The sequence below is a fragment of the Myripristis murdjan genome, chromosome 17 (assembly GCF_902150065.1).
Source record: "Myripristis murdjan chromosome 17, fMyrMur1.1, whole genome shotgun sequence".
Taxonomy (NCBI): domain Eukaryota; kingdom Metazoa; phylum Chordata; class Actinopteri; order Holocentriformes; family Holocentridae; genus Myripristis; species Myripristis murdjan.
Window position 1 is genome coordinate 16,825,346 of NC_043996.1, and position 256,615 is coordinate 17,081,960.

The following is a 256,615-nucleotide window of genomic DNA, read 5'->3' on the forward strand; positions in this document are numbered from 1 at the left end:
AAATATCTTTATTATGTTAAAAAAGAACTGCCCAGTTGTATGAAAATAAAACCTTATATAATTTATTAAATATATTTTATAAACCTTATATATTATATAATACCATTTTCAGAAACCTTTGATCACACCAGACCAATACATCTAAGTTTGGCATCATGCACAACTCATGCATAGTAACTCATCTTAATGAGGATGAGAGGATTTAATGGAACTGTCCTGATTAAACTGTTTTTTTCTCTCTTTTTGTCTTCTCCATCTTTTCAGGTGACACGTCTGTGCGATCTCTCTGTAGAGGGAGATTCTGTAACATCAGTGGGCTGGTCGGAGAGGGTAAGCATTTCATCTGTTTCACAACCTCTTTTTATCTTCAAACCTTACCTTGATGATCTGTGCTTGGCAGTGTTGCATAAAACACTTTCTTTTATCCGTACTTGCTGCTAAAGGAAGATCCATATATTAGCTATAACAGTCATTTTTGTGTTGCAGATTGCGGTTTAAGGTTATTTATATTTCCTAAATGGTGTGTGAAGTTATTGTGACGGTGTGTGATTGCAGATTCACACATAAATCAATGCAATATTCCAAGAAGAGGATGATAGGCAACAGTGCTATCTGCAAATTGTTAATTGTCTGCAAATCTCTTTTTTATTAGCTAGACATTAACTTCCACTAGCCAACAGGTATTGTATTTATAGTTTGCAAGGTTGATGATTGAAATGATGGACTCAGTTGCTATATTATGGTGGCATTATGAATATTCGCTCTGGGCGAAGGACGGCATTTTAAAAATCCTTAACAGAGAGGAAAATTGAATCCTAAGACTACAAAAAGCACTGAGACATTTAGAAATATGAGGTGTTTTATGCAACCAAGCACAGGCTAATATATAATTATGTGTAGTTAGTATTTTTGCCCGTTTATACTTTCTCTATTCAACAGCTGTTTATGCCACAGGGAACGCCTATGCCAAATTATACACATACCTCAAGTTTGTGAAGTGTTTGTGTACGTGCCTGCATTTGTGTGTGTGTATGAATATACAGGTTGATGTGTGTTGATCAGCGTGCTGTCTGTTTGTAGGGTAACCTGGTTGCAGTCGGCACTCATAAAGGCTATGTACAGATCTGGGATGCAGCAGCAGGGAAGAAGCTGTCTGTGCTGGAAGGACACACGGCCAGAGTGGGTACGTTGACAGGCTGCGGCGAATAATGGATGTCTGCGATGGAGCTGGAGACAGTTTTAGTCATGCCTACAAAATCTTCCGCCGTCATTTGTTTTTGCAGAGTTAATCAGCATCATCTGTCACATGTGATCAGTCAATCGTCTCCCCTCTCTGTCTCCAGGTGCGTTGGCATGGAACGCCGACCAGCTGTCGTCGGGGAGTCGCGATAGGGTGATCCTGCAGCGGGACATCAGAGCTCCACCTCTCCAGTCAGAACGTCGTCTCCAAGGACACAGACAGGAAGTCTGTGGGCTCAAGTGGAGCACCGACCACCAGCTGCTAGCGTCAGGTGGAAATGATAACAAGGTACACAGACTGGGAATCCCACCTGTATGTTTATCAACCACACGGCTGGATCAATATCAGGAGTTTTCATTCATTTCCTCAAGCAGTGACAAACATCTTTTTTTTTTCTTGCCCCTCCTCTCCTTGCCCTCTTCCTCCCGAACCTCCTGTCTGTAGCTGCTAGTGTGGAACCACTCAAGTGTCCTCCCGGTGCAGCAGTACACAGAGCACCTGGCTGCGGTGAAGGCCATCGCCTGGTCTCCCCACCAACACGGCCTGCTGGCCTCCGGAGGCGGCACGGCCGACCGCTGCATTCGCTTCTGGAACACTCTGACCGGCCAGCCGCTGCAGTGCACTGACACCGGCTCTCAGGTCTGCAACCTGGCCTGGTCCAAACACACCAACGAGCTGGTGAGTTGACAGAAGGCACAGAACTGGATGGTGCTGTCGTAAAGTAGAATTCATGTCTAGATTTCTGTTTTTAATACAGGGAAAGCTGCAGTAGAGTAAACTTATTTGTTCTTTGCCTACAGGTCAGCACACATGGTTATTCCCAGAATCAGATCCTGGTCTGGAAATATCCTTCTCTCACTCAAGTGGCCAAACTCACAGGACATTCCTACAGAGTACTCTACCTGGTCAGTGTGTGTGTGTGCGTGTGTGTGTGTGTGCGTGTGTGTGTGTGTGTGTGTGTGTGTGTGTGTGTGTGTGTGTGTGTGTGTGCAGAAGAGTCTATGAGTCCCAAGGTTGTCACTAGACGTTAATGACTTTGTAATATACTGAAATGAAAGGAAAATATAACTTTTGAGGAAAAGCTAAAACTGAATTACCACAATCATATCTTTATAAAAAGGTCAGCTCAGCAAACCTCCATGAGCACTGCTTGTTCTCAGAGGTGACATGACAAATACTTTGGAGTAGATGATTGTTTGGGATTATTTTGAGCTAAATGGTGTGAATTCAGATTGCTTTTGATTCTGTGACTGCATTTGTACAGCATGAATGTAAATACATTTTTAAAAGAATTTCTAATTTGTCGTTTGTTTTACAGAATCCCTACCACATATATATAAAAATATGCTTCTTTTGAGTACCATCCCTTTCAAAAATACTTAAACTGGATATGAAACAAAATCAAAACTACGTTATTTACTACTTTAATTATTTGAAAAACTGAACAACTGAACTCACACTGAACACAAAAAACACCATATAATTATAATAAATAATGACAAACCCCAATACATTTTAAAACGTGTTTAGCGCTGCTTAGTTCTTTTAGTGTGTGCTCTAATTTGAGTTCTGTTCAGGCCATGTCCCCTGACGGAGAGGCCATCGTGACGGGAGCGGGAGACGAAACACTTCGCTTCTGGAACGTCTTCAGCAAGATGAGATCCACTAAGGTAGCCGGTCGCTTCTCTCCGTTTTGTGACACTTTAAGTCAGAAATTGGCTGTGAATCCTTTCTTGTGCTCTGCTGACTCCATTTGCTCTGGTGCACTCCTCAGATTTGAATTGTCTCACAAAACCAGTGTTTGTTTGTGATATTTATTTCAGTCCTTTTCCCCCTCCTGTTCTTTCTCTCCATCAGGAATCCGTATCGGTGCTGAACCTGTTCACCAGGATCCGGTAGTCAGCAGACCTCTGTGCCACTGGGGGATACAGAAGGGAATAGGATTTATTATTGCATGTATTAGGCCCATTGGAGTCCAAGCTGCAAATGGGCTCCTTCATTGAGTATTCATCTCAGTGGGCTGCAGAAGCCCCCCTCGCTCGCCCTTAATTTGTTAGCCAAGTTGTAGCTGAGGAACGGAGGAGCTGGTGAGAGCTGAGACCCTCTTCCTGAGGGTGGAGGGCGGAGGGGACATGTAGTCCACTTCCTTCTGAATGATCAAACCACTGCCTCCTGCAGCACACACACACACACACACACCCCTCCACTCGACCATCAGTGCTCTCCAACGTAAAGGAGTGTTTTGGGGGGTGAGGGGGTGCTCTCTCCTCGTGTGATTCTGTTTTGTTTACAGACTGATGTTGTGCATACCTGCCAAATATTGTTTGTCCTTTATGAATGTCTATTTATTTTAATTTGTTTTGTTTTTATAATTTTGTTTTATTTTTACTCAGTTTTAACCCATATTCTTATTAGTGTATTTGGCAGGGTGGTAGACTTATTTTTCTGTGTGCGATTGCTACATTTATGGGTCCGATCTGTGGAGTATGTTTAGTTTTCATTCTGCCTTAAACAGATAGGGTATGCAGAAAAATCCACGCTTGTCTTTTAATATTTTACCGAGGGGCGACGATGTTTCACACCTCTTGATTATCAGAAGCTCCGTACCATTTTGAGAATGGTTAACATAGGTTGGACAAGGGAGCTTTCTCTTCTTATAAATGTCGTGGTGAACTTTTAATCCTTTCAACCGCTGACATTGATTTTAGTCTAACGATACTAAGCAGTGTTGGCTGAAACTTTTCCGTAACCTCACAACAAAATTGCATGGTATTGCATGTAGCACATGTTAGAAGAAAATAACTTAATGTCAGTTGTCAATGCTGTTGTGGATAACATACATTCACAGTACATTTACACACTGTGCGGTGTGCAGAAATACAATTATCATGGAAAACACTTAATATCCAGCTTCCAGAAATTAAGAATAACATTTTCCCTTATGTGTGGCATCGCTTGTCACTTAGCTTGTTTCCCTACCGTCTTAATTGGAATTTCAGGCAAAGGGAAAAAAACAAAAACCAAATCATTTTAGCTTATCAGTGTAGCTTGCAGCAGCAAAGCATCACCTCTGGCCTAAATCTCTTACTGTACTCACAGAAATGGTATGGAGTAGAATAAGGGAAGTGTCATGAACTTCAGTATCTCAACAGACACGTACAGCAGAAAGCACTGCAAAGGACAGCGTTTCACTGCCTGATTTTTTCCCCCTTCCTAATCTGTTTACTGCATTGTAGTTTATTTTACCAGAAAAAGGAATCTTTTCTATCACTGGCATTTTTTTTTTCGTCCCTCATATTTGCTTTTCTTATATCCCAGTTTGAATGTTGAGTGAACTAGTGTGCCACCTTTAAAAAAAGATAAAGAAAAGAAAAAAGAATGCTATTTATTTGTGTTGTGTCGCAAGTTCTTGTACAGCCATGGCATGTTTGTTTACTCTTAGTGTGTCTCTGAGGGAAGATGACGGGCAGTTTCAGTGCTAAAACTTTGTGCACATTCTTTTAATGCCACTTAGAAAACAAAACAAAGCTGCCAACTTGAATTACTGAAAGAATGTTAACAAAGATAAAGAAATATTTCTGTACTGAGATATTGAATAATTAAACAATCATATCTTGTATGATGTGTTGTGCTGTTGTTGTTTTGTCCTTTTAATCAGGCAAAACCCCATGGGCTGCTGTATAAAATTATTTGCCTCAGACAACATAAAATTATTGGCACAGATTTGTTTCACTATTTCACTATTTCCCTGAGCAGTCACATGAACTAATGGTGTTTAAAACCGAGTTAGGGTGCTCCATTAGACATATGGTGTTCATATGGTACTATAGTATTGGTATTCAATCTTAACAACATATTGTACATCCTCCAGTAGATTGAACCTCCAGTGCCGTCCACATCTAAAGTAAACACCAGAGGGAGCCACATGATGAGCAGTTTGCAGTTCAGTGAGTGGCTGCTTCTCTGCTATTAATAGTAACAGAATAGGCCTTAGACAGGTTGCTTAAAAGGGGAATAAGAGAAGGATACCTCACCAGCTAAAAGGCTCTGATGGAGGTCCTTTAAATGTGTCATCTTTCATTTTTATCAGACCATAAAATTTATTAAATATCCTTACATTGGAATTTATAAGATTTAAATTTCAACAAATATCTAAGTCTGTTTTTTATTACTATTATTATTATAAATTTCCCTGTGGTGGGACTAATAAAAACTTATTTATTTTTGTGCACAATTTAAAAAAAAAACTGTCAAAATGCAACAGATTGTGCAGGTGAGATTAAAAACGCCATGAAGTTTATAGGATTATCTCACCCAAATCACAAGAAAAAAAAGTTGCGAAATTAGCACCAGTAAATGAAAGATAAACTGATCACGTGATAATAAATCACACTGATTCACACAAATCAGATTCATGTATGTTTTTGTCAAAATGAGTCAGGTTCTGCATCACGATCAACATTTCTGATGTTATAAAGCTCATAGTGTACCCTTGAACATGATACTGCCTTTAAACCTGCTACACTTGGGAAATAGGAAATGGTCTTTTGCAGATCAAGATCAAACTCTCTTTAATCTTGTTGTATTTACTTGTAGAAAAAAAACCAAAACAAAACAAGAAAATTGTACTATCTGCCACAAGGTCTCTGGAAAATGTAATTGCTATTTATTACAGTATAACGTTGAACGCTAACCAATAACAGTTAATACAGCCATCTTGTCAATAACCATATTCCTACCGAACAACTACCTCTGCACTGGACCAAATAAATAGTATTAACTTTTATATCTATATGCACTGGTTATTTGAATAAGAGAAAGTAGATTTGTCAAAGAAATCAGTCAAAATGCTTCTTAAACAGTCTTAAAAAGCTTTTGTTCCTGTAGACACCCTGAATCATCTCCTCCTTGGTTTCATTTTGTGCCGAGACACTGTCAAGTATCACATTTGTTAAAACTGGAAGCAAAACGTACAACTCCTTATTCTGGGCACTAAAGAATCCGTGGCCCCACTTTGGCCTCTGGTAGTCTGCAAAATTTCAGCATCTTATCGATCTGCCCCCCACACCATCAAGTCATAGTTATGACCCCGAGTGTAAAAAGTCACCCCACCATCCACACTGGCTCTTGTGAATTGAAACAAAATGGACTTTGTCACCATAAACAACAGCTGAAGGGTTTTAATTCCATAACAGGTGATAACGGTAAAGAAAACAAAGCTTATGTGATGTTCACTGCATCTTATTTATGATGTACGAACAATCGCATCCCCTACAGTTTTTCTACAACCTGACAGTAGTCTGAAACTGATCAATAATTAGTATCAGTCTACAGTTAATGTTACTCTGTTGCAAGCAAGCAACCAAGATTCACACTGGAGAGCTTGGGGACGGCTGCCTTTCTCCCCCCACTGGTCTCAGTTCTAATACCATGTAAATCACATGCATACTCCATTATAATGATCCGATAAAGCATGTTAATGTAAGACATTCACAACAGTCTTCTATCTGCTCCGTCTCCCTTGTTGGTGAGTTGTAACATTAAGCCCTGAAAAAATGGAAAGAACAGAGGGAGATGACTAATATGCATAATCCTACCTCCTGATGCTTCTATCAAGAGGCAACATAGAGCGCAAAGTTCGTTATACAAGTAAGCTTCACAACATAGCAAGCTGGATCTTCCCCCAGGATCCTCCCTAAGCCCAACTCTTGTGTTGCATTGATATCAGCCTGCGAGGATATCAAAGGAGCAGGGCTTTTGTGACACCTAATAGCTACAGCCACCTAGGCTCCTTCTGTTCATTTTGTCAGAGGGAACAGAGCACATGAGAGGGTCACACATGTGCCTCATTTACAAATAGACAGTGACTCTCCCAACAAGCACATATGGACCATAATGGGGGGATGGGATGGGTACAAAGTGCAGGGTATTTTTCCACAGCCTGCAACTAATGACACGCCGCCATAGCCGAGGTCAAAGAAGACACTGCAAAGTGAATCCAATTCGCTTTTATTGACTCAAACGAGGACTGTGGAGTAAAATAAAGATTTGATGGCAGATGATTGTCTTCGAGTCTTGCTCGAGGATTTGGGAAAAGATTCACACAAGGCCTCTGGAAGCAACCTGAACCATCCTTGACATAGTGTTTAGCTTCTTTGGGTGGGAAATAGAAATAGACTTTAGTCTTAATGCAGACAGGCCCAGATGTAGATTAAATAATCATGTCAGCATTTTCTTGTAACAAATTGCATGGCAACACATAATTCTGCATAGATGCCAGTTATTAGTGGCTATGAGTGGCTATTTGCTGATGTTTCATTTGTGTATGTATGTAGCTTTACTAAATTCTAACCCTGTGCAAGGCAAAACAATTGACTTCTTAAGTACACCAAAAGTCAAATGTCCAAAGCTCCGGGATTGGCTTTTTAAAAATTCTCCTTACCTGCCCTTTGTAAGGAAACATGAGTGCTTACAAAGATCAGTGCAGCAGTTTTCCTTGAACCAAGCAGGCCAAGTGGCATGTTTATCTATAGTCTGTATACATGGCTGATCAAAACTGTGAGCATCTTTATTTGTTGTGGCTATAAAGATGCCACTCAGTTCCTGCAAATAAAGACCTACCATCTTACTTGAATCTAAATCCAACATTAAACAAAAACTTAACATTTTTTACAATGTAATATACAATTTGTTCAAACATGGGCCTATCACATTAGCTGAAAGTGAGATCTCAGGATCCCAAGGGATGCCTAGGTGGCCCCAAAAACAATGGGGAATAGTATATATTTTTTGCTTTTTCATTTGAAAACAACACAGAAAGGATGCTGTTCTGATAGGTTCCCACTTTTTATCTCCACTTCTCTAAAACAGACAGTTGTCCAGCTCTGTGCCACAGATTCCTAAATAAAAACTCCTGCAGGTCATCAGAGGGGGGTCCTGTGTCATGTGTGTTTCTGGGGGACCTTGGCATGAAAAAGAATGAGACCCCCTGTCAGAGGATGATGACTCCTGTTTGAGCTACAAATGGCAGATGGCATTTGGTTTTGGAAAATCAGTTTCTAAGCCCTGATAAAAATTGACAAAAATATGAACATAAGATGAGTCTGTGTGTGTGTGTGTGTGTGTGTGTGTGTGCGTGCGCGCGTATGTGCGTAGAAGTAAAATTAAATGAAACAGTTGTTTTCTAAAGAACCATATTTTGCCATATGGAAGCACAAATCTCACAAAATGCATGTTTTGCTGCTGTCATTGCAGATTAATTGGACATGTTGGCTGAACTGTCATGTGGTCTTGGTCTTATTGAGCTACTTACTGTCTGGCTCAGGTGATCAGATTAGAAGACTTTCGCAAACTTAGGTTACATCAGGGGGATTTTAGTATTTTAATGGTGACGGGGGAAAAAAACACGTTGACAAGGCTGATCCACCAAAAATCCTATCATTAAATTACAAAACTGCAGATCTGAGAGGGCCTGAGCGAATTGTATTTTCTGTCTGACTGACGTTTCAAAACACATTTGTATACATTTTTTGCACCAGTGTCTCAGTTCTAGCCTTATATTAACGTTCAAATCATGTAATTTGACTATTGGTTTGGGCCGCACCCTTAATAGACCTGAAAAAAATCGCCTGTCAATTGGTCTCCTCTTGCAATCGTCACTCTACATTGATCCGCCCCCTCCTTCTCCTCCTTGGACAACAGGCCTATATAAACAGACAGATCCATCTTTCTCCGACCTACCTAGTAACATCATGATAACCATTACGTGGACCACAGATGGGAGGGTTCACAGACTGAGATTGCCGTTTATTCCAATAGAAACCTCAGAGTGAGGGAGACGCAGCCGTGACTACTCATCCAACACACCCTATACTCAACATTATCTCGGCATCACCTGTTGTTCGCATCGTTAAACGGTGAGTGCATCACTCAGGCTTTGTTGTTTCTTATTTGAAGAGAATGCGAGGCTCTTTATTTTTTGCAAGATTTTGTGGGCATCTGTTACAGTGTTTCCGCTGCACAAAAGCATATAGCTGTGCTGCATGTTTTGCAGAAACATACTCCTCATTCTTGAGGAAATTACCAGAAAAATAACATCTCAAGCCAAAATAGGAGAACATAAATACTGTGACAAATCCAGACTGCGTCTAGGGGAAATTAAATGACACCCCGTCTTCCTCTTCCTGCCTCGCCTGGGGAAAATGTTTTTTATGTCGTCATGTTGCCTTGATTTGAAAGAAAAAAATAAATCACTCTTCTCCATATTATGTCTTAGATATGTCATAAAGCAGTGGTCCTCGGCTTTATAATTTACTGAAAGAAAACTTTGGTGCAGCAACAGGTGGCATGTTTTTCCCGGGCCGGAATCTAGGCGAGATGCTGAGATGGACATGGAGAAAGTAGGGCGTCATTCAGCACCGAGGACAGCTCCCACGTCGAGGGCTGCTCACATCCCACAGTTGCAATCCACATGGCCTAAAAGGTTATCTGCTGCTATTATTTGTCAAGTCTGTGATATGTCTACTGAATACTAGTAGTCTATTATTACATAATTGGCCTTAACAGCACCAACATTCAAATATACCTGCTGTTGGGAAACTGGTTTGATGATGTTTTGAGGGTGTCTGAACACCTCAAATGTTTGCTCGTCAGGCTATAAAATCATTTTTGTCAAGACAGAATCAAGCCATTTCTGTCACAAAGATACAAAAATGACTGACTTAGTGGACAATGCTGCTGATGTCTTCTGGAGTCTCATCTTGATCTGCTATCTGAAGAGAATGCTGGCTCTGCTCAACGCTCCATCTCTTTTTTATAGTTTGAAATGAGGACTTAAGCTGTACAAAAAAAGAAAGAAAGAAAGAAAAAAAAAAACACTTTCCCCTCTTTCCCTGTGTCTTTGCTACCTTTCCCTTGCTAAACTGTCCCCCTCTTCCCATCCCCCTCTTCCACTGACTCCCAGTCTTGTTGCATAGCTACCAGCTTAGAAACATACTGGAGATGGGGGACCATCTCTGTCTCTCTTTTTTTCCGCCCCTCTCCCTCGGTCCACATGACTTACTAGAAGGAAAACAAAAATTACGAATATCACAGAATCACCGTAGAGTTGATTCTGTGTTCACAGTGCCATCTCCAGAATTTCAATAGGTAATTGCAAATTATCCAAACACTAGGTTTGCTCTTCATAGCATATGGTGAACAGTGTTTATTCCAAGTGCTGTGCTGTGATCCCTCCTCTCTCTGTGTTTTCTCCCCTCCTCCTCCTGTCTCCCTCTTTTCAGAGAGGCTGAAAGGTTGGCATTACAACAACAAAGGAAGGATGGAATGTCAACAGGCTTCAGAGAGAAATGGGTAGAGGGAGAGAGAGATGGGAATTGCATGTAATGTTTCTGTCTCCTATGTTTGAGGTTCACAAGCTATCAATATGGCATTCAGATTCTGATCGCTGGGGTTGCATGCTCTGCGATGCCTATATCACACACACACACACACAACCTGAAATGCTTTAACATGTGTCTGATGTCTGCGAGTCATACTACAAAACAACAATTTAACAATTCATACCATTTATTATATAGAGGGGATAACAACTTTAGTATTTCTAGGTCTTGTGATGTTACAAGGTTGTTTCTTTCCCTTTTTTTGTAGGTTCGAGCGATGGATTTGGTGCAACCAACGGAGAGGAGGGGAGAGGAAATGGAGTGAAGGTGTTGGTGGTGCTAGGTGGAAGACTAGTGATTTTGTTGTGATGCTGTTCAAAGAACAACAAGTCCCAGTCTGCCTCTCAGCACAAGCAATGCTCTTCAGTCTGCTTCACCTCAACCTGCAGAATCTGCTCACATTTTCATGTTTCCACAAATTCCCCTTATTGTCCCTTATAGCAGTGGTACATTCAGGACTACATTTAATACAGTAATCATAAGAAAGTATAACAAATTACAGCCAAAACTAATGGAGGGACACACCTGGAGCCCGAATCAAAACTGCACCTGACAAAAAAAAAAAAAAGCTGCAAAAATTGAAATACTAACATACAACATGCACAAACAGACTGAAATCAGCACATATTTATTTCTTTTCAGTTCAATAAGGCTTACAAATATAGCAAAATATCTACATTACAACATCACTTTTATTCTAAAATCTACTTTGCAATTATTCTAAATAAATATTAGTTAGTATAAATGTTTATAAATCTGCAATGGAAATGTATATGCTCTCTATGAAACTGGAATAAAAGTGGAGTGTAAACGCTTACAAATAAAGTATAACTGTGTGCTCGTCATTTCAACACCAATAGTCATGTGGGAGAGAGGCTGTAAAGCCAACATATATTTGCTGCACTCTGGTTACTGAGGCGATTGAAAAGAAGATGAAAAAAACAAAAACAAAACAAAGCATCAGTGACGCCTGTCCTTATGCCCTATTACACAGTTCCGCTCTCAAACTTATTAACACTCCCAGATGAGATGGCTAAATAAATAAATCTGACACATCTCATCCATCTATCAGAGGTAAGAGGAGTCTCAACCCCTCAGTGGGCTCCAGCAGCTGTAGTGGACTGTGGACAGCACTTGTCTCCTTTCCTCAGTGGTTCCCTCAGTATGTGTAGGAGTTTTGAATGACCAAGTCCCTGAAAAAGGGGAACCAGTCTCTGAATAATCACATGAAGAGGTGTATGTTGGGTCGAAGGACTCCTTCTGGTGAGTGGCCCCAGCTCTGGAGAGATACGGTGCTGCTTCACTGTAGCGTGGTGATATGCCCTCTGAGGAAAGGAGCAAAAGACATGCATTGAAGTCTAATACACAGCAATAGTGGTGGTATGGCATCGCAGTTGTTAGAAAAGGCTGGCCGACTAACCTGACTGTGTTTGTAAGGCACAAGGTGCTGGTAGTGACTGACACGTTGCTGTGCTGCATGGCCAGCTCATGTCGCAAAGAGCCAAAGAAACCATTACTGCAAACTTAGTGGTAGTTTAGGGGCCCATGAAAGGAAAAGTCATTTTTACCTACAGGGAGCAAAAAACAGCTAGGGGTTGTACAGTTATAAAGTTAAAGCAGTTTGTGCACACAAACTCTCCATTCCTGTTTGTTTCCAGAAGTTTTTCTGTAATACACTTCACTGCCAGTGTTTGGTCTGCGTATGAGGTGGATGCAGCACTGGGCCTTTATGAGCTTCGATTAATATCAGCAAACAGACCTGAGCAAATATGAGATATCTACAGTCAGCAAGGTGTCTGCACAGCAGACTCCCCCAGCGGAAAAGACACAACCATGATAGATCCTGCACTCTCCTCACTCTCCTCCAGCACTGGTGTAGTAGATGATGCCATGCTCGCAAAGAAATTTACCTGAAGGAGAAGGGGGAAATACAAAACACATCAACATCCAAAAACACACACCACCAAGCTGCTTCAGCATTAAATCAAAGTCAGCCAGCTGTACCTAAAATATCAAAACCAAGGACATAAGTGCAAACAAATCTGGACTAAAAAAAAAAAGAAAGGAAAAAAAAAAGAAAAAACTGGGAGATTATTGAAAATGCTTTAAGGATTAGACAATGAATAAAGGACATCTTTTTTCTGTTGTGGGCAGCATACCTGCATAAGTGACCTGATATGATCCTCATCTCTGCTTCACATGCCAGATGGGGTGCATCTAATGTGATTTAGAACTACAACATCAAACCCATCTCATAAAACAAGCAAAACACATAAAAAGTCACCTCATGTAATTTGTATCACATCCAATCCAAAACATAGTTTGATACACTGTCCCTGGGTGTGCTATTAAAAACCAAGCTCACATTTTCATTTTTCTACAAACAAAAGCAACAATGTTATCGCTCTCCTCTTCATTATGACTACAGACAACGTGCCTTAAAGCCCCTTTCACACAGAAAGCTAGCAATGTTTTAATTAGGAATGCATCATGGCCGGTCTCATTCACACTGCACTCTGTAAGTCTCCAGATTGGCGGCATGCTGGTGTTTCATATATAAAACCAGGAACTGCTTTCGTTGCTAAGCAACACAAAAGAATGGAGTGCGTTTTGTTTATTGGCCCATAAGAATGCAGACAAAGTTTCAAGGTTTTGAAAATGGCTCAGTATAATAATGTAATATTATACTCAGTATTTTATTAATAAATTATTCATATGCTTTTTCAAAATCTTATCTTTGAAAGAGCATATGAATCGTGTTATGCATATTAGACGTTCTTCTGCCAAATCTTGCATATAGCAGGAAAACCAGCTTTAAGCCTGTTTGGTGGTGGTTTTACCCATCATGTACAACAACAAACCTGCTTATTAGGCCTGCTTCATGTGAACCTCTCCCTCCCCTGGTGACCAGCAGCGACTCACCACTCTCAGAGTCAGAGAGGAGGGACATATCCCCTGTTACAGCCTTCTGGGCCCTCAGCATCAAGCAATTCCCTGACACCTACAGGACAGGGACAGAATAACACATCACAGCCACAATCATGCACATATGGTCCTTTATTTGTATTGTTGAGCTTGGAATCAGATCACAGCCATCACCATGTCTTTATGAGAAAGCATGGATTCACAGACAGTCAAATAATTATGACTATAATGTCTGAAAAATAAAGACTCCTGCCAAGTGTCCGGCAGGTGATTTTAGAGAGAAAAAAAAAAGAAAAGGAACTGTTAGATGTGACAAATGAAGTGCACAGGAGGTGTTGTGCAGACAGATCTCAAGAGCACAGACCCTCTGCAAGACATGCTCCCTCACTGTTATTACTATCTGGGCACCCAGCCTGGCGAAATGGTATGCCAACTGTTCCCCGAAGCCTGTACTGGCACCCGTCACCACCACCCTGGCACCTCGGAGGGACTCTGGGGGAGGGAGAGGTAGTCAGCAGTCAGCATGTGGTCATACATGTGGTCAGGAAGTGGACGACAAAAATCAGGAGAGGAAACCGAGTGTGTGTCAAATCAGGGTAGAGATCAAGAGCTGTACGTATATCAGATATAGGTTACACCTCTTGGCAGACTGCTAATTATTTTATGCCAAGCACAGAGTCTGAGTGAATCAACTCTTCAATAGTACTTCATTGGGTTTGAATAATTTACAACATTAGTGCACAGCCTCACTGATAACTGACAGCCAAGTTCACAAATGACAAATCATGTAAGAAATTATAAACAGTTATGTTAACACAATCCTGTTGTCTAATCTTTACTCACTGATGCTGCATCAGTTTGGCCAAACACACTTGTTATTTGATGCTCTTTGTTTCGTCAGTCATATTCTAACAGTAAATAAGAATATAAACAGAAAGAGCGTGTGTTTGTGTGTGTGTGTACGTGCATATGTCCATCCAAACCCTTTCATAAAACAATAGGCTCAATATCCTGCCTCTGATACAGCCATGTATGCCTCACTGCTGATGTTTCTATTTGCTGTGATATGCCTGGCATAGCAGAACAGTCAAGAAACAGCTGGAGACAAACACCTGTCTAGTGCAGAAACAGGCCAACACCAACAAATCTGGCATCAACTTGCTTGATCCCTCACCAATTTTCACACATCTTGTTTGATTACAAAGATTTGAAATTTCTGCATGATAGAGAACATTGTGAATAAAATAGAATGAGTTAATTTTAAAAATTGAAATCCATAAGCCTAGTAGTTATTTCTTTATCAGAATGAACAATGTATACACCTGACAAATGATACCTGCATATTTTACCAACATTCGATTTTTCAAACAGATAATAAGGCAGTGGATTGCAGACTGTATTAGACCAGTTCGGTCAAAAGTCCAATCCATCTCTACTTGAATTGTGTGTGGAAATATTTGGTAGTGCAGACATCTGCGTGTAAGAGCTGTAATAATTGTACTGGACTAGGAAATAAAATCCACACTGTGCGATAGTAGCAATCGTAATTAAGGACATTAAACAACATTAAAGAGAAGTATAAACTTATTCTTTTGATGAAGAGGCTGGACATTGGTGTGTCTTCCTTGAAGCGTTGAACTCTGCCTCTCATTATCATATTATGGCCTCTGTGTTGGTATAAGTGTTGCATCACAAGGTTGCAATACCCAGTGATTCACTGGGCTAAGCCCCTTATGTCTTCAGAGCCTAGCAACACCCCTGGTTGACACTAATGCCTCCATAATTATTTATCATTTTTGAAGATGGGGGTAATTAGTCCTTTGTTCCTGATCTCAGGGAAACAACCAGAATCCAAAACAAGGTTGAACAGCTTGTGGTGAGCCTCGATTCCACTGGATAATTGCTCCCTCACAACAAACTGTGTTAAATCTACCTTTGCTTCTGTTGTGCAAATAGATTTTATGTGTTAACTGCAAATGTGTGGCCACGGTTATGTTTTGGATAATAAACAGAAAAAGGAAGTGGCATGCGGGGCCAGGGGTAATGACCAGCGACAATCAGCTTTGAAAATTTCAATATATTTTATTGAAATAATCGTGGAAGTTATGACAACTTGAGACCATCACATTTGAAAGCATGAGGATTTGTGCTTTTGAAAACTCAGCACTGAACTTAAGGAACATTTCGCACAAAACGATGTAGTGACTCTCGATGAATGAAATCACTGTTTTGAGGTAATCTGCGTAATCAGAACGGCCATGGCGTGACTCTACTCACCTCAAATAGCCTGGAAGCGTAATGAAGCTCATTTTACGTTAAAGTTGCTGAATATCATGAGTGCCCATTCTGAAAATGCTCACATGCTTGCTGAGGTTGGTGACAGTTGTCAATATTCAGTGGATATTATGAAATATTTTGTCGAAAGCAAACAACTCGAAAACGGCAAAATGCTCAAGGCAGTTGTTTTCAGAGGAGTTTTTCTCTAAGTACTGTAGTAGTACATATTCATGGTTGAATAATGGCTTATGAAAATTACTGCTGAGAATAACAATAACAATAATAATTCACATTGCAGTTAAAATAAATTGCCCTGTGAAATAGCATAAGATGGACAGAACCTATCCCATTTAATGAAGCCCATATACAGAATATGCCAGCTGGTCTATTCTATCATACAGATCATGGAGTGAATGCAGATCTGAGGGGAAAATATAAGTCATCTGTCAGGACACAGTCTCTGTTCAACATTTTCTTTCATTTAGTGAATTTTGGAGCATCTGGGCTCAGCTTTATTTACCCCTCGTTGGGCTGTATACTGCTATTTTTTTCAGCTTAGCTTCGATGATATTATCCTTTGTGATAAATGACTAGCTCACATGTTTGTTTGTCTCTCAGCTGTTGTATTTTGGTGCGTCTCGGGCCACTGACTGGACAGCGGAGACAGATTCTCCGTTGTGCCTCGTCTGTGACTGCTTGATATCTGATTTGGCTAGCGTGAAAACCTGCCAATTTCCTCTAATGATCAATTCCATGACACAGTTTACTGCTTTACATTTAAATTTTAAGTAGCAAGTTGTTAATGTACCTGATCGGTTAAAATGTTCAATATCTGGCTGAATTATTGTGTTGTGAAAAAAAAAAAAAAAAACATGATTGAACACACACATGAATGAACGAAACATCCAATGCGGCACTTAAAACATTTGACAAAAACTGAGAAACGAGAGAACAAACTGTCAAGCGTCTTCGTGTCAGGTTTTTAAAAATGTTTCACATTATATGTACAGAAGGAGACACACATTTAGGGTCACAATGAATGACAATCTGAGGCCTGAATATAACATATGGTTTCTTTTTGGTAAAAATAAAGACTTCAGCTCAAAATACTAAACCATGTCGGCAGCCAATTAGAATAACACACTGTGAGAGCACAAACATTGTCTAAACAACAGAATTATTTTGATATCATCTTAGTATCATAACACATCATAAATTGTTGCAGTCTGGAAGAAGAAACAATAGAAATATGACATTTATTAGAATAGTCTGAGTTCATTATCCACTGTCAGAGGCGCCTGACAGTCAAGTCTTGTCAATGCCTACATATTTATTTTAATTATAGCTCACTTTGATGGTGAAATTAGCGTTGATCAAATGAAAATCAATTCTAATTTGAAAAAAAAAAAAAAATGCTCAATATGAGGCATATCATGAAGCACAAAAGACGAAATTTGCCAAGATGTTTGCTTTACCAGCAGCATAACCAGATTTTCCAGGTGAAATAAATAGTATAGGCATATAAAAGTAAAAATAAAGAAAAGAAAAAGAGAGAGGTATAGGTATAAGAAATGCTACTCTTTGATGTGTTACTTACAAAATTATTAATTTGGGGCTCCAAAATTGAGCTATACAAGTGAGATTTAACAAGACAAAAGTCTAGCTCCATTTCATCAGCTAGGCTATACAGCAGGTCCTCTATGTACAGCTCAGAGGATCTAATAGTCATAAGTGATAGTAAACTTAAAATCTAGAATCCAAAACTTCTGGTAAAGGTCTGGTAAAGTGGAAATGAAAAAAATAAATTAGCCCCTGCATGCCAATAAAAACCAAAGAGAGTGGACCTTGAAGGGCCTGGGGGCTTTTGATCTCCGGCACGTCATCGCCCGCTGGAGGAAAACAGAAATTTGTAACACTAGAACAGGTAACGATCGGTTCGGGATAAAAATGAGCAGTCAGCTGAAGAAACTCGACAGTCAGTACTAGGTCGTCTTCACCAGATCGTAGACGTGGATGTGGAAGTCATCGTCATATTTGATATAGTAAACGGTGGGCTTGGCTGGAACCTGATAGATGACCAGGCCTGTTCTCTTCAGGCCATTATCTGTGACGTACTCCACCTGCTTACCCACAAGGCTCTCTGTCTCCTCACCTGGCTTCCTGTCTGCTGGCAGCAGGTGTTTGTTCTCTGCATGACAAAGAGACAAACAAGAGCAGGAGAAGTTAGAGACGCACGATAAGAGAGATAAGAGAACAATTACAGAATTTACTGAAAACGCATGAATAATTCAGAGCTTAAAATACAACCTACTGCATAACACCTAGACAATATGATAAATATACAACAGGATTGGCACAGTACACTTACTTAACAGTGTACTACAATGCAGATGTCATGAATTATAAGCATCAATTTAAAAAGTAGCAAAAGAATTTACAGTATTGAGAAAAAATAATGTGATTCTTTGCTGTATCGAGTTTTTTTTTTTTTTTTTTTTACATACCTCAAAAATCACTACACGCACAACAACGGCCTCTATGGTCTCAATTTCTGCCGATGCTGGGAACATTAATCTGTTCCAAACGGCTCAGATTTACACATTTGCAACAAAAGGTGAGTTTTAGATGGCAAAATGTGTATTTTTTTAAAGTAGCTGAACTTTAATCCCTGCTAAACATGCTCGCACCAGTTTATATATCTGCCTGGTCTAAGAATGGCATTGTTACAGTTTCTGTGTACAGGGATTTTCATGTGTGTGTGTGTGTGTGCCCTGTTACTGTACCGGATTCGGGCAGAACGCGTAGATCTCCATCCTTGTAGTCGTCCCACAACTGGTACATGTAGAGCACTGGGTCCTTCTCGTAGGTGATGTAATACCAGTGGGTCATGATGGGGGCTCGGGACAGCACCATGCCTCGCCACTCGTTCTTCTCGCCGTCCTCCTTCTCGAAAAGATGCTCCACTGCCCTGCCCACCAGCTCCTCCGCTCCAGGAGGCACCTTGATCTTGTTGTTCACTGCGGGAAGGAGGAGATCCGCTAAACACAACCTGGCATAACGTGGCTTTATTTGAAGATTTTCTAGGGGGCAGCTGATACACTGGCACATAAACTGTATGAGTTTATATTTCAGATCTAACCAATTATCAGCCCCATATGTTCCTTTATCAATTGAGCCCTAGCTTCCACAGTCAGTCATCAATCATTTAAAATTATAAATATTTTTAAATGGGCAAATCTATTGCTGATTTCACATAATAGTGATTCAACCTATACTCGTCTTATACAAGCTTTTTCCTTTGCTACGCCGTCTATTCTAGGAAGCCGGTATCACGCAGGTATCACACAGGAAGTGGTGCGTTTCACACCTCCATCGGCAGCAACAGCAGTTTGTTTGAATAAACAGAGGAACTGCGAAGCCAGCATGAGCGCTGATATCAACCGTGGCCTCACAGGCAAAAGATTAAGAGCGCCACCTTCAGAAATACAAACTTCATGAACAGGAAAGCCTGTTTGCAACATGGATACCCAAATAAAACCCAAGCATGTACACGGCAAGACCTGGATGCTGCCACACTAACCGACTTTCTCTGCCAACACCTGCAGGTTGGACACCCGCTCGTCTTTGAACAGCTCGATGCCGTAGACACAGTCGAAGCCGTCGTATTTGACCATGTAGAGGGAACTGTTCACAGACAGGCGCTCCAGCACTGTGCCTTTCCACTTGGTCAGGTTGCCCTTCTCTCTCCAGGTGTGCTGGATCCTCAGGCCCAGCATGTTGTCAGGGTCTGGGGTGAGGGTCGACGTCGAGCTCTCACTCAGCTCCCCGCTGCTGCGCTTCCTGGAGACGAGTTCGAACAAGATGCAAGAATAAACACTATCAGCTATAATGGGATTAAACTGACATAAGGGTATCTTTTGTGTTGAGCGACCAAATCAATCTTAGCTTGGGATTATTTAACAAATCCTGAGAGTGTGATGTGGCACTAGGTGAAACTATTGCTAATTAAACAGTTGCAGCTGAACCTCACTGCACTGCCTGTCTGTGTCGAACACCTTGGCTACGTTCACCCAGCGGTGGAAAGAAACCCAGTTTTGATTTTTTTTTTCTCATATCTGATTTTTTTGCCTTGACTGTTCACATTTATCTTTGCATGTGGATCTGACATCAGCATGCACAGATCTGTACCATGACCCCACATTTACAACAAACATTATGCTGAACAACGATAAATGAAAAATGACAAATGAAAATCACAACTGACTGAATTATTTGCTGTGGTAATGGTGGTGTGGTGGCAGTCTGTTTGCTGCTCAGGCTAAGACCAAGAAGGCAAAAAAAAAAGGGTTTGAGGCATCTTCCCATATAATCTATTGAATTAAATCCCTGTTGATGTCGCTGCAGTCCTTCATGTTTTATTTTGGCCGAGAACTGCTGACAATGAGTGAAACATGAAGCTCTGACAGTGATGTGAGTATGCTCACAGTGGGGGAAAACATGAATTCTGATCTGAGTGTTCACACAGCTTAGCATAAATCAGTAATGTATCTGATTTACGACCACGAATGAAAGTGGCCCAAATTAGAATTAAAAATATCATATTCAGTGTGATTTTTTTGCTGTTCACACAGGCATAAAAAAAAAAAAACTCAGATCTGAAGTTTTACAAGGGTAGAAGCAGGTTGGCTATTAGTATTCATAGGGGGGAACAATGCAATCAGGACACCTGCAAGAGCCATTTTAAAGGACAATAAATAAAACTGCCATGTCTGCTTGGCCTTTCATCAATAAAGACTTAGTTTAACAGGCCATTTCCAGAGTAACCATGTCAGGTTCATCTCAAGAGTTTTCTGCACGAGCCAAAGGAAGGCACTCAGTGAAACTCAAACTAATTCAACAGCTTAACAGTATCATAATATATCATAGCACTAAATTAGGCCAAGCAACAGGTTTGTTTATCCACTTAGGCAAGTCTAATTTAACTATTCATGACCACAGGAAACCCCCCCCCCCCCCCCCCCGCCCTTCACACCTGAATACACCCTGGTCAAATGAATTCAATCAGACATGTTGCTGGTTCCTACCTGCCGCGTTTCTTTGACATGTTTCCATAAATTCACACAGGTCTGTGAGAGACAAAAAAAAACACAGGTCAGTTAGTGGAAGCGAGTCATTCATTCTTCACGGTCACATTTTTTTTTTGTGCCGCTGAGACGCCAACAAACACTGGCATTCACGTGGTGAGGACAACATTTGGGCTGTAATCACATGTGGCACCGAGTCATGCACCCCCGCTGGCCTGCTGCCCGCCAGCTCAATCAACCAGCGCCATGCAAATCAGCCAGCACAGCTACCGGATGTAAACAACAAAAAAAATGCGACAATGTTGCCGTCGACTCGGCAGGTAAAGCTGGTGCACCGACACACTGCAGAAAAGCTCCTGTGCATTGCAATCAGGCTGTATTTACGGCTAAAACAGCGTGTAGCGTTACAGCGCAGAGCCGTCCAGAAATGCAGCCGGACCGCGGTGTCGAGTGACGGCTCGTATCTAAGCGTCTAATAAAAGCAGAAAGGCGCTGAATCCCCTGCACATTTGTAAACACGCCGAGGGAAGTGGGCTGCTGCATTCTCACACATAGCCAAACAAAAGGAAATGCATCGCCATGTAACGTTAGGCGCTGATTTTGCGCACTGGGTTGCAACTGTCACTATTTTAATGTCAAGGAAAAAGAAAAGACGTAAGAGCTCGATTTACAGTTTAATGCGCTCGCCGTGTCACACAGGAGGGACGCGGCTGAGCCCGATCGCCCTACCTGATCAATAATAACACATCTGTTTCTCTTTGCAGAGCAGATTCCCCTTGGTGTAGAATAGAAACAAGGAAACGGGGCTGATTTGCGAACTACAGCTACCAAGCTGGACTCGCCACCCGCAAAGCACGCCGGGAGTTGTTGTCGAGGCGCTGGTGTAGCCACTGGTTTGGCTTATGGAGTGGTTTTCTACACGTTTACACATGTGGAAGTTTCATTAGAATAAAAGCATCAATAGATATTATGATATTTTCTCTATATCTGTTGCGCAGGTTGTGGTGAAGCTCGAAATCCTTGAAACTACACTTCCCATCATCCACCACGGCACGCTTTCCTCTCGGCACGTTTTCCTTTCCCTTCCCTTATGAAAAAAAAAAAAAAAAAAAAAAATCGATTATCCAGGCGCCACAAAGTTACATATAGCCCAATGAGGAAACCAGACGAACCGAATGTGTTTTATAGTATGTATATATTTATTGGCAACAAATAATACCAAAGAATACTAGTGATAATAAGACAATGAGTCATTCTTGCAGTTTTTAAGTTCAAAGCGCATATTTCCCTCCCACTGGATTCCAACCCAAGTGTGGGTGGTGGTACCTTTTTGACTGGAGCGCAGACGTATAGCCTACCAGATAAAAAAAAAAAAAAAAAAAACCTCTGAACTTTGGTCTACATAAACGACAATTTGAGCCTAGATTTGCATTGGAAAACACAAATTCACAAAACTTTATTGCTTCAAAATATGTTCTACAACCCGAGTTGTGTGAAGGTGAGAGTAGATTAAGACTAGATTTTAACAAGTTTTGAAACACACGGAACTTGGAGTAATTTTTTAAAAAAAATAATTATAATCGCACCGCCTATCACACAATTCATAAAAACAAAAATGTAAGGTAGTATACTTGTAACATCTGCTGTATTTTAACTATTTGCATGTCAAGGGCCGTAGCAGCTTCTCGTTGTGTCCAAAGTGCCGTTTTTCACCACAAGATGTCGCACTAAACAAAAAGTCTCGGTCCCAGCGTGGCCTGGTGGCTGGCTAGTTTAGGAAACTTGAGGTGATGGGCTGACCACTGAGGGGACTGAATGATGCAGTACCCTTGGGTGCCTGTCAGAGAGCTTTTTCAGGATGAAAGCTCGTTCTCCCTGCTTGTGTCTTGTGCCAAACAACCTGTGTGACTCTCCTGTGATGCACAAGTGAATAAAAACGTGAGCAAACACTGATCAGTCAGTGACCGTCATGAGGAAAACAAAAAACATAAAATTTACTGAGGGTTTTGCTGCTTAAAAGATCCTATCTCTATCTAACACATGCATCAGTTCAATACTATGAAGTTTACTATGAATATATGGCATCAAGACTTAAAAGCTGGGTAAAAAAAAAAAAAGGGTTTTAATCTCAACTATACTCTTGGGACTCATCTTCCATCAGTCACATTCTATGCATTCTCTGCTATGACACTGAAGTAATTATCATTTTGAAAACACTGTAGTTTTTTCCACATCAACCAGCTTTTTATAATATTATAGTATCTGCCCCACATTGTTATCTAACTACCAAAACTAGCTATGGTTGCCTGAATGGAGTCAGATGGACAAAGTTGTCTGTAATGAAGGATTAAAATAGCATGACCACAGTTATTTCAGTTCTGCTCACTGCAGACGGGACGGGTGTTAAGTGTGTAAGTGTGAGTCAGTGTTTTTTGCACTGTCAAGCTGACAGCCTGTATAAGAATGGCAGTCTTGTACCGACACAAAGCTGCCCTGTATCCAAGGTTGCCTCTTCTTGTCCTTGTTGTTGTCACAGCAACAGAACAGAAAAGGCCTGCATGGCGGTGCTATAGGGGAAAAAGGGGGCCTGCTTCTTTTTTGTTACATTTAGTCCCAAGCTGCCACAGCAGGCTTTCAGTAAAGCACCACACGGGCAGCCAGTGGAGGTCACTTAGTTTTCAGGGCAAAATGAAGAATGCAGTGAGTCTGCAACTCAGCACATTCTCAGTACCAGGGGTCACAGATTTGCCATAGTGGTGTAAAAAGGTTTGGCATTGCTTCAAACTCAACGCATAGTCATTTCTTAATTGCAGGGCAGAAGAGCATGAATACACATGTGTGCGCTTGTCTGTCTGTCTTTCAGCCGCGGACAGCCAGGCAGCTTCATCTGCTGCCTTCCCTCTGCAGCAGGTTTCTCCAGCAGTGCCATCCGAGGAGGGGAGTCCACAGCGGCCGGCTCTCCTGGGACACCATGTGAATCCTGTCTCCAAAAATAGAGTTCTCCTCCTCTCCTTCCATCTCACTTTTCCAGGTATCTGTCACTTCCATTTCCACTACTGGATGGAGGCGTGCACACACTCGTGCCTGCACACACATATTATCTGCACTCTATACTGAGAAATGCAGCTGATGTCTTCTGTGATGTATTGCAGGGGGATTGCATAGCAGACTCAGGGAAGTCAACCCAAGGTTTCTGTGTGTGTGTGAGTGTGTGCGTGTGTGTGTGTCCATTGATTAGGCATATTATTAGCAACATCCCTATGCAACCCGAACTGCGGTTGCTTCAGAAGGATGGCATATCATGGCTGTATCATACGTAGCTGGAGCTGGTCGAACTTGACTTCTACTCAATATGTGTGTGTGTGTGTGTGTGTGTGTGTGTGTGTGTATGTGTGTGCGTGGAGGAGGGTGTTGGAGCTTAAAGAAAGGTGTGCTGCTGATGACTGTTCTCAGTGACTTTAATTAGCGAGATTCTCTTTTTGTCTGTCTCACACCTCAACTCTCCTCACCAAGGATGGCAAAGGCAAATATGTACATGATCAGCATGGCCTTGTGGTTTTGCGTATTCTCATGTTTTATTTGGTTTATGAAGAATTTCAAGTTGCTCAACACAGATCAATACTTAACACACGCAAAGACAAGTTTATATTGGAACTGTGTTGTTCCATTTTCAGATTAAAGCTTTTTCCCCATCGAGCAGAGAGTATTTTCACGTACTGTCCGATTAATTAAGACTGATGTAATCTTCATGCATTTAATTCCAGTGAGTCACCTTAACTGCACTAGTCCCAGGAGAAAGGTCTTCCATGTAGTGTTGTAGAAGGATATAATTTAGTGTGCTCTTCTTGATTTTAATTTATGGCAGCAGTCCATCAATATGTTTGAACTATAATACATCCAAAGCTCATTTTTAACCATTTCAGCTGAGATAATGTGTCACCTCTCGATACAATATGTAAGATATTCATATGTTCAGACATGATCATCAATAGCCATGACAGTTTGGGCAACACCAAAGGTATATCTCATTGATTCCTTATCCAGTCCACGGCTAATACACATGTAAATTTGCAAGGCCACAGCCTTTACTAAGCCTGACACCTGACCTTGAAGACGGTGGTGATTGGTGTTTCCACCCTGTGTGTCTTTTGATTACACATGCTGGTGATTAATCTGACCATATGGTCTGATTGTCAGCTTGTGCTACAGTCCTCCTTGTCAGCAGTTTTGTGTTGCCCACAGGGAGTTGACATCTGTAGAACTGCAATAAGGCTAAGTAGTGGCATCAGTGTAGACCTGCGGCTCTAACATTTCAAATGATGCCATCTTTCTATCATATAACGTACCATTTTCCATCTTATGGTTTAATAGAGTTTGTGTTGAATTAAACAGCCCCTTCCATTTTGTAGTGCCAGTGAGCTGTTTTGAATAAGACAATTTCAACTGATGTCAGAAGTTACTAATAAAGTGCCTCTTAAGCAACACCAGCCACATTATTGAAAATGGGTCTTTCTCAGATCCTTAAGGTAGACCCGGCATCTGGGATCCAGAATTTAACCATAACGCTAAATGTTTCACTGTAATTATACCCAGTCGGAGTGATAATAAGTAAATCCTCCCATTAATTGGGTTTTAGGATTGTGTAGCTCTTGCTGTCACAGCTAATTGACCCTAAGAATGAGGTGGAGTACATCTGCCTTCATCTGTGCACAGCTCTAATTAACACTACCACCAGAACCAGAAAGAGAGGCACAATGCATGTGTGCGTGCATGTGTACGTGTGTGTGTGCATTTGCATGTGTGCACTTACATAGTCCTGTGTGTGACAAGGGATTTTTTTTAAACCCAATCCACGAAGCCAAAGTTAGAAAGGCAAAAAAAAAAAATACTTTGAGAAGGAGAGTAGCAATATTCTAAAATTGTCAGCTGGACCTACTGCTCTGTATGATCACCAGAAAACTGTAGCTGTTCATGTCAATTAAGATTCATCCAGAAAGTTACTTTGAGGCTGTGTTTACATTTCAGGTTTTTAGCAATATTATCCTGAGTGACTTACAGAGACTTAGCAGAGTTAGCATTGTCTTGCTCAAGGACACTTGGCCACTTAGTTTTGAAACTATTGACAGACAGGATCGCTGTTGTGGAGAAGAAATCTGACACCCTCTGGTTACAGGATGGACTCTGCACAACGCAGACATCGATCCTGCTACTTCTCATAGGCTAAGCAAGTGCCCCACCATTAGAGCTATTACCCCATTGACAAAGTAGAAGCTGGGTGGAATAAAATGAATAGATGAATGAATGAATGAATGAATGATTCTCAGAATGCCATTATGCTGCAGTCAAATCCTAGTTTTAGTGTTGTGCGATACTAGTCGCCCCTGTGGAGACATTGGTCTAACTGTTATTTTTAAATGTATGTGTTGTACATATATATATATATATATATATATATATATATATATATATATATATATATATATATATATATATATATATATATATATATATATATATATTTTCTAATGGCCTTTGAGTCTGAATAATAAAGTTTAACTGAACTGATGCTGGCTTTTCAAGGTCTGTCCCCTCGCCATCTAAAGGTGCTGCAGCATTTAACATTCATTACAGTTTATTTGATAATTATTGTATTCGTCCCATAAGTGCCCCCTGTGCTCCCTGCTCTGCCCGACTCTCTCAGCGGACTGTCTCTCTCCGCCCACACTTACTTTCCCTTTTTCTTCAATCCTTTAATCTCTGCGTAAACCCTGTGTGACTTCATAGCCCTGAGTCATACTGTATCACGATCTGGCTCTGGCCCAGTATAAAGTCCTCCTCTCCTCTGCACTCCTCTCCCCTCTCTCCTCCTCTCTCCTGCTCTCTCCTCTCCTCTCCTCTCCTCTCCTCCTCTCTCCTCCTTTCTCCTCTCTCCTCCTCTCTCCTCCTTTCTCCACTGCTCTCCCCTCCTCTCCTCTCCTCACATAGTACATTTTTTAATGTTTCCATAGCCTTTCCCGATGTGTGTGTGTGTGTTCCTACTGTCAGTGTTCAGCAGACCACACAGGGTGCTGCTGTGGTGCTGTATGGGTTATCAATCTTTATGATGCTGCCGATTCCATAAGAGCATGACCGAGTCCCTCTTCTTTGTGTGTGTGTGTGTGTGTGTGTGTGTGTGTGTTAAAGTGTGAAGGGTGGGCCGTTTTCCCACCAACATGCAGATAATAACAACGAGAAAATCCTGTGAGTTGTTTGTTGTATTGGCAAAGACACAAACTGTTCCTCGATATTCTCAGTGATTGATTGAGCAGGATTGGAGCACCACCAATCTTATATTCCAAATGTAATGTAAAGCAATACATTTAAAGTATTTTAGGCCTCATTATTGCTGTTGCTGGCAGGGTAACTCAAAACAGAGAAAAAAAAACAAACAAACTGACTGGATTTCATTAATTGCAAACTCTACAAAGAGCATATTAGATTAAATGTTTGCTGCTTTCTGAAATGCTTTAATTGCACCAAATGAGAGCCAAACTTTGTTTCCGTCATTACTGAGCTTTATGAGAATCATAAATCATAGTTGTGCAGAACGATATAGCCGAGAGCTGGGAAATATTGGCACATGGCAGTGGATTTAAGGAAACGGCTTGTAATTCTAAAAGAAATAGAGAGGCAGAGTTGCTATTTTGGTCAAGGTCATGGTGTATCGTGCTGAAATTCATTCAGCATCTAGGCCTCAAGGACACACACATAATGTGTTTTGTGAGATATTTTGATTGTAAACAAAACTAAGTGTGATTACAATGAAAACTAAACTGGGTGCCTTTTAAGATCGACTCCATCAAAAGCAATGAGAGCTTGTAGGAACCTGAGGATGAACCTTAGCTACAGTTTGTCTGAAAATTAGTTTGGTAGACGCTTAATATTTAGAGTCCACATGAAGCCCATTTCAGTTTGCCTTGTATTCGTAATATCTTGGTAGCATGTTTGACCACTAGTGTATCAGACTTTGTGTACCCATTGGTTTGGCGTGGGGCCTAAGTGTTTAGAGGAAATACTGAAGTGCCTTTGCATTTCCCCTGTAGCAGTCTTGGACTATTTTTTTACAAATTTAGTTTGGGAGTAGGTTAACATGTGGCGCCCCCATAAACATGATCTCTGTGATCATGTGATGTAGATAAACGGCGAGTGTGGCTGGACAGCTGAGCGGGACAGGGCTTTCAGGTGAAGCTGCCAGTCAAGCCAGCAGGACCAGACACACGTAGCTTAGCCTGAGCAGAGACAATAGGAGGAGGATATGAGGACGTGTGGACTGCTGAGTCTGTCAGGCATCACCTCTCTACTTGTGCACCTTTGATAGTGCAGCTGCAGTGTGTAACTTTGTAATGTGGTTGCACCTGTTGTGCAATAGAGAAGAATAATGATGGCAGTGTGTAGAGAAATGTTTTCGGTACTGCAAAAATGTAAGCGATATTATGGCAGTGGATGTGGATTTGTTGAGACCGGGCACCAAAAGCCACGTCAGGTAGCTGGTAAATATTGCTCCCTCGCTCCTGGTTCTGCAGATTTATGACACAGTCTGCTGTTTCCTACTCGTTTTCATGGCAGTGTATCATTCTGTTACACTGGGCCTTTAATAAGTGCTCACCTTGCATCATGGCCTATAAGGCATAGTAACATCATCTCTTGTGTATTGATAAATGTAAAATAGAATAGTTTGTTGGCAGTAATCTGAGCCTCAGCCTGCCATGTATCTTTTCTACCATTACACTGCAAGTACTTCTATAAATATAGCATCCTGACCAATCAAATAAATGCTTTCTGCCCACTGAGCAGTATAATTGATAGAATTATCAAGCTTTGCCAATCACTGATTTGAGTAACCTAGTTTCTGCTCGAAGGGGTCGGGGCTTTCCAGTAAGCGAAGCATATGACATTAATTTATATAGTGTCAGAGATTTTAAAGCCACAACATCACATATAGTAAACTGTTGAGGCAAATTTAATAGCATCCTGCAGAGATCCTGTGAAAATAACACACAGTGGCAATGTGGTCAGACTAAGGCTGGGCTAGAAAACAGCAATGATTATCTCAATATGTTTTTCTTCAATATAAATGTAAAAAATGCTCAATAAAATATCAATATTTAAAACACAGATCATGTGGCAAGAAGCTATAGAGAAAGTTGCCCACCAGGTCATGAGTGAGGAGACATACACCGCACACAGGAACTGCACACTGTGGCTAAAAGAGATTAGCATAATGCTAATTATTGGTACCCTAAGCTGTTCAGATTTCACACAAAAGTAGTCTTTAAATGTGACATAATAATTATTTGATGTATACTATCATTTTATCCTGGCAATATTTTTGGCCATGTTGCTCAGCCCCGGTCGGGCCCACAAACTGCCATCTGTGACGAGAGGCATCAAACCTTCAGTCAGTGTCTTCTTGGTGAACGTTTGTCGGGAAATGTGATGATGTGAAGCTTATTGGTGAAGATACCGCTTGTCAGAAAGATAGTAGGATGTGATGTCATACATTTCATGTGTATACACACGCATACGCATGCATGCTCACACACACATCACACCGCGAGGCTTCCAATCTGTTGCTGTGGTTTTAAACAGATGTGCTTTTTCCTGTTCGCTCTGATCTGGTTTGTCCTAATGAGTCTGCTTGACGAAAGCACTGCCAATTACAATGCCACAGGCTAGCCGAGGAGTAACAATATGCTTCCTTCTCTCGTGTTGCCCTTGGGTTGTATTCATGCTTGTGTGTGTGTGTGAGTGTGTGTTTGTGGTGACAGTGGCAATGGGGACTAGCTGTGCGTCTTACTGTGGGAGTTTAGTGTGGGACTTGTGGGTAAGGGAGCAGTAGAAGGAGAGAAGAGCTGATATGCCGTTTTACCCTTCCAGTGACTCAACAATTTCATTTTGTAAATAATCCCCTCTTCTCTTCCTTTCTCATTTCTGCTCCCCTCGCTCTTTATCCCTTTGCCCTCTTTTGCCCTCCATTTTTCTACTTCCGCCCACCCTCCACCCCCATTTTCATCCCCTCTTCTCCAATAATCATCATTTAGGTCTCATTACTTAATTGCTTTTGCACGTAAAAATAACATCTCATCTTTGTAATGACTCGCAATTACAGAGAAGGGACCGGTAAATCTGAGAACTCATCACACACCCATTGTCTTTTGGGGGGAAAGGGATTGCTCGTTTAATAGAAACAGGACCGTGGTGGAAACATTATCCAGTAAAAGAGAAAGCAACAAGGCGTTATTTAAATTCTTTTGGTTTGTGTTGGGATCTTCAGCTGAATATCCATCAATGACAGCCCTCATCTGTTTGGTTCAGAGAGAGACGTCAGAAGCACTTTGCTGAAAGCAGAGAGACATGAGGACAGAAATAGACTGTACTCGGATATCTGAGGAGGGGAGGAGAAGGGAGAGGCCCTGGGTATTCTGCCATCCTAGATAACACCGACTGTCCGACGTGGTGGTTAACACCGAGACGGACGATAAGGAGGAAGAGCACATGGATGTGCGCTGGGTCATGCACGCACTCGCGTGTGAATGTGTTTCTGTGTCATGAGGCGGTCAGCTCAGCTCTGGCCTGATGGAAGACAGGGAGGAAGGAGGAAGGGGAGAGGAAATGGGGATGATTGCTGCTTTCATATCAACCTTATTAGATTATCCATGCGGAAGAGAGTCAACAGGAATTATCGGGACATTAGAGAACAATTACAGTGTAGAAGAGCTCATAATATGTAATATGTAATTTGTAAACTCAGCAGTGAGTATTCATCAATTTTCTCAGTTGCTTGTTACATATCTATTAACAACATGAACATTTTGTGGCTGGATGCAAGAAGCCCTCACACCTCATGTCAAGCTATAGGCCTGCAGGACACTCTCTGACTCTCTGCTCTGCCTAAATTGATTTGCAACAATTTGACTTGAATTATTCACAATCCTTAATAAAAAAAAAAAAGACCTGATGTCCTAATGTGGTGATCTAACAGAATACAATTGCAATTTTTTTGTCGATAATGTTTTTTTTTTTTTTTTTTTAGAATAATATTTAACTAATTCTGTTGTTGTTTTTTTTCACATTTCAGAGGAAAAGAACAGTCTTACATTATTATGCGTTTTAATGGATATAAAATTGAATGAATGAATAATGAATATACACAATACACAAACTGAAACTGTGTTCAGCCAGAGGTTCAGATTAGGTGCACATGCCCGCCTCAGTGTGGAGGTCTCGTCTGTTGCTGTCTCGGTCTGAAGTCTGCCGGGTCCTCACCTTGGCCACGTCATTTTGTCGGTCATTCTGAACAAAGAGCCACCATGACACGGACAGCATTGACTTTTCTTTGAAGCCCACTGTGTCCAGACCTCACTCCCACACATTTCCATTACTCACCGCTTATTTTTTGGTTTCCTCTCATCGTATAAAAGCTAGATATGCTGTTGAAAGTCAAGAATGATACATACCACTGTGCGCAGTTAATATGGACTGCAGGTGTCAAAACAGGGAACTTACTGATAAAAGTGCAGTACACTAATTTACAAAAAGACATTTGGGGTTTCACACCTCTATTTCTTGTCCATTTAAGCTGCGATTACTTAAAAAACGATTTGCTTGGTGTAATGCCAGCTTGGCCTAGTTTTGTATATTTGAAGCATATGACTAATTGCCCCACTGTTTCTGTCTAGTCTCACCTCCCTCATACTTCCAGATAAGGATGCATTGATACATATCAGAGCCTACAGTGGAGTACTGGAATCAGAGACTTTACCTAGGACTAACATCTGATAACAAAAGCCCTGATTAAGATACACTGTTTTAATTTTTTTATTTATTCATTCCTTTTTTTGCACACAAAAGCTTGCACACAAAAGAAAAAACAGGGATTTTAAATCAATTGTTTCATCCAATGACCCCGAACTAATGGGCCAAGTCGACACTGTTCAGTGAAAGTAACGGATCGAATTTCTACTCTGTATCGGTCAATACTTAAAGTGGTATTGGTGCGTGTTTATACTTCCAGACTTAATAGCTGCAGCCTGGATCATTAGGAGGGATTATAGCAGTTTTCCAGATGCCGGTGATTCCTCTGAGCTTTCTGCTGATCCACGTCACATTATTATCCTCATGCACATGGAGAAGGTCTGGATCAAATAGTGAATCAGGAAAACTGAAGTCAAAAAGAAAGACTCTTCCCTGCACTCATAAACAAATGTCCTTCAGCAAAGGCACCTGATTCCCCACTGCTGTAGTGGGTTATGGCTGTACTGGACAGCACCCTAGTCTGAATGTGTGCTGCACTGTTGAAAACAAGTGTGACAAAAGAACAAAACTTCCTTGAAATAATGAAAGTTAAAAAAAAAAAAAATAATAATAATAATGTTAAGGTGAGACATGGTCGGGTGGACAAAAAAACAATATTCCTCCTGGGCTTACCTGATGCTTTCTGCTGAGCACAAAGCTCCTCAATAGCATCAGAGTTACATTTTTCGGTGTGTTTGTTTACCTCAGCAGGGCTCACTTGTTCAGGAGGGAAAGAGCTCCACTTGTTCCCAGGTGAGAGGAAGAGACCAGGGTGCTGTTAGGACCCAGGGGTGCTCTGCGTGAAGGTGATGGATGCTGTGGGGATTCTCTCTCCTCCTGACAATTAGACCATTTGCTGCTCCCCCGCCTCTCCCCGCTCACACCCAGAAACAATGGCCTGCTTGAAATGCCTCGGCACATAGTCATCGATCTTCCGCAGTCCCGGTTAAAATTACTACCAGAGAATATGTTTCTGCACAGAGAGCCGGATTCCACCAGGAAACGCAGGAAAGCTCACAGCAGTGTATTAGTGATTATGGTCACATAGCCAAACACAATGACAGTGCAGAATAGGCCGGCCCCTGGGCTAATGCTTTACAAGAGCGAAAAGCCCTGCACAGCTGGAATTAAATAGCTCTGTTAAAGGGTCACCACAACAAATAGTTTATCTTGTTTATTGTTTTGCTGTGTTCCCTCTCACCTTCTCTCTCTGACCACCCACCCCCCAACACACCCTGTTGATTGTTACCACTGTAACTTAACAATTGGCTTGTATGCGCAGGAAGACTCTGTAGCAGCTCTGAAATGGGGAGAATCAGCTTGCAATAGTGAAAGCATTTATTTTTCCAATTGCCTGCCTGTTACCTGCAAATGCTTTTTTAGCAGGTAAGAGGGTTTCCAGTGATCCTATTTGTTTTTCCACTCGGTAAATGCGAGGTTTGCAAAGACCAGTAAGTGGAGGAAAGGAAAGAAAAGAAAAAGAAAGGAAAGGATACGCACCTAACAAGCAGTATAACATGTGCTTTTAATCCAGTGTCATTGGTAAGATGTTTCTAATGGCAAGATCTCTCTCTCTCTCTCTCTCTCTCTCTAACTCACACACACACACACACACACACACACACACACACACACACACACGCAAACAATGAAAGATAAAAATACTCACTGTGCAAGTGCACCCTTCTTGCAAATCATTTAACTGATCAGCCTTTCAAAGTGCAATATTGCACACCATCCAAAGTTTAAATTTTTATCGCCCACGTGTGTGTGTGTGTGTATGTGTGTGTGTGTGTGTGTGTGTGTGTGTGTGTTCGTGTGCGTGCGTGTGCATGTGTGTGTGTGTGTGCAAGTGTGAGTTTAGGTGTGAGTGTGTCTGCTCTGATGAATAGCCACAGTGTCACCAAGTACAGACCCTGACAGAGCAGAACAGATGAGATGATTCAGAAGCCAAAGCATTGTCCTGGCTCCCATCACTTCACTTGGCGGCCCAAGCAAATATTATCGGTGGAGCTGAATGAAGCAGGGAAGATGGAGTGAAATTATTGAGAGGGGAGACTTAGTTTCCTGTCACTAAACAATCACAGCTGAAAGGGCCCTAAAGACCAGCGGAGATTAAATATTTTGCTTACAAAACAGAGTGCTCGGGGAAAAAGTAATAAGATCTGCAATGATTTCCCCCCATTTTCTTGATGCATCATATTTCCTGTGCTCTATATTTCTAGCAATCCCTTCTTTGCCCTCTGCATCCCTCTCTTTACTTTACCCTCCCTCCCTCTCCTTCTCTTTTGACCAAGGGTTCATGGACATTTCTGGGTCGACTGTAATGGGAAGTGTTTAGCAGAGCAGATGCATAGAGTGCCGCTCGGGCCAGCTGCTCACAAAGCACAGAAAACCCAGCAGCCACCCTGTCAGCCAAACCCGTCTTTGCTCATCTGCTTTTTCCTTCTCTCATCCTTTTCTCTTTTCCTTCAAGACAAGGGGAATTTAATGAAAGAAGCTTTCAGTTCCTGTGGGCAGGGGAAAGTTTCATGTGTCTTCTCTTCTGCAATATGAAACATAACATCAAATGCAGAAGTAAAGGCACTTTTTAACTCAAATAGGACATAACATTGTTGAATTATTTCACTTTGACAATGGGTAGTTAGGGATTTTCTCAGCAAGGACCATTTAAAAAGATTAATGATTTATATAAAACACTGTACCAGCTACATACTGCATCCAGGCTGTGCCCTTCATACAGTTGTACCTTCCCTCCTCCTCCTCCTCCTAGGGGGACTATAGCACTCATTACGTGTTTATTACATATTTTGGAGCACCACCTGGAAATATTATATAAGAATTAAGACTTATTGTAACAAATAAAGTGGAAAATTATACTGTAAAGTCATGCATTATAAAGCCTGACTTGAAGTGATGATTTACTTATTTATATGTCAGACTTTAAAGCTTGTTAGTATAAAGGATATCAAAAATCATATTCAATTACGTGATATTAGAGTGCAGAAATGTTAAACTTTTAACTTTTTGACATGAGTTGGCACTGGCTACCCCACCCTTTGTGTGTGTGTGTGTGTGTGTGTGTGTGTGTATAAAGTCAGACAGACACTGTCAGATCACTGATCAGATCTGATAGATCACTATCAGATGCTTTGATCAGCAGAAGAGGTTAATGTTTCAGTATGACAGGCTGAAGTGACAGAAAATGTCAGGGGTTGATTTTTATGAGCATATGTTTTCCATCAGGCATGGATAATAACTCTACATTTCATATTCTTTTTCATTGTCAGATTCAGTGATATATATATAGCAATATAAGGATATTCTATGAGGGACTATAAACAAATACAACATAAACACATAAACCGAATCGATCAGCTTTATAACCCTTTTATAAATAACTATCATTATAAGTGGTGTCATAGGCATTATAAATGTGTTATAGCTACACTTACAATATCCTATGAACACATACTTCACAGAAGGTGTTCTCAAAGTACCTGTAAAGCATAATAAAGTCAGTGGTTTACTGGATAAATTGATGGCGAGTGTAAACTTTGGGACATTTGTTGTGTTGTGCTGTGTCCATTGGCAGGAAGAGAGTCTGATTTGTAGACTTTGAGTGTCCTTGGATGAAAAATGCATTAATCAGTCAGAGGGAATTTCAAAATAACAAAAGTTCACCAGGAGTTACCTGGAGTCCACCTGGACAGGAAGACTGTAAAAACAAACCCCCAACGGGATGGAAGATAAGAGGAATAACAAATTACATGAGATTAGGCTTGTTGTATAAGATGGCATAACTTGTAAGAGACCATGATGTGACCTTCCCCTCCTGTCTCTTCCTGTATGTTTTTCTCTTGATCATCTCAGCTTGACGCACTTCTCACTTCCTCCCCAGCCCACTGTTCAGCAACTGTGTTGAAACTGAAGCTGCCTGCGGCTGTAAGATGTTTTACTCTCTCTCTCTCTCTCTCCCCCCCTCTCTCTCCTCTCTCTCTCTCTCTCTCTCTCTCTCTGTCTCACTCTTTCTTCCTCTCTTTCTCTTTTTGTGTCTTGCTCACTGACTCATTCATGGACTCAGAGCTTGGACCAAATGCTAATCCTGGCATTCAGATTTGAGCTGTGTTCCCTGATGGGAGCCAGACATGGTTGAAGCAGCATCCGCAGAGAGATGCATGCTGGGGCAAGACACTGGGTGCAAGGTGAGTATCTGTGTCACTGAGTTTGTGTGTGCGCCCCATACCCATGCATACACACATACAAACATATGTCTGGACACACTCCTAAGAACAACCACACACATTCCAAAAATAGCTAACTGGCCATATTGTTATGAATAACAATAGTGAAAATTGAGATTTTGCTCTCTGGGGAGACCCGGGGGAACCGAGTGCTTTGGTGCTCTAAAATGGCTATAAAGAGCGTTGATGAAGACCAGTTGTCCCAGAGCAGAGCAAGGGGAGTGGAAGGAGATGGATGGGAAAGGACGAGGATACCGGTTAGTGGCTAAATAAGCAAATTCCCCTCTGGAGGTAAACAGCCAGGGGGGTAGAGCACAGAGGCTGATATGATTAATGGAAATAGGACAGCCAGGGACACATTAGAGGACCGGCACTGCAGAGGAAACGAGGTAGAGGACACAATACGCTGACACACGCATGAGAAAGCTATACGCTCCGGCTACAGCAGTGTACAGCTTCACTACTTGGTGTAGTATCTGCCTTCAGCCACTATCAGTGCTCAGCTTCCTCATTGAATTACAATGAAATGGAAAGAAAGAAAGAGAGAGAGAGGGAAAGAGAGAGAGTGTCAATAGAGCGGAAGGAAAGAGAGGACACTGTGTCACATCAAGGTAAAACTATGTACAACGCACTGCGGATGTCCTCACCCACATTTGTAATACTGGAGCAGCATGTAGTATTGAGGAGACAACATGAACTGGTATAAGCTCAGTATGTCAGAACCTCACCTGGCATGTAATTTTAATCTTTCTATCTCAGTTGTTCCGTGCATAATCACTGAAGGGAGGGTGGGGGCAGCATAGGAGGAGAGGGAATGGAGAGAGAGAGGGAGAGGGATGGGTGGGTGCTGCTCCTAGGCTGCCAGGAGTGTGTCCTTGGACTGCCCTCGTCTCTGACGCACACACCCACTCACCCATACACACATACACATACATGCACTCACACGCACATGCAGTCCTGTCACTGGTTCATTTACTCTCTCTCTCCCTATCAGAGCCAGCATGTGCCTGCACACGCTCTGAGGTACAGAAATAAATAAATACACTTGCTGCTGCTGTGTGTGTGTGTGTGTGTGTGTGTGTGTGTGTGTGTGTGTGTGTGTGCGTGTGCGTGCACGCGTGTGTGTGTATGCATACAAACACACACACACAAACTGAAAGCTCTCAGACTCAGCTCAGACATCTCATCAGGGATGCTGCAGAGCCCCTGTCTGCAGAGAGAAAGAGAGAGAGAGAGGGAGAGAAACAGACAGACAGAGAGAGAGAGCAAGAGAGAGAGAGAGAGATCTCATCAGCACTGAGGTATGGGGGGGGGTTAGCAACCCTTGCTGATTTACTAGGTGTATGTGTGCACGTGTGTGTATGTACCATTATAAAACAACTAGTATAACAACAGGGGGTCGCTTTAAAAGCTTAGTCAAAATCACACTGACACACACACTACTTCCCACACAGCATACTGAAATACACATCAAACAAACAATAATTAAAGAAACAGCAATTAATAAAAACTCAAGACTCCGGTAAGTATGCCAATGCGCTCATCTTTTTATTGCACAACAATGAATCATCTTGTTACGAACGCTTAAACAACATTGCCACTGACTGACAGACCAGACTCTTATTGAGAGAGACCAGGGTGTGGCACTGTGTTCCCAACCAGCAGAGGTGGTGGACAGGACAGCCTTGCACCCACGTCCAAATCAGCCTCTTGCCCTCACCAGCAGCCAAGCATCTCAGTCTGTACAGACTGTATAGTGGAAAAAAAAAAGTCACCTGTTCTCTAAAACAGCTTCACAAGTATTATTCTGATCCTACGAGAGATCTAAAGAAAGTGCCGTGGTTTGGAGCGAGGAGCTGATTTGGACCTGGATGGTAGACATCAACTTAGACAGAGTTCGAGTTCTGAGATGCTTGAACCTTTTTGAAAAGAGCAGAAGCCAGAGCAGAGCCTGAAGTGATTGCAGACTGGCCTCCAGAGAGAGAGAGAGAGAGAGAGACAGAGAGAGAGAGACAGAGAGAGAGAGAGAGAGAGAGGGAGAGAGAGAGAGGACACACACTGCGTCAAATATCTGTGCTGTTGTCTACATGGTGCTGGTAAATTGTGTCTGGACGCCTACACTGTACGGCTCGTGCAGGCTGTGGAATGCTACTAGACCTAGGGATGTGCTAGAGTTGTTTCTAAGAGCACTAACAGTGGTTTAATAACAAATGAAATCCTGACCATGTGAGATTTTTTTTTTTTTTTTCCAGCTTGTGTTGGTTATCTCTCTCTGCTTCGCGTGGGTCTCAGACCCTTAAAAGCATCGTATTCTCAAGTGGGACCAACATTATAGAAGGAAAGGCACAGGAACACACACACGCACGCACATAAACTCAAACGCACGATACACAGAGTCCTGAAGCAGAGAGAAGGCTTAGGTAAGCTAAGCAGGCTACAGTAGCTACGACACAAAGATATAACTGTTAGACTAAGTAAAATCATCGTACAGTAAGTTGTTACACGGCAAAGTCTACATTTGAAGGTCCCACTAAGAATCGTATACAGAACTCTGCTTAGATAAGAAAAATACAAGCATGCACTCTGCTATATCCTGTCAAGGTAACTGCTGCGGCTCTTGGGCCAAATTCACAGTCTTGGAGGGATTGTTTTCAAATCTTGAATACCAGCATCTGAAAGCTTAACGAACTGTGCAACATATAGTTAAAGAAATATTTTCTATCCTGTGTGCACAGCATAGTTCTGTCTCTGCATTATTGTTGTGCAGGCATCTCCACATTTTACTTTTATTTAAATATTGTTGGCTCTGTGCAGGAAGCAGGTCATCTAAGCTAATGTCTAGACTGCCGGTATCCACCAGAAGCCTGCCGGAGCTCACCCTCTCGCTGTAGAAAATGTTCCTCGTACAGCAGGTTTGTGGTAAAAACATAACAATGTGCCCCACAGCTCTGTGTATACCATATGTACAGAAGATGAGTATAGAGAGTACAGCGCGCATGGTGTTGGAAGGCTCAAACCAACAAAAATGTGCAATTTTGTGTTTCCCATATCAGGGAAAATTATATATACTGACATTGTCATTTTAATTTAGCAATACTAGTCTTCAGCTAATGTTTTTACATATATTGCGAGTTGAAAATAAAAACACGAATTTGCATTTTTACAGGCACATACATACCACAAAATAGACTGTGTGGAAACTAGATATACTAGGCACAAGGTATATACAGTCCATGTGCATGGGGCACATTGTCAAAACAACAACCAAACAAAATATACCGATAAATAAGAGACACTTTTCAGAACAAAAATAATACCCTGATTTGCTAAGATATCAACACCAAGGCATTCAGTACCCTTATTTTCTGGTACAGCAAGAATGAGAGGTTTGAAACTTAGAGACTCTCAATAATTGTCAGTCAGTGTCAAACATGGATGAGGGATTTCAATCCCACTTCATAGCAAGGTCCAGAAGAAGAACCATTAAACAATCGCACTTTGAACCCCCCGTCATCAGGCAAATACAACACTGCATCATGCACAACATGTTGACGGTGGCTTGAAGCCAACAGACTCGACACACTTGTGACACAGACACGAAACAGATAGCTGACACAGAAGTGTGTGGTAGGCCAGAGCTATATCGGCCTCATGGCTGAGGGTTCAAACAGAGTGGTGCTGATCAAAGTGTCTGGGATGCCATCCTTTGAGTGGGAGTGAATTACACACAACAGTATCTTACTGGATGGATGAAAACTCTTGCAATGAAACAGAGACAGTGCCTGATATTGCCTGAAACATTAGCTCTTTAACTATCCTTCCATCTTGCTCTCACTGACTGTGGACTCATTCAAATAATATCAGCACAGTCCTGATAGCAGCTTAATAGGGCAAACTCTGGTATTAGCACAAAGGAATAGGGAAGAGGACCAACTGATTGCACTGGAACAGTAGCACACAACAGCTATTCACTCAAATGGACTCAATTCATTCATAATCGTATTGGCATTTTGGCATGTACCTTTCCCATAGGAAAAAAAAAAAAACCCAAAACAAACGCAATAGAAAATTCCTGTGTTGCTGATGAAATTAGGTCGTAGACTTGTGACCCATGTACAACAAAGAACAAGGTTTAGTGCATGTTATTGATAGAACACAAAGTGAAAATATGGTTGCTCTACAGTAACAATGAGCCGGGGTTACAAGCTTTATAATGAAGCCCTTGGATAAACACAATCACCTATACTTTGTTTCAAGATTTAAACAGCCTTCAGGAAAAGTGATCAAAACAAAATGGCAGCATCAAGGGAGCTATGCTATCAACAATCTAAGGGTTATGACTCCACTAAATTCTCCTTGCCTTTCTTAGCCAATCAAAATTCAAGATGAATCTTTCAGCATGGTTAAATCAACAAGTTGATTATGGGTGGATAGACAAGTCTACGTAAATCAATGGAAAGCCACGCTGCGGCAATCAATACATGTCTCCGGAAAGGTAGCAAACCTGAGTGAAATGTCCATGACATTGATTTTACAGTTTGGCTCTGGATCGATAAAGTTCAGAGCTGGAAAAGTTGGACGAAGTGTTTGTTTTACACATTGAGTCAGCTGCCTATTTTCTATCCCAATTGGATTCCACCTTCGTCCATACAGTTTAACTGGATAATGGGCACAAGACAAGTACTGCAACCATTTTAAGAGAATAGAGCATTGATTTTCATTTTGATTACAAGGTCGTAGTGCAACACAAGGTGCTTAACTGGATGTCCTCAGTGCTTGCTTTGGACCGATGAGTTCATAGCGGTTACAACTCACTCTCTTTCTCTCCCACTTCAATAAATGAACAAAAAAGTGTATCCTCTCATGTTAGAGGGGGTGTGGGGTGGGAGGAGGGGGGGGGGGGACATACAGGTTAAATACAGTACACTTTCGACCCAGAGAAGCATCATCAAACCAAAGAAAGATCACACAGACACTCAGCAATACATACAGCAAACCCCCCCTTGCATCATAACCCCCCTTTTAATCTCTGTCCCGTTATTTACATGGCAGTTTGTGTCTGATTAGCTGTCTTCCTTCTCGTATGGCATACATTCAGCAAGAGAAGGCTTTTAGGTACACCAGGATTAGAATAGTTAGAATAAATAATCAAAGCCTCAACCTAGCCCCAGAATTTGAATCATAGGATTGTTGTGGAAATAGGGTCTACATGTTGAGACATTCATAGAGGTTTTGGATGATATGGTGCATATAGACACTTAATCTACACAGGGCTAGGACTTTTTACGGGTGAAGCCTTCTTGCCCTATATTGCCAAATCCCACCCCAACCCTCCCTAATCGGGCTAGCTTACAATTTATATTTTCAAATGGGCTTTAAAGTGACATTTTGAGGAGGTGACTCGCTGCACCCATGTGACTCTAAACCAGTTTGAAGCAAGCGGCTTGTCTCATCTGATTACGAAAATGATACATCTTGTCACTCCCTCTAACATTTTTGGTTAAGGTAACAACATGGTCACTGGATTACAATAACTCAAGTGAAGCCACAGTAGCTGCTGGATTCTTCAAGGTTTCACATTTTTTTTAAAAAATGAAAAGAAAAAAGAAATTCACTTTCCTGTACAGCATATGTATAGATATTTATATTCATATATATTTATATATAGGCGGGGTAGAGTATTGCAGAATTATATTGCATGTGTTAATCAATAAACCTGGACAAAAACAAGCGAGTATACAGTATGGGTTGTTCACAAATGGTTCCTTTTGATAAAGCTCAGACTATTAAACCACCTTTTTCCTACAGGGTTACAATCAGTATGCTGACATAACAACAGACCACCTCCCAGATGTTTAGTGAAACGGGCCAGTGCCACTGCCAGCACATTAAACCAATCATGCTTGACAAAGCAGTGTAGAGAGTGTGCGAGTCCATTCTTTTTGAAAATATAACATAACCAAAACAAACTCACGCACACAAACTTACACCCACATATATACATACACACAAACCAAATATATGGCTTCTAACGTTGAATCAAGGCAGTTAAATAAATGGCATTTTCTTCTATGTTTTCCTTTTTTAGTTGATACAGACACAACCACACTTTGTGTTCAAGCTCAACTTTGGTTTGGATAGATACAATGAAGATAATATCCTTCCGTACTTTTTTCATTAACTATTTACACATTGATGTAAGATCGACCAGCGGTCTAAAACACTATTTCACTGCTATTTTAAACAATATGAAGAGCAATGTGTTCTTTTGCTACGACAGCTTATACGGAAAAATTACACCCAAAACACTTTTTGAACGCTTAAAATGTCATTGTCATTTGACCTCAAGTCCCTGATTTTCATTTTTAAGTCCAGCTCCTGCTAGATTGCATTGCATGGATTCTACACAGTATGCAACAGTTACATTAATTATACTTTTCTCCATATCTTTACAGTAACAACAGCGATATAGGTGTTTGGAAGCAGAGTGTAAGGGGTGATACTAAGACTAAAGGTGCTGGCACAGTAGACTAGACCAGTTCAACCTTAGTTATACTAGTTTAGTTGTATAGACTCCTCCTAGCCATAGTGTCATAAGACTTTGATTTGCTCTTTTCCTTCTGTTGACACCGGCACGCAGTGCATCCAGATAGAATGACTGGCGGCGTGGGTGTTAGCTGATTGGTCAATAAGCGGGCTGGCAGATCAGCCGGACTGACCTAAAACAAACATTTTAGATTCTCCTACAAAAAAGGCCTCTCTCCTGAACTCTACCAGGGTCACAAGTTGGAAGACAGCCGGGATCTGGCAGAGTCTAGCTCTGGAAGGCTGACAATTGAATCTTTCTTGGGCACTCCAGAGTCTGGAGGTCCTGATCCAGCAGCCGCCGCCGCTGCCCCCATTCCAGCAGGCCCGCCAGGAGGAGGAGTGGAGGCAAAGGCCACCCTCTGTTGAGCTCCCGCTGATCTCCCCACCCCTGAGGGCCCTGGCAGACTGGGGTGAGGGGGCTGAGGGGGGCCAATGGAGGTGTTGGAGGTGCGGGTGGAGGGTGGAGGGCTGGGCGCTGCCGAGGCAGCTTGTGGTGTTCCCTCCTGGGGGAGTGAAGGTTGGGAGGCAGACAGGGCACGGGCATTCTGGCCCAAACTGCCTGTATGGAGGGAGTGGGTGCTCTTATGTGAGGCAGGCCTCTGTTGGGTCTGTGTGGGGCTGGGAGCATGGTGCTGTACTAGGGACAGCTGGGACCCAGAGGGCCCTGCACCGCCCATATACTGGAAAGTCCGTCCCGAGGCTGCAAGCGGGCTTTGGACAGGTGGACTGGAGATTGCAGAGCCAAAGGCCCCTCCAGGTGCCTGAGGGGGTTGAGACTGAAGAGGAGACATAGAAACTGGGCTGGACAGGTTCTGCATCACCTGGAACCTTCGCACCATACGAGGAGACTGCAGAGTCCCGGGACCTACCAAGGGGCTTGCCATCTGGGGGCAGAAGCTCATGGCCACAGCCTGCTGAAGGGTGGCTATAGCTGAGCCCGTCTGCGGCTGGCCTGGAGGGGCAAAGATGCCGCCAATAGAGGGCGTCATAGACATGGCCCGTGGCCGCTGCAGGTCCACCAGCTTCACCATCTCCCGGTCATACTTGACAATCTCCTGGATCATCTCATTCTCACGGTTGTTGAAGACGCCAGAGTTGAGGTCATGCTGAACCTTATGCATGAGGATGGAGTTCTTTTTACCTGAAAAAATGAAAGAAGAACATTAAATAGAGGTACAAGCAGAAATGAAAAGGCAAGGCAGTGGGGACAAAAAGGAGAAGAGGAGATATATAGTAAGTGATGTCCTTCAAATCAGGTACATCCTCTAGCCAGGAACAAGGTGTGAGGAAAACGGATGTGTCACTCTGTCCCTCATCTATTGTTACAGTGTCTTGTGTCACTCTGAGGGAACAGCACAGCTCATTTTACTGCCTACTTCAACATTAATATTCTGGAGACTTTAACTGAGCATAATTGGGCACAATTTTAGCGCACAATGGGATTTTTTTATAATATGACCATTCTTGGAGAAAAAAAAGAATGCAATGATATGATGCATTATCATATTATTGTATTCTTCCTAAATAAACTCGATTGTGAATATTTCAAGTGTTTTTGTAAAAGAGCAGTACCTATGCGGTCTAGACGGTCGATGGCCACAGTCTCAAAGGCTCTCCTCATCATGGGATATTCCTCCAGCACCTCATTGAAGTTGTCCACAGACAGGGAGTATAGCCTGCAGTAAGTCTCTGCTCGTACGCTGGCTGTACGCCGACCCCGCGTCAACAAACAGATTTCTGAAATCAAAAATAAACAAAAAATAACAGCTTTTTTTTTTTTTTTTTTTTTTTTTTTTTTTCAAAAACTCATCAGAAATGTAAATTCCAAAACAGAACTTTCCATAACAAAACACAAAAACAAGATTGGCATTGCTGTTTTTTTTTTTTTTTTTTTTGGTAGAAAATACAAAAATACATTGATCCTACAGAGAAAGTTGCAAAAGGAGCATTTGAGATTCAAGCTAGGGATTAGAATTGTCATTTTCACAGATAAGGATCTTAAATTTATTTCCAGTGCTCCTGAATTTGCTAATTCAGGAACAAATGTGTTCCTCTGTTTAAAAAAAAAAAAGTGCCTCAAAACTAACACAACACCAGAAAACGACGTGGAAGCCACAAAGCCTACCTCCAAAATACGAGCCATCAGAGAGTTTCATTGCTAGAGTGCCTTTAGTGATGACGCTGCAGACTCCATGCTGAATGAAGTACATTTTCTTCCCAATGGTGCCCTCCCTAATTATGTAATCGTGTGGCTGGAATACCTCAAAGCGCAGCTTGGTCAACATGGCTGTCACAAAGTTTGGCTCAGCGTTGGCAAACAGTGGCATGGATGCCACCAGCTTGCGACAATTGAAGTTGACAATTTCCTAACAATGGAAACATTAAGAAAGTATTCTGGATATATGGTGTATACTGTGTAAGGAAAGAGAAATTTGCAGTAAAAATACAAATATGCAAAAAAGCACACTATTATTGTGTCAAAATGCATGTATTACAATAGATCTCACTAAAAGAGTAAAAGCATGCTCAAAGATATAAATAAATAAATAAATTAATAAATAAATAACCTTGTATGTCCAATTTTGGTTATTTCATGTTTGAACTTGATTTGAGTATTTAAATGCTCCTCTATGGATTCAGAAAGTAAATAAACTGAAAAATGTACAGTTGTCAACCAAGAGTTCCTTAGTTTTTGAAAAGTTCACATTTTGGAGATACAAGGTTTTGGTTGGACAGCAGCAGAATATACCCTCAAAAAATCTATCAAAATAAACTACAAAAGAAAGGCTAAAACATGCAGAATGTACTTGCATTTAAAAAATTTAATTTGTATGCCCTCAAAAGCAAGAGCTCACTGTTAATGCACAAAACAAATGGGAACTCATGACCCATTACATAATATCAATTAATCTCACTGAACATGTGAAACTCAAATCTATCCTGGTGTTGCAAAATTACATAATGAAACACTATTTTATATATATTATGCATATTTGTGTGCATGAGTTGTGTGTCTGTGTGAGAGTGTGTGTGTGTGTGTGTCTCACCTCTCTGAGAGGCTCGTTGAGCTCTTCTAGGATGCTCTCCTCATCAAACATCTTGCCCTGGTATCTGTGCTCATAATAGTCATGGATTTTCTGTCGGAAGTCGGCAGGCAGCTTATGGAAGGACATGTACTGCTCCACTTGTTTGTACTAAAAGGGAGAGGAAGAGGAGGAGGAGGAAGAGGAGGAGGAGGGTGGGTTGGAGAGAGATAATGTTCCATTACTGTAGGGCATGTAATAATTGAAAAACACTGAATCTGTTACTAACCAACAGTCAGCATGTTCACCATCACATTATCAAACTATGAAAGATGATCCCAAAGGCATGACCCCTCTCTCACTCTCTCTCTCTCTCTCTCTCTCTCTCTCTCTCTCTCTCTCACACACACACACACACACACCTATTCCTTTAAAATATGTGCCATTTTACTATATAGGTGCTCACACCAGTTTTGTAACACATCATGTGTTACCAGCACCTATAGGCTACATATCTGTTTTTGTAGTTATATGTTGCAATACACATATCGCAGTGAGCATACATCTGTGGATATTTTTTATGTAGATACTCAGGGTTGCAAGCAAGGAGTGCGTTCTCAATATTCAAACAAGCAAAACAGCCTTTTTACATATATATCTTGATAAGGACACTATTTTGTTGATTGATTTTTGATGTACACTGATATCTAAAATGTTATCTGAAAACAAACAGATACACAATCAATAACAAGTAACCAGATATCATTCTTGGGCTGATGCAACAGTATTTTGGTAATGCTACTTCCAATGCGTCGACACTCTCCAAACAACACCACCACCCAACAGTGTAAGCACACGCCCTTCAGCTGTCAGCTGAAATAAACACACTCACCTTTGATCAATGAGACCAAGAAGTTAATCAATGCCAGATCAATGGAATGTGAAGGGTCTTACACAGCAGCAACACAAACAACAGACTTTGTTGTTCAGATATGCTAATCAACAGCCCGTCTGAAGTGACCAGTGAAAAACCAAAATCTGGCACACTGTCACACAAAATGTACTTCACTAAGTGCTGTTCAGCACTCTTGTTAGACAGCTCTGCCTCGCACGGCCAGACGACACACAGGGAGGGATGAGGTGGCAGTAAAAGCAACAGACAGTACAACTGTTGAAAGATCAGAGAGATTTCTCCTTGCTCTCTGCCGTCAGATTGTGTCTCGTTCAACCCATGTCAAAACTTCATAAGACTGAAGCCCAGCCCAGCTCCCATAACGCTGTTCAAAACTCGACTCAGAGAACCATTGCAGCGTGAAGCTTTTTTCACGCCTCCCGTGGAGGGTCAGATAGTTGGTGTTAACGGACTGCATAACTGCACACGATTTAACTGCTCATTTAACTATTTAACTGTGCAATAACTTCTACCTATAGGACTTTACAACAGTTCAACAGTGCAAAACAGTGTATTTATGGTGTATATTGGTATACCCTTTACATATGCTCATTTTCTTCTTTCTGTATTTATTGTTGTAATATTTTTGTAGGATTAATGCACATATGAGTCCAATAAATATATAAATATAACTAAATATACAAAAATTTATAATGTTCATACTTTTTAAGGTTTAGAATCTGAATTTGTAAAAGCAAACTGTAATTTCTGAAAGAGAGGTGTCAAAGCCAAAATTGCCATTCCTGTCACCTTTCAATGAGTATTGGGTTTTTCTTTCTTTTTTTCTTTCTTTCTTTCTTTCTTTCTTTCTTTCTTTCTTTCTTTCTTTCTTTCTTTCTTTATGTGTGGCTTGTAGATAGTGCAACCTGCAAGTGGGCAATAAACTCAAATGAGGGGAATTTTTTGGCCAGTTTAGTTGGCTTTAGTTACAATTTTGTATTAAATTGTCAATTTAATCTTTTTTTTCTGTGTAGGGTAGCTTTGCTGTAGTTCAACTGTTTCCCGCTGATAGCCTGAAAAACTGGCTTCCCCAACACTGCCGATAAAGCCGGTACACTTTAAAAACAAACTTTTAAAAAGCACAACCCCCCTCCTCTGTCAGCTGGTATTTCCTAACATCCATTGATAATGACCGCGGCTTTGGCATGGGGGTCTGTGCCCAGTGAGACCCAGGTTACCTCCAGTACTGTCTGTGAGTCCCTGAGCAAGGCACCGAGGCACCAACCTGCTTACTCACTGTCAGACACTCTGGATAAGGGCATCGATTAAGTCTGTGGTTCCCAAACTGGAGTCTGGGGACCACCAGGGGCTCTTGAGAAGGTCACAGGGGGTCTCCAGCAAACAGGATGAGCAAATGAATTAATTTTTACAGCTTTCCCTGGAATGCTGTAAAAGGACTCCTAAGTCAAAATCTCCCAAAATTGGAGTGGTTTATTTTGCTTGTATTTAGGGGGTCCTTGACATGAAAAGCTATGGGAGCTCCTGAGCTAAATGACTAAATGGTAAACGGCTCACATTTGGAGACAGACAGACCGGCCCTCTATCTTTCCCAGAAGCAGACACACATGGCAAACACTCATACAACTGCAGCCTGCATAACCACACATGCACACACACATACACACACACATACACACACACACACACACACACACACACAACAATGAAATCATCGCTCTCCCCAGTGGCATCCAACAAACACATAACTTGCACACTGCAACAACAAAAAAAAAAAAACCTCTCCATCTTAACAAATCATACATGGTGTTATAAATCTAACTAATCTAAATCTAATAAACCCGTTTCCAGAATTTTCTTGAATCACATATCATTTTCTGGATAATAGTGGGTTGATGTGCCTTATTCTGTCTTGTTTCAACACATTTATCCTTGTTCCCACAACAATTCCTAAAACAAGTGCAACTTTTTCTTGTTTTAAAAGAAACAAAATTTAAACCCTGGGTACGAGTCTAAATGACTTGTTGATATGGATATTTTCTGCAGTGTAAGGAGACAGATTCATGATGGCAGTATTTTATGTTCTTATGTTCAGCAAGCAAGCCACAGTAGTAACCTTACCTTCATTCCATCACAGGGCTAACATGAATGAGTATCGACACTAAGCCCAGAGAGAGCAGTAGATATTTCTGACTTAAACTCGTATCCACATGACCAGCCTCACCCAGTCCTTGACAAAGACATGAATAAAACTCTCTGCGGGCCAGCTATATAACATGAGCATGAACATAAAAAACATGACAAACCTGAATTATTGAACGGACATGTAAAGCAAGGTCCCCTGGGTGGAAGAGGCTGCACTGCCCTGATGGAGTTACGCAACACCGTGTCTCACCTGCATGAGCGGCTGCTCTCTGCAGGTGCAAACGCAGCCTGGAGAATCGACTCTGTGTTATGCACAACTCTTTGCCAGATATTTCAAAGGTATCAGTGCAGACGGGCTTAGAGCCGGGGAGCCTCTCTTTGAAAAAGAAGTGCTGATTCTGAAGAAACTATGTGTGTGAGGCAGTCTGTGCCGAGGGGAAGCCTTACACATCCTGCAGAGATGTGGTGCCTGAATGGTCGGCTGACTGAGGTTAGACGTCATTATGGCAAGTTGTTTCCTGAATGAGACGGCAAAAGACACATCTGATTGGCTGAGATGGTGGCATTTACTGACCTGCTTTTATCACAGTGTGCCACATTCACTGGGCCTACCTGACAACTCTCCAGTGTCAATGAGGAGACAGAGCAAGCGTTCAGCCAATGCGTCACAGGGCCCGGGGGGGCTAACAAACACCCAAATGAGAGTGAAAATGACATCTATTTTCTGTGTCACTTTGATGACAGTGTACGCACCAGCAAAATGCTCTGCTGACATTTTGTCATCCAAAGTGCAGTTGTGTGGACTCATTGTGGAGTGTGATTCTTCATTCGAGGCTAAATTTAGCAAAAGGTCTTTCAGTCTGTCACCTTGATTGCATTTTTTTCCTCTTTTAAAACTACAAACTATACTGCCCCAAAATAACCCCTTTCCTTTCCTTTCCTTTCCTTTCCTTTCCTTTCCTTTCCTTTCCTTTCCTTTCCTGTCCTTTCCTTTCCTTTCCCTTCCCTTCCCTTCCCTTCCCTTCCTTCCCTTCCCTTCCCTTCCCTTCCCTTCCCTTCCCTTCCCTTCCCTTCCCTGTCCTTTCTTACGTCTCTCCACAAAAAATTCTAATTTGGGTCCCTCCCACACGACCATGTGGATGTATAATTCATTCACTTCATTCCCGGGTAAATCGCCTCATTACATTATAAAGCACATTCGCCAAAGAGAAGAAAATCAGATAGCACAAAGGCAGAGCTTGTCTTGTCTGTCTCAAACTCAGAGATGTGAACAAAGGGAGGAGCGACACAGTGTGGAGCCTCACACAATACAAAGACTTGTCAAATTAAACAGGGCCTTTAAAGATACAGTAAAAAATCCAACATTTCACTCAAAGAGAGTGAGGGCTATAGGACATTAGCTCATATGAGTTTGTGCAGTGAATCTGTTTTGGCATAACTTGAGAGAGTGTTTTTTTTTACCCCAAATCTTGATGGAGGAATCTCTTGGACATTATCACTGCTAAGTCAGCCTCAGTCTGGATAATGGGAGCGATCAGTGACAAGGCGTCTGGCTGAGAGAAGACAGATCACTGGGGGTGGCGGAGGCAGCAAGAAGAGTGAGAGGAGAAGGAGAAGGTAGAAAACAAGCAGCTAGGGCCGATGTTTGATTTCTGCCTCCTATAGTGAATGTACTATCAGAAAAAAATACAAACAGAAGGGTGTAGTATGGTTGACTGGGAATTAACCTCTTCAGCTGTGCCGATCCTGCTGGTTGTTTCGGCATTATAAATACAACATGCTTTGTTCCAACCTAATGAACTTTATTTTAAATTCTAGTGGAGATCCCAAGGCTTCCAAAGATACCAAATATGCCTTACTGAATTACAGGAAAGTGTGTGCAAAGTGATGTATAAGACATCTAGATTTAAGGGGAAATCGTGGGGTTAACACACCTGTTGAAGCCATTTTAGAGTTAGTCATCAATGAATTAGTCGGTGTTTTTGAATTATAACTCTAGTCTTATGGTGTGCTCATACATGGAGCAACAAAAGCCAGGCGTCTCCAATGAGAGCTGGCAACAAGAGGCAGCTGTTGCTGAGGCAGCAGCGAGCAACGCGATGCCAGCGACTAGAGCGACAGCTGCTGCATTTGTCGCTCCATGTATAAAAGCACTATTATACTGCTCTTTTACAATGTGTGCAGGTCTTACTGTTCTTGTACCATGCATCAGTACGCGTGGTTACAATGCAAACTACACATAGGTCTGTGCAGCAAGGCCACCGAGGCAGATTTCTGTACATTTGTTCTGTGTATTAATGGAAGTGATCCTGGTTCTGATGCTGATGTTGCTGTTGAGCTGAAATGGAAACCTCCACACAGTGGTGCACTTCTATCTTGACCCACGCTGGGGCTGCAGCAGAATGCCAACAGACTTGTTTTGCTAACACTCTCCAAATGATAAAAATGTCTCTCTCTTACACACACACACACACACACACACACACACACACACACACACAGACAGTCCTATCTGGAGGCGTGGCGAATTCACTCAGCAGCATCAGCATCAGGCTCGCTGGCATGGCTGGCACTTTCTGCTCTGGATGTTTTTAATAAACATGTCTTCAGCTCAAATACTAATCCACACAGAGCAGCAGAAAAAAAATCATAGCGGGGCAGAAATAAAAATATCTTACAAATGATCAGAAAAGGGCCCTGGGGAAATTGACTTGCCCATCCTCAGCAAAATATGGTAAATTGTAGAACAGGGTGAAGCTGTATTAGAAAAGGCCTTGTGATCACTACAATTAGTTGCTCCTCTCAGCACACATACTGAGACAGTAGTTTTGTTAGCATTCAGTCTGCTTCCATATTCCCATGTGGTGTGAAGTCAGCAGGTCTGTATCTAGTGAAAAAACAAAATATCTGTAGCCTCAGTGAAAACCAGTCTCTTTCATCAATAACAGGGCGGGGGGGCTGAGGAATGGACCTGGCTTGGACAAGTTGTTCATCCAAGAGCCCCCCACTGCGGGAGAAACCATTTTTCAAGGAGACACAATTGGTTTCTCCCAAGGATTTTAACACCAGTTGTCCAGAGTGCACTCTAAAAAAAAAAAAAAAAAAAGAGTACCACTGAACAATCAACTTGTTAAAACTCCAACAAAGGTGAAATACAAGTCAAATGTCAATCTATAAACCGTTTGCTGGACACAGTGTACACCCACACATGCAACTGTTTACCCAGCGAGGGGGTTGGATGAAAAACCCGAGGCAGGGTCAACAAAGAGCCAACACAAACAAATGTAAATGCTGTGAAATATCCAGAATTCACTGTCCAAATATCTCCCAGTGCACCACGACTTGTGTAGACAGCAAGCCCCCTCTGTCTCCCCCAGGTTTCCCCTCCCCCTCGCTTCACCCTCTGTAGCAGCCAGTTAGCACTGCACCTCTCAAGGACACAACCACCAGAAAGAGGGATAGACAGAGGGGAAGAGGGAGCGATAAAGGCAAGAGGGAGATAGGAGATAAAACAGAGAGACAAATCAGGGGGAGATATTTAAGAGATGAGAGAAGGGAGAATGAGAAGATGCAAGGGGGGGAGTTAGAGAGGCATACGGGATGAGACCGAGTGAGTGAAGGCCAGTGGAAAGACAGAGAATGGGGGGACGAGAGGCTATTGGAAGAGAGAGAGAGAGAGGAAGAGAGAGAGAGAAGGAAGGAGAGGGAGGGAGGAAGGCAGCCATGGTTGCTTACGTCACCTTTAGGACGACATTGACAGGACACACAGGTCTGCTGCCTCATCAATTCTACCGCTGCCCAAGGGGACATCATATCTCTCTCTCTCACACACACACACCCTACATCTCTCTTTTATTGTCTCTCTCTCTCTCTCTCTCTCTCTCTCTCTCTCTCTCTCTCTCTCTCATTCTCTCAATCTCTCTCTCTCACTCCCTCTTGTTCCGTCTCTCCCACATCTGCCCCCCGCATGCACTCATCCCCCGGCGACGTGGCTCTACCTGGCCGAACACACCCGCAGCCTCTGATTGGCTGCTGAGAGGCAGCAACACTCCCCCTGCTCCCCAGCCAGCGAGACTCTGCTTGGAAACAGAGTGGCTGTGCTGCTACCACCACAGGCCACTGCCGCAGCTCTGCTCCACAACGCTCTGCTCCCCAAACCTGCTTCAGCAGATATTTACAGAAAAATACTATCCAATAACAACCATACATTACCATACAAGGTCATATCGCAAAGAATATTGTTTTTTGCATGACCTGATGCTGCATTGTTCTGTTGCACAGCAATAGATCCAATCCTATATATCACATGTTCGTTCTGAGACATTTTTTGAATTCATATTGGTGAGATTCAACTTCTCTGGTTAAATGTAAACCTAAGTGTATGTATGGTTTTGTGTAATGACATAGCACAGCCTCCTAAAGCAGGGGTTTTCAATCTTGTTCATGTTCCAAATCCCCCCAAACGACAGTTTTTTTAGTCACAGATGCTTGTTAGAAGTAATTTTGCCCTAGGGACCCTGATATTTTGATTTGTGTAAAGTACTAAATTGCGTAGATGTCATACTTGGACATTGATATATAGATTTAAAGTGCTGAGATTAAATCTTAAAATAGTCATTGATAGTTGTTTGTATCATAGCAGTTTCTTGTGAATTAAATTATAGTGAAATAGAGCTATTCCTCGTTTTTGTGAGGACTCCATGGAAACCCCTCAAGGAGCCCTGGGGGTCCCTGTACTGTCACTTTGAAAGCGACCATCCTAAACGACTGTTTAGTCAGCAGCAAATATGTCAGTGAAACCAGTTCAAACTTGAGAGACTAGATGGATGTGCAGCAGACGAGGAACAGAAGGTGGTAGATAAAATGATAAATAATATTCATAGACTGGACAACTGTTTTGTTGTGTTGTCAGAGAAAGTCTAGCCTCTTGACCACCGGAGGAGTTAGAGAAAAGAACAAATGGCGAAAGTGTTATGAAAGTGGGATGGAGGTGTTTGTTTTAGTGAGGCTTCTCACCTTTTCCTGATACTGCCGTCTGGAGGAGTCCAGGGACTGGATGAGAGCCGTGGCATGGCCAATGAAAACAGCATAGCAAGTAGCTCCAACAATCATACTCAGCATGGTCAGCCAGATATCTGATAGGCTCTCCGGGGCCTGCCGGCCATAACCAATGCACAGCATGTGGCTCATTGCCTTGAATACCGCAAAGGAGTACAGCTCCGACCAAGTGTCATTCTGTGAAGAGAAAGGCAGAAAGCATATAAGAAGTTAAATAAACAGTTAAAGTCATGAGACGCTGGATAAAAGGCATGTTTTGAGGGGGAGTCAGCAGGAGACAGCAGTGGATCTGGGGACCGCAGGGTCAGGGAATTGCACTTGTATAAATGAGAACTCAGGGGACAGAGCTGCATTAGAAAGTAAGAGAGAGGAAGAGGAAAAGACACCAGGGGAATCCTGTGAGGCCTAATCAGTAAGGTAGAGACGGTTTGGAAATGATTTCCTCAGAGAGAAATGATAATGAGAGGCCATTAAATATGCCCTTTCAGAGGCACTGCTGTATGAATAGGAATCTGCTGCATGCAGTGACAGCAAGACTCCAATCATCAGGCGGCTTCTATTATGTCGCATGAAGTGGCACTACTCAGATTTTAACTCTTAAAACTTCAGTAGCCCTTACATTCTTAAATTATTTTGCAAACATCTGTCACATTTTACTTTAGAGCCAGTCTAATCAGCACTCAGTACACTCCTAAATCGAAATAGTGACCCAATGTTCCTGCACTCTGGCTACACGCCAAATGCCTCCACTCTCTCCTTCACAAATGACGGGGGGGAAGCGATCAGAACAAGTGCAGTTGAGCCGATGTTTCCTTTGTTTCCTTCTTTCTTTCATGATTAGTAATTTGAGACAGTGTGACCCTGCCTGAGTGATAACAAAACCAGTTAATTCATGCTAGAGCCAAAACCAGCGAACAAAGCATGTTTTTTATTTGAGCTAGTCTACAAAAAGAACAGAGTCTAGTACACAATAAGAGCACAGAGCCTGTCCAGGGGAGCTGTGATGTTAGAAATCCTCTCAGGGCCTGTTTGGAGAGCATATAAAACCAACATTTTCCATCATGTCTTCGGCCCCTCACCTCCACCTCTTTCCCCTCAATTACCATCGGGCCACACAGAGGTTAGGGTCTGCACACAGATAGTAAGGAAAATCCACACTATCCTGTCCCAGAAGGAAATGCAACAGCAATCTAGCTGTGCTTTTGTAATGATGAGACAGGCTACTCCGGGCATGCCCTGCTCTAAATACCAGAATTAGCCGCCCTACAATGTACACATGACATTAACATTACACATACAATGCCATGATGGCTCATTCTCATCTGAGATGCAACATTAAAGGACTGTAATGATAGGAGGACTTCTCCGTCATGAGTAGGGGAAAATGAAGACTCCCAAAATAAATATAGCTCCACCAAGTGGGCTCTGGCTAAATGGTGTATGTGAAAACAGAAAGAGAAACAGTGGAGTGAAACAGATTGAATAATAGATGAACGATGAGCACTTTGATTCTGAAATAGCACAGGCGAGAGAGAGAGAGAGAGAGAGAGAGACAGAGAGAGAGAGGCTGTGTTTGTGAGAAAGAGACCTAGAGTGTGAGATGAAGAGCGAGTGTGTGTTTGTGTGTGTGTGTGTTAGAGAGAGAGAGAGAGAGAGAGAGAGACTCCATGTCCTCATAAGTCTCAGCAACCCTCCTGAGAGATTTTGGTTTGGGAACTATCCATTTCTTTGTTGGTAATCACCCTCTCCATTAGCTGCAGATAGTGGATTTGAAGTTGGCTGATGACACGGGGCGACTTTCAACTTTTGGGGCCTTAAAGTTATCACCCAGTGTCCTAAAATGCCTTTCAGTATACGCCACTGTGACCTTGTTGTACCGCAACCACACACACCTTCTCTCTTTAAGTTAGCAGTGCAGCCAGCACCAGTAACAGGGAGACGGAGGGTGACTTGGTCATGAATCTTTCATGCAAGCAGCCACAGTGACCAGTAGCGGATTTGAAATTTCACCGGCCGGTTTAACACACAGCATCCGAACAGAGCAATTTCCTACAGGTATGTGTATCTGTCAAATGTAGCCACCAAAACTGACACAATTACTAGCCACAGTCAAGGGTTACTGGCATTTGGCAGTGGCTCATGGTGCTTTCTGTGTGGAGTTTCTGTGTGTCTGTGTGGGTTTCTGCTGGTAGATTCGGTTTCCTCCCACAGTCCAAAGACATGTAAGACAGGTGAACTGGAAATACTAAATTGCCCCTAGGTGTGAATGTGTCTGTCTGTGTGTCTGCCCTGCAATGAACTGGCGACCTCTCCAGGGTGTTTCTCCGCCTTCAGCCCAATGAGCGCCGGGATAGGCTCCAGTGCCCTGTCACCCTAATTAGGATGAGCAACTTGGAAAATCAATGAATGAACGAAAGAAAGAAAGAATGTTGCTGCATTCAACAAAAATAAAGAAAGTGCACCCAAACACCTAAATAAATGATGAATTTAAGCCTCACTACTTGGGCTGTAGCAAATTTGCTCCAAAAACAACCCTGAAAAGTGTGATTGTGCAGTCATTTGCTCACAATCCATGATTTATTTATTTATTTTTCACCACAGTCCTTACATGTGAAGCTTTTTTAGTATTATGCAAAATTAAATGTTTATGAAGCAGAACATTCAACTTTGCTTTTTTTCTCGATTTTCTGTTTTTTCTTGGTATATGTTTAAATAAAAAAAGCATGAATTCAGTCAGTTAAATTTTTAACAAGGCTAACACTGATACCCACTGAGCCGTGACAAAGGTGAGCTGTTACACCCCTACTGAAACGAGGCCTCTACAGTCTCATTAATTTACACCTCTGTACACCGAGAGGGTCAAGGACTCTGATAGATGCAGGGATGGAGGGAAGGACAGAGGAAGGGACAAGTAGATAATGGAAAATCTGTGTGATGGCCGATAAGCTGGACAAACATCAACAGATAATAATCACTCACGTAACAAATCTTCTGGCTTGGCCGTGTCATACACCCACCGGTTCAGTTTACAATAGCTTATCTGAATTTACAGTACAGACAGTTTTATCTGGCTGCCTCTCTGTCTCTGTTTCTGTCTCCCCCATCTTTTTCTGTGTCTACATCTCTAACTTTCTCTGCCTCAGTGCTCCTGGTCTCTTTATAATTTGTGGGGTGGGCAGTGAAATATGTGTTTAATCTGGCAGTGGCAGGCAAGGTATCCTATCCTCTTGCCCGGGCCCATTCATCCATTCCAGGCCTTAAAAGCATTGTGGCATATTCTATCCATCAATATAAATGCCATCTGATGGCTGTCTGGACCAGGTTGAATGGCTTTTGGGTAGTTTGTAGAGCTAATCACTGGATTTTGGACTCCAATTTATCATAGATATGTACTGGAAATTCATTTTAATTACAATCTTTTATCATCCCACATTCCCTCAGTATTTGTACACAGAGGCATTCACATCACTTGTATTCATCATGGTAAAAAAGAAAAAACAAACATGGTGGGATCATTTTGAACAAGTACATAAAATCCTTTGGGATTGAGATGATCACGCCCTTTTCTCTCCTCTCTTAGGACACACAGTGTGCCTAATTCCAAGTCCATTAAAAGCTTTTACTTTTCATGTTTATACTCTGTTATGGGCCAAGTGAGAAGCTCAAATTGAATTTTCTCCATGCAGCAGCAGACCTCTAATACCATTTGGCCAAACTAGGTGCAGTAAGTAAATATAGTGATTTAAGGCTATACATAGTGATTACCAGATTATGTTTTCCAACTAAACATGCCTTCATTGTACAAACCCCCACCTTGCTTATGGCAATTGGGGAGAATATGCAAGAGGCGTCTGATGTGTGTGCAGAAGGGGGTTGGGCAGACAAACAGTTGTAATTACAGAGTTGAAACCATACACCCCGCGTCTGTCTGTTAGCGGTGCTGTCACCATCGCCCATTCACTTTTGTATTCCACTCATGCACAGCCACTCTACCACCAAACGATACTGTACCATGCAAATTAACTGTGCGGCTGATGGGTCAGCACACATCCATCTAATTCTCAAATTTACACAAAGTAAAATTAGTGGATGGAAGTTGTGGTGTGCTGCTAAAACAACACATATCCCCCCGGGGTATTTCAAGTTCTATTGTATCCAATTACTGGTTAGTGGTTGTCATCCAGAGTTACAGAGTGTTCCTGACGCCCTGCATGGTTCTTGCCAGTGGGCTCTACACCACCAGCACATACAGAGCCCTCTGTAGGGTGCTAGGCTTGATGGATGGCCTGGCTGTAACACAGTGGCTAATGTTACGAGTTGTCAGCCACTCAATAGGGGGGGTGGTCTCAGGTGGCTGTAGGCGGCCTGCACCATGCCAAAGTAGCCCTTTAGTTTCAGAGTGACGGCTCTGGAGACTGACTGTCCTTGATTATATATAAGGGTAGAGAAATAGAGGAGTCTGCCACACGCCACCTCACTGCCTGTCAGCGCTCAGCTTCACCACCCTGGGCTTCATGCTCCATCCAAGGTTGAAGCCAATCTCCTCTGTGTGTCTAGAAGTGTATAAAAGCGGGCCTGTCAAGAGTTTGTAAAGTTGTGTTTGGGCTGATTACAGTACTTGGCAGGGAAGGTCATGTTGGTCTGAGGAATTTGACATATACATTCAGGAAGTGGTAGAAATGACATATTGAGAGGCTGAGCAGTTCAGAGGCTCACACCAGAGCAGGTGTGTCTACTAACCCCGAGGCTTGCAACCACGTGCCGCCCAGGGCTTTGATGTTACATTTGAAGCTCCAGTATCCCCTGCCTCTCGCTGTGTCATTCAACTCTTCGCCCACCTACGAAACGCACATACACTGCTCAGTGTAACAAATAAAACCTGCTATTAAACTTATTCCATGTTTTTTTAATGCAAAATATAAAGGTAAATATACACGCAAACTGCAACAACAGAAAATCCACAGCACTGTTGTAGTATAACACCATCTGACACACTGAACAGAGGAGGATTTCCTGAAGAAGAGGATTTGCTTCCTCTTCGACAACAAGGAAGAAAATATATTTCTTCTCAGAGCAATTTTAACTTGTTTGATCTGGAATTAGTTCAGTATGTCCATTTAAAAAAAAAGAATGCCTTGTTGTTTTCTGGCATCCAGAAAATATTTGCAAATAGGAAATGTACAAGTTGTCGTGGCAGACCCTGACGATGCCGGAGAGCAGAACTCAATCCGTTTAAAACCTCATTTGGACCAGTGCCTTGTGGCTGGGCCAGCGTAGTCCACCCTAACCCAGTAAAAGGCTGGGCTGACAGATAGACCTATAAACAACCATCTTTTATCTCCCTGAGAGAGACGTGGCAACAAAGAGCCCAGCTGCCCAGCCACATTCCCCCCATCTGTCTGTTTTCCCCTTTTATCTTTCCTGTCATGGCCCCACCATGGTGAAAAAGAGGCAGTGAGGGGGCTAAAGGTGTGCTTAAATCTCTTTTTTCTCTCTGTTTCTTTTTGACTGAATTCCCAATTATATCCTAGGGCTGTTTTCTGTGTCTGGCACACCAGCTGAGTGCTATTACACAAGATAGAAATGAGTCATTTGTGTGATTTACTGAATTAAAACACTTACTTTTTATCCCAAATCCATGATAGGAGAATTATTTACTTAGGTGAATAATGGCCATCATTCTGCAATATCTTGTTTTAAATGGATGTACTGATCTGATCTAAATATAACTATCACTGCTAAGCTTAAGGGCCTTGCATTAAGCATGTCCATTTAGGACACCTGACCTGTTAAAAGGAAATTTTACTTTTTAACAGAATTTTGTTTTAATTTTAACCATTAACAATCACAAACAATCCCCCAAAGCTAGAAACAATACAGCTTACACTCTCCTGATGCCTTACCAGGGGACAATAACTGCACTGCACACACACAAAAAAAACTCCATTTCAACAAGTCATTTAGTCTCTTATTCAAGGTTACTTTTCTCAACAAGGGAAAAAATAAATCTGCCAATGGAACGATGGGAAAAAGTATCAATATGTTGAAACAAGGCAGAAGAAGACAGATCAGCCAACTAGAAAATGACACTTGATTCAAAAAATATTCTGGAAAGAAGGTGATTAGCATTTGGGAAAAGTGGGATTTCATTTTTTTCACAGACAAGAGATTTCACAGACAAACACAAGATTTTAACACTGACTATGAGACTAAATGTTTTGTGGGACTAGCTTTGTGACAACAAAGGTGAATTTCCTACTGAAAATGTCTGGATGTAAATGTTTAGGCAAACACACGGAGTCAAGACTTTTCTCTGCTGATGACAACATCATCACTTGCAAGAGCACTCTATTCTCATTTTTACTCTCTCAACTTAGGAGAGAGTTTAACACGGTCACAAAATTCTAACTGAGGGGCTCTTTCAACAATATTTTGTGAACGTAGTGAGCTCTTTCTCAGTTCACTCACACTCCAGGGATTATAGGTGACAAATTTGACTTGGGGGAGAATTTTTGCTTAGATCTGACTCTGACTCCTTGACACATACCACCATCTTGTTGAGGGACACCCAGCAGTCCGAGGGAAAGTCCTGCAGCATGGGAACCAGGAACTGCAGGCAGCCGTCCCAGTGACACAGCAACAGCATCATACCAATCAGGTTAAAGATTCGCATCACCGCACTGGCCAGGTCATAGGTCATATGGAAGATCTGGAACAAGAGAGAGAAACACCACAGGGAGGAGTGTTAAATCAGTGCTGAGAGACACAAAGAGAGAGAACATGGAGGGAATAAAATGTATAAGACAGAGGACCTCATTCTGTAGATTTATCCCTCTACAATTTGTCATCTGCAATATGACTTCAGTGAGCATGGCCTTTACATTTGAAGACAGTGACTGTTTAGGAATTCATTTCACAGTTTTAGAGACATGATTCAGAGTTGGCTATCCACTCAGCTCCACAGTCTGGATTTCCTTCCCTTGGATTATACCAAGCTTGATTAATGAGCAGGGGAGGCAGGTTCCCATCACCCCCCAATCAAACACAGCAGGAACAAGCAAGATATTTGTTACCGAGAGATACAAGACATCAATCAGAGCTCTAACACACACACACACACACACGCATATCCAGTCACACGCATCACACAGCACAACACTCACGCAAGCCTGCAGGCGCACTCAGATCCTAACAAGACAGACACGCACACACACACACACGGAGTGATGGACAGGAGACCGTCATGATCCCTCAACTGATAGTCCATGTCGTCTCACACATCAATCATCCTCCGTCACTCACAGGACAGTCACTTAAGCCAGCCATCTATCACTGGCCTTCAAACCACACCTTTCACAGTTTTGTTGTTGCTTAAATATCAATATGATCTGTCTAATATCTCAGTCTAGCTATAGAAATCATAACATTTCTTTACATGTGAATGAATCTCTTCAAGATGAAAAATGGGTCATTTCTTACTCATTGCAACTGAAGGGGAGGTGATACTCTTGTTATATGTGATGTATCTTGGGAAGGAATTGAGCTGGACATGAATCACATGTTCTGATCTTTTTTTCTCTCTCTCTCTCTAAATGGTACTTTAACCTTTATGGGATTTATGTCAGTTTATATCAGTTTGCACCTGACAAAATACTCTAGATTTGTCAAAACTGTTCACTGAGGATGGATAGGAGAACATCTAAAGGTGAAGCTCTGTGATCACTCCAGTCCAGACAGCTGATGGAGGGTTTCAGCACAATGGACAGCACCAAGTTACTGGAACTTAAAGCATTACATTACAGCTATAGGCCCATGCTGCTAATGTAAGCAGAAGGCTGATAACTTAAAAGAATGCAGGAGGGAAGGACAGGCATCAGCGGTTTTTGATCTGGGCATAAGGAGGTCCATCTGCCTATGTCAGTGTCTCTTTAACTCCAGACCACATCTCAGCCCTCATCCTCCATGCATGCCAAGTATCACTTCCCATCATGCACCACTGCTTGCGCGTGCATGCGCTTGTGTATGTGTGTGTGTGTGTGTGTGTGTGTGTGTGTGTGTGCGCGCGTGCGTATATATCACATCATGTCTCCAGAAATCCAATTATCAAAAGGTCAAGTGAGCAGCCAGGCCCCACTGCGCAGCTCACCACTGCAAAATGCCAACACCAGCCTGCCAATACTGGCATAAGTGAAAAGTCGAGTGATCTCATCACACCGTCTCCTGTCTCCCCGGCTGCTCTCCTTGATGTGCGAAAGGAACCCAAGGAGAGGCTGGAGCAGGGCCCCAACACAGTCCATCCCTCACAGAGAGAAAACACAGAGTAAATCAAGCTGGGTGGGCAAACAGACCTGTGTCCCTGGCGGACAGAGATGAGTCCAGAAGGAGCAGTGATTTTACCTAGCAACAGCTTCCGTCCTCATGTTTAAAGACTGCCAGTCACAGCCCCCGAGGGAACGCCTTCTCGCCTAACCTCGCCATTGCTTTTAACTGAACAATTAGCCAGATATATAATCACACTCAACAGCCCCCTGGTGCTGCATATTATCACCACCCTCTACCCACCTGCTCCTCTTCTAGTGCCTTAATTGATTAACTGTGTTTGCCCTGGTAATAGGCTGCTTATCAGACCGTCCGATGCCGCCTGTGGGACTGCCAGGTCAGACAAGGAGATGAAGGGAGGGGGCTGACAATAACCGTAATTAGGATGCAAGGTTTGTTAAAGCTTAAACATCCTGCCAACAGCTCTCACCAGGAAGCAGGTGAGAACATTAACATCCAGCCCCCAGGCCCAGGAGAACAGGCCACTTGGAGCAGAGCTGCTCACAGACTGAGAGGCAGATTGTTGGTCTGGTCATCAGCCAACATCAGCATATTGGAGAGAAATGAATGACCTTGCATCAGCAGCCAGGGTGTTCCTTAGATACCTGTGTGACTAAGAGTCCAACATGTGTGCAATTAGAGCCAATATGATATTTACAAAGGTGTTGTTATGTGCCAACAAAATGTGTGCCCTTACCTCTTCCCATTGGTGAATGTAACGTATTAATCTGGAGAGCCTCAACAGCCTCAGAAGGCTTAGGATCTTGGTAAAGCGGACTATCCTCAGGGCCCGGGCCGTCTTATACACTTCTGAGTCGATCCCTTTCTCCACAATGAGGAAGATATAATCCACGGGGATGGAGGAGACAAAGTCCACAATGAACCAGGTCTTTAGGTATTTTTTCTTGATGGTTTTAGGGTCCAAAATGATGTCAGAGTTGTCCTCGATGATGATTCCAGTGCGAAAGTTGAGGACCAAGTCCATGAGGAAGAAGGTGTCGGAGACCACATTGAAGATGATCCAGGGCGTGGTGGTCTCATCCTTGAAGAAGGTGATGCCCACAGGGATGATGATCAGGTTGCCCACCATAAACAGCAGCATTGTGAAATCCCAGTAGAACCTAAGAGGCAGGCAAGTGAGGGTGGGTGCACGTGTACATGCCAGCATGGTTTTGTGTATGAGTGTGTATTTGTGTGTGTTTGTGTGGTGTGTGGAGTACATAAGGGGAAAAGGGGGGAGGGGAAGAAGACAAAAATAGAGTCAGATAAGACGAGGGAGTTGCTGTGGAAAAATGATAGGCACAAGAGACTTCCTAACTCAAGACAGAGAAGTGTAAACAAACTGCAGCACTGACACTGTGCCTGCCTGAATAAACAGAGCATAACATCTGAACGCACTGGTTCAAGATTCAATTCACAGATATAAAGATAACATGAGATAGGAGCTGTGTATTTAATAACAGTCAATTGTTTTAAACAATTTCTCTGTGGGTTTTAGACATACAATGAAGAACCCTTATAGCTGGCATTGCAAATATGCGTGTTCATGTGTGTCAAACAAGAAAAATGATAAATGATAAATAATTATGACTGGTAAGAAGGTTAATTTTTCAAAGGTTTGTCCAATGCGTTTTATCCCAATTTGCTTTCAAGGTTGCGTATTCAAGATTTTGATTCTTTTCTAAAGCCTCTATAGAGAAATATTTGTATTCCATATGAGTTTCATTCTACTTTCTAATCTTAACACTGAAGTTAGCGCTGAAACCGGACAACCTTGTGGTTGACGTCGGCCAGACGCAGATGACCAGGCTGTGCCAGCAGTGACGACAGAGACTGAACGGGACAGGCAGACAAAAGTAGTGAGGGGTTTGAGGCCGTCAGAGGAATCTCTGCAGGACAGGTGCAGCGCTGAGTCATTACACTGCGACTTATGCAACAAGCTCTTACTCCTCCACTCCACGGCAACAAAAAACCATCTCTACTGATGTCTGAGGCAACTTTAACCATATATCAATTAGCATCAGATTCACTGGGGATGAGCAGCTATATTGCTTTGTAGGACTTCTGTTAAAGTCTCCTCAAGTGGCCTGTCGTCAGATTACATTTCTGCTGGTGAAAATGACTCAAATCCAGCCATCTGTGGCTCACTGACTCGGCGGTATGTGGTACAAATGGAATAAACATGAATCGGGATGCAGGAGATTTGGAGGCATGCGTGCCGACTGTACTCTTGAGTTAAACCGGAGCTGTCCATTCACTGCGGTGCTGAAACCAGCGTCTAGCCGAGAGTAACCTACTAATTTTCTGACCCACAATACATTTCAGCGGGCGCGTAGACAGCCCGAACAAAAGGCATATAGGCTAATTCACGAGACTCAACCCCGAGTCACGTGAGCGTCTCTTGAATTATCCTTAAATTTGTGTGTGTGCGTCGGGGAAATGGCTACACAAGATCTAGTTTAGTTATCAGTGTTATAAATCAATGTTTGAGCGCATCCGTTATTAAAATGCAGAATCCGGGGAGTCGTACAGGCGGATATGTCTCCAGTGAGCATGCTTGAGGTTTTGTGCACACTTGGCTCAAGGTGACATTCCATTACTGAGTGCATCACACTCACATACATCCTGTCAGCACGGTGCTAGTCGCAGAGCATAGCCTGCTACAACCAACAATGCACCCGATCTCCAAATACCCGCATTTCAGAAAGCCCGAATTAGCGCTAGAGCATTATTCTTTAGTTAACTGTGAGCATAGGCCTACTGCAACGAAAAGTCGAGCGGGATTAGTAGGCCAGGTTTGTTGAGCATCCCAGACATGCTACAGACTGGAATAGGATTTGTTTACAACCTTGAAAGGACACTATTTCCTACAGTCAAATAGTCTGACAACAGGTTGTTTTTCAGATTATGGAAACACTTCCCAAAGCGTACATTTAAATCCCTGCTCATTTAAAAATAAGGCATGGGATCAATAAATCAGCAGCAAGTAGCCCATAATAACGAGCATGCATGTGTCTTCAATCACAGTGGGCACCCTTTGTTAAGTTGCAGATGATAGTGAGGGCCTGCGCCCCTCATGACTTTCAACGTGCAACCAATGGCAGTCCAAGCTCTTACCTGAAATCGCTGTAAGGGTGGATAATCCAATTTCCAGCTGATTTAACCCTCTCCTGCTCCCTTTCCACTGCCTTTTGACTACCATACATGCGTAAGGAGAATTTGTTAACTCCAGGCTGCAGCATACTACTAAACTGCCGCTGCATGAAGCTGGCTTGGCTGCCCTGAGGTTCTGCATCCTCGGCCACAATCTGGGGTCCATCCTCCGGCTTCTGGAAAGTGACAGAGTTCCTGGGTTGCTGGGTTTGAGTCTGAGTTGGGCCATGAACTGAGGAGGAGGCTTTCCGGCTTGGTGCGTTGGAAAAGGACACCTTGGAGTCCTTTTTCTCGGGGGCACCAGTGGACACAGGGGTAACGCCGGGGTTTGCGCTCTCTCCCCCCTGTCCCCCTGTCAGGGACCCGCCTGGTGTGATCGAGCCATCCATGCTGGCGGTGGTCGAGTTACAGGCTCCTCGCTTGGCGCTCCCACCGTCTTCGGCCCTTCCCGACCCTCCTGTTTGCTTCTCCTGCTTGGAGATGATTGAGCGCAGGCTCCCGGTGCCCGAGTCCCTCCTGCATTCTCCGTTTTTGTTACATTTCATGCTGGAAATGGGAGCGACGCTGTTGCAACCATCACCCGCTGTCGCGTTTAAAACCTCTACCGTTACCGCCGATACAGAAGCCTCCGCCCCAGATGCTCTACTGGTCTCGCCGCGCTGGGCAGCATCGCCCGGACAGGGTGTCTGGGTCTCGGTAACCCTGGAGGCAGCAGTGGGCCGTGGGGCGGCAGAAGCGTCCTCTATGTGCGAAAGGCAGGGCTCCTTGTTGGAGTTCCTCCTGGAAGCCGTGGACGCGGCTCCCCCTCCTGGCGTAAAGTTCTTCATCCTGATACTGCCGCCGCCTCCTCCACCTCCGCCTCCACTGCCGCTTCCCCCGGCTCGTCTCAACCGCGGGTGCTGAAACTTGGACTCCTCTTCCGCGTCCTCCGTCTCGTCCATCACGATGTTGCTGGCCACACCGGCCTGCTTGCTGCTCGGTGCGCCGGCAGACACGGAGTCCAGACAGTTCGTGGTGCTGTTACTTCTTGTGCATTTGGACGCGACAGACTTGGGTGGATTGATGTGGCTACATCCACTGCCGCCCGCTGCTTTCTTTTTCATGGTGGCAGCAGACACCGGTGAAACCTCATTCCTGTCCATGACATTGAGCATATCAAATTTTGCCTCCAATTATCTCTGGAGAAAACCAATCAGAGATGGAGGGGAGAGAGAGAGAGAGAGAGAGAGAGAGAGAGAGAGAGAGAGAGAGAGAGAGAGAGAGAGAGAGAGAGAGAAGGAGGGAGGGGTGGACGTGACTTCTTTGCAAACTACTGCGCTTACACTCTCACTGGAGTCGGGGTGTCACCGACGTTTATATATAAAACTAATAAGCTCCACTGTACGACCGCTATCATTAAACTATTAACTCGTGATGCACCTAATTCATTTAAAACGATTTTACAGCTGAGGCCCCTCACCTGCCTCAGCCTGCTCTGTTCAAATCACCACACGGGGAACAGATGCATATCATGTTATCAGTCACGATATATGATATCATAACACAATAGAAAGGTTAATTGCCACGTGTTAATCAAAGCACAAATGATGTCATGTCTTTCAGAGGGTGTTTTCAATGACAACCCCTCTGAAATGATGTTAGTGTATAGCGTACTCTAGTGGCCTTGCAGATGGAGTACACAAAGCGTGCTACTCAAGCGTGAGCCTGAGAGACCTGGTCATTATTAATAAGTTGACCAGTGTTATTGGCGAACTATAGATGTAATCGGTACAGTGGTGAACGTTGTCACATGGCACAAATATAAGAGATGGTGGCATGTAGAAATAGCCAGAAATAAATGTAGCTGCAGCAAAGTTACACTTGTCACAAATGTCCCCTCAGAGGTACATTAGCAGTCCCCATAGGTGCTTGTCCTTGAGGTGGATGGGGGTGGGGGAGTGATAAGGATACAAACTATTTGTGCTTTTAAAGAGTAGCTTACAGTCCCAGTGTACCCTTGAATCTTATTCTCTGAGAGTAGAGTATCAAAATTAAAACATTACACACTGCATGAGAAATCAGATTGGAAAGCTATAACCTGCCTCTTTCGATAGATAGTCAAATCAAACTACTGTACTAAAGCAGTCAGAGGAAGGGCACCTATGGCAAACTATTAAGTATTAAGTATTAACTATTAAACTATATAGATATTATCATATAATACAAACTATAACAAAGTATCATTTGCATACAGTGACATTAGGATGCTGTCATGCTTGGCTGAGGACACAGGGTCAGCATTATACATGGGTGGCTCAGCTTTCCAGTATCCTAAATGCATGGCATAAACACATCAAATATAAACAATGACAGTTTCACATGCACTGGACTAAGAAATGTATTTCATCAGCAGTTCTGATGAATGGAGATTATACAATTAGGCTAGATCCACACACTGGCTTAACCGTTGCCCAATATGCTGAACATTATTCCCTCTCAAAGGATATGGGCCATAATAATAAAGAGTGCTCTGCTGGAGAGGAGATAAAGTGGCTAGCCTATTTTCTTTGATCTAGTTTTGCTTGAGTCTAATTTTGGTCACACATATAGGATAGCTTATAGCATAATGACAGTGAGCAACAGTCTATCTTCCTATTTATCAAAGGCATGGCATGTCTTTAACCTGTGAGAGTCTACATGTCTAAACACACATGCGGATATCTACCTCTCGCTTTTCAACATGCAAAACAATTTGTCAGTAACACACAAAAATAGAGACACTGTCACTCAAAAGAGTTGTTATTGCATATAATGCTATTACTCCTTAAGAGATTATCCTGAGGTGTTACCATGGTTCTGTGTCTTTTTGCTGCAGGTTCCTACCTTTTCACATCAATGCTTGGAAATGAGGAGCATCCTGTCTCTTTCTCCCCCTCCCTTCCTCTTTTCCTCTCTGTCATCCTCCCCCGGTTTCACTTTTCACAACTATGCAGTGGCAGCAAGCTTCAATTTAATTTCCTGGTACGATGCACCAGTGTGATGCTCTCAAACAGTTTCACCAAAGGCAGAGATTCAAAAGCGAAAATAAAGAGCGACTGATGTTGGGGAGAAGCCAAAACAAATGCTTTTCTTCACCTCAGACAAGCATTGTATATGAATGACAAATTCCACAGGCACAAGGTCAGATATCATAAAACTATAGTTCAAAAATTATAGAGATCTGGAATGGACTCAGAGGTTTGGGAAAACATTTGCCATGAGCTCTGCTACATATCTAGATGAGCTGCTGTCCAGAACGCACTGTTCCCAAGCACAATCATGTCTAAAGTCTTCACACACAGTTTTCTCCCACTGTACTCATTAGGAGATCAGTCAAAAATTTCCATCACACCAGGGGTGGTATTTCACTTTTATCTATGAGGACACAAACAGAAAGAGATAAGGAGGTTTTAAATGGGTCAGATTGAAATAGGCTGATATAGGACACAAATGTCCTGCGTTAATCGTAAAATAATAAAGAGGCATATGAAGAGCAATAAGGCATGCCGGGCACAGCCTGTGACTCCACAGATTTACAGCAAAGCCAACCAATATTTTCTCAAGCAGTGCCTCTGTTCTGACAAGGGCATACAAATGTACCATTAAACTCATCCTAGCAGATATTTATATTAACAGATGGTGGAAATGCTCCATCCATGTGTATTCAAATTTTATGACCATCATCATTTTTTTTGAAAAATTTTATATCTCTTCTGTAGATTTTAATGAGAAAATCTCAGAGGTTACAGGTCTTGTGAAAGTGACACTATACCATCTACTTGTTGATTGTTAAATAAACATTCAGGGCTGACTCTGACCATTTGACAGGCAATTCAAAGATGTGTATTTCAGGGGCCAAAATGCTTCACATCAAGTGCAAGAACAACTTCAGTTCTCTTTTTAAGGAGGTGCTTTGGAGCAGTGAGATACCTTTGAGTGATTACTGTCATTGTAAAGTTATCCAAGGCCACAGCCTCAAATCAAGACTAATGGTGCAAATCATATCAGCCGCCATGGAACGATTTGGCTGAGGCCAACATGTTTTCTAAGGTAATGTTCCTGTTCAATGCCATCTTATTTTAGTTTAACACAACAGGTTGAAGGTTTTGGAATGAGATAAAAACTTGGGACTCAAGCACAAAAGGAGCTGAGAGCCACTGCAGTAAATGACAGGCTCAGTTACTTGCAGGGATCCACTCAAGCATGACATGAAACCCGAAGGTGAATTTTGCTTTCATTGCTTTCAAACAGATCACTGACCTCAACCCCAAAAGACCAAGACTGACACAACAGACATTAAGGAAGGGTTAGCCTTAAAAAGAGGCCATGATAAGAAGGAAAACAGGATGAGAAAATCTAATTTTCATCCTCTACAGACAGTATTGAAATAATTAGAGCCTGATCAATATTTACACCAGATGCAGTACATAAAGCTATGCTCTTGGAAACATTATACCAAATGGTCATTTGCATCACAAAATTGCTTTGCTGCAAAGTAATGAAGATAAAAAGAGAATCTTCTGAGTTTGGTTGTATTTGATGTAGCGAGTTTCATTACAATTTAATATTCTCAGAACTCTTATAGTGACTGGTGCTTTAACTTAACCATCAGAAACCTCTACATTTTTGTTTGAGCATTTTATTGTGATCTTACAAAATAAAATAAGTAACTTAAAATTGTATTTGAAACAACTGCACTTTGACATTTGGTCAGTTCTCTAGATGTAAAATAATCCCATTTTTTGTTTACCTGTTGGATATTCTTTAAGACTTTCCTCAGTTTGTGTGTGGGGAATGTGTCTAAAAAAAATGAGTAGGCTTGTGGAATTTTCAATGAGGAAACTGAGTGAAATTCATAAGGACCTTGCCGTTTTCAAGACACACCCTGAAACGTTCAACCAAATTCCTGTAAACTGAGAATCTAATATGGAAAAGAAGCCCTAAATGAATAACTGAATGCAACATGTGGGGAGAAAATCCATTTTTTCTCAAATATTCAGTAGTTTACCCAAATTCACATTCTTAACATCAAAGAGAACACTGCAGAATAAAAAAAGGTGCAAATAAATTTAAATCAGATGCATACACTCAGTATTCTTTCCACAAGGTTTTTGTTGAATCCACTGACTGTACACTGGCTGACCATTTACTGTATGAAAAATTAATAATCTATACATCTATGGACTCAGATTCAGCATGGAGTCTGCACCACCACAGGCAATTCATAAAAAAAAAAAAAAAAAAAGTCTTTTAAATATAAAATGCGTCTCTCAGCCTTGTGGCAGAGACACGTCTCCATCAAAAAGCAGTCCACTCTGGCCAAAACTCTGCTCCATTTCTGGTTCTGATCCCACTCTTATAATTATCATTATTTATTATTATTATCATTATCATTATAATTATTATTATTATTATTATTATTGTTGTTGTTGTTGTTGTTGTTCATTGCTTCACAGCCGTTTGGATCCTCCTTATACACTGTCCCATCCGGTCTCCTGAAGAACAGCAGCAGGAGCTGGATCCAGCATCCACTCAGCACAGGGGGAGAAATGACGAGTTTTCTTAACGTTCCAGAGGGGTAAAAGATGAAAACAACTAACAGTCCACAATGGTTTAATAGTTCACATCTTGACTCAAATCATCCCCTAGAGTTAAGACAGCCAACCGTCCCGGTCTCCACTGTAGAGCAGGTGATGTTGGGTCTTGTTTAACAGGTGGGTGTGAGGTTTTCTGATGAGAGGTGGCTCATGACTGTGAGGGTCTATGAGTTGCTGGCAGCGTTCTCATTGCTAGGTGAACTGGGAGAGGAAGAGGATGAGGAGGAAGGAGAGAAGTTCATTCCTGATAACCCCGGTGGGTCTGTGGCTGTGTTCTGTCCGCTAAGGCTCTTTCTGCACACAGGACACGTGTCGTGCTATGGAAGACAGATAACAACTCACAATCAGTTCACCATCAACACATCTAAAAAGGCGTACGTATGATCAGAAGAAGTGAGAAGAGCAACTATATGGGATTCTGCTATAGATGAAGCCTATACCTGCTCCAGCCAAGGTACTATACAGTCATTGTGGAACAAATGATTGCACGGCAGTTGTCTAACGTTCTCCCCGACACTGTAGTCTTCTTTGCACACAGGACACTCTAGACCAGCACCTGCACAAACAGAAAGCAAATACAGACACAAATCTGTATACATACATATATATATCTATATATATATATATCTATACATATCTATATTTATAGCTATATCTATCTGCACCAGCCACATAATGCTACCAGCAACACACCTCAGCAACACCAAGAGATTAAAATGCAACATTTCTTTGAGAATAAATTTTCTCCAATGTGCAACAAAAATCATGCTCTCACATGTAGCAGCCAAGTCAACCATTCACAAACATAGACTGTTTAGTTGGGGATTGTCTCTTGTACTACTTCTACATTTTTTGCATTGTACAAGAAAAATGAGATCACAAATGAGTTATTGCTGTACCAGGCATAAAATGAAATATTAAAATATACAAGAATATAAACACAAATGCGTATGGCTCAATGATGAATATGTATATTTGAAACTAAAAGAAAAAACACTTTATAGAGGAAAATGAAGGAGAGATGGGGTCATTCTCAGCTACTGTCTGGTAAATAGATAAAATACACCACAAGATCGTTATTTAGATGGTCCAAAAGCCTACGCCAGTGACTGTCATCTGGCGGCCTGTGGGCCACATCCGGCCCGCAGAGTATTAATGAATTCAGAAAATGTGAGGAGCTTAAAAAAAAAAATGTGTTCTGGTATTTAGGATGTCTTGCATTTCTTTCCTCCAATACTGAAGCAACACCAAAAACAATTGACAAGGCTTGTGCCTCATCTTCATGCAAGTATGGGGACTTTTTCCACCAATGACGACACTGATAAATAGTGTCAAAACCAGTTAAAGCTGATTAATATTTCCTGACAAACAGGACTGCATTCTGCAGTTACATTTCCAGAATTACATATTTTATCACATCTCAGTGAACTGGTCTATGTCTACACTCTACTGAGAGCATGACTTAAGTATCTAATTATTGTGGATTTACTGTGTCCTTTAGGAGTCTGTTCATACTGATAGAGGCTAATAAAAATAACATTAATTTTGTAAGAAAGTAAAAATATTAAATAATAACAGGCTAATTAGGCTTAAATAAATTTAAATTTTGTTATTTAGCCTCCACAGTGTCAGCTGAGAAAAAGCTGGCCCTTCCATGACCCCTGGCCTATGGAGTGGAATTTAAATGTGGTTATACATGTAGGTTGTTTAAGTGTGGTTATGCATGTAGGTCAAAAAAACTAACCAAAGCATGACAGGAGAAAGAAGAAGCCAAGATTGTACTGAAACAGAAATGCTTCTGTTATGAGAGCTGGACAACTAAACGCTGCAGCTGAGTTGTTTCTGGTGCAGACTGGGCATTAGACAGAATGAGTAAGTGTGAGAGACTCACCCACATGTTCCTCTTTGATGGTGATGGTAGGTAAACTCTTTATCCTTTCTCTATCTGCAGGGGGAGGACCCGTGTTCTCAAACTGATTAAGTAACTGCAATAAAGAAGAATGAATAACATACAAGCTCTAAAGTGCTATGACAACAATATGCTGTAAAATAAATAAGGATTTTATGGCTGTTATCATTGGCCAAGAGCTCTGATTCAAGATCTCTTTGACACGGTTGCCACGTCAATGGTCTGCAGCTTTATCTCCACCAGAGTGTTAAAAACAAACAAACAAACAAAAACAAACAAACAAAAAACATTTCAATGTGTACCTGTGTAATGATAGCATCTAGTCCATTGGCACCCCAGGCATAGTCCATTGGATTGGAATGCAGCATACCCCTACAAAAAAAAAAGTGGTCAGTTAAAAAACACGTAGACATTACAAGAGTTAATGTATACACAGCATATACGTACCATGGTCCCATCCCAATGTTTGGCATAGCTGTCGGTGCTATGATCCCATTTACTAGCTGTTGGATAATTCTGTAAGAAGGACAAAACATCAGACACATCTATTCATTTGATCAAAGTGAAACCACCCAGACAGGGAGAGCCCACCTAGAACAAGGCTGCCTTTTACAAGAAATCCCAGCATCCGTAACAAAGCTGATGATAAAGAAATCCTGCAGAATACAAAATTCATTTCAATAAAATGTCTAAGCAAGAACAATCAAAGCACAGAAACTGCTTTGTCAGCCCTTCAGTTAACTGCCTTAGGTAACTTGTGTAAATGGGGTGAGTAAGTTCAATTTAATAGTTTCTGTCACTGTGATCCCTATTCTGTAGTAACATAGATTTCCATGTCATTTTCATGTATATGTTCAGGCAGCTTTACCTGAGTTTGGAAATGTGTTATTCTATACTTTACAATTGTGGTAATAATACATTTTAACAGATAGACACAACTCCATGTTCCTTCAGTTTATATTACTTGCAAATGCAATAAAAAGGTTTATAAAACTCATAACAGCCATACTGGTCTTTCAAGATACTATGTCATGACCAACCTGCTTTCTGAGACAACTGTCAGGGAAGCATGAGAAATATATCACTCTTAATGTAGTGGCACAACTAATAATATCTTGGAGTATGAGCTGAATCTACACAAGATGCTGCTTCAAACACATACTGTTCCCATGACCTAGCCCTGGCATGAATGTTATACTATGACTGTTTTCTACCATAACACATATAGCATGCTCAACTCATGCAAAAGGAACTACCTGGTTAACAGAAAGGTCTGGTATCCCAGAGCAAACTCCCACACACACAGTCTACAGCTGAAAATGTCTCACCCCTCTAACGTGGGCACTCCTTCATGGCGCGTACCCTGTCGTCGAGGGACGTGCCGACCCCGCGGTTGCCGCGTGCTGTACCGCTGACGTGACGCCATCTCCCGTTCTCTCCTGTTCTCTGTCTCTCGGTTGTCTTCTGCAGGCAGCCCTGCTCGGAGGTCAAAGTTCTCATCGAAAATACCCAGGGCAAATTGGCCATACCCAGGAGGGAACGTGAACAAGTGCTGGTGGTCCATGTTCTGGGTGAGAAAGATAATGTCACAATGTCAAGGTGCAAAAGGCTCTTGGTCTGTCTTGGTCAGCTGATGTAAGAAGGCTAACTCACCTCAAAGGCTGGCCGGTTCTGTTCGCTGCTTGAGCCTGTGGATGTGGACCCATTTTCAGTGCTGTGTGAAGACAAAGTGTAATCAAAGCTTCAGTGGCTGTTTCAACAAACACTAAATAAGTGAGCTACAGACTTCTTCAGACTTTACCTTCTTTCCTCAGGCAGTTCCTCAATGAAGCCAGATTCACACCGTGGACAGGTATAGTCCTATCGTGACAACATGAAAATGGATATCAGAGATGTTTGTCATACTAGAATAAACCTTCCTACACCTATAGGTATGTGTGAAAAGTGGAATATACTGAGTCTGATGAAGAACTTAAGAGTATTCCACTACCTAACCTTCACAGATGTCTCACTGACTGTAGGCTACATGAAGTCAATGTGTGGGTCAACACATTGTCACATACTATGAATAAGACATTTGTGAACACATCATTTAGCAAGTTCACCTCTTGACAATGCCCTGTCACAGAGGTAACGGTTTAAAAGGTGATTGTTACTGTAAAATTCAAGAAGCTTCCCATGAATGAGCTGCTTGACAGCAAATTGGTGAGGCAGGCAGGTTGCTGTAGCAACAGACTGGGTTTAGGTTATGACTGTTAATCTATTAACACTGACACTGTCCGAAATCTGACTGCTATTGTCATGTGAACCTAATGACCAAGCGGCGAGTCACACAATGAAGGAGTTCCTATGTAACGTTAGGTTTTAACATGAAATCAAACACAAATCATCGCTCTCATCCACTGACAGATGGAAAAGACCTGGCATTTGAGTACTTCGGTTAGCTAGCTTGCTAATATTAGAAGCTAGCCATCATAAAGATAACTCAAGCAGCTAAGGTCAGCTCGTTATCCACGATCCCGTGAGGCCATGAATTATCTTATACACCCAGGGAAAGCAATCACATAACGTGAGCCGACCCGCCAAATGTACAAGCACACTGTCAAACCCGTTGTTGCCTACACCGCTACCTCAGCGGCAGTGTGTCGCCGTGACTGGCGCTGCGCCACCACACACACATCAGGACACCAAATCATAAACGCCATGATATCTTATTCAGTCACGGGGTAGCAAAGTAGTCCAGAGGCAAAAACGGCACTGGGGGGGGTCCTTACCGGTAAACGCGGACTGATCTCTGCTGAGCATCGGTGACAAAAAAACCGGCAGGGCCGTGGAGGAGCTTCAGCCATTTCTCTGTCAGGTAAGCTAGCTCGATGGTTACGGTACGGACGGGTAGCAACAAGGGACAACAACAAAACCTGAGCGACGTTCGTTGCAACGGAAACGAGGAACAGGAAACGGAAATACCTGCCTAGCATACAGCGTTAGCCAGTCTGCTAACTTAGCCAAGGGAAAATAAACCGTTTAGTGTTGACATCTTCAAAACTCGTAGTCATTGTTTCAGTTACGTCAGATAAATTGTCCTTCGTGCTACGACTATGGACTCTAGCGATGCAGGTAATGCGTCTCTCTGAACATGGAGGATTTTCTCTTTATGTAGCGAACCGTTGGCTAGCTTGGTTCGCAGCTAGTTTGCGTGAATGCGTTGTAAGCCTGTTTACGGCTATAAACACAATACAGTGTCATCGGGCTTCGCTAGAAAAGAGTGCTGTTAGTTTAACATGCACTCAGTTTTCATGAAATGTCTGATTTATTCAGATAGCTTGCTCAGATCGATAGTTTTATTGTGGCTAATTTTAGTTTTTCTCAGCGTAACGCCATCAGTTCAGTTCAGTAATGTTAATGATCGAGCTTCGCTGTAAATCAGTTTTTAGTCTATGAAAAATTAACGTTTTGATGGTATAATTGGTGCGTACCTTAAATAAGCTATGCATTTACCTTACATTTCAGCACAAGAAAAGGATCCTCAGAGATCAGTGGTAGAGCAGGGCTGCACGATATGCACACAATTTCACACCACGATACGTATCAATAGAAATACTGGTTTACACTTATTTGAAATTTTTAGTGTAGCAACAGTGAAAGTTCAGCATTCTTTAACAACAGAATAATAATACCAAATGCAGTTACTCCACTAAATATTTTATTGTTCAGAACAGACTAATCACTGTGTTCTGCTAACCGTAACCCTAACCATGAATTTGATATTGTCCATATCGTTTCCTTTTGAGATAATAATTTTGTGCATGTTCATATCTGGATAACGATACGATAACAAAATGTCGTTCAGCCCCATGGTAAACCTCACATTATTTAGGAGTTATAATAAGAAAATGTGACTGTCAACCTTACTAAACAACAAGCTTTATACCTTCATTTAAAAAATGCTTGTTTTAGCCACACATAAACCTGCGTAACTCCTTTTGCAGGGCGAGGAGGCTGGAAGTCCAAGTCTGTCAGACCACAGAAAAACAAAATGAGTATGAACATTCTTCGTCAAGAGGAGCTCATAGCTCAGAAAAAGAGGGAGATTGAGGCCAAGCTGGCAGAGCAAGCCAAAAAGAATGTGCAAACTCCAAGCAAGCCCTTGCCTCAAAGGTAACAACATGTCCATGTTTCTGCTAATGTCATAGACTCAAATGTCTCTGAATGGGAATTCCATTATTTGCCTATTAGAATATTGTCAGATATTGCTAATCAAGTATTTTTTTTTTTAACATGAGATGATGATTGATGATTTAGACTTTATTCTCAGCCACGGTTGAAACAGCACATAACAAAAAAGAAATTATTACAACACAGTGTGCACATGAGCATTTGACATTTAATGCCCTTCATATGAATCATTATACTTCTTATTGGTATGCACCACTTGCCATAAAAAAATTATATTTTAATCATTTTATCCATTGTGATTCCAGCATTTCTCCCAGTCCCCAAGGAACCTCAAACAAGTTTGCGAATGATGGGAGCTTCTTGCAACAGTTCATGAAGATGCAGAAGGACAAGTCAAACTCCGGTTCTGGTGAATGCCTTAAGATGGACAGTTTTGACTAATAGATTACAGTTTTCATTTTGCTCATTTTAATAATAAATGTACCACAACAAGAGTAGAAACTGCTTTTTATCCATGTGCCATAGTGCCTTGTGGTTTTAATTCCTGGCCACTTTTATTATTGGAACTCAGATTTTAGTTAGGAAATGTGAATCATTGATGATGACATGGTAGTATCTAGCAGATGTCTAGTGTTAATTTCCTAACCTGAAGACAATGATATGTTTATTTGTGTCCTTTTTAGGTTCTGCCAGTGACGCCAAAACTCCTTCTCCTTCAACTCCATCATCAGGAGGAAACCCATTGCATAAAAAGAGCATCCTTGTAGGCAAGAGGCCTGGCCTGGGAATCAGTAGCATGCTTAATCAGTTCAAGAACTACTCCCAGTCTAAGAAGAACCCTGTCCTCAGCCAGAGGCCGAGTGTATTTTGCTCTCCAGATGGAGAAGACGAGGAAGAAGAGGCTGATGATGACTCCACATACCTAGAGATGAAAGGTAATTCAAGAGCTGTATTTCACAGAGGGACCCTGGACAACTCCCATAGCCTGGACTCCTCAGTGTTCTTCTTTGTACTCCAGTGGCACTCTTGCCTTGTGACTGGCATTTTGTCATAGGTACACTTAGAGTAAATGTACTCATAGCCTGCTTAAAGTCTCTCCCCCAGAGGACTCAGACACCAGACTCATTCTGGACAAGCTGGCCTCATTTGTGGCAGAGGGGGGACCTGAGCTAGAGAGAAAGGCCAAGGAGGACTATAAGGACAATCCAGTTTTCTCGTAAGTCAGTTCATCTAATCATATAGGTTTATTTTAGTTGCACAATATTTTCACACTCATCAGGTGTCACTTGTCACCCTTTGCCTTTCAGATTTTTGTATGATAAGAGCAGCAGAGATTATGCCTACTACAGAAAGAGAGTTGCAGAATTCAGAAAGAAATTGACAAAGCCTGAGAATACGTCAGATAATGGTAAGATTATCTCTTCTCTCACTCTTCCTCTTTCTCTTGCATCATCCCTCCAAACTTCAAAGCTGCAGTTGCACAAGTGGTTGACAGAATGTCGGTCTTATAATGTCACAGTATGACTGCAGAGACATCATAGACATTATGGTAAATTACAGAAGTCTTCCATCCATGTATAATTTCCATTCATAGTTTTCAGTATAGCCATTTAGATTTACTGCTTTCATCCAGCTTTTCACCCTAGTCAGTGTGCAGCTTCCCTTAAAGCCCATCCCTCACAAATAAATTCAGTTGTGTCATGCATGGTTGTTTATTTGGACTGATGTTCTCCAATGACCCCTTTTGCTTTGTTGGAGAACACAAATTGCAACCAGAGGGGCACAAGGCTTTGAGCAGCACTGATTTTGTAAATCAGACCATATCCAGTTAATTTAAGTGGAAGTGGTCTGATTTACTAAAGCTGACTCTGCTTAAAGCCTTGTCATTTGTAAAATATGCATTGGATTATTTCCGCTGTGGGAATATCTAGCTAACCTGTCAGACATCATCAAAGGAACTACTTGAAGGAAATTTAAGCTGAAATCTTAAAATTGCATGGTTCATGGTCTTGCTCGAATGTATTGTTGAGGGCAACCAAATAGATACAGAGATCAGCGTGTGTACTTTCAGTTGCTGTCAGGTGTATTGTAATTTTAAAAGGGAAATGAAGTTTTTGACACTTGTTGCAACATGCCCAGCCACAAATTTGTTTTCCTGAAACTGTTCTTTTAATGCAATGACAAAATTGTGAGACAACGTAAAGATGTACAATATTTTGTTACAAATCAGAGCCTTGTTTGAGTCTGACTTTTCATTTTGGCAATGGCTGATCTTACCTTAGAAAAGCGACATGAAAATCATTGTGCATATTGTGACTCATGATAATGTGTTCCACCTATTGCAAAAGAAGTTCATTTTAAGATGAAACAAATTTTCATTTCTGGAATCACACATATTCACACCTCAACATTATACAAGTATATGAACATGGCATAGTATATATGATTATGTTGGAGCCTCTAAGGGCAGTATATATTCTCGATTTACTACAGTAAAATCTCCACAACCATGCAGTTCCCCATTCACCACCCCTGTCCCCCTTGCTCCTCCTCCCTCCTTCCTCTTCTTATCCCCTACTGGTTCTAGACTGGTGTGTGAGGGCCAGTTGAGTACGGTACAGTAGTAGAGTGTGAGTTGAGTCCCAGTACTGATAGGCTGCTTAAAGTCTCCCCCCCAGTGGACGAGGAAACCCAGCAGGTGGCTGAGAAGCTGGCCAAGTTTGTGGCGGAGGGTGGCCCCGAGGTGGAAGCCATCGCTGCCGAGCGCAACCGAGACAACCCTGCATTCAGGTCATTGTCCACCTGTGACACTATTATGCTTCCCGTACCATATCTTTTCACTTGGCAGTTAGGCTTTTCTGTAAGCTTGATTTCATTTATAGTGTATGCTTTGTAGTTCACATTTTACCAACTACATTTTACCTCCCTCAGTTTTTTATACGACCACCAAAGTCCAGCCCACCGTTATTACCAAGAGAAAGTGGAGGAATATCGTCAAGCCTCGGCTTCCAGGAGCTCCTCATCTTCAGCAGCAGAGTCAGTGACTGAAGTCCAGCAACCAGCTGCACCTTCACTACCAGTGGGTCCTCCACCTCCGTCTTTCCAGTACCCCTGTCAAACCAATCAGGTGAACTCCATGCTATCACCACACAGTCAGGAGGCAGCAGGCCCTCCCGTCAAACGGAAGCGAAAGAGTCGATGGGGATCCGAAGATGACAAAGTGGAGCTGCCCATTCCTCCCATCATCATCCCTCAGGAGGTTGATTATACAGATCCCAACACACCTTCTCTGTCTGGTATGAGGACTTGTGTATAGTACTTATATATTAATTGCATATTATAGATTAAGATAGATATTTTAGATGTATATAATTATAAAGCCCTGTATCTTTTTTTTTTTCTTTTGCACCTTAACAATAATTAGGCCTGTGTACATACAGCTCTGGCCAGACCCACTAAAATCCCTTACAAAGATGGCTTCCATTCCTCCTCCTTTGTGACTCATTTGCTCATCTTATGTTTATGTGACTATGTAAGGTGTTTGTGATGTTTGTTTCAGCCCAGGAGCTGAGAGGTCTTGGTTATAAGAAGGGGAAGCCTCTCGGTCTGGTAGGGGTGACAGAGCTATCTGAGGAGCAGAAGAAACAGCTTAAAGAACAACAAGAGGTATTAAAAAAAAACAAAAAAAAAAAAACAGTGTATTCACTATCCTTAGATGGGAAACACATCAGTATATTTTTAATGATTCCCGAACAATATCATTGGTTTGATTTTCAGGCATATTTTATGACTCGGGAAGTTCAGATTAAAAATTTACTTTTAGCATCTTAACAGCGTACATGTTTATCCTGTGCATGATGCATTCCTCATACTCCCTCCATAGATGCAAGAGATGTATGACATGATCATGAAGCACAAGCGTGCAATGGCAGAGATGCAGGCGATGTGGGAAAAGGCCATGAAAGACCACCAACATGAGTATGACAGTGATGAAGAAGTGGACCAGGAGGCCGGCACCTGGGAACATCGCCTCCGACAGATGGAAATGGAGAAGACACGTGGTAAGGCAGGCCGTCAATATGGACAGCTGTTCATTCCACTTGCTCCTCTTGACACCAGCAGTTGTCTGTACTTGATAACCAGCTGTTATGAATGTGAAGATCGCCACCCTTGCTCTTAACAGCTGCTTGTTTCTCGTTTGCCAGAGTGGGCAGAGTCTCTGACAGAAATGGGGAAAGGGAAACACTTTATCGGTGACTTCCTCCCCCCTGAGGAACTGGAGAAATTCATGGAAACCTTCAAGGCTCTCAAGGTCAGTTTCCCTCTGAAACCAGTTATTTTCTCGTATTAAGATGCCGAAAGAAGTCACCTTAAAAAGGCTAGCATTGCCTTATCCATAAACTTGTGTATGAGTGATTTGTTGGTCTAAATAGTGGACAGGAAAACAAAACCTCAAGTTAAAGGAGGAGGGTTAGGGTTAGTATAAAGAATTCATTCCAGGCTTCTTGTGGGTTGTAAATTTCATAAATAACTTATACAGATACAATTATGGAATTCGACAGATTCTTTGAGGGCATGACATGTCTGCATTTTAATCAACAATCCCATTATAGTAGTCTCCTGGAATGTATTTTACATCTTGTTACATATATGTTTATTGCGTTATGTATTAGCCATTCAGTCTTGTTTTCCCACAGCAAGGTCATACAGAGTTTAGCAGGACCAGGGTCAACTGGAAACATCTGTAAACACTGGACTGTAAACACCACCTTTTTTTGAAGGCCTAATTAACCCAGTTTGACAGGAATACATTCATTCGTATGTTGGTGATATTCCTCAATATGAGAATCTTTCTGTTGCTTTTCAGAGCTGTAAAACAGCCGTTGTGTGCCAGTAGAGAATTTAGCGTTTTTAGGTAATGTAAAGCATTGCCAGAGCAGTAGAACGTTATGGAAAAGTCAAAAGTCACATTAGACCAACGGTGGAACGCTGTGAAATGTCACGCAGCATGCCTTTGACTATAACCATGCTAGGAGATTTTGATCCCCTGCCAGGCACTCCACGCCAGCTTAGGTGTCTTGGTCCATTTCACACATTAAGTCTTTCGTAAGATACTTTCTTGTACCTGATCTTGAAATTGTGGCTGTGATGGTAACTTGTTAGATAAGTCAAAGAAATATTGCAATATGCCTGAAAACAACTTGCTTTTTTATGTTCTTAAAATGATTTTCTGCTCTGTTTTGTTGTCTATTTTTCAAGTGTATTCACATTTTCACAGTGCTGCCACACAACACATAAAAGAAAACAAACGGAGCGTAGGCTGTGGTAGACACAAATGAGAGTGGGTGGGGAAAATGGTCTGGATTTCATATGCACTTCTTCTTCCTCATGACTTTGCAGGAGGGCCGTGACCCAGACTACTCAGAATACAAGGAGTTCAAGTTGACAGTGGAGAATCTCGGCTTCCGCATGCTAATGAAGATGGGTTGGAAGGAAGGTGATGGACTGGGCAGTGACGGACAGGGTATCAAAGCTCCTGTCAACAGGTGGGCACTCGTCTTCATTTCATTTATCACTGCCATTAAAAACGCATCTCAGCTATACATATACTCTGCCAGCATTCTCTTCCTGTAAATAAAACTTTGAGGCTCCATGAAGCTGTAACACTACACACACTTTTTAGAGCTTCAGAATGTGGTCTTAGCATTTAGCAGACCACCAGCTACAGCTAATACTCTTGACTTTAATGCTGAGTGAGTTACCAGCAACAGATAGATTTTGTTGTTGTTGTTGTTCCTCAAGTCTGAATCTTGTCTGATTTGTTTTTTCCCAAAGGCAAGCAAAAAATTAAAAAAAAAAAAAAAAATCAGACCACTCAGCAGAATACAGCACAGAGACACCTTATTTTCTTATTTATAAATGATTGATGTATTTATGTACTTATTTCCACTGACACAGCGGTACATATACTGGAAATGTTATCCCATTTGCACTTCGCTATCCACATGACCACATACACCTGTCACCACCTCACAAGATAATTTGGGCTGCAGGATCACAGCATGTCATCTGATTTGTGTGCATTCACATGTACATATTTGTATGATTAAGCTGGGTCCAGATGAAAAATTGCAAAGATATCCCATAATTCCTAAAATGTCCAAGTTGCTGTTTCATACCAGGTGTCCAGAGTGGGGATGTATTTTATGTTCTGTCAGCTAGAGAGACAAACACAAACACAGACACTGAGTGTTAGCCCTGTTTGTCTCCTACAGAGGAACCACAGCTGTGAACGGGGCCGGGTTTGGAGTCGACCGCCCAGCTGAGCTCACAGGAAATGACGATGAATATGATGCTTTCAGAAAGAGGATGATGCTCGCTTACCGCTTCAGGCCCAATCCACTGGTAAACTCAACTGAAGAATTTTTTTTTTTTTTTTTAATTTACTGCAACACATTATTGTTAATTTGCATCACTTTTCTTAATGTAAAATAATACATTTTGATAGTTCTCTATAGTTACTTACAGAAATCTTGGATTGACATATAACAGGCCTATGTATACCTTAGGAAATATTGCACTGTTAATTTTATTTTATTACTGTTTTTTTTTTTTTTTTTTTTTTTTATGTAATGCACTGGCGATATACAGAACTGGGTCTGTTTCTGTTTGCAACAATATTTGAATTTGCTTTATTCTAGTTTTATCTAAACTTTATCTTTTTTTTCCCCCTCCACAGAATAATCCACGAAGACCATATTACTGATAAGGCGGACTGTTATTGCTCATTGTTTTATTTCATAACATAAATGTTGGCTGCTGGTGGCACAGCTCTGCTTGGCTGTGAAAACTGATACTATTGGACACGGATTTTTTGTTTTGTTTTTTGTTTATTTTTGTTTTTTATTTAGAGAGGGAGGGTTATTGATGAAGTTGAACAACAGAAAGAGATTTGTTTAATCCATGTCATTTTTTTTCTTTTATTTGATATTGAATTGACCTAAATACACTAATTTTACATGAACAGTACAGCTGTTTGTCATGAATACACAATTCAATCCAACAACCTCAAACTTCCAAAGACCCTACATCAACTGTTACGATTACGTTTTGACTTCCCTTCTAGCGATTTCACTGTTTGAGTTTCCATTTTATTGCCTGTCAAAACGTCCCCAGCCAAATAACAACGCTGATTCATCTGTAAATTGTCCTCATTGTTTATAACTCTCACCTTGAGTTGTTACATTGTTGATCAGGATCCTATAATTACAGAATGTTTGCTCCTCATTATAAGCTTCAATGTAAACAATAAAAATGGCCACTTAATGAAAGATTGAGTTGTCAGCTGCATCTTAACAATCTCTATGTATGTGCTGGTTTATTCACTGTCATTTTGTTTAATAGGCATTATGTAAATGCAAAATTATATTACTATACGATAGAAAATAATTTACTATGTGATAGAGCTATATGATAAGTGTAGATATCCCTCCATCAGTATTAATTTCTGTGTGGCTGTGGATTGTGTTGAAGATATTAGCGTGGCGTTTCTTATCTTTACTGATTGTCTAGTTCACCAGCCTCAAGTAGTCACTGGTGAGGAGCGAAACATATCTGTGAAACCAGACCTTCAGTTTGCCATTCCCCAGGGGTTTACACTGGTTAAATATAACTCCTCAGTTCCCAGCTTAGCCAGAGTTTCTCAGGTGTTGGCTGCAGCATCAATCAATGGCAACTTGGGCTGCGGCGAAGGAGCTGGTTGATAGTTGGATGCTTCTTGTGAATGAGATTTGAGGATTGGATGGGAAGAGCTGGCAAATATACAAACTAACCAGCTGCATCCTTTCTTGGTCTGGTGTCACTCTGAATGTTGATCAGGATTACATAAGTTTCAGTAAATAAATAATGTTACCCTAACTACCTTGAGGAAGAAGTACCTCATACATGTCAATTTAGCAGTGTTTCCTGGAGTTTTTATTGTAAATTTGCAGTAATACTGATAAAGAAAAAGATTAAAACCCTTTGATTATTTTTGATGTCAGTTTCACCCCATTCCATGTTTAACATCTCTAAATATATGATTAATATCTTTATTTTGCTTCATATTTCATGCCTTTTTCAGATTTAATGGGGATAATTGGGTAAACATAAAATTAACATAACATGTTTTCAGTATCCTGTACACATTTTGGTGTTTGGGGTCAGTTTGACCTCGAGTATTTTGTCAATATTTTACACATATTTGTTTAGTTGTTTTGGATGACACTGAGGAGCTGTAACACGCCACTTATAGTCTTAGAAAACAAAAACAAAACCAAAAAAAAAAAAAAAAACTTCCCTCTGCCTCAGGGCCCTCACCTAACATGACCACACCTGTAGCAGAGAAAGAACCACTGATAGTTCATGTGACATTTGGCAGGGAAAAAAACATGTTTATTTAAAGGGTTATTTAGGTAGTCAACAAAAAAACAAAGTACCTGACTCATAAACTTGGGTAATATTTTTTATTTTAATAATTTTCTGGAGGATTATAATTACCGGGTCAAACTGACCACAGCTGATAAAAACTTAGTATATTTGGAGGTAACAAGAGGGCTGAGTGACACAGTGACACTTTAATTTTCTGCGTTGCCATCCTCGCTTCTCGTGTGAGTGTGAAAAGTATTTTGATTTGACGCATTACCGTGTGACAGGAGGGCTGTCAGTGCGAGCTGGGGGGGAGGTAAACAAGATGGCGACAACCTGAGAGGCAAGAGTAATGCGAAGAGTCAGAAATTATAAGTACTATTTCAGACTCTAATGAAACCGCTGGTGCATCAAAGACAAAAACAACCGAAGAGGAAAATAAAGAGTGCAACGGCAGCTCGCTTCAGGGGAACGGAGGTGAGCCCCCGCACCACTAGTTAGCTTATTAACTAGCTAGCTAGCCAACAGTCCACAGGAATCTGAGCGGCTTGCGAGCTAACGCTACTCCGCTTAGCCTGTGTTAGCCGGCTGTGTTTAATTGGTTTTCAAAATGCCAGTGGCTGTTTTTTGGATTTTAGATTTGAGACTGTGTTTTCTCGAATTCAACCGACTCCACCGTCCTCTTGAGTCGGCGTATTTCGCAGCCTGTCAGCTACATTGCCGCTGCACCGCCGGCAACTGAGGTGAAGTTGGCTAGCTAACCACAACGTCAGCCAAAGTTGGCTAGCTAACGCAACATGACTACCGTTAGCGTTGTATGACGCCGTATCAGCTGTGTGTTCTACTCGTTTTGTCCATAATGACTTGAAACTAGGTTTTCGTTTTTGGGGGCAAGTTAGACAGTGAATTAAACGCAGCATTTGGTTGTTGAGCGTGTGCGACCCGAAGATGCTTAAAGTAGGAGTTCAGGGCAGGGACGTTGGTGTTAGTTCATTCAGGAGACTTGCTACGTTAGCCGAGAAGCTAGCAGCTCGCAGCTAACGTTAACTAGTTCTGTAAAAGCGGCAGTTTATTCCATCAGTGCAACTTGTATGTAACATTAAGGATGCGTAAGGTAAATGCTGCTCTAGTTAAATAAAGGCCACCACGTCTGTTGTAATAGACAATAAATTCTTCGTTTCTCAAACAAAATAAATACAACGTCAACTAGTCGAGAGTTGCTGTCATGCGATATTGTTTGTCATCGAGAGCTTTATTTCTTTGTTTACAGTGATATTGACGTGTCTTTTATCCCTAGGCACCGAGGGGTAGGATCCTGGTGGCATGGAGGACACCTGAGGACAACTGGACACATTAGATGGCTCAGCCGACTTCTACGAGCCACGCTGATACCAAAGATTGGACTGTTGCTGCTGCATGCATTTGGTTGTAGATCTGTGTTTGGATCAAGTCCAGCTGTTGACACTTATGTATCCTGAAGTGAACTGTGCATTGCAGCAGAGACCTGTGAGAGAAATGCTGTGCTGCATGGCTCTGAAGCAGGACTGGTTGCCTCTGCCTGAGGTTGTGTGGTATTAGATTCTTATGGAGGTCACTCTTGGAGTCAAGCAGAGGAAAAGTAACATTTGAGAATCATAAGTTTTCAGTCCTCTCAACTGCACCTGTCACATGCGTAATACAAAATGTCCAGAGCAGCCGAACCCTGATAGAAGCACTAACTTGGCTCAGACCTAACTTGTCTTTAGCTGTCTCTACACCTTTTGTAGAACTACGTCAGCTCCTCCTGAGTAAAAGCAACCCTAATGTTTACATTTTGGGATTGATCCCCACCTCCTCCCCCAACTCTCAGGCTTGGTTATATCCCACCCATACCCAGTATTTTGTATTTTGTAATTCACCTGTATTCCAGCTTGTGGAATTAATATACCAGGTTACCAGTGGATTACTCTCCCCAGCATCAATCATAGTTATTTTTGAACAATTTTGCACAGTAGGCTTAAACTGTGGCTGTCGGACCATCAATCATGAGTACTGGGGAGCTGCATCATCTTGACTATCTGACTGAGAATGAACTGATGGGGATGGATACTTTCATTCACCGCATCGACTCCACAGAGGTGATCTACCAGCCACGGAGGAAAAGGGCAAAGCTCATAGGAAAATACCTGATGGGGGACCTGCTGGGGGAGGGATCTTACGGAAAGGTGAAAGAGATGCTGGACTCAGAGACACTTTGTCGTAGGGCTGTCAAGATACTGAAGAAGAAAAAGCTGAGGAGGATTCCCAATGGAGAAGCCAATGTGAAAAAGTGGGTGTTTTTTTTGTTGTTCTTTGTCTCTCGCTATGTTTAACCCCTTTATATCTCTGTTCTCTCCCCTTGCAGTTAAAATATTTCACAAATAGAGTGTAACACCAGTGTGACTGACGTCTCACCTGTGTGCTGTGAGTTATGCATGTTCAGATTCAAGGTCTTCTCAGTGAGGTCAGTCACAGCTATCCTGAGACAGATACAGGGTTAACTTCACTAAACCACTAACTACTAATAACTGCACCAAAATATAAATGAACCATGTCATCGTGCCAATATTGTTGTTACCTAATCATTGATCCAGGACTTGTATTACGTTTATTTGTATTTTGAATCCCTGTTCAAATATTTCATTGGAAATATCCACCACCTTTGATAATAATTGATGGGACATTTGTCATGTTCTCTTAATTCAGAGATTCAGAGATACAATTCCCTGTATTTGCCAGCAGAAGAGTAGTCATACTGTTACTTGATTGTTAATCACAAATGAGGCACTTCTTTCTTTTCATATTGTTCTGTATAATTTTTTTTTAACTGGTTGCAAAGTTTCCTAATTATGGCCATTTTTTTTTTTTTTTTTTTTTTAAGTTAAGTTAGAAAATCAAGCTCAAAATTGCCTTGTAGCCTACATAATATAACAGAAATAATCAAAATACAGTAAAAGAAACCAAAAAGTAAAGTTAAGGCTATGAATGGAAAACAAAAATAAACCAATCTCAGTCTTTAATTTCATCCACCCCCATCATAAATAGGTGTAACTCCAGCTGCTCACACATACACAGCTTTCCTTGAGTAAATAGCTATTAATTTGTCAAAACATTGTCGTAGTTGGATAATGAGAATACATCAGTAGGACTATTCAACAGCGCTTATTAGGATTGGATCTTATCATGCATTGTCCATGCAAAACTTATGAAAAAAATTAGAGTTAATGAAAAAAGTTATTTATGTCTGTAAAACTCTTATAACATTGCTTACATATTTGCTATCAACAATCTCAGACCAAATCAATTATTACTACCTTCTCATGTCTTCCTAAGTACTTCCTGAGTATCTGACTTGCACTCTCTCTCTCGCTCTCACGCTCAGTGTTGCTTTGTCATCTATCTATTCAGACTTTCCTCCACTGAATCACCCCTTTCTGATGAATAGCAGAAGCTTTAATCACACAATACTTTATTAAATATTACTCCAGCCTTTCGCTGCGGGCCTGTGCTAAATATAGAGAAGGCTTTAGCAAACTGTCAAATGAGTTCACACTGAGGGAACGGAGACCTGCAAAATGGCATGTTTTTAGGCCGCTGTCGAGGCCACAGTGGTAGAAAGCACAGCCTGCTATAATGCTTCTGTGAGAATCGTTGCTGGGTTACTCTGCTGATTGCGTTATTAGTCTGTGTTCAGTCTTTCATGAAAGAGTTTTTCTTTTTAAAGGTTGTGATTTTTCTTTTTAAATCATCTATTTATCTATTCATCATTTTGTTTCACAGCAGTGTGAGAGAGTTAGACTACATACTTTTGCCAAAGTGCTAATAAGGCATTGGCGATATTTTTTGCTGTGTGAGATTACGTTTTCCTACAAGTGGCACAGCTAGTGGTGGCCTTCTTTTTTCTAGCTTGTAGAAGCTGGATGCTTCTGGCTGTGTGTGGATGCCATAGCCTCTGCTTAGCATTCCTGTCTGCCAAACACTTCCTGCTTTCAGAGTGTTGCCATGGGGATGGGCATGCTCATACTGGCATTGATTGAGCAATGGCACTCCTGTTACTAAGGCAACATCTCGAGAATGCCGTGCCCTTGTTTGGAATGACAGTAGCGCACATGGACACCCACACACACACTGAAACCACCACTTAGGCATGAATTCTGAAACAGTGCTGTGTATACAAGGATTTGTTAGTGGATGCGTTTGTTTATGTTGTGCTGTGTGTACAAGAGTTGTTGCCACATTGCTGAGCGTTGAAATCCTCTCAGCCCTGCTACATGAGGGCCCTGGACACACAGCAGACATTTGAACTCAGAGACTGCAGATGGACTGCAGCAAACTTTGTGCTTTAGATGGCAAGTGCTTATTTCTTGTTTTTCTTTGTTTGTTTGTTTGTTTTTTAATACAAACAAGCTGCACAATTTGCTGCATCTCAGACATGTCAGCTATCTTTGCTTGGTGCTTAGGATAGTTGATGACATGAGGCTGTTCCTTGTCTGTGCTTTACTAAATTCTTATCAGCATCATTGCATTTACTTACTTCAGTGTGGTGATGCAGCAGTAACTGGGTCTGCATGTGTGCAAGCAGTAGAGTGTGGGTAGGCACAGTCGTCATTAGTGTTGCGAAATTCCTGGAATTTTCAAAGTTGGAAAATTTCCACAGGAATTTTCGGAAATTAACGGGAATAAACGGGAATACGCGGGAATTTTCAGGAATGTATATTCACTGCATTCACCCGGTCATATACATGTATAGGCTACATAATAATCATTTTGGTTTGTTATAAGCAGGTATGCATGCAAACATGTTACATTATAATGAATTTCCAGAGAATTTTCGGGAATTTTCCCTAGCTGAGTCAAACTGTGGTGAATATTGGCATAATCAGGGTGCGAAATAAGGGGGAGCAAAGGGGAGCACAGCTCCCCTGGTGGTGACATGAGCTCCGCTGGCTGGAAACATTGTGAAATTTTGGGGTGCCTGCTCGGTGCCGGCCAGCACCGCATGTGGGCGTGGCCACCCGGTCAGGTCTGCCGGATCTGGTTGATTATTATTATCAGTTGATTATTGATTGTGCCATGCCGCAATTCGCAGTTAATCGCACTGTGTGCATTAAACAATTTTGCAGAAGCAGCAGGATGGCATGATTTATGTCGTATCCACGTTCGCATGCTGTGTTCGTGACCGTGCATGCGCGCCCGTACCGTACTGGAGCACACCTCCTCCAACCGTGCCTGAGTAATTTTAAGTTGATTTAATTAAAATATCAAACGTTACTTTGGTGGTCCATGGATTAATTTTTATCATGTCGATTGAAGTTTGCGTAGCCCATATAAATGCTCGGGAAATCTGTTGTTCAAATGAAATTAACCTGATCCATCGGGGCGTTTTATGTAAATATCCTACATTAAGATATTAATGGTATCACCCGTGTGCAACGAATTTTCTCTATAATAATCCTATGTCCGTTCTGTTGTAGGATATTAATGCAATGACCAGCAGTTATACAGCGTTAGTAAGAGGTGTAGGCTATTAATTCAGGCATAAGACTGTGTGCAGTACTGTTGTTAAGGTGTGCATATGATGTGGTTCAATCTACCCGTTAAAATGCATAGAAATGCAGGAAACTGAATCGTGATGCTGATGTGATGATCGTCTGTCTCAGTGGAAGTGCTGTAGCCTAGTGGAGTATAGGCTACTGATTGATGATCAAATGTGCTCGAAATTATTTGCATATGTGAATCATGGTGCACAGTTGAATTTGCATTGAATCATGCAACATATTTGTTTCCACCAAAATGCAAAGTCGACTGCTTATATTTAAGTTTTATATTTAAGTTTTATTTCACACACTTGGGTATGGGGATGATGATTTTACAGTATGCCGGCGTTGTCGCCTTTGAGTTAGAGGTGAGTCCTGAGTTCAGGAGAATAGGGTTTCCATTTCCAAAATGGTGTTATTGATGTTGACAATCATTTTATTGATTATTGTTTATTTTTGCCCCATTCACCTTGAGTTAACAACAACAAAAACGAAAATTTCCAAAATTCCCAAGCTTAAATTTCCATGGAAACTTTTTAAAAACCTCATTTAAATTGATGAAAAAAAACTAAAATTCCCAAAATTCCCAAGCCAAATTTTCCCGGGAATTTTCTGAAAAATAGAAAAAAAAAGTGACAGCAAAAATCTCCTGAAAATTTCCAATATTCCAGAGCGAAAATTCCCCTGGGAATTTTCAGACGCTTTCCGGGAAATTTACCGGAAACTTTCCACCCCTTTGTAACACTAGTCATCATGCAGTCATCATACTGAGAAAGCTTGTAATCGAAGGTCAGAGTCACAACGGGACAGAAAAGCTCAACAGTGTATCTTTTGTATTATCATGTGAGAGCAAGAAAGAAGATTGGTGATGCCTCAGTGCGCTGGGGGCAAAACAAACTCGGAACCCATCAGCTATCGTCTGACCACGATTTAGCTTCTGGGGGCAATGACCAATTTTTCTGGGCTTCCAGTGTATCTGCTGGCTGCTCACTTCAATTTCTGTCTCAGTTTCTGATTCTTTTATTAAACAAATTGGAATGTTTCCCCACACAATACACATCAACATCAATACTTTTTGTAGGTTTTTTAGGTCCAGACAACATTTAAACCAATGCCCCCCCCTTTTCCTCCCCACACAGACTGTTTACTTGCATAAAACCACCAGACTACAAACAGCCACCAGATTGCTTCCAATACCAAAATCATTTCCCTTGCCTGCATCTGTTTATAGTGATTAGGGGCAAAATGGTGTGTATTAACCCCTTAAATAGATGCAAAGATGTTAGTGTTAGTAGTGTTCGTAGGGAAAAAGCAAATGTATGCTCACATTTTCCATACAGGGCCACTCCCTTCATGTTTTTGGCCTGTTACTACATGATAAATTACAACACACACATTGCCAGACCGTGTATTAGTGTTGTTGGCTATGTATTTGTGTATATGTATCAGGAGGTCCTTGATCTCTGTGTTGAGCGTCTTCTAGCCAGAGCTGAATTCATTAGCTTCCTCAGTCACAGTTATCAGATAAACGTTGAGTCTCCTTGGGGTTTTGCCACAGTGGTGATTTAAAACTCTTCCGCTCGACTGGTTGGGTAAAACTGCCAGCTTATACATCTTTATAATGAGATTGGTGAAACTGTAACATTGTGGATCATGGACTGCTGATGCACTCATCTTCATACTTTCTGTGTTCTATTTCTGTCTGGATTTTAGGGAGATTCAGCTGCTAAGAAGACTTCAACACAAAAATGTGATTCAGTTGGTGGATGTGCTCTACAATGAAGAAAAACAGAAAATATATCCTTTTCTATGTGAATGTTTTCTTTGCAGTTTTTTCTTCACTGAGTGTTTCTGTACTCCTGTTGATGTTAATGCTAATGTTGAACGTGGCATTTATTAGCACTGCACATTGTATGCACGCACACACACACTCACACACACACGTTATACTAACACTTACTTGTCGCTCTGCACAGACTGGCAGCCGTATATAGAGGATCTGCAGCAGTAATTGGCTGGAACATACCACTCATAGGGTGCACTACATACACACATACATAAATAAGCTAGAAATATTTACTTAAAACTAATATATATGTGTAAATACACTTCAAATTAATGCATAAACATTTTACACACACCTACGAAAACCTGTAAATACTAATAAATTGTCAGACATGCGTCCAGCTGCTTACCTCTTTTTGAAACACTCCCAGAACTGTTAATAGGTGTGAAGGCACTCACAGGGAATTCTTTTGCCTGCAGACTGTGAGAGTAGGAGCATACATTGTGCTACATTTCACTTTACCATAATTTGATTAAGTATCAGCCTCACAGACATCAAAGATGAATTAATAATTGTGCAAACTTAATATTTACCAGTTAAGAGGTGGAGAGATGGAACAGCCAAGTGTCCCAGCTGCCACATTTGAGACTCATACTGCAACAAATGACATTAGTTCTGCAATACTGCTGCTGATAAAACAAATCAACTTGTACTGCATTATACCTCGGCCTTTATTTAGGCTAATTCCGCTGTAAAGTATATTTGTCTATATGTTATGCTTGGGTGTACTGATTATTGATTCTTAAGCTGGAGATATACTTGCTGTCTAGTGTATCTGTTTGTTTGCAGCATTAATTTGTAGTGTAAATTTTTGAGGACGTGCACAACAAACACTCAAAGTGGATGCTGGATGTGCAAGGTAGCTATCATGTGCATACAAACGTATGCCTTTAAATGTATCTTAAAGGCCATATTCAAATCTTTTTCTTTTGTTGGCATGTGTTTTTTGCACATTGAACAGGTGTTTTCTTAATGAATATCTCACCTCATTGAAAGGTCTTATTTGTTTGGTTTGACGTATTTCCTTGACTCCCTGTTTTACGTATATGGTGATGGAGTATTGCGTATGTGGGATGCAAGAAATGCTGGACAGCGTCCCAGAGAAAAGGTTTCCAGTATTTCAAGCTCACGGGTAAGTCTTTCTCTCTGCTATTATTAGTCAGAGGCTCTCTGCAGCCACTACTCCAAGCCTAAGTTTAGATCCAAGACTGCAGGGCCTCCACCATTAAAATAACTGCCAGAGGTTGTGGGAATGTCTGGTCACTGCTGCAGATCCATAGCGGCCATACTTGTAAGTGGTGAAGAGTCTTCTCACCACAGTTATTTAATTGCTGGGTGGGCTTATACATGTGGAGTTTTTTTTTTTTTAGCTATACAGTACTGTACACTCTCACTACTCCCTTGATCCCGTCCATGAACCTCTGTTTCGTTTTCTTTTGCTCTCTTGCTCAGGTATTTTTGCCAACTCTTAGATGGCCTTGAATATTTGCACAGCCAGGGAATAGTTCATAAAGACATTAAACCAGGGAACCTGCTGCTGACCACAGATGGGGCGCTGAAGATCTCCGACCTGGGAGTAGCAGAGGTGAGCTCAAATATAAAGTGTCATGGCATTTACCTTCCAGACATCTGTAGATATGACAACCAGAGAATTTGTGTGTCCTACTCAGGATACCAGATTTAAACCCACCAGTTTTTTTTTGTTTGTTTGTTTGTTTGTTTTGTGTTCATTTTGATGCATTTCTGCTAATTTTATTAAGGCAAGAATTTGGATATGCGTTTTGTATTGTGCAAGTAAATTAGAGATGGGCAGTTGAAGAAACAATACTACCCAGTAATCACAGGGAACTATTTGATAATTAAAAAATATACATACATACATATATATATATATATATATATATATATATATATATATATATATATATATATTTATACAGTTTTGTAACTATTTGAAATTTGTGGCCCATCCCTACAAGCCGTCTATGCTCTAACTTGTGATTCTGGAGAACCAGCTTGAAAATCCACCTCACTCCTATAACTTTCTGCATAGATATGAGTATTTTGTTAACATAGCCAGCTCATATACACACACACACACACACACACACACACACACACACACACACACACACACACACACACACACAAATAACACAAAAACAAACCAAAACAAAAACCGCAGTCATAAGGAAGCTTGCAGATACACTGAATATTCTGCTTGTACATGTAGGCACAGTCTCTCGGTTAGTGTCACTTTGGATTAATTTCCATTGATTCCAGTGAATAATCCAGTATCTTACCCATCTTTCTTACAAATTCACACCCACTCTATCCTTCCCAGGCCCTTCACCCGTTTGCAGAGGATGACACGTGTCGCACCAGCCAGGGCTCTCCGGCCTTCCAGCCTCCTGAGATTGCCAATGGCCTGGACACCTTTTCAGGGTTCAAAGTGGACATCTGGTCTGCTGGAGTAACACTGTGAGTTTCCAGCCACCAGTCTGGGAACACTTGGAATATTATGACAGGTCCCAGTTACAGACAGGATTTGTTTAAAAAAAAAAATTGAGTGCATAACAGGCAACATGAAATAATGTTGTTGTTTTCAATTTATTTAATTTCAGTGATCCTTGCTATTCATTGATCCCTTTATGGAAGCTCTCTTTCACTTGTGCAAATTGTTCTCGCCAGAGTGTATTTTTCTGAGTGACCTTAAGAGCAAATGTCAAAGATGCATCAGCAAAGTGTATGTAGACTCATGAATTGACCGTTAGATATGTGCAGGCCATTGTATACACTGGAGTGGAGCCTCTGTTTATGTAGCTCTGCATCGATGGTATTTATTGGGTCATGTTCCCTCCCATGCAGATACAACATTACAACGAGTCTGTATCCATTTGAGGGAGACAACATCTATAAGCTATTTGAGAACATTGGAAAAGGAGACTACACTATTCCAGAGGAATGCGGCCCCTTGCTGTCAGATCTGCTGCGAGGTGAGTTCGCTGTAGATAATAATCTTTCGGTCCTGCTGTTTTGTAACTGTATTATTTGACATTGTAAGAGGAAGCAGACTAATTTTAGATTAGTATTGTCTAATAATTAATAATGGTAATGCTGAATTTTGATCCAGATTTTCTGAGGGGCAGTGCTCACCAGGAAAACACAGTCCTAATCTCTATAGGATAGAACACTTGGTATAAGTATCTCTGAAATGGAACTGGGCAGCTGAGTTGACTGAGCAGTAATAAATCACCAGAGAAGTCCTTGCTAGTTGCTGTATAGTGTTTTCTGTCTGTGCCCAGTAGGTGGTGCCGTGGCACTGAGAGTCTCTGACTCCTCAGCATCTGAGGCTTCCTCCACACTATAGAAATCCCTCCAACTGCTGACGTAGTTTCCATTGATCTGGAGCCAGCAGCAGAATACTAAACACTTAGTCAAGCAGTGCTTTTCTCGGGTGGAATGCTGCAATGCTTTTCCTTTAGGAAAAAAGTGTCAGACTCTGTAATAGTGTAAGTTACAGTCGTCAGCATGACATAGCAAACTCACTGCTTTCAGATCCAGAGAGAATGCTGGGAAGATTATGCTTATATTAGCTAAAGAAACCATTTAACATGGACTGAATTGCAAACTAGTATGCAAGATTATTATCCAGCTGTACACTCTTTGTCCCTTTGCAGAAATCACATCACTATTCACTTTTATTTTACTTGAGGTATCAGATGAAGGTATTTTGAGCTGTGACAGTTGTATAAAATTGAATATTAAATGACGGATAGAAAAATGAGCCATATTCTATTGCTGTTATAACTTCACTGGTGCCCATCCCCCAATTTCTTTGTGTGTGTGTGACGTCTGTGTGTGTGATGACGCAGCACCTGAGAGATAGTCAGTCCATAATTGCATGGTCTAAAATAAGCTCAGCGCTACAAAAGGTGTCCTTCAGTACATACAGCGGCACTATCAGCACTCTGCACACTGCCCTTCTCTGCCTAGTGAGGGAAACAATTACATTATTAGATTTGAATAGGCACTGCCTCGCTTCTGTATTTTCATCCTGACATTCTGATTGTGACACATACTGACTTTAGGGGAGGCACACTGCTGCATGTTTAACTTACTGTTTGTAAAATCTTTGTGCGATATTTTTTTCATCACTAGAGGGAGTTCAGTCTTAACAGCAAACCAAGTGCTCCAGACCACAACACCACCATCTCCTCTCCACTCTTCAGGAAATTAGCCAAGTGAACCCTCTGTGATAGGGCGCACACTGCTTTTTGACAACTCAGTCATGTCTAGTGATTAGGCAGTGGTTGATTCTAAGCAACATAATGTATCATATTAACTACAGTAGCTTTTAAAGTTATATGAACTGTTGTTTTAAATCACTACTGAGTTTACTACTGTGTGATCCAAAAGTAGGATGCAAAATGACCTAAGTCTGTCTGTAGCACCTTAGCTAACTCCACCAGTCAACCCAATGTTAGGTTTCTACCAGGGTTGGGCAGTAACAGAATACATGTAACTAGATTATGTATTTTAAATACAAAATATGAGTAACTATAATCCTTTAAAACAGGTAAATGAAGTTATATCACTTTTTTAAAATATTTGGATTACTGTGGAGACTTCAGATTTTACTGTTTATTTATTTGATATTTTCGTAAATGTTTGATCAGTTGGAAGATTTGTCTGCTGGAGTTTGCCCATCACATCTACATTTGTAGTTTCTCCCATTGCTACAGTAAACAGATGCTCATGGAAGAGATGTAGTGGAATGGTTTACAGCCTGGAAATACAGTGAACATTGTATCTATCATACAAGAAAATGGTTCAAACATAACTATACAGTGCAAATTGTGTCAGCAAGCAGCTAGACACTCTGCTACAAACATCCTGGAGTTACACAAATGAGACCTTTTTAAGGCGAGAACAAGGCTTCTTTGGTTTAATAACCAACAAAATCAACATTTTGCACCAGAGTCAGAAATTTGGACATGATTTGTGAACTTTTAAATGAAATACAGGTCGAACATTGTAGAGATGGCCAGAGCTACAGGGCGGTTCAGGCTGTGAGACTGCTAAATGCACCATCTGAACTCCTCCATGTTTAATAATTTTATTTTCTACACAATCAATTAATCAATCGAGGGAACCACACTTTAATTTCATTATTCAACCTGTTGTATAATGACCAATAAACTTCCTTGTATCCTTGTATCCTTGTATCCTTTGTGAACAGGCTGGAATAGCAACAGACCAGCTCAAAGTGGTGCAGGTTTCCCAGTTCACGCATTTATGTCAGAACATCAGCTTCTGATAACCATCATATTTAAACTTGATAGAACTGCCCAAATATTGCACATGCTAACTTTAATTTAGGGCTGTCAAGTGATTGGTGTTTTTAATTGTGTTAATCACAACATAATCCAAAATAATCATAGGCATTTTAATCACATAGTGAAAATGTATTTAATTACATTAAATAATGGATTTCCTAATGCAGTATATTTTTCAACCCGTCTTCTTCAACATCACTAGTGGGCCAACAGTCCATTTAGCACCTGGATCGGTCAGTTTTGGTTGTGATGACAGATTTGCCCCTTCACATGCTCCTTAAGGGTGGTTTGACGAGCACCACTGCTTGACACACAAATAGGGTCATTGGAAGCACTAGCAAAAGCATGTTTGGCATTTAGATGATATTTTAAGCTTGTCATGCTCCTATAGAATGACATTTCTGTGTTGCAGGAGGTTTATTACTTTACTACAGCTGTTATATCACTCATTGATAATTCTTTATTGTACCTTCTTGACTTTTTAAGCTTTGCAGGATGCCTTGACACATAACGATGAATGAAATTACATGCATTAATTAACATTCCTTGAATGCATTTATTGTCTGACCTGTTAACCCTCCCCACCGTGCTGTGGCCTTGATGCCTGGTGGGAGTAAGTGCTCCACAGAAGGAGTTGAGATGATCATTATTTTGGATTGTGATGTTTAGGTTAACCTCTTCATCGTTATTAATGTTTTTCAGGAATGCTTGAGTATGACCCTGCAAAGAGGTTTTCCATACAGCATATAAGGCAACACAAGTAAGTGATTAATTTGGTATAAAGCAATTGTTAAAAAGCAATACATTTTTTAAACTAACAAATTTCAGTTTTATATGAGCACTCAAATATTAACGTGTATTCTCCTACACACAATGAATTGTTGTGGCCTTTAAAAATTAGTACCAGGTATTGTGTGAACCCCTAAGCTTATTATTGTCACTGGTACTGAAAAGAAGCTACAGGGCGGTTCAGGCAACTTCTTTGATGACAAAACTATGCTAAACATATAGCGTGGACAAGAAATACCAGAATGTCACTCCTGAAGACTTGAAAGGTCTTGTTTTGATATGAATCAGAGATGGAACATTATAGTTGCATTCAAAGAGTTTGTGTAGGTTAGAAACATTTTTAGGATTCCTTTTTATTTAAAGCTGACCAGTTATTCATGTATCGATTTTTGTCCCGCCACTTCCAGCTGGGTGCGTAAGAAACACCCTCCGTCTGAGCCTCCGGTGCCCATCCCTGCCAGTGCAGAGAGCAGGGACCCTTGGCGTAGCATGACAGTGGTGCCCTATCTGGAGGACCTGCACGGCTACACCGAGGAGGACGACGACGAGCTCTACGATGGAGAGGACGAGATCATATACACTCAGGACTTCACAGTGCCAGGTCAGTAAGCCTCAGACACTAGAGCCTACACACACACACACACACACACACACACACACACACACACACACACACACACAAATGATGCAGTCATCATTGGCCATGTCTGGTGAGCTGATGTCATGCAGGGATTACATGGTGAAGTGCCATAGAATCCAGTGTTAAAACTCTGCTATAAAAATATGGTTCCAGTAGTTTTGGATGAAATGACATACAGTTCACATTTTCAGAGTCCTTATTCAGAGACTTCAGATGCATTTAATTGTCACGGTTTTCATGATATAAAGAGAAATGAATGGAGGCAAATAGCTTCTCTGCTGAGCGTGCCATCCGTCTCAGACCATCTCGTTGCTGCAGACATAGCACAACCAGTGTAATTGGTTCGGTGGATTTGTTTGTTTTCTCCTTTACAAATTTCCCTTTTTCCCTATTTCCTTTAATTGTGGAGGAGACATTATATATCAGAATCAGTAGATGGAATAATGTGGTAATATTACATAACACATCAACATCTATGCACAAAGGTAATCAACTATGCATTATAAATGTACATACATTTGCATTCACATAGCGAGATGGGATGAAATACCTCAATAAACTATGCGAATAATACAGAACAAGAATGTGTAGCCAGAAGCCAAGATAAGTACATTGGTATGATGTACTAATCAAACTTTCTTTTTTTAAAGATTATTTTTTTGGCATTTCTCCTTTATTTGACTGTCACAGGAGAGAGACAGGAAAGACAGGAGAGAGAGAGAGAGACAGGATGACATGCAGCAAATGGCCTGAGGTTGGATTTGAACCCAGTGAGCTACTGGTGTGCCCCCCTAGCCAAACTTTCATTAAAAAAAAAAAATAATAATACAAACTGTGGAGAACATTTATCTCATTAAAACCATAGCCATTATAGCCAATATAAAGTTTTAAGTATGTTTATTAAATCTTTTCCAAAACCCTTAGGGGGATTTATATATTGTATGTGGACAATATGCGCTGAACAAAACCTGTTTGGTCCAAGTGAACCAACATCAAGAGCACTGTCTCAAGACAGTGGGCCAGTATCTTTGCATACAATTTAATATCTCAGTTAAAAGGGGATAAAGAACACCAACTTGAGCACAGCTTGAGGTCCTTACTTTTCTTATGCAAAACACAAATAATTGCAGTGTTAATGTCTCTGTGGAATCCTCCTTTGCGTACAGCCATTTCTATCATATGAAACAACAAAGGGCCCAGTTCATGCTAAAATGAAATCCGATACCAAAGCACCTTTACCGAAAGAAAAATGCTGTTCCAAGAGCAGAGGGACCTGGAGCCGACAGAGTGGAGGTAATGTTATTAGACATAAGAAAAATTTCTAGCTCTGTAGGGATCCTTTCCATAATGTTGTCAGACACTTATAATAACAATCTGAGCTTGTCAGTGGAAAAGCAGTTTTAGCAGATGTAATTTGATGTTCATCTTCACTTCATTTGGTTTCATTGCAACCCAATAAAGCATTCTTGCTCAGTTCCAGACCAGTTCTAAAATTTTTTGTCCCTGTCATCCATTTGGACCCCAAAAGATGAAAAATAATTAGAACACCCATTGTCTGTCCAGTTGAAAGAGAAAAAGAAATTTCATTGTCTTTGTCTAAATGATCTCATGTTGATTTATTTGGTTCAGCCTTTTAAAATAGTCCTTACCTATTAAAGGCGGTACCTCATAGTCATCTAGTCATCCTTCAGTGATGGTTGAATTACTTTTCTGTGGAAGTCCACGGCTTCATATGGGCTCATGAAGAATTGTTTGTACCGCTTCTGCCCAGCCACCGATCCTGTCCGATGAGTGACACTTAACAGCTGCATGGGGCCCAGTGCATCTTTCCTAAATAGATCATACAGCAGTGCAATAGTAAATAGTGTATTGGTTTACCCACTTCTGCTGCATTTGGCAGCCCAATTTTCTCTGATTAAACTTTATGCTGTGATTTTCCAGTGCCTCTATTTTTTTCCTTCAAGTGTTGGACTTCTTTAGCAAGCCTCTTGTTTTCTGCTCCAATAGTATTTAGCCTGGATTCAATTTCATTGGCACAAAGCTCCAAATCCTGGACCTTGAGTCTGACAGGACAAGATATCTTCTTGAAGTTCTTTCAGACTGTGGGCTTTAGTTTTAAATCAAACCCTTCGGCAAATTCATCTCGCATTATTGATCTCATCCAGGTAGCAAGCTCCAAGTTGTCCATTTCAGGTTTGGCTTCTGATTTAATGCGTGGCTGGCATGAATACAGGTTACTTGTTACATGCTGAATTAACTGATTTACTCTATGCAGCTTCAGCCTTGCTTGCAATTTGAAGTGATCCATTGAAAGTGATCTCTAACTTACAAAATAAAAAGTTGTATGTCACCCAGAAGCACAAGTCTATGTGTAATTGAGGTTCAATTAATTTTGTAGTCTCAGTTGAATTTTTAAAAATCTGATCTCTTTACTGTTGATGCTGCATAATCCAAATGTAATCCAGCCCAAACTATTTCTCTGTGAGTTTGGTTGTAAATAGGATCTTCCACTTTGGATCTCTCACATAACAAGATGAAACAGCTAACATTTCTTCTGCTGCGAGTAATGCTACAAAGTGAAGTAAATAGAGGCCTTGGTTTGGGCTCACAATGCTGATGTTTGCCTACAACGTACTTGTATTTGCTTCTTGAGTTGTTTGGAAAAATGTATGATGGTAATATGCACTTTTTGGGAAAATGCTGATAAGTAACTGTGGTAGATAACTTGTTGTATCTTTGGTTGTTATACAAGCGTGAATGGAGTTTCAACCAACATGGGAGTGAGGAGAGAATGTCAGATAATGAGTTTAGAATGAATGTTCCTTTAACCTTGATTTTATTTCTTTCATCTTTTATTTCAGAATTCTTATGCTGAAAGATTTATCTGTTGCTTGGCAACACGGGGCAATAATAAATGCTGTAGTCACTGTCAGTTTTCTAGAAGTATGCCCCATATTAAATAAATCACTGACCTTTCAATGGAGCTGCAGAATCTGAATGAAGGAGAGTGAATGGATCTCAAAATAGTCTTAATTGAAATGGCTTGAGGTATTTTGTATAAATGTACTCTAGGTTTAACCGTCCCACACACACCTAATACCATAGCTCATAGGATACCTTACATGAATGATAATGGTGTCTATATGATAAATCAGACAACAGTTTAGCTGAATCTTTTTGTTTGTCATTTTGAGGTATTTTTTCTAGCAGTGACTGCATAAAGCTTCAAGTGTTTGTAAATTGTAATGCGTTACACTTCATTTAACATCCCCTTCAGTTTTATAGTTTCATAGACATCGCTTTGTCTTTGTCGTCTTTGATAGTTTCTCATCGATGCAAGCACACACACGTAGACATGCACACTTGCACTTGAAACGATTGAGCCTTTATTTCTCACACAGTGAATTTCCCATTGTTGTAGGTTTGTGTTTCTCACACACTGTTTCTCACAGTTATCTGACCTGACCTTTCAGTAATATTGCTGATAAATGCCATTTTTAGAGGAGTAGGTCTAGAGAGATTACCAAAAATATTTTCCCTCAGTGTGTGCACTCTAATCATTTGCTCGATCACTACTGCATTGATATTCCTATACCAGTACTTGTATTTAATAAGTGATGGAAATTTCTTGGCTGCAATGTGTGTGTGTATCTTCAGGACAAGTAGCCGAGGAGGACCAGGATCAGGGGGATGCGGACCACAGCCCTGCTGTAGCCAAACCAGTCTGTGTGAATGGGACAGAGGGAGGCTCTCTGAACAGCAAGCCCAAAGCTGAGCGCCGATCCTCCTCCTCATCCAATCCCTCGCGCAAAGGGGTTTCCACAGCCAGCAAGATCCGCAAGCTCTCCACCTGCAAACAGCAATGACCCTTCCCACCCCATCTCCTCTCAGTAGCAACCAACCTGGTGAGTGTGAAGTCACCACAGCTGGCTGTAGACTGAACTGATTGCAACATCGTCCTACGTAGAGGACACCTTTCATTTCGGAGACAGAGAGAAATGAGAAAGAAAGATGTGTAGAATGAACACAAGAAAGGGAGATTCAAATAAAGAAAAGAGAGATGTGTGAAATAGGACAGAAAAGGGGTGTGGGGGTGGGCACCAAAGGAGAAGAGATGATTAAAATATGTTAGAATAGATGGAGATGCAGACAGAAGTATTGGGCAAAACAGGAGTGGAAGGAAATTGGGGAGGGGAGAGTGAAACTGTGTTAATATTCAGCCAGCAGTGCTCTGACTCATCACTGCTCCCCTGGCAAACACACGGGCGGTTTCCTCCCAAAGACTAGATCCGGACTGGTCACTTCCAGTCATGGCACACTGCTCTCCTCTTCCATATCGGCATTAATCTTGATTGCAGATATCTGTAGGGTTTTCACCCGTACTCATTCAGACTAAGAAGTGGGGCAGATTTATGTCGCAGTGCACACCGCAAACGTACACACCAATTTAACAGATTGTCTTCTTCTCACTCCAGTTACCACCCACAATTTGCTCTTTCACTCTCTTGCATATACAAACACTCACAGTGTGAGGCTGTTTTTCAAGGATGCAGTGCAGGGGAGATGCTCTGTATTAATTTGCTTGAGCGATGACTCACCCTGGATGAGATAAAGTGGGCTGTGGGATGTTTCTCGCTCTCTGTCTCCCTCTATCTCACCCTACCCGTCTCTCTCTCTCTTGCTCTGTAGATGAGTCTTGCTGTATTATCGCCTCTAATTACTTCCTTGTTGTAATTCCGTGACACCATTCAGTTTTATCTCCAGATACCCACACGGGTAGTTGCTTTTCATTCGAATGTGTTGATTTTAACTAAAACTCAAAAATCCACCAGTGGCTGATTGTTCTCCCTCTCTGCTATTTTTTTTTTTTTTTATCTTGCTCTGTCCTCCATTGCTGTCCCCTCTCAGGTTGATCTGGTCCCGTCCTTCTGTCTGGAGTCCTTGCGGTTGTGAGAGAAACCTGCTGATGTTATTCGCCCCCCCATACCTCCTGGACCATTCGGCCTGCAAAGTCTTTTAAGGATGCCATACGAGTGACGGGGAGGAGGAGAAATTGTGAAATGTTCTTTTTGCGCTGAGACTTGAGGCACTGGCTTTGAAGAGGGTGTGCTTTCTTTCTTTTCTTTTCATTTTTTTTCCTTTCTTTTCTTTTTCTTTATTTTCCTTTGCTCTTTCAGTTCCTGAAAGAAATGTCATCCATCATCCTCCTCTCAGGAGTGTTGCATTGGACGTTAGAAGCACCGTCACCCCTGATCCCTCAACCTGCCCTCTCCTTTCGTTTCTTAGACATCTTTGTTTTTACAGTACCCTAACTGCAGTTTTTAAGACACACATTGTGATGTGTAAAAATGAAAATAAAAAAATAATGATGTTGATAACAAAGATATGAATAATTCTATATTTAAAACTATGATGAGGATAATGATGATAGTATTCTACTACCACCAACATAAAACTGCATGCTGTATGGAGCTGGAAGAAAGGGAAAGTGTTCGGTTTATGGACAGACGGACTGACTGAAGCCTTGAGATCCACCGTTGACCTGATGGGGATTATCGTTTTTGATTTTCATTTAGGTTTTGTTTTTTGTTTTGTTTTTTTCTCTTTCTTTTCCAATAAGTATTTTTTAATTATTATTTATATAAAAGATGTCCCAACCAGGCTGTTTTGTTGGGTGATCCTTTCCTTTTAAAATTTGTTTGAGCATATTATTATGCAATACAAATTTGATGGTTTCTTACCTGAGCTGTTTTTTTATCTCTTTGTTTTCAAATTTTCCTCCTACATCAAGGCGAGACAGGCACACTATAATGTGGTGTTGCTTCTAGACAGGGTTCTAACATTAATTCATTAATGTCTGCGACAAATGTGCAGCCAGGCCTTAGAGTATAGAGCTGATTCTTTTTCCATTGTGGGCTGTCTGTAATTAGAATTACCCAATCACCTGTTTTCCAGTGATGCTCTTTGTTGTGCCGCTCACATCACTGGGAGCTCCACCCCCCTCTTACACAACCAGGCCCATCATCAGCCCCTCACTGGGAATAGATCAGAGAGCAGGTGAGTCACAGCTCTGAGGGAGGGAGAGAGCAGCACTTCCCACGTCAGCAAGGTCGCAGAGAGATTCTCCATCCAACGAGACAAACGAGGAGCAGCACAGGGAGCAATCTGGGATGTCTGGCATCCAGAGGGAAGCGAATATCTCTCTGGTATGACTGTTATCCAAGCAGATACATTTGGAAAATGTGTAGGACAGATGATACTACCACACAAGATCATATCACAGCTATAATAATATGGTTCATATGAAGCAGCCAGTTCAAGTTGGGGATTTTCTTTTTTTTTTTTTTTTAATAAATAAAACACTAATTAACATCCCCACATGCGACTGGCGAGGCTTTGCTGTGAGGGGCTGCTATCTGCAATGGAAAACTAAATCCAGGAAAGGCTCTAGTACCAAAATCACATAGAGCTGATTCCATGTAATGGGAGAAATGCCTAAGATGTGCAGCTGTTCTTAATTTGTCTTACCTCTATAGTTTAATCTACCAGTTTACACACAGAACATTACAACAGCATAAAACAGTCACGGCTAGGGAGTCTGTGTTTTTCCTTTTTTTTTTTTATTTGGAAAAAAATGTTAAGTCCAAAATGAACATGTGCCTTTGTTGGTCCCACAAGATCTAGCCTCGTCAAGGCATTACAAAACATTTGAATTTTCTGCACTTCTCATTTTTACTATAAAGCAGATGGTTCACCAGAAATATGGACAAGGACATTAGTTCCATAGGGTAAACAGTGCACATACTGTAGCGCAAACCCAAGTCTCTGTATAAATGGATTCACAGTTTGTAAAAGAAATAGGGACAATGCTGTAAGCAGGCATACCTACTGTTACACACAGTTCTTCAGTAGCCTTTTTTTTTTTTTTTTTTTTTTTAACATATTACAACATGCAGGAATGCACTGTAGTAGCCTACATCATGTTGGGGGTGATGGCCTTGAATATGAATGCAGAGATGGAAGAATGAAATGAATCAATCCTATTTACATCCACACTAGTAAAAGAAAAGGTATTCAACTTGTCAGATTTTTAGACTCTGAAATGTAAGGTTCAGCCCTGCCATGTAAACAAGCAATCTGTATTTTTTTTTTTAGGGCCTAGAATATATACGTTGTATTATTTCAATGCTTCATGTAAGTGATTTATCAATAATACAGCAGTATGACTCAGTATCCCTGTCTTCAGGGATTTGGGAGCAGACAATTCCTCCTATAGTCAGTTTTAACCTCCACCTTTGTCGTCACAGCTCTCTTCCGCTCACCCCACACCATCTGTCTTAATGACAGTCACTTAAAGTATCATCTGTCGGTCTGTATCTCAGTAGTGACCCTCAGTGCCATGACGCTCCTGTCAGGCCCAAGGGAGCACTACACATCAACCCACGGAAGCTCTTGGATAGCACTTCCTTAATTATGATGCATAAGCGTAACAGGGACAGATGAGTAATAAAATCCTATAAAAATAGATAAAATATGAGTATAAAAATGCTTGATGCACATATTTACGAGTGTTGGCTGTATAGCTTGGGCATCCCATCTGTTTCTTTTACCATGTAGTGTATGTTTACTCCAGATCTACTGATGGCATTAATGAGACTTGGCTTTTTAGCACAGAATAATTGCAATGCATTTTTTTTTTTTTTACATGGTCAAGGTTACTCCCATGGCCCAAGTACAGATACCCCAGCTATTACAAATTTAGCCTCATGGTGATCAAGATGAGAAGGACACTTGAGGAGGATATGGATTCAGATGAGGGAAATGGGTGACAGAAAACTCGTCATTATCTTTTTCCCATCAAAGTGCTTCTGTTTTTTGTTCTTTTTTTAAAGTCAAAACTACTGTATTCACATACACATTGTTTAACACACAGCATGCTGAAAATCCATACAACTAAGTCCCAAAAGAGTTATTATTTCTAAAGATGAAACCAAAATAATACGGGTCTGTATTTTATTTTTTTTTTTTAACTTGTGTAATGACAGCGTATGTTTTTAGAGTGATGTTGCTAGGTAAAAAGGAGCATCACATGTCACAGCACATGGCTTCACAGTGGAAATTAAGGTCTGTATGGAAACACGGAAAGAGACAAGAGACTGGCCAACAGTAAGGTACCTGTCCTATAGAATGTATCTGTACAATGATGCATCAATATTCAAGCCTTTTTTTTTTTTTTTTTAAACCAATTTGGGAATTTGTCCAGGTGTAAGAAATGCAGATATTTGACTGGTAGCTAACACGAGATGTTCTTTAAAGTGCTATAGAGAAATGAACTTGAATGAAGTGTTACTAAAGCGGGGTGAGGGGGCTGGCAGGCTATACGGGGCTGTGGCCAGGAGAGGTAGTGTGGGATGCAGCAACCACACACTCGGTTCCTCCTTGACCCAGGCGCTGCTCTGCACTCCTCAGCCCGGTATAGAGCCTCTCTTCCACCGACATAGCCAGCTTGTCTGTCAGGCTGCTCTGCTTCTGCAGGATGTGGCCTGGAGGGAGACTGGGATGGCCTGTCGAATCTTTAGAGGGATCTGGAAGAGTCACGTGGCCGCTATAAGAAACATCTGATTGGATAGCTTGACTGCTGTTGTTGTTTCTGTTGTCGACTCTTGGGTCCATGGCCTGTGTGGATGAAGCCAACGAGAGGCTAGGTTCACTCGCTGCATCTTTACTTGCAGAGACTGTGCTGTCATGGCCCTCACTGGTTGATTCTGCACCATTAGAGCCCTCTTTCAACAAGTCAGTGTCTTCAGAAGCTGTGTGGGCCTGTGTTCTCCCTGCGGCCTCTCCTGAAACTCTCTCTTCTGATGAATCTTTACTCTCTGTACCTTCCTTGGTTGCTTCTTCACAAGCTGCTACCTCATTGGCTTCTTCATCGGCTGCACTGGCTATGCGTGATAGTGTGCTGTGATATCTGGTGTCCAGAGGGTACCCAGCGCTGTCCCCTCTGCGTAGCGGGGTGAACCTCTGCCTCTCCAAAGAAGGGGAGTACCTGCCCCCAGCGCCTGACCCTGGGTCGCTGTATTGCTTGTGTCTCTGCCACTGCTTCCGGAGGTGGACTCTGGAACGATGCCTGGAGCGCAGTGGAGAATCCTGCTGGTCAAACCGTGGATCGTGACGGAGGAACTCGTTGAACAGAGCGTCTGTCTTCTCATCGATGCTGTAGTCACGGCGCCGGAGACGTGGGCGGAGAGGAGGGGAGGCCTGTGGGAGTGGTTTCAGCAGCGGTGAAGTTGGTTGCGACTGTAGCTGTTGCGACTCTAGAGGTTTCTGATGATGAAGGGGTTTCAGGAGCTGAGGCGGCTCTTTGAGGCTAAGAGGCTGACTGCTGGTTTGAGACTCCTCTGTCGTTTTCTGCTCAATCTCGGTGCTGTCTCCCATCTCTTCCTCCAGCTCCTCCTGAAGCAGCTTGGCCTCGATGCTGTCACACACTGAACCTTTTCTTCCAGAGTTGGTGAAGAACAACCTCCTCTCAGATGCAGTCTTCCCCCGCGGCCCTCCAGGAGTCCCGAAAAGCCGCAGATCATCAGGGGCCCTCGACGGTGCTTCGATGGAGGCGTAGCCACTGTCCATCTGAAGGAGCTTACGGCTCCCTGCCTCACTCTCTCCTCCTGTCCCACTTCCCATTTCACTGTTCCCACCTGAAGCCCCTTTGACTCCGCCGTCTATTCCCTCTGATTCTCCTTCTCCCTCAGGTTCATCATCCAGGTCTTGCGACAAGCAGCTATCAAGACCAGAGCGAGCTCCTGTGCCCCCCAAAGAGGAGACACTGTCAGCATCACTGCGGATGGACTCCCGATCGGTGCTGCTCTGGTCTGAGGAGGCGTACTGCTCCAGAGAGGCTCGCAAGCTCCAGATATCTCTGTATAAAGAGGGCGGAGCCTCACAGCTTTCCTGGCGAAGCATGAAGGATAGAGATGACCCGGAGTCAGCTCTTTGCCTGGCTTCAGCTCCCAGCACCACATCATCTCCTTCATCTATCTCATCCTCTTTCCTCACTTCTGTCATCACATGGTCTGGCTTTGCCTCAGTGACTTCACTTTTCCTCATGAGACTTTCAAACTTCTCCTGAATGGCAGCGCCTTTTTGTACCTCAAACAAGTCATCCTCTTCTGCCTCATCATCTCCTGGTTCTTGCTGCACTCCTGCCCTTAACTTTAGCTCCATCTTTGCTTCTGCTCCCACTCCCATCTCTTTGCCTGCGGCCTCCTCTTGCCTCACAAGATAATGATCATCATTTGGGGAACAGCTTTCCTCTTTCTTTGTGCTGCTGCTGCCACCTACCTCGACCATGGCCTCCACCTTTAACCTGCACAGATGTAGAAACAGGTTGTCAGTGGTACTGAAATCTCATGGTGCTTTAACAGAAAGTCATGAGGTAAAGTGGGACAGATGTACCTGCTGAGGAAGGCTGGGGGTGAGGATGGTGTTGTGGGGTGCGAGAGAGACCCTGCAGAGAGGGACTGTAGACCGCTTGTCTGGATGGAAGCGTGTGTGAATGGCTGAATGACGTCGTCTCTCAGAGGGGAGGCGTCGTCCTCTGTGTGGTCGGTAGTTTCACTTGCAGCTCTCTGTCTCTGGAATGGCCTCCTCTTGGGGGATCCTGGTACAGAAACCAAATAACGCGAGCATGTATACATGATGCATATTTGCTTCACTGGAGCAGTTTTAAAATTCAAATTCAATTGCAAGTTAGACATAAAGGAACAGTTCACCCAAAAAAACATGCAAAGATCCATCTATTCAAGCTGTATCTAGCTGCCCCTAACTCATACTTGGAGACAGATAGATGGAGTTTGATGTTTTTCAACAGGAACAGGTTCCCAACAATACAAATAAACCCGGAAGGCTATGAATTTATGCCAAGTATCTGTGTCATTGTTTTTAGGGAGAGCTGTTGCTGTTGAGATTCTCACATGTAAATTTTTGACAGTTTCAGCTCCATAAATAAATACCCATCCAATCCCATTGTACTGGACTGCTGGGAGACAAAAATTGTGGCAGACTGTAAAACTCGCCATATCACACTATCTATCTGGATCATTTGCACAAGGGGTAAGTGAGGGAAAAAAAATCCCTGTTTTGGATGACCTCTGGTTTAATGAACTGTTCCTTTAACAGTAAATTTACATAGCCAAATAGACAAGTATCCCTAACCTTTGGCATCTAGACTGGCAGCCCGATGGCTGCTGTCAAACTTCCACTTCCTGAAGTAAGGTCCTGCCCCCTCCAGACTGGCATGGCGCCGGAGTTTAGAGAAGAAGTGTAGAACAGAGGTCTGGCCAGGAGCTGAGGACAACTCTCTCTCTCCTCTCATCGCCCTCTTCTGCTCTCCCTCTCCCCTGTCCCCGAGAGCCTCCATCTGTCAAAAGAGATAATGAGAGATGGAGGGAGAGGAGGACGGAGGGAGGTGATGAGACATTACAGGAGGGATATTAGGGTTGAGGCAGGAGGAGAGTGAGATGAATCATGACAGGCAGAGGCTAAACCCTCAGGTGACAGAAGTTTGTCATAAGGTTGTCACTCAGTTGCAGTGTTGACTGATGTCACTGTGCATCTGGAGGTTTGAGCCTGTGGCAGTCTCTGTTCACAGCTCCTCTTATGTGTGGTGGAAGTGTAACAATCTACTCACAAGTTGAAAAAAAAAAGAGCAAATCTGTGCAAACAGATCTGTGCATCTGTGCGAACGTGTTTGTGACTAAACACCATGAATGCACGGAGCTTCCTATTCTACAGCAAAAAAACTAAAAACAAAAACAATTTGACATTTTTTTGTGAAGTGCCTTCTTTAGTATCCTGGAAATATAGCAGATTTTTAGCCTTTCTGACAGGTGCTTCAGAGATTGTCAGCCCTGAGATGTTGAAGTTTCACAGCTGAAGAAAGATTAAACAGAATGGAGTTAAGTCTCTATGTTGTAGACCTTGTGAGAAAAGGATAATAAAAACGTTGAGGCCTGTGTTTCAGACCTCTGCTCCATGACAAATAAAAATATTTATTGACCCCTAGAATGTAATACACTATTCTGAAATACCCAGAATGCAAAGATCACAGAAAGAAAGAAAGAAAAATATCCCTTACAAAGAAGAGCCTTTTTTTCCATTGGGGTCACGTAGGATATTTAGGCAAGGCAAGTATATTTATATATAACAATTCATACATAAAAGCTGTTCAAAATGGAACGAAATTCACACATCTGAGATGCGTTCAATAGATCATAAATTATAATTAATGAACACTGTAATTAAAAGTGGAAACAGGAGATGAAATAATGATAAAAGTGGGAAATAAAATAGGGTGGAAAATGATTGGGCTTAATAAGGCAGTTGTGAACATGAATGTCTTTAATTTTTAAATTTAAAAGCACAGTGTAACATAATGGCTGAAAGCTGCTTCACCGCGCTTTATTTTAACCCAGGGTAAAATTAGCGGGCCCAAAAGAGATTCCTACGGGGTTCATATTCTAAAAGTGTAAAATATATTCATGCTGTGGATGGCAGGCGAGACTCACTGTCTGGGAGCGTGTGTGCTGTGTTTTCATGGCTGACGAGGCCTGTCGGGGGCTCTGGTCCAGGATGATGGAGTGGTGAGGGTCTCCCGGCAGGCCTCCACTCAGGCTCTGACCCATCCAGTCTAAAGGCTCGATGGGTGCACCTCTTTCAGGGGGCTGGAGTGAGCCGAGGGGGAAAAGGAGTCATAAAACAACCAATGCAGAGAAATCAATCACTTCAGGTAAACACAGATTTGTTACAGTGGCTGAAACAGAGCTATTTGTAAGACAAATGGCTCAGTGGCGTGTGTACCTGGTAAATGGCGAGCGGCAGCTTGGGTTCCGGCGTCTCATTGATGTTGATGGTGCTGCTCTCTGCTGACTCACACTCCATGATGGTGAGGATCTTCAGGGCAGAGGGGGCGGGAGCCAGGTGGAGGTGCGTCAGCCGTGCCTTCTTCAGGTGGTGGAAGTCTCCCTCAGTCAGTGTGTACCTGAGGAGGATGAGGGAAGACTTGAAAACATTCAGTAAATCATCAAACTTGATCCAATATGGGGCACTAACTTGGAGGATCTGTTACACTTGTATGGAGTAGCAAATACCACTTTATGGGTAAGAACCCAAATTATTACGCAGAAGGCATGCAGCAAGCAGTGTACCTCATTCATACTGTACCTGCGCCCTTTGTCCTGAGTCTTCTTCTCCTGTTCATAAAGTGCAGTTTCATTGAAGGAGACACGGCGGCCAGTCGAGGCAGTGGAAACAAACCTCTCTGACTCTCCATCACGGCAGCTCGACGCAGAGAGAGCGTCCGATTCATCCAGACGGATGGTGATCTCTGAATGGTAAATACAAGGGGGGGGGGGGGGGGGGGGGCTTTACTCAACCTGAATACACAAGAATGGGTGGAATACAGGAGTGTTTGTAAACGGACAATTAGTCCTAACCTTGAGTTGGCTGCGAATCCTCAACATATGTTGTGTTCGTCTTTTCAGGGTCATCACTGGCTCTAAAGGGGACAGACAGGAAAAAAAAACACTCTTATCAGAGTTTTCACTTCCATATTCAATACGATTACAGCTTTAATCCACTTCTGTCATAATCACTTTGGCACTACTGGGCTCTGTAATCCCCTCTGTTTGTGGACGAGCTGGGCCTGCCAGTCCCAGGCTGTGTGTCTCTGCAGTGGCCAGCGCCTACCTGGAGTAGCGCCGTCCACTCATGCAGCAGCGATGGCAGAAGAGGAGCAGCAGGGAGAGCAGGACCAGCGTCCCGCCGGCAAAAACACAGAGCAGCACCAACAGCAGCACATAGTTCTCCACGCGGCCCGCAGACACAGGCACATCCTGTTGGGGGGCAACCAAGAAACAGGGTTAGGAGCCATCCTGGTCAGTATTAGTGTCTTACAGCAGCCCCTACAGAGTTGCAAGATGCTATTGTTATAAAATAAAATACAGGTGTGGCACTGCATTGCACACAAATACAATAAAGAGAATGCATAATACCGCAAACCACTCTAAAAAACACTACACATACTTGTGGTCTATAGAAACATACCTTTGTAACCACTGTGCATAGTAGTATTGTGCAAGTGTAGTAGTAATACATATACATTATTGTCTATACATTTCTGGCATTTGCCTTTTGTTATTGTTTTATTATTATAACTTTGAAACATTATCATCCACTTCATGATGGAGGCTCGTTGCAGACTACACATACACATTAAAAAACAGGGAACACTGCACATTTGATTCATTTAATTGTCAACTCTGAGTTTCATATATATATATATATATATATTAAAATTTGAATCAATAATGTACCCTAGTGATTCCCTGATAGTTAAAAAGCTGTGCAGCCTTAGGAAGCTGATAACGCCAAAAGAATTTAAAGAGGTGTCGGTGCTCTGTGTTGATCTACATGATGTTTCAGAGGCTTTACCATCCTGACAAGAATAAAAATTTACTTTCAAATATTTAATATCAGCAAAGGAGTATTTGCATTAATATCAGCCCAACCCTGGTATACAGTGTTTTCTGCTCTTGTTTGGGTTGTATAACACATTTAATTTTCATTGCACTCACACTCACTGGTGGAGGTCTGAATAAAATGCATATAATGGAGCTACAGTGTGCGGGTCTTCATCTGTCTTTGTTGCATTAGTTCACTGGTCCAGCACCTGACCTGCAGTTTATTGGATGTGCATGTCAGCTACACTTTATATGCATTGTACTCGGATGGTCATGCACCAGCTCATAAGTCAGTGCCTCAAAAGATAGACTATAATAGGCAAAGTCTACACATGTCTGTTGTCATGTTTGCTGTTGTGCGAGGATGAAATCCCGTGTGTGAACCAGGGCATCCTGACTGCATTAATCCTGCTGGGACAGTAATTGATTCTTCTCCCTTTGAAGTTTGGAGCAATGAGAAATCTCTTTGTCGCATTACGCTGTCAGCTAAGCGCTGTAATATTTAATAAGGAGCAGAATTAACACAGAAAGACACACTAAGCCCCTGCCTCCTCACACTGAGTCTCATGTACACACACACACACACATGCTGACACTCTCATACAATGCCCACACACACACATGCAGACACACATATACACAATGCCCACACACACACACACACACGCACACACAACACAACACAACACAATACAGCTCTCCTCTCGACTCTCTCTGATTAATACTCTGTCTTGGCTAAGTGAGCCTGGGGATGCTAATCGAAACGTCAATGAGACCCTTAATTCAATTTCCCTGCTCTTCTCAATGAGGGGGAAATGAGGCCTCCGCAGGCTAAAAATGGAAATCGGAGGAGGAGGCGAGAGGAAAAAGATAAAGGGTGGTGGGGGGAGGTGACGCAATCAGGATGCAGACACACATGAGCAATCCCCAAACCAGACTTTTCTGGCTCTTCTCGGATGCCAGTTTCAAATTAGCATGAACTGTCCAAAAAGAAAATTGGGTTCATTTTTTAAAAAATTATTATTACTATTATTTTATTTGCATTCATTTATTTATTCTTGGGGGGAATACTCACCAATTGCAACGTTTAGGGTTATGTAATATGTGAAAATGTGAAAGGATGGTTCACTCGAGAGGTGCCTCGGCTTTGTAGGATCTGCACCGGCAGATCATGAGAAGTGCAGACTGACATTTAGGGACGACAATGACCTTAACAGCAGCAGCAGCAAGGTCAGTACAGTGGAAAACCTTCACACCACTACTAACTGAGCACAGATACACACAGCCGGGAGGTGGAAAGGTAGAAAACGGAGAGAGAGAGGGAGAGAGAGAGAGCGGAAACAGCTCAGCAAAACACCTGACATTGTGGCAACTCTGCTTTCCCTGTAAACGCTGAGGTATTTCCAGAGATCCATAACACAACATATCAATCAAACTCTGTCACGCAGTCAGATTTAATCATGAACACAATCTGACAGCAGCATGCTAGATGTGATAGGCTTACTCTAGGTGGAAAAGAGAGTGCCGACAGCTATGTAACTCTATTCAATACACCATTTACAGGATGCAAAAAGGTGTCATTATGCTCAGCTTACACAACCAGCAGAGGACAATATGTGCACTGCTACACAAAGGCCTAGGAACCTTGGAAATAGTGAACACACTTGTGAGAATGCTATTTTTCATTCAGCCTCTAACTCAGGCCAGTGATTTCAAATGAAACGGGTAACTTGTCACATAAAGACTCACATTCACTAGATGCTGCGACTGCATGACCCACATTCCGCTGCAGCCTGTAGGGACATATATGATGCTCTGGGCTGCGAGGAGTCACGATTCTGTGTGTAGGTGTGTGTGTAGGTGTGTGTGTGTATGAGTGAGTGTGCATGGGTGTTATCCAGTTCACCAGGTAATAGTAACAGCGCCACAGTGAATCACTACGCACAAAACAATCAAAATAGCAACTTGTACACCTTCATATACACACACACTTGTGTATTTACACATACACACACACACTTTGCCCGTGTCACAGCGTAATGAAATCTGCTGTTTTTACAAGCTCAGCCAAACAGTAAGAACAACGCAATCAATCAGCTGGAACAGCAAAGCCGCTTGCTTGCTAGTGTTTAAGGCCACATTACTGACACACCGTGGAGGCGACCCCAGCCTGTTCTCCTCCCGCTCAGTCGGTGTTAACCCTGTCCTAATCACTGCTGCTGGGTCGGATACTTCTACGTCCCCAGAAACGAGGACTAAACAGAAGACAAAATCAGCACTTCACAGTTATTTGATAGGTCAAATTCTCTTTAGAGACTCATGTAGATCAGGCCCTCCTCCTGTATTGTTTTCACTCAGTGTTCAGCCTGGAGTACAGTGTCTGATTCTTGGGCTGGGCAATATACTGTCATAACATCGATATGGAGAAGGTTCTGAAGGCTTCATTACAGTAAAGGGATGCAATTTTCTGGATGCATTAGACTGCTTTATCTGTTCTATTATTTGCTTCTACCTGTTTGGCAATTAGGTAGATTTGTTGATCACCGATCTCCTGTGTGTAAAGCACTGGTGGTCATCCCTACAATATTGTCTTGATGAATACCCAAAGGTAAAAAGGTAGCACACACAGAGAGATCTTCAGGGCGGGATAGACTAATCTCAATTTTACCAATTTATTCTGGCCATGTCAACAAGCATGCAAACATTTCAGCCAAGTGGCCTTCATCAGGGCATATTGCCTCGATATCGAGATATTTAGTCAAAGATGTTGCGATAATTGATTTTGTCTGCATCACACAGCCCAAGCTCAGGTTGTTTTTTGGTTTTTTTTTCTGTCTTCCCTTTGGTTCCTCTGCTTTGGGTGAAGTCCAGATTGATCTGTGCAGTGCTGTGGACGAGCATCAGCGAAGACTGCCAAGCAAGGTGAAGTCATCATGAAGCAGCAGATGAAGACTACAGACTCTAATGTACAAGTGAGGGCAGCGTGAGAGAGAGAGAGAGCGAGAGGGAGGGGAAGAAAGGCAGACTTGGTAATACTCACAGTGGAGTTCTCAGTCAGACTTGTCAGAACAGGCAAGTCATTGCTCATGGTCCAGGTCAGCGTGAGTGAACCCTGCGGAGGATGAAAAAAGGAAAAAAGGCCGTCAGACAGAACTGTTTTTCCCAAAGACAATTTCCTTTTTTCCATTTTTTATGCAGAAAATTCAAGGTGCAGCAGGACTTAATTGTGTGGTGGGCCTTTTTATGTAGCAGCTTTCAGATACACAGTTACAAGCAAGCAAGATGGACAGATTTGTGCCCGCAGCCATAACTAACACATGAATCTAACCAACCTGCCTGATGTGTGTTTAAGCCCTATAGGAGGCATATGAAACAAGTTTATTTATTTATTAATGTGTCTTTGGGTTGATGCATTGACCCCGATATGTCTCAGGATGATGGACTATATTACAAAACAATAATCATTTCTCTATAATGAACTCTCATTGCAAGGTGTGGACTACTGATTACCGTGTCATTTCTGCAAAATTGACATTACTTTATGTGTGCATATGTGTGTGTGTGTGTGTGTGTGTGTGTGTGTGTGTGTGTGTGTGTGTGTGTGTGTGTGTGTGTGTGCATGTGGTGTGTGTACTTATAAGACAGTAAGAGACAGAGAGGTGTGGTACAAGAAAGACAGAAACGCTGACATAACATTTTTTTTCACAGCACACAGCTTGTGTAACATCTATTCATGATTACATTCCTTACACATGCTCATAATAGCACCTCACATTCCCTCACCATGTGAGACGCATAATTTATATAAGATCTCATACATACAAGCAGCTCAATGTAAAACAATGACGATGATGCTTCAGAAACTAGCAAAATCACACAATCCCAACAAAAGCCATTCTGAACATGGACACACACACACACACACACACATATCCTGTGTTAAAGCCTTGGCCTGCTCATCTTTAATGATTTTCTCTCATGCTTAACACATGTTCAGTGTCAATAGGTCATTTTTGTCTTCATGGATCAGAGGGGCAGCAGTGTGTGTGTGTGTGTGTGTGTGTGTGTGTGTGTGTCTGTGCATGGATGCATGCATGTGCCCTGAGGGTATCTTTCAGACCTTGCAGTTGCAAGAGGGGCAGCAGAGTAAAGCCTCATTTTAATCCCACACAACGTGCTCTCAAAAAGCCACGGCCCGCACGAGATGCTGCATGATGTCCTGTTTTGTTCTGAGTGTACTGCCACAGGCTCCCTTGGGACAAAGTAATCTAGTGAATACAGCTGTCTCCTCTCTACTGATTGAATAACAGACCCTGAAATGGTCCAAATTATCCTGCAGAAGAATGAAATGACATTGCTGAAAGTCTTGGGAAAAAAATGCACTTGGTGGCGGTCATCCTGTACTTACATTTTCCCTTTGATTTAGTATTACGGTCTGACAATGCCATCCTTGGAGTAGAAGTAGCTTTAAAAGATGTCGAAACAGGGGCCATTTTCACTGATTTCACGTTTTCTCAGCTGTCGGTCAGCATCTCAGTCCATTTCCTTTAAACTTTTTTTTTTTTTTTTTTTTTCCCTGGGTATGCCTTTCCTCACAGTCTGGGTATGGTGATGCAAAAATTGCATCAGCATTCCTGGACAGACAGGCCAATACCATCGCACTTTTCATATCAAAGAAATTCACTGCTGACCTTCTGCATGCATGTCACAACAATGAACCCTACCAACCCCAGTCACTCAAGTATTATTATTATTAGCATATTAATATTAGTATTATTATTATTGTTATTTTTAGTAGTAGTAGTAGTAGTAGTAGTAGTAGTAGTATGTGATGTTACTAAGCTGTTCAAAGCTGTAGTGTAAGGGAAGAAAAAAGGGGAAAGGGAGAGGCGATAGTAACATAAGTTACTGGAAAATATGGACTTTTTAAGGAAATAAAATGTGCTCTTATAGGCCCTAATGAAACTGTATTGTATTATTATTAATGATATTGATATTACTAGTTTTGTTATTAACAACTTCATTTATTTATTTATTTATTTATTTATTTATTTCAGGTGCAATCCGTGGTTTTCAGCAACTGCAGTTCATGCTTTCTTCACCTTTTGACTCAGCAATGCATCACAGGGCAAACAGTAATAATAATAATAACAAGCAGAAAGAAGTAAGAAATCAAGCAGAGTATCACCACTGAGTGAGGTGAAAACACAAACTCTGTCCGGAAAAGGGAGATAAATCTTTAAAGTCTGCACGAAATCTCTGGGTGCGTGGTCTACAGTTGTTAGGTCACTCTCTAAATGACTTTTCCCCTCTCCGTGTCGTTCAACTCCTGCTTTGATCAGACTGAGTCACACAAGACGCGCACACGCATTAACAGCAGACTTTGGCTTCTAGTTCATTCCATTGGTGGAGGCTGGTGGTGTCTAGATAAGGGGGAGCACAGTGGCTTACAGCAGGAGGGGAAACATCACAGCCTGATGCCGTGACTGAGTGATTATTAGCAGACTGATCTTACGGTCTATATTTCTGGTGGTGAAGAGACTCCGGGCTTCCTCCGCCGTGCAGACGGGATGCTGACTACAGCGACTTGCTGCAGCTGGCGGCGCTCATCGGCAGCAGCAACAGCATCCTTTGCAGGGTAACCCGCTGATCAGGACTGTCCCACATTTCAGCATCATCCGCTATCAGCCTACGGAGGATAAATCACGATTAGTCATACAGGCTCCTTGTGTCGGGTTGGGTTTCCATGTGACGGGTCGTTCTGGCCGCCTCGGGGCATCCGCGGGCTCTCCTGCGCGGATCCCGCTGTTTCTTCCCAATCAGGGCTCAGTAAATCAGATGCTGCGATTACCTAGCCAGCTGCGTCTCTCTCCCCCCTCTCTCTCTCTCTCCCTCTCTCTCTCTCTGTATGTCAGGCTATATTCCAGACCTTACATAATGAAATTATCACATATTATCACGAGCGAGCCCCCAGGTCCCTGTGAGTAAGGCAAACAGCGGACTCACCCAGCAGTCGATTCTGTGTGAAGCAGTCCACAGGCAGCCGCGCCAGCTTGCCCCGTCTGCATAGTTTAATTTGGGCTTCAAATAAAGACTGTAGTTATGAATGAAACCACACGCGATTAGACACACCCACTGCCCGCTCCCGACACACCACGTGACCAGCAGCGATGATGATGTTAGATGGACGTTGTGCGCAAGCATTGGAGAAAACCCATCCTTATCCCTTTTTTGGTGTAGCCTATGAATGACAAGTGATGCTGATGCAACTGATGATTGATCATCAATGATATGCGGCGTTCCACTCATATCTATTTGCACACTATAATTACACGAGCACCCAGATATTTGACAGATACTATCAAGTCTGCCAGATGATCTCTATTTAAGAAATCTAACCCGCTGTTTCAAAACAGCGAGGAGATGCATGCATGTTGCAGACGTTTGTGTAATTCACACTTTGACCGCAGGGTGGCAGCGGTGTACCGTTAACGAGCAGCTCTCAGTGGGGCGGTGAGTCAGCTCCGGGACCCTCAGCGGTCCAGGAGCGGGTCCTGGGAGGTCCACAGCAAAATGAGGAATAGTCTCATTTCACTTTTGATTTATTCTCTTGAAATTATCACACTGACCTTTAATCACAGGTCTCCTGACATAATATGCATGTCAGCAGTGCATAATATTTAATACAGTGTGTTCATGAACCAAAAAAAAAAAAAAAAAAAAAGAAAAAAGAAAAGAAAAGAAAAGAAAAGAAAAAAGAAAAAACTAGTTATATGTAGATTCCTTAAAAACATAATGGATGTCCATGCCTAAGTTATTCATGGACATTGACATAACAGCCACAGTTGCCTGCTGTCATGTGAAAACCTTTCAACTCCAGTCTGTATTTTTCATGTTTTAAATTCAGTTGAAACATCACATGCTCTATCACTTGTACTACTGATGGGCTCATGAAAATGTATCATATCCCATTTGATAAACTCAAAAAAATGCACTGTGGTGGTGTGAGGTAAAAACCAAGCTGTTTGTTTTAGTTTTCTGAAAAGTTGACCTTTTGTAGAAATAAGGCTCTCACCAGACAGCAATGAACTGTAATTAATTATTTCTGACATGCCTTAGTTGTCAGGGGAGGATGTCCGTGGAGAATAGGAAGGACAATTCCCCAAAGATGTTTTTCTTTTTATTCCTTATATAGTTTTCCTTAGATAGGCCACAAAGTTGTGGCCTATCTTTTTTTGAGTACTGTGCACTTAACAGCCACATGGTTTTACTCTTTTCCCTGACATTTTATAAAGCCTTGCCTCTGCATTTTACCCTGGCTTGTCCTCTTAAACATTTTGTGTCACAACCCTCTGTTAAACTTTTTTCTTTGCATAAAGTGACTTTTGCATGAGGCTGGCAAACACAATTTTAGGAAACATTTACCGTGAGCTGTGTAAATGTCCATTTGACTTGCACTCTCTGCAGCATGTATCCTTCAGTCAAGTATGATACTAGATTTTTAGGGTGTCGCACAAACATAAAATGGAAGCATCATAAACTAAGTGGTAGGAGGTTTAATCAATGAAAATAGAAAGTGGGACAGTCAGAAGCAGCGCTGCAAGTTAGAAAGACCTCATTCTACCCAAAACTTCTCCCCAACTATTTAGTAAATGGGTACAAAGCATAAACATCTGGGAAATTTTTAGAAGTAGATGTAGTAACTGACTTCTCCACTCACTGAGATAATCTGATATTATAAATAAATGAGCATGGGAAACCAGAAGCATGAGAGATACAGAGAAGATGCCACAGATTCAGGGAAGAGGTTGTTTGTCTGTGTAACCCAGGGTTTAGCATGGCTTTTATCAACTTAAATGTCTTGTCTTAAAACAAATCTGCGATAAATCATATACTCGCTGGACTGTTGTTGGGACATGAGCCACCATTCAAACCTTTTTTGGACATTTTCACTTGCTTAAGGGCATCATGAACTCTCCAGTAAAGTTGTTGTGTGTGCTCTGTAAGCAGAGACACACAGTGTTATTTACAGTTTCATGTTCTGTGTATATGTGCAGACCTCAGGGAATGTATAAGAACTGTAAAAACAAACAAAAACATACTCACATACATACACACTTTAGACCCCACTGGAAATGTCCCGGGCCACCGTTGCGGGAAGAAACTCTGAATGTTATTTATGGAACTAAAAATAGCCTGGAAAAAATGTGAGGCATGTGCAATGCTAAACATGTTAGAGGAAATAGATAGAGATGTAGTTTATCCATGCAACCTCTACACACACAGTATAAATGTTTACTGGTGTAATTCATAGGCTTTTGTCCATACAGAGCACAAAACATCATCATTATCAAAATGAGGTCATTTTTTTTCTTTTTTTTTCTTAAGACAGTCATCCTAAGAAACTGCAAATAAAAGCAGCGGAGCAAAATAGACACTTCAGATTAAATGAAGTGGTCAAATGTTAATCTGATTTTTTTTTTTTTTTTTTTGTAATACTGGATATGAGGCGTTTTATTTTTTCATTAAAGTACTTGATGAGAGCGACACTCCCAAGATGTGACCTTGATCACAGCGATCACATTTTATTTCCTGTTGTTTACCAGAGTTGCATTCCTGAAATAAACATGCATCAACTTACAGAAACCAAGGACCAATCATTCAAAGTACGTGTGATTGTGTGTGTGTGTGTGTGTGTGTGTGTGTGTGTGTGTGAAGCATTTTGGGGTCTGCTGTGTGTTGTGTTTTGTGCAGCATGTGACTTTGAACAGATGGCTGAGCTAAAAATGATTATAAAGTCATCTGAAGCTAAAAATTCTGATTTCCATCCCAGTTTAGATCAGAAGTAATACATTAAAAGCTGTAAATGCTCTTTCATCTAAATTGTGTTCGCTCTGGATTGTCAGAGGGATTGAAAATAATGTAGGCCACTTGCTAATTTACTCCGTCTATCAACAATATTCATGCTGAATGATTAAAATCACTCCGATATGCACCGGCTCCCCACACACAATTGTTTTTATCTCTCTGAATTCCAGAGCAGAGGTGTAACATACCAGAGTGGTGAAACAGCTGGAAAGTCATGCCAGGAGAGGCCTTAAAGGGGGTGGGAGGAATGTGTGGATACACAGCTTTGTGGAGGAGAGGAGGAACATACTTTGTGTGTTCCTGGACTCTTGACGTCAGAGCCGCGTCCCTGCACGCTCTGGAGAGCAGGACATCCTGTGGAATGACTCTCGACGAAGCCCTAGGAATGTAAAGCAGCAAACCCTCCCTCTCTCCTTTGTCTCGATCCAACTTTGGAGCGATGCTTTCACAGAAATGTTGGGGAGGAGAAATGGGGGTGGTGGGGGTGGTTCATCAAGTTCATCAAGTGAAGAGAAGGAGCCCAGAGGGAAGAGATCTTGGATTCCCTCTGAATTCCATAAATCCCACAGATTAGCATGGAGTTTGGGTTATGACTGTCATTACAGGCTTGACTGCAACCTCATTATAATTCCCTGGAATATATCTCATATTTCCTATTAGCTTAAGTTTGAACCATTCATCTGTTAAGCATGTTAGCACCACAGGAACCACAGGTAATAAAGCCATAAAACGCAGTAATTAAGAAACAAACAGAGGAAAATGTTCAACCACACAAAGCCAGCAATAGACTGGGACAGATAGCCAGAGGGTGAGACAGAGAGAAAGAGAGAACGACAGACTGTTGACATCAGTGCCAGCTTATGTTAAGCACAAGTGAAGAGAGAGGAGGATGGACACGGAAAACCGAGCAGTAAGCGTTTGTGTTCAGTATTCCTGTCACGTTCTGCCCGCTGCTGTTGTTTTCAGAAAAGGGAAATGGAGCAATGACACAAAGCAGACAAGATGGGACAGATACTATGTGTGCATGCACAGGGATACACCTTGTGTGTGTGTGTGCGTGGGTGTGTGTGTCTGTGTCTTTGTCTGTGTTTGTGCATGAATGTGTGCACTTGTGGGGGGTTATGGAGGGATGGAGGAGTGGGGGGGGGGGGGTGAGGGAGGGAGGTAGGTGGGATGGGAATGGAGTGACGCAGTCTGGATAAAGCGGGGGTGGAGTGGGCGTTGCTATTTTTAGTCGCTGTTGGGAGACACAATCTAGCTGCATTTCTCTGCCCCGGCTTCCTACGTCACTTACTCCGAGCACTGGTCCTTCTCTGGCCATCATGTGACAGGTGCAGCCAGTAATCCTGCTGTGGCCCAGAGGTGAGACAGCTCAGGAGGAGAGAGGCTGCAGAACACAACAGAATAGTAGAACAGAGGAGGCAAAGGCAAAGAATACAACAGTACAGAATAAGAGAAGAGAAGAGAAGAGAAGAGAAGAGAAGAGAAGAGAAGAGAAGAGAAGAGAAGAGAAGAGAAGAGAAGAGAGTAAACCAAATGCATGCCAGAATAGTCAACAACCCTGAAAAAAAAAAAAATAGGTGGGCTAGTGAAAATGAATAAAAGACAATAGAGTCTTTAGTTTTTGTTTTTTTTTTCTTTATGCTGATGCACATTTAAAATTTAGGTAAAATAAAATAAAATGTGGAAAAACATCATACAATGCAAATATTACACAAAATGCAGATTTAAAATTGATTTTTTTTTTCTTGGATGGGGGGTAATATATTCAAAATGGGAACAAAAATCTCTATTCGTCCTATAGTACAGACATTATAAAAATACTGGAACAATACTGTGGTGATCCACTAAGAAGCCTTCCAGCGGGGTGTATAGGTTACATTATGATGTTTTTAAAACTCAATTACAACATAACCCATGTCATTTCACAGAGGCAGCTGTGCTCTTTTGACACTCTCCAACAATGATGATTACTGCAGCCTACATATTGCATCATTTACTTTATGAATGGTGATTGAGGCACCAAACGGGGTGGGGCCAGCTGGCGAAAGCTGGCTGTTGATTGGTTAAAATCGGCAGTCTCTACTTAAGTCTCTCATTGATTGGCTGTCACGCCAGATGGGAGGTCTTCAGCGTCTTAAAGTAAGGATGTTTTACACATGCTCGAGTAGTGCGGCGTCTCCTACAGCCAGAGGGGAAAGGGAGGCACGGACTGCAGAGGCCCTGTCTTACAGTCTGTTGTGTTTTATCCGTCCTCAATCGGCTATTTTGCTTTATTTTTAGCATTTAAAGGTGCCTTGCTCCCCTGAGGAATGAAGGCAGCCGCAAAAAAGAGCAACAATACCGCATTTCGCACCAAGTGACCCTGGGAATCCATATTCTCATAACTGGACCTTTAATCTTCGCTCTTCTATTCCTCCAGCCCAGTTTTGCTGAATGGAGCAGCAGCATCAGCAGGGCCCCTGTAGCTTCATCCCAGGCGGCTCTGCAGCCTGCGGGGCCGGGGTGCCCAGTCAGCCCACCATGCGCTTGTCCATCACCTCCACCACTGGGAGTGAGGCTGAGCTCTCCGTCCCCCGAGGAGAGACGGTGGAAGGGCTGAAGACATGCCTATCCCAGAAACTCAGACTGCCAACAGATAGGATTGTCCTCCTGCACAAGGACAGGTGAGTTGCTTTACACCCCATACTCACTGTGTCATTTCTTTAGTCGTTCAATAAGCTTTCACTGCTTGTTTAATTACTTCTAGTATGCCTTTTAGTACCGCCTCCCTGAATGCCTAAATGACATTCTGGGAAAATGTTGAATTTATGTGACACAGTGAGTGTGAGATATAGTCGGTTGAGGCTCACAGCGCTGGATCATCACTCTGTCTGTACATGGTTGGTCGATGCAGGCAGCTGAATGCAGGGAGGCTCCTGGACCTGGGTGTAGCAGATGAGAGCAAGCTGACTCTGGTCCCTACCGTTGAAGCTGGTCTGGCAGTAAGTAGCCTACGCTAATGCACAATAGCTCGGTGACTGATTAAACTGCAGGATTTGTAAGGCAATTAATTTGTTGAAATAACAGGATGTGTTTGAAACAAGTATTTGCACTGCAGTAGTGGTATATGATGCAGTTGAGCTCATGTTGTGTTGTTATATTTTTATTTACTTGCCAGACTACCAGAACAGACAGAACTATGACACGAGCTTTGGAAAATCTAACAGAAGCTCAGGTAAGATTTTTATGTGTTGCACTTACACACATAAACAGATGACAGTTTAATGAAGGTGTGAATGAGGTTTTTCATGAGTTAAAGAAGTAATTTCTCATAGACACTTGTTTATTTGATTTGTATTTAAACTCCAATTAATCTTGATTTTAAGAACCGCTTTTGCAAGGGTAGACGGTTACAGACAGACAATAAGACACTGACAAATAACAAACACAAGGAACAAGCATTACAAAGAGGAGTTTGAACTACACAGGAGCACAGTAAGCATCAACATTCTAACAAATTGGCCTCCCACTGGTGCTCACAGTGCCTCCTTCTTGACAATACCATGTGTCCTTGTGTAGTGGAGCTGTTAATGAAAGGCACAAAAAAAAAATCTTATAGAAATGTCTGCATGCTCTCATTTGGATAACCTACTTCATCTCATTTCTAATGAAGCCATAAAGCTACAACCACACACACACACACACACACACACACACACACACACACACACACACACACACACACACACACACATAGTTACATGCAGTATCATGTTTCCCAAGGGAGGCAGAGTACTGTTGCATAATAGCTGTTTAACTGCATGTCTGTCCTTCTCTGCCTATCTTGCAGATCAGTGACTTCCTGTCTGGGCGTTCGCCTTTGACCATTTCTCTGGGAATCGGTGCCCACGTGATGTACGTCCAGCTCCAGCTGGCTAACCAAAATGCAGTGGGACCCCAGCAGCACAAGGATCCAAGCAGCGCCAAACTGCAAGCTGGCCTTTCGGAAGCATTCAACATGACCCACCCTCGTCCCGCCTCGACCTGTTCCCCCACCAACACCGCTGCCTCTCCTCCCCCACCTCCCTCCCACAGCCTGTCTCCTGGCCTCCACTCTGCACCCCCTCTCCTGCCAAGCACCCAAAGGCCCAGACTGTCCTCTGACTCAACAACGCCCAACACCTGCTTGTCCAATAAGGTTCCTGTGATCTGCCATCACCACCATTCATCTCCTCGTTCCTCCTGTCCTGCTCACTCCACTCACCCCTTACCCCATATTGTCCCGGCCCCAGGCAGTCCGCTGCACACTTCTCCACATCGTCGCTGTGCTCCCGTCCCTTCACCCAGCCCCAGCACCTCCGGTCTGGGACCCCGGAGCCCAGCCACTGCCTCGACCTACCCAGAGGTTAGCCATGCATGTTCGACACATCTAATATATATTATTTTATCATGATTACATTGTAATTTATTATTAACATTACAAGTATGTCTGAGTGTTATGAACCAAATCACTACAATGATATCTTTGACCAAACACCATTATATCGATGTTCTGACAATATTGTAGACATGCCTATGGTTTCATAAAACATTAACACAGACTTGTAATCATGATATTATCAATATCTACTCTTTCCTTCTTTTTAATATCATGATATAGGTATAATAAAGATAAACTGCTCTGCTTTAATTACAAGCCAGTTTTGAGTTCAAGTATCCTTTGCTCTCCTCTGTGGTTCCACTGTTTTTTTTTTTGTTTGTTTGTTTGTTTGTTTTTTTAAATCATGCTACACTCACCTGGGATGGCAAAAAGGAAAAATTTGAGAGATTTGTGAGAAAACCTTTTCCTACTTGTTCTGCAGATTACTGGCCATGATTTCTCTGCTGCCAAACTATGCCAGCAGCCAGGCGCAGTCATTGAAAGTTTTGTGAACCATTCCCCAGGTGTTTTCTCCGGGACTTTTTCTGGTGAGTCTCAGTTTCAGTGCAGAGCTTTGAACGTAACATGACTGTGAGAAAATAGAATGTGATCAACCTAGCAAACAGGAATATTGACCAGCTTGTTTACTGGCATGTTACTTCCACTTTTTCATCTATACTTGTTATTTTTTGAATTCATGTCCCTCATTCCCTTCTTTCCCCTCATTCTCCCCTGCCTGTTCTCTGTCCCCTCAGGCACTCTGGCCCCTCTCAGCCAGAGTGGCATCAGCCACCAACGGCATGGCATCACTATCATCCTGCAGATCCTCAATGACCTCCTCAGAGCTACATGTCAACACCAGGGGGCTCCACCCACCCTTCCCCAAATGCACTGCTCTGCTTTAAGCACCCCAGGCAGCCCAGTGCTCCCTACAAAGGAGCCCAGCCGAGAAAACTCCCAAACTCTGGTGATGCAGACAACAGAGTCCCTGATCAGGAGAGATACAGGTCAGTTCATGAAAACAATCAAGAACAGTGCCAGAGAAATCTGACTTGTATTGTGATCCAAAATGACTGAGGGTGCCTTAGCTCCACTTGGACTGACTTGAATCATAATAACCAGGAGTGTTTAGGTGGTGTGTGAAACAGCTGTGTTTAGTCACACACAGCTGGGGTTGAGTATGAAGTGTTCATTGGAAAAAGGGGAAATTGCTAGCCTGCCTCTATTCATGAAGTGGGGCTTTTGGTGTGTGTGTGTGTGTGTGTGTGTGTGTGTGTGTGTATGTGCGTGTGTGTGTGTGTGTGTTTGCATCTTTTTAACAGTCTGAAACAAGATATGTGTGAGTGGAAACGTGTTAATGACTACGTAACCACTGGCACCTGCAGGAGTTGTTTTGGATCACACTGGCAGTTTTTTTTTTTTTTTTTTTTTTGTTACATTTCTCACTTCGTTTCAGAACAAGAATCACATTACACGCCAAGTGCAATAAATGTATAGGACTGTGTCCCAGAGGCATAGAGGTTTATAAGCATTTTCCATAGTAACACAGTGTGTATTGACACATAATGGACAACGACACCTCATGTACAGTGTTACGAGACAGTGTAAGACATACACAATAGACAATACATATTACTTGACAAATATTGTATGCATACAATATTCAGTCACTGTGGCATTTACTTTTTCACATTTGTCTGTTTGTTCTTCCACCTAAAAACATAAATCTATTAATATGTTGCTAATATGCATTTATTTATGATAGAGTACACCAGGCATACCAAATCAATACTTCTGATTTTATGGAGGGTGAGTTGCTGAATCTTTTTGATTCCCTCTCATTTAGGGATGGAAGGTTACCATGAGCAATCGTTTGCAGAGGAGAATCAGACCCTGCGCTGGAAAGTCGAGCAGCTCCAGTTTTTGATGCACCAGAGGCGTCTGCGCAGGCGGGCTCGCAGCAGCACAAACCCCACACAAACCTCTCACCCATACCAGCATCGTCATCATCGCCCCTGGTCCCCCGGACGACAGAGCCACCGTCACAGCAGCGGCACCTTGTCCATCAACAAGGGAACGTCCCAGGACAATGTGAAGATGCAGGTCACTGAGGAAACGCCGTGGAAACCGGAGCTCACCTCTGACCTTGTTGTGGCATAGGAAAAAGGGCAGCCAAGAGGATTCTGGGTCATTAAAGCCTTCTGAGAGAGGAAGCACATTGGAGGAACTACTTTGTTGCCTTGTTTGTACCTCAAATACGTTTTAAAATATATTGTGACCTCTAAGACCCTAATCCCTAAAGACCAAAAGCAACTGGATCCTCTGCAAGTCACTGTAATAACACGCTACTTTATCTGAGTCCGTTCTTTAATGACACTGACTGTAAGTGTTAGAATTATGTAGCATATCTCACGCAAGGTTATGATGTATATTTTTATGTTACACGTCTTTGTGCCTCGTACAACTTCTACTTCTCTGTCTGAAGATTTCTTGTAAGCATTTGTGTCCATGTATTCCAATGCCTTAAGCGTGCATGTTGTGAATGTATTCAAACTGTTAATAACTGATCTTTGTTCTTTATGGATGTTCTACAAAATGCTTTTTACATGCAATATAAAAAAAATAGTGAATGTGAATGGTGAGAGAAAGAGAATCACTTCAAGGAATAAAAGGAAATTGCACAGATTTGTAGTCAGTCTTGGTTTAACTTAATAGTAACTGCTGGACGGGACAGCACTACACCCTAACATTTTGCCAGCTGGAGATTCACGGGTTGGCTAAAATTCTTTGCCTTGCCCTACCAACAGTATTCAATAAACTGCAAAAAAAAAAATCTCCATTTTAGTCATTTAGGCTCATATTTAGTTTTAAAATCTTGTTTTTCTTCAAACAAGCGAAAAAAAATCTGCCCGTGGGATAAAATAATCACTATGATATAATCAACACGTTTCCAGAATTTTCTTGAATCAAGTGTTGTTTTCTTGATAATATTGATAATAGTGGGCTGATCTGCCGTATTCTGCCTTGTTTCAACACATTTATTCTTGTTCCCAGAAAATTTCCTCAAACAGCATTGGAAATGAGTGGGATAATGTCATTCCACTAAGAAAATTTAAGATTTTAAGATGTGCATATGAGACCCTTATTGTGCAGGGCCCTCAACAATATTATCAGTCAGCATTATTCAGTGATATTGGAGTGATATTGAACCTGCAGCCTCTCACACTGCCCATTCTGCTTCTCTGGGGTGAAACCGCAGCTGCCTGAAGATGAGACTGCATGCAAGTTAGCAAAAAATAAACAATGCAAATTCAAAGACCTCAAAGTTTTTTAGCTGCTTGTGAACATTCACCCAGTTCCTGTCATCAGCACTGATTTATTTCCAGCCCTGCAATCAACAGCTCAAGTCAGAGCACCTGAGTGGAGAGCCTCATGTAACAGCTTCAGTGAACATAAAATAGTCAGGTTTTCTGATTCTGAAAATAGTTGTTCTTGTTTTACAGTGATAATGGGTTTTGGAGACATCGGTACATGGCTTCTGATAGTCTTTGCGGTGGAATGTGTTTATGGTGCTTGGAGTAGCTATCACTTGCAAAGCCAAGATCTGAACACAGATGACATCCATGCAGCAGCCAGATTTAGCCCTCAGAAGCCTTTTATGCCGACGAGACAGGAGCCTAGAAAGACTCCCCAACAAAGAGTAGAGTCTCTATCTCAGCAGATGTTTGAGACACCACTGGCCTGGAGCTATCCTGTCCTGACCAAAGAGAGCCCCGAGGTAAAGTCGGAGGAGTGGGAGCCTGTGCCGGCTGAGAGTGTGACAGCTCGGTGTGGGGAGAGCCGAGTCCATGTGGAGGTGAGCCAGGATCTGCTGGGCAACGGCCAGCCCATCCAACCTGCAGACCTTACTCTGGGAGGCTGTGAGGCCACAGAGGTGGACACCACTAACCAGCTGATCATTTATGAATCAGACCTCCAAGCATGTGGCAGCCAGCTTATGGTATGGACATCATCTAAATACTGTGACACAAAACTTTTCAAAAGCTGCAACTATCACTGATTGGTTGTTTTGTTCTTAGATGACAGAAGACTCCCTCATCTATACTTTCACTCTAATCTATGAGCCTTCAGCTCTGGGTAGCACTCCCATCCTGAAGACCAGTTCAGCCATGGTCTACGTTCAGTGCCACTACATGAGGTAAGTGTTTTCAATCAACTTATGCCTTTCTATTAACCTTTGTCTTCCAGTGGACACTTGAATTTGCATTACCCCAGCACTGACTGCCACATGTGTACATCAGGGCTGGATGATAATTCAATACTATTTGTCATCTTTCAGTAGAATCACATTGGGATGTCTTTTTTGGTGTTGTGAAAACACACTTTTCTCTAATGTGATAACAAGCAAATTTTTATTCTAGCAACTCATCAAAAATGATGCTTGCAATATATTCTATGAGGAATTTAAAAAAAAAACAAAAAATAGGGGAAGGAAGGTTTCTTTTATGCATATGGTGAAGCTGATTTTCACCATACCGCCCTAAATACCGCTACAAAATTAGAAAGCAATCTGACAAGCAACATCCACAAATGCCTAAATTTAGGAATTGACAATTGGCAGCTAAATGTGCAGGCCAGGTTCCAGTAGCTACCTGTATCATGCACCAAATTTTACCGTTTTTAGAATATAAAATTATCTTATTATAAGTTGTATTTTAAATTGTGTGATCGGTGAGGTGATGAATGCTCATCTGATTCCCATTTGTGTCCATCTTGGTGTGCTGAGCTGTGATTGTGCTTCAGGGTAGCAATTACAGCTCAGTGTGATCAATTCAAAATGGTAACAGCAGCAGTTTGGTTTCTTATATCCTCAAAAATAGAAATGGAAACATTTGTTCTCTAAACCCAGGAGGCTGAATGTGAGTAGCAGTGCCGTGAAGCCTACCTGGACGCCTTACACTTCAACCAAGGTGGCAGAGGAACCGTTTTACTTTTCCCTCAGGCTCATGACTGGTGAGGATATCTGACTTACTAGCCCTGAAGGAGATGGTCCAAACCACACAGTGTAGTGTTAAGCAAGCATTACCACAATCTACATCCATTTCTACGTCTTCATTTTCAACCAGATGACTGGCATTCAGAGAGGCCGTCCAACCAGTACTTCCTGGGAAATGTCATTAATATTGAAGCAACTGTCTTACAATACAACCACATGTCCCTCCGAGTCTTTGTTGATTATTGTGTTGCTACCCTGGAGCCTGACATGAACACAGAGCCCAGATATGCCTTCATCCAAAACCTGGGGCAAGTTCAATCTTTGTTATGTCACTTTCATTTTAAGAGTGCAAATGCCACGTGTTAATTTTCACATCGCTTCTATCTGTTATTGATTTTGCACTCAGATGCCTGGTTGACGCCAAGCTCACAGGCTCCAGATCACAATTCCTGCCTCGATCCCAGGATGACAAGTTGCAGATTCAGCTGGAGGCTTTCAGGTTCCAACAGCAGAGCAGTGATTCAGTGAGTTAATGCAAAGAGCTGCAGTTTGCCTCATTCTTGAAATGAAAAGTGATGAAAGCACTTTTTTTTTTCCATTCGAACCCCAACAGATCTTCATAACCTGCCATTTGAGAGCAGAACCCGTCCCCTCTTCATCAGCATCATCTAGTAACCACAAGGCCTGCTCTTACATAGATGGGTATGTTAATCTATTAAAAAAAACAATAATGCACCTCCAAGCACTGAAGCTTTAATGTTGGATGCCTTTTTAGGTGGAGATCTGCAGATGGAGATGATCAAGTGTGTCACTGTTGTGAGACCAGCTGCAGCATGCGGAAGACCAGAGATTTGACCACAGGTATGCGTTTTTTTTGTTTTGTTTTGTTTTGTTTTTTTGAACTGAGAATGTAGTCATCTTTGCATAATCCTAACACTTTATCTGTCTGTATTGTAGATCTGGTGTTGGAAAAGGACACCATGCTGGGGCCCATCAAGATCAAGTCATGATGTCAGCCAGCTAAAAAAAACTTAATAATAATAAAATGTGTTAAGTGAATTTTTCTTGGTGTCTCTTCCGGCTAATTACATGAGACTCAACATGTACAGGATTTCAATTTTTAATTTGCGCCTGGTTCATCATCAAAGCAACCAACATACCCCAGACTTGAAGGAAAGGGGATTCAGATCAGTGACGGGTATACTGGGAGAAGATCTGGGTGAAGCTAATGTGGGAGAAGATCGTACTCCCACCATAGACCATATTCACCAATACTGAGAGGACGGGGCAGACGGTGCATAGACAATGTCATCTGGCTGGGCTCCGGGCCTCCTACACAGATGTACCCTGGTCTCTGCTCACCTCCCACACATGCATTCAAACACACTTCACCGCTTGCAAATGCATCTACAGACACTTCCACCTCCCACACATCCAAATCGGACATAGGCTACTTCAGTCCCCACACACTTCACCAGCTCTTGCCATACTGACTCACTCAAACTGGCACATACAAACAAAGCACTTGAAACATGCAAAACAAAAAAAAAAAAAAACCTTTTTTATTTTGTTTTTAAGTTTTGATCAGTTGGCTAGATGGACCATTGACAAGGCTGAAACTATCGGCCATACATGATACATTCATTGTTTTCTTTTTCCATGATATTTATTGATTCATGAAACTGATTGGGATTCATGTGCCTCGACCAAGACTACTCTCTAAATGCACAATAAAATGAAAGAACTGCAGGAGATTTATATCCAGTGGGTGAAAGAATCCGGTTGCTATGCTGCGAAAAACAAAGCTGCTGCGGTCAGTGGTGTGAACCAAAGCCAACCATCATAAAAGATTCAATAATGATGCATATGGTTCTTCTGTATGGGCAGAATGTATTATTTAGATGATCTTTCACGAAAATCTTGCAACTAGATTGCTTTGACACATTGACAACAGAAGCTCTGTAGTATCAATGGCAGCATGATGAAATGGTTTCATTACTTTGAATCATAAGAACTAGTCGAGCACAAAGCAAGATGCATTTAGCCGTCATCAGATTTACTGTGGATCAGGCAGTCCTAGTATCAATCAGACACTGAACAATGAAAACACTGCTTGAGAAATGTGTGTGCTGCAGACAATTCTCTGTAATGTCTTCAAATCACGGGGCACATTTGCCTGTGCCGCCTCCTAAAATTAAAATTGATGCTGCTATTCATTTGGGTGAACTGTCAAATGACTTCAGTGTTATTAAAGACAGAGTGAATTTACTGCTTCATAGTTGACAGCACAGGAAGCAAATTTCTCATTGTGTTACCCAAAGGTCAGACAAGAAACGCTGCCACCAAATATTAAATGCTAACTTGAAAATGAACCAAAACTAAAGCAAAAAAAAAAAAAAAAACATGCAGTGAAGGTTCTCCGATGTTTGGCACTCAATTTGCAATAGTTTCTAAGGGAGATATGTAAATATCACAGAGATGACTAAGGACAGAAATCCACATTATAAAACTGCTGGTGGAAAGTGCAGAAAGATCCCACATATGAAATTTGTCACTATGGCAACAACGTCCTTGGGATGCTCACCTATGAAACATGCTTTCTTACACTGTATAGATATATATTTAGATGCATCATTTATTCCCTGTTGCATCGATGACTTGCACCACACTGACTGCCAAAACAAACCTTCACACTTTGTCAAAGTGCTTACCATGATTATTTTAGTTAACAATGCCCCTGAACAATGCCTGTTATGTTGTGCCATCACTGATTGTGATTGTTTCAGAACAGAGGTGTTAAAACTGCATCGTTTACCAACCAATAAAGTGAGGAGTGACATAGTAGACAGAATTTGCAAACAACTTTATCAGCAACCTTTTTTTTCTCCTGAAGATGAAGTACTTTTGGAAAGTTCAACCACTGTGAAGTGAAATACCAAAATGCATCGGCACCTTGGTGCACCTTAAGTGTTTCAGTATTTACCAGCAGTGTGTTAATATGTATGTAACATGAAATAACAGATTGGGGATGTTATTTGCAGACTTTAGTGAGGCTCACATCCTCCAGTGACTTCAATCTTTTTCAGGTCAGATGCTTGCTTGCTTTTGGGTGCCTGCTGTACCGTCTGTGGTTATAATGGAACATTTGTCTTGGTTGTCAGCTCGGGAGTCAATCAACAAAACACTGATATTTTTGCATCAGTGACATAAGTGTGTTGGAGAAGTCGAGAAGAACAAGACACTGGACACTCGTAGCCTGTCTGACAGCCAGGATGGTGGGCTGTGATGTACAGATGGAGGTGGTAATCATACTTTGAGAGAGAAAAAGAGGGTTGAAAGGTGTCGTCTAGCAGCCTTTGTCTGAACAAAGTGTTCATGTTTTATTCACTTGTTTTGGCCCCTTCTTTTTTATCTCATAGAGACAAAGACAAAAGGCCCAAACCCTGCTGCTCATGAAAAGCAGCAGTTCCCATGCACACTTTATCATGCCTTGTCCCAGAGCATTTCACGACTGGTGAAATGCTTCACTGTCAGTGAGGAAATAGAGAAAGAAAGAACATTACTGAATCTGCCAATGTAATACATTTTGTCCTTGCTTGAAATTCTAGTGTGGAAAACACTATACAATGAAATGATCCTTTGGTTTCTAGAAACGTCCAAACACACTCTGAAGGCTCCCATTGTGAGCACCTGAAGAATACAAAGAAAAAGAAAACTGAGAAAACTGCATACATGGAGAATAATGCCTCATTCGAAGTCTAACTGTGTTTGTGTCTATTTGTATGTTAATATTTACAATATGAGGGATGGATGGATGGATGGATATATAGATAGATAGATAGATAGATAGATAGATAGATAGATAGATAGATAGATAGATAGATAGAAAAAAACAGGCTAGTCATGAAGCTTTCCTGTATGAACCAAATTCAGCACTGCTGCAGGGGGCTGTATTTGGCATTGAGCTAAAAAGGTTTGCTTTCTCTCTAAGCTCAATAAAGTGGGAGCATAGGGGATGAGGATACAACAATGCTGCCCCCTACAGGTAGGAGTTCATAGAAATGCAGCATTAGGCCCAACAAATGAGTTGGCCTAAAAACAGTTTCTCGTAGAGAATACTAAAAAGGTATTTCGGCCATTTTGCTACCAAGTAAATAAGGTGTTAAAAGAAGGATCTCTGTAAGATACTGATGGATTACAGGCCTCTCTTCAGCTCTTTTATTTTATTTATTTATTTAATTATTTATTTTACATACACATAAAAATACCTACTTGTGTGTTGCTACTATGGCTACCACTTGTTTGAGCCGCAGGAACAGAGAAATCTTCAGCTAGGCCCCAAATCTCTGCTAAACACTAAGGCCTATACATATAGCTGTCATATGAGGGGCTGTCACATCCACTCTATAAGGACAAATGGATTGCACCACCTACTCATTCCACCTACAGGAGCTTTTATGACATCCCATTCTAAATCCATAGGCATTAATATGGAACTGGTCCCCCCTTTGCAGCTAGAACAGCTTGCATTCTTCTGGGAAGGCTTTCTACAAGATTTTGGAGTGTGTCTGTGGGAATTTTTGCCAATTCATCCAGAAGAGCATTTGTGAGGTCAGACACTGATGTTGGACAAGAGAGCCTGGCTCACAATTTCTGTTCCAGTTCATCCCAAAGGTGTTGGATGGAGTGAGGTCCGGGCTCTGTGTGGGCCAGTCAAGTTCTTCCACACCAAACTCACCCAACCACGCCTTTATGTAGCTTGCTTTGTGCACTGGGGCACAATCATGCTGGAACAGAGAAGGGCCTTCCCCAAAGTGTTCCCACAAAGTTAGAAACACACTTGTTGCAACTGTGGCATTTGATTACAGTTACAGTACCACACTGCAATTCGGTGAGCTCTTTAGAACGAGCCATTCTTTCACGTTTGTAAAGACAGACTGCATGGCTAGCTGCTGGATTTTATACACCTGTGGCAATGGGACTGAATGAAACACCTGAATTCAATGATTAAGAGGTGTGTCCCGATAATGTGGCTATAACTCATTGCCACCCAATCACATTGTACCATTTTGCCTTCACTGTCCATGATTATAAACTTAACGTTCCATCTCCGTATTACTAAAGTTTTTTTTTTTTTTTTTGATTCTATGTGAGAGGCAGCTTTGAATCCTCATGAATTCAGTTTGAAATGTCTTTTCCTGTGGGTATTGTGACGACCCCTGCCCTTCACTGCCAGTTTTCATCTGTCTGTCAGCTGCCTGGTGGAGGGGCAGAGAATCATTACTGCCAACTGGGAGTCCAGGTTACTGCCAGCTTGAGCTCAGTGCTGCCGGGCTGAAGAGCAGGCCGCTGCAGTTCTCATCCCCAGTTTGTCACAGTCTGACTTAAAAAGCCAAAACAAAGGAAGAGAAGCACACCACCATCATGAGGAATCACATTTATTAACAACCACAAGTAGCCATGATAAAATAACAAAACTCGTTGTGGAGCGTGGGGGGAGCAGTAGTCAGGGATGTAGCTGGGCGGCACTGGGCCGATGTTGGGTTTGTCACTAACTGTACTTAGACCACAAAAAATGAGCTGCAAAATCAAGGTAACCCTTCTTTACTGTCTTAGTGCAAACTTTGAACAAGTATCAAGATTATGACATGATTGGATTTGGATTTAGATTATGACATGATTGCTCATTTGCATGGTAGGCCTATGTTTGTTATTTACGTAGTGTTTAGTGTTTGATGTCCTCTTTGCTGATGTGATTGAAACACAGTGTTTATGAACATTATCAAACTCATTTAATCCTGCAACAGAACTGTATACTATAAAGAAAAAAAATAGCACCTATCTCAAACATACAAAATAATGCTTTATTTTTCTAACACATAAATGCCCAGGTGCCCCCAGTATTGATCGGCTAATTTGTCTCTAGATAGATATCTTTTTTTTTTTTTTTTTTTTTTTAAAGTAGGCTATTTGTACGTTGACTTTGATGCTGTATAGGCCCACAGTTACACTTTATAATTTAAATGTATAAGGGCTGTGCATTTTAAGTTGTATTATTTTGTGGCAAAGTTTCATAGTTTAATTTTCTCATTTTATCTAAAAGGGACAGTGTACAGCTCAAACATATACTGTATGTCACTATTTGATGCCATATCTTACTTTGCTTTTTGTTGACACTACAATAAATGTTTTTTGAAGAATAGTTTGATGTAGGCCCTAGTTGGATTATTCAAGGTATTTCCTCTAGTTTTAGAGCCTATTTTGAGTTTCTAGTTCTTGTAAAGCTACTTTGATGGACTGTAGTGGAAATAGAACAGTGAGCAAAGAAATTTTGCAATTTTTTCATGTCCCCTCAGGGAATTAGCCTATTCTCTGAAACTTTGCTGTTTATAAATATATGTATTGACAATATGCAGGGTTTTTTCTTCCATGTGGTAGTGGTGGTAGCCTTTCTTAAATTTCGTGCAATGCTGCGATTAAACACACGCTTTCTAACCTCAGACATGATAGAGGTAGGCTACTATAGGAATACTACAGAAATATTATAGGTGGCTATGCGGCTGTGCCCGTTGCAGTTACTACAGGAATACCACAGAAATATTACAGGTTGATTTATCCACCTAAGCGGAGAATCCGACCCTCCCAGGAATAATTTCTCTGGAATAATTAAATAATATGATCCTGAAGATGATCGGTCGAGCTGTTAAATTTTCAGTGATTGATTGCCACATTAAACCGAGGCAGGAGTGCTCCAGTATGTCTCCTTTTGTGAAATACCTGCTGCCTGCTAGGTGCCGTTTTATTTCTATTTTTCTCTCTGAAATGACACCTGTTTTTTATATAGATTGGTGGACATTTTAATGCCAGGTGGGAACAGAGCAATGGAGAATGAATGAGAAACGCATAATATTGGTTTAGTGTGGTTTAAGGCTGCAAACACGTTTACGTTTGAGAGTGTGAATATTTTGCACTAGTATTAAAAACAAACAAACAAAAAAAAAAACAGTCACCTTTTCTCTTTTCCCTCAATAATCATTCCGTAGTATCTCAAAAGGCCTCCTCTGGCCTCGGGATCAAAATATGACACCGTGAACTGTAAATAAAAGGATTTAAAAACAAAACACACAGTAAGCACAGCTTTGCATAACGAGACATCTTAATTTTCCATTTCCATTAACGTAACTAAGTTAACAGTTGTTTGGTAATTGATTCATATTAATTTTATTCTTGACCAGGTAATTACAAGAAGTGGATGCTGGTGTGTGTGTGTGTGTGTGTGTGTGTGTGTGTGTGTGTGTGTGTGTGTGTGTGTGTGTGTGTGTGTGTGCGCGCGCGCGCTTGTGCATGTGTGACGCCGGTGGAGCCTGCCCCCCTCACGAGCTCATTTAAATACTCTCCTCCTGCTCTGAAAAGCCTCGCGCGGTCCCTTCCACTCCCCCACTCTCCTGCCGCTCGCACGCAGAGACTCAGCCGCGCTCACGCCGCAAGACCAAGGTAGCTACCATTTCATTTTTAAGAAACATTTTAACCTTACTTAATAATGTACCTCTTATCTTTAAGATCATACCAAAAATGCCCGTAAATAGCCCAACATTTGCTACAAAAAACGAACTTACATTTAGCTGGGCATGAAACAGGAAAACATGTGCGTGCTTTGTATAGTCGAATATATCTCTCTAGATAATAAGTGTAATGTTAAAAAACGACGGTGGTGTTTCATTCCGTAAACCAGCTGATTTGGGTGAAACTAACCAAGCTAACACGTTGATTTTAAAGATATCTAGTCGAGTTGGTGAAACGTGCAGCTCGATAACACGGTGCAAAATGGCGCTTGATCGCTAGCTAATCTGCTAATGCTAGTGCGTTTACAGGCCTGAGGGCCGAGCGGGATTTTTTTCAACCAAGGCCTTATGCTCGACAGCAGAAACATTAACAGTTTGTAATGTCATGAAATGTTGTGAAATGACTTTGCTAACGTGTGGTTAAGAGTTAAATTTTTTTTAGACGGAATAAACTCAGTTTGGGGTGACCTAGATAGCGCTGCCCCAGTCGTGCACCCATGACCCACTTTTGTTCGCCGTCATGTTTTTTTTCCCCTTCATTACGCTGCCCAGATTATGTTTGTTCAACTGTATCTAGGAGGAGTTTGAGTCGTATTCACACGTAGCAGCCTTCAAGACGCTAATGCATGGAACGCTTTATTTGCAGGCATAGTTTTTAGGTTTGTTCCGGTGGGTAATTGGCGTGCCGTGTTACCGCATCAAAGATGTCCGACGAGGGTAAACTTTTCATCGGGGGGCTGAGCTTCGACACGACCGAGGAGTCTCTGGCCGCAGCCTTCTCCAAGTATGGAAACATTGCAAAAGGTAAAGTATACCACTCGTTACCCATTTATTTCTACTATAGCTTGAAGTGGATAATGCCCACTACAAATTATTTTGTTTTTCTTTTTCCAGTGGATGTTATCAAAGACAAAGAGACCGGAAGGTCCCGCGGTTTCGGCTTTGTTAAGTACGAGAATGTCGAAGATGCCCGGGATGCAAAAGACGGAATGAATGGCAAGGTAAGTAATCCTCACACTTACTTTAATACATTAAAGATGTTAACATCTCTTCAAGATTTCCATCTTACAAGTGCAATGCCTGGTTTGATTTTTTTTTTTTTTTAATTCAAATCTAAACATTTAATTAGTTTGTAAATTTAAATAGGACAAAACCTACACTGATTACTGCACTATTGGAATATCTAAACCCTCAGTCTCTTGTATGCAAAATGTGTGAAGAAATTATAAACCATACATTAGATTTAGAGAGTTAGTAATGGTGAAACTGTAAATGCCTGATCTTGAGTGTCTACCTATTGCTCTCTTTATCCAGACACTGGATGGCAGACTCATCCGTGTGGACGAAGCAGGAAAGGGTGGTGGTCGCTCCGGAGGCGGTGGCTTTAGAGGAGGCTCAAGAGGAGGCGGGTTCGGAAGCTACAGAGGGAGAGGTGGACGATCTTACTCACGAGGTGCATGGCTAGCAGTCTGGCCACAGTGTCCTCACCCAGTTTACATTTAATCATCTAACTTGGTATCATGATTTTGTTGAGCTTATAGAAGGGCCTGGTGTGTGTGTGTGTGTGTGTGTGTGTGTGTGTGTATTTTTAGGAGGTGGAGGATATAACAGCGACAGGGGCTATGGCAACGACAGAGGCTATGGCAACGACAGGAGCTACGGCAACGACAGGGGCTATGGCAGTGAGAGGAGTTATGGCAGCAGCGACAGGGGGTACGGCGGATACAGAAGTGGTGGTGGCGGAGGTGGTTACAGAGATAGGTAAGCCGTGAGCCAGAAAATTCTTTTAATTTAGACACGGGGCCAAATCTTAAGGTGATGTGTAATTGTTTCTATGTGCTGAATTGATTTTATGTTCTTTTTGTAATTTTTTTTAGGAATCAGGTTGGAAACTATAGTGACCGCAGTGGAGGGAATTACAGAGACGGATATGACGCCTATAGTAAGTGTGTATATATAAATGTGCACGAGTGAAAGTTTGCTGTGTTGGGGCTGTCACACTATTTTCAAATTTAAAAAATTAACACCAAATGGATCTGAATTTTGATAATTGCATAATAAGATTGAACTTTTTTTAATAAGGCAAGAGCCACCTGCAGAATTCAGTTGTACGATAGGTGGTGATGTGTTAGGTCCTAGCATTTTGCAACTAAGCCAGCTTGAACTTTATTTATTTCAAATTCACAGCTACCTAATTGATCCTGTGGCAATTGTATAAATGTCTCTTATGGCACCAGGCATGGTCAAACGGCCACTGAACTTGAGCATATTTTTGAACAGCAGAAGTTCACGTGAAAGACCGAATGATGCCCCAACATGTGAATAAATTAGGATCTTATGTTGCTCAGCTTGATGCCTTTGTGTCATTAGGATGCAACATTTTTCTTGCCTCCCAGCCTGATACAGAGGCTTGCACACAATTTAACACTCCTTAATTAATGATAAGTGTTACTCTGAATTTTATTTTGTCCATTTCGATATGGCTCACATTTGTAGTTAGATGATGGAGCCCTGTCTACAAAAGAACAAGGGAGGGTTTTTTTTTTTTTGGTCTGTCTGGTGGGTTGATTGGGATGTTGTCAAACTGGAATGCTTGAACTTTCAGTGTCTTTACCTGTGTGCCCACTTCTTATCCTCAGCTACACACGACTAAAAATCTCCCTGATTCAAGATCATCACTTGGCTGGCTGATTAAAAAGATGCTGTCCTCAAGAAAAAAGTCCACGTGTTACTGTTGACCTTTATTTTTGTAGTTGTATTCTGTTGTAGTAGCTGAAGCATCTTAACATTTGGCCGTTCACTGACAAAACTGTTAAACAAAAGCAACAGTTCAAGATGCTTTCCTTGGTTGAAGGGGCATCTTAATCACTCTGAAGGCATCTAGTCTTATCCATAATGAAGTGAAAGAATTGATTGAACTTGTGGATCAAACAACTATCCACGTTTTTATTTGGTTTGTTTCAAGCTTACCTCTGTTCTTACCAGCACTAGTTTCCCTGATTTTGATGCATTGATTTATTTTGTTTAGTGTACTATATCCTTCAGTTTATTGAATCACTGAGCTACCTCCTGCCAGAGCGAGAATAAGTGATCGATTTAGAACCTTTTAAACAGGCTTTTTGGGATTTTATATTGCATTCCTTTTTAGTGTTAAACACTTAGTGAGTTGAGGGTCCTGTATGTTCAAATTCCCAAAAGAGTGAATTCCTTTCAGACTGAACTACACACCTGAAGTGGCCGGCTGTTCATGAAGTTGCAAATTGCAGCATGCTACAGTCTGTCCAAGGTATATTTTTGCTCTGCTCAACGTCTGCATTTTTAAACGTGCTGTAAAATGGACTGCTCTTGTAAGTGATCGTCAAATAATGTAACTCGTCTCCCCAAAGTAACATTCAACTGGGAACATTTTTTGTACTTTGTTCTTTGTATGATCAGTATTTTTTTTTTCTTGTCAATTTGGCTTTATGGAGCCTATTAAACGATTTGTGGAAAATAATCTGATTCTTGTGCCTTTTCAAAAGTACCTCATGGGGGAGTTCTGTTGAGATTTACTCTAATATCCATGACTGAAATGTTTAAGAAGTGGGTAATCTCAGTACGGGTTAAAACTCTAACTTTCTTGGAACATAGTGGAATGGAAACGTACTGAAACTTAACGAGGGGCATAAAATGTAATTGAGTGAATTCTTCAAATTATGTAGCCACTTGATAGATGTCCCATTAGACAAGCCATCGGTCTGGGCTCCTTTTGGATTTCAAAACTGATAGTCAAGGTAGTCTTGGACCAGTGAATTCTGACCATTATCCAAAACCATCCATCAGTCTAGTGCAGTGTTTTGACAGGAAACCACTTGACATACGGATAATATCAGGATTGTTAGACCCAGCCTCTAGCGAGGCGGTCAGTAAATAATGCCCCCCGAGTGGCACTTGGAAATGCTGGGAAATTAGCTGGTGTGTGGTCATGTTAATGCTTCATTACGTTCAAGAGGTCAGCTACTTCCAAAACCTACAAGTCCTTGGAGAATGAAGTGTTGCGCCTACCAACAAGTGCTCATCAGAGATGAAAGCTGCTCTCTTGCCTAGTTCATATGTGGAGAAACAGTAGGCCAGTTCACGTGAGGTAAAAACTCCTTTTGCTTTGCTCACATCCTTCAAACAGTAGTTCTCATTGTTTCTGTGAATACTTCAAGTTAGCTGATGTTTTATTCCCTGTGCTATTACATCCTCCCGAGTCTTTAAAACGTCCATGGAGAAAAGATTAAGAAAAAAAAAAAAGTTCTGGATTTTGGTGCTCCAGCTTCTCTGAATCCACCAATAAGCATTGGCCTCTGTCCTCAGTCCGACTTCTGTCCGCTGCAAGTAGTACTCAAATTTGCTCCACTAACCTTCCACAGCAGTCTCAATTGACCTGTCAGGCCTCTAGACTGTATTCACTTGTTATGTTTGTTCTTACTCAGTTACTTGTGAATAAGCGGTGAGTGTCAGTCATGAATACTGTTGCATGTATTTTACAGTGGCTTGTTATCATATGATGACTTGGTCTAACTGATCTGAATTTCTTTTGCGTAGGATGAACTGACTATTGGGAGACTTCGCTTGATCTCTCCATACCTGACGTGGCTGGCCTTACATGGCAGTGATGGCTACAGATAGTCGGCAGGTAATATTTAAGGTTATAATTATGTATATGTATAATGTGATGTACTTTCCTTGCTAAACTTCAGAAGTTGCTCAGGTTTTGTGCTTTCATTTCCTTGTTCCAGGTCAGCTTATGGCAGCGCTGTACGTGGATACACGAGGGAACTTGATGATTTCCTTCACCGGTGACTCGGTGGAGCATTTTGAACATCAGTCCAGACAAGGAACAGTCCAAAAACATTCAAGTTACATGGACAAATACCTTGAACAAGCAGACAGAACTTGGTGTATTTAACAAATTGCTGGTCAATGTACCATGTTTTTAAAACAAAAGGAATCTAATAAAACCTGAAATCTGCCTCTGCTGATTGTGTTTTACTTAATAAGTGACTAGACAGTCCCTACTTACAGAAACATTTTTTAGTTAGATTAGTCACTTAGATTTAATGTTGATTTTGGTTTCGGTACATAATGAATATAGGTTTAAGTACTATCATTTTTCTATGCCTTTAATTCTTAAACATCTTAGCTCTGCCAAGTGCTTGGTATTGAATTAACACTTCTCTGGCTGTCACCACCTGCACATTTCTCATTGCCATAATAGATAAAGCACAGCAGGATCAAAAACATTCATCACCATCCTCTTCTGGGAATTGAACGTAAATGGAGACAATGATCTCAGCACCATCATCAAAACACCGGCTGTGTTAACAGCTACTGGAAGAAAGGGACCAGAAACTCAGATCTGTACCAAGGAGCAGAGAGGCTGTTCTGGTGGCCCAATTTTGATGGCTTTTCCTTTAATTTAAAATCCTCTTGTGGTGGTGGTGTAATTATGTGACGTCAAACCAACCTCAAAAAGACAGAACTCCCACTAGGTGGTCAAGACAAGCAGCCGGCCTCTCTTTCCTCGAGATATAATGTAGCAGAGGCAAACATACAGTGCCAAAGAATAGCTCAGCATGAATATGACTGATGCTGGTTTGAACGTCCCACCTTGTTTACCTACTGCAGTCATTTGACAAACATCTCTTACTGTATTAGTGAAATGTAAAACAGATTTATCTCCAGTACAAGGATTTAGTGTGTTAGGAAAACAGGGGGAATAATGTGCTTGCTGGAGCTGTACCTGAAAAAACATGGATTTGGGTCAGACTTAGAGTAATTTCAGGCTTTCTCCTCTTCTTGTCATAAGCTACTACACTATGGGTCAAGGTCCGACTTACAACCTTATGATATGCCCTGGCCTTTCCTAAAACAGATCAGTGTCCAAAAAGGAAAATCTGATGTCCTTTTTTAGTTGTTTATTACATATGGATAAAATTTCTTTCAAATTTAAACTCACTATAGTGACCAAACAATATTGCCATCCAATCCCTCTGGAGTTTAAAGTTGTGTCTGTGAAAAACATTTCCAAAATCCAGTTTATAACCAAAGATTTTCAAGGGAACCGTTTTGACTATTTTGTACTCAGAAATCACAATCTTGAGTTGTCCTGCATGTGCACAGTTTAGTCTGTTGTTTATGATGGAAAGCCAAATAAAAAAAGGATGTTGAGAGCAGAGTGTGAGAGTTGGATTTAATGTTGAATCAAATTGTAAAGATTATCTGGTGGTCTGTCACTTACAGAGAGGAAACCATCTTGTTAAACGTTCTGACTGTACCACAGACAGCTGAGGTAAGAACTGGTAATTGCTTATTTTTTTATATAGTTTTTACTCTCCACTTTGAAATTTACCCTTAATATAAAATGAATAAATAACAGACAGACACAAGGCTGAGGTACAGAAAAAGACTTTAATATTGAACATTTACAAGCTGGATTGGGCGCGGGCTCAGGTCCACTCAGTACGGGCTGTGGAAGGAGGCAGCACTACACGTACCACAGGAAACCAAAACGCTTGTGCAGGAGCTCCTCGCGGGGTCGGAGGTTGAACAGCTCCTCAGAGAGTGGAGTGACCCAGCGTTCTGTGTGGAAGACGTTCTCACCAACCTGCAAGGGAACATTAAAACACGCTGAGAAGGAGGGCAAACGTCACATAAACTCCTCAACCTCCGTTAGAGGGAGAGTTTGGGATTTTTGGCTACTAATAAAGTATAAAACATCAAAATAAAACATTTTATAAATGCCTAAACAACAGACTGTCCTGTTCTGAGCTGAGATGTGAATAAGTACAGATATGAATGCAACACTACATCTCTCATATGGCTGTCTTTATTACAATGGCTGTAAATGCGTATAAAACCCTGGGCTGACATGAGTTTGTAGAGTCACACATGAATAAACCTACATGTGAAACCAAGATGGACTCTTTCTTTTGTGTTTGCAGAAATGTATGGACAGAGCTGTGAATAAATTAAGCTTTATTTCCACATAATGCAAACTGGTAGAGCTAAAGACTTTTGGTGTGACTTTGTCCACATCTAATTCCCCGTTTTGCCCTGCTGTCACCCTCGTCACTAAACCTCACTCTTTTTCTTTTGTGTGCTGCTTATCTATGGCCAGTAAAAAAGCAGCCAAGCAGCTGGATGAGCTGGAGAACTCACTGTCAGAGCATAAATTGGCCTATCTAGGCTTTTTAATGCACGTTTTCCTCAGATCTGTATTACATACCTTTGAAGTGGCTGATCATTTAAGCTATTACATAACCTTGCCTGTCAGAGTACAAGTACCCTACTCATGAGTACTATTACTTTCATGAATATTAGTTTAACATCAATGGTGCAACAAAGACACTAAATTACTGCAACATGAGTGAAATTATTCTTTCCACCCTGCATGTTGATCTTTGCATGACAATAAATCATGCATTGTATTTCAGATTATGAGTTGCAAGACAGTTTCTTTTAAAGATTTTATTTGGTAAGGTTTTGACAGAAAACAGAAATCTCATTTTTTTTTTGGAAACGAGTCAGTTGTCACACAAAACAGTTTTGGAGCAAGACAGAAAATAATCCTTCTTAATTTAATTTTTAATTGTTTTAATTGTTGTTTTTGAATTACAATGAGGTCACCGCCTTCCTCATAGTGGGCAAATTTTTACCAGTGATCCCCAATATGGCAGCCCAGTCACAAAACCCAAATGGGGAAGAAAAGCCCTGTTTTACCTTCCAGCCGGGAACATCCTTCATGAGAATCGCCTCCTCCTCGAGATTCTCCCTCAGCATCCGTAATGTCCTGCCGAGGGGAAAATTAAAATGGTGAATTAATGTTTTTAACAGTCATGACTGTGGAGGTTTACACAAAATCTGGAAACCAAGAACTATGTGTGTGAGTGTATGAATATGTGAGGGTTCACCTTCGGTCATGTTCTGCCTGCAGAAGGGGCAGAAGGGCTACTCTGGCTTCCATCTCCTCAATCTGCAAACGCCTGTAATGCACAAACACACACACACACACGATTGCTCCATTTTGTCTTTTGTCAGACTGTGTGAGCTCTGAATTTGATTGTAATTTAAACCAGAAGCACTACTACACAACTAATCTCACCTCCTTTCTCTGTTCCAGCTGAAAAGCCTCCAGTAACCAAAGACCATGAGACCAATGCCGATGCCGAACATGCTATACCCTGCCAATCAAAGATGTGACCCATCATTAGATCATCTTTATTGACCACAGATGTGAAAATTTGCCCGGAGCTTCACAAGTTCACTTAAACACATCACAGCAAATCACAATACATATAATGATAACATTAACAACATGCAGAGTACACATAACAATAACAGAAATGGTTCCGGTATGAATGGTGTTTGCGAGTTACGGTTTTATGACTTCTTTAAAGAAGGGATGAACAGAGTCAAACACAATTTCTCTGGCTTTTTTGTTTCACCTGCATTTTATATATCCAGCCGTCTCTGCTCTTTCTCATTAATTTTCCTGGCCATGTTTATGATTCTGCATAGTATTTCTTTAGTGGTGCCCAAACCATGAGCACATATTAAAACACTTTCAACAAGACTTTGATGAATACTCTTTAACATGCCCTTGCTTATATCGTATGAATCCAGTTTTCTGATTAGACAGGAGCATGGCATTGCTTTAACAGTGATACTAGTGTCTCGTGCAGTTTCAGTGTCAGGCTTTGGGGTTTGTTGCCAAATCACATTCACAGCTCTTGTTAGGTACAAAATGCCCCTAACTGGACAATTTCCTTACATACATTTTGCATTAGTTCCAGCTGGACAGTGAGGTAGCTGCAGAAACAATGTGTCAGTATGTTGTTTAAATTAGTGTTTTCACTGTAATGAGAATAGCTGTTGCTTAGCTGGTATTTACACTGGCAGAAGCACTTGACCTGCTGAGGTGAGTGCAGAAAGTGTTGTGTTATATAAACCCTGGCCCATCTAATGACACTGTGGAATGCATGAAATAAATTACTTTACCACTCAGAATAATCTCACCTGTCTCCTCGACCTGTGCTGCACATATTGCACAGTATTTTCCTGCCAAAGTGCTAGCATTAGCATGAGCTAGTGAGTGTATTTTCAATGACCGCTGTCACTCACGATTCGCAAAAGTGCCTCTCGCCAAACTGCACAAGAGTATACAGTTAAAGCTGAAGCTGGATATTATGTGTTAATATGACAAATGACAATTAGGTAATTAGTAACACAGCAGCACTTTTGTAGCTATGTTAGCAGGTTAGCTTCTGTGTCTACTCTGTCGTGTTAGCCGCTGTTTCCCTGCGAATGGAGAATTAACGTACAACTCATTGAGGAGGTCGGGCATGTACATATTCAGCTATTTAAATATGCGAGTCCGTACCCGAGAGTCCTCGTTTCGGCAGATTTCTTTTATAGTCAATCGGACCATAGCCTCCCGGAGGAGGCATGTCCTGCTTCACCTTGGACGCCGCCATCTTCCAGCCTCCACAAACACCACAGTGACGTCAGGAGGAGCGCGCTTCTTCGTGTGCAAAATAATCGGAGCTTTGTCGCCCCCTTCTGTCTGGATGAGTGTATAAACTACCTTGACAAGATGCTGACTTAACTCCATAACTTCTTGAAAAATAAGGAAGGTGAAAATGTGCCATGAGGTGATGCTGAATCATGATTAAGGTCCTCCAGCCATTTAATCTCTGTTTGAATGGATGAGCGTGTCTATAAAGATGTGCTTTTTCTAACCTTTGTTTGTGTCTGAGTGATGGATTTATGGTAGTTCACAGAAAACATACACATAGGTTAAAATTATTTATATTTTTATTATTTCTTCAGGATCTAGGAAAAAAGTAAACCAAATAAACTGTAACATAAGTTTGTACAATGCATTAAAGTTTGGGAAGCAGAGAAATTATGCAATACAGTGAGGGGTACAGCATACAAGATGTTGGTGTGTAGTTCAGGAACTGGGAAGCTGGGAGAAGTCGCTCCTTACAAACTGGTTCAGGGCAGGCATTGCCGCTCCTGTCGTAAGGATTATGGTTGAATAAATCAGATGTACGATCTCTGGTTCCAGTGTGTCAGATGCAGCTCCTGCAGGGTTTGCATTTTTCTCAGCGGTGGTTTAACACTCAAAATAATCTTACAATGTTGACATTAATATAAAATAAGCAAAATACAGATGGTAATTACAGGTGAGGAAAGAAATAAGACCATGCTCCTTCAGCTAAGGTGCACAATGAACTGAGAAAGATTAAGGGTAGGCATGCTCTGTTAAACAGACGGGAAAAAACAATGAAGCTAGAATAAACTGTTTATTTGTGGAACCCACAATATATTGACGGTGATTTTTAACATCAGTCAAAGAAACCAAATAACTTACAGTAAATACAAAGAAATTCCAAACCTTTAACTACAGGGGTTATGTATTGAAAACTTTACAACTCAGTTATTTTGTTTTTAACTTATAATGAATATGAATTTTGAATATGAACTCTTCAGCATGAAGCCAACAATTCAAATGTCATAAGCTAAGTCGAGTCACTTTGACCCACATCATCGAAGGGAGGGCCTATACACTCCAAAGATCGAGTACTTCCTTCATCGGGGTTGAGATACGACCCAATGTAGACATAAGCTCTCGGTGCAGCGACACTTTCAAGCCATCATTTATTCAGCCACTGTGTAAAACAAAAGTAACACATAGGAAGCCCTTGATGTATTTGTGTTTTCTTTACCCCAATAAAACCAGGTGGTTTTTGCACAATTATCAAAGACCAGTGATCCTCAAAATTAAACAACAGACTTGAAAATAAGAAAAAAAAAAAAAAAATCAAAGAAGGTAAAGAAGGAACGTTTCGTTGCTTTGAGGGATTGCTTTTGCTTAATGGCCCTCCAGGGGGTGCTGTTGACCATGTTATCGGAGCAGAGGAAATTTGACAAAAACTTGGATAATAATGAACAGTAAGATATTGTTTGAATTATTTCCATGTGTTCGCCGTCTGGGAGATTGAGCGAGAGGGGATCATGTCCAGGAGGTACTCCCGCTGACGGGCGTCAACGGTGGACGAGGTCTTGTGACCTGACAGGCTGGGGTTCACATAGGCCATGGTCACTCCTGTGCACACAGGGAGCAAAACTGCCAGTCAGTGTGTGAACAAAATGACACTAGTGTGGTAACAGTTTAAGGCTTTATTGACTTGAACAGGGCAGCAAAAAGAAGAACTGACACAATATTACCAGCGCACACATCCACAGGTTTCCACAAGTGTCAGCCACACGCACACACACGGACAAACAGAGAATAAAAGCTAGTAGTATTTCTACTCTACAGTATAGTCCTGAAGCCCAGGAAGAAATTAAACCAGCACACAGAGGGACGGAAGTAGGAAGACGAAGATCACTGGCAGCGAGGGAATTAGGGAGTGGAATTGCCTTGTCCGAAAACAACATTTAACGTTTCCCTTCTGCGTGTGTCATAACGCTTTTTGCTTTTCACTCCAATGTGGGGGCTTTTAACACCTACTGATTTCTCAGCTCTTGTAAAAATTTTGCCTTTGGAAGGTAAAGGATTGCTTTTGGACCAGACAAGAATTTGAAAGGTAAGAGAGTAGATTTCAGGGCCAGTGTTGGGCTGGTAGAAGCGTGAGTCTACCTGTATTGGTGTTGCTCTGCTTCTTCCATGCAGTGGCTGAGGCACTACCTCCGCTGACATTCCTGCTGCCGCCGATTCCACTGCTGCTGACCTTTGAACTCTGGGCAGAGGGGCGGGAAACATGGACATGCTTACCTGGCCGGTTGACCAAGGCTGCGGCCGCCACTGCACTCTGCAGCTGAGAAGAGGAGGAGAAGGAGTGGGGGACACCCCTCACCCCCACTGATGAAACACTGCCATGGGACAGTTGACCCTGGGAGCTCTGAGGGCACGATGGAGGGTGGGGGTGGGGAGAGGGTTTATGAAGCAGAGAACGGGAGATGAAGAGACAACCAGAGAAAAAGACAACATGAGCTGGGGCTTTGCATTACAGATACAACAAGGGATTACTTCAAAATAATTGTGATGGCGATGGAGCATACAGCTGTTGACCCCACGGTTGCACAGAGAGGGCTTTTAGTTAAAGTGCACTAGTATATAATGCAAGTGGTAGTGCTCACCTGCTTGATGGTGGAGTGATGATGAACAATGTTCTGTCCTCTGCTGTGCTGGTGATGGTGGAGGGAGGATGCTCTGGCCTGAGCCTGCTTCAGCTGCTGAGACACCAGCTGTTCTGCCTTCAGTGATGGCGAGACGGATGAGGAGGACGAGGAGGTGCTGTGGGAGACTGGTGAAGCAGCCTGCTGGAGGATGCGCTGCTCTATTTCCTGCTCCTGTTGCAGGGCTTTGACAAACGCAGCTTTCAGCCTATTGGTGTGCTCGGCTTTCAAAGCCTTTTTCTGATTGGATGACATACAGTCCTCACAGAGGATTGAACCACCCTTAGCTTTGTCCTGCCTCCAGCGGCAGGTGAAGTCAGTGCTGCACTGGGTGCAGATGAAGGGGTCTCTGATAATTGGGTTGGACAATGCCATACCTGTCTTTCCTGGAGTGTACAGAAATGGAAAAACGAGAGGCAGTGAGTGAAAAATTGACAGAGCTGCCTATGTAGTATTCATCACAAAAATAGAACAGCATATATATGAATAAAATTGGGTAGGCAAACAGCAAACATTTGTCTCAAGTGTGCAAAAAAATGTACAAAACATGCAACAGTACAGAACATTCAGTATACCTCTGTGGATGGTATCTAGTAGATTCTGTACCACTTCTTCCAGTCCCACTAAGTAGATGAACTCATTATTGGCTGCTGAAGGCAGGAAGTTGAACTCTGGGGCAGGAGGCTTTGGTGGGGGGATCTCCAGAAGGGTCTTCTCCAGTTGTTTACGCAAGGCCAGTTTGGCCGCGGCCTGGCGGCTGGCTGGGGAATCGTTCACACTAACCACAGACACACTGCTGCCGCCTGACTGGGAGGTCATAGAGGAGCCCTTCAGGTTGGATGCCGAGGCCTTTTCAAATCCACAGAGAGGAGAAGAAAGGAGACAGAAACAACTATAAGCATACAATCAAAATCAAAGTTTATTTAACTTATTTTAACTATTCAACAGTTAGCAACAGGCTGTTAACCAGCATCAAGAAACAAGGGAGGCATGTAACGGTCCTGCATTTAATTACTGGCAAGTAGTTATTACAGGATAATTATAGTCCTGAGGTCAGACTAGCAGAGTCACATGAATGTGCCAGTTAAACAGAAAACAACCACCAGGACTAAGCTTAAGTATAAGCTTAAATGGTTATTATTCAGTTCATTATTCTCGATTAAATATCAACGATTTATTGAGCAGATATGTTCATTTTCACACAATGGTTTGTGACCGAGGCACATCTTTGTAAAAGCAGCCTCATAAGCACGCCGAGTGCGGCCTTCCCTCGACTGGAGGGGAATAAAAATTGAACGGGTTCAGCAAATATAGCAGAGACAGCGAGGAGTGATGTTATGGAGTAACCTACTCCCTGCCATCACTATGAGTACCGTTACACACCCCCATCTGATGTCTCTGACCGTCACAGCATGCTCGGCACACGGGGCAAGTTTGCCAAAGGCCGTGCTTAATCCCAATTCTAACCTTAACCCTTATTCCTTGTACAAAGTCTCATGCTTGAAGCAAACTTTGCCCAGCACTGGATGCTCAACCGCTCAAAGCTAAACTGTAGATAACAACTTAGCCAACCTGCCACCAAAGTCAACAGGTTTGGCAGCCGGCAGCCAAATCAAACCTGACTTTACCACTTTACTGAGCACAGCCTACCTCAACGGCTCAGCCGTCAACTCTCTGAAAAAAGTTTGTAGACAAGAGTTCACCTCATCCACTAACAGCTGCTAATTCCATTGCCAATTCTTATAAACCCACTTTTACAGTTTTTTCAACTAAATCATGACCTGTTTCACTGCGTCTGTGTAAATTTTAACAATGTTTAATCATTCAATACAGAGTACTAATTTTTCCAAGGTCACTATAAGCACTGCATAATCAGTCAGCCCAGGAAAGAGGAGTAATCTGGCAAAAGTTTTTTTTTTTTTTTTCTCCCACAATTAAAGAGTCTAATGTGAGCTGTGTAAAATTCAAGTAAAGTAAAAAGTAACAATAGTTTCCACTTTAATAGGGTATTCTGGTTCTTTTCCACTCTTGGTGGTAAAGCATATTTTGCACATATCCCTTCTTTTTAAACTTGGACTCACCTGTGAGATATTGACCAGCAGGCTGGTATTGCCAACATTACCAACTCTGATGAGGCCTGGCTGGACCATGCCTCTCTGGCCCTGGGCCCCAGGTGCTGAGGCCCTGGGGGCCAACAGCAGAGGAGGGGGTCCTGAGCCCCCAGAGGCAGCCAGCTGCTGCTGCTGCTGCTGCTGGCGGAGGGCCTGGATCTGCTGTGGAGACACAGAGATGGGCTAACGGGGCACAATGACAGGGAAGACCAGGAGAGTCAAGGAGGGAGACCACAGCACCAAAACAGGAGGAAGACAGACAGAGAGAGAGAGAGAGAGAGAGAGAGAGAGAGAGAGAGAAAAAGAGACAGAGACAGAGAGACAGAGACAGAGAGAGAGAGAGAGAGAGAGAGAGAGAGAGGGGGAGAGAGAGACAGAGACAGAGACAGAGAGAGAGAGAGAGAGAGAGAGAGAGAGAGAGAGAGAGAGAGAGAGAGGGAGAGAGAGAGGGAGAGAGAGAGAGAGGTGCAGAGACAGATAATTAGTCCTGAGCTTAGGCTAGTTTATTACATAGTAGTCAGTCTCAGAGTGTGAAAGAGAGCAGTCAGAATGAGCATACCAAAGGATTGCACAACATTTAAATGAATCAAAACTAACTCAAAGTCTCAAACCTATCAATAACATGTAACAAAATTGTAGCCATGGCTCACCTGTGCTCCTCGGACCAGAGGTGGCATGATGATCTGGGAGCCATGTTTGGAAGATACTTGCTGCCCTCCTCGCACCAGGGGAGGAGGGATGACTGTGCCTGAACTCCTGCCTGTCAGAATCTGCTCAGAAAAACAACAACAGGAACTATATACAGTAAACTGCTACATTTATGTGTGTTAGGCCTGCGCCCAGCTACTTGGCAGTTTGAATATTTATTCATTAGGCTAACATTCAAACCTAATTAAAGCAGAATATAATATAGACTTTATCACTGAAAATTTGAAGGATGGAACAGGAATTGTTGAAATGTGAACATAAATCAGTTGCTCATAAATCATAATCATAAATGCATCACAGTCCCACAAAATGCATAAAGTACAGTTTGACCAATAAATGCACATGTGGGAAGAGCTGCCACCCTTCAGTCTATCTTTTGTGTAACTCATTTTACAACTATGCCAAAGACATTGCCAATCAGGCACTGGCAAACCAGAGGGGCACGTCAGATTTGATAAACCACCTGAAATCTGTTGGTGAAGAAAAAATTGCCAAGCATCATTATCAATACAAAGTCTCCAATCGCTAGATCAGGATGAGCTGCAATATTTGACGTTCTGGCTATGAAAATTGGCTGCAATTTTTTTTTTTTTTACATTATTTTGAACCACCAGGCCTATTATTGAGGAGTATTCCAATGTTTGTTTGGAAATCACAATTATTCCAAGCTTATAAAATGGCACAGAGGTCAGCCCTAGTGTGTGTCTGTACACATGCATGACATCAGACAACCAACCTGCTGAGAGCCTTTGTTGCCTGCAATTGTTCCCCGAATCAGAGGAGGAGGGGCTGCAGAGCCAGACAAACTTGAGGGCTAAGAGATAAACAGAAAAAGATGAAAAAAACAATGAACAGAATGTTCCAAGAGCCAGCTTGTGTGGTGTGAAGTGTAATACTTTCTGTGTGCTGACATAGGTAATAACTGTTTACCTTCTGGAGAGTGTCCTTCTGGATCTGGCTCTGTCTGAGTTTCTTCAGCAGCACCAGCTTGGCCTCCTCCAGCCTCAGCTCCTCTTTCAGCTGCTTAATGATGCGCTCCCTCTCCGCTGGGCTGCTCTTCTGCACTCAAGAGATCATAACGGCCCTTACACCAGTCACATTACAACAAACTGCCTGGCCCATAAGCTGACAGGTCGCAGGTTCAAGCCTCACAGCAGTCAGTGTGTGCCCACTGACAGTCATGCATCCTGCCAAAACACACTTGAAGCCCAACCTGCTCCATTCACTGCACGTTGCTCTGACTAAGAATATTAGCTTAACCAAACCAAACTTTATTTGACACTATTTTGTACAATCAAATGCAAAGCAATGTGTTTTAAGAATTAACTAGAAGACCTGATTGTTAGTATGTTTCTTTTTGCCTGCCAAAAAATAGACAAAAATTCTCACCAAGTCCCCTCTAGACCTAACTGTTTGTCTTAATCTAATCTTAAGTATGTTGGATTCAGAATGTGTACAGCAGCATCGGTCGCAGTAAAGGACAGTGACATATGACATCATCATGGATTTGAGTATGTTTTCTCACCATCAGCAGGTCTGTGTCCAGCTCCTTAAAGTGGCTCAAACCGTTCATCGGCGGACTGGGGGAGTCGTTATCTGATAAGATGATGACATCATCATCTGGGGACGGGGGACGCTTCTCCCTCTTTATACTGCTGAACACAGGAAAAACACGGATAGGGCTTGGATTGAACTCAAAGTGTTATGCCAAAAGTGAGCCAGAAATAAAACATTTTTCCATGAGGAAAGAACACTGTTGATTACATTTTTAAATCTTTGAAAAACAGTTTGAACCATTAACCATCCAGCTGGCATTGTGTGTTCACTATCCAAACCAAGATGTAGTAAGCAGCTACAGCCATTGTTAAACCTGTATATAGGACTTATTACAAAACACCATATTGGGCACACCATTGCTCTAATAGATATTTAAGTGAGGAGAAAGTCTTGGAGGGACATTTTGGATCGTCACTGATTTCTGTGTTCAACATTACATGTCAGCACAGACTAATACCCTCCTATCCTACCTAAGGCAGCTGAAGAATGCATACAGTAACAGTGCACAGAACAGTTGAAAATACATGCGTGGCTGCGATGGAAAGCTACAGGTTCACCTGCAGGCTATGTGCTAGATTTGTAGGGTGGATCACCAAGAATTGTTTGTGAGAGGACTGATGAGTAGTGACTGAAAAATGAAGAACTTGACAAATGCTCCCCTGAAAACAAGGAAAATCCTCATGATTACTCAGATGATCAATTTGTTTCGGCCTAAGAAGCAGTCATTAAAATCAGCGCATGACAGAGTGAGGCCTATCTCTCTCCTCCATCCTCCTTGCGTGTGTGTGTGTGTGTGTGTGTGTGTGTGTGTGTGTGTGTGTGTGTGTGTGCATATTAGTCTCTCCTCAGAGCTTAGCGCCATCATCACTTCCTGTGGATTAATCACTACTCTTCCAAAGAGGTCACATGACCTCAAAGTCATCATCACGTGACACACTCACTTTGCCCACCCCACCCCCCACCCTCCCTCCTCCCCTCACTGTTCCTTCCACTGTGGAAACCATGGCAACAACCGGCTGGAACCGGTTTGTGACACACGGGCTTCATTTTGTGTGAGGGGAGTTTTTAGGGTTCAGGTGGTGAGTGGGGGAAAATGGAGGTAGATAAAGTTTTAGGTCACCTCTGTGGGCAGCTCCCCATCCCCACCCCTCCCCCCACAGAGTAGGAACTACAAGTATTAGGAAGTTCTAGTGATGGTTAAAAAAATGTTATGCTTACTAAAAAAAACTCTCAATATTTTTAGCCCATTTAAAGTGGCAATCATCTACCTATGTATAGGTACATTCCACTATGTTTTTAAATAACAACAATCTGAACAAGATGCCTCTAGTCTTTCAGAGGAATCACATAAGGATCACATTCACGGCACAGTCACTTCAGCTGGCTGCCACATACTCAAGTTTGGCAGCTACTGCTGAAGACATATAATTTAAAGACCCCATGAAATGGCAACTTACTTCCTCAATTTTATGTATTTCCTGTTATAACAGGATGTCAAGGTGGGAGGGATCATTTGATAGTTTAAACCAATGGGATAAAAGTTACAGAGAGAAATGGGATGAGGTGGAGGGGGCGGGATCGAAAAATATGTAAAGGTTTTATTGGTTGAAATTTTTTATTTACGTCTGCTGGTGGAGCATGAGGTCACCATTAAAGATACAAGCTGTCCCAAAAGCATACTAGATAGCATGTAATGCAGTGTGCTGTGGAACGGGAGGATCTACTCAAGGGGCAGCAGTAAAAAGCAAATGCAAACAATATATCTTAACTTACAAGTTTGTGTTTGTTTTTTATTTTATTTGTGCACTGTCTGTTTTTCAAATTTGAAGATGGAAGGCAGAAGAAGACATCTTAACATAGGTCATATAATACCGCTATCAGCAGACGTCTTTCTTCATTTCTGGTTAGTAAAAAAACGTGTAGTATATTGAATTTCTATCCTTCTAACTGCCAATACAGTATACTATGGAGGTGAGTATACAGTGTATCATGTTTAGCAGTAGTACGTAGTATGCTTTTCAGACACAGCTCCACTGTCTTCCAGGATGTGAAAGCAGTGGGAGCTCATTTCGTTGGGATGTTAAATAGTGTTTCTCACCCTCTGGAGGTGCTCATGTCCACTGGTTGCTCTCCTGTTTGAACTTCCAGTTTGATGGTGGCCTTCACCTCGCCTGCAGCCAGCATACCACTGGACACCTTTGGGTCCGACGATCGGACCCGGCTCCTTGTATCCACCACTGGCTCCGTCCTCACCCTGCTGGCCCTGTCATTACGGTCAGTCCGATTGTCTAAGCTGGGTTCGGCCGCTTTCTGTCTCTGGCTCCGCTCCCAGTCGTCCTTCACTGATTGGGAGGCCATGGGTAACACTAAAGGTAACGGCAGCCGGCTCTGGTCTTGCTCCTGCTCTGTCTCGTTTTCAGATCCAACTCTAGTCTGGCCTTCATGTGCCAGTCTGGGCTCAGACTTAGCTTTAGTTTGCGTCTGAGTTGTGGGTTCAGGCTGGTCCATTCTAGGCTTCTTGCTTTCATTGTCAGCGGCAGAGGGCTCTGTGGCAGGAGGAGGAGCTTCCCTCTCCAGCGCCCTCTTCTGGCTGCGTGTCTGGCGGACAGCCTCCTCAGACATCCCCTTGGGAGAAAGATAGAAATACTAGTGTCATCTGCCTGGGTCAACACTCAAACTGGATTCAGGTCACAGGTGGGATTCGACAAGTCACAGAGATTACCTAAGCCTCTTCCAGTATCAAGGTGATACAGTCTAATCCCCAACAGTCAGTCACACCCAAAATGATCAAATCCCAACACCAGTGAGCAGTTTCTATTTTAATACAGTTCAACTGGAGAACAGATATATTCGGGTGATGAACTCACTTCAGTGTCAGTCGCTGACAAAGATACGTGTAATTAAGGGAGGGACACGCAGAAATAATTGTCATTCTATCAGTTCTAAGATTAAAAGACTCCTTGAGCTCCTTTGGCTCTAGTATTGTACAACCAGCTACCTGAGGGAACCAGACTGTTCAAGCAAGCTGAGAGCTAGACAGATGACCTTGAATGGATTCTGCACTGGCATGCATGCACTTTATTTTAAATTTTTTATTTACTTTTGTGTGAGCTCAACTAAGCTTCAAACCATGAGATAGTAAAGTTTTTTGAACCTGATGCAGAGAATATCACTACATATAGACAGATAGCTTATAGTAGTATAGGAGCACATGATGGGTCAATGGGTGTTAGGAGCTTGACATATTATCATAGTTTCAGACAAGGGCTATGCAAGGTTTAACAAATATAATTTAATTTAAATAATATTAGCTATCCTGTCAGACATGACTACAGCTCAAAAATCAAGTCAGCTGTTCTAAAAGAACAAAACACTGAGAATATAGTAAAACACAGAGCTTATTTTTACTGTGCCTGAATTAGATGTGCAAGATCACAACAAACCTATAGTTGGGCGCTCGTGCACTGCCCACAATCAGTCAAAACACAACCAAACATCTAGGAGATCAAGCAGAGTGTTAATGGTGCAACAACTTTCAAAGACTAAGCTGACCGTAAACCAGCTGCAGGGTACACATAGTGACTTTAAACACCTTTCAGACACAACTTTCTGGATCAGCGAGTCACACGACTAAAATTTTTACTTAAGTCCTAAAGCCAAGACATCCAAGTACTCACTTTTTGGTCTAAATAAAAAACACTGAAAAAACAGAAACCTGAAAAACAATGGCATGAATGTGTAATAATGATACTCTTATCATTAACCCAGGCCTATTTGAATGGGTCACTGAATCCATAAAAAACTGCTGTTTGACATTTTAACACCACACAGCTGGCAGAACATAACATGCTCATCAAAACAAAATAAAACGTAGTGTATGGAAGATGTAGCCTAAAATGATCCAGAGCATAAAGATATTTCAGTAAAATTTTCAAAGTGGGGTCCAGGGGCCCTCAGGGGCCCTTGTGAGACTTTGCGAAAGGGGACTAGTTATTTTCACTATAATTTCATTCACCCTACAAAAACAAACAAACAAAAAACAGTGTTATTATTTTAACAATATGTTTAAATCTCATCAGCATGAATCTATTGCGAGTGTTTATGTATGACAATTAAGTAATTTAATACTTACTACCTAAATATAATTTCATGTCAATGCCCTAGGACAAAATCACCTCTTAGGAGACCATGGCTTAATGCAGTGGTTCCCAAACCAGTCCTCAAGGCCCCCCTGTCCTGCAGGTTTTTGTTTCAGCTCTACTCTTTCATACCTGATCCATTTAAGGGCTGCATGCTAATTGGCTGAAACAGATCTACGTGAAGAGGGCATGCATGAAGGTGCAAGGGCCTTAATTGGGTCAGGTGTGCAAGAGTAGAGCTGGAACAAAAACCCGCAGGACAGAGGGGCCTTGAGGACTGGTTTGGGAATCACTGCTTAATGAAATTCAACTTAGTGGACCAGGACATGAACAATATTGGAAAGACCTTGTTTTAGCTGACTTGTAAATACATGTGTTTTTGCAATTTATGTGTGCAAGTGTATTACTCTTTTATTTGAGCTGTAAAATTAAAGAATAATGTGCTTCACTGTGATAGAGAAGTCAAGTCTGATAAACTAACAACATACATATAAACTTCTTTTTTTCCCCATCAAGGAGCGCCATACTAGTTGCAGCCAGCTCTCCTGTGCAGGAAAAATTCAATCCCAACAGATGCTGACAGGCTAACAGCAGTGAAGAAGAAGACATATAGGGGCCCACTCAGTCAGATGGCTGTGAGACTGACATGAGATGAAGGGTTTTAGCATGCAGACACACACACATCCATGCACATGTATCCACATGTACTTCACATGGGTGCCAGCTTTCTCTATACTCTGGTTGGTCTTGATCCCTCAGTGTCTTCCATACACACACACACACACACACACACACACACATAAATACATATATGTACGTATAGGTCAGAAAAGGAGAGAGACAAGGGAGAGGGGACAAGGTTTTAAAGAACCTGGAAGGAAAAGCGCAGAGTAGCAGTACATGAGACTGACACATGACTGAATGAGACTCCCTCCTGCATTATATTCATATACACAGGTCAGACTGGGGACCTAGTCCTGCCCTCCACAAGTAAAGAGAGCAATCCATAGTTTACTGGGGCCCTCAGTCTGCCCAGCGACGCACTAGAGGAAGCTATGGTTTTGGAAAAAAATACCACTATTAACCCTTTCAACCTGGGCTATTTCTCAGTGACACACGCCATACACACTCTTCCCCCCTCCCCTTCCTTTTCTCAGAACGGTTATGGCGGCGAGCAAACAGCACACTCATTGTATCCATAGTGTACCTACACAACACACACACGAAGTCAGAACGCAGCACACAGACAAATCATCTGATAACAGAGAGCTGACTAAGTTTTTTTTTTTTTTTTCAAATACTCTGACATCACTGAGACACACATGACATGACCCTTCCCAGGATTCAGTGGGACACACAAAGCACTTTTCCTGAGAACCGGTTTAAACCGGTCTGCTAGTGTGTGTGTGTGTGTGTGTGTGTGTGTGTGTGTGTGTGAGTGCCTGTGCGTCTGTGTGTGTGAGTGAGAGAGAAGCTGAAGCAGGTTTTAACCCTTTAGGTTCAGGAGCAGAGGCAGGGCTTCTACAGTGACAGCTATTATACAGTACAAACAAATTCAATTGTAGGGAGGGTGCGGGGGTCATCAGGGATGGAAGTAACGGAGCCAGAGGGACGCCACATGACAATCTGAAGCCTGTGATGAATGGCTTGTGGCGTGATTGGGAAGGGGAGTGGGGGGTGGGGGGCATTGTATTGCAGTACACCTATAGATATGATGGCGGTATCAATACTGCTGCTGATAATGCTGAATTCACAAACATCTGTGAGCTGTTGGCCGAAGTTACCCTAGGGGATCAACCCCCCCACCCCAACCCCACCTCCTCCCCTCCACCCGCCCAACCCCTCCTCCCACCCACTCACCCCACCCAACCTTACACGGACATTGACCCTATCTTTGTAACAGGGGAGACTGTGATCTGAATGGCTGACAGGTTTCAAATTTCATCTCCATGGCAGCTTCCATACATTTCCTTCAGGCCCACACACACTCACATGCACACATGGTAAAGGAGCCCCCTAAGAACTTGCACATCACATGTGACCAATGCAGAGGTCCTTACGGAGTAAAACTGAAAGGAAAACACAAACATGCACAAAAAGTGTATAGACTTTGGAAATTGCACATGGAAATTGCACAATCAAGCTGAGCTTGGACACTTGGATTAGACAAAAACTGCACATATGAATTAACCGTCTATAGACTGCCACATAAGCCCCCTAGATCTGTGCTGTCCCAAGCCAATGTTCCCATTTAAGACTTTTTAAGCACAACTGTAGCATTATTAAAGATGTTTCCTATATGATGAAAAGAGACAAGTTGATTTGGATCATTACAGAGAAATTATATGTGAGCTGGGTTATGAATCTGACACAGAGCCCATGACATAAGTATGAACGATTGGAATAACATGGCAGGCTACCCAGAGTCAACAGGGATCTTCTGTTTAGTGACTAGATAATTATAGACAATTGAATATTACATAATAATCATAGATAATTTAATATTACAGCCTTAGGTTCTGACAATTAATAATCATATAATTCAAAGGTACTAAAGTGCTTGCTATATTTCAATTTCCCTCAAAGGTTGTACTCATCAGGTACTTCTATTACCCGTGGCCAGTTACAAAGGTCTAAATGTACAACATGCACCTATGTGACAAAATACAAAAGTTAAGATGGAGAAGCTTCGGTGGGAAAGTGAGAAACCCTACAGACACCATCACTAGAAAACAACCGCGACAAGCAAAGTGGGAAAGAATGGATGACTCAACATTAGCAGTAATAATTCTCTAAATGTGAAAATGTAGTTTTAGTTCCTAGAAATGGATCCTTGTCTATCATTTGGGGAGGTTTTGGTTTTAAAGCTGATGATAACACACAAGCGTCGATTCTATGCAAAGATTAGGGCTGTGGCTGTGCCCTGTATTAATAAATTAGTAATTATTTGCTATTTGAATTTTGTAAACAGGGGCCACAATAACATGACAGTAACAGTGAGAACAAGGCTTTTGCAGAAATAACCTATTTCACAAAAAGGTAACAAGGAGAAAATATGTGCAAAAGTGTGAAAATGAAATAAAATGAATTGTTTCCTGAATCAGCATTAATATTTGTGATGGCAATATAGGCTAAAGCAAAATAATAATCCTTCAGACCTTGTATCTATGCACACATTCATCACCCGGGCGACATTAAAACAAAACAACTACAAGGCTGGTCCTATGTCCCTATCCAAACACTTGGTGGGACAGAGACACAGAGGTGTCCCCATACCACTTTGCTGAATAAGGTTTAAGCATGAATACTTTGTTCTGTGAACTCAACCATAATGGCGTACTCACTGACGCAAACTACTTTAATCTGAGGGGGTGAGAAAAGAGGGGATTATCACTGTAGTCTGTTTTTAAGGGTTTTTATAAAGACTGCAGGTGCAATGAAACGCCATCATCCCATTCATATGTGTAATGTAACTAAATTACCAGTGACCACTTAAGCATCATCAAATTGCACATGCAGGTACTTGGCTCTTTGTGTCTGTGGCATTCACCAACAACAAGTAAGAGTACTTTAATGTGGTATCAGGTTGCTGCCATTATCAGGGTGCCACTCGACATCAAGAACACAGCCTATCTGCACCTGTCTTATTTTTGAGTTTTCCTTCTTTCCTGTCCTGAGGTGGCTATTCATCTTATCAATCATGGATCATGTGAACCATCATTCACTCACCCATCATTCATTCCCACTGGTGGACTCTCCACCATCGTTGATGTTTGGCGACATATGTGTTTGGCATTCTATTTACTCAGTGATAGACCTTTACCCTGGGAAAACATATTTCTACACTGCACAGGGTGCTCCTCAAACTGCAGCAACACAGAGCCACGCCACCTTGTGAATCTGCTGCACCAGCAGAACTTTTCCTATCAGTTTATCTGGTTGCCTCTATCAGCACAACATCTGATATCATTGGCAGAGCCCAAGCACTAACTTGTCGCAAAACCTTGGAGAAACCTCTGCTGCAGGACCACAATGATTGAAATTACTCTGATGCTGGTCCTAGCCAATTGTGTAAATTCACTTACATGGATCATTGGAATGCTTGGTTATTTTGTACTGTATCCAGTGACTACCACCAATGCCAAGGCAAGGCAAATTATTTATATAGCATATTTTATACCCAAAGGCAACCCAAAGTGCTTTACAGAGCACACAGGCAAAGGCACAAGAAACAAATGGTAAGAACAATAGAAGCAAAAAAAAACAAAACAAAAAACAAAAGCACACAGAATAAAAACACTAAAACAATCAATCAGAGGCACACAATAAAAACAATGCAACAAGCATATAAATTCGATTTTAAAGAAAATGAATTAAAAGCAATGGTAAGCAGGTAGGTCTTTAGCTTAGATTTGAAAGTAGTCAACATTGTCTAAAGACATAGCTCTTATAGCAATTTGTTCCACATATGAGCAGCATGGGAGCTTATGGGCAGCTTCACCTTGTTTAGTTTTGACTTCAGGAACATCCAGTAATCCAGAACCAGCCAACCTCAGAAGTCTGCAGGGTTCATACTGGGTCAAGGGATCTGATAAATACCTTGGACCTAAACCACTATGTGATTTATGGACATAAAATTGTAATCTGAAGTTGATTCTGCAAGATACTGGTAGCCATGTAGAGATGTAAGATGTAGCTAGAGATAAAACCATGTATAAGTTTCTGTAGACCATGTTTTGACATCAAGTCTCTAATCCTCAATAATTTTAAAGGTCGTGGACGGCTAATTTTGTTATTGATTTACATACAAATTGGGTATACAAAGTAGGTAAAAAAAAAAAAAAGGCTGATCAACCTTAAATTGCAGTCAACATATTTGATGAGGTTGTGAATGGCTGACCAGACTGATGCCCTGTGACCCCTGCAGTCATGAGCAGCAGCTTTCCATGTGGCCAACAGAAGATTCTTTCCAGAACAGTTCCACATGTCTAGATTGGCCTTGTATGCAATAATTGGATCATTTCTTTCTTGGGAAATAACAAGGTTGAAACTTCTGAGCACTTTGTGACTCACTCAGTTTTACAGCATGAATACTATGACTATAGTCACCCTGGGCGGGGAAGGACTACCAGTCAACATGCTGTGCCCACACATGATATCTGTTCAAGCAACTTCAGTGCTGCCCATAAAGTGTTTAAAAAGTGCTCCAAGTGCCAAAGGATAACGTCCTCCTCCATGCTTTATTTGGTCCAATTCAGATCCAGGGCATTTACAACAACCTCCGAACTAAAGACAACCTGCATTATGTTCAGTGATAGTTCATCAACAATGCAGCCGTGCACTCTTTTGTTACCCTACAAATAATGCTTTCTAAGGCCATTGTTCCGACGAACAAATGACTGTTCATTCCAGATCTCCACAAAGTCTCCTTACAGCTGGTCACTTTGCCAAAACATGGCTTGCGCTTGAATTGATTTCAAGTGGCTGTGTTGCATGGGCCTCACTGCAGCCTACTGACTAATTGACTAATCCTTCCTTCCTTGTAAGGTTGAATACATCTGCCAAAGTAATGCTCTCTCAAATCATGTCTCATACATTATACACAATCTGTACATTATATGCTACCATAAATATGCCTTGGCCTTGCACATTCCACAAACTATTGTTTTATTCTTTCATTCACTTATTATCCTACTGCAGAACAGGACACTTCAAAGTCCAAAACGTTAGGGCAAGTTATGAATAATATGAATAGTAATTATAATAATTAGTAATTAAATAAGCATACAATTAAGTATTAACATTGTTATTACTGGCGAACAAGCGGTGGTTACAGGTTTGACTGATGACAAGCGTCACGGATATAGCGCTACCTAAATCAAAGTCTTATGAATTCCAGTAAGCAGCCATATTTCACCAAAAGCGCAATAAACCTTCAGTTTAAAGTCCTCAGCCATCACGGGTTAACTTAGCGGCAGTGGCCACAATCTTCGCAAAAGTATGTTGTTTTGCCGACAGTATCACAACAATGGCTTCCCTCAGATTTAATCACTAATACTATGTGATTCAAATTCTGAAACACCATCTAATGGAGCGTCAGACAAGAATAACTACGATGTATATAAAAAAAAAAATAAAAGTCACAAAATAGAGCTAATTCGTTAATGTATAAGAGCCAAAAGCATAGCTTTGTGCCAAAGTGCTGAAAACTCGTATCGCAGCAGTGGTGAAATGTGTGTGTCGGTCTGGGTGAGAGGAAGAGAGAGCGGGGGGAGAGGTGTGTGTGTGTGTGTGTGTGTGTGTGTGTGTGTGTGTGTGTGTGTGTGTGTGTGTGTGTGTGTGTGTGTGTGTGTGTGTGTGTGTGTGTGTGTGTGTGTGTGTGTGTGTGTGTGTGTGTGTGTTCAGCTTTAAGAGGAGGAAGACTACGGTTGTCACAGAGAAGTAGGAAGATTAGCTACCAGATAGCAGAACCAACACTGGTGCCACGGGGCTTAAACCAGGCAGCGGCGTCCACCATTATTACACCGTCTATTTGTCCACCTAAACTCCCCCTTTAAAAAAAAAAGTAAACCCAGCCCACAGTAACATGTGCAACTAGCCGGCTTTTTTATTATTATTGACACCGCCTCATAGGAGGTGAGCGTGTTATTAGTTAACGTTAGCGAGCTAACATTAGCATAGCTACATCGCACAAACAAAAACACCAACCCGGTTTAGCTAGAAAACAAGCACTTTTTATCGTCTGTGAGGGTCGATGGCAGAAGTCAAACTAACCAAAGTCCCCCCCGGCACGGCAGCCCACCAAGTGTCTGACCCGCACAGCCAGAACCGAGCCCGAATCGCTGACCTGCTTCCCAAATTGCGGGGAGGACCGTCAGCTCGGCAGGACAAACTTTCACCACATTGTCCCAAAAGTCTCAAGGTTTTACACTGACTGGAAGATGTTTACCTGGGTGTCCCCTCCCAAGGAAAAACCTTCGAGTCGGAACTCATAAATTTCAACTACCGGCCCACGGACTGAGCCTAGCGACGATGAACCGTTGGCGATCTAACGTTATAATCCTCACCGCAGCGAACCGACTCGAAAAACACGAAATCAAGTCCAAAGATCACAGTACCAAAGTGGCACACATAAGCAAACATAAAATAAAACGATTTTTGGCTGAGCAAGCCCCCCCTCTTTCCCAGTGCTCAACCTTTGGCTCTGCGGAGAAGTGTTACTTTTCAACAGCCCATCAGCTTCTTTATCGTCACAGATAGGTGGAGGAAAACCTGGCTCCCTCTCGACGAGTCCGAATAAAAGGCTCTCCTCAAATCCACTTACTAAAAAAACTTGGGCTGCACCTTGGTCAACTTACTCGGTCGCTTTGTCAACCCTTCTTCGCCGATGGTCGACCAAGGAATGTTTAATCTGCAATTAACCTCGAGAAATCGTTGCCTTTTTTGAAATCCAGGGGATATCCTCTTTTTTCGGCCCTCCCCGCTGCCGCGTCTGTTGCCAAATAATGCGCCTCAACACACATGGAGCCGCTGCGTCCTCTTAGTGGGCATGCGCACCTCAGCATGCCAGGACGACCAGAGCACATCATGTAACCACTGACCACCAAGGGCCAGGGGAGGACGACCATGCCAGGGGCCCCTTGGCTCCTCGGACTGACTCATGTCTGTACAAGCAAATCCGTCGACACCCCCCTCCCCACCTCCTCCTTCCTCCCATGTTACAGTGAAGACCTATAAAAGCATTACCATCATCACATTTCACCTCAATAAACATTCATCAACTTCGACATTAACATCACATTCACCCCTCAACACACAATAGAGATCCATCCCAACATCACACTCAACCTCCCTAGCTGATAATAAGCATAGAGAGGAGGGGTCACATAAGGACTGAATCCAGGACATTTGCATGCCAGTCAGTCAGTGTTGCAGTTATTGTGAGATGCCCATGCCTTCAAGTGCAAAGCACACATAGCATGGTTATTTCACTTCAAGTTGCACAGTCACATCCAAGGGCTCCAACTGGCTGCCTCTTTCAAGGCAAGACCTGTATCCTCCCTCCACAGCATCCTTCCCTGCAAACAGAGCCAAAGCTGTCTCATCCACAGCCACACAACACACATGCCTGTTTGAGATATAGTGATCCAAGCAGGACAATGTGGTGTTCTCCATAGAGAGTAAGAGGTGGGCTGGGGCTGCTGCTCCCTAACAGGTGGGGGGAGGGATGTATGTGGAAGTTTGAATGCTTTGTCAGCCTTCAGCCTGCTGTTCTTTAAATGGCACAAAGGTCCCGGGATGATGCTGTGTCATCGGGTCTGATTGTTCCTACCACTGCGTCTCATGAGGCTGTACCCACCGATTTCAAAACTAAATTCATCAAAACTGTACCAAGGAGGCATCTTCTCATACTCACTTGTCTCATACTCAGGGTAATAGAACAGAGTAGAAAGCCTTTATTGTTGTTGTGCAAGTACAACAAAATTAGGAGCACTACTGATCAGTGCAACTCATAAGACAGTTAAAGACAGACAACAAGCACTCATCCAATAAATATGTGTATTGCAGTTAAAAATGTATATTGCATTTAAAATTTTGTTAATTCAATTACATTCCCACATGCTTTGTTCAGAATTACATTGAGGGGTGTAGGGGGATGAAAGACTTGCATTTGTATATCATGTGCGGTACTATGATGAATATGATTTTTGTCTATCTCTAAACTGCAATATGGTTGATATTTCTTATGGCCCCAGGGAACACTGCCTCTATTGACAAAATAAATAAATAATAAATAATACCAGTAAACAAACCATTTAGGTGGCTTTTGACAACTGATTGTAAATGAATGATTTTTTTTTTTTTTTAAATGCATTTCATACCTGTTTATTCTGTGTTTGTTAATATCACCAATCAAAACTGTATCACTGGAATATGAAGTAGGACAGAGGTGAGCCTTTTTTTTTCAATCTGCAAGTCTAATTATCAGACAAATAAATCCTGTATTGATATGTTAAACGAGAGAACAATGCGAGTAAATTAGGGTTACACGCTGAACATAAAAGGTGGCGATCTGAATATGATCAGGGCTTATTAATTTCATTTAGCAAGTTGATCCTGGACAGGTGGAGGGAGGGAGAGGGAGAGGAGGGGGGGACCTTCATTCCGTTTTTTGGCCAAATGCGCCGGGGTCTGCTCAGACCCAAGCCTCTCTTTTCTTCCTCTCCCTGTATGGAGTAATGGCCGCCCCTAACAACATGACAGCTTCAACTTAATCCTCATTAAGTACTGTAACAATGCAGGAAGTAGCTGCTGCAGTCACGATTTAGACGGGCTCACTATTTGGCAGGAAATGACTCCTCTCAGCTGCGTCCAAGACACCTATTGCGTCCCAAAACTTTTCACTCCTTACTCATCTCTCCCTTTCCCCCCCTCACCACCACAGCTCGCTTCCTGACAGGAGGTGACATTGAGAAAATAAGGGAAGGGAGAAGAAACAGGGGACACGTAGCAGGATGAGACTCTGATTAGATGAGACGGCAATTAAAGGGGGTCTTCATCCCAAAGCGATATGTAGGCAAGTTGGATATGAATTTACCTTGTGTTTACCGCCCGGTTCCTGAAAAAAAAAACCAAAAAAAAAAAAACCAAAAAAAAAAAAAAAACCAAACAAACAAACAAACAAAAAAAAAACAAGCTGTTGCATATTAAAAATTGTCATAATTTGTCCTGGGGTCAAGGTAGATAATAACTCAATTTTTATTCTTGTTTGTGAGTTTTGCTTTCATCAACCATTTTGGGGGCCACATTCACATAGTAGACGTTTCATTTTTGGAACGTAACGGTGACGGGGATTTCAAGTAGCCTAAATAAAGTATTGTTCCTTGAGAGGCAATTATTCAAACTGGATTTAAAAATTTAAAGAAACATTGTCATCGTTTTTTTTTTTTTTTTTTTTTTAAAGTAAATTAACAAGTATAACATTTAACCCTCTGTATGACACCCCGACACCGCTGCAAACACAACAAAAATAAAACAGTCTCCTTGTGATCCAACATGCACTTTAAAATTGCAATCCATTTTATATTTCTTTACACCTGTTTAGAGAAATGCAATACTCTGGGATACTCACATTGAGCAAGGTAATGTGATCACTTAATGTTTTAATTACTTTAATTACTGAAATCCAATGAAGATGCAATTAAGATGTTTTAAACAAAGAGTCGTAATAGGGCCATTAGAAACACCTACACAGTTAATGTAATTTTAAGACATCTTAAGAGACCAAACAAATATGTATATATCTATAGATATTAGTTTAAAAGCATCCACTGTTATATAAAGGGATTACTACACTTTTACACATGTAAGGGGTGACAGATTCCATTTTGTAATCAGATTACTGTAATCATACCACATGTAATCACTTACTTTCTAACAATGTGTAAATCGTAAAATCCTCCTGCAGCTGTGCTTCTCTGTCTCCCTCTGTGGCAGGACTATGATAGCAGCATATTAAACTGCAAGCCTTCTGCCAGCCCTGCAAGGCCTCCACAGTCCCCAGTGTACTTCTATATATCATCCACAGTACAAAACTATCACAGAAAGGCAGATGTTTCGTCCTGAATGAACTCTGTGAAACTGGCTGTGGGTACTCACTTTAGAGGAGTGGTAATGCTGTGTGCAGGAATACACTCATTTCCTTAAAAAAATATGAAGTAAACTGTGAACTGCAGTCCCACCTGAGAGCTGGAAAGACCAGATATTGTGTTTGGCCTGGAGGGAAGCTGTCAGGTTTTCTGTGTGGGATATCAAGCTTTGAATGAGTTTTTCTTTTCCTTTATGGGTCACATCCCTTCCAGGCATATTTTCCACTGATAGCTGATCTCTGAAAATACATTTCTAAAATTATATAGAATTTTGGGCCTGCATCTTAAAAGCTAGAGAAGTACTCTCACAGTATCAAATGTTCTTTTGGTAATCAGATCCATTAACACTCAGTGGGGGAAGACGGACTGAGTCAGCACTCACAATAAGGGCCGCCTGAGACCTATCAATAACCTGTTTTTTTTTCCCCAAACAGATGACTTGCTCCTCCTTTCCCTCACATACCTTGGTGGCCTCTGAGTCAAACAGATTCTTTGTCATGTTTCCTGTTTGACGTCTCTCAGAAGTCAGCCCCTGTGTGCCTGCGCGGAGAAATGACTAACACATCTGTTTTGATGAAGAGTTTCAAGGCAGATGTGGAGGCTGTCATATTAACCTAATATTAAAGGATGCAAAATTTCCTCTAATAAGAAGACTGACGATAATAGGTCAAACACTCTCACTCTTTTCAGTGTTGAAATATTGGACAGTAGAGGGCAGCCAGCACATTATGGAGGGCCAGTGGCAATAACATTTTCTGGCAAAATAGCTGACATAGATAAGTGTTTGTTGAGATGATCTTCTCAGTGAAAAATGTCTTTTCTCAACAATCCAGCAGCACATGCAAACTCCTTGGACCTTGCATAGTGGTTACAGTGGTGTTGGATGAAAACTATTGTGTGATACCAAACCATTTATCCACTACATCTTTTCCTTCTATCACCACACTGTCATTTAAAGTGTTATGTGCATATAGGCTGCTACGTGTTAGAAAGGCTGTATCATTTTACATAGTGTCTCCTGCTAGTACCAAGCATACATAAAGGTACACATTGCAGTGCCAGAGCAACTGCACTTCTGTTTACAATAAATTAGTTTTCATTGCTTAGCTCCACCCCCCTAGAATTAGGTATCATGTGACATAGGCAAGACAATATTTGTAGCTTTACTGATGAAACATAATAAATGATAGTACTGAAACCAAACAGCTTTAAAAAAAAAAACAACAAAAAAAAACTGCATTTAATCTCATACTATGTGGCATTTGCCAGTAAAATAAAAGTCAGCCATAGCTCTTTAGTGTTTGCTGCCACGCTTTCAAATGACCAGACGCCATAGTTTTCTTTAAAATAATAACAAATTCATTTTTATAGCTGTACAAAAACAAAATGATTCCCAACATGGTATTAAAGTTAAACTTAACAAAAATGTAATAAATGCCTTGATTAGGTCAAATTAAAAACGTAACTCTCCCTAACATATAAACATCACTGATTTGATATTTATATGGCTCCTAGAATGACAGAAGGTACCTTTTTAATACATTAAAATGAATTAATATGATGGCAAAGAGCAGATCCATGCAATAAAATGTAAACACATAAAAACAAACCAAAAATAAACTTTGTAAAACAGTATGACAACAGTTTTTTCAGCTACATTAACAGGTTGTTTAAACAGAGATTTACATCGCCATCACCTGGAAGAAATGAGTAAAGAACAATACTTTGCTTGGATGCCCCAAATAATCCAGGCTATGTGCAGAGTCTTTTTAATGAACATTTATAAAGAAAAAATAATTATTCCAAAATGGTTATGTGGAAAAAGGCTTAAAAAAAGTTAGTTTCATCATATGAAACACAACATGTGCAAAGATTCAACCATTTAATTTGGAAGAAACACTGATATCTGGTTCCTCTGAATCCAAGTTAATGTAATACTGAGTGCGCCACAGTGAGAGTTAAAATGGTCAAAAGCTAAAATAAAGTAAAATCAGTCAATCAAATGAATAGTTGAATTCAAGTCAACAAAAATGCAAACATTTTGATGCATCACAGTGTCAAAATATATATATATATATTTTTTAAATATACTTTTCACATCGTTTCAAAACATTAAATACTACTGGATGTCAAGCAGGCCTAGAGCTGCATTTATATGAAATTCAGAGATATTCCTGAGGTCCAGTACATCCATGACTTTGTTTAGGAACTGTCTCCAGTCTGGCTCAACACAGCTGCTTGTGCTTGAGATGAACTGACATGAACAGCATGCAGTATCATCTCTCTGGCCCACAGATGTCCGACTTGTTCCTCTACAGTGAATAAACAACCTTTTCAGGTTTTCCAGGCAGCTTTCCACTCACCAACCAAGTACATCTCAGACATACCAAAACTATATATTTAAACCATTAAAATAACAGATTTAATGATTAATAGTATTCTAACTAATGTTAGAACAGGCTGAGTCCCATTTAACCATGTCAGTACAGCCAAAGCAATAGATGCTTTGGATTAAACACTAATAATTTTCCCTGTTTATTTTACTTTATTGTAGCTCTGTGGCAATGTCAGCAGCAAGTAATTTCCCAATAACACATATAAAAGAAGGAAAACATCCACGATATTTATTCCCCTTTCAACCAATCACAATAATCCAGCCTGACACTGAACCTGGACTCTTGATGGTCACGGCCTTGTTGTTGTACCATCTTGGGACACAGATGACCAAAGGAAGAAGGAAATGAGGTGAAGGGACAGGATCAGCCAAATGAACTTAACCCTTTACTAGCTTCTGAGCCGGTAGAAGAAACTCTGACAACTGCTTAAAAGTTTAGAGCAGCAAAAATGTGTCCATGACACTGTTGTCCAGAAAAAAATTGGTCAAGTCATTATGCCCTGGTGCCCCAAATGAGATCAGGAATGCATCCGTTATATTTGTTGAATGGACTTGGGTGAATGGAAGCCTGCCCAGTGACACAGTACAGTCTGCCCTTACTTTCTAAGTTCACAATCCTGCCTGTCTTTCTTCTTACCCTTTTATCAGTTGCTTTTCCTTTTAGTCCCTTCATCTTATTTATAAAATCTTTCCCCACGACTGCTCCTCTGCCTCGCCTCTCTCTCTCTCTGTCAGGCTGGGTTTTCTCTCTCAGAGCAGACTGGCCAGGCTGGTTGTGGGTCCGTTCTGAGGCTGGAACTGCACAGGAGGAAGGCCGTCTGTCCACTGAAACACAACACATGATTTTAATAACCATATAACAACAGACAGCCAGGGTGGACTGACGGTCCAGCTCTGGGGTCACTGACAACATGTTGTTGCACTCACACTGATGAGATTGTGTTCAGGGAGGCTGCAGGCTGCGATGTGATCCTGCAGGAGCTGCTGGGAGAAGTTCTGGTGCATCTGGGCTGCCTCATGGGCGTCCATGGTGTTCCCACATGCTTTGTTCAGATCTGATGGGAACAGAGCATTGTGAATACCGAAGGACACACTTGAAAAATCCACTCTCAGATACGCTTACGCTTCTGACTGACGTTCAAGGTATTCCAGAAGTTATTTTATGATGAAGTTGTAATTTGTCTATTTGTTTCACCAACTTTCCCTCAACCTGTCTTGTCTGCTTCTAGTTCATATTGTTGAATTTCCCAGAACACCTTTCAACAAGCTCCAGAAAACAGGTGTGAACTGGCTGCATGCCTACTGCATTCAGCTGTGGGTTTGTACATGTAGGTCAAGAGAGCAATGTCAAGTGTTTTTCCAGTTGTGAAGAAGTGAGTGTTATAGACCTTACTCAAGTGCAAAGTCTTGTAAATGTGCTGCATTACTGAAGCTATTGTCGCTCCATCTCTTTGACAGTTAACTTCTGCCTGTATGAATGAATGCCGATGCAAAATGATGTGTCTAGAAAGAAACCCATTTTTTAATTCAGAGAAAATGACTCCACAACCTGATGTGCACTGTTGATGTTAAGACAACTAAAAAACATTCTATAAAACTCAACTGTGGAAGTATCTCACTTTAAATATCTCAACCTGGCATCATGCTCTCTATGTTTGGCATGTTATCAGCAATAATAAGATGAATACCACACCAAACAACGATACGGGCCTGGCACGTCGCCAATCAACACATTAAAGTGTTTGAGAGTGATTTTCTTACCTTTGAGAAGTGCAGAGGACCAGAGCTGGACAGACATGTCAGGGATCTTGCTGGCCAGTTGCATGGCAGGAACCACCATGTTGTTGCTTTCCTGGAGCAAGAACACATGTGAAGTTCACATCAACAGACAGGATCCTGAGCTAGCATGTGCTAGAATGGATATAACAGCTGGAGATTTCTGTGCTTACCCTGTGGTTGCCCAGGACAAAGAAGATATGGCCCAAAAGCACTAGTGAGCAGGCGGTCAGTCTATTTAGATCCTCAGCATTAGACATCTTCAAGGTCTCCCTAAGAAATCTTCTGTTGATGCAAATTTACGCATTTAGATTTTACACTCTGAACATAAGGACATATCATTAATATTTAGTGTGAGTTTTGCTGTAATAATGTTGAAAATGAACAGGAATGGTTCATACTTGGCCTCATTGTAACGTCCCTGGAAGAAAGACAGGAGCCCTCGGATGTAAAAAGCTGCTGCTCGCAGACAGTGAGAGCTGGGAAAGTCAAAATCACACTCTTGAAAACAGCTTCGACAAACCATGGAATAAACTTACATGTATGAATCCCATGATGTGCGATAGTTTCTGTAGAGATAAACACTCACCTGACAGGAAAGTTGTGATCAGGGTTAATCCTCTCTAAAAGGCCATACAGCTGTCGGGAGAAAAGGGAAGTGAGAACCAAAGTTATGGAACTACTTATACATTATACTGATATCCTGCAAGAATGATGTGGCTCTCTGACCTCTTGCTGCCTGTTGCCTTCCCGAATGTACACACTGGCCAGGTTGGTCACAATGAACGTCCACAGCTCCTGGTGTGTTGTCATCTACAGAGACACAGAGACGACAGAGTCACCCATGTGTCACATGCTCACAGTTTTGTGCCATTCTGAATAATTCTGTTTTATTCGTTGCTACTGGGCGAAAACCTTGTATCTCCACAATGTCAACATTTGGTAAGAAAAGAAACAGCTTTGTTTATAGGATGACCACAAGGCATTTTGATTATTGTTCTATAGAAAGGGAAGAATTAAAAAAGCACCCAAGAAGTCAAAGAATTTTGAGAATTTTATACAGCCCACAGAGGGAGACCAGTTAATATATCAATTTAAATAAACATGCAAAAAACTAAAAAACTAAAAATAAAGTTGGAGATGCATTTTCCCTGACATCAACAACCAGAGACTCACCTGTAGAGCAGCAGTGAACTGAGCCTCAGCATTATCCATGCAGTTCACTGAGATACAGTAAAGGCCCTGACACAGGACAGAGTAAACAGATGCAAATGTTTCAGATTATTTTGCGCTGTTGTTTCTTATTGTTTGCATGTCTATGTTTGCATTTCTGTATATGTAAGTGCTTTGGGTTTGTGCCGCAGAGTGACAGAGCTGGAGTGCTGGATCGTTTGTTAACTTACCAATAGAGTGTGAAGCTGGGCAGCATGATTTGCAAACAACCTGGGAGACTGCTGGCAAAGCTGACACACCTGTGAAATCTGAACACAGAGAAAAATCCTCACCATTATAAGCTTTACATGTTACAGAGTACATAATCAGCAAATGGCCAATGCCACTGATGATTCTCAGCAGCTGGTTACTGATCTACTAGAAACTCCTTGAGGTCACCCACCTCTTGTAAGGCAGTGGCCTTGTGTCCCGTGACCAGCCGGCACATGATGATGTGCTCCAGCAGAATGACTTGAAACGTGGACAGAATGGGACTGCTGTCCAGCACTGGTTCATATACAGACACAACAGAGTCAACCCAAAATCACTGGCACTGTTGAGGAAACAAACAGCGAGAGTGTTCATACTGGACTTACTCTTCAGCTTCTCCAGCTGCATGAGCGCTTTGTCTGTGTACTTCTGTGCCTTCTCCAAGTAGCCCGCCTGCATGGAGTGCATCACAGTCACCTTTTGGATACAAAAACAAAAACAAAACAAAACAAAACATGAATTATATCAGGTTGCAGTTGCACATTTCAGAGAGATCTTATGTTTATTTAGCTTACACAACCCATCTTTTTCTATTTTTATTTATTTATTTATTTATTTTAAACCACAGCAACAAACTGATCAGCATTTGTGTGTGTTACAAAATCTCACCAGGTACACAAGCACACACATGTGCTCCTTGGGCAGCCAGTGGAAGAGATCAGCAGGGTTGGTGGGTAGTATCTCATCATCGTGGAGAGTGGAGATGGTCTGGATGCACTGCTGAAGCTGCTTCAGACATGGCTTAACGCTCTTGACCTAATTAGCACATTTTTCAAGTAGATGGAGAACACGACTTTTGTCATTGGTTGTCTTTTATCTTGCATATAGATCTGAGGTGCACAGATGCCAGTTTTTCTCTCCTGATGCTGATTCCAATGCAGGTTGATGCAGGCAGTCAATCAATTCAACATGTAGTCCTTAATATTCAATTTAACACTGGGAAGATTTCCTAATTCCAACATTGTGTTTGAGCCTGGAATGGGCCTTATACTGGACACCAGTAGTGGGACAACTCTCATATGGTTTCAGCTGTACCTGTCCGGCATCCAGGTAGTGTGTGACCTGCAGCACCAGGAAGAAAACCCTGAGGGACTCTTTCTGAATGGGGTTTCCCTGCCAGTTCTCCACGATGGTCCCGCACAGCGTCAACAGCGGGTGCACCTCGCTCAGCTTCCGCTCCATCAGAAGGAGCTGCAGAAACACAGAGCAGGAATCATGAATAATAATCATCATAATCATAATAAATAAAATCTTAATAAAGTGACCTAACGACAAAAAATAGTAGAAAGCAACTTCTACTTACCATGCCTTTACTTAGTAAGAACAGAGCTCTGTAGGAAAGAAAAGGGATAAATACATCAAACAGTTGTGAAAATGAGCACTAAAATATAATAAAAAGTGGAATTTTAACAGAAAAAAAACCCAAAATGAATTACCTTGTGTATTCTGAGCCCACGACTCTTGCATACTCTGCTCCGACTCCTAGCAGGTCACAAGCAGACACCAAATCCTTCTCCAGTGTGTGTAGTTGCTGAGAGAAAGAAAATTCCACATGTGAGAAAAACATCAGGTTGCCAGAGTTGCAAAGACATGAAATAAGTTTGCTGCGAGAAATGAGACCTATTTCAGTCTGTGACATAATGTTGCCTTACTGCCAGCTGAAACAGTAGTCTGCAGTGCCAGTATGGAGTCTGCTGAGAGATCTGGATCGCCTTCCTCAAGAGCGGCTTCGCGGAGTCCACCAGGTTCTTCAAACAAGGCCAAAACATCAGTTAAACTATGGCAGAGCAAAACAACAGTGCAACACCTACTATAAGCAAAGTACAAGCCAGTATACGATGATGGAATAGGCTGGTAAATATTGTGACCCGAGGTGAGAAAAGACACAAGATATCACATACCTGTTGACAATAAAACTCTGACAGAAGACTTGCTGCTTCAAATTTGACATCTTCGAACTGAGGGATCTGATACAGTCAATGAAGGAACTTTATGCCAACATTATTAGTCAGGTTAATGCCAAGATGGAGCTGCACAGACCTGAACTATGTCACTTTGCCTATAATATACCACAGAAAAAGGATACTTGTTGAGAGATCAACCACTGTGGAGGAAACGAGAAAAACATATGAGTGGCAGAACCACACTGAAGATGAATTTTGAAAGTTCGTGCAGGGAGTAAAGAAAGAAGGCACACAGCTGACACATTTTGATTTGTTTTCTTATTATGGATTCAGTTTACTAATAATCCCCGGCCTTCATCTCCTCCAGTGCACCCTTTGGTTTTGTGTCTAGGGCTGCTCACCGCTTTCTCCAGGTGGGTCCTGGCCAGCTCGCAGTTCTTGGTGTGGTGGTAGAGCACGGAGCCCAGCTGCAGGTGAGTCCGAGCCTCGACCCGCTGCGGCGGCTTGAACTGAAACACCGCCTGCAGACAATGGACGCACAGGCGGATCTTCGGCGGACTTGACGTGCGGAAATGTTCAGCGAAGCCAAGAAGGGCAAGATACCAGGAGTCCGGGGCCTCTGAGCCCGCTGCCATCTTGGCCGCCCCGACGACAAACACAACAAGGAGCGGGTTAGCGCTGCAAGTCGACGCTGGCCGGCCTCGTCCTCAGCTGATTTGGTCGTGAATATTTACTAGCGCAGTCATTTGAGAGTCTGTACACGAGTGTCAAGCACGCAAGAATAATAATAAAAAAAAAACTGCTTCCAGTTATATTTTTCACAATAAAATAGACGTTAATGAAGACGTGCTTCGTTGTTGCAAGTAAAACACACTAACACAGTGAAAATATGCCAGTAGTTACAAATCAAATAATCAACAAAACAAATTCCCCCAGGTATTCTATAACAGCATCTATTCATTGCCAAAAGTGATCACTTAATACCTTTATTTTGAAGAGAAAATACACTATTTTACGGGCAGGTCTGACGTTTTCAAAATAAAATCCCATTTATATACACTCCTGATCAAAAATTTAAGACCAGTTGAAAAATTGCAAGAATTTACATTTTGCACTGTTGGATCCCTAACACCTAGAAGGAGATTTTCAACACCGTGTACGGCTGACAGTTGTGACAGTAATGTGAAAGTCCAAAAAATGACGATTGGACGAGTTATGTTTGCAGTTGAACTAGCGGCCATCTACGCTCAAACTACCCAATACATTACATAGCCTATATTTTATTGCATGTTTACAATTAAGTATGTTAACTGTGTTAACTCAGGGTCGGAAGTTGGGCGACAATTTGTTTGAATGTTTTCAGTAAGGGATAATATTGAGTGAGGAGGTCGTTGTGCAGAATAGCCCTGACAGGATGAATGGAAACCTGACCCAAAGGGGCTTATTTCTTACGAGTGAGATAATTTGTTTGAGACATAGCCTAACGTTGATCAAAACACGACTTTTATTGACTTGAAGGTTAAATTGCATTTAGCATCTACAAGTCCCGGGTCAATTCTCCGCCGTTTTGCTGACAAGGATGGGTTGTGATATTTGATTTTGTCCAGAATGTCCAGCCCTTAAGGCTAACAATGTTTAATAAAAGGCTGAATAGAACCGATTGATTTGGTGTCCTTTTATTTGTTTTCCTTATTGCTTTAATTGTATTATATTTTCATTTTGTATATAAAAATATATGGTTATTAGATATTCATTTATTTACTTTAATTATACTATGAAGACCACAGGTGAGTTAGTGCATTTCAAGAAAATGGCTGCAGTTTTATCTTTTCCTCTCCCTAAATGCTGACAATTTTATATTTTAAGCATAGTTGAAAATGTGATTGGCGCCAATATTCTTAAGATCTTCTAGTGTACAGTATATCACTGAAGACATTTAATACAATAGAAATTTGAAAAATAAGGCACTTACCTTAAATAAATGTTATACATGAGTCGTTAAGTCTCTAAACAAATGTGTGTAGATTGATGTTTTCATGTAACTACTCTTCAGAGGGATTCCAGGTTGACAGTATGTGGTATCTGTTATGCCTTTATCCTATGGCATCTGAATACGTGTCTTTCTTAGATTAAAGGTTAGGTTTTTCTTAGGTTAAAAGTTTATAAATTGATGCAGCAGGTTAAAGGTTTATTTGATATTTCTTGTGTGCACCTGGAGTTTACCCCATTATAGGACAAATATTTGATGTTACTGGTGTAATCGTGGTAAATGCCACAAATAAAAGGTAGACAACCTCAAAAGTGCTATATATTTAAGAATCTAATGTCTTTCACGTCTTTAAGTTTACTAATTACATATAAATCAGCGATGAAGTTTTCTCTTACAAAATCGATAACTTGGCTTTATTTTGAAGTTTTTGTGCGCACTTTCGATCTCAACCGGCCTCACGCTGGAGGTTGAGACGGGAGCCTGAACCGGATGTTGCCTCTCGCTGGGGGTCTGCTGCTAGATCGTCTTGGAGGAAAAGTTTATTATTTCCGGGTCTCGAGGTCTGCAGCTAGACGCTGGGGAGGAGAGAGAGGACTGCAGCTAGACCCCTCTCAAAATTGTGGATTCAGTGTCATTTTCTGTCAGGTATCCACACTGTCATGACCCCCTGATGGCAAAGGAAAAAAAGCTTTCTCTCCTTGAACGCGGTCGGATTGTTGAGCTGCAAAAACAAGGCTGCTCGCAGCGTGCCATTGCTGCTGAGGTTGGACGCAGTAAAACAGTCATTTTAAACTTCTTGAAAGATCCTGAGGGTTATGGAACAAAAAAGTCATGTGGTAGACCCAAAAAAATTTCACCGGCCCTGAGCCAGATGATCCAATTGGCTGTCCATCAAGACACGGGACGATCCTCGGCCCAAATTAAGCTTGTCACTGATGCCAACTGCAGTCCCATAACCATCAGACGGCATCTGCGAGAGAAGGGTTTTAATTACGAAACAGATCTTCAAAGGCCTCGTCTCCTTGAACGGCACAAAATTGCCCGTTTGGAGTTTGCACGAGAGCACCAAACATGGGACATTGAAAGGTGGAAGAAAGTTTTATTCTCTGATGAGAAAAAATTTAACCTTGACGGTCCTGATGGCTTCCAACGTGACTGGCATGACAAGGAGATCTCACCTGAGATGTTTTTTACACGGCACAGTGGAGGGGGCTCCATCATGATCTGGGGGGCTTTTTCCTTCAATGGAACAATGGAGCTTCAGGTTGTGCAGAGGCGTCAAACAGCAGCTGGCTATGTGGGGATGTTGAAGGGGGCATCCCTCATGACTGAAGGCCATCGTCTGTGTGGTAATGACTGGGTTTTTCAACAGGACAACGCATCAGTTCACAATGCCCGCCTGACAAAGGATTTCCTCCAGAGAAATAACATCACTCTTTTGAACCATCCTGTGTGTTCTCCTGATCTAAATCCAGTTAAGAACATTTGGGATTGGATGGCAAAGGAAGTTTACAAAAATGGACACCAGTTCCAGACAGTGGATGCCCTCCGTGATGCCATCTTCACCACTTGGAGCAACATTCCCACCAGCCTCCTGGAAACACTAGCATCAAGCATGCCGAAACGAATTATTGAGGTGATTAACAAGAATGGCGAAGCCACTCAGTACTACGGAGCCTCTAATGGGACATGTGGGGAAAAAATTGTAAGATAAAAAAAAAAAAAAGTGGGGTGGGAAAAAGACGGAAAAAAACTTTGCAAGAGGGACGTGGAAAAAAATTGTAGGGTAAAAAAAATGGGGTGGGAAAAAAAGACAAAAAAAAAAAAAAAAAACGAAAGAAAGCAAAACCTAATGTTTACATTAAGAGCATGTTCATTCGGGTCATCCGGGGTCACAGCGGAAACACAAAGAAGTTTATTGAGTTTTATTTCAATAAACTTGACTTGGGCCTAAAATACAAAGATATTAAGACAGTGCTAGGCAGTAGACACGGGTTCCATATTAGTGAGAGACATCTAAAAAGATTCTTCAGCGAGGGAGGACTTTCTCGTCAGAAAGCGTAGTCAGATCTTGCGGACCTGGTTGATTTCATTCAGAACCAACTGCAATTCTCCGGACAGCTTCACGGGTATAGGTGGATGTACGCGAAATGCAGAGAATGTGGACTACTGGTGAGAAAAGAGGATGTGAGATTGGCATTAAAGGAACTGGATCCTGGATCGCATGGAGGCAAGCCAGACACTTGAGACGACGGAGGTTCTTCTCCAAAGGGCCGAACTTCATCTGGCACATGGACTCCTATGATAAACTAAAGCCATATGGCTTCTGTATCAATGGGAGCATCAACGGATTCTCCAGAAAGATAATCTGGCTCAATACGTACACCGTGAGCAGTGACACCCAAAGCTGATTGGAGGCTATTACATTGAAGCAGTACAACGTTTGGGGGCTGCCCCAGAATTGTGAGGGGCGATCCTGGGACTGAGAATGGCCATGTAAGAGACTTTCAGCGGTTCCTCGTCCCCATTCCTCCAGACGGCACTGTTGACTGTTACTTGGAGGAGCCAGCACCGCCAACCAAAGAATTGAATCTTGGTGGAGATTTCTCCGCAGCCAGAGTGTGGAGTTCTGGTTGCCTTTGTTTGCAGAACTCAGAGACAATGGCTTCTTTGATGGTGGGTTTCTGGACAAGTCCATCCTTCAGTTTTGTTGCATGGGACTCAACCAGGTGAGTGTATGCATTATAGTGTTTTCATATGTGTGTGCATCAATATGTAGGTGAAAGAAGAGGGGTATGAACAGAAGGAATGCAGAAATAGAGACAGACAGTCAGTGGGAATAGAGAAAGAGTAGGATGGATGTCATAATTTAATGCTGTATTAAAGTGTATGTATGCACACTTCTTCCTAATTGTATTTATATATTCCTTTTTAATAGGATGAGTTGGATGACACTGCACAGGTTTGGAATGCACACACCATCAGACCATCAAGAAACATAAACATCCCCAGCTGCCGTCCCAATGTGATGTATACATTGCCTCAACTCTATGGGACCAGAGACTTCCTTTCCCCTTTTGATGATGAGCATGTGCAACTGTGCAAAGATGAATGTGTCTTTCGCCTGTCAATACCTTGTGATCCAGATGTGTATGACTTGTGCCATACCTTCATGGAAGAGTCCCACCTGACCCATATCAGGCTGTGAGCTTGTATATGCATCTTAGACAGGCCATCACTGAATCTCTGTAAGTCTTATGCCCATCGTCCTGTTTAGCTCACGCACCCCTCTGAGTGTGTGTCGTCTTAAATAGAAAACTGCTAGAAAAAACTTATGTATTTTCTTCTGTCTGTGATAAACAGCAGATACATGTGTCCTTATTTTGTAACCTACAATTTTTTTCATCACACAAAAATCATAAGATTAATTCCACAACCAAGTAGTACAAATATTGACATGTGACAGACATTGAACAAGCTTTGTAGCCAGGTGCTGTAAAATCAGAGTCGACTAGAAAACAACACAAAGGCATATTTTTGTTGAAATATTTTATTATTTGTTCTGTTTCTGTATTCCTTATCCTGTATAAAATCCTGGCCTGCAACCGTGAATGAATGTAAATTATGCCTAATACTGAATTATGTCTAATCTGTGTGGTTTGATAATAAAGATAATTTGAGAATTTATTATCAAATTTCATTATTATCAAATTATCAATTCTATTGAAATACCTGTGATGGCATTAAATTGTAATGTGGTGGCAGTAAATTGATGTAATATAATGGAAATATTGCATAATCATTCTGAAGGCCAACTGAGCATACTAGGGGAGCATACTAGGGGTTATAGTTAGAAGCTGGTGTCTTTAGGCCACATTTTTACACAAGACAAATCAGCTTGCAGATTAGGTCAACAGTACCATTCAAATTAAAAATTGGTATCTCAACATTAACTTACAAGCTGTTATTTTTTGAATACCCAACCAACCACCTTAACATCAACAATAAAACAATTCTGCCAGTCATGGACAACTAACATTGTAACATTGTTTTCAGTAAACAGTTCAGCTTTGAAGCTGGGTTAGTCAAACTGTTTTGACCTTAGATGTGACATGGGTGTGGAGAAGCAGTCAATTATGTATTTTGGTTCTTGCAGAATTGCTGTTTACAAGGCAGACTTCATACCTTCCGTTGAAGGTAGAAAATGAGAGCCCATTCTAGTAAAAAGGTCGAGCAAGTCCTCATCACCACCTTCCTCCATTGTGCCCTGGAGAGCATTCTCAACAGCTGATCACTCAACAGTAGTTGAAGAATGATGCCATCAAGATGTCGACATCAACACTGTCAATTCCATTAATGCAGGCAAAAATGAAAGCCACCGATAGTCTCACTGGCATGACACCATGATCGATCAATCCCTTCACCCATATACGCCCAACTGCTTGCCATTTGGAAAGAAATTGCTCCCAGAATGCAGTGTAAACTTCCCTTGACACTCCAGCATCATCAATAGCTTTTTCATTTACAAAGTGAATTTTTAAAGTAAAATTCATGATGCTGCTGTCTATGAATACAGCCAAAAGATCTTCAGCAACCTTTACTCTGCAAATCGAAGCATGCCGTGAGCTCTGTGGATTTCCTGGGTTGCTGGCTGAGGTTGATGGGGAAAGCTGTCTGCTTGAATTTGAGGGCAAATCGAAAGTAATTTCTCTGTCCCGCCAGAAGACCAAAACATACACAAGAAAAACAGAGGGGTCAGTGAATGAAGAAGAGGCCAAAGTATTCAAACTTTTAATATGTTTATGTCAAAGTCAAAATAATGCTGGATTCTATGTTCCCCCACAATGCAACTCAAACACATCTTTTCATGAGACCCTATCACAAACTGCACACCTCTGGTTTATAACAAGGGCTTTCTATTTAAAATGTTCTATATCCCAAGACAACTTAACCCTGATAGCATCAGTATGACTTTTAAACTTAAGTTATGAAAAATAAAAAGCGAGAATTTTGAAGTGAAGAAAGCAAACATGTCATATCTTACAGTCCACCTACAGTGGTATTCTACCAGTTTTCATCAGGTCTTAGTTGATCTTATGCAATCTAAAATGTTTTTAATTAAAAAAAAAGCATAAGCAATGAACTGTTAATCAAAACAGACCTTTATAAACATGGGATGAAGTAAGTACAATAAGAGTTCTCCAGCACTGCAGCTCATTTCATTCCTGTGCCCATTTAATACATACTGGGGCAACAGAATGCATATGCCATAAAAAAAAAAAGAAAAAAAAAAGTGGGACACAGCTCATTTATCGATGCACAATACAATTTTTGATTTAATAGAATAAAATTATTAAATTTATAATTAAACCTTATTTTTTTCATCTTTTTCCCAAGTCCCTCTCAAAGTTTTTTTTCGTCCTTTTTTTTTTTTTTTTTTTTTGAGATATGGTCTTAAACTTTTGATGAGCTGATGAACAGCCTATCTCAGTTTAATGGTTGTTTGCAATAAATTGCCTACTCATTTTTTTTTTTTTTTTTGTCTCACTCCCATTTCTTCTTTTTGCATTTTGAAGCTCTACTTAGAACCTTCTTAAGATCCAACAGTGCAAAATGTAAATTCTTGCAATTTTTCAACTGGTCTTAAAATTTTGATCAGGAGTGTATCAGATGAATAAAATGTGAATATATTTTTGGACAGTGAGTTTATGTTAGACTGACGCGTAGAACCTCTGTGTTGGTATGAAAAACGATTCTACCTTTGTGTGGCTATTTTATAACATATTAACCCAAATTATAAAGAATAAATCCTGTTTTTGCCCCGACGTGTTCATAATGCGGAACTGTTGTTTGGTGTCCAACCCCACCGAGCAAATTTAGGGGTAGGACCCTTTTACGGAATTTGCTATTCAATGAAACTGAGCAGCTTTCACTGCAGGTGCGGATAACAACAGAAGCGGCACGGAAAGAGCGTAAATAATCAGCGGCTTGTTCCTTCATTCACAATAGTTGAGGCTCTCTGTCACTGGGCGGTGGCAACAGTTAAGTGAAATGACTTGGCTAATTTCTTATGGGATGTTAATTCTTACATGTTAGCAGTGTGAGTGATATAGCATGTTAGCTAGCAGTTGGGGCAGAAAATTTCCATTCCAACATCAGTTAACACCAGTTAACATCTCTGCTAACGTTTATGTTAGCCCAGTCGAGCTAATTTGAGAATAGAGAGATGCAGAGTGAATACAAATGAATGTATTCTGTCAGTTTTTGACGACATTACCAATACAATTGCATTTCAGAGTGGAGATAAAGATGGCCAGACGTATCACACAGGAAACCTTTGATGCTGTTGTCAAGGAGAACATCGAGGAGTTTGAGATGGATGCTGAGGAGGCTCTCAGGGAGGCTGTGCAGCAGTTTGAGTCTCAAGGTAATATAATGTGCACCAGTATAATGTTGCTGAGTCCCAAATAAGGTCATCCTTCTCATTTATGGTTGTTCACTGTTGATGGATGCTCACATGTTATATTGGGATAAATCCTTGGCAATTGTGCGCCTTTTATAAATCTAAAGAGCAGGGTCAGAATATCCAAATACATTTTGATTCATTGGATATACATACTCACAGTGCTCACATATAAAAGCAACTAACAGAGTTCAATAGAGGTCAAATAGCAGCTGCATCTGTCACAAAAACTCCAACTATTTATTGTGGCATGGGGAACGATCTAAAAAAAATATTATCATAGCATGTGAATAAAAAATGAAAAGGAAAAAAGACAAAGTTCATCAGTGAAGGGGAATAGACATGCAAGTTGAAGTTGATTGGAATAGGTGGACATATATATATATATATATATATATATATATATATATATGGGATAGTTGTTTAACACAGACTTGACTCAACGCCTCAGTGAAATAATCTGAAAAAAAAAAAAAAAAAAACGTTCAGTGCAATGTACATTAACATTTGCCAACTCTAAACATCCGTGTCAAGTATCGTGGTTATTTCCTCCTCCACCCAGAACTGGAACCAGAAGCTGTACCGCTTACAACGGGTCGCCCAACACCTCATGTAGATACTCAGTATTATTACATTATATTCAAAGCAACACTGGGCAATTGTAGTTTTGGTGTAGTTGAGTATGGAATGTGTTGTGTGTGTAATTCATCTTAACATCTGTGCTGAAATGCCTTCCCCCCGCTCACTCTTATCTCCATCCTCTTCAATGATGTGTCTGCAGGTGTTGACCTCAGTTGTATAGTGAAAGCTGTACCAGTTTCATTATCTGATGACAAACAAGAGGAGCAAACACATGAAATCTTACAGGTGGGTCTTGATTTTTGTTGTGAGGAATATGAAGATCATTTGCTGCAAAAACAGCAGGTGTCAAAATCTCAGCTTCAGCATGTCTCATCTTTGTTCATGTGTTTCACACCTACAGGCATTGGATTCCCTTAAAATTGGGAAAGACTCCTCCAACCTCACAGACACTGATTTAATGGCAGCCCTGAAAGAGTTCACTCAGCAATGCTCTGTTGAATTTGCCCAGAGGTACCTCGCTGCCCAAAAAGACGCTTATCCCGTCATCCTCTCCTATTGCAAAAAGAGTGTGGAGGAGCAGGAGGATCTGATTGCCTCTCTGTCTGCCCTGGCTGCGCTGACAGACGGACAGCCAGACCTGCTGGACCTGGAGGGCCGGCACCTCCTTGTGGAAATCCTCAGCAAGTACCAGGCAGATGCATCTGTGCTGTGTGTTGCCGTCCGCACAGTGCGCCACTGCTGTTTGAAGCATGAACAGAACAGGCAGGATTTGGTGAAAGCTGGAGTCCTGCCACTGCTGACCAGGGCCATTACACAGCACAGTGGATGTGCTGAGCTGGTCAAGGAGGCCTGCGCGGCTCTCAGGTTCATGACCTTTGATGATGATGTGCGGGTTACATTTGGGCAGGCTCATGAGCACGCCAAGATTATTGTTCTTGAACACAATGGACTGAAGGTTTTAGTTGAGGCTGCTAAAGGTAAGACGGGTGTTTTTGAAGAAATCTGAACCTGTTACCATTATAAATTCAGCCACAGTGTTTTGGGTTGAATCAAATTGTGCTTATCAATCATGTGGTTTAATGTCATGCATATATTTTTGTTGTTTCTCTCTTAAAGGTCACCTCGATAATACGTCTGTTCTCAGTGAGCTGTGTGCAACTTTGTCTCGTCTGGCTGTAAGAAATGAGTTCTGTCAAGACATATGTGATCTGGGAGGATTAAAACTCATGATGACGTTGCTTGCAGACAGCTACGAGTCACCGGTAGATAACAAATATAATTGTGGCAAAAAAAAAATTACATGCTATTTAGTCAGTCTTCTCAATGACTTGCCCTTTTCCCTTCATAGGAGTTGGTTCGGCAGGTATTGAGCGCTATACGGGCCATAGCAGGAAATGATGATGTAAAAGATGCTGTTGTGAATGCGGGAGGAGTCCAGCTGATTGTAATTGCCATGAACAGACACATTAGCAATCCATCAGTAAGTTAAAACCTCATTTTTAAGATGCTTAATGACTGCTCATTCCTTTGCTATGGTATTTACTAATGATTCAGTTTAGAAATGTTATTTCAGACAAACAAATTGCTCCTGAATGAAATTAAATTTTGCATGCGTCCTCACATTTCTGTTTATATCCTCCCGTAGGTGTGTGAGCAGGGCTGTGCTTGTCTCTGTGTCCTTGCTCTGCGCAAACCCAACAACTGCAAAGTCATCATGGAGAACGGAGGTGCTCTGGCTGCTGTGCAGGCTATGAAGACACACACTGATGTGGTCAATGTGCAGGTAGTGTAAGGTTGTTAGTAATGAATGATATGCCCATTAAGAAATGGAGAACTCTGTGGGAATGATTTTGTTTTCTAACTTTGTTATGAACAGAAACAGGCGTGTATGCTGTTGAGAAACCTGGTGTCACGAATGCGTAACTTAAGCCAACCAATCCTGGAGATGGGAGCCGAGGCCCTGATAACCCAAGCACTGAAAACCCATCAGGACTGTGCCGACGTGGGCAAAGCAGCCCTCAGAGACCTTGGTTGCCAAGTAGAGCTCCGAGAGCTGTGGACTGGCAAACATGGTAGTCTCACCAACTGAAAGTGGCCCGCTGGAGAGCTGCAGATGGATACTGAGGAGTACACAGCCCTACCGTTATACTAGTAGCAAAGTTCTTCAGTCTGCATGTGACATCTTAATATGTGCTAATAGTAATTTAAGATGTCGGCATGGATATAGTTGGAGCAGAAGTACATGTGTTAAGCTAGACACACATCCATAATGGTAAAGAGGTGTTGCAGATGAGGCTTTTTACCACTGACAGTCACCTGTGCAAATGATTATTTCACCAACACCCTTGACAAGCTTACTGTATTTTTCCCAGTCAACTGTATAGTCTTATTTTGACAAGACATGCAATTGATGCCCTGGCCAACAACACATGTTTCATTTGCTGTGAATATTTCATACTCAAATTATGTGACACAATTATTTAATTTTTGTTTGTGTTACTGAAATCTTACATGCAAACACTGCAGCAGATGAATACATACAATTGCAGCCAATTACTCATTCTGTCTTGGCAGTGCCAATTTTATTATGTATTGAATGCCTTATTTTTAATGTATTAGAGCCACACATTCCCTATTGTAATATTTTCTATTGTGTTTGCCATAAAACGTTGTTAAACTGGAACCTTTTTCACTTCACTTATATGGTCTGCAGGATCATGATGATGATGGTGATGATAAGCAGAGTATTGTTGATTTTTCTGTATTTTTCTGTGTGACACGGTTGTAGCTTCAGTATCTGTTGACACCAATGAGCTGAAAGAGGATTATCTAACAGAAAATCTTGAGAGAGACCTCTTGGGCGTTCCTGGCCAAGTTTGTCTCGTGCTTACGCCCCTCTAACTGACCTATAGAAGCATGCGCCACAGAAACTACATTTCCCACAATTCCGCTGTGCTCGCCCTTGTCAGATCGGTCGAGCTAACTGGCGAGCGGTCACCGGAGTGCAGCGTTATATATTTACAGCAGCATGGACGGTGGCAGTCACTCTGAGTCACTGTCGGGTCAGTGAATATGACAAATATTTCCAAAACAGTGCCTTCAGCACCAGAAATAATTTTTAATCAGACTCAATTTTACTTTTAATATTTTCGGAGTCGCAGCGCTGTCAACTAGACTAACATATCTAGGTACTAGCTAACTAATGTACTAGCTGGCTAACGTTAGCTAACCTACTACTTACCGTGTCCAACTCAAGTGAGCAGACTCGGCTTGGAGCATTGCTAGCGACTGTAAATAAACACCCGGAGAGGGGGACTGACCCAGGCACAACAGAAGGACTCTACGTGGTGGCGGGGGAAATTTATAAGGTAAAACACCAAGTATTTGTGTAACCATCGACCGCTAGCACGCTAACGGTGACAGCTCTAACTACGTAAGTTGTGGCTATGGGAGGCTAGCGTTAGCAGGTGTACTAACAGATAGTGAGACAGGAGAATGAGCATGACAATTTTGAAAATATCAGCAAACCTTGTGCCTGACATTGATTAGACCCCCAGTCGTTTTTTTGTAAACACAATGGCCATGTAAGGTCGGCGCTGCAGGATTCTCTTCAAATCCCCTATGCTTATGCAATGCTCCAGTTTGCACAGTTCATAATGCATATTAAGCTGATGTCAAACGATTGAGAATAATAGCCAAAGGTTTGCATTAGTCTCTTTGGAGGTGCTGCACTCTTTTCACAGCTGTTAATGTCCAAACTATTGAGATATGTCTTTCATAATAACCATTTGAATCAGGTGAAGTTTTCACTCAGTCAAAGCTTTGTTTTTGACACAAGCACTAGATTTTTCCACTGTAATTTCATGACCATGCAAATTACACTTCTGTGGAAAGGCTGGGCCATGCCTGATTCATTTCTCATGACAGCTGGACCGACAAGTGACATTGTTCACAGCTATTTGTCTCTCATGACAGATCAATGTTTGATCTTCCCTGTGTATAGCACTAGAATGGGATTTTTTTTTTTTTTTTGTTAATAGATGATAAGTGGATAAAACATTGTAGTTGCAGCCAAGGTTGATGTATTAACCAGGAACAAGCTCACTGTAAAATGATATACATGAGGGAAAGGGTTGGGAGGGGTAAGGGAAGAGCTGCGTGTGGAAAGGGACAGGGTGAAATGAGAGGGGTGGGGTTGAAAGTTTGTATCAGTACTTGTTCCAGGATCTGGCTTGAGGCCCTTTTGTAGAGATGCCAATATTTGTTGCCCCCAAGTGCCCAGATCCTCAATATTACATCAGTTTGCTGTGTGCCTCTCCATTTTCTCTATCCCTGTTGTTAGGTACTTTGACCTTCCTTTTGAGAATAGGTGATTTTGGAGTATAATGATTAGCTCACTGATCAACATGTAGACAGCCATTCTTGTTTATGTGATAAAACTCTCACACCCATCTCTATAGTCTTCCTTGAATAGGTAGCAACAATATCTTGCTTAAGAGGTTGAAACAGGGCTAAGAAGGAGTGGTATGATTTGGCATATGTGAGATACAGCGTGGGAGGGAGAAGGACGGTATTGTTCTTTCAACTCTGTTTGGACAGACACCTTTCACCCACAAGTCACCAACCTCCATCTGGGGATATTTTCGTGTGTAACAGAGCTCTGCTTTGCTTGTGCCTTTTTATAGCCTTGAAGGGTGTGCCAGTTGGTCATGAGTAACTGGATTATCCCTTAGATAACTATTTGCTAGAGTTGTATATTTTATTGTACACAATCACTAGCTGGTAAATAGACACTAGAGGTAACACTGCTTTGGTTTGCAAGGAGAATGCAAAGTAAGTGCCGCAACAGAAAAAGCTCTGCTCATTGGTAAACACAGGGTTAAGCTATTTTTTGCAAAATTCCATTCACAAGAAGTTTTTCAGCATCTTTTGTACCTTTTGTTTTTCAGTAGTTAGAGTACACAATAACAGAGTAGAGGCTTGGCCACCTAAAAGTCTCACCAGTTGAAATTGTACTTAGGCTAGCTTAATCCAAAAACTGACACCTCTGTCTCTATTTATCTCTTTCCTCACTCTTTAGCTCACAGCACCCAGTGGTATCGCCCCCCGGTGGCCGGAGTACATGAGCACGGTTGGTGGCAGCTGTGTTTAGTCCTTGGGGATGGGGAGTGGAGTCCAGGAGCAACAGGCAGCACTCAGACAGGGAGAAGTGCTGCCGCTGGCCTCCTCCAATCAAGCAGAAGTAAGTTATGATGTGAAATCTTACTGATATCATCATCTCTCCCACACTCGATACTTCTGCTGATTGTGCTGTTGTCCTACAGTTGAATGATGATCATCCAGCTGAGCAATTCACATAGCTCCTTTAAGTGATTAACAAGGGAAGTGGTATTTCCTCAGACTTTGCGCAGTGACAATTCTTTTTTCTTAAGTAAGGTTTGATATTAGCTATGAAGATGTGTATCACAAAGATGCCACATTCCAATGTCTTGTCCTTCCACTGTTACCCCTTTTCCCCCAAAGCGGTTCCAGGGCTGGTTCGGAGCCAGAGCCTGACTTAGCACCTGTTCTTTGTTTTTCCACCACCCAAGCACCAGCCAAACTGGTTCCAGGCAAGCACCAACTCCGGGCAGGGGCTAAACAGGAGCCAGAGAAAGATCCAATGACGCAACCCACCGCGTCATTGGTGGGCAGGGTTACAGACCCAAACGGGAACAGCCAAGACTATAAACGTATAGTAATTGCGTTTTTCGCCTCTGGATCTCAGTGTAGGCTTGCAAACACACGAGCAGTATTTGCATCGCTACGATGGCTCGTCCATTTGTTGTCCATGTTGGTTATTGTGATTCGAGCGAGCGTCTCGCACAGCCACACCCACATGATCACGTTTCACGCTGACGTCATGACGTGGCTCTGACTTGGCTCCGCTCGGCTCTTGGCCGGTGGAAAAGCAAACCGGTTCTTTGTTGGAACCAGTTAAGCACCGGCTCTAGAACCAGCACTGAACCAGCAGCAGGTTCTTTTTGGTGGAAAAGGGGCATGTGTCCATGAGTAAGCTTTTACATTTTACTAGCAAAGTATTTGTGCTTCCCTCTTCCTCTTCCTGCTCTTTCTGTATTTAAGCGGTATAGCTTCCTGTCTGTAGCTGGTTGCTGTAAGGACGTCTGGACCCGTTTGTAAGGAGTCCTGCCTGAGCTGGTTGGGCAGATGTCTTCCATTATCCTTATGCAATCCTGGTTTAATGATCTACAGCAGCTCAAACACACTTGGTTCACCTAAGGCACCATTCCAGTCTACTCGGGCAGTGTTTCATCTTGAGTGTTTTCAGTAGTGACTAGGAGGTAGTTGTAATTTTGAACTCAATTCTGGTCAGTGCAGTACATCTGAAGGATGTCAGATGGCTCTTGTTTGGATAATTACAATACATTTGCTAATGATATCATATTTGGATTATTCACTCTACTGGTGATCTTAAAGTGTGATTTCTCTGTCACTGTGCAGGGCCTGAAGCAAACTCGGTCTGTTCTGAACTCACTGCTGTCAGGGGCTTTAGCAGGAGCTGTGGCCAAGACAGCTGTAGCCCCGCTGGACAGAACTAAAATCATCTTCCAAGGCAAGTTGGGTGCTCCATGTTCTTTCTGACCTAGAACAGATATTTTATATACTTTTTGTGGTCTCATAGTCTTTTAGCGCAGAACATAAACATGAAATGACCCACAGGAATGGCATGAGACCATATTAGAGTTCGAGTTCAGTTTTCTGCAGACATTCTCACTGTAACCAGTGTAACCTAAAAACTTAGAAGTGTTTTCTGACTGTAATGCTGAAATCAGACTTGTACATAATCTTGTCATCTCAAAAATACATTGTTTTCTGTCTTTTTGTTTGTTTGTTTGTTTGTTTTTTGGATATAATAATATTATGTTCTTAAGATGACATGTTAACCCCAGGAAAAATATTATCCACAGAAAATAGAGCTAAGTAATTTTTTAGGCTTAAGTGGGTTTTTTTTTGTAACAAATTGTTTATTCATAACTTTAAACTTCTCACTTTTGTTATTTCAAAAAAAATTATCTTTATATCAACAAACCAACTTGTTATCTTGAGAAATTCTGTAAATAACAAATTAGTATCATGAGAATACAATATAGGGATGCACAATAATATTGGCACATCATTAGTATTGTTTAAGGCTTAAAAGTGAGTATTGGCATATCTGTGTACTGTTTGAAAAACATTGTATGTTATGTCTGCATCTGCCAGTGAGCCATCACGATAGAATAGGCATAATAATTTGGTAATTCCAGTACAGGAGAGAAAAATATGTGTATGAATTAGTATTGGCAGTTGGCCAAAAGAGTTGGAAGACACTGGTATATTGGATATTGGCAAAAAAATCCAATATTGCCCACCCCAGCAATATTATTATCTTGGAAAAACAACTTATCTCCAGAAAACAGCTTTTATTTTGACAGAAAAAAAGAATACTGCAAAAAGAATACTACATGCCCTCTGTACTTCTTGTCCATTGATGTAATTTATCTTTTACATGTTATTTTTTTATTTGTATGTTTTGCAGTGTCCTCAGCAAGATTCTCTGCCAAGGTACGTTTGGTCTTTGCAGCTTCACACATTCCATGACAGTTATTTGATAATGCAAATTACTGCTTTTCATTCACAATTAAATGGGTAATTGTCATCTACTGCCGTTACAGAAGACAATGTTTGAAGAGAATTCATTTAAGCACACCCAGCATGAACAAATATAATTAGTTCAAGGTATTTACATGACAAATTCTGGTCAACAGAGTCTAGAGGCAAAAAGGATATTATTAATCTAGACTCGGTGTCTCTGCGTGCATGCCTGCCTGCTTGCTGGTGTTTGATTGTACTGGTATTTGATTGTGCATAGGCTTAGAGGTTTAGATTTGGATGGGGATGCTTTTCAGGAAGAATGAAATATCCTTACCAAAATAGAGACTTTTATCAACATCAGCACATAAAAGATGGCATGAAAATGTCATTGTGAATGACAGACGAGTCAGATGCTAGAATCTAAAGCCTAAGACAATCCCATTAGCTGTCCTAAGTTGTTCAGAATATGGACGGGTCAGAAGCTAGAATATCACGGAGACATAGTCTTGAAGGGAATGACGGGAGGGAGTGAAGCATATTCCACTCTGCCTGAAGACTGTGGAGGTGAAAGTGACAACTGGAAAAGTTGATTCAATTTAAGATAATCACAGTCTGTCACCTGGGTCTTTATGTTGCTATATTTTGTGCTTATCACTGTTGAGGAGGAACTTTGTAATCAACCCTGTGCCTGTGTGTGTTTGTGCTTTATATCTACCCCTCATCACAGGAGGCCTACAAATTGATCTACCGCACCTATCTGAAAGATGGCTTCTTCAGCTTGTGGAGGGGCAACTCTGCCACCATGGTGCGAGTCATCCCATATGCTGCCATCCAGTTCTGTGCCCATGAGCAATACAAGAGGCTGCTCGGAGGCTATTATGGCTTCCAGGGGAAGTAAGTGGGAGTTTATTCTCTGATTTATTAGTGGCTAGAATTAACACTCCAGATCTAGGCATTTGGAAGGCAAATCTTCCTTCAAGAGCTGCATATCAAGTGTCCTTTTGGGTTTTTCCTTGCCTTGATGACTTAGAGATTATTTAATTAACACTTGAGACTCAGTTGACAAAAAACAGAAGAGACACATGATTTTTTAGCAAGTCAAGTTGTGTATCAGTGCCGTGTAGACTCTGCCTTCAAATTACATGCTTTTTGTCAGATTAGTCTAATCACTTAAATTGACCCTGGGCAGTTTTGCATGGTGCACATTTAATGTCTCAAAGATGTCCAATATGTGAACAAGTTCAGAAATTTGTAAAGCTGATCTATGTGTTTTTGTCTTTGTGTCCCAGAGCCCTGCCTCCAATTCCACGGTTACTGGCTGGCTCTATGGCTGGTACCACGGCAGCCATGCTGACCTATCCTCTGGACATGGTACGAGCCAGGATGGCAGTCACACCAAAGGAGATGTAAGGCAGTCCTCTACGGTTAATGCACATCACTGGGTATTAGAATGGACCCAAAATGTACAGGAGTTATGGGACTTTGAAAAGTCAGGGAATAAATTCTTGGGACCAGTCATGGTTAGAAAATTGGTTAGTCTCAATTTAAAAAATCAGTAAGTGGTTTTTCACAAAATGTAGTATTTATTTTCCATTATGTTCATGTCATGTTCGCTTCCCCCTCAGAATAAAAAATAATAAACAGTAATAAAATCCCTGAATCTGAATGCTTTGAAAATAAAAATAAAAACGAATGTTTAAATAGGCCATGGAGATTCAACATGTTAATTACGAAAAAGTTGGTGAATTTTACATGTGACAACCCAGAAAACCCAGAATGTAACCTCAGCCATTCTTTGACAAACAAAGTTGCACATCATAATTAAGGGCAGAGTTGTATAGTTCCACCTCCACTTCTGTAACCAAATATTGCCATTGCTGCAAACTGGGGTTAGAAAAATCCAAACAGTCAAAGAAGACTCAGGATTTTTCTGGAATGATGTTTTTGTTTGAGTTGTGTGCAAATGAAATGATGACTGGTACTTCCCTTCTCCATCTACTTTTTCTTTCTTGTTCCCTTTTCAGGTACAGCAACATCCTGCATGTGTTTGTGCGGATCTCTCGAGAAGAGGGCATTAAGACGCTCTATCGAGGTTTCACACCCACCATCCTGGGTGTTGTGCCCTATGCTGGTCTCAGCTTTTTTACCTACGAAACGCTGAAAAAGTTGCATGCAGGTAATTAAATATCTACCAGCACCAACACATAACCTTCACGCTTCATGTTGCATGTGTAAATACAGTGTGCTTGATTGGCTTCTTTACACCCCTACCATCTAGAGCATAGTGGGCGCCCGCAGCCCTACTCATATGAGCGCCTGGCCTTTGGAGCTTGTGCTGGCTTCATCAGCCAAACGGCGTCTTACCCTCTGGATGTGGTTCGGCGGCGCATGCAGACTGCAGGAGTCACAGGTCACACATACGGCACCATCCTCGGCACCATGCGTGAGATTGTGGCTGAAGAAGGGGTGATTCGCGGACTTTACAAAGGTCTCAGCATGAACTGGGTCAAGGGGCCGATTGCAGTGGGGATCAGCTTCACCACCTTTGACCTGACTCAGATCCTGCTGAGGAAGCTGCACCAGATGGGCTACATCGCTCGATAGTGGAGGGAGAGAAGGATGACAAGGCTCTCGGATGCACTCTGAGGAGGGAAGGAGAGAAAGTTTGGGGCCTGCAGGAGTGTGTATCACTGGACGCAAACATACGCACACCGGCTCAGAATGTGTGGGCAGCATTAAAATATTGTCCAGCTTTATGTGTGAGCATGGGGAGGATCAGTTCCAGTGAGTGTGAGGTATTTCGGATGGTACTGTGTACCCACTACACAATGTTGTGATGTTGATCTAAGTGCAATATGCTCAGTGATTTCATGTATGTACACATAGGTGATAATAATCCTGCCCTTGTGGACTCCCAGGCCTCCATGTGTGTTTATCGGTCTGAGTTTGGAGGTCCACACACCCCAAGGCCTCCCCATTGCCTTGTGTGTTTTCCTAAAACTGACACCTTCCAGTAGAGATTACCACTCTCCTTTCCATTTGAGTTCTAAGGTATGTTTAATTTGATCCTTCAGACTGAAATATGGGAGGAATTATAATGGAATTATACCAAAGGATATATATAGGGATGTTTAATTGTAAAGATGAATTCAGAATAGCTGATGTTACTGACATTAGTACTGTGTTCTTTTTTTATTTTGTTAGAGCAGATGTTCTCAGAGTAACAGCATCAATGCAAAAATCCACCCCAACACAGAATTCACCTTACTTCTTCTATCTTAGAGAGCCAGGGCAATTTGTGTATCAGTTTGAGATACTGAAATCAGTATGTGAAACTCTTCCAAAGTTTGAAATTAAATGATCAAGGTTATTATTGGTAGTATGATCAAGGGACAAAGTCCATAGTTGTTCCAGTGACAGGGAGTTGGATTCTATTTGTAGACACATAAAATATTTGTTTGCTACATTTCATGCCAGTGCCAACAGCTATGAAATATAAAATGTGCTCATATACCAGTAAGTTAACCTTTGTCACCAGTATTGTGTCTCATAGTCCTCCATTTGCTGCCAGTGCAGCAGCTCCGGTACCTGTCTTTCATGCCTGGTTTGCAAGAGATTTTTTTTTTTTTTGGCTGGTTCAAGGTGATAAAAATAACAATTTTGAAGTCTGGTTAGGGTGGATTTACTCTTAAAATACTCATGTTTAAGAGATGTAGTAGTCACAAGGGTATTGCTAATGGACTAACCTGACTGGAAATATGCACTCATCTAGTGTAGCCACCATGTGAGTACACAGTCATGCTGTTATAGGCATAATTTAACACATTTAAGTGTAATTTGTCAGTATTGCACATTACCTCTGCACGCAATCAAGCTCTCATGACATGAGTGTGCGCCATGGAACTGTGTCAAAACCTGGTGACAGTATCCTCGCCTTTGGCTGTATGTCAGACAGTGTAACGTGTCCTCACTGTTGATGCAGGCTGGAGCCCATTGAAGAGCGTCCATGGTTTTCTATATTTAGATCATACACGCACAAGCGGGACGGTGGCTGCCTGCTCATTGGTGCTCACTCCACAGGCTGAGTTTAGCGGACAGCTGGGGTGTAGAGCCAAGTGGGGCAGGGGGCAGGAAAGGGGTTAGTACTGTCATTTTTAACAAGGCTACGCTGTTCATTCAAACTGAGATGTGAAGATTTGACAAATAGCCCAGCAGTTGAGTGCTAGGGCTGGGCGATAGATTGATATTATATTGATGATGTGACATAACAGTAGATATCGTTAAGATTGTGGATACTGTGGTATTGTACAAGTTGTTTTAATTGTTTCAAAAGCTGCATTATTATGGGAAAGAAATGCAATTTTTTGACCTTATTAGATTGTTCTTTCTTTTCTTTGATTTTCCTACTGCCTACTTGGTCATATTCACATGACTAATGATTGTTCATCAAACACTCTTATTTAAATATCTCATGAAAGCACGAATAGTCATTTCTACAATTTTGATATGGAGGTATTCAGTCAAAGATATCATGACATTTGATTTTGTCCATATCGCCCAGCCCTAGCCAAAAGCAAAGCACACCATGTAATATTTTGGCTTTTTTTGAAACACAAACTATCCATTCATTAAGCTAATAACTGTCCCCTCTAACCTGCCTCTGAAAGAGCACCATGCTCTCATCCACCCCTCATCTTTTTTATTCTCAGATGTTGTGATTGTATTACTCCATTCGGCCAGTGAATCAGGACTTGCAAGCACACCTGAATTACATTCAGTTTGTATTCATGTCAGCACAAGGTGGAAAACTGTGGTGCACTTGTCTCTACAGCACCCAGGGGAGGGCTGGCATACAGAGCACCCCTCCTTAGCCAGGATTGGGACAGCCTAGTGACACAGCACGGGTCGTACCATTGCCAGTCTCATGGGGAGAGCCATCTGCCTCCCCCTGTTGTTTTGCACAGTGTTTTGTCTTGTGATGCTCCCCTGCTTCCAGCTCTAGCATCTCCTTCGTATGCATGGCCCTGTCCTCTTTCAGTAGCTGCAGGTTTCCTGTTCTGGGAGGAAATGTTTAAATAACTGAGAGTGGAGCAGTGACAGCTGAGTCCTAAACCTTCATAGTCTCTGTGCTGAAGGGTTTCAGAGTGCTGCTTGGTGTTAAATGTGACTGGAACCTGATTGCAGGTCTTGCTACTGACTCTTTAAGTGCCTAGTAAGGAATAGTAATGCTTTTACTATGACTAAAATACTTTGACTAACCTTTTTGAAGGTTGCTTCCATTTTCTAGCCTTGCTTCTGTCTTTTGACATCTCAAATATTCAAGGACAAGAAAAGGGTAGCTTGAAGTTCAAGAATGGTTGGACTTCTGTGTTTAAATGTATTACATAAGGTCCTGTTTTTGTAAATGAATTTTGTAACCTTTCCTTATAAAACTGCCTTGCAGGTTATTGCTGTCTCGGGTGTGATTACATGAGTCATGGTTCCTATAGCCGACTCAACCACTCCATTCCAACCCCTCTACTGCGAGGAAGGTAGGAAGGATGCACATTTGTAGGCATTTTCAAATGTGTAAAGACATGGACCCTGAAGTCAGTAGGAAGAATGTCAAGAACATTGCCAGTTCAAAACAATCTTTTAAAAAAAACTTTATTTTCATGTTGACTTCCCCTACTCATACATAAGAAATGGATAGGAATATAGCAAGCTCTAATATATCTAACATATATCTAACAGAATAGTTGAGAAGGTCTATTATTGCTTATATTAGGGGTAGTGCATTGATATTGAACTAAGCACATTTATGTTGCTTTTCAGGAGCAGCATAAGTTCACTCTAATACAACTGTTTGGAACAAATACTCTAATAAGCAGAAAACCCCCCAGACAATCATAAAATGCCAAAGCGCTACTTTTTATTTCAATTTATTTTCTTTTTCCTGAGGAAGGTACAGTTTTATTTTCTAGAACCTGAAAGTGGCTTAATTAAGAGCGAGTACTATACTCTGAGGTATGATTTGATTTGTCCACATAGGCTCATATATGTATGTAGCCAGAGCAAACTACGCTAATTTCATCGTTTTAACCCTCTCTCTGGGTAATCACATAGACGTGCAGACTCACAGTGTTAATGAATTTGCATGTCACAACAGAATAACTCATATTTTGCTGTCGTTTTGGTGCATCGATGATAACAAAGGCTGTTTTGTAGTGATTTGTGCCAACCAAATGTAAACATACTAATACTATGTTTTGTGTACAGTCCTTAGTGACAATTGTGTATCTTTAGAAAAATTTTGAAATTTTAAACTCTCAAATAAAGTTGTATGTTGAAATGAGTGCAATTACTTGGGAATTATTTCTCTTCCAGGTGTCACTAATTGAACTGAATACATACACGCCTGTGTAGTGACTTTTTGCACTATATGACTTTGGATGGCATTACAGGGTTTTTCAAACTTTCATGTAAGCTTTCATTATGGGGCTGCCCCAGTTTGAAGTGATTTTGCCTTCGATTTTGGATTGCATTTAGTATTAAATTGTTTAGATGTCATGCTTTACACTGACAGATTCAATGTGGTGAGACTAAAACATGGTGTTAGAATAATAACTCGTCCATTTTTTGTATCATAATTTCAAGTGAATTAGATTATACTGGAATTAAACTTCCTATTATTGCTGAGGATCTCTCTGACGCCCCTCAAGGACCCTTAGATGTCCCCTCACCCCACATTTAAAGCCACTTGTCCACCAGACGGTCCCTCAAAAATTAAATAATTTAGAAATGTCAAGAGACCAGGCTATCATTACCATTAGGCACTTTGTTTCAGATGACTTTTCGACTGTAATCACAGTGCATACAAATATAACTACATGAAATAGCCACACGAGGGCGCTCCATCATCAAGAATGAGTGGAGCCCTGCATGCCTGTAGTTTTCCAGATGGCCGGTAGGTGGCAGTGCAACACGGCGCTCGGGACGGGAGGGGGATAAGTTGTGTCAAGTTGTGCGGCTCCTTGGCTGATGGCCAGGCAGCGAGTTTGAACTTGACCTTGACCCAACACAGCAGCACGCACGGAGCACAGAGAGGCGCCAGGCAGAGGGAAAACACACCGAGCTGAACAGAGGATTAGGATTATATTATGTAGAAAATTTCAGTAAATACAAGCATCATGGCTTATTTTTGGCTAATAAGCAAACTACACACCCTTATCCCATCTCCATCACTGCCGTTCACTTTCTCGTAATTCAATTGTTATAATAGGGATTTTTCTGATTTGTGGTGTAGAGTTAGTGGACGAGGTGGGTGTAATATCACTACACAGGGAGTATGTGTACTCTTCTGTATATTTAAATGGGTTTTTGGCTGATACTGTCAGTTTGGGTATTGGGTATACTATCGCTCATTGAGAGGCTGTTAGGAGAAATATTTCATTTTCACATGCAGGGAAATGGTCCCTGGTTACGCTTGAACTTGATGGAGAGGAGAGGGCCACATTGTGCCCCGACCAACTCTTTGTCCCCCGGTCTCTTGGAAACTGGAGAAAGAGGGAAAGGGCAGATGAAGAGAGGAGGGAGGGAAGATAGAGGACTAATTAGAGAGTGACCGAGGGACGGATGGAGGAAGACAAAGCGTCAGAAAATGTGGTTGCTATAGATACTTGGCACGGTGCCAGGTGGAGGGAGCGCGCATTTGCATTTATTCAGATGATGGAGCTGCTCTCTCTCTCTCTCTCTCTCTCTCTCTCTCTCTCTCTCTCACACACACACACACACACACACACACACACACACAGTTTGATACTGGCATAGACTGTAACGCACAAGTATGAACTCCTCACAGAGCCAGTCAGTGTGAGCTAGATGATATTTGATCCAAGCCCAACCTCGTCAGATGAAAGAAAGAGCCACGAACAATTATCCTTTTTTCCATTTTAATTTAATCCTCGAGAAGTCTCTTTTTCCTCTAACCAGAATTTGTTTTTAATTTGATGTGAAACCCAGTCACCGCACGGATTCAAGTGTAGCCCATGCAGCCTCCGTGATGCAAACCAGCCCACATTTGTTCTCAGGTGAATATTGTTTACACAACTGATAGCGCCACAGAGCCAAATGAAATAAATAAAACCAAGAGGCTTTTGAAGATGTTAAAATGGACAGTGGCTTTTCTGTTATATCATACACCACAGCCGAAGTTAATAAAATTACTGACCACTTGCCTTTTCTTTTTTTAATCGAAAATGGGTCAATTTGTAGACTTGAGGCCTTAAGCATCGACAAGACAACACACTGCTCATATTAAACGGTCATGGCAAAAACTAGTCAACTAAAATAAAGATAGGCTGTTTAGAGCCGCTCTGCCACACGTCCAATATTTCAGGCCACAGCGTAAACAAAACGCACATCCGGCCAACTTCAATTAAAACCTAATGTTTGAACATTAATTAGCCCCTCTGTCTGCAACAGTACACGCTTCTGCACAGAGTCCTGGGCGGCAGGCCTCCACTGCAGCTCAGCTGCTGTTTTGTTTGTTTTTGTGTAAGACTTCCGATTTTTCTGTTTCCTTCAATCATGAAATCATTTTTAATTTTCTCAGCAAATTTTATAATTTGCAATTATTTGAAAGATGTTGTGTTCATAGAAATCTGTTTCGATATTCTCGCTAATAAATGCTACGTTGTAAATAAATGCTTACATTATCTATCTATCTATCTATCTATCTAGTATTATATATATAGTATTTTATAGTATTAATATTTTCTATTAGGCTACATAGAAAATATTATTTTCTATTAGGCTACATACAATATAGCTAACTTATTTTAGTGGAAATAATTGATATGAATTGGCTATTTAAAAAAAAAAAAAAAAAAAAAAAACTTCCCTGACTGCAGGGAATATAATAAATACCAGAAAATAATGTCAAAATTTAACATTTTGCTGAAAGCAGAAATAGCAAAATGTGGCAGGAGTGACATATAATAGATATACAATAAATTCACTGATAGCTAAAGTCAATGTCCTCTTTATTTTTCATATAAAAAATAAGTCACATAGCAGGTTCTCTTGAATTATGGAGTAAAAAAATAGAAATTACACATTCAGTGGAAAAAAAAAGAAGAAAGACAAGGCTGGGATCAATTTGCTCAACGTGGACAACAGTACGGGCTGACAAATGAAAAACTCTTAAAAATAATTCTGAGAGCAAGCTGTTAGCACAGACACACACACACACACACACACACACACACACACACACACAATTTAATCATACAGTGCAGTAAATTTGGCTTGGATGTGCCGTGGATGTATTTTACAGTCAGTGTCAACAAGCACTTTACATCAATAGAGAGCAACAACCATTTTTAGTCTTTTGGATCAATAGAATATAACATTCTTGTATTATATATATATTTATTAAATTTGTTTTTTAATACAGTACTCGCCCCCAATCCACCAGACTGTTCAAAATATAGTGCATACTAACAGTAAAAATATGGTTTAAGGCAAAGTTGGTGAAATAAACAAAATGAAACGATGTCTTTCTCTCTCTCTCTCTCTCTCTCTCTCTCTCTCTCTCTCTCTCTCTCTCTCGCTCTGTTTCTTCCTCCCGGTCTTGTGGTCTTGGTCCTGATTTAGACATCCTCACTTCCACCTCCACATGTGTTTGTGCGCCTCATTTCACATGTACAGCAGTTTCTATTTATCACGTTGCGTTGATGTCAGGGGTTTCAAACATCCAACAGAAAAGCTGCAGTCACACGGCGCCGGTCAGGTCCAGTCCAGCACCGGCAGAAATCATTTTCGTTTAGACAAAAGTTGTGCTGCCAGTCAGTGATTTCCATTGCTCTGCAAAGAGAAGAAAAGTCAGTGAGTGAACGAGTCAGGATCCAGACACAGAATAAACAGAGAGAGACGGAGCTGCATGGCTTTTATTGTCTCAGTCATCAAGGCAAGTGTGACTGGCTTCAACATTCAAATACACTTAGGCTTTCATTGTGGATAGTTTTGTGTTTATATATATATATATGTGTGTGTGTGTGTGTGTGTGTGTGTGTGTGTGTGTGTCACACCATCACACTGACACAGCAGTTTTGTGCTGAAATAGCACAGAAGGGGGGGTTGAAATGAAGAAGGGGCTACCAGTGTCTGCCTGTGTTTGAGTCTACACACTCCCACCTCTGACCTCTAAGTCTGGGGTGTGGAGAGGACACACTGCCAGTAGGGAACCCCAAAATTATACCAGCGGGAGAACACACACACACACACACACACACACACACACACACTATCCTAGACACATTTCTGCTGTCTGGTTTTGCACTGTCATGACTGATGGAGATAAGGATCCAACTGGAAGAGATAAGGAAGGTAATCCTAATTTGTCTAGCCTTTAATCAGAAACGGCTGGTGATTCAAAAGATTCAAAATGCAATACTTTATTTCCATGTCAGTAAAGTGGGAGTGGGAAATTGTGTCAGAGCAACTGAGATTAAAATAACGTACAAGCGGTAAAATGGGCACGCGTCAAACACAAGCCTGGTGACAAAGGGAGCGGGATTGTCAGTTTGTGAAAGCTGCGTCATTGCATTTCACTTTGTAATCATTTAGCGAAGCCTTTTCTTAAGCCTGAAATAACTTACACTTCATGGATACAAAACAAACTTTTCCCATTTGTATTAAACTTAGCGCTCCGACAAAGCAGACTGATGGACAGTGAGAGTTAAGGTGCTGGTGGTGATTGAGGGGATCAGAGCCAGACTGCAGTCCCTGGGCAGATGCAGTGTTTCAGACACAGAGCAATTATGAGGGGCCTTCCCGAGCCTCTAGGGCTCTCCAGGGCTCTACTTCTGCCCACGCTGGCTCCAACACTGGCTAATTTATTCAGAGGGGGACTAAAGTCCTGTCTCCACACCACACACACACACACACATACACATGCACTTTTAGCAGACAATCCAGATCAACTAGCGATGAGTAGTGCAGAATAAATAGAACAAGTTTTCTTCCGTTCCTATATTTCCAGCAGTACAAGAAACCAGCGCCACAGTGTAAAAGTCATGACCCTGGAATGAACAGCTAAACACTAGGACAAAAAATAATAAAAATAAAAGCCACGCATACAGCAGGTCAGTGGAGATAGATCCCTTTCACCCATGACTTTTGCAGCGCGATTCTTTCTCTCTTTGGTCTTTCCTGCCTTTAGAAAACTGAGGGATTTAAAACATCTGTGTGAAATGCAGAGGCCAGATCACGTCTCCAAACTACAATGCAATAACTTTTTCAACACAGAGAGCACACAATGCCCGCAAAATCCTTCCACTCCTCCACTGGACGAGGTCGGCCTCAGATGATATTCTCATGGTAACGAGGAAAATCTTTTTCTACGGATCAAGAAGGCAAGACAGAGAGCGTGTGAGAGAGAGAGAGAGAGAGAGAGAGAGAGAAAAGTAAGAGAGGCGTAAATACACACAGAAAAGACTCGGACTGAATTCATACCCATGAGGGGGGTCTACTGCTCTCTCACTCCACTTCCCTTCCTCTAATGCTCTCCATCTCTGTACCACCCCACCCTCCCGACACACACACACACACACACGCACACACATACACACACACCCGTACCCTGACATTGTGTCCGTCCAACAAAGACGTCTCTGCAGCCCCCTCATTATAAATACATGTCATTGGATCACAGCTCGTCTGAATCCCTGAGTCTGCTGTGCTCTAAGTGGCCGTGACTGAGCCCTGAATGGGTGGCCAAGCGACAGCTATACCAATAGAGCGAACAGTGTGTGTGTGTGTTTGTGTGTGTGTGTGTGTGTGTGTGTGTGTGTGTGTGTGTGTGTGTGTATGTGTGTGTGTGTGTGTGTGTGTGTGTGTGTGTGTGTGGAGGGACGGCTACAGCCCCCGGCCTATGGGAATGAAAGCTTCACAGCAGGACAAGGTCAGAGGTCAGGCTGTGTGTGTACGCATACACACACACACACAAACACACACACACACAAACACACACACACACACACACTTTACTGGATAATTGCTGTACTACTTATAACAAAGAAGTGATGCAACAAAGCGAAATATGATTGAAATGTTTGTGTAAATCAGCTGAGGCATGTTAACAGTTAACTGCTGCATATGTGAGGCGGGTCTGCTTTAAATCTGGGGCACTAAGTTTTCTGCTGCCTCAACAACAAAGGACTATGAATCTAGTCCTGACTCACTTAGAAGAAGAAGTGTGCGTGTGTGTCTGTGTGTGTGTGTATGTGCATGCGTGTGTGCATGTGTTAAAGGAGCTCATCCTATCTCATTTTGCAGGGGAAATGCGAAAGTGTCTCTATCCCCCTGGAACCTCAAACCAGGCCACTCTCATTCCTCCTTCTCTGTCAGCCTCTCTCACTTTCACTTTATTTCTTTCTCTCTCCCTCCCTCTCTTTCTCTCTCTCTCTCTCTCCCCTCCTACCTTCCGTCTCTCTCTCAATATCAAGAGCACTATTTCTGAGTCGAGGCTTCCATTTCTCCCTGGGTATAACAAAGTTTTCTTCACTCTACTCTACTTTCAGTTTTTTAACCCCAGAGATGTGACCCGGACTTCACTAGAAACCTGTGTGGTGCTTTGTAAGAATTAATAGCTTCGTTTATGAAGAATCATCAGCGAATACACTAAATATCCACACTTAAACACCTAAGGTCCATTAAGAGTTACCTTTCACTTTGTCTCGTCCTGCAAAAATAACTGTACAATGCCGATGAAAAAGTCTCTTTCCTCAGTTTACGGCACAGGCACCAAACTGGTGAGAAATTTGAATAAAAGGTTGAACTTGACCTTTATCTTTAGACTTAAAAAGAAGAACCATGGCTTGATGCACATGTACATTTATGTGTTGCATGTTTAATCCACACATGCATGTGAACGCATGCATATGTATGTATACCATGAACTGTGCGTGTGTTCTGCAGATTGTCTGATTCATAGCGGGCTCATTAATGCATCACTGCAACAATGAGCAGACCCAGAGATGGCGGCTGGCCATGCTAATCATCTCTGCTAGCCCGCCACCTTTGACTATATGCGTCTCCTCCCCCTCACTACATCAGGACCCCATATAGCTGTCCGCAGACGCCTCCTGATGGGAAATAGAGGTGCTGTGGTAAGGGTTTCGAGGGGTGTTGGTCGGGGACCACCTTCTTCTCCTCTGCCTGTCTGTGTTTCTATATTCTCATTCACATCATGTCAAGTTTATTTACAGACTGATGAGTAGTAAACCCTCGCAGGCCGACGATCTTCAGGTCTCTTGTTATATTATGACATTACCAAATGTGATTATTTGGATTTTAGTTTTAGAGGGATCACTTTGAGTGCAGTGTAGACCACTCCTCGCATGGCACTATGAAGAATCATCTCAGACACCATCATAAAATACTGATTCATTTGAAAGCCATAAAAATAACATTAGGGCGATCTGTGTGAAGCTAAACATTGTAGGTTATAGGTAATAAGTGGTCAACTGATACTTCAGCCACTTCTTGTGTGTATGCTATAAACAAATTTGGTCTTTTTGAGGTAAAATCTATGAAAGACCCAGTTAGTAATCACAGCAAGAATAATTAAAATCAGCTATATTATTTTATAGTTCAAATAGTAGTGAATTTCAGTTTATAGGCTAGGCTCAAGTCAATATGATTCCATAAAGTCATTTGAACTCGCTGTGATGATTCATCTTTTTAAGAGTTTAAGCTTCACACAGATAGAAAATCTTTCATGAGCAGTTGCACTGGACAAAAAAAGAATCCTTCATTGCATATGGTCTCATACTGAATGTCCAGTTCTGTGAGAGATCTGAGACAGAGAAAAAGAAAGAGACTGAAAGAGAAACACAATGAGAGAAATGGTGAAATGGAGAATAATGGAAAGTATGTGAGGGAAAAGGAGAGAATTAGGGACAAAGAGGAGTGCGAGAGAGATGTGAGTCTCAAAAAAGTGTCAATGCTAGGCTTCCTTTAGGCATGAGTGAGAAACGAGGCCTGGTGGCGTGTGAATGGTTTGGGAACACACATGCAAACACACACGCGTAGGCACAAACACACACACGCACACACACACACACACACACACACACACACACTCACACCCTCCCCACCGAGCTGAGCCTGGGCCAGTGAGACAGGTCTATGGGTCTATTGAGGGGACTGGGAGGGAGCTGTCCCTTTCTGCAGAGCTAATGAAGCCTACACCCACAAGCATAAAGGAGTGGAGAGAGTTAGAGCTGCACTCCTTCACCCATTCACTCACTTCCTTCCTTTACACAGCTCCTGATGAGGTAATGCTTTCTCTCTTAAAGGGATACCATGAGTGATAATGCACCTTTACACATATAGCACTTTACATCCAACGGACACGTCTCAGAATAAATCCACCGCATGTGTAATCTATCTCACTAAACTGGCTATGATCTGATGAGAGTAAACCGAGCTGGCTCTGGCAAGTGTAAAACTGCTGAAATTTGTATCCACCAGATTGTCAAATGCGGTCAACGTGATGGACGTCTCAAAGTTTTGATGAAACCATTAACACGATTTTCAAATTCAGTGACGAGGGTTGTACAAAATCCAGCTTCTGAATTTATGCTGTAGATCCAGCTTTTACCAGAAGAGTCTAACGATTTTCTCCATCGTGGAAATGTGAGCCTTGGTACAAAGCTGCCATCAATCTGGAAAGAAACAAAGACAGGCACCTCACTGGAGAGCCCGAGACCAATGTGTCATTCAGAGAAGAAATGTCACAGAAAGAAGAGATGTGGGGAGAAAAGGCTTCCAGGCAACACAATCGCACTTTCAGCAGGGGAGGTCTGACTTTAGGCGGCCTGTCTATCTGCCTGTCTGCTTCTCTGGTGTGACTACAGATGATGAAGGAGCTCTTGTCCAAGTCTACACCCAGTCTAGTCCTCTCTGAACAACCAGCCTCAACTCCCAGAGCAAACAATAGACAGCGCTGCTTATCAAACAGCCTCACAACTTCATTAGCATCCTGCTAGACCCAGACAGCCCAAGTGGCCCTGCAAACACACAGACACACACATACACACAGACACAGGCCCGCCGGCCCCTTCACTGGCCTTGACCCATGAACTCTAGGGCCCTCTTTCACCTGCTGCAGCAGCATTCATGCCGGCGAGGCTGTCTAGCCGGTGACCGACTGTTCTGCATATGTTCCCCTTACATTCCCACGCTCTGTGCCCGGACCTCCAGCACAGGAGACGATCACACTCTCCACACAGCCGTATTCATACAAGACATTATGGAGATCTGCATTGTGCCTCTGTCTGGCTGTCTGACTTTTTTGCCCTTGCGACGACCACCCCCTCCCCAACTTTATTCCTATCGTCTATCCCCTTTCCCCACTTTAAAATCATTCACATTATACTTAGTGGTCAGTGAATATGCAATGATGTGAAGGTTGTGTATGTGGCAACATTTTAACAGCTGCCCTGACATATGCACACAAAGAAATATAACATGGTCTAGTGTTTTTTTTGTTTTTTTGTTTTGTTTTTTTTACGGCTGAGGTGTTCATCTCTTATAGAAATGAATAAACGCGTAGTTTATTGTTTGATTTGCTGAACAGCAGAAATATGTGGCTCCTTGTTGACTGAGAGCGATGCCCGCTTCAATATGGAACAAGGCGCTTTCATGTCACCAGTACCCGTCCCTCCCATTTCCCTCTCCCCTGCTTCCCTCTCATCCTCTGCTCACCACTGATGCTTGTAGTGTTGTTGATCCGCTTCTCTGTGGCACATCAAGGGTAAACTCATTACTCCCCTCATCTTTCCTTCCTCTTCCTGCTTCTTTACCTATTCTCATTGGCCAAAGGCAGCCTCACATCTCCTCATTGGACAGGGTAATGCAGAGAAACAGTGATGCGTTCAACATGAGGCTTCAGTGTAGTGGGAGCTTTGTACTGTTATTGTGAGAAATGGGGCAGAGCATGTTCTTGTTCTCTGGCAGATATTGAGCCTGTCCCTCCTTCGAAATATGAAAAGATGGAAATGCTTAAGCGCGCGGGGGCGATTTTCCTTCAGTTAATGCGAAACCTTGAGAGGCGTGCGAGAGGCTATAACTGAATTTGCCTCGTCACACAGCATATGGGCACCCTCATCGCACTAACTATGCAAATGGCCGAGACGCACACACACATGTTCACAAATGCAAACACAGACAAACTATGCCCCCCTCCTTGCCCAGCCCCTCATTAATGGTTTCTGCTCAAACCAGACACCCACCACACCCCCACCCCAAATAATAACCCCTCTGCTAACGGCCCCACCCCATCTTTCCCTCCCCTGCACGACCCCCACCCCGCAGTCTAGACCCCACAAACCTCTCTCTCTCTCCAACCAGACACCCCAAAATCCTAGCCGCCCCCCACCCTCCCCAACCCCCCTCCTGCCTATCTCTCTCTCCTCACTCCCACGACCGGCAGACAGACCCTATGATTCGCGTGACCGCCATTTTGCTGCCCACAGTAGACCTAACTGTACAGCACTGCAGCTGCCTTGATGGGCGAATGCAAATACGAACGCTGCATTGTTACTCAGCTGCTCAGACGATTCACACCGCATGAATTAGTGCCCCGAAAACAAGACTGGCTCAATCAAACCCCGCCACCAAATGATACACCGTCGAAATTTGGAAACATAATACGAGACATGCAGTTCTACAGCCCCTTAATCCTCCGACTACAAAACATCTCCTGACACTATTATGCCAAGTTATGAGATCAGACACAGTGAACCTTTCTCAGGCTATGCAAGTTGTTATTCAAAGGCTCAAATAGTAGAGAAGTAATTCAGTTTCCTTCCATTTCCCTTTAACTGGCGTGCTCGTAGAAAATAGTGTTGATATGATACTTCAAAGCTACCACCCCGTGTGTTCCTCTGGCAGCAATTTTTATGATACTGCCTATTTATAGGCTATGCTTCACGTGCAACCCCTTGGTAGCAAAATCAGTCACCCCACAATTTGTTCAGCGCCATGGAAACCAGACAACCCATGTGCATGAAAATGAGACTATTATGGTCTGTCTGTCTGGAGTTCGTTGGGCCTATGAATCCCTTCTTAATTAGAGTCTGTGTGCGTGTCTGCGCTTCTCTGTTTGCTTAATGTTTTCATTGGAGCATTATGTATGTCCGTGCCTATGTAAAAAAGTATGTGAGTGTGCATGTGTGACAGAGGGGTATTAGATTAAAAATCCCCAGCTTAATCTTTTGTACAGTGTCACATTTGCATGCAAGGGAATCAACTGCACACATGAACACACACCCCATATGGCACAGTATAACCATTCTTTTGATCTCACACACACTACACACCTATGAAACACATTGCAGGGTGCGAATACTCACACCCCTAGAAAAAAACAAACGGCACTAAACACGCATAGATCCATTACTACATTCACGTTTGCTCGCCTCTATACAGCGTTCATAGGAGCAATTAGTTGTATCAGCACATGCCAACAGCGTGGAGTGGTTATGCAAATGCAATTAGCCTCGATTTGCATTCGACAACAGCTAGCGGTTGCACAGATGGCAGACAACAGAGATGCGCCCGCCATCTTTGGCAGAGGGAAAGACTGGCGGCCATTTTCTGAAGCTGTGCCCATCTGGTTGTAAACAACCACACTGCATTACTGTGACGACGGCAGCAGTTTGGCACTGGAGCTCGACTGCACACTGCCGTTACTATGTGGAAAACACTCTCAAAACCAAACATAGATACCATTCACATGCACGCACGCAGATATGTGTTGTAGATAACGTGCAGAGAGAGAGCAGCCACCCCATATGATTCAAAGCATTTGGATTTCAGTGTGATGCTCCAGTTCATTCAGGCTCTAATTCTGGCATTACAGTAATGCTTTAATTCAATGAACGCATTAAGTTCTAGGCATTTCTGAAGGATAAAGATACATTTAGTTTGGACTGTAGTGAACAAATCGGATGTGCCCTTGAGGGTGCAAATGTAGGATGCCAAGGTACATAATGAGAGCATAAGCAGTGAGGAACAAGGTGGAGTGCATAAAGAAAGATACTTGCCATGTTAGCTTCCCCGTTAGAAGTGGGGGCAGAGCTCTGTTCCAAGATTATTTCAGGGGATCTGCTTTTGCCCTCTCTGTTCCTGGTTTAAACAGTTTGAAACTGAATACATCATGGAGAAAGAGATGTTCATACAACATGTGCCGATGTATCATGCTGGGCTCACCATGATAAGAGCAAACCACTGCGGTAGAGGAAAATAAAGATCATACTGTCTCTTTGTCAAATGTAAAAACTGGTTGGGGAATAAACAACAGCCAAGTTTTAGGATGGAGAATGAGTCAAAAGCAGAACTCCCAAACTGTTTTTTAAACAGCCAGAGGCAGAAGGTGGGGGGTATGTCAATCTTATGAAGGAAAAAAAATCAAGAGAAAGGGATATTCCTCTTGGCGGTCTTTCAACATTCTGGGCATTGGGTATTGTTTGGGGAGAGATCCCCTTCAGCAGAACCACACACAGCCAGTGGAGGTAAGGACTGAGGTCCAGTCTGAGGAGCTTGGCTGCAGCTGAGAGGGCCAGGCAGGGCTTGTCCTTTGGAGGTCTGTAGGCCCCTAGGCCACAGACTAACATGGGAAACCCCACTCAGAGCTGCTAAGACTCTGTTTTTCATATTGATTTCTCCTGCATGCCGGTAGCTCCAGAGGTGCTTCAAGCCATCAGGGACCTTCTTCATCCTTCCCAGCCCACTCACTAGTTCCCAGCTTGGGCTTCACTGGCTCTGCAGGACCCCCGGATGGAGGTATGGGCCACAGGAGGAGAGGAGGAAGACAAGAGCCCATGGCAATGATGATGAGCTGCACCGGGTCTCTGAGTTCAGTCATCCACCAGCCTTCATCCATCCTTCCAACCACCCACCCTTGTTTCCATCTGAAAAAGGGAAAATAGAGAATGTTTTTCAAAATCTCACCTTTGGCATTCAACATCCCTCCGCTCAATGCAAATGCAAATGTAAACACTAACACTTTGATTAAAAATATGTGGGAAGAAAACGCCAACTTGCTCTTTTGCAACCTGCCCCGAGGCAGTCACTGCTATTCAGAAACAAATAAAAATGCTCAGCATACTGTACAAAACACGCACATCCATCTCTGCTCATATTTCAAATTATGTGCTGTTCGTACCAAAAAAAAAAAAAAAAAAAAAAAAAAAAAAAAAAAATCAGGGTAAGATCAACTCATAACCTACACAATTAGCAAATGTTATGGATTGCTTTGGGTTCCCTAAAGATCTTGACCGTAACTTCTTGCCAACATCAATAAAATGATGGACATCATCATTGTTGCCATACTACAAAAATAATTGGTTTACAATTAGAAAAAGGCTCTTCTTTTTTTCAGCCCTTCAACACACGACACTGCATATTAAATTATTCTGAAGCTATACTGACTGCTGTTATGATAATGGAAAATAGTCTTTTTTGTGTGCTTTCAATCTCTTCTAAATTATGAGGGAATGAGATCAGAGGTGCCCCAATTTCTGTTAAAACCAGAGGGCCAAGACATACTCAGCTCAGTGTTTTCTGGTTGAGGATCAGTAAGATGTAGCTGCAGAGGGGAAACAGGTTTGAAATGGTTGAGTTCAGTTCTGGGATGGCTTACTGGTGAATTTGAGTCTGTGGTCATGCGAGTGTTTTTCATCATATAACGGGAGAGCAAGTGGGTGGGATGTGCAAGCATCAGGAGTAGCCCCATAGCTTGGCCTGCGCAGGGGAGTGACGTGGGGTGAGATGGGGTGAGCTAGAGGAAGATTCAGACACAATGCCCCCATTGAGAGGACTCAGACATGGGTGTTAACTCCCCATTCCTCCACACACAATAGGACAATGTTGGTTCAGGGCAGCCCTCCACCCAACAAGAAAGAAAAGAGCTGCATTATAAAGACAGGGGGACGAGGGAAGGATGGGAAGGGGGGGCAGGAGGAGAGAGGCAAACGGGAGATAGAGAGGGTATATTTGTGTATGAGGGGCAAGGGAAGGAGGGGTGCAGAGACCAAGGGGGAGAGGAGCCCAGTGACCCTTGGCTTTGGACTTGAGGAAGAAAACCAAAGATGCAGACAGGCAGACACACAGGCAGAGCGTTAGGGGCCCTAAGGCGTTATTGAGTATGAAGAAAAAATATTTGGAGCATTCAAAAGAATGTTCAGTGCTGGTAATGCATGCCTGAATCCCTATTCTAAGTCCTAATTAGACATTCATTATCAGTACCCATGGAGATGGCACTAATTACTAGTGCTGACCACATGAAAACATGATATTTAATAATGCAGGTGTTTCATATGATCCCGTTTAGCTACATTTGACACAAGAGGAAGTTAGACATCTGTGTAGCCACATCACTGATTTTCTGATGCTGTCATACTGAGTTACAAAAAAAAAAAAAAAAAAAAATCATATCATTGCTAATTTATTCAATATATTGTAATATTGGTTGTAATATTTGCATCAGGATGGAGGGTGAAATCTTCGTTTGCCTGCCGATAAAGAGAGACTTGACATAGTACCAACCACTTGTGAACATAGTGAGTAGCAACAGTTTTTAGCATAATGTTTGTTTATTTGCCCAGGAATCAGGAGCACTCTTTTCCCTGGAAGATGAAGTGCCTTTGGATTGTTTTGCCCGTGCTGAAATGAAACACCAAAATGCATCTGTATTTTGATAACGTAATATATTTTTGTACACCTTCAGAGACGAGACGAGCTGTGAATGTGGTGACATATAGTGACAGATGGAGGAGTTTATCTGCAGATATTAGTGATGTTGGTTGCAGAAAGGATGGCTTGTAATCCTTCAAGGACTTCAGTCTGTTTGAAATATCTGCCCTTTTCTTCCATAGTCTGGTGAAATTTCTGCTTGGTCACGATCGCTTGATGCATAGTCTGTGGTTACAATGGGAAAGCTGTTTTTCGAGACAATGTGAGAGCCGATGTGGCAGCGTCCACAAAGCGGAGTTCATTGGTAGAGCTCGTGTATGAGCTTTTGAACAATTCTGCCTCCCTTTTCACAGATAGGTAAAACCTCCTCTGGTAAGGTGAAACATTATAAAGGAAACTATCAGTTTGGCTATGTTGGGGGTCTGGCCATGGGACGATATGGGTGGAGACAGGGGGAAGAGGGTTAGCCGGTAAATGTTTATGGAGACCCTGTGTCTCGCTGGGAGTCTAATAGAATCCTGTGGCTGGAGAGAGAGCACATTGTCCTGGTGTAAGGGATTACACTGGTAAACTGGTAAAACAGGAGAAAGAGCCCAAACACTGCCTACCTCCTATGGAGAGGCAACGAACCATTGAACAATGAGAGGCGAAGAGTATACTGCAAGCTGACTTACTTAATCAACAGAAAACCCAGAGACAGAAGGAAAGCGGTGCAGGGGCTGCAAGAGGAGGAAGATAGAGAAAACAGATTGGGGAATATATATATATATATATATATATATATATATATATATATATATACACACACACACACACACACACACACACACATATATACATACATACATACATCCGCGTGCACTGGCTCTAAAACACTAGGAAATAGAGTGAAAGATAGAAAGAGACGAGAAAAGGTGGAAAGGGGAGGGAGAGGGGGGCAGCATGGAAGACAATTTCAGTAGTAGTAGGTAATATGAGCAAATGATGTCTGTCTTGCTTGTCTGTCTGCATCCTGAGTGACAGTTTACAATCTCTGAGGCAGCAGGCAGGCCCAGCAGGTCGGCTCTTTGGCTCCATACAATCCCCCGTTTCCCAACATATTTTTTTTCCCCCTCTCTCCTCCCTTCTTCCCACCTCCAGCTCTCATCTGTTTCCAGCCATCTCTGAGCTCTTTCATTTCTCCACTCCCCCTCTCCTCTCCATGTTGTCTATCCCTTACTGTCTTTTCCTCTAGCTGTTCACAGCCGATCACCAATCTTTTACCCATCATCTTTACTGTCCTTACACTGAATGTCGACAATAAGAGGATCATTTACCAGTGTCCCCTTTTTTTCCACATAAACTTGGGAGTAAAGGGGTGATTTTATATAATTTTGGGCAGGCAAGGTGTTTTTTAGTGGAGCTATTTGCACGTGTGCAGAGTATTCTGGAAAAATTACATTTCTGATGTCTTGCATTTACAACTACCATGCAGTTTATCAGTTTTTAAGGCAAAAAGGAAAATCTGCTACAAGTGTTGGATTCCCCTGCTGGTTGTGGCTGAGCAATCACCAATGTTTAGTAGCAGAGTGATGATTTCTGACAGGCCCGCTACTTAACAGTGAGCTGGCTTCTGCTATTTTTTGACTCTTAACTCAGATAACATTAGTCAAAAATCAGTGTTGGCTGGGTTTCCCAAAAGGCATTACAAAACTACAATCACTAGACGTGTAGCGATTCATTCACAGCACCGATGGATTGAGTATAAATTCTGCTGATTCAACCGCATTGATCTGCTGAAAGAAATAGAGTGAATTGGCTGAATCCATATGGAATTATTTGAATCAATTCATCCACAATTGTTCAAAAAAAAAAAAAAAAGCTTTAACATTGTGTTGATCTAATAGAATATTATGAATTGCAACTTTTTTTATCAGTATTTTTTTTTTTTTTTTTTTTTTTACAATAAATAACATTTAAGCAATTCTTTGCCTGATTTTTTTTTTTGGCACACTGCACAAGAATTATATTCTTACATAATTGCATGTGTAAGCACTGAACTGAAATGTTGACTGTAATTGTGGCATTACAAATTGAAACTGAATTGAAAAAAAAGAAGAAAAATCTTTCTTAAATTGAATTGCCAACAAGTGAATCAAACAGAATTTCCCTTAAGCCAAAAATTCACACCCTGGACAGCCGTCGCTCCTCCACTGTAAACCAGGAGAACAAGTACATGTATTTTCAGCTGAGATGCCCTTGATGCCAGCATTTTCTCTTTCCCTTTTCTCTCTCTGCTTTACCAACTGTTCTAAAAAAAAAACCCCAACAACACAAGGATTATTTTAGTCATCGCAAATTTTAGAGGCAATAAGATTCTCAAAATTCTGACTAGCGTGAGCAAACCGGCATATTTCCCACACTTGTCATGGACAACATGCAGTACATTATTCTCCTCTCATCTGCTGTTCAAATAGAAACCACGCTGAGCATAATGCATCATCTGCATTCTGTAACCTGCCATGCTAAAAGACTCCTCTCTCCTACTCAATTTCTTCATCTCTATTCCTTCAAAGGCTGCCGAGGGTGTATTCAAACAGCAGGATATACACTCAGCTAACAAACCTCATTAAGGGCCCATACATACTTTCTCAATGCTAACACTAGCTGTCACACATCCCCTCTCAATGTGCACACTGGTGGCCGCACTGACCGCCACAAAGCATCTTTACAGAGCTAATTAGAAGGGTCCCCCTCTCTATTTGAAACTCATCTGAATAGGAGGGAAGATGAGAACGAGGAGGGGGGAAGAAGAGATAGAGAGGGAAGGAGAGGAGAGGAGTGGCAGGAGAAGGGAGGGAAGAAGAAGAAAGAAGGGGTGGTGAGAAAAGGAGTCAAAAAGAGAGAGGTAGAATGATTGGGAGTGGGCAAGAGGGAGGATAGGATGCTCGCGAATATACTCAAAGAGCTAGCAAGCGAGCCTTTCATATTGGGGAATGAAAGGCGAGGAGCTAAGGCGGGTAGGGGGAACTGAATTAGTGTGACACAGCTCGGTGCAGCTCGGATGCAGCGACGGAGGGCAGCGGGGAGGGAATTGAGTGCAACACTCTTTTGATTGGTGTGCCGGTATCTAGAGGAGGAGGAGGAGGAGAAGAATGGGTGTGACACCAGCTTGGGCAAGGCGGTAAAAGAGCGGGTGCTGACACAGACAGCATTTCTGAACGCCTCGTGTGACACTCTGCTCCGAAACATGAGCGAACGATTAAATAAAACGAGTCAGTCCACGAGGCATAATATATCTAAAATCTGTACATAAAAAGAAATTGTGGACTCCTTTTGATCACCAGACTCAAATAAGTATTGAATAAAATCAATCAGTGAGTAACACATGTTTTTCTTTATTTTGTTTTCACTGATTATATGTGTAGAGCTCACTGAAGCAATCTTATTCTCTTCGTGTTCTTTGTCTAAAACACCGTTGAACCTCGTAAATATATATATTTGCAGATGGAGTGAAGGTCATACTGTGAGTTCAGCTGTGAAACATTCCTCTATAGTTGCCATATCATCCTCCACCCAACCCCCTTTCTTGTTTAAATTTGTTTTCTTTTGTGTCTCCCTGAAGCAGACCGTGTGTGTGTGTGTGTGTGTGTGTGTGTGTGTGTGTGTGTGTGTAGGAGGACACAGCCAAGTTGACAGTTGGGGTCTCAGATCAAGCACAAGGCCAAGTTTGTCTCCAGAGAAAGAAAAGTGTGGGCACAATAGCATTATTGCAGCGAAGTGAAAAATGACAAATATTACCTTCCAACCAACCTGTATTTCTCTAAAAATAACATTATTATGTCATAGCCAAAAAAAAAAAAATACAATGCAAATATTTTTTATGTATCAATTACTCAATATAATTATCAAAGAAATATTTAAAATTCCACGAGATCAGTGTGTAGTGTGTATATATTATTTACTATTTAACATGTAAACAGCAGCATGTAGGCTGTTTCTAATTCATAGTAGAATTTTTAAGTTCAAGTTGAAGTTATGACCTAATTGTTGTCCCATTAAACCCAGTGGCCCCTGACGAGAGCGCACAGCATTCTGGGAGAATAGCAGGTGTCCCCATGTCACAGAGCTTCCCAGACAGCTCGTTAATTTGCACAACTTTTACACACACATTTCTGTGTGCATGTGTGTGTGTGTGTGTGTGTGTGTGTGTGTGCGTGCGTGTGTGTGTATGCATGTGTGTATATATTAGCGATGGGACTTGACCCTAGTGGGCTGCGGCAGTGTTTCGCGTCTTGCCGGGCGTGGGAAAAAGACGAGACCCTTTTTCACAGCTGCTTTGGCCGATGGCTGGACTGCTGGGGGCCCCTGTACACCCCACCCCCCACCCCCCGTACCCCTCCGTACCCCCGTTCCCCCTTGTACCCCCCTCCATGCCACCCCCTCCTCCCTCTATCCCATTCAGGCTCTGGCCTACTGGCTTTCAAAAGCAGGACCCCCTTCCCACCCCTTCATAAATACAGCTCATTATTCAAGCCCTAGTTTGCATAGGGATTCCAAAGAGAGCTCTCCTCTGCTCGTGGGGCCTGCAGCTCCTCAGCCTTTTGGACCGCACAAGTGCAAATTTCGACTTAGTAATCTCCCTGTGTTAATATTTGTTTTAAAACGATAGTGTACACACTTGCAAAAACCAGTTTAATCATTCTCTCATTTGCCTGAAATTCCTTCAAATTTATTTCTTTCATAAAACCGCTTTCTTTTTTATTTGCTTGAAAATGTGCAGGAAAAAAAACTTGGTCGAAAATAAAACCAGTGAAAAGAGAGTTTATCAGAACCATTAGCAAGTGCTTTTCTTGTCTGTATTCCATATGCCACCGGCTACGGTACAGTACCTCGCAGCTTACACACTAACACACTAACACACACACACACACACACACACAGAGTTTTTCACCCCACCCGCGCCCCCACCACCACCACCCCACCCCCATTCGCTGCAATGCATTACTGCAGAGATTTATCTCCTATCAGGCTGTATAATACTGAGGTTATAATTTACATCCACTTTAGAAAACAGCAGCATAGGCTGGTCCTTGCATATGCTAATATAAAGCTTGGGAAAATCTGGGCGACTCAAAGAACTTCTTACCAAATTTGAATAACCGAGCTTCCCATTGAGCTTCAAGGTTGCAGAACCATGAAGATTTGACCTTGCTAACAATATGTACTTATTGTTTAATTTCTAATGTTGAGCTATTTAAGGTGAAATGGGGAGTGAACACAGTGACAACCTTGAAGCTAGAAATATTGCTTTAAAAATCTCCCTGAAATAATACGTAGGGCTAAAAAGTTCTCCTTATTTTTTAGAGGCCCTAAAATTCATATTTTTAAATTTAGAGTGACCTCCAGAAGCTCGCATATCTTTATGCGTAAAACTGTACGCGCAGTAACAAGCAGCACAGACCGAACATGTGTTGATCATCCCACAATAGGCCTCACTTGTGATTTACGGTATATTCAAACGTGTTACTTAATGCCGCCATCGCTGAATTATGCATGTGCTACACCTTCATGCAAATCAATACTTCCCGTACAAAAATCAGGGGACTTGGACGACGGGGAGGGCGGTTCGTCAAGGAATTAGAGGCCGAAAAGGACAGAGCCACCCAAACATTCTTTCCACATGAGCAGGTCCAAACCCCGGGTGAGCCCTGTCCCTCCGCTCTCCTAACGGGATAAAGAACCGCAGCAAAGATTACACAGCCACCTCCCCTGCAACTACCACACACTACCTGACAAATAGGATCACAGTGTTTAAAGGGATAAAAAGCTGTATGTATGAGAGATTCGAGCAGGGTGCAAGAGAGAAGGGGAGAGGGGGGAGTACAGAATGTTAAAAATGCTAATACTTCAAAGGAGAGAGGAGTGATGGAATTCAACATGAAGGTCTTACTCAAATCTCACCATTTACACGCAATTGCTTTAGGCTACAGTCTATTGCTGCCCTACTGTGTGTGTATATTCTGATATATACATGAATTATACTCTGAGATACATAGGAGTGATATGAACTTGAGCCTCACACACAAATAAATCTACATAAATGTGCATAAATAAAAATGGCCCTAAATGTCCCCCGTAATGTCCTTTTTCACATGGATAAGACGGTGAGAAATGCAACGATGCCACACGCTTTTAAAAGCCTCCTCGATGCAAAATGCAAAATCCCCAGCATATAAAAAAATTCCACCTTATTTACACACACACACACATGCAAACATGCACGACTATCTCCATCCTCACAGCTCTACACAATGTGTCGCTGTACAATAAACAACTATCATTGCTGCACTGTCGACTCAGCTCATCACACCGCATAAGCAAAACTATCTGCTTGGTTCCAGTAAGGTTTCAATGTAGCTCTCACCTGTTACTTTGATCTTACTGTAATACCAAAACATGTAAGACAGAACTGCTGAAACGCTTGGCAGTGCCATGGCGGCTGATGCTCTTGGAACCTGATGTTCATATGCAAATAACAGCCAAAATACCTCTTCTGTAAATGCACGTATTCTTGACTTTAAAGTTTACCTGCAGACTGACTGTTGTTCCTCATCCTGTCTGCCAGCAGTTTGGCTTCACTGTGACTTGATGCAAACTTTAGGTCTGATGATGGTGGCATTTTCCTTTAAAGATGAAAGAAGAGATCATGAGCGTGTGTACATTGCAGTCACAGATTCCTATTTTAACACTGAAGAAATAACCTTGATCATTATTATGACACCTGGCAAGACAGTGGAGGGAAATCTAAAACAAAGGAGTGGATATACATCTGGGATTTTTATTACATGTGTTTGGAGCGCACTTCATGTATTATCTTTGCACTGCTGTTTTCTCCCTATTATTTGGCTTCTTGCAAGGTTCCTGGAGCACGAATTTATTGCCTTGTCACGCCATACTGTAAGTTACACTTGATAAGAGCATTTGTGAAATACTTAAAATGCAAACTGTCACTTAAAAGCTAAACTAAATGGTGTTAGTGTGAACGACACCACACTGTCAGGAGTAGCATTGAGCAGGCTTCATCTGGGCAGTAGCCCAGTTGCTAAGCTACTAAAACAGAAGATTGCACAAGAAAAATCGTCTATATATCCAATACAAAATAAAAACAGTTAAATTTCAAAAGAGGTACGCTGTGTGAAATTGAAAGATAGCAATGACATGAACACACGATGCTTTAATCCCTGATTTTTCCTGGCTTGCATCACTCCAAGATGGAGGATGTGTAGGTCAAATCGTAAGGCTGATCTCCCATATGCAGATGCGAACAACACACACACACATCTCACACATGCATACATGCACAAACGCACACACACAGACATACAGTACACATATACACATTCAAGTTGTGGTTAAACAGTCATGCATTGTCAGTCATGGTCCAAACAGAGCATGCTGTGACTTAAAGGATAGCGAATAATATTCAGTCTTTGCCAAGGCTTGCTGATTCTATTCTAAGAATAGATCAAGCTCTGAGTCGTTGTCCTATTTTGCTCTTATCTAGCAAGGCTGAAGAAAAAAATCATCCAGTAAAAATCCAAATTTGACAATATTCTCCATGTCTATCTCAAATTGCACTTGGGCGATTAAGGTGATTAGCATCTTCAAAAGAGACTGAGGACAGTCATGTGTATTCTCCATCCCCTTTCTGTAACAGTGGGTAACCAATACAACATGCTCATGCTGTATCAGACCTGCTCTCCTATTGGTTTTTAGTGGGCAGCAGAGACCTAAACCAAACCTTCACCAAACAAACCACAACCTAGCCTCAAACTACCTCTGCAGATGCAATGAAGAGATGAAAAGACACAGCTTTCGTGTTTTTGTAAGCCATGCATCTTCTCCATCCCTGCATGTACAGCAGACAGCAGGACAGGAGGCCAGTCCTGCTCTGTGCTGTGCTCTTCTATGGCCTTTTTTTTTTTTTTTTTTTTTTTTTTTTACAACAACTGATACCATTTTGCATCAGTCATACATCATGCCTTCTGATGTTTAGTTAATTACAAGCAGGGCATGGAGTCAGCATGTTACAAGCATGTAGGAAGTGCACTCAGGCTATCTGAGGAGTCAGGGAAGAGAGCTACAGCCTGTGACAACACACCCACTGCATTTGCACTGGATGGGGCTCTGCAGGAGTAATTGTTATAGCAAAATTACTGGCTCAAACTGCGGATATAGCCAACTTCTACAGCACTGTGTAGCCTAAAAAATATATATCATACCCAGCATGTTAGATCTTGGGGAGCGATATGATGCTACTGCTCCCAACATCATCACGTGAGTCCTCCTCTGACCAATCGCACGAATTCGGTCCTTTAACTATTTCTGTCTTTCCCTATCCAGATCTTACTGTTATAACACCCACACAGTTATAACAACTGTACACAACAGCGCTTATTTTTTCCTGCCTGCGGACATCACTTGCGTCCCGATGCCCTAAAGTTGCACGACCGTCCAATTTATTGATCCTCCACAGGCCCCAGCATCACCGCGATGCTCAAACGCTGAATCCTAAGAGAAGCAAAATTTCACCCCCTCACACAGGCAGGTGGCTCCTTAACATGCCCACTGTGCCACCCTAAGCAGGAGATTTGAAAAACAAAACGATGTTGGTGCTGCTGTTGTGTATCAGCGGAATCCCCCTCGTCGGCGCGCAGCGTCTCTCAGCATCCAGTCCCTCCGTCCCTCCTGCTCCCCGCCCCGGCTGCTCCTCCATAGCGAAGCCCCTGGCTCCGAAGTCCTCGGCGTTAGTTCATACTTTCGGTTCTCTAGCTTTATGAAATTAAAACTCATACAGCTAGATAACCAAAGACACAAACTAACCCATCGTCTCTTAAAGGGGCCGCTTCCGACACACACAGAGAGAGAGAGCGATAGAGAGAGAGCGAAAGAGAGAGAGAGAGAGCAGTGCTTGTGGTCACATTGAGAGCCCTCACAGAGAGAGAGAGAGAGAGAGAGAGAGAGAGAGAGAGAGAGAGAGAGAGAGACTCCCGCTCAGCAGCAACAATACTGCCCAGCACACACGCCTTCATATTATTTATTTATATGTCCATGTAGGTGAGATGGATAAGTTTAAAAACGTAGGCCATGGCTGTTTCTATGATTACAGCACACACACACACACACACACACACACACACACACACACACACACACACACACACACACACACACACACACAGTTTCAGAGACCACAGGCTTACAGTAGTTGATTCATAGTCATGTAGCCTATTACCAACATAAGTTTCCTATGATATATTCTCCTCTTCCTCTTCTTTATTTCTATTTATTTCTATTTATATTTACACAACATGGGACTGGAACAATGCAATGCAGGCCTATATGTGTTGCCATATACAGGCCAGGGATGTACTGTCTCTTCAGTTTGACAATACTGTGGGCTTGCACCACTTGTTTTCCTCTATTACCCCGCACTATCAGACTTCACCGAGCAAAAGTTCCTAATAATAAGCAGCATCCAGTTTGGTGACTGCTGTAGCCTGAATGGCTGGGTCACTGGACAAAAAAAAAAGCTGACGCCAAAGTCCACTGCGACTACATGATGAGAACCTAACAGCATAAAAACACCGAGCATTTGGTTTACATGTAGGCTATGCATTTGTATGCGGATAAGTTATCGGACATAAAAAAAAAAAAGCTTGCCTTTCACTTACTTGGTTATGACGCTCACTCCTTTCACTGGTCAGTATCCTCCTTCGATTGCAGCTGTGCCTTGCTATTTTTTTTCTCTTGTGTAATGTTAGTGGTGCTGCTCTTTTATCCCGGTGAGAAAATAAAGAACAAAGTATCACAGGGTATCTTATCTCCCCAAAGAGTTGAAGCCCCAGCACGATGTCCTCTCCTTCACATGCAAGCTGCGACTGACAAGTGCAGAGGAGTCCACAATAAGCTGAGTGCTTAACTCCGCCTAGAGAGAGAGGGAGAGGGAGAGAGAGAGGGAGAGGGAGAGAGAGCGAGAGAGAGAGAGAGAGAGAGAGAGAGAGAGAGAGAGAGAGAGAGAGAGGCGGGAATATGAAATTAAACACTAAATGAGCTGTCCCACATTCCTCTGCACAAATCCAAGCGTGGGTTTCTCGAGTTTTTTTTTTTTTTTTTTTTCATTCACTGTCACTTTTCGATAAAGTCCAGGATCGTCACAGATGCCTGTATAGAGAATCGCAAAGTACTGTGTGACGGCGAAATATCTCAAAAAGAAAAATTAATAACTCCATTGCAACTTATGGAGGAAGGGGACACCTGCTTTATTTTGAGACATATAACTTCTTTTAATTTATTTTGGGAGCTTGAAAAAATAAGATGATGTCAGCTCGGTGGGGTTTCCTTTTTTTTTAATCGAAATTAGAGAAGCCTTTTACTGACTTTGTAATGCTGTAAATGTAATGCACAGCTCAATGAACTTAAACTTAAAAATATGAAACCATATTTTTTTAAACAATATTTTAATATTAACCACTTTGAGGCACACTTCACACACTTCAAATACTTTCCCCTTTAATGCTGAAACTTTACTGACATTTAAAACTATAATTTCAAACTCCATTTTTTCCGTAAATATCAGAATAAAAATCTTCCATATCCCTTCTAAAATACCGAAAACCAGCAATCCCAAACAATGCCTTTTTATGCAATAAAAAGACAAAAGGAAGCTTATCTAATGCAGAGTTAGGCTGCAGGCTACATCTCATATATTCCAGTCTGTCCTGTCAGCTGTCCTCTGCTGTGAATATGCTACAAAAGGCTAAATATCTAATCAAATGCATTTCACACAAGCTGTAACGAAATTAGGTCAACTAGCTGGCCCACATTCTGCTTTAGTCCATATCATCTGTTCATGGCTGCATGGTGCCAACTATTATCATTATTATCACTATTCGCCCATGCTTGCCAGCAGTAACCTTGTCCAGCTGGATATAATTACTATAGCCAGTATCCAGGCACTCAAAATAAAGAAGGGAAATGCTGCAACAGCCTTTTTGATTTTATAAAACTCATTATTGGCACTGCAAAGCTCCGAGCAGAGGAATGCAAGTCTGTCCGTGGTGCAGTTCAGACCCACGCCTATATAGGCCTATGTATGGCCAAATACTGATAGCATATTCAGGCTGTATGCAACGTTATCGGGCATGATATTATGATCTGGCTGATATCTTGGCCGAGGAGATGAGATAGCCTGTGCGATAACAATCAACTCCTTTGATAAAAAAAAAAATAATAATAATAATAAAAATAAGAAGCCAATGGCAGAGCCAAGACCCGAATAGCAACTTGCAATATCTCTCAAAAGTTTGAAAGGATATTTAAAAGCTGCTGGCTGAAACGTGTGTGTGTGTGTGTGTGTGTGTGTGTGTGTGTGTGTGTGTGTGTGTGTGTGGTAAACCAATATAAGAGGGGAGAGCTTGGTTTCCAAACGAAGCTTGCATCAGATAGCAGTATATATCTGATCATTGCGCATGGGCAATCTGTTAGTATCATGGAGGTGCAGCTTGCCTGTCAGGCTGCAGCACAGGTCCGGGCCTACTGTATGTATCCCATTCAACACAATACCATTTATAAGTAGATCTAATCAGCCTGCACGCTGCTGCTGTCATCCTGTAATTGAACGTACAGTCGTTGCTGTTGTTGTGCTGCAGATGCGGTTAAAAATAAAGTAGGCCTACAAAGTAAAATAAAAATGCAATTATATGCCACATTAGCATGAGGATGAGATCCATTTTCATTGGATGAAGAGGCTACGAAGCCGCTGAGCATGCGCGGTGAAGCACACATGGCATCTTTGTTGCATTTGCTTGTAAGCCATATTCATATCTCGCTTGTTACATATTCAGTTCACTGCCTTGGTAAATAAATAGGCTAACTGCTATTGATCTGTTGGAGTATCAAACCCATATTTTGCAATGCTGTTAAAAAAAAAAAAATCAAAAGCCAGCTTCAGTAAAATATGAAACACAGCTAACAAAGCCAGATAGATGCATTAGACATTCCTCTAAGCTTTCACATTCAGGAAATACACTGACAGGCTGGAAGTTCAGTCTGCAAGTCGCTCACTCTTTCTCTCCTGTTCATTCTTTTTAAATTCCACAAATAAAACAAAACATTACAGCCATCACAGGAAAATATTGCAGCTATTACAACAGTTGGAATAGGCCTACAGACATTTTGGACACATTTTGCCCTATCAAAAGCTTTTAAAACTGTGTGCTATTTAAAGTTCAGTTGCTTGCAAATGTTGCATTCAAACACTGATCTAAATACAATTCAGTCCACTGCAAAAAGAAGCCTTGAAGGTGTGCGATGTTTTCAAATCTATTTTTTTTCCAGATATATTTTAACACATACACACACACACACACACACACACACACACACACACACACCATATTCCCATTCCAAGCCCTGCAGACCTAAAGTAGATTTTCCCACAAACAAGTGACCGGGGAAAATGACCCCCACCCCCTTGGGCGCGCGCGCACACACACACACGCACACACGCACACACACACACACACACGCGCACCACAAAAAAAAGAGAGAGAGAAAGAAGTCAACATCAAGTTCAACAACGTGCAGGAGAGCATTTGCATGACAATACGGTCTGGGATCCCCGAGGTCCCCTGAACAACAGCGTCTGGCGTCAGCCCCGCTACACTTTCCCAGGCTCACAACAATATCCCTGCTGAACTCTGCACTGCGGAGCTGGGGCCTCTCCAACAATATGAATACTTTTTACATGAGCACATGGCAGCGAAGGCCCTCATCAAATATGTCTGATTTCTGTCCACTGCGTGCACCTAAATGTAGGCTAACTGACATCCTTCCCTCCTTCACCAAAAATATTATAGCATATTCTTACATTTCTACTAAGACTTAAAGCTGAATTACGCTTATAGTGGCCTTGTCGTCTTTTATACTAATTTAAAGCATATATACTACTGTTATTATAATATTTCCTCGCTTTGACATTTTGTTTAGGCTGTATGCTCATAAAATGAATTATAGGATTATTATTATTATTATTGTTATTATCATTAAAGCTGCTTTTCGTAAAGGCAGTTTGCTCCCATATTACAAACAAGGCTTTGTCAAAATTAATACGACACACCACTGGCAATCCATTCATTAATCTTTTCTGAAATATAAAATAATTTTATGTAGGCCATATATAACACGTACATGTAATAAAGAAAAAGTAAAGCACTATGTTGCACTATCATCAGTGTCAAATTACTCACAAATCATTTCAGATAAATCCAAAATAGTTCCGGATACGATCCTCTAGCTTCGAAAATAAATAAGTAAAATAGAATAATAATTTAGTGGATTATCATTTTCCCCAGAAATGCTTCCCTCCTCTCTCTCTCTCTGCACTCCATCTAAAAAATTAGGCTTAGGGAGAGAGAGAGAGAGAGAGAGAGAGAGAGAGAGAGAGAGAGAGAGAGAGAGAGAGAGAGAGAGGTTCACCAGTTCCCTATACTCCTGGCAAAGGTGCAACTCCTGTCCTTATTGCTCTATTTAGATTTAAGCCTTATTTACAGTTATCGGTCAATCATATGATGTACGAATAAATAAAAAAAAAAAAAATAGTTATATAAATAAAAAAACCCTCTCTTACCAGATAAAGCGGGTCAGACAGACAGGACTGTGAGAGCTGTGGCTGCAGACAGGCACAGAGACGAGATGAGGATGGAGAGGGGAGGGTGGATGATGATGAGGAGGAGGGAATAGCCGACGTAGGGGCCTATCAAATTTGTCAGACAGGCCTATAATATTTTTTTTGGGAGGGAGGGGGGATAAAGAGGACGACAGGATCGCCTGAAAGTAGGTTGTCGCTGGTTTTGTTTTGAAATCGAAATCAGAATCGGCAAATCTGGGAAATCGTCCTGCTACATGATAGTGGCCATCGGGTAGAGCCTGGCCCGTGGTTTTCTATATGTAGTGGTGTTACACAGCAACGTGGGTAAGCATAACCTCCAGTTCATCTTAAGGCAAACACATGTGAGCAATTTTTTTATTGTTCATATTTTCAGGAAAGCACCAATTTGTACTGTTTTCCTCCAAAAAAAAAAAAAAAAAAAAAAAAAAAAAAGCCACCTTGTCCTCATATAAATCCAATTAGACAGACATGAGTTACCATTTATGATCACTATGAATTCACATCATAGACAAAAAAGTGCAAAACTGCATCCCACCAGTAGAAGAGTGGGTGCAGTTTACCCTCCTTTATTTTTATTTTTATTATTCTCACTTGCCTATATTTCATTTCACTAGTGGGTGAAATGTGGGCATTGATGCAGAGATGGTCACTGGTCAAAGTGAGCATCAGAGACTACATAGCCGTCTTACTGCAGTGTTACTGTGGCCTGTGAGGGGTGCACATGCCTTAGGTAGATGTGCAAAACAATCCAAGGTGTGTCTAAACACACGTTACATTGCATGCTGGGGTGTGTATTGTTTATTCATGTGGGACACAGGACTCTATATTTAGGATAATAAATCCAGTCCCTGTTACTGCCCAGCTCTTACCTTTAGGCCAACAGAGGATAATTATTCCACCTCACATTGGCTTGGGAATTCAGTTTTAACGATTTAAGTGTTAAAACTAAACGATAGGCTGTAAGCTCGAGCCGAGTTCCCATTTTGAACAGCCATATCACCTCAGTGTGTAAAGTGAGGAGATATTACAGCCCAGCTGCATCCATCACAGCCTGAAACAGCGACACTCTTCGGTGAGAAGTGACAGCAGCACCCGGCTCACACCGCCGCTGTAACAACCACTGTGATGTTTCCACGGCTATAACAGGTAACCACACCGCGTTTTGTGTTAATTATGGACACAAAGGCTTACTGTTTTTGTGAGGGGAAAAAAGGAAGAAGACGTGAACAAAAACAAGAAGTGAAAAATCTTTTTTTTCCCCTGAAGACAGATTTTGAAAGACAAAAACCGCAGCCTAATATATTCAAATCTATATGGTTTTAGGACGGATCTAAATTACACACAAAGTAATAACAGCAGCCTTATTAAAGACAAAACTGGAAACAATGACTTTTAAACACATTAAAGTCATTTTCATGAACCAGTCCGGCCTCAGGCTATTTATACTGAGATATGTCAGAGTGACATTAGATAAAATAAATACTAAAAACCTGCAGTGAGGTTTAAATAATATAAAGTTTATATAATATACAGAAAAGCAGCGAAGTTAAGGTGCTGGAGTGACAATAAAACTAGAAGTAGCCTACTGCAGAGCCTTAAGAGCTACAGGTGAAAGATATGATCAGGTTTAAATATTTTACACTCTTATTTTCTATCCATCTGAAATTATTATTATTATTATTATTATTATTATTATTATTGTACAACTAGTAGTAGTAGTACATATGATTTAAATGAGCTAGTAAAGGTAAATGTTATATGGTCGTTGGTTGCATGAAGATTTCAACTAGTTTCCTGAGGCCATTTTTTCTTTTCTTTCTTTCTTTTTTTTTTTAAGACTTATTAGAATGATCATGTTTCCTTGTTTATTACTGTTCACTATCCATAAAAAGCAAAAAATCAATGCAAACCTTTAAGATAAATGGAAGCACTGCAGAGCTGCTGATAAAATATAAAAAATAATTTCACCTGCTCACTCAGCACCTTTGAGGTAGTAAGAGAAGTGTTAAATACAGTTATTTTAGCTTCAATACATTATTAATTTTAAGAAAATTAAAGAAAACAAAAAACTGCCTTTTATTCTGTTGGATTAAGCCTGTGTATGTTTCAGTGCTTCCACTAAAGAAAAGCTTCTGTTTAGCCAGAGTAATGATTACAAAATAATAATAATAAAAAAGACATGAATAACAATTAAAAAAAAATCTGTTCATTTAACAAATTCCTCCATGTATTGTGATAACTGATCTAATGCCCACACACGAACATTTTAGAGTATAAATTAATGTATTCATTCCTTCACTCTTTCATTTCTCCATTCAGCTGCAATCTAGTTTTTACATTTTACAGTGATGGACTGTGGTGGATTTTTGCTGTTTTGTTGTTTGTTTGTTTGTTTTTGTACTAAATGTTATTAGACCCTCAGTTTCAGGTTGAGATTGATGGACTGTGCTCACCTCACTCACATTTTGTCCAGCAGAGGAGTTGATATCAGCGCAGGACAGATGAAGGAGCGACATTGGACAAATTTTACTCATAACTCCAAACCATCTCTCTCTGATTCTTTCTTTCCTCATTGTTTTGTTTGATCTATGCACCTGAAAGAATATAATAGCTGGAGGAGTATAAATGTTTTCTAATCATGTTCTCTGTTGTTTTTGTCATGAAATGCTCTCTTAGACTGTTTTAGGAGTCAAAGTGAAAATAAACTGGAACACTAAATAATTTTATTTCTTGGGCATATAACCCACCAGTGGAATACAGTGTTGGAAATGAGTTTTTGTACTCTGGTTGGATTTTGAATGCAACTGTTGGTGTTTTCTGTCTTGTCCCTTACAAATGACCAACTACACAAAAAACTAAACTAAACAAGTGGACTGAACTGTTTTACCTTTGTCGTCCTAAAACAAACAAACAAAAAAAAAAACAAACCCTCTGACTGTATGTTCCTCTGGATGTGACACACAGTCCATGTAAGCATGTGTGCTGCATGTTTCTACACACACACCGCGTGATTCAGAATTGGTGTGTAATGTGGAATTTTTGTAGTTAACCAAATTATTGTATCATATATTGATGATTTCATCTCCTAACTTTTGAACATGTGAGCTAAACTGTGATAGTTGTTTCAAAATTACATAAAACTATCTTGAACTATCTGTCACACTGATGGGGCAACGTGGAAGTCATGTGTTGCTGTTGCATTCACAATTAACATTTTATTTCTGGACTTATTCTCTTTTCACGTTTTCCTCTCAATAATAATGTTCATAATTGTTTTTTGTTGTTGTTGTTGTTAAATAAAGGTATATAAAATAATATGAACTATGTAAATGAACGTGGCCAGTGACAGCATGTAAATATAACCTAATAGCTTTTGTGTGTGTGTTTGTGTGTGTGTGTGTGTGTGTGTGTGTGTGTGTGTGTGTATTGTCATGTTACACTGAGTTTCTTTGATTTATGAACTTACTGTAACTCTGTGTTGATCGGTGCCACAGGCCTCATGTTTAATCTACTGAAAGACTTTAAAACCAGAGACAGCATGACTTCTGGCCTATGGGTGAAAGGTTTTGTACAATAATGCTTTAAAATTTTCTGACAGACATGTTCACATATTTTGTAATAAAATCCATGTCATGCAGATGTGCAGCCCACAGTTGAGACTGAGTTAGAGAAACGGCAAATACAGTGCTGACACTATTTTGGGCCCATTTTGTCAAATATCTCTGCAAAGCTGTAGTGCATCAATTATTTTTCATTATTTGAATTATTTTATATTTTGATCTTCAGCTTTATTGTAGACCTGTTTGCAGAATAGTAATTAATATTATTTTATAGTTTGGCTATTTAAAAACTGTTATGGTGTAGTTTTGATGTCAGTACCGGATACACTGGGATTTTTATGAGCTGGAGACAGGGAGTTGATCACGCAATTAGGACAAATTAATAATTAAATGCACTTTTAGAATGATCATTTCTATATATTTTTTCATTAGAAAAGCCAGAATCTTAAGGCCTAATTTTAAAGTTGATATTGTCAGATGCTGCCACTGTAAATGAACAAAATGGACAACAAAGTTAAAAGAAAGACAGAAAGAAAGAAAGAAAGAAAGAAAGAAAGAAAGAGAAAAAGAAAGAAAGAAAAGTAGAAGAGGGGGAAAAGGCAAGGTAATGCATTGTTTGAGCAGAACACCTGTAGGCCTCTGAGATCTGTGCTGTAGGTTAATTATGAAATTAATTATTGTGACAAAATGAACCTGAACCTGCACTCCAACCTCATACTCTGAAAAACTCTGTAGTTTTTTGCGTTTCTGCTTCCTACAAACTTTGTACTTTGTATTTTGTTTTCAAGATCCCTTGGCCGACAGACAAGACAAAAATATTATTATTTATCCACTAGCAGTAAAATGTTACTTTTAGCAAATTCTGTGAACCCAAACGCATCAGCCCTTCCATTACAAACACAATTAATGTCACAAACTCCTCTGATGGAGAAATTTTGTCATCAGCACAAACACCAGCTTACAGGAACAAGGCTGGTAAATCTGCACTACCTTGAAGTATACAACTATAATTCATAAATTTTATGGAACAAAAAAAAATCACCCGGTCATACAGCAGGAGATGGGGTAAAATACTCCAAATCAGCCAATATGACAAGGTTTAAAAAACACAGTGTAACTCTCTATAATATTACAGGATTATTACAGTCTAGTATTTTTCATTGCGGTTAGAAAGAAGAGTTGTAGGATATAGACAGGCAAACTTTTCCCCTCCTTATATAAAATAAACATGCTTACCGTGCAAGCTCGTGGAGAGCCCTGTTAAATCTTCCCCTGCCCGGTGTGAAAGAGAGAGGGCCAGCCCGAGCCCTTGTCCCTTAATTTGAGGCAGGCTGGGTTTTATGATAATCAGAGCTGACACCGACTTGTGTGCGCTGAATAGAGGAGGGCACCCTCGAGCCTGCGTTCCCACGAGCCGCATTCCGACGGTCAAGTTCAAGCTCAAAGCGCGAGCCACCATTACTATGCAAGACGTGTCGCGTGGCTAATTCCAAAAAGGCGCGCGCTCCCTGTCGTGGGAGAGTTCGTCACCTTATTCAGATTGCAGCCATAGATAATGTGTCGCTGTCATCAACACATTCTGCCCCAAACTCACAGGAGAGACTGAGGGATTCTCCTGCCTTTTTTTTTTTTTTTTTCCTTTTTACCACCTCACCGCAGCAAAACACCCAAATATTTAACCAACAACATGTGCAGGCCTCTTCAAATAACATTTCCCCCTAACGAAAAATATCAAAATAACTTATTCCTAATAACTCACTGCACTCACTCACTGTGGTATAGTGAGTCCATCCTGATCTTTCTTTTATGTCTTGTGTCATCACGATAATATTTCTAGACAGGATCATTTCTGTTGTGTCGTTTGTATTACTAATCTTCCAATATGTTCTTAGATTTGGTTTTCCTTTTTTTTCTTTTTCTTTTTTTTAAACAGTGTCCCAAATAAACAGTTTGTCTACACTGATTGTCTTTAAAGGCCTGGAAAACGGTTTAATTCTTTTAGTGGCTCCACTAAAAAGTCGATATAGTGCACGTAGGCTCACGCAGGCCCATAAAACAACCAATCATATTGTCTTTCACGTGGATTTATCAATTCTTCAATGGTTTGACGCATACCAACGTAATTTCATTAGACCTGTAACAATATAAAATTTGTGAGAGCATTTTGCCTTCAACAATTATCCAGCCAGATTTCCAAAAATGTTTTTATGACCCTCGAGGAGGCAAAATTTTGCTGAAAACTATGTGCGGCATTATTATAGGCATTATTTCAGTTAAGTCAAAAATATCCACGGGATATGTTAGCTGAAGAATATTTTTTAAAATGTCACTGTTTGATGGATTCTGGCAATAAATTTATGTGTATTATTAGGGTATAAAAATGATAAAATCAAGGCACTGCAGTGGTGATTCAGGTAGCCTACCATGTATCTCCTGTGTCCACGTGACATGGAGGATCATTGTAACAAGTTTAACGTTCATGCTCACACTTACCTGTATGTTAGGCTACACCTGGAGACTTTCAGCGAAGACTTTGTCATGATGATGCATAATTACAGTCTTCTCAGAAACATGCACACTACCTTTGAGTAAATGAGAAATAAGTAAATAAGTAAACAACATGAGAAATAAGCAAAATAAATAAATTAATAAATAAAGAAATAAAGAAATTCTGTCTTTCTTTTAATGCCAAAAAAGATAAAGCAGAATATAGGATTTTTGTCATGTTTTATTTGCACCAGAATGAGCCTGACATAATAAAATAAAAATGAAAAATAGCCTAAATAAATAAATAAAGCAGAGAAGAAGAAGAATGATGGTAATAATAAAGTGATGCTTCAATTCTCTTTAAAAAGACTGGACATGTCCCAGTTTTGCATTTTTCTTCAGAATTATTCCAAGAACAGAAGTAAATATTTCAGCGCAGGACACTGACATGGTTTCCTCCTGCTTTACTGTTTCAACACCACTTAATATCTGCCTGTCTTCCATGTGGCTTTTTATTTTTAATTTTTAATTACACTCTTACACTCTTTTTTTTTTTTTTTTTTTTTGTAGATCCGGTAGAGGTAGACTTTAAATTTCATGCAGTCATGCCAGTCATCCCCTGCGGTCTGTAAACATGTGTAGGAGTCCAGTGTCACTTTCGTCTAAGTGTGATGTGTCTAGCCAGACTATAATTGGCTGGCTTTGTCCCAGACAGGCCTGTCCCACCTCCCTGTGTTTCTGGATTTGAGGCTCCATAAAACGGTGTCTGGCTCGCTGAACCCCTGACCCCTGTGGGAATAAATCCCTTACTGATGATGTGGATGTTGCAGCTCTGTCTGTGATCAAGAAGCAAGGAATTTAACATATAAGGAGGTTATTTTGCAATTATTCATATTTCACGTACCCATAATTTCATTTCATCTACATGTTCAAGTGTTTTTTTCCATGGTGTTAGATAATCTTTTTTGTGTTCTGCAACCTGTAAAATGCTATATTTGTTGTATTTAGATGAGTCACAGTCACACCCAAAACTCCACAATATTGTTTATCACAATGCTGTAGAAAAAAAAAGCAAACTAAAAAATAAAGAGTAAAACCTCTGATTCACCTTGTAGCTCTGCTATTGTTCAGCATTTACAAGCCCATATAGTTTTTCACTAGCATCCCTTTTACAGACCTCTTGAATTGGGCTTTACAGGCTGAACTGCCCCATAAAAACACACTTACCCTACTTAAAACCTCTCTCGGGTGTCCTGCGTAAACGGAGGGGATTCATCAGTGTGCAGGGAAACATTTTATTATGTAACGACGACACAGAGGGCTGGCCAGGTCAGAGGTGAGATGACCTCCTGGCCCCCTGAGCCGCCGGAGTGTGCCAGTGACCAAAGGGTGTTGATGAACTCACGGACAGTGCATTTTGGTGACCTTTGATGTCAGTCGCCGGACAGCAGACGGATGTGTCTTTAACCCAATCAGAGCTGATCAGTTGACCCGGTCAAGGCATGCCCTGAGGAAACCATACAGATGATATCTTAATGGACAGTTGAATCCTCATGATCAAAACACAGCCATAAAGTGAGCAAACCAGCTGGCTCTTGTTTTCCATCAAGCCCAAATGAGTTGATGAAAAATTTTAAGGCACAAACTGATATTTTTTCATGTTGCTTAATATACACAGGCTTTTCTTAACTTTGAGTCAATGAAAACCATTTTTCTTAGCATTACTGTCTGTGGTACACAATATTAGTGGGGTAACTATTGGTTAAACGTCTAGTACGCATCACTGAGATCTGCTTGTTTCAGTTCCTATGGAGGTGTCTGGAATGGGACGTCTGGATCTGCAGGCTGGATGGGGTGTGAGGCTTGCATGCGACACTATCCCATTCTCAGTCACCCGTGTAAACCAGACACCCGGTCACCCGGTGTCAAGACTGACAGCACTACAATGGGAACATTGCTTTGTTTAAGTAATATTCATGATAGCCATATTTGCAATAAGGCAAGCTCAGGTAAGTTTATATTTAAAACGCGAGCAAATCCTCATTGTATTTTAGGATATCATGGATGGGCTTCATCTGTCAGAATCAAATCAACATGAATTGGTTTATCGTTTCAGCTTGAGTAACGTCATGTCACTTCACTGGGATTCTACTTTGCAAGGTAAAAAAAAAAATCATGGAAGCACTGATCTGCAGTATTTCATTGCAATTGTTTTTTAGTTTTCCCATGCATGATGGAATATTGGAGAGTCGCATTAGACAGGAATGGACAGATACTGGTAGGCAGGCACTGCATCCCCACCATCCCCAAAAAACCACACAAATACACAGACACACACAGACACAGACACACACACACACACACACACACACACACACACACACACACACCGCAGGGCAGTCATTTTTCACCCGGGCCTATAGGGCTCTGACAGGTCTGGGAGAGGGTCTGCCTCCATGGAGGGAAGACTGGCAGGACTGACACCTCCGTATAGCGACGTTAATTATGGGCATCTGCTCGGACACCCCAGTCTGGGGCCTTCCAGGGTCCTTGGCTGTTGCTATAGGGACGGTGGAGAACCGTTGGTGGTTTGGGGGGCAGACAGAGACCCCGTTATTCTCCTGAGGGGTGGCCAGACATGACCCCCCTGTGACTCGCCCCTTTTGATTTGGGTGGGAAACAGTAAGCAGCCAGCCAGGGGAGAGACAGATCATTTCAGATTCATTCTGCAAGGGGACTGTGGGTGCTGATCCTGTGAGACTGCTGGCAATAGCAGGAAGTAAAAACAATTTTGGTTGGGATACGGTTGGTTCTCTGTTATGTGTTCCATGAGGCCATAGAGAAATCTGTCCAAAAAGCATGAGGGGGATTGGATTTTCCTGTTGGTTTTCTTAAATTTAAGGATTAATATGAACAATTATAGACAGATACAGGGATGTGACAGAAAACAGCAATTTAGAAATAGCCTCCCTTACACACACACACACACACACACACTCACACACATACACACACACAGCCCTTGGACTCTCTTTATTCCCGTTTTGCATATATTAGCCATTGACTGTGTTCTGAAATGCATTGTTGTGTTTTCCCACGCCTCCCTATTTGATGTCTCTTTTGTCACTGCGAATAAAAGAAGATTGATGAATGGGAGGTGGACTGTGCTCCACTGGAGAGGCAGGCCTGTCTGGATGGACGGCCACAGTGGTGGGGGGTGACCCCTTCTGGACGAGATGCAAACAGCTCACATGATGGCAGAGCCAGCACAAGGTTTGATTACTGTGGGATGGAAAATTGGGTTACATTTGGAACACAAAAATAACAACAAACGTAAATTGTACATAAAACAAGACATGTACAACACACTCACACACACACACACACACACACACACGCATACACACACACGCTTTTATCTAATCATATTATTTACTGTATACCAATTTTATGTTCTGTGCAATATTGTGAAATTTTTAACTTTAGTTAGGTGGAGGCTTCAAATAAGCCCACTGGGTTTTATGCCTCACTGTGTATTATTTGTTATTTTCATTTAAAATAATTTAAATAAATTGTGCAAAAATACAACCAACTAACTAACTAAACAGCTACACTGAGAGGTTATTCCAATCTGGCATAATAATGCATATACATCCATATAGGGCTCTATACAGATTAAAAGGGAGGAGAGGATAAAAGAGGCCAAAAAAAGTTAAAACAAAAAAAAAATGAAAGAAAAAAGCAGGGAAACAAGATCAGGTACATGAGGTTCTTCCCTTCAGTGGGTGAAAGAAAGTCCTTAGTTTGTGCACAAATTGTTTTCAGTTTTTAGAAAGGCTGTTTATGCTTTTATCATAATGGATAACTTCATCCAAAAAAGATTTTCATCTGCCTCTAATTTTTGAACTTATGCTCTATGCTTAGTGATTTTAGCTGAAATTGGCCCCACAGCCTGCGTTGTGTGTCCAGCAGGTAAATGAGGAAAAAACTGACCGATGCCAGGTGCTGAACAGCTGGGGGCGCTGTCCATGGTGCTGAAAAATGTTTGACCTATTTAATAAAATTCAAAACACATGCCATGTGATTGCTGAAAGCCCTTTATGGTTTGAGTTGTTGTTTTCAATTCATTAATCTGTAAATCCTGGGGTATTGTAATGTTTTTCTCCTTTTCAAAACCTCATTAATTAAACTTATTTTTTCATTTTTAAATTTGTCATATTTATTTGTTTATTTTTAGATGTTATCTATCTTGTAAAGTACTTATAACTGTTTTGCTAAGTGCTCAGTGAGTACAAATTCTATGAACTCATTTTTCAGTGTTTCCTGTAGAGGGCAGTGACAGACAAGTTGAATATCGAGAGGAAAAAAACCCCTTAACAGTTGTTGTTGTTAACTCCTGAAAATTAAATATGAGTTTATCTCTGTTCAGTGTTTATATCCTACACATATAAGCCTGACACACAATACAGCATAACTATTTCCATTTCAGCTGTGCTTTCAAGGACCATTTGAGGCTGAAGTCTGTAACAATTTAAGTTCAAGTTCAAGTTTATTTCAAGCTCAATAGGCATTTGCAACAAACCCCGTGACTTAATCCTCATAGTGGGCAAGAAAATTTCAACCCAAAAAAACAAAACAACAACAAAAACAACAGCAGCAGCAACAACAACAAAAGCAGCTATTACAGGGGAAACAAATGGAGGAAATCTTGAGAAGGACATAGAAAGAGTAGACCCCATTCCTGGCCAGACAGGTGTGCAAAAGGGGCCATACCAGTGACAAAATTACAAATATTGGTCATAATGCAAATGAAAACACACCAGCAGACAACATTTGATACCATCTCAGTTACTCACAACCTGAGCTGTCCACTTTAAATTTAAGCATTTTGTATATTTTGATCCTTTTTTATTATGTCTGTGCTAATCTAATGCCTTGTTTACAAAGATGCTTTACGTACTTGCTCGGCTGTTTGGTTATGCGTTAAGCTGCATCTTCTTGTAGTAAGAAACTGTGATTGTCCCTCCGATTATCTGGCATCATGTGTCACCAATTACATCCACTAGATGGCGCTAACACATAAATCTCTGAACTACCATGACAAGATCATTTTGAGTTTCCTCACTATTTGTTGTGCATAGAGTTGAAGCAGATATTGTGCATTAAGCAAATCAAATAAACATGTATGCCTTTGTCAAGAGGGCAGGGGCAGAAAGCATGTTTCAATGGGAGAGCCACAAAATTTTTTAACCTTCAAGAACCGGAAAAAATACCAAGAAGTTCTCAAGTGTTGTCTCACATCCATAGGCCTGTCTGTCTGGTGAAATCAGGATGGTAATACACCTTGTCAAAGTTGTCAGAATATTCCTCAGATTAGCACTTTGTCTTTCAGCAGAAGTAAACTGCTAACCCGGAGGTAAAGTTTGCAGCAGCGCCAAGCAGCCAAGGACAAGCACTGCAAGTCTGCCCCCTTTAAGAAAGTTTCTCCAAACATTTGTTAGCGCAAAAGTGACAGGAGGGCGCAAGACAGGAACTCTGGACACAGTTCAGGTGTGGAGAAACAGTGGTTGCAATGCGGCGGTGAAACCATTAACGGCACCTCACAGGGGAGGGAGGTGAGACAGGGTGAAGGAGGAGACCCAACATCAGGACTCGGTGAACGGCACAGTTCAGCACGGTTCAGCTCTCCCGAGGCTGTCCAGGTTTCAATTAGCCTGACCTTTTACACAAGGGGTTAAAGATCAGCTCTGCACAGTGATCACTGGTTTTGTTAGCCTGCAGGCCAGGTACACCTGTGTGTATGTGTGTGTGTGAGCAAGATGGAGTGCACAGATGTGGGGACGGTGGCCTTGCAGCACCTCAAAAATTCCACCAAATTAGTTAGAAAACTAAATGGAAAAGTTTCAAGTGACATCCCAGCATGCCAGAGCCTCTGACTGCTCCTCTGCTTTATGGTGATTGAGCATCCTGTCAAGGACAAGACGATGATGCTGCGATCTGCAGCACTGTGAAGCATGAATATTTCTAATTCTGAAGGATTTCGAGGCCTGCCTGCATAATCCCCCCCCCCCCCCCCCCCCCCCCCCACCCCCCCACCCCCCCCACTTGTCTTGTCAACCATAGCAGCTCTAAACAACAAAAGGGAGACAGATGTTAAGAGGCAAGTGGGCAAAGCAAGGACAGGCAGGTTGCTCAGAATAACAGTGAGACCTGCAAACCTGCTCTGGACCTCATACGTGGATGTTTATTCTCACTAGTATAGTAGTTGATGAATTGACCCTGAATTTAGAGCTATAGTTTGTCTCATATTGTATGTTACTGCCTCTGGTTACGGGTCTTCAACATGTACAAGACTGACAGAGAAAGAGTAAGAAAATATGCTGGATAAACACCGCCTTAATGTTCTGACAAGCCAAATGTCTGTAATTAGGAGAAACAAACAGATGGGCATTTTCATTAGAGGTGTCTATGTGGGAGTGTGTGTGAAAGAGACGGATGTAGAGAGAGAGAGAGAGAGAGAGAGAGAGAGAGAGGGAGAGAGAGGGAGGGGGAAGAGAGAGAGAGAATGAGAGAGAGAGAGAGAGAGATTACTCTGAGAAATTTCCAGATATCTAACCAGACATCAACACTGCATGAAACAGACTCTGTCTATCTCCTGTAAATGCACATTTTTATTTAGGTTTCCTTATTTCTCGCTCTTATATACTGTGAAATTGTCCTTTATATGAAATTTATCTCCACATTACTCTCCAGTGCCAATGTGTTTGCTGTGCATGGCAGCTCAGTCGATGTGGATTCTCTGTAAAAACACTCCGTCATGGCCTTCACAGGCTTCTCTTTTTCATTGCTGAGGTGCAGGAACCACTTTTTTCCACTAGACCGTATATTGCATGTATTTCCGTGCAAACCATCCTGTATTTTTATCGATTGGAAAGACGTATGATCCGTGTTTTCCAATTCAATAGCAAGAACACGAGAGAGAGGCTGTGAGCAGGCAGAGAGAGGGCATTGCAAATGGCTTTATGAAAGGTGTTTACAGTGTTATGAAATATTGTCCTTGGACTTGCCGTGTCATCGGCCAAAACTGAAGGAAAGTGGAGCGTGCTTTTTGGCAACTTGCTTTCAAAAAGAGAGAGAACACAGATAGGAGACCTGGATGATGAAACAGGGTAAAAACTGGAGTAAACTAGGGTAAGAAGTGAGCTTGTAGATCCACTTGATCATTTGCTCACATTCCCCTCGGTGTCAGAAAAGTGGAGTGAGGCAATAAGACTGAAACATGCTCTATTCTCAGTTCAACTAGGGCAGGTGTTACCTGGAGCGATGAAGAAATACCAAGTTCAGATCCTGGTAATTTTTCATTATGCTGCATTTCACCGCCTCATATTACAGCCTAATAGTAGAACAGGGCAGAATAATGTAGAATAAAATAGAGTGAGGTGGAATGAAGTAGACATGATTAGATTAGACTAGAACAGCACAGGAGTGTTAAATAGAGTACAGTACTTTGTCCAATTGTAGAGCAGTATAGAAGTAAAGTAGAACAGATCAAATAAGAACATAGTAGAACAGACTGGAGTGCCAACAGTGGATTGAGAGCTGTCCAATAAAAAAGGAACACAAAATAATTCCCAAATACATTTTTTTTTTTTAATAGCCTATTAGAGTAAAAGTCATTTGTCCATTTGTGGATGTTTTAATGACAAAGGTGCACATCTACAATTTATGCCTTGGAAATGGTTTCTTCAAGTTTAGTTGCACGCTCCTCACCCATGAAGCTGTTGTGCATTTTATGATTGGTGCCATCATTTTAACTTTGTGCATTGCATTCAGCTGCCTGCATATTAGGCACATCACTTTTTACGACCTGTGAGGTACAACCAAGTCAGCTCCTCACTGACACATTGGTTTTTATGTGATGGCCCCGGCTCCTCCATCTCATTAACCAGCTGACATACCTGCAATGATGACATAATCTGTCTCATGAGTAGTTACTGTTAGTTTCTAAGTTACTAAGTTGACAGTTTAGTGCAGAGGGTGCAGTTTTGTCATGCAGGTTGCTAACTACTGCATGGCTTTTGCCCCAGACTGCATGGGATTAGCATAAGGTGGGCACTTCTGCAAAGGGAGACAGACCCACAGAACCACTGAAGCCATTTTCAATCAGATATCTTGAGGTCAGAGGTCAAGGGACCCCTTTGAAAATGGTCATGCCAGTTTTTCCTTCACCAAAATTTAGCCCAACTTTAGCCCATGACTCTTGTGGTATCAGTGGATTCCTTTGGCTGTTTGGTTTCATATGATACCAGGACCTTGACTCTCATTTTAAAACTGAGCGCGCTACAACCTCTGAAAGACAGTAAATTGGCTGAGATTGCCAGTGACATTGACTAGACTTTGGACTTTAAGTTGTTTAATCATTGCAGGCCACCAGAAATGTGTGTGAGGACCGCCATCAGCCCACAGGCCGCACTTTGAAAATACCTGGAAGAATATAATATCATAGAAAGGAATACAGTAGAGTAGAGTAGATCAAATAGGAACAGAGTATAATAGACTACGGTAGTTCAATTAAGAATACAATAGAATAAAACAGAATACAGCAAAGTACAGTAGATTATAGCAAATAAAAACAGAGCACAGTACATGAGAGAGGGATAGACTAGATCAAAGAACAGAATAGAGGAGAATACAGCAAAGTGCAGTAGATTACATGAAATAAGAACACAGAATAATAAGGAAAAGAATAGAATAGATTCGAGTAGATTACATCAAATAAGAATAAAGTAGATTAGAATAGAATAAATCAAAATAAGAACAGAATATATTAGACCGGAGTGGAGTAGAGTAGAGTAGATCAAAGTAGAACAGAGTCCAGTATGTGGGATGATTTTTTTTCCTCTCTGTTGGAATATGTTTATGTTTATTTATCTGGAGCAATGTTAATAAACATAAAAGGCCTGTGTGTATACGTGTGTGTGTGTGTGTGTGTGTGTGTGTGTGTGTGTGTGTGTCTTTGCTCTGGCAACAGTGAAGCTTCCTTTTTCAAAAGCGAACGGTGCTGTCGATGTTTTCAGTGACTTGCACAGATACAGAGGAGGAGGAGGAGGATGAAGGCTGAATGTGACACAGACCACAGATGCTGCACAGGGGAGCTCATTAGAGACCAACACACACACACACACACACACACACACACACACACACACACACACACACACACACACACACACACACACACACAGCTGCTACTCCACACATGACCTGAATTTTAAGTGCCAAGGTAGATCATTGCTTAATTGAGCATGTAAAGGGTTTTTTACTTTGTGTGTGAGTGGTTTTTGGAGAGGTGGAGGTGTGTGTGTGTGTGTGTGTGTGTGTGTGAGTATGTGTGTGTATGTGTGTTTGTTGTTAAAGCTGTTGTCCCGTCTGATGTAAAGCCCTCGCACATCATCCAAACTGTACAGATGAGCAGAAAGACACACAGGCCAACACATGTACAAACAAAGTGACACACAGACTCTAAAAAGGGAACACACACACACACACACACACACACACACACATACTGAATAATACAACAACTTTGAAGAGCAGGAAATCAAAGGAAAGGCTTTCACAGAAATTGTCTCATTCTCTCCCAGAAGCATAAAGCTCAAACACTTTTTTTATTTTTACTTTTTATTTTTACTGTAGAACCAGACCTGACATGGGAATTGATGCTTTCTTTTGTTCTTCCCTCCTCCAATCTCTTTCTTCTCTTGTTTGTTAATATTCCCTCCATCACTGTTTTCCCCTTAATCACCCATCTTTCTTTCTTTTTTCATCCCTGACTGATGCTTTTCTTCTACAACTTATATATCAGGGTAGATTTTGGATATCAAACATCGGTGACACCCCCTTCCCATCCTATAATCCTCTACAACAGAATAATTAATCAGACAGTGGAAGGAAAAATCTGCTACTCCAGTGCCAATCCAACATTTTATCTCTCTTTTCCACCAACCCAGACAGTGCATCAAGCCATAAAAGGAGAATTTCATAGCTGCTACTGTGAATCCAGCATAGCAAATATGAAAAGAAACCTGTCATCATCAAGTTATTTCCATAATGACGGACCATGTGGCTGCCCTTACCAAAAGACCGGTTAAATCAACCGACTTGAATGACTTTTACAAATGGCAAAGTGGAAAATAGGCCAAAACTAGCTCAGTGAGGCGGTCGGCCTGTATTTAGACAGTGTGGAGCTATTCCATGTGGTTAGCCTGGGTGCCCACCGCGTCTCCCCTGCTTCCTCCGTGGCTGCGGCCCAGATGGGACCCACTGGCTTGGGAACACTTGGACTCCGAATGGTGGCTAAACCTTTAGACTGAGTGACTGCCCCATCAGCACAAAGACTGGCGCTAAAGCAGGCCAAGAAGTACTCACACACGCTAGCATGCACAGAGACACACACACACACACACACACACACACACACACACAAATACATGTCTTATCCCTTCTGCTCCAAAGCGACTGTTAGTTTAGGCTTTTCTCCGCTGGGAGACTCCTCGCACATGAGGTCTGGCTCTCGTATCCTTTTCCCCTCTTTCATGTGGCTTGGTTGCTCGTCTGTTTGATCTCCTCACATTAACAGTGTCGCTTTAAAACCCCAGCCACGAAGAATGAGCCTCCACGACAAAATAATAAGCAAACACAGTAGCCTAAACAGACCACACGTCTCGAACAGCATGAAGGAAATCATGAGGCCATTCGAAGCCTCATTACAGTCTCCGTTTCCTTCCTACCGGGTGGGGTGCTTTACTTATGACACTGTTTTTCCCTCCCATTAAGATGATATAATAGCTTTCCCGAAGTAATTTTTGTGTTATTATCACCCTCATCCTGTCTCCTCAGTGTATTCTGCATTCTCTATTGTCCCTGGCTGGCTGCACTCTTGCCGAAGAGTGATTGACATCGTTTGCCTGTTTGGCGAGACGCCTGACATTTCTAAAAGTCACTCTGCACGTCAAGGCTGGGCCAGACCTCTCTCTTGTTTGTGTGTGTGTGTGTGTGTGTGTGTTAGTGTTAGTGTGAGGGAGTGTGTGCGCGGCTGCATGATTCTGCAACTATGTGAAGTGCATGCATGTGTAAACTGTGTGCAAATTATGAGCCGAATTAAAAGTTTCCCTTTCATCACAACAATTTTGTGCCTGAATTGAGCTCTAATATCCAATTTCACCCCCTGTGGTGAGACTACATGCGCAGTATTAATTATTAGGGATATCTTCTCAACATGCACAATGATGCAGCATTTGTTCTGTTGTACTTGTATGGCAAAAAAAGCAAGAACTAACAATCTTATCCTAAATTGTTACTTCTAGTGACAATCTTGGGGTGCTCTCACATGTCGAGATGAGTGTTTCCCTCAGGCCTCTGCAGTAAATCTCTCTGTGTTGTAGTGCTTCTGACTCTGCTTCCACTCCTCCTCTTCCTGTGTACTGAGGGGATGTGTAATGCAATAAGATTCAGATGAATGTCCCACTGCTGTGTTTGTTTCTGTTTTTCTCATCACTCTCACAGCACCAACGGGAGGGCCATCTACAAACTTGTCTATTAACGTGCCTGTTTGTAAAAATAAACACTCTGACTGAATCAAGAACATCAGCAGAGGGCCGTAACCTCTGGCTAGGGTTTCTGATGCTACAGTTGTGTGTGTGTGTGTGTGTGTGTGTGTGTGTGTGTGTGTACATATGACTGCGAGCCAGTGACTGTAATTTGCATATATTTTCTCCCAGTGTTTGATGGGAGTATTATGAAACACCATGATTGTGTTTTGAAGCCAACAAACCCAAGCCAAGAACTAGCCTTTTCAATCGGATTAGCGTTGAACCCAATTGCAAGCAGTGTTTATATGATTAAACATGGCTCAAATATGTTCTCTGAAACATGACACAGCTTTGTTAATTCTGACTTTTTTGCATTTCAATTGACGATTTTTGAACCATTTTATTTTTGGTGCACTGACTATGAAACAGCAACGACAGAAACTAAACACTAAAACATGAAGATAAAGTGATGTGATGGGATGGTTTAATGAACTCTTACATTTTCCTGGAAAATGATTTGTTGTCACATATCTCTCTCCTCTTTTTCTTCCCAATCATTTGATGTATCCACTCTCTTGTAGTTTTACGTTTTGACAGGAAACAATAATGTGTATTAACCTGAGACACTCTAACGCTGCATACAGAGAGGTACTCTGATTGATTGATACTGGCATTCAGCAAAGAACTAAAATTAGTAGTGCTGCCATCATGCAGATACCAGATGTCAGAAGACCCCTCAGTAAAACTGAAGGACTGAATTGATAAATGAAATGCATACCTCTGGACTGATACGTAAACATCAGAAGCAATTACAACACAGGCTCAGTGCAAACATTAAAATGGCTTTGGTACATCGATACATCTGTTCCTCAGTGTTTCTGCGGGAGTATTTGCCTGGTGATTAAAGGCTGTGAGTTCAGTTCTCAGTTGAAATGCATCAGGCCAGTCCCTGGACTGTCGTCGCCAGACTGTTGTCCTTATACATCAAGCTGCTCCAATCAATGGTAGATCGTTCAGTGTTGGTGCTAAAGCGACCAAGAAAAACACTGAAGGTATATATAGACATGTTGTGTGTAAACAAGTGTCTCCACTTCCTCTGAAGCATCTCCCCAAGTCTGAATGTGGGATTTTTAAAAAAACATCATGCATCATATTTGAAAACACTGGGGTAACTGTCTCAGTATAGGCCTAAAAAACCCAAAACAACAATGTTTCTGAGGCTGATAACAACATCAGATACCTTCCCACTCATAACGGCTGATTCTGAAACTGATATGGAGGCATATTTGTGAGAACTGTAAGCATGTAAGTAAGAACAGTTCACGTTTCAGACATTTCTACAGTAAGGTAATTAAATTTGCTTTTGTTTTTCCAAACAAAAGATGTTGGTTTTTTGTTGTTACTAATTTGACAGTTGTGTTAAGTGGCACACTCCAAGAACACAGAATGCAGATTCCCCAATCAACCAAATATTGGGCAGTAAAAATAATATCAGACTGATATGAATACAGCTTTTTAAAGCTGATACCAGCCAGACTGGTGCAGCCCTGTCTACCATATATGTCTAAAACATCAAGCAGGATGTTGATTAAAATATGCTTGGATAAAGGTAGACAGATATGCATTTATAAGAAAATTGATTTGATATTTACATCCACGCTTTGTGTCCCACTTAAGATTCTAAAGGATGTTTACAGTGAATACTGCAGCCAATCATTACTGGCTATATTAAGGTCTGAACAGCTCCTGACTCTATTAAACAACAAAAGATGTATAAATCAAAGCCATCTTCCACACTAAGCAACAGACTGCAGACCTACAGTTTGATGAAGAACATTATCAGTGTTTTTTTCCTTCAAAAGGTGCAAATGATGTTGTCTGGTGTCTGCTGACCCCACTGCAGTGATGACATGTTGTCTGTTGCCAGGAAGAACATGCCAAAAGATGCATGTCAGACAGCTGTTCTCACGGAGCAGTTGTTACACTTAAAATAATAACTCTGCTTCCTCACACTCTATTGATAAGACCACCAGACGTGCGTTTTGGCAACTTGAATGAATGTTATCTGTAATTACACAATGTATGTCAAGATTTACATGATTTAAATTAATTGTTACTTGAGGTGATTTATGGAAAAGGAGGTGCGGATGCAGCCTGGGGATAAGGGGTTTAGCTGATGGTCGGACTGTCACTGGAGGCTCATGGGGAAATTCTAATTTAACTCACAGACACAGGATCAACCTTTGAGGTTTATGTATGGAATCGGATTATGACCATATAAAGTACATCCCACCCCCCAATCTCTTTTTTGCACCCCCCACCCCCTTCTACCACACACACACACACACACACACACACACACACACACACACACACACACACACACACACACACACACACACCAGCCTAGTTTCCCCCTCTTTGAATGGGGGCGCTGGAACCGTCTGCCTGTCACCGCTTGCCTCTTTGTTCAAACAGATTTCGCTCCTCTCCTTCAGCGGTGCTGCTGGCGGACGGGGACGGAGCACCTTGCGGCGGGCATCTCCTCAGAATTAGCACACATCTCGTCTCCAAATTGAGCATGAAAGGTGCATATTCAGTGCGGAGGGGATACGGGAAGGTGTGAAAAGTCCAGGACGCGGAGGGCTGGTGCACACACACACACACACACACTCACCCTGATCTTGTTGCCTCTGCAAAGTGCTGTTTCACCCTTGTTTCGTCGTTTGCCGTCTCTCTGTACCCCGGGAGCGTTGGAGAGCACCTGCACCGAGGCGCAACCTTTCCCTCACATTCCAGAGGATTGCACCAGAGAGACGCATCTCGCTTTGTCATACAAGGTAAGAGTGGAATCATTTCACAGCCGTTGTTTTTCTTTTTTTCCCCCCATTTTTGCTTCATGAGATTCACGTTTTGGTCACTGGATCACATCTGAAGTCATGCTTTTAGTATTGCATCCGGTAATGAGTGGCGTTTGATCAGCGACATCATCCTGATTCTGGTTCAAAGTGTTTCAGTTTGTTGGCTGAATGACAGTTTCATTCAAGAAGATGAAGCCAAACTAGGACTGGTGCTATTAATGGAAATTATAAAGTGCTTTTCACCGATTACCTATCATTGCATCGGCTACACTTTGTATTTCACAATGCAAGCCTTTTTAATAAGTAACAAGTATTTCCTGTGGAGTCATACGGTAAAGAAATGTCAGGGCATTGTTTCCCTCAAGTCGCACCCGTTTTGGGATATTTTTAATAATTTACAGACCAAAGCTTTTAATATTAACCTATATTTACAGCCCGTGTTGGTGCATGCATAAATCATAAAGTCACGAAGTAACCTTGTTAGTGTGTGTCCTTTACACGGCTTCATCTCAGGAGATCCTCTCTTGGTATCAGAGGAACTTTTTTTTTTTTTTTTTTGCTGTGGTGGGTTGAATTTTCTTGCCCTCCACTCCCTCGTGGATTTTCTTTGTCAGATGAGAAAATAAAAAAGATTAGGTGGTGAAAGGTTCCTTCTACTGACCGAGGTGATGGTGGAAACGGATCAGAACACCTGAGCAGGTGTTGTGAATATTTCTCATATAAATCAGTCTTTTTTGGTGAACAAACAACATGTGTTGGTAACTGCCAAACACACACCGGTCCACCACCAAAACTGTATCCTGGGCATGGCATCAAAGACTGTATAGCAACTGGATCATTAGCGCCAACAATGTCTTCTGGCTGGCTCACATATTATTTTATCCTCACATTAAAGTGCACATTTTGACTCTTGTGTCTTGTAAAACTTACTCCGCTTTTGTCCTGAAAATATAAAATCAAGAATGACATAAAAAGCAGCAAATAGTCACCTTAAAAAAAAGTGGTAAAAGAAGGATTGTCTGGCACCGTGTTAAGCTGTTGCAGCATGAAAAGACCTTTGAAAGTATTTGCTTAGACAGGGAAGAGATGACTGCCTGCTCCATAAACAAACACACTGGCATGTACAAATCACTTGTAAAGGAGGAGAACAGTTTGGGTCACCTTGACAAATGAGCTGTATTATCTGAGAATATGAGAGCCCCCCTACCGCCCAATAAAGCCCATTCTTTGTCTATTCACTGTTCTAGTCTGGAGGAGTCCAAGTCTTTTTTCCCCCTTTCTTTATTTTGGCCTTGTTAGCGAGCCTACCACCAGCTGCGTGTCAGTGCCATAAAGCAGGAGTTAGTCAGGCGAGGTTAACTAAGAAACTTCACACTTACAGAGGAGATCTACTTGAGGAAATCTATGTGTGTGTGAGATAAAGAGAGATGTGCCTGGAAGGGGGGAGAAGGAGGAGGGAGGGGGAGGAAAAGATGAGAGAGTGGCAAGGGAGAATAGTGAGGAATGAAGCTCAGCGACCTGACTGAAAGTTTGCAGCATGCATTTTTCATTCTGTCCGGATGCCTGTGTGTGTGTGTTTGAGTGGGTGTGCCCAGGCATGCATATTTGTATATTTGTGTGTATGTGCGTTCATTTCTGTCTGCTGGTGTGTGGCAGCCCGCCAGCAATGTAGATGACCACACTCAGAGGACCTGAGGGACCAGGAGGCGGAGAGATGGAGCGGTGTTGTAGAGATGGGAAGGCTCTGATTGTGAACAGAGTGCTCGCCCAGTTTAAATGTCTTGCTGCAAACTCTGCACTCAGATCCAGCGTTGTTTGTTATGTCTGCCTCTGATTCAACTGTGATTCTGGGAGCCACTTTGCATCAGTGCAGAAGATGGAAACAGAGTACTGTCAGAGGAGAGAGATGAGTTTGGACAGATGAGACACTCTTGGATTTTTTTTTTTTTTTTTTTTTTTTTTTGGAAAAGGAAAACAGTTTATCATGACTGTGTGTATGTCTATGTATAATGTATGTGTGTGTGTGTGCAGAAATGTAAGGACATTTCTGTTGAAAGCTATAGTGGCACTTCTCACTCAGGGTTTCATATTCTCTACTGTGTGAAAGTGCCCGCTGAAATACATCACTGATGATGGGGTCTATTCTTTAAATACGATGTTAATAGCTAACAGAATGGCACTATATAAATGCAAATTAGGACCACCACCATATTAAAGTATCTTAGGTGTGACCAAAATAAGCTTTAGCTCTGAGATTCACGGGTCTTTGCTCTTGAGTCAGCTTTATGGTGATGTTTCATTTAAATTATATTGAAAAATAGTCTTAGAAACAGCAAGTGATGGCTTGTGTTGTTCTAATACAGCAGATACAGTGGGCTTTGCGGTCTCTGCTTTGTGTGCCAACTTTAATTCATAAGCACACATCCGATTTGGCACACGGCGAGCTAGACTATAAAAAGAGAGTGGGAATTTTATGATCTCTTTGAACTTTGTGATCCGTTTACAACTAAGATGGGAATTGTCTGAGCCTGACAATGAGTTCACAGTGACTGCCATCTGCGGAGCTAAAACTATCTATGTTTTCAGCACTGGACAGCTCCCAAATGTCAGAGCCTATGATTCAACCACAAGCTGTTATCAAGAAGAAAGAGCAAGGCACAATGGTTACTTTGAACAGAGCAGTGGATGGAGTGTAATGCCTAACTCTTTTTTTTTCTCCCTCTATCTCCCTCGCTCCCTTGGCGTATTGAAACCCCTTGTTGAGTGACTCTCCAGTCGCCAAAACCCAAGCGGGGTTGGACAAACCAATCCATCAATCAAGTGTACTCTTTACCCTGGGAGGGACTAAAGCTATCCACCAGGCCAATCATTACAAGCGTAGATGAGACCACAGCTGAACAGCTCACCCACACAAAGAGAAAGGTCCCTCTCTTTGTCTTTGGCCAGAGGCTCTCCTCTAAAGTATTGACTGGTGGAAGACAGATGTAGGGCAATACTATTGGTTAGGAACAAGCTCTTTAGATTTGCAGAATGTCTCATTTAGCAATATTTTGGCTGAATCCAGCACCAAAGTTATTAGCAGTCCCAGCGCCTCCACAGCACAGTGCAGATTGGAGTGACTGGTTAAATTCAAAGGAATGATTCGTGCCTAATGCTGTTGTTTTGCACTGTTGAGATATTATTTTATTAACAGCATAGTGTTTTTTAAATGCCTCCACTCAGCAACTCTTTATTACGAGATTGCTCCAATGAGGAGAAAGTTTTTGTCTCTCCAGGCGTTGGCACTGGCGATAAACATTGCTGAAGGACAGAACTTTCTTTTTTTTTTTTTTTTTCCTTGCCTCACCTAGTTGATATTCCACAGACTCAGCACATCATTAAAGATGAAGAATTCTTGGATGAAGTCCCAACAGTGTGTCTATGTTTGTATCTATTATTCCATTTCATTTCTCAGGAACTTATTTTTCTGACCGCAGCCATTCCTTGTGGATGAAATTGTGGTTTTTACCGTGGCGGATGTATTGTAACTGATGTTCAGTGAATGTGTGGAGGTGAGGCTTCACTAACATGTTCAGGATGATGGCTGCGGCTCATGCACCTGATCCTGTTGGCTTTGATACAGAGAAATAACCTCCGAAGTGTCACCTTTGACCTCTGGCGTCTTGTGACACAGCTGGAAATGTGGCCACTTAGGCAGCACGGCAACCACCCTTAGCGACATATATTTGACATCTGACCTTCATGTGTATATATCACCAGGCACCACTTTATGGCCATTACCTTAAAGGGGCATTTCACCTACAATACATGTGAAGCTTCAGCCTGAAAGGACCAGGCCTGTGATTTTGCATTTTAAGCCAAATATCTACAAAATGTATGTACTTCATATTTCTGTTGATCTTTTCCTAAAACAAGCAGACATATTGAATAACTCTGATATCATTTTTCCTCCCCTTTGGATTCCATTAATTTCACTTCAATGTAGAAATGAACTTTCAGAGACTTCAAACTTTCTTCACACCAGTATTCCATCATCATAATAAAGTTATCCACATCAGTTTTCCTAAAAGCAGCAGCACTGTGTTGTTTTGATGACTTGAGATTCAGTGGAGTGAAACAATCCCTCCGCAAAGGAAAAGAATCCCTGGTAGGAAACATTTGCTTCACAAAGCCAATTATCAGTTCGGTGGTTTATGAATGGTGACAACTTTGTTAGATGCAAAAGAAGAACATAATAAGGTGTTTCCAAAAGTAATTCTAATTTGAAAATCAATTGTATATTGTGAAATCTGCAGTACTCCTTTGCAAAATGGTTTGTTGCATGTAAAATGTGGGGGAAAAGTAGTAAATGCGATTAATATTCACAATCACTGTATTTTCCTTTATGTGGAAGTATATTTTAGAGTAAGAAAGATTTTTAGCACTGTTTGTTCATTGGATATTGTTTTGTAATCCTCTGGCTTGATTTCTTCATCTCACTGAAAAGTACTGTGTATGAATCAAACTTAGTATTTTGAAAACTATATTTTTCAGCATCATCATTCCACAAGTCTTTATGCCATAGTGTTCTCCTTTTTTTAATTCCTCTGAGCTGCATTTAAATTAACATTGACTAAGTGTCCTCCAATATCACTCGATGAACAAATTCTTACTCATTAGCTCTAAGTAGCTCTCAAACCAAATGAATTTGGACAGTGCACGTTTACAGTTTTTGGGGATTATACACACAATAAATCAGCTTTGTTTTCCAGTAAAGTCCTCCGTTAAGTGAAATAAGCACATTCCTCCTCTGTCAGTAAAAGGTTTGGAGGTTATACAACAAATCACATGACCCCCGTGTATTTTGATCCCGCCTGATGCATTACAGAAAAGTGCAATGATTGATTCCAGCGGGGCCTCCATCTGGCGCACCCCGGCTCCCATTTTCTCTAGAGGCTATCCATTACAATGCTCACTTCTCACACTTTTATATGCACACTTACAAATCTGGGATCTGCCTGATATGTTGATTAAATGCATTTAAATGGCCTTTTTTTTTTTTTTTTTCAACTCACAGTTGGCTCCCGTGCACCCACACACAGTCACATCCACACAGATGCACACACACACACACACACACACACAGACATACATATGCATTGGTGTCAGATAAGGGGTGAAATGGAAGGTGGAGGGAGGAAGTGGCAGGAAGTGAGAACCAAAATCATCTGCTGGAGTTCTGCACTGATAAATGAGATGAGTAGAGCTCCACAGTACAGGGCCTCCTGAAACAGATGTACCTTAGCTGTGCATCTCTCTCAGGCATTCACACACCAGTGGTGACGTGCATTAAACATCACATCATCACGTTTTATTGGTACCTAGGTTGAATATGAAATAATGAATGAGAGCAATAGGAGAGATGTGACTATACAATGTAACCTTCTTACAGTAGCCAACTCATGATTCAAAGCATTGCGTGCGTCTGTCTCTTTCTTACATCGGGGATCTTTGAGGGCGATACTGTAAATGGCCTTCCATCCACGCTTTAATGCACACACATCAAGCCAAATCTGAGCTTGGCCTCTGCAGAGCCTGTTATTGAGCAGGCGTGGGTTTAAATAACCCCTGTCCCTGAGCCCAGAGAGATCAATGGTGTCAGTGTGAGAGGATGAAGCATGTAATCTGGAAAACTGAGGGGACCGGCAGCTCTCACTCTCTCCTTCCCATCTGAAGCCCAGGCTAGAGTTGCATGAGTCATTAGTTGCTTTGAGAGTGATTAGTCACCACATAACCACACACAAAGGGTTTGTGTTTGTTTGGTGTATAGGTGTATGTGTGAGTGTGTGTGTGTGTGCTTGTGTGTGGAGGAGAGAGAAGTGAGAGAGGGGACAATGCTTTAAAAGAGCAGGAAGTGAATACCTGATTCAGCCCAATTCAATCTTCATTTTTTTTTTTTTTTTTGTCACTTCTTGAACAATTAATGCGCTCTGCTCTGATGGCCCTTTTATTGCACTGAACTACCACTGCAATGTACCCCCAGTGTATTATTCCCTATTGTCTACAAGGTAATTCAATTTGTTAATGAAAATTGCTTCTGTGCAAGCATATGGAAGTTTAAAATTCAGCCACATGGCTTTTCGGGATAGATTGGCCACAGACACTAACTCCCACGCAGCAAAGTAAGAAGTATTACGATGCCACCAATGCAGC

General features: G+C 41.8%; 15 protein-coding genes and 1 long non-coding RNA gene across 26 annotated transcripts in view; 8 read left to right on the forward strand and 8 right to left on the reverse strand.

Annotated features, from left to right (window-relative positions):
* LOC115375524 (fizzy-related protein homolog) overlaps positions 1 to 4,862 on the forward strand; it is an 8,611-nt gene extending 3,749 nt beyond the window's left edge. Inside the window, exons 8-14 of the mRNA XM_030074952.1 lie at positions 265 to 330; positions 1,081 to 1,183; positions 1,344 to 1,528; positions 1,685 to 1,918; positions 2,041 to 2,145; positions 2,818 to 2,910; positions 3,098 to 4,862. Coding sequence (XP_029930812.1) covers positions 265 to 330; positions 1,081 to 1,183; positions 1,344 to 1,528; positions 1,685 to 1,918; positions 2,041 to 2,145; positions 2,818 to 2,910; positions 3,098 to 3,139 — 828 coding nt within the window. The 3' untranslated portion in view covers positions 3,140 to 4,862. The remainder of the gene's footprint in view (positions 1 to 264; positions 331 to 1,080; positions 1,184 to 1,343; positions 1,529 to 1,684; positions 1,919 to 2,040; positions 2,146 to 2,817; positions 2,911 to 3,097) is intronic.
* Positions 4,863 to 16,841: 11,979 nt separating this feature from the next.
* LOC115375464 (spindlin-W-like) lies at positions 16,842 to 21,843 on the reverse strand. The gene is made up of 5 exons (XM_030074863.1): positions 21,696 to 21,843; positions 20,967 to 21,008; positions 19,463 to 19,722; positions 18,666 to 18,899; positions 16,842 to 18,070 (listed from the first exon to the last, which is right to left on the reverse strand). The coding sequence occupies exons 2-5, from the start codon at positions 20,984 to 20,986 to the stop codon at positions 17,865 to 17,867; spliced, it is 720 nt and encodes a 239-aa protein (XP_029930723.1). The 5' UTR covers positions 20,987 to 21,008; positions 21,696 to 21,843; the 3' UTR covers positions 16,842 to 17,864.
* Positions 21,844 to 41,352: 19,509 nt separating this feature from the next.
* On the reverse strand, positions 41,353 to 66,393 carry LOC115375526 (potassium/sodium hyperpolarization-activated cyclic nucleotide-gated channel 2). The gene is made up of 8 exons (XM_030074954.1): positions 65,204 to 66,393; positions 62,784 to 63,207; positions 60,315 to 60,476; positions 53,726 to 53,944; positions 45,679 to 45,825; positions 44,757 to 44,997; positions 44,204 to 44,368; positions 41,353 to 43,772 (listed from the first exon to the last, which is right to left on the reverse strand). The coding sequence occupies exons 1-8, from the start codon at positions 66,391 to 66,393 to the stop codon at positions 42,823 to 42,825; spliced, it is 3,498 nt and encodes a 1,165-aa protein (XP_029930814.1). The 3' UTR covers positions 41,353 to 42,822.
* A 3,487-nt stretch (positions 66,394 to 69,880) lies between these two features.
* On the reverse strand, positions 69,881 to 75,764 carry LOC115374834 (E3 ubiquitin-protein ligase RNF126-like). The gene is made up of 9 exons (XM_030073978.1): positions 75,538 to 75,764; positions 74,565 to 74,623; positions 74,417 to 74,477; positions 74,092 to 74,330; positions 73,211 to 73,279; positions 73,066 to 73,135; positions 72,746 to 72,839; positions 71,295 to 71,410; positions 69,881 to 71,171 (listed from the first exon to the last, which is right to left on the reverse strand). Exons 1-9 carry the CDS (start codon positions 75,739 to 75,741, stop codon positions 71,019 to 71,021), a joined length of 1,065 nt encoding a protein of 354 aa, XP_029929838.1. The 5' UTR covers positions 75,742 to 75,764; the 3' UTR covers positions 69,881 to 71,018.
* Positions 75,717 to 84,270, forward strand: sugp1 (SURP and G patch domain containing 1). Its single transcript, XM_030073977.1, has 14 exons — positions 75,717 to 75,880; positions 76,753 to 76,921; positions 77,245 to 77,348; positions 77,623 to 77,874; positions 78,032 to 78,155; positions 78,247 to 78,347; positions 79,606 to 79,729; positions 79,871 to 80,235; positions 80,499 to 80,605; positions 80,823 to 81,000; positions 81,145 to 81,251; positions 82,340 to 82,485; positions 83,215 to 83,344; positions 83,679 to 84,270. The coding sequence occupies exons 1-14, from the start codon at positions 75,862 to 75,864 to the stop codon at positions 83,703 to 83,705; spliced, it is 1,953 nt and encodes a 650-aa protein (XP_029929837.1). The 5' UTR covers positions 75,717 to 75,861; the 3' UTR covers positions 83,706 to 84,270.
* A 1,336-nt stretch (positions 84,271 to 85,606) lies between these two features.
* Positions 85,607 to 105,175, forward strand: stk11 (serine/threonine kinase 11). 2 transcript variants are annotated; one of them, XM_030074331.1, is made up of 11 exons: positions 85,607 to 85,822; positions 86,643 to 87,653; positions 92,614 to 92,697; positions 93,789 to 93,878; positions 94,199 to 94,331; positions 95,091 to 95,227; positions 95,615 to 95,742; positions 98,788 to 98,845; positions 99,282 to 99,475; positions 103,172 to 103,419; positions 104,423 to 105,175. In XM_030074331.1, exons 2-10 carry the CDS (start codon positions 87,370 to 87,372, stop codon positions 103,378 to 103,380), a joined length of 1,317 nt encoding a protein of 438 aa, XP_029930191.1. In that variant the 5' UTR covers positions 85,607 to 85,822; positions 86,643 to 87,369; the 3' UTR covers positions 103,381 to 103,419; positions 104,423 to 105,175. The 2 variants fall into 2 exon arrangements, with proteins under 2 accessions (XP_029930191.1, XP_029930192.1); XM_030074332.1 differs by lacking the exon at positions 85,607 to 85,822 and adding an exon at positions 86,068 to 86,088.
* A 945-nt stretch (positions 105,176 to 106,120) lies between these two features.
* Positions 106,121 to 115,812, reverse strand: cbarpa (CACN subunit beta associated regulatory protein a). Its single transcript, XM_030074036.1, has 9 exons — positions 115,780 to 115,812; positions 113,258 to 113,403; positions 113,005 to 113,066; positions 112,733 to 112,895; positions 112,370 to 112,550; positions 112,078 to 112,233; positions 110,726 to 110,930; positions 109,967 to 110,171; positions 106,121 to 109,877 (listed from the first exon to the last, which is right to left on the reverse strand). The coding sequence occupies exons 1-9, from the start codon at positions 115,810 to 115,812 to the stop codon at positions 107,891 to 107,893; spliced, it is 3,138 nt and encodes a 1,045-aa protein (XP_029929896.1). The 3' UTR covers positions 106,121 to 107,890.
* Positions 115,813 to 125,077: 9,265 nt separating this feature from the next.
* LOC115374593 (midnolin) lies at positions 125,078 to 129,986 on the forward strand. The gene is made up of 7 exons (XM_030073571.1): positions 125,078 to 125,564; positions 125,795 to 125,882; positions 126,059 to 126,115; positions 126,731 to 127,285; positions 127,743 to 127,848; positions 128,056 to 128,307; positions 129,147 to 129,986. The coding sequence occupies exons 1-7, from the start codon at positions 125,335 to 125,337 to the stop codon at positions 129,458 to 129,460; spliced, it is 1,602 nt and encodes a 533-aa protein (XP_029929431.1). The 5' UTR covers positions 125,078 to 125,334; the 3' UTR covers positions 129,461 to 129,986.
* Positions 129,987 to 130,692: 706 nt separating this feature from the next.
* LOC115375850 (zona pellucida sperm-binding protein 3-like) lies at positions 130,693 to 133,355 on the forward strand. The gene is made up of 8 exons (XM_030075427.1): positions 130,693 to 131,300; positions 131,380 to 131,498; positions 132,210 to 132,313; positions 132,427 to 132,604; positions 132,703 to 132,820; positions 132,910 to 132,998; positions 133,072 to 133,157; positions 133,254 to 133,355. The coding sequence occupies exons 1-8, from the start codon at positions 130,809 to 130,811 to the stop codon at positions 133,304 to 133,306; spliced, it is 1,239 nt and encodes a 412-aa protein (XP_029931287.1). The 5' UTR covers positions 130,693 to 130,808; the 3' UTR covers positions 133,307 to 133,355.
* Positions 133,356 to 139,672: 6,317 nt separating this feature from the next.
* On the forward strand, positions 139,673 to 144,858 carry LOC115374997 (cold-inducible RNA-binding protein B-like). 4 transcript variants are annotated; one of them, XR_003929689.1, is made up of 8 exons: positions 139,673 to 139,790; positions 140,505 to 140,662; positions 140,753 to 140,859; positions 141,173 to 141,311; positions 141,451 to 141,619; positions 141,736 to 141,800; positions 144,431 to 144,521; positions 144,625 to 144,858. XR_003929689.1 is itself a non-coding variant. In XM_030074221.1 (7 exons), the coding sequence occupies exons 2-7, from the start codon at positions 140,563 to 140,565 to the stop codon at positions 142,509 to 142,511; spliced, it is 594 nt and encodes a 197-aa protein (XP_029930081.1). In that variant the 5' UTR covers positions 139,673 to 139,790; positions 140,505 to 140,562; the 3' UTR covers positions 142,512 to 143,354. The 4 variants fall into 4 exon arrangements, 3 of the variants coding, with proteins under 3 accessions (XP_029930081.1, XP_029930082.1, XP_029930083.1); XM_030074221.1 differs by lacking the exons at positions 144,431 to 144,521; positions 144,625 to 144,858 and adding an exon at positions 142,498 to 143,354; XM_030074222.1 differs by lacking the exons at positions 144,431 to 144,521; positions 144,625 to 144,858 and adding an exon at positions 143,073 to 143,354.
* A 1,419-nt stretch (positions 144,859 to 146,277) lies between these two features.
* Positions 146,278 to 149,425, reverse strand: ndufa13 (NADH:ubiquinone oxidoreductase subunit A13). The gene is made up of 5 exons (XM_030075451.1): positions 149,268 to 149,425; positions 147,990 to 148,068; positions 147,799 to 147,870; positions 147,608 to 147,677; positions 146,278 to 146,492 (listed from the first exon to the last, which is right to left on the reverse strand). The coding sequence occupies exons 1-5, from the start codon at positions 149,359 to 149,361 to the stop codon at positions 146,373 to 146,375; spliced, it is 435 nt and encodes a 144-aa protein (XP_029931311.1). The 5' UTR covers positions 149,362 to 149,425; the 3' UTR covers positions 146,278 to 146,372.
* A 258-nt stretch (positions 149,426 to 149,683) lies between these two features.
* LOC115375078 (transcriptional repressor p66 alpha) lies at positions 149,684 to 168,092 on the reverse strand. Of its 7 annotated transcripts, none has more exons than XM_030074371.1 (11): positions 167,948 to 168,092; positions 158,549 to 159,075; positions 156,419 to 156,545; positions 155,824 to 155,952; positions 155,630 to 155,707; positions 154,836 to 154,955; positions 154,156 to 154,368; positions 152,650 to 152,923; positions 152,036 to 152,460; positions 151,536 to 151,797; positions 149,684 to 150,998 (listed from the first exon to the last, which is right to left on the reverse strand). In XM_030074371.1, exons 2-11 carry the CDS (start codon positions 159,070 to 159,072, stop codon positions 150,862 to 150,864), a joined length of 2,289 nt encoding a protein of 762 aa, XP_029930231.1. In that variant the 5' UTR covers positions 159,073 to 159,075; positions 167,948 to 168,092; the 3' UTR covers positions 149,684 to 150,861. The 7 variants fall into 7 exon arrangements, with proteins under 7 accessions (XP_029930231.1, XP_029930233.1, XP_029930232.1 ...); XM_030074373.1 differs by having other exon boundaries at positions 154,156 to 154,344; positions 156,419 to 156,548; XM_030074372.1 differs by having other exon boundaries at positions 154,156 to 154,347; positions 156,419 to 156,548.
* Positions 168,093 to 172,463: 4,371 nt separating this feature from the next.
* On the reverse strand, positions 172,464 to 179,556 carry mau2 (MAU2 sister chromatid cohesion factor). The gene is made up of 19 exons (XM_030075105.1): positions 179,197 to 179,556; positions 178,978 to 178,995; positions 178,793 to 178,858; positions 178,544 to 178,639; positions 178,328 to 178,422; positions 178,195 to 178,222; positions 177,927 to 178,082; positions 177,501 to 177,647; positions 177,218 to 177,308; positions 177,025 to 177,128; positions 176,813 to 176,890; positions 176,586 to 176,651; positions 176,139 to 176,222; positions 175,999 to 176,048; positions 175,811 to 175,888; positions 175,583 to 175,694; positions 175,395 to 175,485; positions 174,561 to 174,688; positions 172,464 to 174,458 (listed from the first exon to the last, which is right to left on the reverse strand). Exons 1-19 carry the CDS (start codon positions 179,428 to 179,430, stop codon positions 174,384 to 174,386), a joined length of 1,797 nt encoding a protein of 598 aa, XP_029930965.1. The 5' UTR covers positions 179,431 to 179,556; the 3' UTR covers positions 172,464 to 174,383.
* A 7,112-nt stretch (positions 179,557 to 186,668) lies between these two features.
* Positions 186,669 to 190,513, forward strand: armc6 (armadillo repeat containing 6). Its single transcript, XM_030074323.1, has 8 exons — positions 186,669 to 186,826; positions 187,082 to 187,212; positions 188,030 to 188,115; positions 188,231 to 188,807; positions 188,947 to 189,092; positions 189,179 to 189,310; positions 189,476 to 189,613; positions 189,707 to 190,513. The coding sequence occupies exons 2-8, from the start codon at positions 187,095 to 187,097 to the stop codon at positions 189,917 to 189,919; spliced, it is 1,410 nt and encodes a 469-aa protein (XP_029930183.1). The 5' UTR covers positions 186,669 to 186,826; positions 187,082 to 187,094; the 3' UTR covers positions 189,920 to 190,513.
* Positions 190,514 to 190,657: 144 nt separating this feature from the next.
* Positions 190,658 to 201,799, forward strand: slc25a42 (solute carrier family 25 member 42). The gene is made up of 8 exons (XM_030074324.1): positions 190,658 to 191,198; positions 192,911 to 193,072; positions 194,332 to 194,443; positions 195,410 to 195,435; positions 196,193 to 196,359; positions 196,755 to 196,871; positions 197,490 to 197,641; positions 197,744 to 201,799. Exons 2-8 carry the CDS (start codon positions 192,992 to 192,994, stop codon positions 198,067 to 198,069), a joined length of 981 nt encoding a protein of 326 aa, XP_029930184.1. The 5' UTR covers positions 190,658 to 191,198; positions 192,911 to 192,991; the 3' UTR covers positions 198,070 to 201,799.
* An 11,763-nt stretch (positions 201,800 to 213,562) lies between these two features.
* On the reverse strand, positions 213,563 to 229,912 carry LOC115374592 (uncharacterized). The gene is made up of 4 exons (XR_003929633.1): positions 229,883 to 229,912; positions 225,927 to 226,180; positions 222,781 to 222,875; positions 213,563 to 214,427 (listed from the first exon to the last, which is right to left on the reverse strand). It is a non-coding gene; the product is annotated as an uncharacterized LOC115374592 (long non-coding RNA).
* Positions 229,913 to 256,615: the final 26,703 nt, after the last annotated feature.

Bases quoted from the DNA above. Each gene is read 5' to 3' on its own strand.
- LOC115375464 (XM_030074863.1), bottom strand. From the start codon at position 20,986: ATGTCAAAGAAACGCGGCAG. The intron at 18,900-19,462 runs GTTAGTGTGGCA...TCCTTCCCGCAG, and splicing joins GGTGTTGGCAGAGAAAGTCG to TGAACAACAAGATCAAGGTG. The intron at 18,071-18,665 runs GTACAGTAACAG...TTTGTCATGCAG, and splicing joins ACGCGTTCTGCCCGAATCCG to AGAACAAACACCTGCTGCCA.
- LOC115375526 (XM_030074954.1), bottom strand. From the start codon at position 66,393: ATGCTCAATGTCATGGACAGGAATGAGGTTTCACCGGTGTCTGCTGCC. The intron at 53,945-60,314 runs GTATGTGTCAAG...TTCTCTTCACAG, and splicing joins TGTCCCTCAACAAGATGGTG to AATGACACTTGGTCGGAGCT. The intron at 43,773-44,203 runs GTACTGCTCTTT...TCATTTTTTCAG, and splicing joins CGACCGTCTAGACCGCATAG to GTAAAAAGAACTCCATCCTC.
- LOC115374834 (XM_030073978.1), bottom strand. From the start codon at position 75,741: ATGCTAGGCAGGTATTTCCGTTTCCTGTTCCTCGTTTCCGTTGCAACG. The intron at 74,624-75,537 runs GTAAGGACCCCC...TTGTCACGATAG, and splicing joins AGATCAGTCCGCGTTTACCG to GACTATACCTGTCCACGGTG. The intron at 71,172-71,294 runs GTATAGGCTTCA...TGTCTTCCATAG, and splicing joins TAGTACCTTGGCTGGAGCAG to CACGACACGTGTCCTGTGTG.
- sugp1 (XM_030073977.1), top strand. The intron at 76,922-77,244 runs GTAACAACATGT...TTGTGATTCCAG, and splicing joins AGCAAGCCCTTGCCTCAAAG to CATTTCTCCCAGTCCCCAAG. The intron at 83,345-83,678 runs GTAAACTCAACT...CCCCCTCCACAG, and splicing joins GCTTCAGGCCCAATCCACTG to AATAATCCACGAAGACCATA.
- stk11 (XM_030074331.1), top strand. From the start codon at position 87,370: ATGAGTACTGGGGAGCTGCATCATCTTGACTATCTGACTGAGAATGAA. The intron at 95,743-98,787 runs GTGAGTTCGCTG...AATGTTTTTCAG, and splicing joins GCTGTCAGATCTGCTGCGAG to GAATGCTTGAGTATGACCCT. The intron at 98,846-99,281 runs GTAAGTGATTAA...CGCCACTTCCAG, and splicing joins CAGCATATAAGGCAACACAA to CTGGGTGCGTAAGAAACACC.
- cbarpa (XM_030074036.1), bottom strand. From the start codon at position 115,812: ATGTGGGTCATGCAGTCGCAGCATCTAGTGAAT. The intron at 112,896-113,004 runs GTTAGGACTAAT...TTTACCATTCAG, and splicing joins GGATTCGCAGCCAACTCAAG to AGATCACCATCCGTCTGGAT. The intron at 112,551-112,732 runs GTACAGTATGAA...CATCCTCCTCAG, and splicing joins ACTCAGGACAAAGGGCGCAG to GTACACACTGACTGAGGGAG.
- LOC115374593 (XM_030073571.1), top strand. From the start codon at position 125,335: ATGGAGCAGCAGCATCAGCAGGGCCCCTGTAGCTTCATCCCAGGCGGC. The intron at 125,883-126,058 runs GTAAGTAGCCTA...TTTACTTGCCAG, and splicing joins CCGTTGAAGCTGGTCTGGCA to ACTACCAGAACAGACAGAAC. The intron at 126,116-126,730 runs GTAAGATTTTTA...CCTATCTTGCAG, and splicing joins AAAATCTAACAGAAGCTCAG to ATCAGTGACTTCCTGTCTGG.
- LOC115375850 (XM_030075427.1), top strand. From the start codon at position 130,809: ATGGGTTTTGGAGACATCGGTACATGGCTTCTGATAGTCTTTGCGGTG. The intron at 131,301-131,379 runs GTATGGACATCA...TTTTGTTCTTAG, and splicing joins CATGTGGCAGCCAGCTTATG to ATGACAGAAGACTCCCTCAT. The intron at 132,605-132,702 runs GCAAGTTCAATC...TTTTGCACTCAG, and splicing joins GCCTTCATCCAAAACCTGGG to ATGCCTGGTTGACGCCAAGC.
- LOC115374997 (XM_030074221.1), top strand. From the start codon at position 140,563: ATGTCCGACGAGGGTAAACTTTTCATCGGGGGGCTGAGCTTCGACACG. The intron at 141,312-141,450 runs GTGCATGGCTAG...GTGTATTTTTAG, and splicing joins TGGACGATCTTACTCACGAG to GAGGTGGAGGATATAACAGC. The intron at 141,620-141,735 runs GTAAGCCGTGAG...AATTTTTTTTAG, and splicing joins GGAGGTGGTTACAGAGATAG to GAATCAGGTTGGAAACTATA.
- ndufa13 (XM_030075451.1), bottom strand. From the start codon at position 149,361: ATGGCGGCGTCCAAGGTGAAGCAGGACATGCCTCCTCCGGGAGGCTAT. The intron at 148,069-149,267 runs GTACGGACTCGC...TTTGATTGGCAG, and splicing joins GCCGAAACGAGGACTCTCGG to GGTATAGCATGTTCGGCATC. The intron at 146,493-147,607 runs GTAAAACAGGGC...GTTCCCTTGCAG, and splicing joins AGGATGTTCCCGGCTGGAAG to GTTGGTGAGAACGTCTTCCA.
- LOC115375078 (XM_030074368.1), bottom strand. From the start codon at position 159,072: ATGTCTGAGGAGGCTGTCCGCCAGACACGCAGCCAGAAGAGGGCGCTG. The intron at 155,953-156,418 runs GTGAGAAAACAT...TCTTGAGTGCAG, and splicing joins TGGACACAGACCTGCTGATG to AAGAGCAGCCCAGCGGAGAG. The intron at 151,798-152,035 runs GTGAGCACTACC...TCGTGCCCTCAG, and splicing joins ATCACTCCACCATCAAGCAG to AGCTCCCAGGGTCAACTGTC.
- mau2 (XM_030075105.1), bottom strand. From the start codon at position 179,430: ATGGCAGCGGGCTCAGAGGCCCCGGACTCCTGGTATCTTGCCCTTCTT. The intron at 175,695-175,810 runs GTATGAACCATT...TTGCATCAACAG, and splicing joins GGACGTTACAATGAGGCCAA to AAGATTTCTTAGGGAGACCT. The intron at 174,459-174,560 runs GTGAGTGCAACA...GTTGTGTTTCAG, and splicing joins CTGAACACAATCTCATCAGT to TGGACAGACGGCCTTCCTCC.
- armc6 (XM_030074323.1), top strand. From the start codon at position 187,095: ATGGCCAGACGTATCACACAGGAAACCTTTGATGCTGTTGTCAAGGAG. The intron at 187,213-188,029 runs GTAATATAATGT...ATGTGTCTGCAG, and splicing joins GCAGCAGTTTGAGTCTCAAG to GTGTTGACCTCAGTTGTATA. The intron at 189,093-189,178 runs GTAGATAACAAA...TTCCCTTCATAG, and splicing joins CAGACAGCTACGAGTCACCG to GAGTTGGTTCGGCAGGTATT.
- slc25a42 (XM_030074324.1), top strand. From the start codon at position 192,992: ATGGGGAGTGGAGTCCAGGAGCAACAGGCAGCACTCAGACAGGGAGAA. The intron at 193,073-194,331 runs GTAAGTTATGAT...GTCACTGTGCAG, and splicing joins CCTCCTCCAATCAAGCAGAA to GGCCTGAAGCAAACTCGGTC. The intron at 196,872-197,489 runs GTAAGGCAGTCC...TTCCCTTTTCAG, and splicing joins GCAGTCACACCAAAGGAGAT to GTACAGCAACATCCTGCATG.